This window comes from Lagenorhynchus albirostris, chromosome 3, assembly GCF_949774975.1.
Source record: "Lagenorhynchus albirostris chromosome 3, mLagAlb1.1, whole genome shotgun sequence".
NCBI classification, from domain to species: Eukaryota; Metazoa; Chordata; class Mammalia; order Artiodactyla; family Delphinidae; genus Lagenorhynchus; species Lagenorhynchus albirostris.
In genome coordinates, this window is record NC_083097.1 from 62,153,869 (window position 1) to 62,359,905 (window position 206,037).

Consider the following 206,037-nt stretch of genomic DNA (forward strand, 5'->3'; position numbering starts at 1 on the left):
AAGACACCCCCAAACCTGAGGGTCTCTTGGCCCCCCTCTTTTCTTGCTTTGGGTGGCTGGATCCCCTTCCCCCTGGGGAGGGAGGGAAAAAACCAAGCTTGCTCCTCTTACAAATTCCCTTCAAAGAACCCTCAGGAACCTCTAGCCTTTCCTTCACATGTCCTGTGGGATTTCTTTAGCACCTCTCTTTAGAATGTACGGGTTCTTATCACATTGGCTTGAGCTTTGAAGATATAGCCAACACCTGAGACTACAGGAAAAGTTCCCTTCCACAACCCGTTAGCTGTTGTCTCTGCTTAAAATAGTGTTTTTTCTTCCTTAGACCTGCCTTGCACCTCATAACAGTGCCCTCACCAACCTTACCTAAAATATCATAGTAAATAGGAAGGAAAAAAATGGGTTTGGTTAGAACTTGATCTTCGAACAAAACCAAAAATTATACATATTTAATGTACTCTATAAAATGGATGTTGTGTAATTGTGCGCCAATTCTTATACTAATAAAAAGAATGAGTTGTGTTTTTCTGGCATTAGCTGTTTGATAAAATTATATAACAACACAGTATGTCTTCCTTCATTTTACATTCAAGGACAGGAAGATAAAAAGGAATATTTTTGCAAAAATATTCAAGAATTTCATCAGTTTCCTGAGGGCTGCTCTTCCGTCTCTGATATTCAAATCACCTTCTTTTGAATAGCCTGCCGTGTCAATATCCTTGTCGATTTCCTCTGTTAACCGCTCCATTTCTGCCAGATCCTTCTTTGTTAGGGGGTTTACCCATGAGTGAGTAGTTCTCTAACTTCATCAAAGTGCATTTGATTTACATCTTATTCTACATTTGTAAGACACTGGAAATCAGCTGGAGGATGGTTGACAAGGAGGAGGAGGTGGCTGGTTAGGAAGGAGGCTGGTTCAATTAAGATCAAGGTATTTGCATGACACCTTTTATGAGTGGTGGGTAAGTTCATTGTCACTATTGTGTTATAACAGCTGTTGCTCCCCATGCCGCCTTATAACTTTGGGGCTTAAATCCTGAACCCTGGGATAAGCAAGGGGCCTCTGCCTGTCCCCACGAAGGAATTGTACCTTAAGAGCTTCTCAGCTAAGATGGAGGCAAGGACTGACTGGATCTTGCAGAGAGCTCACAGGAGACAAGGACGACTGGGTACTGAGGGTGACTATGCTGAGTCACAGAGCCAGGAAGGGGTTGGAAGGTCTGAAAGGGAAGATGGGGAAGGTACCAAGAACAGTTCGGCCTCTGTGACCATATGGGAAAGGCTTAGCCCTGAAAAGGCACAGAAACCGTACTCTTCTGCAGGATAGCTATCCGGCCCTGTGCCTTCAAGGAGACTACGAGCATCTTCAGAAGATGGCAGATAATTTAGCAGCATCAAGGGACAGGCTGGGGCTTCAAGTCATAATTTGAAAAATGGCTCCCCTCTAGCCAAACACTTCCAGAAAGGACCTCTTCCTGAACATATTGCCTCCCGTTCAGTACTTGGCCTCTTTCTTTTAAAGCTAAACTTTATTATTATTATTTTAACCAGGCAGAGTGTGGGATCTGAGTTCCCTGATCGGGGATCAAACCCGTGCCCTCTGCACTGGAAGCACTGAGTCTTAACCACTGGACCACCAGGGAAGTCCAGTACTTGTCCTCTTGAGAGGGAGGCTTTGCCAGCACCGCCAAGTGCTTCTGGGTCCCCCACCTGTACAAGCGGAACATCCAACCTAACATCCTGCTATGATGTAAGGCCATCCCCCACTCTCGGTGACACAGAGGAAAGAGGGAAGCAATCACTAGTCCTTTTTATAAGTGAAACCTGAACTGGGAAGAAAGCAATGAGAAAGGGAGGAGAATGGGCCAGGGGAGAGGCCCAGTGGGCAGCCTCTAAGAAGGCCCCCAGGGATCCCTGTCCCTGGTGTCCACACCCTTGAGTAATCCCCTCTCTTTGAGTATGGGCTGGATTTAGTTACTGGCTTCTAACACATAGACCATGAGAGAAGTAATTGATGTCACTTCTGAGAGAGTAGGTTATAAATGATTGTGGCTTCCATCTTGGGTACCTGTGCCCGCTCTCAAATCCTACCACCCCCACACTCAGTCAAGTCTTCACTGAGATGGCCACCCTATGAGAAACCTTGCCTGAGAAACACCCAGGCCAGATGCACCCAGATTCCTTACCCTCAGAAACTGGAGGAGATTGCTGACTGAAAAAAAAACCACACCTATACACAATGTAAGAGCTGTGAGTTGAGTCCTACTGAGGACTATAGCCCAGGAGAGAGCCTCTCGGGTAGCTGCGAGGAACTCCTCTGAAGCGGTGGAGGAAAGGCCAGTAAATGTGTGATTTTAGCTAAGGAGTACGTGCACTCAAGCCTACACCTCAGTAGAAGGTTACTGCTACTTACGAGGAACTACCTCAGTTAATGATTTCAATGCTTTGCTAAGTACGGGGAAGATGGAAGAATCCAGGTTCACAAAACAAGTTTTCCTGAGATATATCTAACTTTCTAAGGGGCCTTTTCCCCCAAAGCACAGAGTGCCTCGTCCTGCATTCCTTGTGGGGTATACTGTCAATCAGTAATTGCAGTGGCTAATGACTCGATCCTTATAGAAGTGGATGGTGGGCAACATTCTTTGTTTTACAAGATAATAAATATTTTTTGCCTCCAGATGTAATTTTGTGGTAATTTGTTACACAGCAATAGGTCATCAATACATGGGGCAGGAGTATTGTGTTTGGGTTGTTTCCCTGGTTTCTGAGTCCAGCTGAGAGAAAAATATGACACTCTCCAAACAATCTTGATGACCGTGAAGACATCTGGGATCTTGGGCCCCAGGGATTTGAGGCTTTTTAAAACTGGCTTTCTAGGTCCCATTGCCACAGTCAGTACCAGTGCTCCAGGTCAGGGGTCATGCATGCAACCCAGATGGTTCTGCTCTCCCTTTCTTTAACTCCCACCTCCCTGCCTCTACATGGCATTCACCATTCCATGTTATCATTGTCCTAATATACTGTGGGCTCCTTGATGGTAAAGACCATGGCTTACGTATCTTTGTTACTGGCTGTGCCAGACATAGTAGGTGCCCAACAAATGTATGTGTGTGTTTTAAATACATTTGTGTGTGTGTGTGTGTGTGTGTGTGTGTTTGGCCGTGCAATGTGGCATGCAGGATCTTAGTTCCCCGACCAGGGATTGAACCCACACCCCCTACAGTGGAAGCACAGAGTCTTAACCACTGGACCACCAGGGAGGTCCCCTAAATACATCTGTGTCTTAACACTTTTCACCGAGGTTCATGCTATCCTAGTCTGCGCCTGGATGACTCAGAGTGGTTCTCTATCAACACCAACCCCGACCTTAAAAAAAATTTCCAACTCCACTTTCCTTAAGGAAACCATTAGTTTACCTCCACTGTATCTACACCAAAAAAACCACCTAACTCTACCCTGTGGAAGGAGAAAAGCCTCTTAAAGATGGTTGGATAACTAAAGAGCATCAGGAGACATGCCGCCTGCCCTTTGCAGCTAGTCCTTGGCATTTGCAGGACTTCTCAGCTCTAGGCAGAAGCTACGCGGCCAGTTTTCTGCAGGGAAAGTCGCACAGGGAAAAGCATTTATAATAAAGCTTGAACAAATGAAGAGGGAAAATCTTAGGGAAGGTTTGGAAGATGAAGGAGGAAAATCTGAGTCTGTCCAAATGTGAGACCATAAAAAGTGTTTGAAGCCATCAACTGATATCTTGGAGGAGATCCCAGAGTAAACAAAACCTGCCTGAGGAGTCTGGATAGTGTAATGTTCACCCCGATTTGACGAAGGTGCTGAAGTCCTTCCAGCTGACCCAAACAAAGCCCTCTGAAGATAGCCATTGCTCCAGACACACACTTCCCCAGAGCAGGCAGCGGGGCGGGGCTGCCATCAGGCTGAGTAAACACGGTCTGCAGGTGGGATGGAAGGGTTAGGGACAAGGGCCAGGCTTTGAAGCCAGGGACTGCAGTGTCATCCTGAAATCAGAAGGTATGGCCTTTGAATTCAACAACGGAACATTCATTCGACTAGTCATGTCTAAGCGCCAAGCACTGCTTGATGAGACAAAGATATTCCATGAAACAAACCAGACAGGAGACTTCCGCCTGGTGGGAAAGAGACATTTATTCGTGAATAACAATAAGTGTGATATCCTCTCTCACAGGAGAGGGGCCAGTCAGGAACACCGGTCCAGTTCAGCAGGGCTAGAGGGAAAACTTCCCAGGGGAAGGCACCTTTAAGTTTACACCCGAAGGATGAGCTAGTCCAGCAAAGAGGAAAGAGAAGGGGGAAATATGGGCTAGCCTGGGTCAAGGCTGGAATCACAGGAGTGCTGGCAGATCGGAAAAGCTGACAGAAGTACAGTCAGATGAAAGGCTCTGGGATTATTCACACCGGAAAAGAAAGGCTAAAAGTAGAAAGAAAGTTTTCAGTTATACAGAGGACCTCCACCACTGAAGCTTGCTTGAGAGGAAATGGGCTTCAGGGGTCCGGCCAGAGTAAATTGAGACTCAGGGATGGGCCAGCCCAAGGATGAGGGCCTGAAGGTGTGAAAGTGCTGTCGCCAGGCAGACACAGTTGTGGTCACCAGAACTCCACTCCTGTATGGTGCTGGGTGGGCTATGGCCCTCGGGGGCGAGATCACCCCAAGGGGTATGCTTTATAAGAAACCAGGGGTTGTTAAACTGCCTCTGAGAAGGGTGACTCAGTTACCCGTAGGGCTTTTGTTTTGCCAAGTGGGAAAAATGGGTTTGCCATTGGGACCAGACTTGCCGAGTTTGGGATCACAGGGAAGTGACTGGGCAGCTGCCAGTGGCCCTCCCTCTCCAGCCCCACCCCTCCCCCTGCCTCCAGTGCTCTTATTTCAATATTAATATTCCGATATTAAAAGAACATCACTCGGAAGGAGCACCATTAGCCTTCGCAGGGGGCTCACAAGTCTCAGTTTTGCTCTGCCCATAAGAAAGGAAAAGGATCTTGCCTGTCCCCCCTCCGCCTCCTTACTCTTTCCTGCCCCCGACACAGTTCCAAAGACGGAATAGAAAGCGGAGGCACCTGACAACTTGAAACGCACCACCTGGAAACGGGAGGACTCGCAGCCTCAGCTGAGATAATGGTTCAGGTCTGAACAAAGGCTGGCTTTGCCTTGCGTTATCCTCAGCGGGGGCTACTGTTCCACCCGCACCCCAACCCATGACAGGGCCAGTGAGATTGGGGAGGGCGGGACAGGCTGATCAGGTCACTCAAAAAAATAGCCATAGGGGCCAATAAATACATGGAAAAGTCCAACCTCCCGGCACTGAAAGGAACACACAATAATGTTCCATTTTAAAGCCTATCAAACCAGCAAGAATTTTTAAATTGTATAATAATAAGTACCGAGCAAAGGTCAAGTTCTCTTCACTGCCAGTGTTCTGTGTACAAAGGAGGAGGGGGCAATGGCACTACCTGCTCACTTCATCCTGCCCTCCCTGTCCCAAGAGGGCATTTCCTCCTCGTCTGGGGATGGACTAGCTACGCCTTGACTGAGCCATGCCTGGTAACTAGGTGGCTTTGCCCAGGGGTAATCAGTGGGATGACGTAGTCTGAACGCCAGCAGAAGCCCCTCAGCAGCCCAGCCCTCCTGCAGCATCAGACCAGAGCCTGCCTTCAGAGACAGACAGCTTCCACAGGTGCGTGAGAAGCAAGGAATTACCTCTCACCGACATTCTTCCTTCCCAACCCATAAGAGGAGTTGTCCACATAATTTACCATGGCTCAGCCACTTAACTTTTGACTTAAGACAACAATGTTTATAGAAATCAAAGCATTTCTCTAACCAGGTCCTGTTGACCAACATGGAGCTCTCTCATTTATACAATGATTCAAACCAAAATATACCATCTGAAGCACATGGTCATTATTTGTGTTCCTCTTTTCAAGGAGAGATCCTCACAAGGCAATGTTCCTTATAAGAAAGTCCACATACACAGGCTAACCTTTGCATTACCTTCTTTCATCCCAACCCCCAAAGATAAATCATTACAGACAGAACTGTACAAAATAGCCCATGTATTTGTATTTTCAAACAAACATTTGAAGTGTTTGTTATGCTTCATCTCAGAGCCCTAAACACAGAGGGGGAATGAGGTTCTACGGACATTATATAAAAGACAATAGTCAGGGTTGTTGGTAAGAACCACGTCCTCCTCCAAAATTCAGCAAGATGGTAACTGCAGCTAGAGACTAGTTGATGCCAATTGGTCCCAGAACAAGATAGGACATTCCATTCCATTTTCCAGCCAGCAGCCTCCTCAGAAGCTGCAGTGCATTTTGAGAACCCACCTGGCACTCTCCTCTCCTCCTCCTATTAGCATTGTGCTGTCAGTTTTGTCTCTGCGTTCACGGGGAGGATGGTCACCAGCCTCAGAGACCTGCGTGGGGGAAGGCGATTTTCCTATGAAAAACATTAATAAACTTCCTCTCCAGGCTGAGTAATTCCAACTCCTTTCAAATGCTTTTTATTTTCTAAGCCTCCAATTAGCTTTTTACCCTACTAATCTCATACCTCTTGGGCTTCCCTGGTAGTGCAGTGGTTGAGAATCTGCCTGCCAATGCAGGGGACATGGGTTCGAGCCCTGGTCTGGGAAGATCCCACATGCCGCGGAGCAACTAGGCCCGTGAGCCATGGCCACTGAGCCTGCGCGTCCGGAGCCTGTGCTCCGCAACAAGAGAGGCCGTGATAGTGAGAGGCCCGCACACCACGATGAAGAGGGGCCCTTGCTTGCCACAACTAGAGAAAGCCCTCGCACAGAAACGAAGACCCAACACAGCCAAAAATAAATATAAAAATAAATTAATTAATACCTCTTGCTGAACTGTTACACTAGCCTCTCCAAGGCTTCCCTTCCCTCCACGCATCCCAAGCGTTCTGCGGGGCTGAGTTCTCAACTCTAGCTTTGAATATCACTCACCTGAGGCTCCCCAGTCCTAAATGGTCAGAACAGGACTTCCTACAATGATCCTTAAAGGCGCAGGACAGAGGGAAGGGAAGGAAGCTGAGTACTAGAGGTTGCAGGGAGGCTGAGTAGAGAGCTGGGCATTTTAAGAGCAATCTGGGCTCCAATTCCAGCTCTACTGGCTGTGTGACTTCACGTGAGATAGTTTCTAAAATGGTAAAACCATTTACCTAATGATTAGATATTACTGTGAGGAGTTTAGTAGCTATTGTAAAAGTCAAACTGTGTCTGGCATACAGCGTGTCCTCAAGGAAGGTTAATTCCTTACCTTGCCTCTATAATTAGCAAGATATGACATCCCTGATGAGCTACGTTACAGTACCAGATGAGGCCCACGTGGGCACCCAGGGGGTGTGAGAGGGCTGTGAGGCAGAGCAGGAGAAATTTCTAGGCATTTGTGACACAGAGTCTCCTGGGAGGGTGGCTTTATAGTCCCTGGGACCACAGATTACAATCCTGGAAATGAAGGCTCAGGGACCTTCTTAACCCAAGAACTTCCAGGTTGCCTCTTTTTTCCTCCCCTCAGTGTTTATTTCTTCTAAACATTTCGTCTCTGTATGCTGCATCTCCTCCAACTTGTTTATTGACTTTCCTGGCTTCTTCCTGTGGTCGGATCCTCTGTGATTTTCCTGCTGTATTGCAGAGGATGTGTATGTTGGTTTCTTCTTTGTGCTTATATGTTTACCTCATTTCGAATGCTTGCCTTGCTTTGGGGTCTCCAGGCACACGAGCAAGACAAGCTGTTGGGAGAAGAGTGCAGCTGTGATTCTTCATGGAGGCCATGGCAGGCAAAGGGGACAGCAGCACATCAGCAAGCAGAGTTACCAGTCACGTGGAGCACCACCCAGCACCGCCCGGGCCCTGGGCACACGCTGAATGGGCGGCTGGCCCTCGGGGCGTTTCCTTGTCTCCAGGCCAGTGTTGCCAAAGTCACAGCCCTGGCACTGGTGACACTGAATCATTTAGTGAAAAAGTTAACCGCTCTTCAATACTCTTTCCTTCCAGGTCAGGAACAGTTCCTAGATCCAATGCAAGAGCAATTTATTTATCTATTGAGTATCTGTTTTGCATATTTATTAAGAGTATTTATTGTGTGTATTTTTATGATTATCCAGGATATTAGTTTTCCCCTTACCACCGTGGTAAAAAAGGCATCTCAGGCTTCCCTGGTTGCGCAGTGGTTAAGAATCCGCCTGCCAATGCAGGGCACATGGGTTCGAGCCCTGGTCCGGGAAGATCCCACATGCTGCGGAGCAACTAAGCCCGTGCGCCACAACTACTGAGCCTGCGCTCTAGAGCCGCGAGCCACAACTACTGAGCCCACGTGCCACAACTACTGAAGCTCCTGCGCCTAGAGCCCGTGCTCCGCAACGAGAAGCCCCCGCAATGAGAAGCCTGAGCACCGCAACAAAGAGTAGCCCCCGCTCGCCACAACTAGAGAAAGCCTGCCTGCAGCAACGAAGACCCAACCCGGCCAGAAAGAAAAAAAAAAAAGCCTCTCTTTACAGTACTTATCCTAGTAAAGAATGTGAATTTAAGGAAAAGTACCACGTTAAGACTCGCAGCAGTGAAAGGGCCCATGTGAGCCACGGAGGTCTGGGTGGGGTCTCAAGGGGCCGTGTGGGCCGGCCTCCTGGCTCTGGTTGCCTGGGCACCTCGAGCCACTTCTTTTGCAGGGAAGGAGTATCTGCCGAACTCAGTGACAGAACACAAGCAGGTGCCCCTGGGAAGGGCCCTTCTCCTCCTTCTGGGTGTCGGGGGCCACATATTTCCATCACCTGCAGGCGTTAAACCCGAACCCTTTTGCTCGAGCCCTGACTTAAGGACCAGGGAAAACCAGATGCCCCCTTGTGAATCCCCAACAATAATTTTTTCATACCAAACCCACTGCTTCCCTAACAGATCAGAGGCTCCTCTAATCAAATGTAAAAATAGTTTCTATAGAAAGAACTCACTGCTCTCATGGGTGTAAAAAAACAAGAAGCAAAAATTAAGGGAAAAGGAATTCCCTTGCCGGGCGCTAAGGTGCATTGTCCCTGACTCTGAGCCCCCTCCACCTCGCCTCTGCCCTTTCTGGGACCTCCTCTTCCTGTCTGCTGTGTCTCCCATCTGTGCTCCCTGGTAGGTGAGCTTTCCTGGGAGTGGGGCCTGATCCAGTGCGCCCATCCGGCCCTGCTGCCATCAGCTGCCGTTGTCCTAGCCTCCACAGCATGGACTTGAATGATCCCAGCTACAAAATCCTGGCACATGGGCAATCCGAGCTTTGATTCATTTATTGTAAATAAAAACACAATAAGTCCTGTTCACCCAGGAGGGGAGGAGAGTACGTGTTTATGTTTATCCCCTCTGCTCTTCTCTGCAAGACTCTGGTGTGAGTAAGGGGTTGGTTCCTACTTGCTGGTTTGATTGATGGTACACTGGCCCCCACTGTGCCCAGGTCCCCTGTTGAGACCCATGGAGAGGGAGGGAGGGAGGGAGGGGGAGAGGAGGGAGAGGAGAAGTTATGCCCCTTCAGGGTAACATTCCTGGGATCATCTATAATTCGTTAATGGGATTAGAATCAAGATTACCAAAAATGGCAACATTTTATTTATCTACCATCTGGAGTCTCCAATGAGACCTCAGCTGGGCACAATGGGATTTGAAAACCAATCTGGGAAGTGGGTCACTTCCTCTCTTAAAGGGGTGTAAAAAAAGGTGAATGGTGGCTAACTCTGGGTGGGTGGCTTATTGATTGCTTAATTTTCTTTCATATGTGTTTTCTGTATTTTCTAAAATTCTTACAGCGATACCTATTATCTCTATTATCAGAAAAATGATAGCGGTTATTAAATGACATACCTTAAGCTCAATGACTGGTTACTTGAGTGAATTAGTTTGAGAATGAAATTGTCTCTCCAATTTCCTGATGGTCACAGAGCCCTGACGTCAGGCCCAGGACAGCGTGAGTCACTGCTCTCCTCCTTGGCTTTGTGCCATCTGGTGGGTGGCTCCCATGGCAATAGGGCAAAGGTGAAAGGGATGTGGCAGGTACCTCTACGTCAGTCAAACCTACCTGCTCTAGTGATCGGTAAGGGTGATGCCAGGGTGAGCAGGCTGGTCTTGGAATGGCCTGAAAATTAACCAATCTACACAAGCGATGAGTATTCTCTACTTGGACAAAAAATAGATTTTAAGTTTAAGTGGTGACTGGGAAGGATAATCACTACTTCAATACATTTAGTATTGGCTGGATTATTCTTAAAAACTGTTGAGCTAGAAATAACTTGGTACCAGAGAATCGAATCATAAGCCCTTTAGGGCCAGAGGCCATGCCCTCAGTCTTGTTTGTGTCATTTCCTGGTCTCTACAGCCCTCCCCCAGCACCGATACATGGGTATGACTCCTTCAGGAAAACCTGGGTAACAAAATCTCAGTTTAGGAAATCTAAATCGATGTATTCAGGTTTTGTAAATACAGAAACCTAAATTTGTGTTTTCAAAAGGATTCACAGAAATGTTTCTTCAAATAGATATCCTTGCAGCATTTAAAATGTTTTATTTACAAATGTTTGTGTGTTCCAGGTACATTTTTGTAACTTATAAGTATGTAGTGCTCTTTTTGTTCTAAGGGCAGGTGTTTTTTGTTTTAAAGGACTTTTTAATTAGGCACAACATATAAACCGTAAAGTGCATTAAGTATACCTCTCAGTGAGTTTTTACATATGGATACACCCATGTAAAGACCACTAGATCAAGATATAGAGCATTTTCTAAACCCCAAACTGTTTCAGCATGCCCCTCCCTAGTTAGTATCCTTTCCCCATAAGGAAAGCACCAAGCTGACTTCTATCACCAAATTAGATTTTTTTTTTAAGACTGAGCACGATCTCAGGAAATTTTTAGCACACTATTACTTCTCACCATTGTATTAGAATTCAGTCAGTTGAGAGTCAATGAACCGACACTTATTGAACATCTACTATGTGCCAGGAATTGTTCTGGACCCTAGGGATATAAGAGAAGTTAGGGATTATCTACTTCAACCCATCACTTCATCAGGTAAAAAAACTGAGGCACAGAGCAGGTTAAATGATTTGTCCATGGTCATCCTACCAGTAAAGAGCAAAGCTGGATGCTTTTTCTACTCTTTCTCTTCAAATAGCAACATTTGATAAATGCATGTGGACTTGATTGTACAATCAATACCCCAGGAAGCTACACTTGTCCATTCTCCTCTGTTGTCTGTGGTGGTGCCAAATAGGCCCACAAGTCTTAACACTTCCCTTAAAAGGTGGAGCCTAATTCTCCTCCTCTGTGTATGAGCTGGACTTAGTGACTCCTTTTTAAGAAAGTGAAAAAAGGTGGAAGGGACAGTGTATGATTTTGGAGACCAGGTCATAAAAGGTACTGCAGCTCCCTCTTTCTCTCTCTGGATTTCTGGGTCTGCTGGAAGTTTGCTGCCATGTGTGAGGAGAGCCCATGGAGAGGCCCACAGGACAAGGAACTGAGGCCTCCAGCCAAGAGCCTTGTGAGTGAGTCACCTTGGAATCGGGTCTTCTAACCCCAGTCAAGCCTTTAGATGACTGTAGACCTGGTCAACTGCTTGACTACAACCTCATGAGAGACCCTGAGCCAGAGCCACCCAGGTAAACCACTCCTAAAGTCCTGACTCTCATGTAATGTGTGATGTAACAAATCTTCATTGCTTTAAGCTGCTAAATTTGGGGGTAATTTATTATATAGCAATAGAGAACTAATACACTCCCTTATTACCACTTTATATTTACTCCGACCCTCTCCTGACCTTCCTCCAATATCCTATTTTATAGTTTGTGTCTTTGGAGCAATGATGGACACATCTTTTTTAGCTCTGATATTTTTTGCTATATTTATTTATTTAATAGCTTTCTTGAGTTATAATTCACATACCATAAATGGGTCAACACATTTTTGAAATTGTGGTTAAAAACTACACATTTTAACCATTTTAAAGTATACAATTCAGAGGCATTAAGTGCATTCATGATGTTGTGCGACCACCACCACTATCCAGTTCCAGAACATTTTCATCTCCCAAATGGAAACCCCATACTCAGAGCTGACACATTTTCAAAGATAAATTTAATTTTTTTGTCCCCCAAATCTGGCACAATCAGGTAGTAAAAAGAAAAAAAAATTAAATAAAACTTCTTTAAAGGTAAACAAAATCAGAGAAAACACCATTAATACTTCTAATGACAGCATGTGAATCTGTTCACATTCTTGTACAGAATAAGAAAATTCAATGAGTACATTCTATTATGGATAACATAAAATCTCAAATAAAAGTTTTACCAAAAAATCAGTCTTGGGCTTCCCTGGTGGCGCAGTGGTTGGGAGTCCGCCTGCCGATGCAGGGGACACAGGTTCGTGCCCCGGTCCGGGAAGATCCCACATGCCGCGGAGCGGCTGGGCCCGTGAGCCATGGCCGCTAAGCCTGCGCATCCGGAGCCTGTGCTCCGCAACGGGAGAGGCCACAGCAGTGAGAGGCCTGCGTACCACAAAAAAAAAAAAAAAAATCAGTCTTTAAAATTCCCTTTAGGTCCATCGAGTGCAGAACATCCACATCGTACATAGCGATCAAGAAACTCTAACTGGGAACAGCTGCTGGGACAGCAGGGGGAGCAAATAGGTATCATGTAGTGACGACCTCCAATCTTATAGTATTAAAGGTACCTACAGCCTTGGGGTTAGAAGGCTCCGGAAGGAACCTCTGGGCTCAGTTAGTTCATAATATCCACCACAGGTTTGGGAGTGAGAGTTAGTAGCATTTTGGCCAGATGCATGCCAGCCCAGGAGTAGGGTACATGTTGGTAACAGGTGTCATTAATTCTAGCACCATTTCTTTCTAATCATTGTTATTTTAATACAAGTTAGTCATAACCGGAGAATATTGCTACTGAATTGAAGGAATGGCTGTACCATGACCTATATCTTATAGCTTGGTAGTTTTAGTTTCTAGTGTCCTCTGCAGAAGAGAACTGAGGATTATTGGCAGAAGAGTATCTTCAGTAGGCATATTTTTCTCCCCTCTCCCTCTGAGAGGACATTACAACTTCACTATGGCGTGTCCTAGACTTCCCAGATATGCAGACTGTGCTCCTACCCCAGGAGGGCAGCTCGAGAACAGAAAAGCTACGGTTGGAAGATATTTATATTCAGCCCCGTATTCAGCTCATTGGATTAGCACCTTCCATGGTGTGAGACTTTCTCATTTACTCATTTGTTCATTTATTTTTTTAAAGTGTATTGAGTGCCTTCTATGTACCAGGCATTGATCCAGGCATTGATGATAGGCAGTGAATGAAACAGTGGAGCTAATGTAAAAAAAGAGTATAGTTTTTGGACATACTTCTCCGAGTTTGACACTCCTGAAGCTAATCTGGACTGGTCCACGTTAGTAGGACATTGGTGGGGCTAAGAAAGAGCTGGCAGGTCAAACTGTGCATCCTCCTCCCTCAACTTCAGAACCTCAATACAAGCAGTAAAACTGAGAGAATAAGAGAAACGTGGATGTACCTTCATCTGTGTTACCAAGGCTCGGTATCCCGGATGCCGGCCATTTCCTTTTTCAAATTGCCTACTTGCATCGTCTCAGGACAATATTATCCTTTTCCAAGGTTTCTCCTCACTGCTACCGAAGAGCAGTGCAACTGAATATATTATGAGACATAGCTACACTCATGAGAATAAACTAGAAAAAAAGTCACCAAGCAGATGACAGAGACCCAAGCACTGCCATGAGCATGCCCACAGAGCCAGATGCACCGCCCTTTCTGGGTGGGGCTCTAGCTTTAGTGTCAGGAGCAAAAGGAAGGCAGGCCTCAGCAGTGTTCCAAAAACCAGTGGTGCTCATAGTGGAGAAGCGAAGCACCCTTCCCAGGCATGGGATACATCAGTCAGAAGAAAGGGTAGAAAAAGAACCAGAAAGGAAGCGGGGTAGCAGGCAGTCCAGACAAGATGAGCAGTGGCTGGAAAAAACTGGGGAAAAAACAAATTTCCCTATTGTAGAAACCAAAACCAAGGAGTAGGCCTAGTGCCACACTGATCTTAATAATGCAACGAGCCTTATGCTCCATGAGTGATGAGGTGAGTGAAGAGATGCATGAGCGAGGGGTGAACCAAGCCAGTGTATTCACATGGGACGCCTAAACACGATGTCTCACAGACAGGGAGAACTCCTAGCCAACAGAACCATTAACAACTGTCTGACCCTTTCATTTGTTTCAAGAAATGTGAATCACTCCAATAAAACCCAGCTATGGGCAGAGGGAACTCTAACATCTGACTTGTGAGGCAAAAAGAACCAGCTGCTCCAGGTTCCAAGACTCAACAACTTCCTCTTTCAAATCGTGCTCCCCGCTGTCCCACAGCTCAGGAAAGAGGGAATGAAGCCAGTCACCCTCTCCTCTAGACACACGCCCCAGTCAACAGCAGAAGTGTTCAGATTTTATCAGCATCTCAAATGTACTAGGGGTTGAAATTAGACACCTCAGTGTGGTTTAGGAGCAAGAGAAGGGCCAGGTGAACCCAGGTTGGGAGAACAATGGGACAAGAGTCACAAAGTAAAGGCCTGAAGTCCAACTCGCAACAGAAAGGCTTTCTAGCTGCCCCTTAGGTTGCCTGAAATCCTACATCCAAGGGCCCCAAGCCCCAGTGGCCTTGGGATCACAGCGGGGATCTTGTGCTGGGAAGTACACGGGCACCGAGTGTTTCTGGTAGAACTGCAGACGGGAAAGGAGCTGCTTGACAATATGAGGATATTCTCTTGACAGGTCATGCCTTTCCTGTGGGTCTTGATCAATGTCAAAGAGCCAGAAGGTCTTGGTCGGTGGGTCCAAGGAGGGTATCACGGAAACATTATATTGAGATGGTGGAGGAAACCAGTAACCACAGCCTGGCAAAGAAATACAACAGTTTATTGGAGGAGGAGTATTGTAGGCAGGTTCTAATTTCAAGGAAGGAGTCTGGGGGACAAGGCTGAGCTCTGTTGTGGGTATGGACACGTAAAAAAATCTGGCCCTTGATGCTATGTCTAGATCTGTCTCCGACTCTGACTTCTGGTGCTTTAACTAAACATGTCTCATGTGTGTGTGTCTGGGGGTGGTGGTGGTGGTAGTTATTTTTAGTTGTCACAGTGACTTGTCGGGGGGTGCTACTGCCATTTAGTGGTCTGGGCCAGGGATACTAAAATATCTTAGAACGTATGGGACAGTCACAAACGATGAAGGATTGTCTTGCCGCAAACGCCAAGAATGCCCTCATTATAAACATTGCTTAATTGCATCACAATCTTAACCATCATACCACATACCATAAAAATATTTAAAAGATGTCACTTCTAGAGAATGTGCTCAGGGGAAGCAACCTCCTCCCCCCGCTATACCATTGGTTGAAGATGTAGCTTTCAGAGATGCTCTTTGCTAGCTAGAAGTGCTGTGCTTGACGGTCGTGCATATCGGAAACCCTTATTTTCCATGAAGCACTAGAGCTGCATTTCTTCCTTTCACCCTCCCCCCACCTCTACAGTTAATTCTTAATTTTTAAAAAATTTAGGACCAGATGACACTCCTTCCCCTCATTCAGCAGCCCCAGAGATCATGTTTTGCAAAAGACAGTTGCTCTTTGGTAAAGTTTTCCTAGCTGTTCTAGTGGGAAATGTTAAGCCTTCTACCTGGGTAGCCCGTGAGGAGTTTCCAGTTCCTGTGTCTGATGGCAGCATGGACAGATGTGTTGAAGCCTGAATATTCTGGAAGGGAAGAATCATACTTTGCCGGAACCATGCTGTTCCCAGGACCTGGTGAGAGGGTTTGGAAGAATCAGATCACTGTTACTGGAATGTGTCGTCATAAATCAACATTTTACATCCCTCTTGCAGAACAGTAGCTTTTATTCAACACTGGCGCATAAATGTGGATCCTGCCACAGAAATGAATCTTCTATTAAATATAAACAGAAAGCTCCAGTTACATTAAACGTCAGTCATAAACCGCCACTAATATAAAGGAAATCCCAAAGAGATTAGAACACTAATTCATCCTTAAAACCACTAGGTTCTGCCTGCGTACTGCTGGCCACATGCAGAACTGTGTCCTGTGACAGCATGTGGGGTTGTTTCTTTGGTAGGTTTTGTTTGTGCTGTTAAATGATTGAGTTAAATCCATTCTCTGTGTATACTTGTACACCTACGCAGATAATATAATACATTATAAAATGCACATTTTAATGGAGTCTGTCTCAAGCTATGAGAGTTCAAGCATGCCATGATAAATCGTACATACATTTATTTTTTTAACCACACTTATGAAATCTAAAAGTAAGTGAGCAACGCTCAGTTAACTATTCAGATAAGATAATTCTGGTATATAAATTATTGGTTGGTATCATGGATTATATTAATTTATCATCTTGAGGTCTTATATTAATTGATCATCAGGTTTGGAGGGGCACAATTAATAGTGCCTGCTCCCTCTTCCCCTCTTGACTTTGGAACCAGTTGAGAGGTAGAGGCCAGAGAGATGGAGCTAAAAATATTGCTTTTGTTACTGATAAAGTTGATTGGAGAGAACATAACTTCAGATCTGTGTCAGAGAGGGCTTGCTAATAATTGACGCTTGTGTGTTGACATATATCCTGGGGACAGGCTGGCTCCAAAATTAGACAAAAGGGTCTGAACTGAGCATGCTCAGTTCCTTCTTTCGGATAACTTCCTTCTGCACCTGCTTGTGGGGAGGAGCGAATAAGGTGAGAGAGACCTGAGTTCTACTCTAGTTGAGGACCCTGGTGGATCCCTGAAGGCAAGGTATGGAGGTCCCCACCTCACTCCTACCTGTGCCTGTTTAAAAGCCGCAACTTAGGGCTTCATTGTTTAATATTTAGTCTGTTTTAAATCCACATTTATCTGTCAACTTTTCAAATATGGTCATAGCAATCACCTTGGGTGTACTTCCAAAGGCTGTCAGACTACCTGTCCAATGACTAATAGCTGTAGTGTGTGATGTGTCTGTAAAAGTGCCCTCACCACCATCTGTCCAGCATCACCATCATGTGATAAAGGACTTTGAGAGTGCCCTTCACCCCGCCGGAGCGGGACTTCTGTGCTGCACGCAGCTTAACGCGGGAAGCACTGGCAGTGGTGGAAAAGGCAGGGAGTTTCATTCTTTTTTTTTTTTTTTTTTTTTTTTTTTTTGCGGTACGCGGGCCTCTCCCGCTGCAGAGCACAGGCTCAGGACGTGCAGGCTCAGCGGCCATGGCTCACGGGCCCAGCCGCTCCGCGGCACGTGGGATTTTCCCGGACCGGGGCACGAACCCGTGTCCCCTGCATCGGCAGGCGGACTCCCAACCACTGCGTCACCAGGGATGCCCCGGGAGTTTCATTCTTTTGTCAATCTTGTGGAAATGACCCTGGAGAGGCATACTGCAGACTGAGCCAATAAACATTGGTGGTTTCAGACCTTCAGTCTTAACAATCAGTACCAACAAATCATCAGCACCAAAGAGGAAATCTTTTGGACTTCTTGTTTCTCTGTTTGCTTGTGACTATTTTGGCTCCAATACAAACGGATGCTTCTAGCGATCGAGGTGTATGCAGACGTCTACCATAGGAAGTACGTTCTTAATATACAGACTGTGGTAGAACTGTGAGCCCTCATGATTTACTACTCACAAGTTTGTATATAAAGACCACATTTTGATAGCAAAGAATGTTAAATAAAACAAGTACGCTTTGTGAACATAAACAAAGGAAGGAAATTTAGCTGTCTCAGCTATACTTATATTTATATACATTTATTTTTAAAACAAACAGGAACATAAAATACCTAAACAATAAATAAGTCTAAGACTAAATGATGAAAGATGCTGTTATCTCAACTTAAGTTTTTTTCATTTTGAGAAATTAAACAAAGTGCAAAGCACAAAGAATAATATAACTAACACCCTGTGAGCTGTCACCCAGAATGAACAGATGTTAACATTTTGTCATATTTGCCTTTTTTTTAAATAAGGGAAGTAGGACAATTAAGATGAAGTGACAGACTCCTTTTTCTCCATCCTCAATCCCAGTCCCTTCCCCCACTGCCCCAGAGGCTGCTGCTGTCACGACTTCAGTGCGTCCTTCAGCCATTTAAAAATACAGTAACACATATATGTGTAAAGGAATAATACACAGTAGTTTTATACTTTAGAAATGTACACGTATGTGTTATGCTATACATATTTTGCAGCTTGCTTTTTCATCCACTACTGTGTTTTTAAAGCTCAGTGATTATGTATGTATATATATATATATACTTTTTAACTATTTAGTATTTCACTACATAAGAATACCACATTTTATTTATGCATTCCCCTTTTAATGGGAATTTAGGTTACTTTACTTATTTATTTATTTTTGCTATTACAGTTGACCCTTGAACAACAAGGGTTTTTTTTTTTAATGATCCAATTTTATTTTTATTTATTTATTTTTAATATCTTTATTGGAGTATAATTGCTTTACAATGTTGTGTTAGTTTCTGTTGTATAACAAAGTGAATCAGCTATATGTATACATATATCTCAATATCTCCTCCCTCTTGTGTCTCCCTCCCACCCTCCCTATCCCACCCCTCTAGGTGGTCAAAAAGCACGGAGCTGGTCTCCCTGTGCTATGCGGCTGCTTCCCACTAGCTATCTATTTTACATTTGGCAGTATATGTAAGTCCATGCCACTCTCTCACTTCATCCCAGCTTACCCTGAACCCTCCCCAGGTCCTCAAGTCCATTCTCTATGTCTGAGTCTTTATTCCTGCCCCTAGGTTCTTCAGAACCATTTTTTTTTTTTAGATTCCATATATATGTGTTAGCATACGGTATTTGCTTTTCTCTTTCTGACTTACTTCACTCTGTATGACAGACTCTAGGTCCATCCACCTCACTACAAATAACTCAATTTCGTTTCTTTTTATGGCTGAGTAATAGTCCATTGTATATATGTACCACATCTTCTTTATCCATTCATCTGTCAATGGACACTTAGGTTGCTTCCATGTCCTGGCTATTGTAAATAGAGCTGCAATGAACATTGTGGTACATGATTCTTTTTTTTTTTTGTGGTACGCAGGCCTCTCACAGTTGTGGCCTCTCCCGTTGCGGAGCACAGGCTCCGGACGCGCAGGCTCAGCGGCCATGGCTCACGGGCCCAGCCGCTCCGCGGCATGCGGGATCTTCCCGGACCGGGGCACGAACCCGTGTCCCCTGCATCAGCAGGCGGACTCTCAACCACTGCGCCACCAGGGAAGCCCCATGATTCTTTTTTGAATTATGGTTTTCTCAGGGTATATGCCCAGTAGTGGGTTGTATGGTAGTTCTATTTTTAGTTTTTTAAGGAACCTCTATACTGTTCTCCATAGTGGCTGTATCAATTTACATTTCCACCAACAGTGCAAGAGGGTTCCCTTTTCTCCACACCCTCTCCAGCATTTATTGTTTGTAGATTTTTTGATGATGGCCATTCTGACTGGTGTGAGGTGATACCTCATTGTGGTTTTGACTTGCATTTCTCTAATGATTAGCGATGTTGAGCAACCTTTCATGTGTTTGTTGGCAATCTGTATATCTTCTTTGAAGAAATGTCCGTTTAGGTCTTCTGACCATTTTTGGATTGGGTTGTTTGTTTTTTTGATATTGACCTGCATGGGCTGCTTGTATATTTTGGAGATAAATCTTTTGTCAGTTGCTTTGTTTGCAAATATTTTCTCCCATTCTGAGGGTTGTCTTTTCGTCTCATTTATGGTTTCCTTTGCTGGGCAAAAGCTTTTAAATTTCATTAGGTCTCATTTGTTTATTTTTGTTTTATTTCCATTTCTCTAGTAGGTGGGTCAAAAAGGATCTTGCTATGATTTACGTCATAGAGTGTTCTGCCTATATTTTCCTCTAAGAGTTTGAAAGTGTCTGGCCTTACATTTAGGTTTTTAATCCATTTTGAGTTTATTTTTGTGTATGGTGTTAGGGAATGTTCTAATTTCATTCTTTTACATGTAGCTGTCCAGTTTTCTCAGCACCACTAATTGAAGAGGCTGTCTTTTCTCCATTGTATATTCTTGCCTCCTTTATCAAAGAGAAGGTGACCATATGTGTGTGGGTATATCTCTGGGCTTTCTATCCTGTTCCATTGATCTATATTTCTGGTTTTGTGCCAGTTCCATACTGTCTTGATTACTGTAGCTTTGTAGTATAGTCTGAAGTCAGGGAGCCTGATTCCTCCAGATCCATTTTTCTTTCTCAAGATTGCTTTGGCTATTTGGGGTCTTTTGTGTTTCCATACAAATTGTAAAATTTTTGAACAACACGAGTTTGAAATGCATGGGTCCACTTGTACACGGATTGTTTTCAAGAGTAAATACTACAGGATCCGAGGTTGCTTGAAACCATGGATGTGGAACTGTGGATACGGAGAAACTATGGGTACAGAGCATTGACTATAAGTTATACGCGGATTTCCAACTGCACAACTGCACAGAGGGTTGCCGCCCCTAACTCCCACATTGTTCAAGGGTCAACTGCATAGGCCATCCTACAGTGAACATTGGTCTTCAAGAGTCATCTCATCATTGTTGGCCTTTTGTATTTTCAATATACATTTTAGGATCAGCTTGTCAATTTCCCAGACAAGCTGCTGGGATATTGATTATGATACTGACTTCAGGGATCAGTTTGGGGGTATTGATGCTTTAAAACATTGAGACTTATAGCTCACGGGTATGGTGGATCCTGACATTTATTTAGGTTTTAAAATTTTTCTCTTAATAACATTTTATGATTTTCTGTGTAGAGGTCTTACACATCCTTTGTTAACACCCAGTTGGTTGATGTCTTTTGATACTAATATAAATACTAAGATATATTTCACATTCTGAATGTTTGTTGCTAGTATGTAAAAATACAATTGACTTTTTCACATACTGACCTTGTATCCAGTGACTTTGCCAAATTCATTTGTTAATTCTAATCCTTTGTTTATAGATTCTTGGGATTTTCTACACATATCGTGTCATCTGCAAATAACATTTGTTTCCTCCCTGTGTTATCTTTACATCTTTTAATTTCCTTTTCTTACCTTATGACACTGAACAAAATCTCCAGTATAATTTTTTTTATATCTGAATCACTTTACCGCACACCAGAAACGAACACAACACTGCAAATCAACCACACTTCAGTTAAAAAAAAAAAAAAAAAGGATCTATGGCAAAGTAAAATAGGTGGTAAAATCCAGTATAATTTTGAATAAAAGTAGTGATAGTGCAAATTTCTGTCTCATTCCTGATTTCAGAGGAAAAGCTTTTAATAGTTCACTGTTAAGTATGATGTCAATATAAAATTTTTGTAGATACACTTTATCAGATTAAAGAAGATCCTTTCTATTCCCAATTTACTAAGAATTTGTATTTTATCATAAGTGATTGTTAAATGTTATCATATGCTTTTTCTGCATAAAATGAGAATATTATATAATTATTCTTTTCTATCCTTTAATGTAATGAATTACATTTATTGATTTTTAAATGCTAAACCAACCTTGCATTTATGGGATAAACTGCTTTTAGTCATGATGTTTGTCCTTTTTATATATTGCTGGATTCACATTTTATGAACTGATTATATTTGCCAGCAAATATTCACATTTTGTTTAAGATTTTTGCACCTATGCTCAACACAGAAATTGCTCTAAAATTTTTCTTGTAATGTTCCTATCATGTTATTGAATCAAGGTTATATAGGTTTTATAAAAGGAATTGGGAAGTGTTCCCTGAAGAGTTTGTGTAAAATGAATGTTACTCCCTAAATATTTTGAAGAGTTCATTTGTGAAGTTATCTGGGCCTAGAGTTTTCTTTGGGGGAAGGTTTTAAATTATTGATTTTTTAACAGATATAGGGCCATTCAGATCTTCTATTTCTCCTTTTGTCAGTTTTGATAAATTGTATTTTATTGGGAATTTGTCTAGTTCATATAAACTTTTGGTTTTTAAATTCTCTTTCTAATGCCTGTAGCATCTGTAGTAATACCATCTTTTCATTCCTGATATTAGCAATTTCTCCTTTTCACTTTTTTCCCATGATAAATTTTGCTAAAGGTTAATTGATTTTATTAGTTTTTTCAAACAACCTGTTTTTGAGCTTTAGAGCCTCACTGTAGTATGTTTTTCTATTTCATTAATCTCATCTCTTATCATTATCCTTTTCTTCCCTCTATTTTCTTTGGGCTTAATTTGCTGTTTCTTTTATAACTTCTTGAATAATTGATTTTCAGTATGTTTTTCATTTCTGATATATACATTTAATACTATACATTTTTATCCAAGCACCAATTTTTTTATCATGCAAGTTTTAAATATGCATCTTCATTATTCAGATCAACATATTCTCTAATTTCCATTGTGATTTTCTTTTTGACTCATGGTTTATTTGAAAATATTGCCTAATGCTCAAACATTTAAGAATTTCCTAGTTATCCTTTTGTTATTAATTTCCAGTTTAATTCCATTAAGGTTAGAAAATATATTTCTTGAGTTTTAAAAATAAACTTTTAAGTTTAGAATCATTTTAGATGTACAGTATATGATTTAAATCCTTTGAAAAGTGTTGATATTTGCTTCATGGCCCAGCACATGGTCAATTGTGTACTATTCCATTCTTACTTGAAAAAACATGTATTCTCAAATTGTTGGGTGCAATATCATAGTTTATTAACTATGCTGTTCAAATCTTTTATATCTGTACTGAATTTTTGGTTTCTTTGCTTGTTCTATCAGTTACTGACAGTTATACTGAAAATCTTTCACAATAATTTAGAATTTGTTCATTTCTCCTTTTAGTTCTGTCATTTTTTGCTTCACACATTTTGAGACTATATTATTAAACGCTTACAAATTTAGAAGCAAAATTCTGGTTGATCACCCCCCCCCTTTTAAAAATATATTTATTTATTTACTTATTTATTTGGCTGCACTGGGTCTTAGTTGTGGCACACGGGATCTTTGTTGCTGCGTGCAGGATCTTCCTTGTGGCATGCGGGATCTTTAGTTGCAGCATGCAGGCTCTTAGCTGTGGCATGAGGGATCTAGTTCCCTGACCAGGGATTGAACCCAGACACCCTGCATTGGGAGCATGGAGCCTTAACTGCTGGACCACCAGGGAAGTCCCTGATTGTTCTTTTTATAATTTTGAAAAATTCTTCTTTATCTCTAATAATGTTTTCTCTCTTTAAGTCTACTTTGATGTATAGATACTGCAGTATTAGCTGTCATTGTTGTTGTTAGTCTTTGAATAGTATATCTTTTTCCATCTATCTTCTCAGTGTTAGGCTCATATGCAATACAAAGAGGTATAAAAGAGGGTATGGTAGGCAGGATAATGACCACTAAAGATGCCCATAGCCAAATACACCGGGAACCTGTGAATACGTCACCATACTTGGCAAAAGAAACTTTGCAGATAGGATTAAGTGTAAGAACCTTGAGATATGGAAATCATCCCAGATTATCTGGATGGGCCCATTCTAATCACATGAGTCCATAAAAGCAGGGACTATTTTCTGACTATAGTCAGAGGGAATTTTGGCCAGAAGAAGAGTGAGAGAGATTGCTCAAAGGCAACATTGCTGACTTTGAAGATGGAAAAGGGGGCTATAAGCTAAGGAATGTGGACAGCCACCAGAAGTTGGAAAAAGCAAGGAAATGGATTTTATACTAAGAGCCTCCAGAAGGGAACACAGCCTTGCTGATACATTGATCTTAGCCTTGTGGGACCTGTGTTGGACTTTTGACCTACAGAACTGAAAGATAATACATCTTTTAAGCCACGTAAGTTAGTGGTAATTTGTTACAGCAGCAATAGAAAACTAACACACAGGGGCTCTATTATTTGTAATCTTACAAATTAATTAGGAGGAAAGGAGATTATACATGAAATGGTTAAATAACAGCATGATACAGAATATGATTAAAACTAAACAGTAAATATTATAAAAAGGTCATGGTAGGAAGAAGCTGATGAAGGCTGAAGCACAGAGAAAAGATTGAGGAAGGAAGTGAGACTTTAGGTAAAGACTTGTAAGGTGCATCCCTTTGTTATCTACCACTCCTCCCCGTTTCTAGTGTAAAACAATATATAGGGTATGGCCTAAGTCGGATTCATCTCTATAACCCCAAAGCTTAGCCCAGTGCCTTGGCACATCAATGATAAGTGCTCAAAAATGCTTTACTGAATCAACAAACGACTAAAAATTGGATAAACTGGAGGTAGAAAAGGGAAGTTTAGATTGAAGAATGAGAAAAGCAGTCCCAATGATTAATGCATTTGCAGCTCAGTGATGTAACTACTGTTGGAAGTTTGGGTGAGACAGTTGGAAGATGGGGTGAAACAACGTCAAGGCACTAAATACGAGGTTGAGAAATTGCGCTTTCCCACTTCATCAGTAGGAAGAGACAAGAGGAATTTAAATATGTTTTTTAAAGATTGAACTATTTTTTCTAAGAGATTTATAAAGATACAATTCACATATGATACAATTCACTGCTTTAGAGTATAAAATTAAATGGTTTTTAGCATATTCATAGAGTTGTGCAATCATCACCACAATAAACTTTAGAACATTTTCTTAAAAGAAACCCTATACCATTAACAGTTATTCCCCATTTCATTCCACACCCTCCAGCCCTAGGCAACTGCTAATCTACTTTCTGTTTCTTTGGATTTACCTATTCTGGACCTTTCTTATAAATGAAATCATATAATATGTAGCTTCTTTCACTCAGCATGTTTTCAAGTTTCATCCATGTTGCAACATGTCGCAGTACTTCACTCCTTTTAATGGCTAATATTTCATTGTATAAATATGCAGCATTTTATTTATCTAGTCAGTGGTTGATGGGCATTTGGTATGTTTTCACTTCTTGGTTATTATGAATAATGCTATGAACACTGATGTACGTGTTTTTGTATGGACCCATGTTTTCATTTCTCTTGGATATAGACCAAGGAGTGGAGCTGCTGGGTCATATGGTAACTCTATGTTTAATCTTTAGAGGAACTGCAGACTGTTCCAAAGTGACTGAACCATATTAGATCTCACCAGCAGAGTATTAGGGTGCCAATTTTTCCATATACTTGTCAACACTTATTATTGCCTGTCTTTTGATTATAGCCTATTGGGTGTTAAGTGATATCTCATTATGGTTTGGATTTGCATCTCCCTGATGACTAATGAAGCTGAGCATCTTTTCATGTGTTTATTGGCCATCTTATATCCTCTTTGGGGAAATGTATATTCAGATCCTTTGCCCATTTTAATTGAGGTTATTTGTCTTTTTATTATTTAGTTGTAAGAGTTCTTTATATATTTCAGATACAAGTCCCTTATCAGATGCAAATATCTTCTCCCATTTTGTGGATTGTCTTTTCACTTTCTTGACAGTGCCCTTTGAAACACGCAAGTTTTATTGCACTGCTTACGCTTTGGTGTCATATCTGAGAAACCACTGCTTCACCCAAGGTCATGAAGATTTACATCTATGTTCTCTTTTAAGAGTCTGTAGTTTTAGCACTTATGTTTAGATCTTTGATTCATTTTGAATTATATTTATATGTGGTGAGAGGTAGGGGTTCAACTTCATTCTTTTGCATGTGGATATCCAGTTGTCCCAGCACCATTTGTTGAAGAGACAATTCTTAGCCTATTTAATTCTCTTGACATTCTTGTTGAAAATCAGTTGACCATAAATGTAAGAGTTTATTTCTGGACTCTCAGTGCTATTCCACTGATCTATATGTCTACATTCTTAAGCCAGTACCTTGATTACTGTAATTTGTGTAGTAAGTTTTGAAATCAGAAAGTATGAGTCCTTCAATGTTTTGTTTGTTTGTCTTCTCCAAGATTACTTTGGTTATTCTGAGTCCCTTGAATTTTCTTATGAATTTGAGGGTCAGTTTATCAATATCTGCAAAGAGCCAGCTGGGATTTTGTTAGGAAGTGTATTAAACCCATAAATCAATTTGGGGAGTACTGCCATCTTAATGGCATTAAGTCTTCTGGTCCATGAACATGGGATATCTTTCCATTTATTCAGGCCTTCTTTAGGTTCTTTGAACAGTGTTTTATAGTTTTCAGAATACAGCTTTTGTACTTCTTTTCTTAAATTTATTCCTAAGTATTTTATTCTTTTCAATGCTATTGCAAATGGGACTATTTTCTTAATTTCATGTTTCATGTTCATTGCACAGAAATACAGCTAATTGTTGTACATTGATCTCTTACTGTGCAACCTTGTGGAACTTGTTTATTAGTTCTAATAGTTTTTTAGTTGACTCCTTGGGATTTTTTATATACACGCTCATGTCATCTACAAATATGGGTAGTATTACCTCTTCCATGTCAATTTGGATATCTTTTATTTCTTTTTCTTACCTAATTGCCCTGTTAGAATCTCTAATATAATGCTGAAACAAATAATGAAAACAGACATCCTTGTCTTATTCCTGATCTTAGGGTAAAGCATTCAGTCTTTCCCCATTCAGTATGATGCTAGCTGTAGGTTTTTTGTAGATGCCCTTTATCAAATTGAGTAAGTCCCCTTTTATTCTTAGTTTGAGTGTTTTTATCCAGAAGAAGTATGACATTTCGCCAAAAGCTTTTTCTGCATCTATTGTGATTACTAAATATTTTTTGTCCTTTATTCTACTGATATGGTGCATTACATTAATTGATTTTAGGTGTTAAACTAACCTTACATTCCTGGGATAAACTCACTTGGTCATAGTGTATAATCCTCTTTTTTTTTTTTTGCGGTACGCGGGCCTCTCACTGCTGTGGCCTCTCCCGTTGCGGAGCACAGGCTCTGGACGCACAGGCTCAGCGGCCATGGCTCACGGGCCCAGCTGCTCCGCGGCATGTGGGATCTTCCCAGACTGGGGCATGAACCCGTGTCCCCTGCATCGGCAGGCGGACTCTCAACCACTGTGCCACCAGGGAAGCCCCAATCCTCTTTATATAAATTCCATTTGCTAGTATTTTGTTGAGGATTTTTTGTATCTATATACATAAGAGAATTTGTGTTTAGAATTATTAAATTTGTGTTTTCACTATTAAATTGACAGTGTATTAGATACACTGTTGAGAAAAAGGACAGGAAGCAGAGATTTCTTAGAATGTTAATGACTTTCAGAATTTTACTGACATAGTTGGACTAGATCCAGATTTAGAAAATATTTATTAACAACTATGCGATAAGAGAGCATTGTGTTCTTAAATTCTATGACATGAAGCGATGAGCAAAGACACATCTAAGGGAAGTTTTGAAGGTAAAACCTAAGATTTCTGGTGACTAAAGTTTATAAAAGATAAAATTCCAAGGTTTCAAGTTTGGTGATTGAGAGAATATTGTTGATATTGGCAGAATAGAGCTGTTAGGGCAGGAAATAGTGGTGATTATATGACCCTGGAGTTAGGCATGCTGACTGTGAAGAATTAATATGAACTCAAGAGAGAGAGATCCACTACCCATGGAGCTAAAACACTGGACTCTATAGGAGAGACTGAAGGCACACACTGATTCAAGCACCATCCCCAATACAGTGATCATGGAACCCTGGAAATGGATTAACTGTCTGCAGAGTGAAGCAAGAGGAAAGCAGAAGCTCAGAGACAGAGACTAGTGCCAAAGGAAAACTGTCAGCAAAGGAGAAGAAAACAACATGAGGGAGAAAACCGGTTCAAAAGGACATCACAGAAGTCAAGAGAGCAGAAGGTTTCGGACTGTGATTCAAAAGTACCAAATATTCCATCCATCATCTTGATGGATGAGAAAAGGGCATAGAATTTGTTAACCTCTGGGCAGAAACGAGGGAGTTCAGACAGAAGCATAAACAAATGCATCTTTCTCTTTTCCTTCCGAGCTGAAAGCCACCTCTGAGATAGATAATAAAGCTTTCCGGTCAGACAGATATACTCAGTTATAAGATGGATTAGTCACGTGTATTGATTTTGGATGTAAAGAGGAGATCAGCAGAAAAATTTAGGGCAGATGAAGAAAATCATTATCTTACATAATATATAGGAAACTTATAGAGCTCCTTATCTGAGCAAACTCTGGAAATCTAAAGGAGTTCAAGTTTCCAGAATGAGGTGGACCATCAGTTTCAGTGGAGAACTGTGTTTTCCAGAGCCAGAAGGGCTTCCAGATACACCTTGGGAGTTGCCTTTAGATGGGATGGTGGGTTAATGGGTGAGGATCCAGGGTCCCATCTCCATTTCAATCAGCGCAGTTTAACCCTTAAGGAAGAATCTGTAATATATATTTGCTAAGTATATTGTACTTCTCTACACTTCTGATAAAAGGGTCTGTGGCTGAGATAATTTGAGAGAGACTAATTGGGAAGGGACTGAGGGATGCCTGGGACACTTCTGATGGTCTGGTGTTCATGAAAGGCAATCTTGTCCTCTTGCCTATACAACGGATCCTCCTGACTCTTGGGAAACTACCCTCTGATAGAGTCTATGATTGTATTTTATAAAATACATTATTTTTCTATGTAATTTATATGTTTACTGTTATATAAGTTGGAAAACACAATGTATGAGCAGGAAAATTAAAGTTACCTGTAAATTTATTAGCTGCTGTTAACATTTTGGTGTATAACCTTTGAGATTTTAAACCATACAAGGCTTAAATAAAATGTTAAGTCATGTTAGCTGACTTGCAAATAAGAGAAAAGCTCCTAGAAAACAAAGTTTCCATGGTTTAGAGAAAATTGGGCAGGGGGGCGAGGAGTCTCCAGCATCAGTGCAGGGCTGAGCGATTGTCTGGGTCTCTGCCTCTCTGTAACGTCCGAGTAGAATGGACTGGTTGTGGCTGGAGAACAGGGCCTGTGAAGAGGTAATGTTGTGACCCCCAAAGGAAAGCACTGCTGGGAATGGTAATGAGGGCAAAAGGAAAGGGCTGGGTGATTGAAGTGAGTCCCTTATATCACTCTCCCAGAAGGCCACGGTGCAGAGCAGTACAGAGCACATATTCTGGGAACCAGATTGCTTGGGTTCGAATCTCTGCTCTATCACTCACTGGCTGTGTGACCTTAGGTGTCTCCTCATCTGTAAAACCAGGATAATCTAATTTATTTCACAGACTCGTTGTGTGGCCTAAATGTGATGACACATCGAAAATGTTTATTAGCAGTATGTCTAGCACATAGTAGGTGCACAATAAACGTTATTATTTCCAGTTGTGCCATCTTGGGCAACTTTCTTAACCTCCCATGCCTCAGTTTACTATCAATAAAATTAGTAGAACAACAGCAAGTGAGACAAGGCATATACAAGTGCTCAGCATAGTATGTGGTATGTTGTCAACACTATCAACATTAAAGATAATAACAGCTAATACTTACAAGCACTTACTACATGCTGAAAAACATAAAACACTGTGTTAAGTGTTCTATGTATAGTAACTCATTAATTAACTCATTAATTCCTTCATAGTAGCTCTATGAAATAGGTAATAATGTCTGGCAATAAAGGTCACTGAAAGCTAGCTATTATCAGTTTAAAATAGGTTTTTTCTTTTATATACTGCTCTTCTCAAGACTTTACAAAGAAGAGGAAAGTAGATAGAATTCATTATTACCCCAGAAAAAAACAGAAAATAAAACAAAACAAATCATTTCTCTGGTCTGGGTTTGGAGAGCACCTATTTGTTCCCCCATTCATGTTCTTCCAGAGTTAATTTGTCACTTTGAGGGTTTAGTTCCTTTTCTGCCCTGTTGTATGGCCTGTCATTCATTCCCACTGAGCTCCATTTGTTTTTGCTTTGTTTGTTTTATAATTCACAAAGATCAGTTTAAAATTTCATTCTACCTCTAATGACCCATTTTATTCTTCATGCTAGCGTCACGCCATCTTTGTACTTTGATGACAGTGCATATATACTTACTGCAGACTTAATCACTTGGGCTACTGGGGAAAATTCCCAGCTTTTCCAGGTATTTGGTTATCAAGGTGTTTTCTAAAATGCAATCCTTTCAGGTATATTTTTAGTGAACAGGTTGGATTTAAGTTTAATTAGCAACAACTACCTTCAAGTTTCATGCTTAAATGTTCTTGAAAGTAGCTTGTTTGTCAGTTTGTTACGTGAGTCAAACGTGTCTCTTAAAGTTTATTACACTAAAGTTTTATTTACACTAAACATTTGATTGGATTTTTTCAATCCAATAGAAGTTCAAGGGATCCCGAATTCGAGGTGACGTTCAAATCACTAAGGTCCCTATTGTGCCAGCCAGTCTGAGCCCCACTGCCCACTGCCTGCACCTCCGCCCACATCATAGTGCATTCCGGCTACTTGTGGAGAGACATGCAGGGTGCACATGTGGATCAAATCTCCAGGCTGCTCACGGTTTTACGTGACCTGAAAGCTCAGGCCACGGCTGCCTCCCATCTCACTGTGTGGTAAGGACTTACATATCCAGATGCCAATGTGCTCATTGTTGTCTTGAGTTTGTTTTTAAAAATCATTCTGGATCTAAAAATAGAAGTGTTTCCTCTAAAAACAGTTCCTGAAAAACACTGGTTAGAACCGCCACACTCTGAGCTGACACTTTACTGACCCCCTTTCCTTAATTTTCAGAGATGAAAAAAAGCGCCTAACAACCATAGGGACGGCCCTCCCAGCTCGAAAGCTGGGATCCACAGAGCTTTTAGGAACGCAGCAGCATTCCCTCAGCCATTACTCTCTAGTTCTGAAAAGGAACTCAGAGAAACCACTGTGCATTTCAGTGGCCTTTAGAATAATGTCTTTCTATTATCTTGTTAGATCATTTAACCACTCTGATTTCCTGCTTCCAAGTATGTCAAATGAGGATGAAAATAATGCCTCCCTCCCAGCATGATTGTGAGGATGAAATGAGATCCTACCGATGGTGAGCGTAAGTAGAAAAATCCTGGTTACAGGTCTTGAATTCCCACAGCAATTGCCACAGGACTGGGCACACAGACAAAACCTACTGACCAACTCACAAAAAATCATTTCAAGTCAAGTTGAACCTGTGGCCTTGGATTGACAGCCATCAGAATCAAGGTGTGATCAACTACCCAACCCTGTAATTACTGAGAGATTTGAACCAGCTGGAACAAGGTATTATTAGAAAATGATAGGCAGAAGGGGATGGGGAAATTAGTCAAAGGTGTTAGTCAAAGGGTACAAAGTGTTGGTTATGCAAGACAAGTCCTAAAGATCTACTGTACAGCATGATGTATACAGTTAACAATACTGTATTGTGTACTTACAAATTTGCTAAGAGCATAGATCTTATTTTAAGCATTCTTATCTCATACACACACACACACACACACACACACAATGATAATAAATAAAGGAGGTGGGAGGAAACATTTGGAGGTGATGGATATGTTTACGGCATAGATTGTGGTACTGGTTTCATGAATGTATACTTATTTCGAAACCCAAGTTGTATACATTAAATGTGTACAGCTTTTTGTATGTCGATCATACCTTAAGAAAGTGGTTTCAAAGTGAATGAATGAAGGAATGAATGAAGAAAGAAAAAAATTTTATATGAAAAAAATGTTTTGATACCACCTAAATTTTATAGGCTAAACCAGAGGTCTGTCCAAAATTGTGGAAATAGAGTGAAATAGAACAGGGATTCCCAATGCTGGTTCTACATTGGGATCACCTGACCCCTGTAGTCATCTTAGTACTGAACTCTGCTCCCTGAGCCCCATGCAGCTCAGCCCTGGTCTCTTGCCTGGCCCAGTCTGCCAACGTGGACTGCCCAGTCTTCAACGATGTGAAATCACCACCGTCAGCAAGCAGCACCTATTACACTTGCCACGGTCTTACATAGTTCTTCCCTCCAAGCAAACTCTGTGGAGCTGCCCAGCATATAAAACAGCTAAAAGCAGAGCTGTCCAGTCTCCACCTGGCTTCACTGTCAGCAGGCCCCAGAGGACCCCATGGGTGCCGCAGACCCCAGGGTAAAAGGCAGCGGCCCAGAGCACTCTGCCGGTCTATGGCCATACCACCCAGAATGTGCCTGATCTTGTCAGAGCACTCTACTGGATGGTGAGGGACTGGGGGCCTGGGGAGCATGTTGGCACTGGCGGATGGTGGCGTTGTTTAGTGAGTCTGGGTTACAGCGGGCCACGTGCCCTCTGCCTTTCTGGGCCATCTCCACCCCTCGGGGCCTGTGCGGCACTGCTGGTGTGTACCCGGAGAAGGGAGAAATAGGGAGGCCTGACCACCATTAAAAATTCCTCAGGGCTTCCCTGGTGGCGCAGTGGTTGGAGGTCCGCCTGCCGATGCGGGGGACGCAGGTTCGTGCCCCGGTCCCGGGGGATCCCACATGCCGCGGAGCGGCTGCTGGGCCCGTGAGCCATGGCCGCTGGGCCTGCGCGTCCGGAGCCTGTGCTCCGCGGCCAAAGAGGCCGCGGCAGTGAGAGGCCCGCGTACCAGAAAAAAAAAAAAAAATCCTCACCAAACTCATCCTGCCTCTTATCTCTGGACTTAACCCTGATTGCTGCAAGTTTATTGTTACACCCACACGACTTGTTTAGAATCTCATCTCTCCTTGGTGAAATCCTTACAACAGGAAACAGGAGTGTTGGGGAAAATATGCCAGACATAAAGCTAATCGGAAAAAGGTGAAGAGGAATATTATGGACGTTATTTATGACCTACAAGGGAAAAATCAAAATGCTCATAATTTTTATGTATGCACTCCACATGACAGATTTCAAATGAATCTAAGTTTATGATTTTGGGTTTACAAAGTCAGTTTCTCCAACACCTACTCATTTAGTCCATATTTGATATTTTAAAAGTCCTAGTGAAAAAAAGAGCTTTGATGTGGCGTGCTCAGCCTAGACAGAGTTCAAATGTTAATCATTATTGAATTGTGCATAATAAGTATTCAGAGAATGTGCCTGTGTTACAGGGAACTTCAACAGTTGGTCCATGTCTGACATTAACCAAGAGAGTCAATTGAGCCGTGTAAACCAAAGCCACAGAACAGCCCCATTCAGGGAATCCTCAAGTCACAACTGTCCTAGTAAATTAAGCAATTTATGCGGCAAATGGATTGATGAGAGATCTTCTCATACTTTGGTTCAAATGGATCTTGAATAAGTATCCTATTTTACACTAATCACTCATTTGCCTATTAAACAAATATTTCTTTGTCGATCACTCTACGTGCTAGATACTAAATCTTCAGCATGTAAAAACTGGGGTCCAGCAGGTAATAATAAAAGAATTTTGTTAAAACAGCAGAAATTCTAAACTAGTGCAATGAACGTGTGTTGACGGACTGAATAAAATGCGCCAAGTGCTGGGTGATTCCAAAGGAGATGCTTAGCTGCCTGGGAGGATCCAGAAAGGTGGTGCTCTCTGAGCTGGGCCCGAAAGGACAGGATGACGTGACAGTAAAGAAAAGGTGACAAAGATGATTCAGGGACGGGGAGTGTCTTCTTGAAATTTTCTTCTCCCTATGGTGAGTCCCTACGCACTCACCAGGGTGCCTGGCACAGAGAAACTGCTCCATCAGCGTTAGTTATTATTCCTACCTGATATCATTTTTCAGCTTCTTTTGCTTCTTCTTTGTCTGTTCGTGGAGGATGGAACCCTGGGGAGAACCACCATTTGAAAGGCAAAGCAGAAAGGGAAGGAGCCTCCAAAAGACAGAGGAGGAGTTGGACTAGAAGAACGCCTCAGACGCCAGGGGAAATATTCCATGGAGAAAACGGTTCATGTCAAAGAGAAGGAAAGTGTGAGAAAGCAGGGAAGATAGCCTGAATTTGGCAAATAGGATGTCACTGATGGCTGTGGAGATGGACTTTCACTGGGCTTAGAACATATACTGCCCGTAAGAAACATGAACGAGGGGTCCAGTGAGCTTGTAATAACAAAGATAAGACATAGAAGAGTGTGTGTTTTCTCTAATCAGCCTCCAAAGAATGTGACAATGGACAATCATTTCCAGTCCTGGCATCATTGTTCACGTGCCAGCCACCGTCTCCATTCTGATCCTGCCCCACAATGGGCTAATCTATGCAGAACTATGGCTATCCACTGAATTCACATTTTTAGTCTGTCTCTCTCTAAGTACAAGTTTTTCAAGTAATTGGTAGAGTCTGTCAGCAAATAGCTATAAATAGGCACCATGTATATATAAAACAAAGGGAAACTAACCAAAAATATTCATCTTCAGCCTGTGATTAAGATGATGAGCATGAACGAGGCCGAGTCATCTGTTCCCTGGCTAGGGATGAAAGAGGAAAGACTCCCCTGCCCTCAACATGGCATTTAGTGAAATCCCGGCCACAAAGCCTCACGGTCCAAGATGCCTTACTGAAGGCCATGTCTAGGCTCTGAGCACATGTTTGGATAAGGATGAAATAATGCTAATTTAATCCTTCATTTGGAAAGGGGGCCCTGCCCATGGGATCCGCCCATGATGGCTGTCAGGTGGGCCTGGCTGCTCTTGGGCATCTGGTGATGCCGCCCCTCCTGACCCTGGGAGCTCAAACTGGGCAGCAGGGGCAACAATTACAGTGCAGAAAACTGAAGCTGGTTGGCACTCCTCTGAGGACAGCCCTTCCCAGCATTGCTATTCCACGGCCCAAACTCCAGCATGTTACACAAACCCTATAATCACCGAAATGAGGACCACTAGGTGCTGCTTGCCAAAGGTAAAAAAGCAAACATTTGCGCCAACTCTTTCTAGACTACCCGAGTTGTTGGCAGCAGCCCAGTTGAAACGAAGGATGTTTTATATTTTGAGACTATCAGATTCTCACAGGGACCAGGATTCAGAGCACACTCCCCCTTTCCATGGAAGACTGGAAATGCATCGGAGACAGTAAGCAAAGATGGTGTCTTTGCTCTCCAACCGAGTTAGAGAGAATGAAATGGTCAAGAGATGCCAATAACTCTTCAGATCAACTTGAAAAGGTTCGGTTCCAGAGAGCACCTGCCTTAAAGATTCATGAAACTGCAGATGCTGATTTGATTATGGAGTCCACCAGACAGATATCCTGAGATTCCTGAAGCCTCAGTCCTCTCTCTGAAAACCCCGTATTAACTGTCACATCCATAATCCTGAAAGTGCTTCCTGAAGAATGCTGGCTGTTAGGCACCTCACACAATTCATGAAATGACTCACAGAAGGGGCAGAGTGTGCCTCAGGGGTGGCTGTCCCAGTCTGGACAGACGTTCTCTTCCTAGTAGTCAGGATGCCTTTTTGAGGCCCAAAGCAGGTAGGAGGGACTCCATTCTAAATGTCACTCCCTGGGCTTCCCTGGTGGTGCAGTGGTTGACAGTCCGCCTGCCGATGCAGGGGACACGGGTTCGTGCCCCGGTCCGGGAAGATCCCACATGCCGCGGAGCGGCTGGGCCTGTGAGCCATGGCCACTGAGCCTGCGCGTCTAGAGCCTGTGGTCCGCAACGGGAGAGGCCACAACAGTGAGAGGCCCGTGTACCACAAAAAAAAAAAAAAAAAGTCACTCCCCACTTCTTCTCTTTCCCCTGACACTAGTGTCAGCCTCGTCACATTAAGGGAGGATGTGAACAGCAAAGCCCTGTTTCTCAGGCCTGCATAAGGGAAACCATTTAAGATGGGGAAAAAACCCCCAAGATAGTACTGAATTTCCCATCTGACTCAAATAAGACTGTTGAGAAGCAGGCAGATTTAGAAATGGAACGGAGGGCCCAGCTATCCTATCAGGGGCTCATCTAACTAGAGGATGGCGCCTCACAATGGTTTAGGTGATCAAAACCCCACAGAGCCAGGGAGATTCTGCAAATACGGTCCTTTGGTCTGATGCTGTCTTCTGGTTCTTGTACAGTTTTTCACGTGAAAAATCTTGATAACATGGAAAATCTAAAAGACAGACCTCCAGGGCAATACCGCTATTCTCTGCAACCTCTTTCTTGGGGGAAAGGAGTATTGTAAATAGGGAAATGGGAATATTTGTAACTGAACCCTTCATGACAAACCCAGAGTTGGCCTCCTGAATGGGCAGAAGAAACAAAGTAGGAAGCTGCCTACAGACGGCTAGGGACTCACTGGCAGGCATGGCTCCCCATCAAATATTTTGCCCAAAGATCACCCTTTGGGGCTGGAATTCCCAGAAGAAGCATTCCACCTTAACTGGCTAAGGCTTTACATTTTAGAAGAGATCATATATTCAAACAACAGCAACAATGACCACAACCACAAGAAATCAAAAAGAATGTTCTGGGCATCTGCTATGTTGAAGGAACTATGTGTCACAGGAATTATAGAAAAGCATTAATTACTTATTTCTTTTTTTGAGGATGTGCCAGGTACTGTTTTAGATATTGAGAAAAGTAGCTCTACTTCAGAAGTTTAGAATGAATTGGAAGGATAAATGTCAATAAAAGGTGAAACATGATAAATGCCAAAGGAGTGGTAAGCTATAATATAAATAGGCATTAATTAAGCACCTAGTATTTGCAATCCATTGTGCAAAGGACTTTGGGGAGTGTAACAGGACTCCAAAGACAGAAAGCTTATTTGCTAGTTGGTGGGGTAAAGAAAGGCTTCCCAGAGAAGGTGAGACTTGGGCATGAGCTCTAGCCCTGAATAATTGGTAGGATTTGGAGAGATGGGTAGGCAGGAAGAGGATGTCCCAGGCAGAGGGGAGTAGTATGAGATGGGAATTCACCAAGTCTGTTTGACTCTGGAGAATAGTTCTGATTCTCATAAAGCCTTCACTGGTAGTGATTCATGATTCACTTTAACTTGGTTATTGCATTTGCCTCTGACGTAGGCTTGTGACCTTCAAGTCATAGGACCTCGGTATCTATGAAATTGTCTGTCCTGCCTGAGGGCATAGAAAGAGAGAATCAAATAAACACTAAGCATTTGGAAAAAAATATTTTTTTTTTTTGGATAATAGTTGGACACCCTGGCTGGCTGGAGGGGGTCTGGGATAAGAACAGTTTGGAAAGGATAGGTTGACTGAGTTGCCCCAAACTATAGAAGTTAGATCTTTTTGCAGTAGGTAACTGGTAGCCAGTAACATAATTTTGAGCAGGCATGAAAGGCACATTTTAGAAAGACTCATTTCCACGTTCACTATGACCTGATTATTAAGCTTCCCAGATGACTTGATACTGCAGAAGCATCGCAGCCAGGAATAACAGGGAAGCGGTAGTCCACACAGCAGATGTGTAAATTAGCATTCCATAGCAGAGCTGGAAGAACCCAATCAAACAGCCTCGCTGGGAGAGTACTGAAACAGTCCAGGCCTGGGAGGCAGAAGGGAAGTCTGTAGACAGTAGAGCGGGAAAGAAAGGACTATGAGGCCTGGAACAGCATCACTGAAAGAAGAAGCAAACACCGCGGGGGAGAGGGTGCTTTTTGAGGGGGATGATGAATTAGGTTTAGACACGCTGTATGACATAAGCAAGCAGACACGTAGGTTTAGACGTGATGACAGATGTACCGCAGGCACTCCGGGAATAGAGCCTCAATCCTGCAACGTGGCCCACGCGGCCTGCTCGATCTGCTATGCCTCCTTCTGGGGATCACAATCCCACCAGTTTCCTGGCCTCCTTGTAGCTAGCTCTGTGCCAGTGGAATGCGGACGGGGTGGGAGCACAATTCCCAGGCAGGCCTGGGCCCAGAAAACCCTCTTGTGCACAACTCTCCATGCAGACAAGCATGCCGGCCTTGGCCGCTCACTAAAAAATGTCAGAGCCGGGGCTTCCCTGGTGGCGCAGCGCTTGAGAGTCCGCCTGCCGATGCAGGGGACACGGGTTCGTGCCCCGGTCCGGGAAGATCCCACATGCCGCGGAGCGGCTGGGCCCGTGAGCCATGGCCGCTGGGCCTGCGCGTCCAGAGCCTGTGCTCCGCAACGGGAGAGGCCACAACAGAGAGAGGCCCAAGTACCGCAAAAAAAAAAAAAAGTCAGAGCCAAAGATAGAAGGAGCTGTGGTCCTTGAAACACTGCTGGGAAGAGAGCTGTCTACTTATTAGGAATACTCACCTTGTACTCTACACGAATGAGAAATGTCTGGATTATCAGAGAGTTTTGGTTTGTTCCAGATGCCAGCATTATCTTAGGGAATCCATCCCTCCTCTGGTCTTATCCTCTCCCCGTCAATATGTTCCAACCACACTGGTTTCTTTCAGTTCTTTGGACACACTGAGCTCTGTTCCTCTGAACGGCCCTTCCCTGCTGCACGCGTCTTTGCACCTGTTCCTCCCTCTCTCTAGAAAGAGAACAACTCTTTCTTTTTTTTCTACAACTCTTTGCCTGGTTAACTCCCTTTCAAGGTCTCAGATCAAATAATACTTCCTCAGAGTAGCCTTTTTTGACCTCTGAAATGAAATGAGGTCAACCCCTGTTCATCTTTTGTAACCCACATTACAATCTGTAATTATCTATTTCTTTGTTTCTATGTCTCTCTCTACGAGTATAAGATCCGAAACAGGAAGGCACCATGACTATTTTGTTCGGCAGTGTACTGTACACTAGCGCTGTGAGCTGATAAACATTACTGATTAAGTGACTGAGCTGGAGCTCCCGGGGATGGTTAGACTTGAGAGGGAGCTAAGTAGGGACAGATGGACAGACAGAAGAGGCTGAGATCCGACTGTGGGAAATACACATGCGGGGGTAGCATCTGTATCTCAATCTCACACCCCCAAAAGAATAAGATGTAGAGAAAAGACACTAGAATAATTAAGGAGATAATTACTATAGAATGAAGAATGTTAGAGCTCCCGCGGGGCCTTAGACATCATGTAGCCTGAGCTCCGCTTGCAGAGATGAGGGCGTGGAAGCTAAGCTCCCTGACCCAGCTAGTTGGTGGCCGAGGAGGGAGTTGTGGTCAGGTAGCCAGCTCTGCATTAGGCCAAACTAAAAACGTTTGGTCTCTTCTGTTTGCATTGATAGCTGAGAGGGAATCTGTGGCCAGGATGAACCTGCGGTCCTACCTCTCGATCTAAGGGTGTCTCCTGAGGTCCTTGTGATGGATTTCAATGAACTGGTATCTCCAGGATCTTTTCTCCTGAATGGTCAAAGAGAAGGAACATGAGGAGGACACATCTAACGTCCTTATTTGGTTGTGTTTGCTCTCCTGAGAGTGAAACAAGTACTTACCCGGATGAGATAAAGAGCTTGCCTTGGAGGGATAAAGAGCAGGAACCCTGGGACCTGGAAAGCAGCATTTCCCCCTCCCCGTGCGACTCCTCTGTTCTCCAGGGGAGCGTTTTCACTCACCTGTGGCAGCTGGAGCTCCAGCCCTGAAACTGACACTTCACTATCCTATATTTCCCTCTGCGCTGGGGACACTACTTGCGTTAATACGATTGAACCGGCTTGGCAGTCCTCTGGTATGCTTTGAACACTCGAGGGAAAGCTGGCAGCTTACTGGGGCTTTTCCAAAAGAAATATTTGCTACTAAAAAGTGATTTCCGCACACATCCCTGCCTCCCTTGATCAGGAGATAATTACTGGGCTGTTCAAGCTGCTGAAGCTGGGACCTGGCACAGCAAAGCATGAGCTGCTGCTAAGGATGCCAAAGGGGGAGAGGAAGCCCCCGGATTTGCACCACCCCAGGCCTGCTCCACTCGTGCAAGCTTCCGTGAGGTCAGGGCATCCAAGTTCCCACAGAAACAGTGCTGGTCTCCTTGGCTGGAGGGCTTGGATGCTTTCCTATTTTATCCAGCCTGAGTCCTTTTCAGAGGTTCAAATGAGGCAAGCTCTATGAAGACTGGAATTCTTCCTCCATGAAACACTGTAATTTATGCATATTTCAACGAACATTTATTGAGCATTTACTCTAAACCTGGTGCCATACCAGGAACTGGTTTTATTCCATTCAGTGATTATTTATTGAACATCTACTAGGTGCAGGAAGCTATGCTCTAATGCTATTCCCTGCAGGCCAGGAGCTCTATGTCTAGCAAAGGGCCTGTTGCTTGTTTCAGTGGCCTTACCTCGCACTTGAAGGAGGCGGGCAGAATCAGACAGGCCGCCTGGCAGTCCTGGTGAGTCAAGGGTACAAGCAGAGTGCCCGAATGGCTCTAAGACTCTTTAGCCATTAATGTTTTGAGAATAGAAAAGAAAAGCCCCTTAGTTTCAAGGAGCTCACCTAAGATACATGCAGAGCTAGACTCCTGCCAAAAGAAACAGAAACACCAGGGGAGAGATTCTCTCTCAGGATTAGTCAGTGCTCAAGCAGATGTAACCAAACTGTGAAATGGAAAGAAAAAGAGTGTTTCACCCAAGCTCTGGTGAATGTTTTTCGAAACGACTTCATTCTTCTCCATGCCTGGCCACCTCCTCCAAACCCACCTGCCACTGAGGTTAGAGAATTTGGTTGATGTAATCACATAAGCTTCTCCAGAGGAAAAAGGGAGAGGGTAAGTTAGAGAGGAGAGGATGGTTGGAAACTGCCTGATTTCACGTGATACAGAAGAAACAGAAGCTGTGGAACTATTCTGACTTCACAAGCAGTGAAGGGTGCAACAGTCACTGGGAGGACAAGGGCGACAGTTCACAGGGAACAGGGGAAATCTCTTGCCGTGGCAGATAATTAATACACTAAAACTCACAACCAAAGGCAAAAATGGAAGCCGTAATTACCCAAGTGCTTTCAGAGTGGGCTCTGGAGAGGAGATAAAGTGGGCGGTCCCTACTTTCACAGCTGCTGATGGCCCAGTGGGGATGGCCCGTCTGTCCCCATGGGGTTGGCTACGGTTGTCGGCCTATCTCCCACCTGCCCGCTCACTCACAAGGCTCCCTGCTCATGGGCAGCAGTCCCCACAGCTGTGCCCTCGTGGGGCATCAGGACAATGTGGCCAGGTGTTCCTGTGTCCTCAGAGGTCCCTGTCAAGTCTCATAGAATCAAGACCATTTGAGGGCAGGGACTAGACCTTTAAGTTCCTTTCAAATTACTAGGACTTAGCTCAGTGAGAGCCCCATAAATATTTGCTGAGTGACTGACCCTTCCCTGCAACATTCCTGTATCTCCTGGCCAGGGACCACTGGTAGGGTCTCAGCATCGGCTGCCAGGGTTTTGTGAGAACAACACCCAGACACGGTTTCTTAGAAACGGGAAGTTCCTCACCGATTTACTCAAAGGGATGCACGCCGGTGAGTGAAACCCCAACTAAATTATAAATCACATTTCAAAGGGACAGTTGAAAACACCAAAGCTTTTTCCTAAAGATCGCTGGATCGTGTAACCAAAGCATCAGATTGAATCCTAGAGTCATATCAGGTTTACCTGTACGCCGATTTACTTTCTGTATTTGCTCCTTATCTGTGGTGGGAATCTGACATTTCAGCTACATGTCAGAGCAGAATTAAGCCAGCGAAGCCCATAGGCAGCTACCCTTCCACTGTTAGAACCTACACTTTCATACCGGATACGTGATTTTATACCGGTTACGTGATGAAGATTTAATAAGACTAGAAGGAGAACAAAATGAAGTGATTAGGAAGAAATATGTCCTTTTGTTTCCATTCATTAATTTTATTTCTAATTATTTTTCTTCTATCCATCTTCCACTGCAGAAGAAATAGGCAAATGCAAACTTGTCTTCTCTTTTCCATGGCAGTAAGAACTATTTCTGAGAAAGCAAAACTCTCTTTCTGACCTTGACCAGAAAAGCAAACAGGAAAGAGAGGGTATGATAATAAGTGAGGATAAATATATGCTCAACACCGCTTTGTCCTCTGATCAGGAAAATGGTGGGGTGAGCTGGCATGTCCACTTGAAGCAGATTTCCAAGTTTTGTTTATCACTGCCAGAGTACCGCCGGCTCCGAGGCTCTGGTATATGCCCACACCCAGAAAGGATGCCCGAGGCACTCACCAGAGCACTGAGCCCCGAAAGGAATACATCAAGGAACAGTCCCTTCAGGCTGTCCAAAGGGCAGCACCGGAAAGGCAGGAAGAGCCTGTACTCGGGCAATAACTGAACCTCAAATCCAGCTCTGACCCCTTCCAGCTGTGCAGCATATGGGCAAATGACTTAACTCTTCTAAGGTTTACTTCTCTATAAAATAGGAATAACACCACCACCTATCTTCTTGGGGTTTCTGTGAGGATTCAAGGGACCAATGGATGCAAAGTGTGGAGCCAGTGCATGGCAGCAAATAGAGGGAAAATATGGCGGCCTTCACTGTGATCGTTGTTATTATTATAAAATCTACTCTGGCCCCATCCTCCTTTCTACCACCCTCTGTGTAACTCAGGAACTTAACGCAGACAACAACCACAGCAACAAAACTAACCACCACTCAGAGGAAATGAAAAACAACAACAGAGTCACAGCGCCCCCGGACACGCACAACAATTTGATACCTGAAGGAAGCCACGAGGATGTCAATAGGAAAGATCTTGATGGACCAACTTCTGCATGCAACGCACAGCATCAGGCAGCATCACAGAAATAATCACACCTTTCCTACTAACAGTTAATGTTCATTGTGACGGCTCCCTGCAGAACTTACAGGAAACAAAACATGCTATCTGGATTGGCCCTTCTGGACATGGTATGGTTTCGATGCTTTCGATCTCAATTATCCACGCAATTGGATTTTTAAAAATGTGTTTGTGGGTCTGTGCAGCCCCATCATTCTGTTGCCTCATATTAAGTTCCCAGTCAGAGATGCCTTCTCACCCTGCTCTTTGCAAAGGGCCCCAAGCACAGTTCTTTACATTTACCCAGATCGCATTCCAGCCTGCTAGATTTTTCTCATTATTCTCGACTCTCGGCTCCTCCTGGATCCCAACTTGGTTGTCCACTGTACTCATTCTCAACCACAGCTCTCATGGCATCTGGAATGTGAATACGGCCCTGGAAGCTTCCTCCAAGTCACACCACTAGAAAGTGGAACATGGACAGGAAGCTAGACAAGATATTAACTCAAACGGGGACATCCCCCCAAACTCTTAGGTCTTACGTGGTTCCATTTAAGACTCCACAAGCTGGTGCACACTTGCCGTGCTTACTCCTCCACTCCTTCTCACCCTGAATGAGCTAGTCTTCCTCAGCTCCCTTGCAACTATATCCGTGGGCTGCATAGGAGGAAGAAGCTGGGCCAGGGAGCTGGGAAGTGGTTGAGGACCATAGCCTGAGCACAGAGCACCCCAAGGTGAAGCGTGTGTGTGTGTGTGTGTGTGTGTGTGTGTATGTGTGTGTATGTGTGTGTGTGTGTGTGTGCACATGCAAAGTGGGGGGGTGTTTTAGAAAAAAAAGGGTGGTGGAAATGAGACCAGTGAAAATCTCTTCTGGAGAACATTAAGCTAATGGACTTCAGAGCATCCAGTCTGTGGAGGGAGATAAAATGGAAACGTTTGAGAGATTAAATGATTCAGGGCTGAGCCTGCCCGCCACACTGTCTGTTCCTAAGTGGCTGGTGGTCCCCAGGCTCTATCAGATAACACGTCTTCATCAGTTGGCTTCCAAGCAGAGTTAGCCCCGTGAAGCTGTCTTTCTTTTAGAAGGTGCCCTTGCCAGCTCCCCCGGGATACAGGCACAATGAAGTGGCACCTTCTCTTCTATAACCTGTCATCAATGAGGCATCTCTCCCATTACCTCTGGGGAGAGGTAAGTGCTTCATCCCAGCAGGAGGCGAAGCCCAGCGCTCTGGGCGCAGATATGCTGTCCAGAACTCAGGGCTGTCCCCAACCCCACCTGACCAATGGGAGGAGACGAGTCTTCTTTACAAGGCCTTAAACATATTTGAGAAACCGAGGAAAGGCCTTTTAAGAAGGTGCTGGAGGGGTGGAGAAGCCAATAATTTGGATCCTCTTCCCTAAGCTTCAGAGGTGATCTTGGGCAAGGCAAAGAAACATAATAAAGTGAATCCAAGAATTGAGGGGATGAGAACAAAATAAACTTATTTCCACCTTTTCTCCTACATACTTAAAAAAACATCTTATTATGAAAAATTTCAAACACACAAAAGAGTAAACTAACTAGTATAACAAGCACCAAGGCATCCAACTCCAGCAATAATCCGCCTGTGGCCAATCTCCTTCCACCTTTACCTGCTTCCCCCTCCTCCCCACATTGTGTCAAAGGAAATCCCAGCCATCATAAAATTTGCCTGTAAATATTTCAGTATATATTTCTAAAAGATAAGGTTTCTTCAAAAAACGTAATTGTAATACCATCATCACATTAATAGTGATTTAATGGGCAGAGATGAGCAATGTTTCCTAGAACATTAACAGTAATTCTCTAATAGCTTCACACATCCAGTGCTGTGGTCTGAATCTTTATGTCTTTTTGAAATTTGTACGTTGAGATTCTAACCCCCAAAGATGACGGTATTAGGAAGCGGGGCCTTTGGGAGGTGCTTAAGTCATGAGGGTGGAGGCTTCATGAATGGGATTAGTGCCCTCATAAAAGAGGCTCCGGAGATATCCCTTCCCCTTTCACCTTGTAGGGCACAGGAAGTCATGGCTGTGAATCAGGAAGTGGGCCCTCACCAGGCTGTGACCCCATTAGTACCTTGAACTTGGACTTCCCAGCCTCTAGAACTGTGGGAAATAAATTTCTGTTGTTTATAAGCCACCCAGTGTGTGGTATTTTGTTATAGCAGCCTGAATGGACTAAGATATCCAATTAGCGTTCAAACGTCTGACTGTGTTTTTTTTTTAAGTAATTAATTTTAAAAAATTTTTATTGGAGTATAGTTGCTTTACAATGTTGTATTAATTTCTACTGTACAGCACAGTGAATCAGCCATACGTATACATATATCCCCTCTTTTTTGGATTTCCTTCCCATTTAGGTCACCACAGAGCACTGAGTAGAGTTCTGTGAGCTATACAGTAGGTTCTCATTAGTTCTCATTGATACACATAGTATCAATAGTGTATATATGTCAATCCCAATCTCCCAATTCATCCCCCGCCTTTTCCCCACTTGGTGTCCATACGTTTGTTCTCTACGTCTGTGTCTCTATTTCTGCTTTGCAAATAAGATCATCTATACCATTTTTCTACATTCCACGTATATCTGCATGGTTTTTACAACACTTTTCTTTTCTTTTTTTTTTCCTTGTAGTATGCAGGCCTCTCACTGTTGTGGCCTCTCCTGTTGCGGAGCACAGGCTCCGGACACACAGGCTCAGCAGCCATGGCTCATGGGCCCAGCCGCTCCACGGCATGTGGGATCTTCCCGGACCGGGGCACGAACCCATGTCCCCTGCATCGGCAGGCGGACTCACAACCACTGCGCCACCAGGGAAGCCCTTACAACGCTTTTCTGATGAGGCCTGCATCACCTCCAGGGTGGCCAGGAGGACACTATCCTAGTGCACATCCTTGTGTACGTAGCTGGCATGGGGTACATGCTCTCAGAGCACATCCTGTACTGGGTAGAGGGAAATTCATTTCATGTTGCATTTATACCCCCCAGCACAGAGAAGCACTCCCATTAAAGCATCTCCCTGATTTCCGGAGCCACAGGCAGCTTCAGAAAGCCAAATACTTTGGAAGGCCACCAGGGACCAATCTCACTCCGCCTTCAGGACAGCTCAGTACTCAATCAGCTGACACCTCCGCCCTGTTTGCAGTGTCACTGGATGGACTCTGCCCCGCTTGTCCAGTCCCTCCCTGCTGGGGCCGATGTCCTGGCTGACACTTCTGTCGGATGTGGACTGATGGGGGGCAGCACATAGAGAGGCATAAATATTAGCTATTCCACTTGCCCTCCTTTTGACTTTCTCAACTAGTCAGAGCTAAAATGTTAATGAGTGCTAAAGGCTTCCATCTTAGGTAACAGATTTATAATAAGATGTGTAAATTACAAACTATGTTCCAGGTAAATTACAAACAGATATGCAATAAGACTGTGTAAATTACAAACGATGTGCTGGGAGGGGACACAAAGATGAATGAACAGACATTCAGGTCCCTGTCTTTGAGAGGTTTGGAATCTAACAAAAAATATACACGATTTAGCCCGCCATAATGGGCTAGAGGTGCTGAGTGGTCGCTGAGGAAGGAGCAATTAGGACTTAATTCTGCCAGGAAAGGAGGTGGTGGTGCTGCCTGGGAAAGCTTTACCGAGGAAGGTTACGTTTGAACTGACGGATTAGCCAGATTTTACCAGGCAGAGGAAGGCAAGGAAGGGCAGTCAAGGCAAAAGGAACAGCATGAGGAAAAGCTCAGAGGCAGGAAAGCATGTGGCATATGTGGGGGGGACAGGAAGAACACGGCATTGCTGAGCAGTGGGAGGGAGGGTCAGGAAACGGGGCTGGCCCCCGGGGCTGGGCCTCACCTGGGCAGGGCCTCTGCAGTGTGGACTTGAGCCCAGCTCTATTCTGCAGCAGCACTGGGGTCTCACTGAGCAGTGCTAACCAGGCAAGTAACTCTTCTGGAGAGGAGTTCAGGCCCACCTCCAGCCAGCAGGAGAAGCATCTGGTGACTGGCCTTTTGGCACATACTGTGGGTGATTCTCTCGTGTGTCTACACCGAGGGCCAGCCCCATGGAGGAGCCGGAACAAGTGAGGAACAAACAAGGACACAGATGATCTGGAGCATGTCTGGGGAGGAGGGTAGGGGCTGTCAGGTCTGGCTCAGCTCCAGAGTCAGCAGCCCTTCTTGCCCTTCAGCTGGAGCTGCGAGATCCATGCTGTGGTCAGGCTGAGGCTGGCCAGAGCCCCAAACCAGGCCTGACACCAGGCAGGGGCAACCCTGCAGCTGTTTGGGACAAAGCATTTGGCCACACTTGCTGCCTGTAGGCTTTCAGCCCTGGGCTCCTGCTCTGATAACCATGTCCTGGCAACCTGCCCATGAGACCTGGGGCCTGCCTTGCCCTGCCCACAGCAGGCCTGTAGGCCTGGCCCTGAACCCCATCCCATCAACGTACTTCTTAAGCTCCAGGCCCACTTGCCTGGTTCCGTGATTCCAGCTGACCCGGGGACCCCCGGTCTCAGACAGGAATCGGTGCAGCTGAATGTTGGCAGAAGATGTAGACTGTAAAAGCAGGGTTCACCTCTGGCCTATCCCCCTCCCTCCACTGGGAAACCGCAGTCTAGTGATGCAGCATGGCGAGCTTTCTCCTCGACCCCTGGATTAGGCAGATAGTAGTCCATCTGCTATCCCAGAAGAAAAGGCGCTGCACCCCAGCTTACCCTTAGCAAACTTGCTCTCCTAATCTCTATTCACTTCTCCAACTTCCTGTCAGCCCTATGCCTCACTGCCCCCCGCCCCTGCAGATCTCCCTACTGAGGCAGAATGAATGTTAATCTGTCTGTCCTTCAAGTGCTCAGAGTAGGACAGTCATTTCTCTTTTGGAGACAGATGCAGACAGAGCCTGCTATGCAGGAAGTCAGGACAGGAGGGGAAGTGATTCCATTTATGTCCCAAACCAGGTCTCTGATCCCATGAATTTCTAGTACCATTGGTACAAGGATTCTGGGGAGAACTCAGTTGTGAAAAGACAGAAACAGCATAGTGAAAACTCTCCTTGCTTTGAACTGAAAAATGAAGTGGGTGCCTGTGAGTTATTTGTTTCTCATTTGCTTTGGAAAGAGATTGTCTACAGAATTTGGAAACCTACATTCCATTTCAGAAAGCAGACCCAGATTTCTGCCGACAGTCAGTTTGGCGGGGGCGGGGGTGGGGGTGGGGGTGGATTTTGTCTGTTTTTGCCACGTGAGCTCATGTTCTGGGGGACGCACTCTGCTGTTCTAATTCTAGACACCAACAGAGCTGTACCTTCAATCACGAAACTGTAATTAGCATGGAATGAATGGCTTTTGAGCTTTTACTGAGGAAGCATTTTCAGAAAACACAAGAGCTTCCTTCTGCAAACAGTCAGCGCCACCAGGGACTCCATTAGCTAAACATCTTCTACCAGGATCTGTACTCGGCCTTCCTGTGCTTTGAGAGTTTCAGGAACTTTCAACCACCGAACCCTCCCATGTTCGATTGCACCAGAAAATGATCGTGGTTGGACTTTTCTCCAGCTCTTAAAGGCTTTGAATCTTTGACCTACTGTTAATGTACTTAAACTTCTTGCTATGCAGATGGCTTTCTACCATATAACAACTTAGCAATACAAGAAAAGTTAGGTAAATTTATGTGGAAAATTCAGGTTCTGAAGGGTCGGGTTCAATTTAAGGTTTGGAGCAAGTGTCTGGATGCGTGGGTGTGAGAAGCTGAGGGCTCTCTCTTCTTGCGGGGCAGCAAGAGCACAGAAGCAGAAGGATAGCTGACACTTAGCATGCACTGCCAGCCGTTGTTATTTTAGGTTTCATCTGTCCAGCTAGACTGCACGTTTCCTGAGGTTGGCATCCATATATTTTTGTCTTGCCCACACTTCCTCGCAGAGTGAGGCAACGGGTATTCGTATTTGTTGATTTAATAATGGAGGGCACCCATTGATAAGGCTAAACGTTTAGGGGTGGCTCTTTTGGTTAGTGGGATTCTATTCTGGGTGATGAAACTGCATCCCTTATTCCCTCCTTAAGAACCCAAGTTCTATCAAGAAGTCACAGTGAAACTAGCAATATAAACTAGTGGGACCTTGAAATTCATCCTAGGAGGCCACTGAAGAGTTAATTCAGTTCTTATATGAGAATTATGAGGCAAGGCTATAAGAATTACACACAATGGATTTATAACACAATAAGATTTTTTTTAAGGACAAAAGTAGTGACTGGCAACGTTTCAGATGAAGAAATAACTATGTTAACTTCACTGCTTTTTAAACATTTGCATCTGTGAAGTGCAGAGGCTCAACATAAAGCAGATTGCCTATATCCACTGAAAGTCATTCTGGCATGAGAAATTTCTCTTGCATAAAGCAAAACAGATGTGTGAGAAGGAAAAGCAAACTCTCTTATGGGTGTATCAACATTCGGAATTATATAGTTATCTCAGGAACTGCATATTGTGTGAAGCAATGAGTACAGACTCTTGACCGTACTATGTCCCTAAAAACGCAATATAAAAAGCAGAAACTTAATATCTGGAAAATACTAATTATTAATGCAGATGAAAAACCTAACAGTGTATTCACACTTCATCCACAATTTTTTTTTAAACTGGAAGGATATCAGCCAACTGAACTAAACCTGCACCAGAGATTAAATATTCAGAAGTTTTGGCCAGGTACTGCCTGGAAGATGTGAACTGAGATCCACTTAACTGTTCAAGCAATTAGAAAAAGTGCCACATCCTTGTGAGCAGGAAAGAGTACACCAGGGGCCTATGCGTGTGTGTCTACATATTGGGATCCACAAGCTCATCAATTTGGAGATAGGAAAGGGCTCAAAGGCTGCCCGACTCGAGGCACGGGTCAGAATTTACAGAGCAGTAGACAAGTGCTCTGCTGTCTGCTAGGTCCTGGGAAGTGTACAGAAGAATCACAAACAAGAGCACAGGCAGCAAGCCAGGAAGGAAAGCATAGTGTTCTGGGGGGCACCCACCTGGCCTGAGAGAAAAGTAGAAAAGTATTTACAGTGAGGAGGAGAAGAGACAGAAGATCAACTCCTTAATGAATAACCAATGTGAAACCAGGCTGGGAAAGTTGTTCAAGGAAACTTCAAATATGATCTATGTGTTAAAAAAAATATATATATATACACACACACACACACACACACACATATATGCATACACATATATATGTACTAGATTGGGAATGGCAATATAACAGTCGAAATCAATTTGGTAGAAATTAATCCTAATATGATTAAAGTAATCCCAAATATTTGATATAGTCACATTCTAGAAGCAAAGCCACAGGAACAGTTTTTTTCAAATACACACACACACACACACAAAATATCACTCATACAACATAGCATTAGCTGCAGCTTAGAAGGCTCAGAATTGTCCTGGGCACACATGAATATAATTGATGATGGTGATAAAAAAAAGTTTACAAGTTATGAGTGTACATCTAAAGAATAAATAAAGGTATTTCCACTAATAGTTTTTCTATCCATGCAGTTATACATACTAAACTTTAGATATAGTCTCTAGCAGAAGCCACACAACATTTATTTATCACTTTAAAAAAGCCACATCAATGATTTGTACTCTAAATAATAGAGTCATGCAATACTATACAAATACCTACTTTTCTCATTTTGTATTTATGGTGAGTATCAGCAAAAGAGAGAGTGCTCTTTGTTTCCTTCTGATTTTACTAAATATATTTTCTGAAATTGTGTTCTGATATTCAAAATTACTTGAGTGAGAAAGAATTATAAAACACAAGTATCAAACACTCTTCAGTAACAACACTTGGGATTTTAGAATCCATTTAAAAAGAATGAACTCCAAATATGGGTTGTATGAATAAACAAAGTCTCCACATTGCAAAAGGTTGATAGCGTGTCTTCACATCTAATTGTGTGACCACTTCCTTTTTTTCACTGATTGGCAGTATAGTTTGAGATGTCTGTAGCCCTGCCACTTCCGAAGGAACATATAAAGAACAAACGAAGTACATGGAATAAAAAGTTCATTGTTAATGAAAGGCTCTGGCATCTGAATTTAATAATCAGATGCCATTTGGAATCCATATTGTTTTTCAACATTAGAGACACTTAAACAAATCAGGCTGTAATTATACATAATTCATGCATATATTTAAACACTGATTAATTTCTCTTTTTTTTCTTAAACATCTTTATTGGAGTTTAATTGCTTTACAATGTTGTGTTAGTTTCTGCTGTAAAACAAAGTGAATCAGCTATATGTATACATATATCCCCATATCTCTTCCCTCTTGCGTCTCCCTCCCACGCTCCCTATCCCACCCCTCTAGGTGGTCACAAAGCACCGAGCTGATCTCCCTGTGCTATGCGGCTGCTTCCCACTAGCTATCCATTTCACATTTGGCAGTGTATATATGTCAATGCTACTCTCTCACTTCGTCCCAGCTTCCCCTTCCCCCTCCCCGTGTCCTCAAGTCCATTCTCTATGTCTGAGTCTTTATTCTGATTAATCTTTCTTTAGATGTACATGTGCAACTTCTTATGCAGGATTCTTAAAAGCAACCTCATAAGGAAGAAGAATGAGGTTGTGGTTCAAGAGGGATCACCAACGATGCAATGAGGAGATACCGTGTCCCCTAAGTTGCTTTGAGCTGTCTGTCACTGCATGAAATCGCAGTGCCTTTATTCATCTGTTTTCCCCACCTGAAATGGCTTCTCCCCTCTTTTAAAAGCCCAGTTGAAATCCAATCTCTTTCCTGAAGTCTCCTGAGAACTCTATTTAGGAATATTCTTTTCCCCATATAACATCTCCCTATTATCTGTCTTCTCTATTACTCATCTAGCTCTTCAGCATCCACTGAAATATATCTACATTTTATTTCCCTGACTCATTACATGCTCTTTGCGGACAAGGAACTCTGGGTTATACTCTTTCCATCCCTACAGCAACCTTGGTCAGTGTTATCCTTGTATCACTAGAACTGCCTGAGTGTTTGACCACACCATAGCTTCAGAGATCCTGCAGCTATATTGCGAGGGGGCCCAGGAAGCTACATTTTTAACATGCTGCCCAGGTGATTTTTATGCACTCTAAAGATTGAGGACCACTATATACAAAGACTACATATAAGAACTAGGAGAGTGCTGTGAATCATAATCAGTACCAAGAAATATCTGTGGAATATACAAAGGCACCCCAACACCCCATACTAAACCAAACCAAACCAAACCGCCAACAGCAAAAACAAACAAACCAAACAAAAAAAGTGAAATGAAAGGCATTAGGCTTAATTTTATGTCTATAAGCTTAATCACAATGCAATTATCTTTTCATGAAGTTGACTGAAAATGAAGTGTTATTTTAAAGAAAATGCTTATTTTCTAGTAGTATGGTCGCTGAACAGGGCAAACCATGTTTCCTAAACTTCTAATTAGGAGGTCTTATGGTCACCTCCCTTTCCCCTCTTTGCCTTTCCCTAAGAATTTTTTCCATGGCTTTCCTTCTTGTCTCCAATGCTCCTTCCCTGCTTTTTGTCCAAGAGATTGATTACTTTTCATCCATTTCACTGTGACTCACAAGCTCAAGATAAGGAGAGAGCAGGTGCAAAGAACAGGGCTCTACAAGTTTACAGAGTACGTTATTCAAATTAGAACAAGACACCCTTTCTGTGCCAGGAAGCATAACCTGGCAGATGGAGGACAGGCTGTGCCCTTGTGCAGTTAGCAACCTGAGAAACTGTGCATGGCAGCCTGTCAAAAAAGGGGGAGGAAAGCATCTGAGCCTACTAGCCTTGTTCCCACATTTTCCTGAAGAGAGTTTTTCTAGAGCTCCATTTTTACCTGACCTTACTCTTTTTGCTCAGGTCCAGATGCTATTAAGTAATAAGGAAAGTTCCAAACATTATTCATTTGAATGCTCAGAAGAAAGCTGCATAACATATTATTGTGAAACTAGCATGAAGCACTTGCTTTTTATTTCCACAGAGGAATGAACAAAGGGAAAAGAATTTACAGGTTGGGAAAAGGTAAAGAACTTTAGCCTTATGAAGGAGACTGAGGAAGTCTTATCTCTGAAGATGTTTTGAAATAATATAGGGAATGATCCATCTTCGGTAGTTTATGGTTGATCTGAGCAAGGTAGCCTCTTGTTCTTCTCCATGAAGGCCCTTTCCCTATAATGTGAAGCTTCTGGTCCCTACCTCTGCTGCCACTTCTGCTGGAGCCCTCTGAGGCCTTGAGGTCCCTTTCAGAACCACAACCTTGGTTCTGAAGTCCCTGCTTCTCAGGGCCTGAGTTACCCCCTTGAGTAGAAAGTTGCTGGTGGCTGCAATAGCAGCAGGTACTCAGGGAGGTCTGTAAAATATATAAAAGTACTTTCCTGAAGATATGTAGATTTCTCAGTGTACAAATTTGATCAGGACAGCGTATCCAGTCTAGAAGATATCTCATAATCTCAGTAGCCTGTGGACTCCTAAATGGCAGGGACCCCACATTCTCCTTCATTATTCTAATGCTTAACAGTGCCTCGCAAAGAAACTTCTCAGCAAAAATGCTTATTGATGAAAGGAGCTGAATTCCTCCTCTGATTCTGCCTCCAAAAGTCCTCTGTTTGGCTCCTGGAGGATATTTCCTTCCTTGTGTCGCTCACCATTCCCCACCACCACCCTCAGTCACGGGTTTTCAGGGCCCTAGGTCCTGGATCTCCAGGTGTCATTTCAAGGTCAGATGGAACCACACCCTGGGCAGCTGTGGTTGGCTGAATTCTCAGCCCCATGACCTTCACTCCCTGGCGTTACTCCTGTGATTATGCGACTTACGTGGCAAAAGGTACTCTGCAGATGTGATGAAGGTTACAAATCAGTGACCTCAAGATAGGAAGATTATCTGGGCAGCTTAACCTAATCACAAGCCTTTTAAAAACAAACATTTCTCTGACTCACAGCAGAAGAGACATCAGACATTCCAGACCTGAGAGGGATTTGACAAGAGGAAGATTCTTTCTGGCTCTGGGGTAACAGGGCAAAGAGGTGAGAACGGGCTCTAGAAGCTGGGAACAGCCCTGCGGGGAGAACAGGGACCTCAGTCCTACAACTACAAGCAACCGAATTCTGCCAACAATTCTTCCCCAGAGCCTCCAGGTGCAAGCCCAGCCTGACCCACACCTGGACTGCAGCCTGGTGAGTCCCTAAACAGAGAACCCAGTTGAGCCTGCCCAGACCTCTGACCCTGAGAACTGGAAGATGATAAATGGGTGTTGTTTGAAGCTGGGAAATTTGTGGTCATTTGTTACACAGCAACAGGAAGTGAACCCAGCAGCCCTCTGGGAGTGTCTGGAGCAGTGCTCCACATGCCTCCCCACTCTAGTTCACTTCCTTCTCTACTTGGGGAGATAAAGAATGGGCATTCATAGACCAAAAACAAACTCCAGGTCTGGTTCTTATTATTGTTGTCCTTGTTCACTGACCCACTCAACCAACTACTTCATTCTCTCCCCTCTTAGCGCTGCCCTCCCCAAACCTGCACATCTGTCAAATCTTCCATTCTTCCTGCTGTCTAGCTGGACTTGTACTTGACAGTGAAAGCCTCTGTGCTCCAGCTCTGTCCTTTATGCACCCAGGACCCCACACGGCTTCAACCTAAGCAATTAATTAGAAATACAAATATAGAACTTTTTTTTTTTGCAAATTATGCGCAGTGCCTTTTATTTTAAAATTGGTTGGCAAACGACCAAGACCAACGTCTGAACAATAACTTTTGTGGAACAGAAAGACAAAAAAACCCCACCATGACTGGGATGGGGTAAGTTAAAATGGGGGAGGCAAAAGAGGATGCCTCTGAGCTATCCATGAAGATGGGTTTGGACATGGCTCTTTTAAAAACTTCATTGTCCCTTTGCAATGTTTTCAAGTTAAAAAAAAGAAGTCACCTCTGTCCTCTTGTAGTGGTCTACAGATCTACACAGATCTGGAGCAATGCTGTGGATGTGCCTTTAAGAATTAGATAATGTGACTTGCATAAAATGGTCTTGAATGGAAATGAGTCAAAGTAAGATCCTTGACATACCACCAGGGCTTCTTAGACTTGAGTATTTGGGGCAAAGACAGCCACCATCCTGGATGTTTTTATTGAGTCTTGAGATAAATATCTGAGATTAAAAACTCCCACGTCTAAGGTTCAGGGGCCTTACCCAAACTCCATGGCGCTGGGCAGACCGGCACTCTAGAATCTAGTTCTCTGGACGACACTTCATCCCTTCTTTCTGGAATCCTACCTCCCTTGTTTAAATCGAAAGGATTCATCAAACAAAGCTGCTTGTATTTCTAAGACACAGGGGAAATGATTTTCAAGTGCCTTGCTTTGTCCCCTATCATAACTAATCCCCTCTTTCTCCTTAAGCAGCTTGGCTCAGTCCTCTTTTTAGGGCTAACTGTATTCTGCCTTGCATTCTAAGTGGCTGTTTATACATGCTCTTCACCCACAGCTCCCTCCAGCTCCTTGGGGCAGGGCCAGGTCCCCTTTATCTTTGTACCTCTCAGGGTCTCCCCAGGGACCATTCAGTCCTTGCTGAAGGAGTCCACTCTGAGCACTGAACTGGATTTATAGTGGAGCTTTGCTTTGCTGTCAGTTTTCAGGTAGGGGCTTAAGGTTCCTTGATCCAGAGAAACAAGGACCAGGCGGCAGCTGCACTCAGCCCACTCCCGGAGACCCCTCACAGGAGGGAAGGGCTTACAGCCCCAGGAGGTACAAAGCACGAAGCGGCGGTGGCGGGGGGGGGGGGGGGGGGGGGTGGGGGGGGTGGGTGGGAGGAAGGAGGCTCAAGATGCAGGGGAGGGCGAGCCAATCTCATTTCCCGCCTGGTCCAGCAGCAAGCAGGCTTGCTCTCTAATTTGATCTTTTCTCTGCCTTGGCCAAGGCCAAGTGCATTCCCTGTAGAGCAAGTGTGAAACAATGCAGTTGCTGTTTCAAAGCAGAAAAAAAAGAGTGGTGGTGGGAACATGTGAGGAAAGCATTTTTCCTGATTTATTTTTTTAAATCTATGTGGTGGAAGAAGCAGTCATGAAGATCAAATATGCAGTAAATTCAGAACCGTGAAGGGAAAACATTTTCTATTGTCCTTTAAAATCTTTGACACTTTATCTAATCACTTATTCAGTCACTCAGCAAACTCAGCATATACCCTGATTAGGGCGTGTCTCACTTTGTGCAGCTGGTGTATGTGCTTGTCCCCTAGACCAGAGGGTCTCCAGGGCAGGGACCTTCTCAGTCCATCTTCACATCCCCAGTGGCTAGCACGGTGCATGGAGGGCAGCCGGCATGCTTCCAGGAGAAGGGAGATGAGCCCAGATGAATGTCACGGAAAGGCCAAGTCACCTCATCCCGAAAAGGAGCCAATGGATTTAGAAATTAGGAGGCTACTGGTGACCTAGAGGGTATTTGAGGGAGAAGGCAGATTGCAATTGGGTAAAAAGTAAATGGGAGAAACACTCACTAATGGGCACAAATAAGCGTGTTTTAAAAAATTCATCTAAATGTACATTGTTACATGACTGGTGAAAGAAACTACAGAATGTCATACAGCAGTTAAAAGAATAAAGTAGATTCATATCAGCGTTTTGCAACCTCGGCGTTATTGACATTTGGGGTGAATAATTCTTTGTTTTGGGGGCTGCCTGGGTATTGCAGGATGTTTAGCAGCATCCCTGGCCTCTACCTACTAGATGCCAGGGGCATCTCCGCTCAGGCTGTGACCATCAAAAATGTCTCTAGAAATTGCCCCCATTTGAAGACCACTGCTTTATATGTACTGACCTGGAAAGATCTCCAAGGTAGATCATTGGGTACCAAAAAAAAAAAAATGTGGCAAAGAAGTACATTTTATGATACCTTTTATGTAAAAAAGGTACTATATATACACACATACATAATTCCATAAATTCATATTATATAAGTATGTACATCTTCAGTGGTCTAGAAGGACAAAACTGCTAGCAGTGGTCATGTCTGGGGAGGGCCCTGGGGCTGGAGGGGGTCACAGTAAATTTTGACTTTATTCGTACTGCCTTGTGTTTTTAAAAAAATGAAAATATACTTTGTGTTAAAATTAAATAGTTTGTAAATGAATGGAAATAGAAGATATGGAGAAAGTACATGCACACTACTCCTTGACAAAGTTTAAAGATGAAGAGAAAGTTGGCTAGAATGAGGCAGAATTAAAGGAAGGAATTTTTAGGATGTGGGAAAATTGAGCACTGCTGACTTCGGTCAAGTTACAATTTTGTATAAAGCATTATGGGGGGGGTAACTTCTAGAATGCTTCCACTTATTAGCTTAAGATTTCAATAATGCTTTGCCAGCAATGACTTACCCACTACAGTTAAATATGCATGAAATGATAGAATTTCTCTTTCTGTTTTTCCACCCCATGTTTCTTTAATTTGTGTTTCTTTGGTGTGTGTACAGCTTTCTGTAAGTAAAGTGCTGATGCCATTATGGAAACTGTCACTCTTCAGAGTTGGAAAGACCTGAGAATAAAAGCTGACTTTGACTTGTGTTTGGTCTGGCATGGCTGGGGATACTGCAGGAGTGTATTTGTTTTTCATTAATTTGTTTGTCATTTTTCTCCATGATCTATGGAACATTTATTTCCCCTGAAGCAAATGTCAGAGGTTTCTCTTGGTTCTGCTGGGGTAATGAATTGTTGAGAAAAAGAAATTTTTCTTATATGCTATTTGATTGTGGAAGGAGACATTTTGTGACCTTTTGCTATTTTACAGTGATAATGAATTTCCTGACACACATGGAAACTTTGGGCTTCTTTATTAAAATAATAAAGTTTGAGGAATAACTTTGACCGGGACCTTTGTAGAATTAATCAAATACAGATTTTGGAAAATTGATGAATTTGGTCTTTACAGAGACATTCTAATTTATTCCTGTCACCAAGGCAGTACACAGATCTATACCACGTAGAAACATCAAACAATTAACTACAGATCCAAGTCCCAGAACAGAGATTTAGGCGTGTTTGGTGCGAGGAGGAATAGGCTCAGGGACTGTCAGTCTGATCACAGTGTTGCTTTGTTTCCTTTTCCTTTGTTCCTTTTTTTTTTAATTGCAAAAGTATTAGTATAACTTGTAAAAAAAAATTGGCCTATACTGAACAGAATGAGAAAGATAATAAAAATCATCTATAATTCCACTCTCCAAAGCTAGTGGGCCATCATAACATCTTGGCGTATTCCTTCTAATCCTATTTTGATGCCTATATTTCATGTACAATTGAGATGATACTGAATATAAAATTTTATATTCCATGTTTTTTCTCTTAAATATGAGAAACGTTTGCTTTCATATAATGTTTTGTTTCTCATCTCTACACACTTTAAAGAAAAACTATACTGAGTCCTCTTAGGATGTTCCAAACAAAGGCATCAACTCATGGGGAAAAAAAACATAGGTTTTCTTCTTCACAATATGATAGGAACATCAGATTCTACCATTTTTCCCTCTAAATGTGGTAAGTGATGATATGTTTTTCAGATGCTCTGAAATTATAGACATGTCTATGTTTTTAATTTTGAGAGGTGGTAAGAGAAAACGAACCTGCTGAGTCCAGGATGCATGACAAGCTCACACGACGACACTAGGTGAGGATGCTCTGTGTTCCTTAGAGGCAAAGTGACAGAGTGACAGGGTTCCCAGCCCCTGCTTTGACCAGCCACATGGATGCATGCATGTCCAAACCCACACCAGAGTAACCTCTCAGTCATTTACAAAGGCACGAGCACAGGGCATCTTCTTTTCCACACAGCCCCTTTAGCCACCGAGTTTCTCCACATGGTCTCTCTGGGGGTTCACTGGAGTTTCTCTGTACTCATCCCCAATAGTCTGCAAGATCAGAGCAATACCTAGAAGGAGTCAGAACCCACAACCAAGGCAGGGTCTCAGAGAATTTGGGTGAAAGAAGTTGGCTACCCCATTCTTGACTTGGGAACCACTTCCTGGGTGGTATGTGCTCAGTTTACTACCATTTTTGGGAAGCTTGGGTTTTCTTCCTGAATGTTGACAGAATGAAAACATCAGGAACAAAGGGGAAAAGGAGCCAAGTTTCTGAGATAAGTTCTAAAATCTTCACGCCTCACTGGCTTGAATATATTCTGAATTTTTTTCAACAAACACCAGATTACTTTAGGATCAGAAAACAATTTGGCATTTGGATAATGAGAAAAACAATGTAAATTGCTCTCCAACTAGGCTAAATAGGAACTTGGGGGGAAATTTATAAAGACCTATAAAACAGTTCTAAGATTTAAGGTCTCGTATCTGTCTTTAACTGCATATCTCACGACAATATTTAATTAGCCTTAAATATTCATGCAAATCTTTTAAATTGTAAATCTTGAACTTCAAATCCGGTAAAAGTCCTTCCTAGCCTAGGGACCGGCTATGCAAAGGATGGTCAGAGAAGCAGCAGCATTGGCACCACCTGAGATCTTGTTAGAAACACTGAATTCAGGCCCCAGCCCAGCCCAGCTGAACTGAGTGATCCCCACGTACTCACTCAAGTTTCAGAAGCACTGGTTTAGACTCTGGTAACAGATCAGACTTTTGGAATGCAAGTGTTGTCACCTGGTGGTCACAGATGACTTCTTAGGCGATGCAGGAAAGTTGTTAGTACTGTTCACAGACCGTTTTTCTTCCCCATTGACAACCTAATTTCTAGTTGAATCTTTTCATCGCCACCTCATTGATGGTCAGAAGCTAACCCTGACTGCGGAGAGAGACTATAGTTCAGGTAACTATCTGTGATTTTCTGAGGTGGGAAAACAATGCCAAGATGATTATCCTTTGGATTTGGGGTCAGATTAAATGAGAGAAAAGAGGATGCTTGGTGTGAAAACATCTGAACGACTGGAGTGCTCCACTGATAATACAGTGCATTTTGACGGATACGATCGGGAACTTGAAGGAGTGTGTTTTTCTCTCACTTGCTTACTTCTGCTTCTAGAAATAATGCAGCTTATGTGCAATATAAGTTTTCAAGAGTGCTTACAAGCAGGCCTCAGCTCGAGAATATGTTTGCTTTAGCAGTTGGGGGAATTTCAACTCAAACCCAGTTGTTTTTTTTTTTAACATCTTTATTGGAGTATAATTGCTTTACAATGCTGTGTTAGTTTCTGCTTTATAACAGGGTAAATCAGCTATACATATACATATAATCCCATATCCCCTCCCTCTTGCGACTCCCTCCCACCCTCCCTATCCCACCCCTCTAGATGGTCACAAAGCACCGAGCTGATCTCCCTGTGCTATGCAGCTGCTTCCCACTAGCTATCTATTTTACGTTTGGTAGTGTATACATGTCCATGCCACTCTCTCACTTCGTCCCAGTTTACCCTTCCCCCTCCCCGTGTCCTCAAGTCCATTCTCCACGTCTGCGTCTTTATTCCTGTCCTGCCCCTAGGTTCTTCAGAACCTTTTTTTTTTTTAAATTCCATATATATGTTAGCATATGGTATTTGTTTTCCTTTTTCTGATTTACTTCACTCTGTATGACAGACTCTAGGTCCATCCACCTCACTACAAATAACTCAATTTCGTTCCTTTTTATGGCTGAGTAATATTCCATTGTATATATGTGCCACATCTCCTTTATGCATTCATCTGTCCATGGACACTTAGGTTGCTTCCATGTCCTGGCTATTGTAAACAGAGCTGCAGTGAACATGGTGGTACATGACTCTTTTTGAGTTATAACCCAGTTGGTTTTTAATTCAACCTTATCACAAAACTTGATGAAGTGCCGTCAAGTTATCTGAGAGAAAGCAGATACTGCACAATGCAAGAGCTGATGTCATCCTTGCAGCTGCCAAACCATCAACAATTTGGAAAGTGAATTTTTTTAAGGGAAAATATAAAATATGAAAAACATGTAGTTCTTAGATTTGCTTACATGCTCTTCCAAGTGTCTGGTGATTTATGTACCTTTTTTCCATTCTTTTCTAGTTTGGTTTCCACTGTCAATATTTTCATTTTAAAAGAATGTATTGTGCTCAATGAAGAATAAATGTGACCCTTTATAACTTGTAGAAAGATTAAGAAAACTAACCTCACATAAATTTGAAAATATGGTTGAAATTAGAAAAAAGAGAGAAGTTTAGATTTTTCTGTCTCTAACGTTAAAATTTTTAAACATTCGTTATTAACAGAAATCAGGTACTACATTCTAACTTGTCCAAGAAATAACAAAAATCTAACCCTCGACTTTCTTTAAATGAAATATATATCTTACAAATAATTCTTACACCTCAGGCAAATGATTATAAAGGAGGGTGGAACTTGAGCTGAGTTTCTTTCTCTTTCCTCTTGTATTCTTATTTTCTCTTTTGAGAAAAGAGCTAAAAGTCAGGTAAGTAGCAAATTATTATCTGGAAGGAGTGAAGAAAGGCACTGAAACGAATTTTTTCTAAGTGGTCAAAATAATCGTGACTTCCTGTTTAAGTCATTATAAATTATACTAATGTCAGACTCTTATTTACCATCAATTATTGCAAATCTAAGGTTTTTGTCTTACTTTATGAACAAACATTAGCTATTACAAATCAAGTACTCTGATATCTATATAATCTCTTTTTACAAGATATTTAAATCTTTCCCAAGTCTTTCCTTTTTCCACTTTTTGTTTGTTTGTTTGTTTTGCTTTTTGTGTGTGTGTGGTACGTGGGCCTCTCACTGTTGTGGCCTCTCCCGTTGCGGAGCACAGGCTCCGGAAGCGCAGGCCCAGCGGCCATGGCTCACGGGCCTAGCCACTCTGCGGCATGTGGAATCTTCCCGGATTGGGGCACGAACCTGCGTCCCCTGCATCGGCAGGCGGACTCTCAACCACTGCGCCACCAGGGAAGTCCTTTCCACTTGTTTTTAAATAAAGAAGGACATGTATTTGACCACTGCTTTTTGTTGTGCCACTGCTCTAGACACTTGGGGACAGTTATAAATACAAAAGACAAAACTGTCTGCCCTTGTGGAATTTGTATTTTAATGGGAGAGGAAGATGATAAATAAGTATTTAAAATATAATTATGCCAGATGGTGATATGCACTCTAAAGAAAAGAAATGCAGGTATGGGGGAGAGGAGGGAGGGTGCCTAGAGAGAGCCTAGAACACAGTGCATTGTCAACATTCGTTTCTTTTCTTTATTTTCTTTCATGTGCTTTCTCTCAATTCCCTTACTTAAATCATGTGTGTACCCTGTTCAAAACTGCTTATGTGGACACATTTAGGAAAGGGGGCAACTAGCACAGGTATCTAACACCCCTCACATTTTCAAGGGAGGAATTAAAGCTGGCTGACAGCTCCTTTCCTGAGAAAATAGTCCAGTGCCCCAGGAGATAAGTAAGAGACACACTAGTAGACTTTAACAAACATTTCTAACTTGGAAATCAGGGCAGGTCAGAAGAACAGAACGGAAGTCTCCAAGTGAGAACCTCTTTGATTACTATGGGTCAAGAGTATTAGAAATCACCTATGCCAGGAAGCCCAAGAGCATCTCTAGCACACTAGATGGGAAGATTGCATGCAGGGGGTCCATCCTAATATGGGGTACAGTAGCACAAGGAGAGGAACCTGCATACCTGGAACAGAATCTGGGTAGATGAGAAATGACCATAAAACTGACTCCACATCAATGGCTACATCAAATACAAAGAGATCACCTACAGATTATTTTCCCTTATTAGGATGGCTCAGTGCACCAGACCACTCCTCCTCAGCCACTGGCTATTAGATCACTGAACTAGTTCTCTATACCTCATGTAAACTAGTTCTTCTCTTTTTATAGTTGAGATTATTCCAACAACATACAGAGACGGAACCCAAAGATAATCCATCTACGCCATTTTTAGCAAAAACCAGCTAATTTACACTCAGTAACAAAACAATGCCAACATGGAACATATTAAAATATACAGAAATATGAAACTATTTCACAACATAAAAGAAGGAGATGAACATACCACTGGAGGCAGAGGCACGGCATACCTGAAAACTATTTAGAGAAAGAGGAAGCTGTCAGGATCAATTTTGTGTACTTCATACAATCAAGTGAAATATTAACTCTGTGAAGGAAGAAGCAAAAGATATAACAATAAATCTGGTAATTTTTTCTTAATAAAAAGAGCTGGGAAGCCTATAGAAAGGCAGTGAGGAAAGAGAATTGCCATCTTACATTTTGAAAAGCCATTGGAAGCATAAAAGAGAAGTAGAATGAGATCTGTGAAAAAATAAAATAAAATCAGCAAAGTGGAACTCACCCCAGACTATACGGGAAAAGGGCAAACACATAAAAATGAGAAGTGAAAAAACATATATATGAAGGAAAAATTTATCTAACACACATGTAAGTTGTGTTACTGCCCAAAAGACCAGAGTACATTTAACAGAGATAAAATCCAAAGACAGATCAGATAAAAACCTCCCTGGGGTTTAAAACAAACAAACAAACAAACCCTGACTTGTGCAGTGCTCACTGTGTACCAGGAAACGCTGATGAACTAAATCCAAACTACATTGATAATATAAATATTTTTAACTATCAGTACCAAAGACAGAACACTATAATTATCTAGGCAGAGGGAGAAAAACTGGATACCTACAAAGCAAGGCTATCAGGGTGTACTGAGGTTACTTTTCTGTAATAATAAACTTCAGAGACCATAAGCAATGTCTAAAGCATTGTGAAGGGAAAAATTGTGACCTTGGAATTATTTACCCAACAGAGTTTTCATTATGCATGAAAGTAACAAAAAGATTCTCAAATATTCAAGGCCTCAGAAAGCACACCACCCATGAAATTTCCATTGAAAGAAGATAATTCAAAGATGTACCTAAACCAACCAAAAAAAGAATCAAAATGAAATTTCTATCTCAAGATAAAATTAGTTATAGTAAAAGGAAGCAAACATTGAAATCTATAAAAGTAATTTACATAAAATTAAATTTGTTCTTCACTCCTGCACCCTGGGATCACTTCCCAAGTAAACTGACTACATTCAAGTCTTTGTCTCATGTTCTACATTTTTGTGAATCAAAACTAAGACAGTGAACAAGAATGAATAATTCAATACACGATGCTGAAAATATTAACTTAATAAAAAAAATAGTTCTCTAACTGATGCCTCATAGTCAATGTTCATTTCTGGCAGTATGGTGAACTACAAATCTCAATAGAACCTCCCTCCAAAAACAGCAAAACAAGCTATATAAGTTTATTTTTAAAAGAAAAAAATTCAAATGCATTGGTGATGTTAAGAAATTAACCTTGGGACTTCCCTGGTGGTGCAATGGTTAAGAATCCACCTGACAATGCAGGGGGCATGGGTTCTAGCCCTGGTCCGGGAAGATCCCACATGCTGCAGAGCAACTAAGCCTGTGAACCACAACTACTGAGCCCACGTGCCACAACTACTGAGCCCATGTGCTGCAACTACTGAACCCCCATGCCTCAAGCCTGTGCTCCATAACAAGAAAAGCCATTGCAATGAGAAACCTGTGTACTGCAACCAACAGTAGCCCCTGATAGCCTCAACTAGAGAAAGCCTGCACGCAGCAACGAAGACCCAACACAGCCAATAAATAAATAAAATTAAAATAAATAAATAAAATTTTTAAAAAAAGAAATTAACCTTGAAAATTATAAGGTGAGGACTGCTGCTTCCAACGAAGTAGGAGAAATAGGAATGGTGGTTGAAAGGTACAAACTTCCAATTACAGGATTCAAAAGTTCTGGGGACCTAAAGTATAGTATGGTGAATATAGATAATAATACAGTATTGTATACTTGAAAGTTACTAAAAGAGTAAACATAGGAGATTGGTTCAAGACGGCGGAGTAGAAGGACGTGCGCTTACTCCCTCGTGCGAGAGCACTGGAATCACAACTAACTGCTGAACAATCATTAAACAGGAAGACACTGGAACTCACCAGAAAAGATAACCCACGTCCAAAGACAAAGGAGAAGCAACAATGAGAAGGTAGGAGGGGCACAATCACAATAAAATCAAATCCCATAACTGGTGGGTGGGTGACTCACAAATTGGAGAAGACTTATACCACAGAAGTCCACCCACTGGAGAGAAGGTTCTGAGCCCCACATCAGGCTTCCAAACCTGAGGGTCTGGCAACGGGAGGAGGAATTCCTAGATAATCAGACTTTAAAGGCTAGTGGGATTTGATTGCAGGACTTTGACAGGACTAGGGGAAACAGAGACTCCACTCTTGGAGGGCACACATGAAGTAGTGTGCACATCAGGACCCAGGGGAAGGAGCAGTGACCCCACAGGACACTGAACCAGACCTACCTACTAGTGTTGGAGGGTCTCCTGCATAGGTGGGGGGGTGGCTGTGGCTCACCACAGGGACAAGGACACTGGGAACAGAAGTTCTGGGAAGTACTCCTTGACGTGAGCCCTCCCAGAAACCGCCATTAGCCCCACCAAAAGCCGGGTAGGCTCCAGTGTTGGGTCGCCTCAGGCCAAACAACCAACAAGGAGGGAACCCAGCCCCACCAATCAGCAGACAAGCAGATTAAAGCTTTACTGAGCTCTGCCCACCAGAGCAACAGCCCGCTCTGCCCACCACCAGTCCTTCCCATCAAAAAACTCCACAAGCTTCTTAGATAGCCTCATCCACCAGAGGGCAGATAGCAGAAGCAAGAAGAACTACAATCCTGCAGCCTGTGGAACAAAAACCACATTCACAGAAAGATAGACAAGATGAAAAGGCAGAGCGCTATGTACCAGATGAAGGAACAAGATAAAACCCCAGAAAAACAACTAAATGAAGTGGAGATAAGCAACCTTCCAGAAAAAGAATTCAGAATAATGAGAGTGAAGATGATCCAGGACCACGAAAAAAGAATGAAGGCAAAGATCGAGAAAACGCAAGAAATGTTTAACAAAGATCCAGAATAATTAAAGAACAAACACCTAGAAGAATTTAAGAACAAACAAACAGAGATGAACATTACAATAAGTGAAATGAAAAATACACTAGAAGGAATCAATAGCAGAATAACTGAGGCAGAAGAACGGATAAGTGACCTGGAAGACAGAATGGTGGAATTCACTGCCACGGACAGAATAAAGAAAAAGAATGAAAAGAAATGAAGAGAGCCTAAGAGACCTCTGGGAAAACATTAAACTCACCGACATTTGCATTCTAGGGGTCCCAGAAGGAGAAGAGAGAGAGAAAGGACCCAGGAAAATATTTGAAGAGATTATAGCCGAAAACTTCCCTAACATAGGAAAGGAAATAGCCACCCAAGTCCAGGAAGCTCAGAGAGTCCCAGGCAGGAAAAACCCAAGGAGAAACACATCGAGACACACAGTAATCAAACTGACAAAAATTAAAGAAAAAGAAAAATTATTGAAAGCAACAAGGGAAAAACAACAAATAACATACAAGGGAACTCTCACAAGGTTAACAGCTGATTTCTCAGCAGAACCTCTACAAGCCAGAAGTGAGTGGCATGATATATTTAAAGTGATGAAAGGGAAGAAACTACAACCAAGATTACTCTACCCAGCAAGGATCTCATTCAGATTTGATGGAGAAATCAAATCAGACAAGCAAAAGCTAAGAGAATTCAGCACCACCAAACCAGCTCTACAACAAATGCTAAAGGAACTTCTCTAAGTGGGAAATACTAGAGAAGAAAAGGACCTACAAAAACAAACCCATAACAATTAAGAAAATGGTCATAGGAACATACATATTGATAAATACATTAAACGTGAATGGATTAAATGCTCCAACCAAAAGACACAGGCTTTCTGAATGGATACAAAAACAAGACCCATATATATGCTGTCTACAAGAGACCCACTTCAGACCTAGGGATACATATAGACTGAAAGTGAGGAGATGGAAAACGATATTCCATACAAATGGATATCAAAAGAAAGCTGGAGTAGCAATACTCATATTAGATAAAATAAACTTTAAAATAAAGAATGTTACAAGAGACAAGGAAGGACACTACACAATGATCAAGGGATCAATCCAGAAAGAAGATATAACAATTATAAATATATATGCACCCAACATAGGAGCACCTCAATACATAAGGCAACGGCTAACAGCTATAACAGAGGAAATCAACAGTAACACAATAATAGTGGGGGACTTTAACACCTCACTTACACCAATGGGCAGATCATCCAAACAGAAAATTAATAAGGAAACACAAGCTTAAAATGACACAATAGACCAGCTAGAGTTACTTGATATTTATAGGACATTCCATCCAATAACAGCAGATTACACTTTCTTCTCAAGTGCACACAGAACAGCCTCCAGGATAGATCACATCTTGGGTCACAAATCAAACCACAGCAATTTAAGAAAATCGAAATCATATCAACCATCTTTTCTGACCACAATGTTATGACATTAGAAATCAATTACAGGGAAAAAAATGTTAAAAACATAGACACATGGAGGCTAAACAATACGTTACTAAACAACCAAGAGATCATTGAAGAAATCAAAGAGGAAATCAAAAAATAGCTAAAGACAAATTACAATGAAAACACGATGATCCAAAACCTATGGGATGTGGCAAAAGCAGTACTAAGAGGGAAGTTTATAGCAATACAATCCTACCTCAAGAAACAAGAAAAATCTCAAATAAACAATCTAACCTTACAGCTAAAGGAACTAGAAAAAGAAGAACGAACAAAACCTAAAATTAGCAGAAGGATCGGAGCAGAAATAAATGAAATAGAAACAAGGAAAACAAAGGCAAAGATCAATAAAACTAAAAGCTGGTTCTTTGAGAATAAACAAAATTGATAAGCCTTTAGCCAGACTCATCAAGAAGAAAAGGGAGAGGACTCAAATCAATAAAATTAGAAATGAAAAAGGAGAAGTTACAACAGACACTGCAGAAATACAAACCGTCCTAAGAGACTACTACAAGCAACTCTATGCCAATAAAATGGACAACCTGGAAGAAATGGACAAATTCTTAGAAAGGTATAACCTTCCAAGACTGAACCAGAAAGAAATAGAAAATATGAACAAACCAATCACAAGTAATGAAATTGAAACTGTGATTAAAAATCTTCCAGCAAACAAAAGTCCAGGATCAGATGGCTTCACAGGTGAATTCTATCAAACATTTAGTGAAGAGCTAACACCCATCCTTCTCAAAGTCTTCCAAACAATTGCAGAGGAAGGAACACTCCCAAACTCATTCTATGAGGCCACCATCACCGTGATACCAAAACCAAAGATACTACAAAAAGAGAAAATTACAGACCAATATCACTGATGAATATAGATGCAAAAATCTTCAACAACATACTAGCAAACAGAATCAACAACACATTAAAAGGATCATACACATTGATCAAGTGAGATTTATCCCAGGGATGCTAGGATTCTTCAATATTCGCAAATCAATCAATGTGATACACCACGTTAACACATTGAAGAAGAAAAACCATATGATCATCTCAATAGATCCAGAAAAAGCTTTTGACAAAATTCAACACCCATTTATGATAAAAACTCTCCAGAAAGTGGGCATAGAGGGAACGCACCTCAACATAATAAAGGCCATATACGAAAAATCCACAGCAAACATCATTCTCAATGGTGAAAAACTGAAAGCATTTCCTCGAAGATCAGGAACAAGACAAGGATGTCCACTCTCGCCACTATTATTCAACACAGTTTTGGAAGTCCTAGCCATGGCATTCAGAGAAGAAAAAGAAATAAAAGGAATACAAATTGGAAAAGAAGAAGTAAAACTGTCACTGTTTTCAGATGACATGATACTATACATAGAGAATCCTAAAGGTGCCACTAGAAAACTACTAGAGTTAATCAATGAATTTGGTAAAGTTGCAAGATACAAAATAAATGCACAGAAATCTCTTGCATTCCTATACACAAAAGATGAAAAATCAGAAAGGGAAATTAAGGAAACACTCCCATTTACCACTGCAAGGAAAAGAATAATATACCTAGGAATAAACCTACCTAGGGAGACAAAAGACCTGTATGCAGAAAACTATAAGACACTGATGAAAGAAATTAAAGATGATACAAACAGATGGAGAGATATACCAGGTTCTTGGATTGGAAGAATCAATATTGTGAAAATGACTAAACTACACAAAGCAATCTACAGATTTAATGCAATCCCTATCAAATTACCAATGGCATTTTTTACAGAACTAGAAAAAGAAACTTAACATTTGTATGGAGACACAAAAGACCCCAAATAGCCATAACAGTCTTGAGGGAAAAAAATGGAGCTGGAGGAATCAGACTCCCTGACTTCAGACTATATTACAAAGCTACAGTTATCGAGACAATATGGTACTGGCACAAAAAAAGAAATATAGATCAATGGAACAGGATAGAAAGCCCAGAGATAAACCCATGCACATATGGTCACGTTATCTTTGATAAAGGAGGCAGGAATGTACAGTGGAGAAAGGACAGCCTCTTCAATAAGTGGTGCTGGGAAAACTGGACAGGTACATGTAAAAGTATGAGATTAGAACACTTCCTAACACCATGCACAAAAATAAGCTCAAAATGGATTAAAGACCTAAATGTAAGGCCAGACACTATCAAACTCTTAGAGGAAAACATAGGCAGAACACTCTATGACATAAATCACAGCAAGATCCTTTTTGACCCATCTCCTAGAGAAATGGAAATAAAAACAAAAATAAACAAATGGGACCTAATGAAACTTCAAAGCTTTTGCACAGCGAAGGAAACCATAAACAAGACCAAAAGACAACCCTCAGAATGGGAGAAAATATTTGCAAATGAAGCAACTGACAAAAGATTAATCTCCAAAATTTACAAGCAGCACATACAGCTCAATATGAAAAAAACAAACAACCCAATCCAAAAATGGGCAGAAGACCTAAATAGACATTTCTCCAAAGAAGATATACAGATTGCCAACAAACACATGAAAGAATGCTCAACATCATTAATCATTAGAGAAATGCAAATCAAAACTACAGTGGAAGAATCAATATTGTGAAAATGACTAAACTACCCAAAGCAATATACAGATTCAATGCAATCCCTATCAAATTACCAATGGCATTTTTTTTACAGAACTAGAAAAAAAAACTTAACATGTGTATGGAGACACAAAAGACCCCAAATAGCCATAGCAGTCTTGAAGGAAAAAAACGGAGCTGGAGGAATCAGACTCCTTGACTTCAGACTATACTACAAAGCTACAGTTATCAAGACAATATGGTACTGGTGCAAAAACAGAAATATAGATCAATGGAACAGGATAGAAAGCCCAGAGATAAATCCGTGCACATATGGTCAACTAATCTATGACAAAGGAGGCAAGGATATACAGCGAAGAAAAGACAGCCTCTTCAATAAGTGGTGCTGGGAAAACTGGACAGGTACATGTAAAAGAATGAAATTAGAACACTCCCTAATACCACACACAAAAATAAATTCAAAATGGATTAGAGACCTAAATGTAAGACTGGACACTATAAAACTCTTAGAGGAAAAGATAGGAAGAACACTCTTTGACATAAATTACAGCAAGATCTTTTTTGATCCACCTCCTAGAGTAATGGAAATAAAAACAAAAATAAACAAATGGGACCTCATAAAACTTAAAAGCTTTTGCACAGCAAAGGAAACCATAAACAAGACGATAAGACAACCCTCAGAATGGGAGAAAATATTTGCAAATGAAGCAACTGACAAAGGATTAATCTCCAAAATTTATAAGCAGCTCATGCAGCTCAATATCAAAAAAACGAACAATCCAATCCAAAAATGGGCAGAAGACCTAAATAGACATTTCTCCAAAGAAGATATACAGATTGCCAACAAACACATGAAAGAATGCTCAACATCAATAATCATGAGAGAAATGCAAATCAAAACTATAATGAGGTATCACACCAGTCAGATGGCCATCATCAAAAAATCTACAAACACTAACTGCTGGAGAGGGTGTGGAGAAAAGGGAACCCTCTTGCACTGTTGGTGGGAATGTAAACTGATACAGCCACTATGGAGAACAGTTTGGAGGTTCCTTAAAAAACTAAAAATAGAACTACCATATGACCTAGCAATCCCACTACTGGGCATATACCCTGAGAAAACCATAATTCAAAGAGTCATGTACCACAATGTTCATTGCAGGTCTATTTACAATAGCCAGGACATGGAAGCAACCTAAGTGTCCATTGGCAAATGAATGAAGAAAATGTGGCACATATATACAATGGAATACTAGTCAGCCATAAAAGGAAATGAAATTGAGTTATTTGTAGTGAGGTGGATGGACCTAGAATCTGTCATAGAGTGAAGTAACTCAGAAAGAGAAAAACAAATACAGTATGCTAACACATATATATGGAATTGTAAAAAAAAACTGGTCATGAAGAACCTAGGGGCAGGATGGGAATAAAGATGCAGACCTAGTAGAGAATGGACTTGAGGACGTGGGGAGGGGGAAGGGTAACCTGGGAGAAAGTTAGACAGTGGCATGGACATATATACACTACTAAATGTAAAACCGATAGCTAGTGGGAAACAGCCACATAGCACAGGGAGATCAGCTTGGTGCTCTGTGACCACCTAGAGGGGTGGGATAGGGAGGGTGGGAGGGAGATGCAAGAGGGAAGAGATATGGGGATATATGTATATGTATAGCTGATTTACTTTGTTATAAAGCAGAAACTAACACACCATTGTAAAGCAATTATACTCCAATAAAGATGTTTAAAAAAATAAAATGATAATATTAAAAAAGGAAAAAAAATTAGGTAATGAAATAATATATCAGATGATCTGCATTCTGTAAGAATGTGTGCATATGTGTATGTCCGTCTGTGAGTGAGGGTGTGGAGGGGAGAGAGAGAGAGAAGAGAAAAAGCACACCAAACATTAATATTAACAATGCTTTCTTTGGGGTGGCAGGATAGTGGAATTAGAGTGATTTTTACATTTATCCCTGAGCGTTTCTATATTTTTCAAAATTTCTAAACAAATACCCTCCCATGTATTATTTGTGTAAAAAACAAACAGGGAGCTTCCCACTGCTAACAGGATCAAGGCTAATCTCCTTTGTCTAACACCCTATCCTTATTTATCTTTTTCATCTCTTCTTTCCTGCCTTCCCTTTGCCCCCAGAACAATTTTACTCACACACCCTTTTACTGACACACTTCTTCGTCCTGGGATTGATCTCCACTTCAGGAAATCTTACAACCATGTTCAGAGAAAGGCTCCCTTCCTTTCACGAACTAGCCTTGCACAGCAAGGGCAATGACCTGGCAGTTAATCAAGCAGAACTGGTAACATCTCTACCACGGTTGACTTCAACTGTATTTGATTCTCTTTTAACTTTTTGTATGTTTTTGTTCTTCTCTTCAACTCGATTATAAGCACTCTTTGTATTTTTCATCAAGTCTAGTGCAACAGAGTAGTTATCTGTGGTAGACAAAATAATGGTCCCCCAAAGATATCACCTGTAAGCAAGCGACCAGAACCTGTATGTGAGGTTAGATGGCAAAGGGGAATTCATACTGCAGATGGAGTTAAGGTTGCTAATCAGGTGACATTAAAATAGGGAAAGCATCCTGGATTATCCAGCTGGGACTAATGTAAGCACAAGAGTTCTTAAGTGGAAGAGATGGATGGAAGAGGTCAGAGGAGGAGATGTGATGACGGAAGCAAGGCTGGAGTGATGTGCTCTGAGAAGGACTCAACTCTTCACTGCTGGTTTTGAAGATGGAAGAAGGAGAAGATGGAAGAAGGAGGCTGCGTACCCAGCAAGGCAGGCAGCCTCTCAAGGCTGGAAAAGACAAGGAAATGGATTGTCCCTTAGAGCCTCCGGAAAGGAATGCTGCCCTGCTGACACCCTGGATTTCTGTCCAGTGAGATCCATATTTTTTTTTTTTTGCGGTACGCGGGCCTCTCACTGTTGTGGCCTCTCCCGTTGCGGAGCACAGGCTCCGGACGCACAGGCTCAGCGGCCATGGCTCACGGGCCCAGCCGCTCTGCGGCATGTGGGATCCTCCTGGACCGGGGCATGAACCCGTGTCCCCTGCATCGGCAGACGGACTCTCAACCACTGCACCACCAGGGAAGCCCCTGAGATCCATATTTTAACCCAGATAAATTTCTGTTGGTTTAAGTCGTTCAGTTTATGATGATTTGGTCCAGCACCGATAGAAAATTAATACAATGTTAACTATTATTTTCTTTCATTCACATTAAAATTAAGAAAGATAAAACCAAAGTTGTTGAAATAATAAATTTAAAACTATACATTCTGAGGAAGTCTACCTTAATCACCCCAAATGCCTCTCATTATTTCTTCATTTCTCCTTATGCCTATGTGTTTGATTTATTATTGCTTATCATTTGTTGCTACCTTATTTTATAATTGTGTTAATACCATTTCATGGGCATATATATTTTTCCTCTGATTCAAAAGGCTCTTCAGAAGCACGGACCATGTATTTATTCTCTAGGTATTTGCTGCCAGTGGTAGCAGATTTTATTCTATAAATGCCTGATTACTAACATCTTACATTATGGGTTACTTAAGGCAGACCATGTCCTCAGCTTTCTGCAGCGTACTTCTCAGAAATGTTTTAAAAAGTTTCATTTCAGCCTTACACAAAAGTACCCTAAATCCCGTAAAAAATCTGACCAGATTAGTCAACATTTAGAAAGTGGACTTAATACACTTTAATTCCACTGGATTTATCCCGTAAAATTTAGTGAGGTTTTATGTTTTTCCAGAATTTTACGGTTGACAATTTCAAGAGCGGTATATATCTTTACCCTTACAGGCTGTAAGACTGGGGAATTGAGGTAGGAAGATGTCTGGTCTAGACTGGGAGAGAAAGGAGACAGTCTGGACATCCCCAAATCTTGAAGAGACCTGGGTACAAAGAAGGCTCCAGTGTGGAGGGTGGAGTGGGCACAGGGGCTGGACCTGAAAGGGACTATTTGGACGGTAGTCTATTTCTGTGTTGAGTATCAAAATCAGCATAGACCTTCTAATAAACTAGAATTGTCAGGCTACTCTTGGAAGCCATTGCTAAAATTTCTAAGCTCTACCAGAATTAAAGAAAAGTAACCAAATAAATAAGCGGTCAGTTGGGAATGAGAGGATTTGGCATCATCGTAACCCTGGGGGAAGAAAGAAAAGCTGATGTGTAAATGGGGTTTTGGGCAAGTAACCACATGGCCAGATGCCCTTCTCCCAGAGGTAGGCCCAGCCCAAGCCCTTCAAGTCAGCTTCTGTTATCTGGCCCTGAGAAGCCTTAAAAAAGGTGCTTACCCTGATTTCTCCAAACATAAAATTGGGGCAGTGGGATTTGCCATTTCTGTGTAGTCTAGGCCTGTGGTGAGGATTAATTAGTGTTTTTAAAGTGCTGTGGGTTTGGTTTGGTTTATTTATTTTCTCAGGACGAAAGCCAGTACGCCAGCACCAAGTGTTAACAGCGAAGGTTTGATGTATGTTACTTGAGATGCACTGTGTGAAGTGGGGCGGATGGGAAACGCAGCTTGTGGGACTGCCTTCGGCATCAAAAAGGCCACATTTCCAAACCCATTTAGTACTCCCCAAAGTGAAGGAGGCAGAATAAAAGGCTTTGAAAATTAAAAAGGAGAAAAGTTATCTGTGTTTAGGCTCTGGGATTGAGGGTATGTACCAACCCAGACCAAGGAAAATTTGACGAGCTGCTACAGAAAAATATTGGCAGCTAGAGAAGACACAAAATTCTGCTAACTTTGTGATAAGCTGTAAACTGAGCTCCTATATTTGATAGAAAGAATGGAACTCAGGCGGTCAGGGTATCAGGGCTAATAGCTGAGGACAAATGCTGTCACATGCCAGCTTCTCTGACCCAGGACAGGTGGGCATAGGGACCAAGAACTCTGGTATGGCCCATACCTCCACTCACTAAGAACCCAGCAAACTTCTAGATATTACAATCTCATAAGAACCCTCTAAGCTAGTTTTTAGAAATAAATCTTTATGGCTTTATTCCCGATTGTGGAAGTAATGCGTGCTCATTACTAAAAAATAAAACTGCAGAAATACATAACATAAAAAGTGCAGACACTGCACCTCCAATCCAGCAGCCAGGATATAGGCTGTTGGTTATTGTTTGGACATATTTACAGGTGATAGCTATAACTGTCTCCAATTTATAGGTGATGAAACAGATAACTCAAAGAACTTATCCACCGGCTCACAGGAAATAAGTCAAAGCTGGAATTCAAATTCAGGTCTTTCTGACACCTCGGAACTCTGTATGTTCCATTAGGCTACACTGCCCTATCCCCACACCCTGCTCCCTCAACCCACCACCATCCTCAAAAGTAATGACTACAAGGCACCAACCGGGTTTCCATAACTAGCTTTACAAAGAGGAGCTTCCATCACCCACAGCGTCAGGTTACATGTGAAATAGCAAGGTTAGTGCCACAAGGAGATCTGTTTTCCCAGCCTTGTTTAAACGTATAATCCTCCATCAACATGCTGTTATTTGAGTGAGATGATTATACTTTTCCATCAAAACCAGTGTAGAACAGAAAGCAAAGAGACCCCTGAAGTCAGTAGATCATATCTTATATGTGAGGCCTGGACCTGGAGAGCTCCGGGTTCCAGGTCTGTGATCTCTTAGTTGTTTGTGACCTGGTGCCTCAGTTTCTCCATCTGGATTGTAAAGCGGGTGGATGAACTGACTGCCAATGTGCCTTCTAGTGGCTGGAATGATGGGCAATCTCACTGACGGCTGGTGGGCCTCATATATCTCATCTAACTTCTAAAATTCTGCTAAACATCTCATTTCAGGCTGAAAGACAGAAAGTTGTCCTGTGTTGTGACTTCTCAAATATGCCCAGAAAGAAATGAACATGCTTTGAAAATAATGTACAAGGTTATTGTTCTTTTTTTTTTTTTTTTTTTTTTGCGGTACGCGGGCCTCTCACTGCTGTGGTCTCTCCCGTTGCAGAGCACAGGCTCCAGACACGCAGGCTCAGCGGCCATGGCTCACGGGCCCAGCCGCTCCGCGGTATGCGGGATCCTCCCGGACAGGGACATGAACCCGTGCCCCCTGCATCAGCAGGCGGACTCTCAACCACTGCGCCACCAGGGAAGCCCTTGCTAGAGTTATTCTAATTAAATGAGTGGATGATAATGAATTTAAATGACTAGTTTATTAGCACTCATTCTTTCAGTATGTCTAAATCTCCTATACATAAGGCATCGAGAGAGCTATACTGATGAAACCTTGCCCTCCATGAATAAAAATAACTACAGTATGAAGAAGCAAGAGCTCAGTGTCTCAGGATGCTCCGGAGAAACTCAAGGGACTCTAGTTTGGAGGAATCAGGCAGGGCTTCAAGGAGCAGTAGGGATGTGACCTGGGCCCCAGAGAAGGGTCAGAGTAGCAAAGGAAGATGGCGGACGGTATTGCAATGGTGCTGAGGGGTTGCTTCGGCGGAAAGACAGAGGTTGTAAGAGGCAGGCTAAGGAGTCTGCCTGTGGCTGTAGGCAGTTGGCAACCACTGACAGCCATCAAGCAGGGAAGTGAGGGGCTGTGTCTGTGTTCTCTTCCAACAAAACCTAAAGCCTACGTGATTTCCAGTACGTACAACTATACCTAGCACGTCGTGGGTAGGCAGTATCTCCTGAATGAATCATCTCAGAAATGGCAACCTAATGTCAGGGAATGGATTTGAATTTGCTCTTAAGAGGAAACACGGGAGACTTCCGGGAAGATGGCGGAAGAGTAAGACGCGAGATCACCTTCCTCTCCACAGATACACCAGAAGTACATCTACGCGTGGAACAACTCCTACGGAGCACCTACTGAACGCTGGCAGAAGACCTCAGACCTCCCAAAAGGCAAGGAACTCCCCACGTACCTGGTTAGGGCAAAAGAAAAAACTAAACAGAGACAAAAGGATAGGGACGGGTCCTGCACCAGCGGGAGAGAGCTGTGAAGGAGGAAAAGTGTCCACACACTAGGAAGCCCCTTCGCGGGTGGAGACTTCGGGAGGTGGAGTGGGGGAGCTTGGGAGCCGCGGAGGAGAACACAGCAACAGGGGTGCGGAGGGCAAAGCGGACAGATTCCAGCGCAGAGGATCGGGCCGACCGGCACTCACCAGCCGAGAGGCTTGTCTGCTCGCCCGCCGGGGCGGGCGGGGCTGGGAGCTGAGGCTCCGGCTTTTGTCGGAGCGCCGGGAGAGGACTGAGGTTGGCGGCGTGAACACAGCCTGCAGGGCGTTAGTGCCCCGCGGCTAGCCGGGAGGGAGTCCGGGGAAAAGTCTGGACCTGCCGAAGAGGCAAGAGACTTTTACGTCCCTCTTTGTTTCCTGGTGCACGAGGAGAGGGGATTAAGAGCGCTGCTTGAGAGGGCTCCAGGGACGGGCGCGAGCCGCGGCTAGGATTGCGGAGCCCAGAGACGGACATGGGACGCTGAGGCCGCTGCTGCCGCCGTCAGGGGGCCTGTGTGCGAGCACGGGTCACTAGCCACACGCCCTTCCGGGGAGCCTGTGCAGCCCGCCACTGCCAGGGTCCCGGGATCCAGGGACGGCTCCCCCGGGAGAGCGCACGGCGCCCTCAGGCTGCAGCGTCATGCCGGCCTCTGCCGCTGCAGGCCCGCCCCGCACTCCGTGACCCTCCCTACCCCCCGGCCTGGGTGAGCCAGAGCCTCCGAATCAGCGGCTCCTTTAACCCCGTCCTGTCTGAGCAAAGAACAGACGCCCTCCGGTGACTTACACGCACAGGCGTGGCCAAATCCAAAGCTGAGCCCCTGGGAACTGTCAGAACAAAGAAGAGAAAGGGAAATCTCTCCCAGCAGCCTCAGAAGCAGCGGATTAAAGCTCCACAATCAACTTGATATACCCTGCATCTGTGGAATACCTGAATAGACAACGAATCATCCCAAATTAAGGAGCCCTGTGGATGAAAGGCTCTTGGTGCTGCAGCCAGGAGTCAGTGCTGTGCCTCTGAGGTGGGAGAGCCAACTTCAGGACACTGGTCCACAAGAGGCCTCCCAGCTGCACATAATATCAAACAGCAAAAATCTCCGAGAGATCTCCATCTCAAAGCCAGCACTCAGCTTCACTCAACGACCAGCAAGCTACAGTGCTAGACATCCTATGCCAAACAACTAGCAAGACAGGAACACAACCCCACCCATTAGCAGAGAGGCTGCCCAAAATCATAGTAAGTCTACAGACACCCCAAAACACACCACCAGACGTGGACCTGCCCACCAGAAAGACAAGATCCAGCCTCATACACCAGAACACAGGCACTAGTACCCTCCACCAGGAAGCCTACACAACCCACTGAACCAACCTTAGCCACTGGGGACAGACACAAAAAACAACAGGAACTACGAACCTTCAGCCTGCAAAAAAGGAGACCCCAAACACAGTAAGATAAGCAAAATGAAAAGACAGAAAAACACACAGCAGATGAAGGAGCAAGATAAAAACCCACCAGACCTAACAAATGAAGAGGAAATAGGCAGTCTACCTGAAAAAGAATTCAGAATAATGATAGTAAGGTTGATCCGAAATCTTGGAGATAGAATGGACAATAGAATGGACAAATTGCAAGAATCCGTTAACAAGGACCTAGAAGAACTAAAGATGAAACAAGCAACGATGAACAACACAATAAATGAAATTAAAAATACTCTAGATGGGATCAATAGCAGAATAACTGAGGCAGAAGAACGGATAAGTGACCTGGAAGATAAAATAGTGGAAATAACTACTGCAGAGCAGAAAAAAGAAAAAAGAATGAAAAGAACTGAGGACAGTCTCAGAGACCTCTGGGACAACATTAAACGCACCAACATTCAAATTATAGGGGTTCCAGAAGAAGAAGAGAAAAAGAAAGGGACTGAGAAAATATTTGAAGAGATTATAGTTGAAAACTTCCCTAATATGGGAAAAGAAATAGTTAATCAAGTCCAGGAAGCACAGAGAGTCCCATACAGGATAAATCCAAGGAGAAATACGCCAAGACACATATTAATCAAACTGTCAAAAATTAAATACAAAGAAAACATATTAAAAGCAGCAAGGGAAAAACAACAAATAACACACAAGGGAATCCCCATAAGGTTAACAGCTGATCTTTCAGCAGAAACTCTGCAAGCCAGAAGGGAGTGGCAGGACATATTGAAAGTGTTGAAGGAGAAAAACCTGCAACCAAGATTACTTTACCCAGCAAGGATCTCATTCAGATTTGATGGAGAAATTAAAACCTTTACAGACAAGCAAAAGCTGAGAGAGTTCAGCACCACCAAACCAGCTCTACAACAACTGCTAAAGGAACTTCTCTAGGCAAGAAACACAAAAGAAGGAAAGGACCTACAATAATGAACCCAAAACAATTAAGAAAATGGGAATAGGAACACACATATCGATAATTACCTTAAATGTAAATGGACTAAATGCTCCCACCAAAAGACACAGATTGGCTGAATGGATACAAAAACAAGACCCATATATTTGCTGTCTACAAGAGACCCACTTCAGACCTAGAGACACATACAGACTGAAAGTAAGGGGATGGAAAAAGGTATTTCATGCAAATGGAAACCAAAAGAAAGCTGGAGTAGCAATTCTCATATCAGACAAAATAGACTTTAAAACAAAGACTATTAGAAGAGACAAAGAAGGACACTACATAATGATCAAGGGATCGATCCAAGAGGAAGATATAACAATTGTAAATATTTATGCACCCAACTTAGGTGCACCTCAATACATAAGGCAAATACTGACAACCATAAAAGGGGAAATCGACAGTAACACATTCATAGTAGGGGACTTTAACACCCCACTTTCACCAATGGACAGATCATCCAAAATGAAAATAAATAAGGAAACACAAGCTTTAAATGATACATTAAACGAGATGGAGTTAATTGATATTTATAGGACATTCCATCCAAAAACAACAGAATACACATTTTTCTCAAGTGCTCATGGAACATTCTCCAGGATAGATCATATCTTGGGTCACAAATCAAGCCTTGGTAAATTTAAGAAAATTGAAATTGTATCAAGTATCTTTTCTGACCACAACGCCATGAGACTAGATATCAATTACAGGAAAAGATCTGTAAAAAATACAAACACATGGAGGCTAAACAATACACTACTTAATAATGAAGTGACCACTGAAGAAATCAAAGAGGAAATCAAAAAATACCTAGAAACAAACGACAATGGAGACACAACGACCCAAAACCTGTGGGATGCAGCAAAAGCAGTTCTAAGGGGGAAGTTTATAGCAATACAAGCCCACCTTAAGAAGCAGGAAACATCTCGAATAAACAACCTAACCTTGCACCTCAAGCAATTAGAGAAAGAAGAACAAAAAAACCCCAAGGCTAGCAGAAGGAAAGAAATCATAAAAATCAGATCAGAAATAAATGAAAAAGAAATGAAGGAAACAATAGCAAAGATCAATAAAACTAAAAGCTGGTTCTTTGAGAAGATAAACAAAATAGATAAACCACTAGCCAGACTCATCAAGAAAAAAAGGGAGAAGACTCAAATCAATAGAATTAGAAATGAAAAAGGAGAGGTAACAACTGACACTGCAGAAATAAAAGAGATCATGAGAGATTACTACAAGCAACTCTATGCCAATAAAATGGACAATCTGGAAGAAATGGACAAATTCTTGGAAATGCACAACCTGCCAAGACTGAATCAGGAAGAAATAGAAAATATGAACAGACCAATCACAAGCACTGAAATTGAAACTGTGATTAAAAATCTTCCAACAAAGAAAAGCCCAGGACCAGATGGCTTCACAGGCGAATTCTATCAAACATTTAGAGAAGAGCTAACACCTATCCTTTTCAAACTCTTCCAAAATATAGCAGAGGGAGGAACACTCCCAAACTCCTTCTACGAGGCCACCATCACCTTGATACCAAAACCAGACAAGGATGTCACAAAGAAAGAAAACTACAGGCCAATATCACTGATGAACATAGATGCAAAAATCCTCAACAAAATACTAGCAAACAGAATCCAACAGCACATTAAAAGGATCATACACCATGATCAAGTGGGGTTTATTCCAGGAATGCAAGGATTCTTCAATATACGCAAATCTATCAATGTGATAAACCATATTAACAAACTGAAGGAGAAAAACCATATGATCATCTCAATAGATGCAGAGAAAGCTTTTGACAAAATTCAACACCCATTTATGATAAAAACCCTGTAGAAAGTAGGCATAGAGGGAACTTTCCTCAACATAATAAAGGCCATATATGACAAGCCCACAGCAAACATCATCCTCAATGGTGAAAAACTGAAAGCATTTCCACTAAGATCAGGAACAAGACAAGGTTGCCCACTCTCACCACTCTTATTCAACATAGTTTTGGAAGTTTTAGCCACAGCAATCAGAGAAGAAAAGGAAATAAAAGGAATCCAAATCGGAAAAGAAGAAGTAAAGCTGTCACTGTTTGCAGATGACATGATCCTATACATAGAGAACCCTAAAGATGCTACCAGAAAACTACTAGAGCTAATCAATGAATTTGGTAAAGTGGCAGGATACAAAATTAATGCACAGAAATCTCTGGCATTCCTATATACTAATGATGAAAAATCTGAAAGTGAAATCAAGAAAACACTCCCATTTACCATTGCAACAAAAAATAAAATATCTAGGAATAAACCTACCTAAGGAGACAAAAGATCTGTATGCAGAAAATTATAAGACACTGATGAAAGAAATTAAAGACGATACAAATAGATGGAGAGATATACCATGTTCTTGGATTGGAAGAATCAACATTGTGAAAATGACTCTACTACCGAAAGCAATCTATAGATTCAATGCAATCCCTATCAAACTACCACTGGCATTTTTCACAGAACTAGAACAAAAAATTTTGCAATTTGTATGGAAACACAAAAGACCCCGAATAGCCAAAGCAATTTTGAGAACGAAAGAAGGAACTGGAGGAATCAGGCTCCCAGACTTCAGACTATACTACAAAGCTACAGTTATCAAGACGGTATGGTACTGGCACAAAAACAGAAAGATAGATCAATGGAACAGGATAGAAAGCCCAGAGAGAAACCCACGCACATATGGTCACCTTATCTTTGACAAAGGAGGCAGAAATGTACAGTGGAGAAAGGACAGCCTATTCAATAAGTGGTGCTGGGAAAACTGGACAGCTACATGTAAAGGTATGAAATTAGATCACTCCCTAACACCATACACAAAAATAAGCTCAAAATGGATTAAAGACCTAAATGTAAGGCCAGACACTATCAAACTCTTAGAGGAAAACATAGGCAGAACACTCTATGACATAAATCACAGCAAGGTCCTTTTTGACCCACCTCCTAGAGAAATGGAAATAAAAACAAGAGTAAACAAATGGGACCTAATGAAACTTAAAAGCTTTTGCGCAGCAAAGGAAACCATAAAGAAGACCAAAAGACAACCCTCAGAATGGGAAAAAATATTTGCAAATGAAGCAACTGACAAAGGATTGATCACCAAAATTTATAAGCAGCTCATGCAGCTTAATAACAAAAAAACAAACAACCCAATCCAAAAATGGGCAGAAGACCTAAATAGACATTTCTCCAAAGAAGATATACAGAGTGCCAACAAACACATGAAAGAATGCTCAACATCACTAATCATGAGAGAAATGCAAATCAAAACTACAATGAGATATCATCTCACACCAGTCAGAATGGCCATCATCAAAAAATCTAGAAACAATAAATGCTGGAGAGGGTGTGGAGAAAAGGGAACCCTCTTACACTGTTGGTGGGAATGTAAATTGATACAGCCACTGTGGAGAACAGTATGGAGGTTCCTTAAAAAGCTACAAATAGAACTACCATATGACCCAGCAATCCCACTACTGGGCATATACCCTGAGAAAACCATAATTCAAAAAGAGTCATGTACCAAAATGTTCATTGCAGCTCTATTTGCAGTGGCCCGGAGATGGAAACAACCTAAGTGTCCATCATCGGATGAATGGATAAAGAAGATGTGGCACATATATACAATGGAATATTACTCAGCCATAAAAAGAGACGAAATTGAGCTATTTGTAATGAGGTGGATAGACCTAGAGTCTGTCATACAGAGTGAAGTAAGTCAGAAAGAGAGAGATAAATACCGTATGCTAACACATATATATGGAATTTAAAAAAAAAAATGTCATGAAAAACCTAGGGGTGAAACAGGAATAAAGACACAGACTTACTAGAGAATGGACTTGAGGTTATGGGGAGGGGGAAGGGTAAACGGTGACAAAGCGATAAAGAGGCATGGACATATATACACTACCAAACGTAAGGTAAATAGCTAGTGGGAAGCAGCCGCATAGCACAGGGAGATCAGCTCGGTGCTTTGTGACCGCCTGGAGGGGTGGGATAGGGAGGGTGGGAGGGAGGGAGACGCAAGCGGGAAGAGATATGGGAATATATGTATGTATATAACTGATTCATTTTGTTGTGAAGCTGAAGCTAACATACCATTGTAAAGCAATTATACTCCAATAAAGATGTTAAAAAAAAAAAAAAAGAGGAAACACGGAGCAGCGCCAAGCATGCAAACCTGGACGACTCTTGGATCTCGAGTATGGACCTGGCAATTTCAGCCCAGAAAATGCACGCGTGAGAGAGGGGAGGGAGCGAAGACTGTTCTTTCACCCTGTAATCACGAGCAGAAATAACATCCCATTATAACCTTTAAAGAGAAGAGGCCCTTTCAATGAAATAGTAGCAATGCTGTACAGAATCATTTTGAAGACTTGGCCTTTGGTGTGGAAAATGCTAACATCTGTCAGGGCCCTTCGTCTCTAATCAAGCTTCTGCCAGCAGAGTCTAAGTGCTTTCTATGTGTGCACGTGTGTAGGGTTATCTACGTACACGTTACACAATTGGACAGACGTGAGAATTCTGACGATTCACAGAATGCCACGTCTGACTTCCAAGGTGAGCTGTGCTCACAGGTGGAGGTGGTAGCATCTTTACCTCAGAACAGCCCAGGTCAAGCCTGGGGCCTGTAGGATGAGAATATATATATTTTCTCTAAGGCAAACTAATGCCTTTGAAATCATTTCTCCTCCTGGTTTGAGGTAGGCTGACTAGAACCGAGGGGAGCCACAGAGCTTGGAGCTGGAGTGCCTCAGAATCAGGGTGAGTGGAATTCCCACCTGTAGGACCTCGGAGCCTAATCTGGAATCACGGCTGCTCCCCACCACATTGGATGTTTTCAGCCTTTCCCATTCCATCAGCTTAAACGGTACCATCCCCTTCCCTCAGTCTCCCGCCCAGGTTTCCTCCACAGTCCACTCTGTACTGCTGAAGAAAGACACTGAGTCAGGTCAGCCTGCTAGAAAGAAACACTTTAAAGAAATGGGGGGGGGGCCGGGGGGGGCGTCCACAGGGGGAGAATAAATCTTAGGATCTTAGAAAGGAAGGAGGAAAGAAAAAGATACTATGTGAGAACATGTCCATGCAAGGTCACCTGAGAACAAAACCTCTGAAGATGAATAAAAAGTCTCCTCAAAGCACACAGGAAAGCAATTACAGCCCACATGTGTGACACTGGCCATGGGAGCCGGTGGCAGGGGAGATAAAAGTAGAGCCAGATTTGGGGGCACTGAGAGAGCCCGTGACCAATGCAACAATGAAAGGGAGCCTTCCAGGAAGGCAGGGATGGGAACAGAGCACAAAGAACAGGAAGAAGCAGCAGCGCCCTCAACTCAGAGGGGAAGTCAGGCTGAGCTGAGACTGGGGCAGGGGCTTTGTCCATATGTATTTGTCCATCAGGGAGGTCTCGGGGAAAGGAATGAGGAGGGCAGGGAAAATGCCACATCATCTGATATTTTCAATTAGGGGAAGGGTGAGGGTGGGCATTTATATGCTGAATAAATTGTTTCAAATATCTGTATGTGATAATGTTAATTAAAATAAAAAGTAGCTTGTGAGTGTTATTTTTTTTTTTAGGCACAAAAGGTAGGACGGGAGCTCAGGGTTTAAGAGGAGAGTGTGAATTGCCATCTGGAGGCACTTTTAGGTTCAAGTCTAAGAGACAATAAAACAGAGACTTTAACCTGTTGATCTGTTCATCACTAACAAATATTTATTGAGAACTTCGTATGATGGTAGGCCTCGTGCTATGCACTGGGAATGCGGCCGTAAATGAAAAGGGTACAGATCCTGTCTTCATGGAGTTTCTATGCTTTTTTTGGATTCTACATTTTACTGTTAATATTTAAAATTGTGGTAAAATATACATCATGAAATTTACCATCTTAACCACCATAGTTCAGTGGCATTAAGTGCATTCACATTGTTGTGCTACTATCACCACCATCCATCTCCAGAACTCTTTTCATCTTGTGAAACTGAAACTCTATACCCACTAAAAAGCAGCAACTCCCATTCCCCTCTCCACCTAATCCCTAGAAACCACCATGTTACTTTTTGTCTCTGAATTTGACTATTCTCCGTACCTCCTGTAAGTGGAATCATACAGTACTTGTCTTTTTGTGATTGGCTTATTTCATTTACCATACTGTCCTCAAGTTTTAACCATGTTGCAGCATATGTTAGAATTTCCTTTCTTTTTAAGGCTGAATAATAATATTCCATTGTATGTATGTCACACATTTTGTTTATCCATTCCTCTGTCAATGGACATTTGGGTGGCTTCCACCTTTTGGCTATTGTGAATAGCGCTGTTCAAGTCCCTGGTTTCAGTTCTTTGGGGGTGTATATCCAGGTATGGAATTGCTGGATCATACGGTAGTCCTGTTTTTAATTTTTTGAGGAATTGCTATACTGTTTCCATAGCAGCTATACCATTTTACATTCCCACTAGCAATGCACAAGGGTTCCAGTTTCTCCACATCTCCATCAATAGTTGTTATTTTCCTTCCTCCATTCCTTCCTTTCTGTCTGTAGCCATTCCAATGGGTAGGATCTATGGTTCTTCGAGACATCTTTATGCTTTATTGTAGAATCTCCTGGTCTACGGGAGATTCTATGACTTCTGGGGTGTGTTTGTGTATGTGTGCGTGTGTGTACACTAGTCTCTTTTGGAAATATTTTTACTATTAGTACCCAAGCCACAACCTACCAAGAGTATGTGGCCATGAAAAAACCCTAACTCCACAAGTAGGAAGGGCCTCTGCGGGTGCCCTCTACTCTTAGAATAAGAGGGAGGTGATACAGATGTTAAAACCCAAGAGGCCAGATTTTGGGGGATCTGGTCCTACTTGGAAGTGAGGGCTTCCCTGGGAAAAGTCTAACATCGATTCCTCTAATTCATGACAGGAGGAGACATTGGTCCACCACTGCCGACAAGACCAGCTAAAGGAGACAGTGCAGGTGAAAAACTGGAATGATGCAGTGATGTTTTAGAATGGGGATCAGAAAGGTGGGCAGGATGTAGTAATAGCAAAATCATATAATATTCACATTACTCTAGTGCTTACAATGTTCCTAACATTATCACGTGTATTCATCTATTTACAGCCATGTCTTTGGCTACACCACTGCTTATTAACACGTGCACCTTTTCCAGCAGGGTGAAAAAGGAGAAAGTGAGGAAGCAGCTTGCTCCCTTGAGGTCCTGTGTATACAGAAACCCATAGAATGCTGAAGCTAGAAGGGACCTTAGAGGTCACTTAATTCAGTCTTCACCTCACAGATGAGGAAGTGACGAAGTGGCTTTGGGGAAGGTGGAGGTGGAATATTACTCTCTTCTCCCATAAGTAAGTACACATCATCTGGGAAGTGCTGGAGTTAGAAACCAAAGACCTGTTTCTGTGATAACTGCCAATCCTTCATTGATACCCTAGATTGGCTGCTTTCTGATTTTATTCCACAACAGCCTCTAGAATATGTTTTATAGTCATAAAAAATATTCTGTGAATATAACATGCAGACTTGGCTGTCCAATAAATACATATTTTCTTGTAGCTGGATTTAATTTTTCCCCCACAAACTAACTGCCCAGAAAAGGAACTGGGCTTGTATCACCATCCTCTGGAGTGCAGGACCCCAAAGATAACTCCCCTTTTTCCTAATTCTGCCACACAGTGGTGTGAAATGGATATAAAAACGGGGCAGAAAAGGCACCCCCCCCCCCGTATTGCCCACGCATAAGAGGAGGCGGCACCTTGCCCCCCACAGGTACACACAGTAGGGGACACCCTGTTTTTGTGAACCAACAGTGAATGTGGCTCTTTGTCAATGGCAGGGCCTGACAACGTCCCTCATTACATTCAGGGTTAGAGCAAGAGTCCCCAGGCTGGCAGGAAAGGCCAACAGGAAGGCCTGGAGTGGACTCCTAGGAGCGGGGAAGGAGCAGCAGGCAGCCAGAAAGTGTCTCTGAATTTGTGACAGCAGCAAAGGGTCTCAGTAAGTCCAGCAATTAACATATGGGAAACTAAGTGGAAGAAAAGTGAAGGGACTCGCTCAAGACCTTACAATCTATGAGGGGCAAGGCTAAGACAGTTCTCTCTTCTGATTTCCATGCCCCAATTCTTACACTGGTGAAACTTTCTGCCCGTGCTATTACTTTGCTAGAGGCACTTGAGGGGACGCAGAAATCACAGCAGGTTATGCTAAGAAGCCCGCGGCAAGCGGCACTATGGTCACTATCGGCGTATAGTTCTCAAGCTCCCATTTCTGATGCCATGACAAAATGCAGCTTAGTGAGTGAAGGGGGCTTAAGGCTTTTCACTTGTAGATGGAACTTAGTGGATGAGGACAGCTTAAAACCACTGCATGTGGGCAGGCACATTCAGCACATCCCTGGAGGTTACGCAGGGCTTTGCAGTGCATTAAATTACTCAGAAGCTGTAAAAAGCGTTCCTGCCTCCCTTCTGGCCACCCTGAGGGCTTCTGATATGACTGGCTCCTGGTTAGCAATCACTTCTGCAGTGAGCCGGTTACAGACTGGAGTGTATCATATCCCTAGGTGTGCTGGGGCAGAGAAAAGTTTAAACGATTGACGTGGCTCCACAGTAACTAACCATAGGTCTGTGATCCTCTCACACAGCTGATCAAATCATTTCCAAGCATTTTCTAGAACAATTCTTCTAGACCAATAGACATGCAATGCAAATTACACATGTGATTTTAAATTTTCTATTAAGCACATTAAAAAAGGAAAAAGAAACAGATGAAATTGGGATCAATATATTTAAACTCAATATATCCAAAGTATTGCCACTTCAACAAGTAATAAATGTATATACGTTTTATATTTTTCATACTCAGTCTTCAAAATCGGATGTGCGCATACTCACAGCACATCTTGATCCACAATTAGCCATATTTCAAGTGCTAAGTAGTTACACAGGGCTCGTGGCTACCATATCGGACATATTACTACCCTTGCCTCTCTCACTGACGTCTGTTTACTCCAATAAAAATAGAAATTTCTCCATCCTGTAGCCATTCTTACCTATCTCAGGGCACTTTCCTTTCCAGGTCTAGTGATTCTAGGTGGTCTTTATTCCATTTCAACTCTCCTCCAACTGTCCATTCAGTCATTAAGTAATCATCACTGAGTACCTACCCAGTGCCGGGTGTTTGTGTTAACTTACGAGGATGTAAAGATAAATATGACATAGACCCTGATATCCGGAGCTCTCGGCTTGGTGGGAAATGCAGGCACATACAGGACAATTTGGTGAACACTCTACAGAGATACATACGAAGGGGTGCACAGAGGAAGGAGTACTGCTTCTTCCAGGGCTTCTGGAAAGCATTCACAGAGGTGGGACATTTGTGCTGAGTTTTAAGGGATGAGGAAAAATTGTGGAGAGGCAGGGAAAGGTGTTTCAGCCATAGGGAAAAGTATGTTCAAGACCTAAGTATGACGATCTGCATGCTTGGAAATGGCAAGTGGCTAGTAGGGCAAGAAGACGGCAAGGAGGGCCTGGAGTGAGGCTGGCGAGGTGAGCTGGACCTCAGATGCCCGAAGACACACTCAGAATTACTGGGGGTCATTCTCCAGAAGGGGGAACCTTAAGGCAGGTTGTAACACAGATTGGAGAGCATAAAAGAGTAAGGAGAGCCTGAATGATGGGGTAGCAGTATGTCTAAATGGAGGGGACGTGAGCACTCAAGTGAATGAAGGGAGTATAAGAGCACTGTTTTCTGCAGACAGTCTCTCGATGAGGCCTTATGATGGAACCTGGGCAAAGGGGCTAATAGTTAAGGTTTTCCAGGCCCAAACGCATGACGTAGGGGCATCAGGGCCACTAGCATCGTATTTATATAGGACTATTACAACCTGTGGGGATGTGAAAGCACCACATGGCCTCTTTCTCTGCAGGAATTAATAGGGTTCCCTATGGGTTAATTTAGGCAGTAGGCAGAATCAAGCTAAATTGCAGCCTTGCCAGGGAAATCATGGGTTTATGAGACCCAGCAGGTCTGGGCAGCACCTGACCAGCCTGATCAGATGATGCGGTGGCTTATTTGACCTTGAGTTTTCTAGAAGGAGGCTCTGACACTCTCAGGTAAGAACAGGGCAACAACAGCATGACATTTACAGTTAGAAGGAGGCTCAGAGATCCCATGGGTTCTCCTTTTATAGATGGGAAAACTGAGTCATGGAGAGGGAAATGGCTTATAAGGTCATATAAGCCATTCAGCAGCACTCACCCTTTGTGGCACCAAAGCCACAGTGAGATTGGTACAACAGGTACCATGGAGAACTGTTTACCTTTATAGCAAACTCAAGTGGAGAAAGAGAATTAGGCTAGAGAGACACTAGGTAATAAAACTGTCTTTGTGAGCCAACAGTATTTAAATTAGTAGCAATAAACAAGGTACTCACATGGTGAAACATCTACAAAGTTTGGATCGATATTGTGCAGCAGCTCCATTCTGGGGGACGGGCTTCCTTCGCTAGAAAAGAATATTTAGAAAATGTTAATTTCCTTTCTCAAATGGGTGTCAATGATTTTAATACTTCCTTTCCTCATATTTACAGGAAATAACAAACCTGGCAGTTAACAACTTGGTCATGAATTCAGAGGCCTCCAAGATGTGTGGTTGTGCATCTTCAAGCAGTCATCACTTGTCTGTATTGTCACAATGACTGAATGTTTACATAACAACTTTAAGGTCAAGCACGCGACAATTAAAAAATGAGTCCTGTGACCCTCTGCAATAAATAATCTGGCTGTACTTAAACAGGACCATTCGTTACAGCAGTGAAACGAGAACTCAAGTCATCCAGTGTAGACTTCATGCTGAACACTCACAGGGAAATGAAGAAAGAGCACCTGCCGAGATGGCAGCGCCCACATCACAGATGCGACATGCCCTTTAAATATTAGCCTGCATGAGAAAAACGAATGTCTTCCACGTCTAAATGTACAACGCGAAACTTGCATGTAATACAACTACATGTGAAATAGTTATACTTCTTTAAGATTTTTAAAAATTGTATGTGCAAATACAATCACAACCTACATTACTGTTGAAAAGAACTTGGAGATCAGTTAGTCCAACGCCCTCATGTGACAAATGAGAAAGGCCCATGGTAAGTTACTGGCCAAACAATGGGTAGTGGGTGTTTTTTAAAAATTGGGAGCATAAACACCACCAGATGTATGCCGGGTGTGCATGAGGCACCCCTGTCATTTTGCTAGTATAGACTCAGCCTCATGGAAGAAGTTGTTAGATATAACTTCAATCGTTGGACTACTTGATAATCCAATAAAAGGTTGCAAAGTACCATGAACACCATAGGATTTGTCCACATGGGAATAACCAATAAGGCCCCTGAAAATAAGAGGACGTGTTTTCAGGTGGTTCAATGTCCACACCCCAAATGCACAGCTAGTTGTCTACAGCAGTGGCTTGGGATTTCAAGGACCCATAAATTTTCAAAAAATCTGGATTGCGATTGGCAGCGTTGTATTTGCCAAGTAAGGAAATGTTAAAACAAAATTCATGAATTAAAGAAAAACCAAAACACTTTCAACTACCATTACCATAAAATAAAGGTAATTTTAATAGCAACAAAAGGTAGGATGAATACAATCTCAGAATAAGTGACAGTCCTTTAAAGTGAATATGTTTAACTTTAGAATTCTAAAAGATTTCCTTTTTCCTCTCTATTCCATAAAACCCACTAACTAGACAGTGAGACGGAAATATGCAGGGATGCCTCTAGGCCTGGGGGCAGCACTATGCGGGTGGGGGGGGCAATATTTCCCTGGATTCCTCATTTTCTTCCTGAGGCATTTAACTAACTACCTGTATATCATAAGACTGTCAACCAGTCCAAAATGACAGGAACTAGGGTTTGATCCTGGAAGCTCTGAATGCAAGTAGGGATGATGAGCAAAGAAAATGGTGAATGTGAGAAAATCTCAACAGAATGATGATGATGGTGTCTAATTTGTAGGGTTAAAAACAAGCAAACAGAGCTAAAACCTGGATGATAAAAAGAGCAAGTAAGTCAGGAGGGGAAATCAGAATGAAAGCATTTTAAAGTCTTTATATTGTTTGGAAGAGGGTAAGCTGTTCATTAAATTTAGATTTAGCTAAGTAAAAATTTTGCATGTTAAATTTTAAATTTAAATTTTTAAAAAAAATTTTTTTAAATTTAAATTAAAATTAAAAAAAATTTTAAATTTAAATTTTAATTTTAAATTAAATTTAGATTTAGCTAAGTTAAAAATTTTGCATGTTAAAATTTTAAGGTAACTTAAAAACAAAGATAGGACTTTTCTGGACCACGGAAGAACAAAACAAAATTCATTCAATCCAAAAAAAGGCAAGAAAGAAGGAAGAGCCCCAAAATTTCTCATCTTTAAAAGCAGAGCTCACTGGAATACCCCCAAAGAATTAGGCATGGTTAAATAAAACATATTTTTCTAATAACTTTTAAAGAAAGTTTATCTGTATATTATTCATTTATTTCATTTTTTCATTATTCAGAAAAGCCACAGATATTGCAAAATAAGGGAACTTAATAAGATGAGATGAATTTTGAACACTAAAGGTTGTGAGTAATCCCAGTGATGAATTATTTGCTGGGAAAAATCATCACAGGCAGAATCATCATGATACAAATCATGATGAAAAAAACAAAAGCCAACCAACCTTCCTAAGTACGCTGTGATGCTACTTTTTAAAATGTACGAATCAGAATATTTTGACAAGGATGTGGTTGGAGATATATGCCAAGGAAATACAATAGAAGACAAGTGATTAAAACAATAACCAAACACCCTAGGGACTCCAAGTTATTAAATAAATCAAGAAAACCAAATGTACATTTAAGGGAACTGAATAAAGTATCATAAATCTTGGGTTACTCCCCATCAAAATGTTAAAAGTTATTAAAATCCCTAGACAAGGTCATGTACCAATTCCCTGGAACTAGTCCTTTGGAAAGTGATGGATTTTTAGAAATATTTCCAGGTGAATTTTTTTAAAAGAGGCATACGTATGTGGGAAGGGAAGATGGTAATGATGGAAATATGGAAAAATATACACCAAACTGTTAGCTGGGATAGGGGGATGGGTGGGGTGAACTACAAAAGACTTTTATTTTCTACAGTGCTTTATACAACTAGCATGCATTATTACTGTAATCAGGAAAATTTTAAGCTTTTTTAAAGTATAGAAGTTGTGAAAATTTCTATGCTTCCATAAAGACATTAAAAAGTATAACAAAGAAAAAACTCAGATATTTTACAGAGTTTGGGAGTTTAAAGACAGGAAAACTATCCAGAACTACAAGGTAGTTCTGCAGTATTTAAATGCATTAGTTGATTTTTGGAATTTAATTGCATGCTACCCACGTATGTGCTATCTCATACTGATAATAACTGATCATGTAATTTCCCCCTCAGGAGTGTAGAAATTTCCCTGTATGTTTAAGATCAGGCTTGCGTTTAGCAAAAACAGTAATGGTTTTAGGGTCACTGGGTTCTCATGTCTCACCACTTAAGTCACTTCTTTTCATTTTGGTAAAGGGTTCAGAGCCTCAGTGCCTGAGATGGAGGGAATAAGAGGAAAGAGAGGGAGACGTTAGGGAGAAAGGAGGGAGGGAGAAAAGGGAGATGAGGAGGAAGAAGAAGAGGGAGAAGGAAAGAAGGGAGAAGAGACTGTGGGTTTCCTTTAATAGTTACGCACCAAGTTAGCAGAGACTCACTAAAGCACTTAAACGCGCACACACACTACACACATCAACTCCACGTGGCGAATTTCAGTGGAGACAAGGGCCTAGTATAGTGATGCTGGAACAGAGAAGTGGACCCAAGTCACCTGGAGAAGAACATGTGCAGAATAAGGTTGGTGGGAGGGATGGGGAGGGTGCGGGATGAAATGAGAGATCGCAAAGACCCGCTCTGCAAAGCTTCATAACTTTGCCTAGGGAATACTTTAGAGTATTTAAAGTGATTCTGCAAAGACCAGTTACGGGTAGAGAGGCACTGGTCATTACAAGGTGAGGCCCATTGTTGGTGAGGGGAATCCTTCAGGCCCAAATGACACACCCAGGAAGAACACCCCTGACTCAGCTCAGCTCCCACCGTCTGTAGGAATTCAATTTCCCCAGAACTGAGCAACTGGACACCGATACTGGGACACTGGCACTCTGGTTATTGGGAAGGAATATCTACCACTGGATTAATAAACACTCTTTTTTTATATATATATTAAAAGAAAGGTAAGTTCAGAAGTAGCCACATATTTTCCAGTGCAGTTTAAAAACAGTCTTCCCTTAAGAACTCACAGGGGCTTCCCTGGTGCCGCAGTGGTTGAGAATCCGCCTGTCAATGCAGGGGACACGGGTTCGAGCCCTGGTCCGGGAAGATCCCACATGCCGCGAAGCAACTAAGCCTGTGTGCCACAACTACTGAGCCTGCGTGCTCAACTACTGAGCACATGTGCTGCAACTACTGAAGCCTGCCTGCCCGTGCTCCACAAGAGAAGCCACCGCAATGAGAAGTCTGTGCACCGCAACAAAGATTAGCTCCCGCTCGCCACAACTAGAGAAAGCCCGTGTGCAGCAATGAAGACCCAACGCAGCCATAAATAAACAAACAAACAAATAAATAAAATGTCCTTAAAAAAAAACCTCACAAACCATTGGCCACTTAAATTTGAGTAGTCTTTAATAATCATATAAAAGATCACACTCCTGTACCTGGAGGGGAAAATGCTTGATCATTTTTTTTCTTTTCTTGTATCTTTTTAGGGCAAACCTTCCCTACTGTTGCTGTACTCCCGTTCCTTCCCCACACCTCTGCAAATTTTTGTCATCAATAATTTCCACTTGCTTATGCATGTTCCTCTACCTTTATGTCAAAAACTAAATAAATAAATTTTATTTTATTATTATTATTTTTCTTTGCGGTACGCGGGCCTCTCACTGTTGTGGCCTCTCCCGTTGTGGAGCACAGGCTCTGGATGCGCAGGCTCAGCGGCTATGGCTCACGGGCCCAGCTGCTCTGCGGCATGTGGGATCTTCCCGGATCGGGGCATGAACCTGTGTCCCCTGCATTGGCAGGCGGACTCTCAACCACTGCGCCACCAGGGAAGCCCATAAATTTTATTTTTAACTATCTTTTCTTCTTTTCACCATTAAATGTCCCCCAAACAGTATGTTTACATCAGTTATTCTCTCTTTGTCTCACATTAGAATCACCTGAGGAACCTCTAAACTACAGATGCTGTACCTCACACCAGAAGTATCACTGGGGGTGGAACCCAGGCGTCAATATTTTTTTGAACTCCCAGATGATTTCAACATTCAGCCAAGATTGAGAACCACTGACCTGGAGCAGTGCTTCTCAAAATATAGATCACTTGGGGATCACATTAAACTGTGGATTCTGATTTACAGAGCCCGGGGGGTGAGGGGAGCCCAGGAGAGGCCACAACAGTGAGAGGCCCGCGTACCGCAAAAAAAAATAAAATAAAATACTTATGCTTGAGTTCCACCATAAGAGAGTGATCTCGTTGATCTACGTTCAGCCTAGGCATAAAGATTTATAAAAGTACCCAAGCTGATTTTTGTCAAATTAGCTTCACTGAAATATAACTTACAAACTATACAATTCATCATGTTTTCAAGGTGTATCTATTTTATAGTATGTATCAATACTTAATTCCTTTATATGGCTGAATGTTATTGTATGGATGTATCACATTTTCTTTATCTACTCATTTGATGGACATTTGAGTTGTTTCTACATTTTTTGGCTATTATGAATATTTATATATAAGTTTTTATATGGACACTTGTTTTCATTTCTCTTGGGTATATACTTAGGAGTTACCATATGATTATGGTAACTTTATATTTAAACTTTTAAGGACCTGCTAATTTTACACTCCAACCAGCTATGTATGAGTATTCCCATTTCCCCACATCCTCTTATTAGTGACCCTTACGGATGTCTACTTTTTTATTATAGCCATCCTAGCTGATACAAAGTGGTATCTCATTGTGGTTTTGATTTACATTTTCCTTTTCATGTGCATATTGACCATGTGTATAACTTCTTTGGAGGAATGTCCATTCAGATCCTTTGCTCATTTTATAAGTGGGCTATTTGTCTTTTTATGTTGCAAGAATTCTTAATATATTCTGCATGCAAATCCTGTATCAGATACATGATTTGTTAATATTTTCTCTGATTCTGTGGGTTGTGTTTTGCTTTCTTAATAGTATCATTTGCAGAAAAAAAGTTTAAAATTTTGGTTTAGTACAGCTTAACTATTTTTTCTTTTGCTGCTTTTGGTATTTTATCTAAGAAATACCTGCCTAATGCGAAGCCATAGAGATTTACCCTTATGCTTTCTTCTAAGATTGCTATGCCTTTAGCTCTTACATTTATGTCTATGATCCATTTTAAGTTAATTTTTGTGTATTCTGTGAGATAGGAATCCAACTGTATTCTTTTGCATGTGAATATCTAGTTATCCCAGTAACATTTACTGAAAAGATTCTTCTTCCCAATTGAACTATCTTGGCATCCTTGTCAAAAATGCAGCTGATTCTCCGGACTTAAAAATGGGCAGAAGAACTGAATAGACATTTGTCCAAAGAGGAAATGCAGATGGCCAACAAGCACATTAAAAGATACTCAACATCATTAATCATCAAGGAAATGCAAATGAAAACCACAATGAGATAACACTTCACACCTGTCAGAATGGCTATCATCGAAAAGAACACAAATAACGAATGTTGGTGAGGATGTGAAGAAAAGGGAACCCTCATACACTTTTGGTGGGAATGTAAATTGGTGCAGCCACTGTGGAAAACAGTATGGAGGTTTCTCAAAAAACTAAAAATAGAAGTACCATACGACCCAGCAATTCCATTCCTGGATATATATCAAAAAAATACTAATTCAAAATGATACATACACCCAATGTTGACAGCAGCAATTAACCACCAACAGATGAATGGATAAAGAAGATGTGGTGTGTATAAATGTAAAGGAATACTATTCAGCCCTAAAAAAGAATGACATTTTGCCATTTGCAACAACATGGATGGACTTGGAGGGTATTATGCTAAGTGAAAAGAGTCAGACAGAGAAAGACAAACACTGTATGATATCACTTCTATATGGAATCTTAAAAAATGCAACACTTCAGCAAGCGGTGTTGGGAAAGCTGGACGGCTGCATGTAAATCAATGAAGTTAGAACACTCCCTCACATCACAGACAAAAATAAACACAAAATGGCTTAAAGATTTAAATACAAGACATGACACCATAAAACTCCTAGAAGAGAATATAGGCAAAACATTTTCTGACATAAATCGTACCAATGTTTTCTTAGGTCAGTCTCTCAAGGCAATAAAAATAAAAACAAAAAGAAACACATGGGACCTAATCAAACTTATAAGCATTTGCACAGCAAAGGAAACCATCAGCAAAATGAAAAGACAACCTACATTATGGGAGAAACTATTTGCAAATGATGCAACCAATTAGGGCTTAATTTCCAAAATATACAAACTCAATATATAATTCAATAACAAAAAACCCAAACAACCCAATCAAACAATGGCACAAGACCTAAATAGACATTTCTCCACAGAAGACATACAAATGGCCGATAGGCATATTGAAGATGCTCAACTTTGCTAGTTATCAGAGAAATACAAATCAAAACCACAATGAGGCATCACATCACACTGGTCAGAATGGCCATCATTAAAAAGTCTACAAATAATAAATGCTGGAGCGGGTGTGGAGAAAAGGGAACCCTCCTACACTGTTGGTTAGAATGTAAATTGGTGCAGCCACTATGGAAAACAGTACGGAGGTTCCTTAAAAAACTAAAAACAGAGATGTCATATGATCCAGCAATCCCACTCTTGGGCATATATACTGAAAAGATGAAAACTCTGATTCGAAAAGATAGCAGTCCAATGTTCATAGCAGCACTATTTACAATAGCCAAGACATGGAAGCAACCTAAATGTCCACTGATGGATGAATGGGTAAAGAAGATGTAGTATACATATCATATTTATATAATGTGACATATATGCACATATATATATATATTTCACAATAGAGTATTACTCAGCCATAAAATGATAATGCCATTTGCAGCAACATGGATGGAGATTATCATACTAAGATACTAACATACGAGATTATCATACTAAGTGAAGTAAGACAGAGAAAGACAAATATCTCATATCACTTATTTGTGGAATCTAAAAAATTATATAAATGAATCTATATACAAAACAGAAACAGACTCACAGACATTTGTAGAAAACAAATTTATGGTTACCAAAGGGGAAATATGTAGGAAAGGATCAATTAGGAGTTTCGGATTATCAGATACAAACTACTATATATAAAATAGATAAATAATAAGGTCCTACTGTATAGCACAGGGAACTACATGCAATTATCTTGTAATAACCTATAATGGAAAATAATCTAAAAAAGAAAATCTATCTATCTATCTATAGATAGATATATAACTGAATCACTTTGCTGTACACTAGAAACTAACACAACATTGTAAATCAACTATACTTCAATTAGAGAATAAAAAAAATACAACACACTAGTGAATATAACAAAAAAGGAGTGGACTGACAGATACAGAGAACAAATTAGCAGCTACCAGTGGGGAGAGGGAAGCGGGGAGGGGCAATACAGGGGTAGGGGATTAAGAGGTACAAACTATTATGTATAAAATACGCTATAAGGATATATTGTACAACAATATATAGCCAATATTTTATAATGACCATAAATGGAGTATAACCTTTAAAAATTGTGAATCACTATAGTATACACTTGTAACTTATATAATACTGTACAGCAACTGTACTTCAATAACAAACACACACACACACAAATGCAGCTGATCCTAACACACTTCTTAGGATGAGGATTGCTAATTTCAAGCCTTGTTATATAAGGTCACCATATTTGATTGTATGTTCTAAATTCTTGATTTTTTTTTTTTCTGTAGAGCAAAAGATGGGTGCTAAGCTTTTCGGGTGCTTATGTAATGAGTCCATATACAACGATAATGACTTCCTCTTGAAAGGAAGTCAGTGCGCCAGAAAATACCTTAAGAAATCTATTGACAACTTCCTACATTCACTTTCTTTATATGTCCCTGTATAAGTACCTTGAACACGAACTTTTAGCAGGTGATCCAATTTCTTCCTCAAAGGTGTGTGTACCAAAGTGAGCTAGAGAGAAAAAAAAAGTGTGTTTTCTATATTCATAACACTTTTCAGCAATATCAACTTTGTGATCATCACAATCTTGTAGAATAGTGGCCTCATGAAGCTCATAAAATGTTCATGGGATTGATTATTGCTATACTATAGTGTGCTAACTTTTATCTTCTATATGTATCTATATATTTACAGGTAATGCTACAATTATTGTGGCATTTCATGATTCTTTTGTATATCATACTGTTCCAAAGTTTCATTTCCACACAGCTGAAGCACTAGAAAGTGGACAATGTCAATTGCTTCAACAGTTTATGGTCATTTTTCCCACCAATTCCAAAGGCCTCACTCCCTCACATGCAGCCCTGCGCTGTCTTTAAGAGCATAACCTTTCAGGGTCTGCATCTCAACTCCACAAAGTTATATAAACTTCAGCCTTGTTTTTCTCTCTAGCAGAAGGTGGATAAAAAACACCTACATACAGTGTTGTTATGAGAATTAAATGGGGAAACATATATAAAGTGCTTGGGCTATATACTAAGTGCTAAATAAGCTAATAGCTTAAAAACAAAGACAACACCTTTTGCTGCAAAATTCGGATCCTGACTCTGTAAACATGGAAAGAATATAATCACGGATACAAGACTATAACCTAGATACAGATACAAGAATAATATGTAGATAAAATGAAACATTAATATTCCTATCTATCCCTCTTGCTGGCAAGAGTTCCCCTTATGAAATACACTGGTGTAGCTATAACTTTAATTTCCAAGATGTATTACGATATTCTCTTCCATGTGAGGGTCTCTTTTTAGAAAAGTATCAGCACCAAATACAGCCAAGTCACACAGTCCACTCACGAACTGCACATAAAAAAGATACATTGCAATCTGTTATCTATGAACTTCCCCTATTTTTTGGATTAAGCATATGGTATAGTTTAGCTGTATGAGCAATATTCTCTTCATTAGACTGTTGATTCCACTTGCAAAATGTCAATATCTAAATCATGACTGATGATGTTCACGGAAAATGATTTTTCAATAATCACACAAGTTCATGAAATGCCCTGGTTTTACTATGGCAAGGTAATGGGTGTTTTTATTAGGGCAAAAGTCTGGGCTCCAGGCTGATAGGAATGAAGCAGAGCCCTCTAATCAGCTTCTTTAACGTAGGCACCTAGGGGACTGTTCAGAGACCCTTCCTTCCTGCAGTGGTCACTACCCGCCCTGGCATACATTAATGGTCATGGCAGTGAGAACCATGGTGGTAAGAATTATGCAACAAAAAAGAACTGTAAGATGTTCACATTGACCACTTAATGCAGAGACCTACCTCTAAACCAGTGAAATGGGCTTGTCTCATGCACGTTCATAACAACCAAACTGGAGTAATAAGTGGGGGGGGGAGTGTTTGTTTTGGCCAAGCTAGTTAGAATAATAGTAGCTACAATTTAGAGAGCATTTATTATGTACCACACACCATTTCAAATGTTTTGCATGTACTATCTCACTTAATCCTCAACATTATGATGTAGACACACCTTGGCACAGAGCAGGTGAGTGACTTCCAAGATAACCTATTTGAGCAGGTGACAGAATTGGGTTCGGAACTCAGGCAAACTCCTGAATTCTCCACTCCTAACCACTATGCTAAACTGCCTCCTTGGTCAAATGTAGACATGGCCTCAGTATCTTTTAAAATGTATAATGTTTCCATTCGTTCAGCTTCTTTTTTCTTTTTTTAAAAATTATTTATTTTTGGCTGTGTTGGGTCTTCGTTGCTGCGCATGGGTTTTCTCTAGTTGCAGCGAGTGGGGGCTACTCTTGGTTGCGGTGCGCGGGCTTCTCATTGTGGTGGCTTCTCTTTGTTGCAGAGCATGGGCTCTAGGCGCACAGGCTTCAGTAGTTGTGGCATGCAGCCTCAGTAGTTGTGGCTCACAGGCTCTAGAGCGCAGGCTCAGTAGTTGTGGTGCACAGGCTTAGTTGCTCCGCAGTATGTGGGATCTTCCCGGACAAGGGCTTGAACCCGTGTCCCCTGCATTGGCAGGCGGATTCTTAACCACTGCGCCACCAGGGAAGTCCCTGTTCAGCTTATTTTTAAGGCTGAATTAACAAATATCTCCATTCACTTCAAATGCCTCTATTAACAAAACAGTTGATCATTTTTCTCCATCCTCTTCTCTTAAAGACTTACATAAAATGATACCCAGTTAATTGTCTCTGATGCCATTTCAGTATTCAATTTTAATTTACCCAAATTTCACGTTTTCTGGGTTAGTTTTTTTAAAAAAGGGGGCAAGGATGCCCTGATCAGTAACTAGTTTCCAATATGCTACAAATATTTTCTAAAAGTCTACAGTTTCAGACACTGAGATCACAGCACTGTCCATTTATAAATAGAGTTTCCAGTTTTTGACTTTCATTTTCCAACTAGTTGAAGGGTGGGGCAGTAAAACATTTCCCATAAATAAATGAAGTACTATGATACTCCGCACTTCTTTTACCACTAGCTGCTGACCATCTGTCATAAAAAAAGACACACCCTGGAAGGTAGTATCAAATTTTTAGAAACAGAAGTAGCCATGGCAATATTTCCTGAGATGAAATTTTGAAAAAAAAAAGTTACTGACTAAAAAATTCAAGAAACACCCACAGAGTAACATCCACCCTGTTTACCTTTTGTAAGCACCATCATCATCATCATCCTTATCATCTTCCCCTCACACTACTGAGTTGCTACTATGTTCCAGGCACTGTGCTAAGTGTCTCATACATATTCTTTCAGTACATCTTCACACAAGTGCCTATGAGGTGGGCATCACTAATGTTACATTCTACGCATGAGGAAACTGATACTTAAGAGTTGTAAAGTAACTTTCCCAAGATCATACAACTAATAAAGGGAAGAGGCAGGATTTGAACCAGATCTAACCACAGACTTCACATTTTCAACCATTACACTAGTGAAATTCCCCACAGGACTTATTTTCTTTGTTATGTGGGTGAAGGTGACATTGGGTTTGTGTGAATTCCATGCTCCTTCAAAAGCCATTTTAACATGCAAACATTACCATGAATAAAGTGTTTAGCCATGGAAATTATAAACTTTTGACTAAATTTGGTGAGGAAATACGTAACTTAAATTGATCTGATGTAAGAGTTTTATATGAGGAGAGAAATTTTTAATGTACATTTTTATTAAGGAATCATTAAATGTTTAAAGTAGGCTGCTTGAGAAATATGTAATATTATTAATAACTGAATCATGCCCTTATTACAATCTTTTCCTATTCATCACTAAAAAATAATTGGTAGAACTTCTGGGTTAGTATCAGGGCAAATCAGCAGAACCTAATGTGCCTTTTTTCCAATTTCCATTATAATATCTGTGAAGAATTACAAAAAGATGAAAACTGGCAACAGTATTGGAAACTAAAGAGAAGACTAGATGCCAAAGTCTTGAGGGGATTTTCACTAATGTCAATGCTGAAGAGATTAACAACATATTCTTGGATTCTAACATAGGAATCAAAACCTAGTCCGAAAGGAAATCGAAAAAGATGGATTCACTTTGTCTGCCTCTAGCTATAGAACTCAGGAGCTGCACTAAACCAAAAGTGGGCAGTGATCTCCTCTTAGCTGTCTTCCAGAGGTAGCCCATCATGCCCTTCCTCTCTCACTGCCAGTTTCTTCCTTCTCTATGTCCCTCCAGACAGCAAACACCAGACCAACCTGGGAGGAAACAGAAGAAACTAGACAGATGTGTCACATTCAAGAATGTGATGCAGCCAGACAGAAAATGTCTGAAACAACCCTCAGAGCACTACATAACTATGGACATAGCGTAGAAGCTCTTTTGTCAACAAGGGTAAAGTAGGGAATCAAAAAAATAACATCATTCCTTAAACATTTTTTTCCTTTTTTTTTAAATTGAAGTATAGTTGATTACAATATCATGTTAGTTTCAGGTATACAGCACAGTGATTCAGTCATATATATATATATATATATATATATATATATATATATTCCAGTTCAGGTTATTACAAAATATTATGTATAATTCCCTGTGCTATACAGTAGGAAACATTTTGCTTTAACTTAAAAATATATATATATATCTACTTGACTGCAGTGACTACACAAATAGACTTTGAATGCAGGGCTACTGGTTGGTGTTCCCTACCATCTTTATTTCATAAGCCATTTTTTTTTTAAGCCATTTTTATAATGCTCCATCTCCAGTTTCTAGTGCTGTTTTTCTTACACTGGAGCAGAAGCTGAAGAACATGTGAATTTCCAGATTTCCACAGAATAATGGTGGCCATCTACATTTGAATCTCTCCACCCGCTTCCCTTAAAAAATGTACTGAAAAGGAAAGAAAGTAAAGTCACCCAACACCCAAGCCTACAACATAAGCAGGAGAGAGAACATATTTAAACCTGGATGGACATGAGGAAATAACCATCTAAGACCTGAAGGGTCAGTGCCAGTGCCCACCCTAGGGAAGAGTCAGGCTGGGATCATGCCAAAAAGGGTGCAGGGTACAAGAGGGGAAGGGACTTAGATCATATCTGATTAAATAAACCCAGAAAGAGGGCCCCACCCTGAGTGACCAAAGATCTGGTACCTGGTGGACTGGATGACTGGCTACCGGGGAGTCATAAGGAAGTGGCTTGGAAAATGTGCAGGATCAGAGTGGCAGCCCCGGGCAGGTGCCAATTCTGAGAGAGGCAGTTGGAGAACAGGTGTCTTCTGGAAGATGGATGGTAAAGGGAAAGGAGGCAGAGGCAAAAGATCATGGTCCTCCCATAATGACATAGTATCTATCATAGAATCATAAGAAGGTGGACCAGAAAGAAAGTGGCAGCATTACTAAAGAAACTGTACTTCACTGGAGCAACATAAGAAGGGCTCTTGAACTAAGAAATAAATTAAACTATCCAAATCCCACCCCCACAGATCACCTGCTATTGTGAGTCCAGGAAAAGCTAACATACATAAACATGACAAAAAGAGCTCAGCATCTAAACAAAATTACCATAGAAATTTTAAAAAATAGCAAATGAGAATTCAAAATTTTGACAAATGAAAATATTCTCCCATATGGGAAAAAAGTCACAAAGCAGAAGAAAATATTTACATAATATTTCAGCATGAATTAAATATAACTAAATCAGCAAATGCTGATATTAAAAAAAGTTACCATGAATTAAACATTTAAAAACTCAGACACCAAACTAGGGGAAGAAACTGAAAGAAAAAACAAAATCTCAGAAATGAAGGGCCATTATATATAACTAGAAGTATATGAAAGCATATAGAGAATGAAAATGAAAAGAGAAAAGCTAATTAATTCAAAATAAGGGGAAAAAAAGAAGTAAAAATGATCAGAAAGGAATTGAAAGAAGCAAAAGATATGCAAACAAGGTTTAATAATATCTGTAATTGGAGTCCCTGAAAAAGAAACACAATAGAAGGTCAATTTAAATCTATAATTAAAATAAACTCTGAAATAAAAGGCCTGAGTGTACCCTACTGTGCATCTAGGAACCTGACCCAGTTTGGTCACTTTTGAGACATATCTAGTAAAAAAGTCTTAGATTTTAAATAATAATAGTGATAATAAAAATCTTTCAGACCTCCAGACACCTGGTCTGGGAAGATCCCACATGCCGGGGAGCAACTAAGCCTGTGTGCCACAACTACTGAGCCTGCACTCTAGAGCCTGCGAGCCACAACTACTGAGCCCATGTGTCACAACTACTGAAGCCCAGGCACCTAGAGCCCGTGTTCCGCAACAAAAGAAGCCACCGCAATGAGAAGCCCACACAGTGCAACGAAGATTAGCCCCTGCTCACTGCAACTACAGAAAGCCTGCGTGCAGCAATGAAGACCCAATGCAGCCAAAAATAAATAAATAAAGTAAATAAATGTATAAAAAAAAAGAAAGAAGATCAGGGTAACATTAAATTTATCAACAGCAACATACAAAACAAGTATACAGTGGGGTAACATTTTCTAGAAACTCAAGGAAGGGAAAGTATGAGACAAGGATTTTATATCAGTTGAATTGCTTTGCTATTATCAAAATTGTAGGAATGGTTTTAATATATGGGCAAAAATCCAAAGAATCCTGAGAAATCTATTAAAGAATGAATTCCTCCAACTAAGAGATAATTGAGAACACTTTAGAAATGGACAAGTGGTTAGCACAGAATATATTATTATAGATCTGACAAAAACAAACTTGTGGACAAGGATAGAAGAACAGCATTATATATTATATGCTCTGACAAAGTAGAAATAATAGAACTAAAAATAAAACTGTGGTTTATATCATAGAGTGTTCTGCCTATGTTTTCCTCTAAGAGTTTGATAGTGTCTGGCCTTACATTTAGGTCTTTAATCCATTTTGAGCTTATTTTTGTGTATGGTGTTACAGAGTGATCTAATCTCATTCTTTTACATGTAGCTGTCCAGCCTTCCCAGCACCACTTATTGAAGAGGCTGTCCTTTCTCCACTGTACATTCCTGCCTCCTTTATCAAAGATAACGTGACCATATGTGCATGGGTTTATCTCTGGGCTTTCTATCCTGTTCCATTGATCTATATTTCTGCTTTTTGTGCCAGTACCATACTGTCTTGATTACTGTAGCTTTGTAGTATAGTCTGAAGTCAGGGAGCCTGATTCCTCCAGCTCCGTTTTTTGTTCTCAAGATTGCTTTGGCTATTCGGGGTCTTTTGTGTTTCCATATAAATTGTGAAATTTTTTGTTCTAGCTCTGTGAAAAATGCCAGTGGTAGTTTGATAGAGATTGCACTGAATCTGTAGATTGCTTTGGGTAGTAGGGCCATTTTCACAATGCTGATTCTTCTCTAACACCACACACAAAAATAAGCTCAAAATGGATTAAAGACCTAAATGTAAGGCCAGAAACTATCAAACGCTTAGAGGAAAACATAGGCAAAACACTCTATGACATAAATCACAGCAAGATCCTTTTTGACCCACCTCCTAGAGAAATGGAAATAAAAACAAAAACAAACAAATGGGACCTAATGAAACTTCAAAGCTTTTGCACAGCAAAGGAAACCATAAACAAGACCAAAAGACAACCCTCAGAATGGGAGAAAATATTTGCAAATGAAGCAACTGACAAAGGATTAATCTCCAAAATTTATAAGCAGCTCATGCAGCTCAATAACAAAAAAACAAACAACCCAATCCAAAATGGGCAGAAGACCTAAATAGACATTTCTCCAAAGAAGATATACAGACTGCCAACAAACACATGAAAGAATGCTCAACATCATTAATCATTAGAGAAATGCAAATCAAAACTACAATGAGATATCATCTCACACCAGTCAGAATGGCCATCATCAAAAAATCTAGAAACAATAAATGCTGGAGAGGGTGTGGAGAAAAGGGAACACTCTTGCACTGCTGGTGGGAATGTGAATTGGTACAGCCACTATGGAGAACGGTATGGAGGTTCCTTAAAAAACTACAAATTGAACTACCATATGACCCAGCAATCCCACTACTGGGCATATACCCTGAGAAAACCATAATTCAAAAAGAGTCATGTACCAAAATGTTCATTGCAGCTCTATTTACAATAGCCCGGAGATGGAAACAACCTACGTGCCCATCATCGGATGAATGGATAAAGATGTGGCACATATATACAATGGAATATTACTCAGCCATAAAAAGAAACAAAATTGAGCTATTTGTAATAAGGTGGATGGACCTAGAGTCTGTCATACAGAGTAAAGTAAGTCAGAAAGAGAAAGACAAATACCGTATGCTAACACATATATATGGAATTTAAGAAAAAAAAATGTCATGAAGAACCTAGGGGTAAGACAGGAATAAAGACACAGACCTACTAGAGAATGGACTTGAGGATATGGTGAGGGGGAAGGGTAAGCTGTGAGAGAGTGGCATGGACATATATACACTACCAAACGTAAGGTAGATAGCTAGTGGGAAGCAGCCGCATAGCACAGGGAGATCAGCTCGGTGCTTTGTGACAACCTAGAGGGGTGGGATAGGGAGGGTGGGAGGGAGGGAGACGCAAGAGGGAAGAGATATGGGAACATATGTATATGTATAACTGATTCACTTTGTTATAAAGCAGAAACTAACACACCATTGTAAAGCAATTATACTCCAATAAAGATATAAAAAATAATAATAATTAAATAAATAAAACTGAAAGAGAAAGGCAAGAGAAAGGGTAAAATTGAATAAGTTGTTGATTTCCTTATAGGTAATAAATGGGAGTCGAAGATGACATTTAAAGCTGGCAAACCAAATAGCAGAACCTAAAAAGGGACTAGAGAATTATACAAAGATATTAGTAAAATGATGACAGTAGAATAAACTATACATTGTTCTAAATATTAAAAGAACCAATGTAAGATCAAAGATAAAAAATAAATGTAACAATACAAGAAAGCTAAGAATAAAAATTATAGCAATATATAAAAACTCATCTACTGAAATAAAATATTTTCTGATTGGATCACAAAGAAAAACCTAATATTACACCTAATAACTACAAAATACACATTCTTTTCAAGACTACATGGCATAGACTCCAAGAAAGTGGCCCAAGTCTCAAATTTAAAAGGACTGAAATAATAAAAAGTATGTCCTCTGACAACAACAGAATTAAACTAGAAATCAATAATCTAACAGAGAAAACCTGAAATATTTGGAAAATAAACAACACACTTTTAAACACATGGGTCAAAGAAGAAGTCACCATTCGCACCATTTCCACCATTATTCTTAACAATAATTTTGACATAAATTCTACCTTGCCAGATATACCAAGATTGTAATCTCAGCTCTCTCTGTGTTTGCAGGTAAACTTGGTACACTTTGCTGTAAAGGTACTTACCAGAAGACAATAAACTAGTGTCTATAGAATCATAAGGAGAAGAGTTGACAAGAATTCTTTGTCAAATTATTATTTTTGTTTGAAGGTAATAGAAAGATATTCTTCCATATGCAAAGATTTTTTTAAAAACCTCATCATTTATGTGCCTCTATGAAAATTAAAGTATTAACCAACGGATCAAAAGATTAATTAAAATTAGGAACTGAGAATGTGAAAGTTAAGGAGTATTTGTAATATAAAAAGTAATTAACATATAGATCAATATACATAGTTTCTCTATATGTGATTACAAAGTTGAATGCAGAAGAAAAACTCTTTAGAAAAAGAGTTATAAGATTTATAATATTATATTTCAGAAAACTGGGTCTATGATCCCAGATTGAATTAAAAAGCACTCGAAAGTAGAAAATAAACAGGAAAATATTGATCAAAAAAGTAAAGGCACAATAGGGCTTCCCTGGTGGCGCAGTGGTTGAGAGTCCGCCTGCCAATGCAGGGGACACGGGTTCGTGCCCCGGTCTGGAAAGATCCCATATGCCACAGAGCGGCTAGGCCCGTGAGCCATGGCCGCTGAGCCTGCGCGTCCGGAGCCTGTGCTCCACAACGGGAGAGGCCACAACAGTGAGAGGCCCGCGTACCGCAAAAAAAAAAAAAAAAAAAGTAAAGGCACAATAAAATTTTCTTTGGGTATTTCTGCTTCCAGCCAATATGGAGTAACAGGCAGACTGGATTTACCCTCCTACCTAAAACAACCTAAAGAGAAACAGACAGAATATATGAAACAACAGTTTTCAAAAGATGAGATATCAGGCAAAGGACAGTGATTCCTGAGTGACAGAAAACAAAGGAGGTGAGTCTTATCATTGCCTTAGCTTACTACCTTGAGAAAAATAAGATTGTAAGCCCTGGTACAGGGATGGGGAACTGAGGCATAACCCAATGGACTCCCTGATTTGAGAGCTGAGGGCCCAGGGAGACCCAGGGAGCTAGAGTTGATAGGATAGAGTACCAGAGAAGAGAAAGTTGCACAGAAAGAGAACCCTGGAGATTTGCAGAGAGTCCCCTCAGAATATCTGGCTGAGCACTGATCAGATGTATGTGAGAGAACTACCCAAAACTAGGGAAAGAACCATCTGAAAGGATCAAAGGGACCAGGGCCCAATATTCACATGGAGTTGGGAAAAATAGTATCTGTTCCCATCAGCCAGATGGGAAAAACTTAAAATTCACAGGGCACTTGGTAGATTACTAGGGAGGTTTTGACTCAGCAGTGAAGAATAGGTAGCCCTAGACTGGACACTGCTGTGGACCTGCCCAATAAATCATAAATGCAATACCCAGAAGGCTCAAAATGTTCTCAACTAATTTAACTTCATCTCAGAACAAAGTAAGAGGATTCATAACAATAAATAAATATCCAAGAAGGTAAAGTGTACAATGTCTGGCATCAAATCAAAGATTAAAAGTCATGGAAACATGACCCATAATGAGGTAACCATTCAATCACAACCAACCCAGAACTGACATAGATGTTGGAATTATCAGAGGACATTAAAACTGTTATTATAAACTATATTCTGTATGTTTAGAATGTTGGATATAAAAAAGATCCAAATTGGACTTCTACAGGTGAAAACCTAGAAGATGTGAGATGAAAAACATACTGGATGGAGGCAAAACATTCTTGGACATAAATCATAGCAGTATTTTCTTAGCTCAGTCTCCCAAGGCAAAAGGAATAAAAGCAAAAATAAACAAATGGGACCTAATCAAACTTAAAAGCAAAGGAAATCATCAACAAAATGAAAAGACAATCTGCAGAATGGGAGAAAATATTTGTACATGATGCAACTGACGAGGGGTTAATATCCAAAATATAAAAACAGCTCATACAGCTCAATATCAAAAAACAAACAACCTAATCAAAAAATGGGCAGAACGGGCTTCCCTGGTGGCGCAGTGGTTGAGAGTCAGCCTGCCGAAGCAGGAGACACGGGTTCATGCCCTGGTCCAGGAAGATCCCTCCCACATGCCGCGGAGCAGCTGGGCCCGTGGGCCATGGCCGCTGAGCCTGCGCGTCCAGAGCCTGTGCTCCGCAAGGGGAGAGGCCACAACAGTGAGAGGCCCACGTACCACACACACACACACACACACACACACACACACACACACACACACACACAAAAGGGCAGAAGACCTAAATAGACATTTCTCCAAAGAAGACAGACAGATGGCCAAGAGGCACATCAAAATATGTTCAACATCACTAATTATTAGAGAAATGCAAATAAAAACACAATGAGGTATCACCTCACACTGGTCAGAATTGCTATCATGAAAAAGTCTACAAATAATAAATGGTGGTTCCCCTTTCTGGGAACCCTCCTACACTGTTGGTGGGAAAGTAAACTGGGGCAGCCACTGTGGAAAACAATATGGAGGTTCCTTAAAAAACTAAAAGTAGAGCTACCATATGATTCAGCAATCCCACTCCTAGGCATATATGCTGAAAAGGTGAAAACTCTAATTCCAAAAGATACATGCAGCCCAATGTTCATAGCAGCACTATTCATAGTAGCCAAGACATGGAAACAACCCAAGTGGCCATCGACAGATGATTGGTTTAAGAAGATGTAGTATATGTATAATGGAATATTACTCAGCTGTAAAAAAGAATGAGTATGCCATTTGCAGCAATATGGGTGGACCTAGAGAATATCATACTAAGTGAAGTAAGTCAGACAGAGAAAGACAAATATTATGTGATATTGCTTATATGTGGAATCTAAAAAATAATACAAATGAATTTATATACAAAACAGAATCAGACTCAGAGACATGGAAAACAAATTTATGGTTACCAAAGGGAAGGGAGGGGGCAAGGGATAAATTAGGAGTATGGGATTAACAGATACAAACTACTCTACATAAACAGATAAGCAACAAGGATTTACTGAATAACCCAGGGAACTATATTCAATATCTTGTAATAACCTAGAATGGAAAATAATCTGAAAAAATATGAATATGTAACTGAATCACTTTGCTGTACACCAGAAACACAATATTGTAAATCAAGAGTATTTTAATTTAAATAAATAAGTGATATTATAAGTTCTGAATATTTTCAATTGCATGATTTATAAGATTATTGATGACTAGTACAAGATTCACAAATATTAAGCTAATAACTTGCATTCAAATATTTTAAATATACAAAATTCATGAATCCTTTAAAAAAAACTATACATCAAAGGACATATTCATTAGAATGAAAAGGCAATCTACAGAATGGGAGAAAATATTTGCTAAGCATATATATATATATATATATATATATATATATATATATATATGCTTTATATATATATAAAATAAGGAGTTAATATCCAGAATATATAAAGAACTCCTGCAACTCAGCAACACAAAAAAACCAAACAATCTCATTTAAAAATGGATGTTTCTTTTTTTGATATTGAGCTGCATGTAAATTTTGGAGATTAATCCTCTGTCAGTTGCTTAATTTGCAAATATTTTCTCCCATTTTGAGGGCTGTCTTTTCGTCTTATGGTTTCCTTTGCTGTGCAAAAGCTTTTAAGTTTCATTAGGTCCCATTTGTTTATTTTTGTTTTTATTTCCATTTCTCTAGGAGGTGGGTCAAAAAGGATCTTGCTGTGATTTATGTCATAGAGTGTTCTGCCTATGTTTTCCTCTAAGAGTTTGATAGTGTCTGGTCTTACATTTAGGTCTTTAATCCATTTTGAGTTTATTTTTGTGTATGGTGCTATGGAGTGTTTTAATTTCATTCTTTTACATGTACCTGTCCAGTTTTCCCAGCACCACTTATTGAAGAGGCTATCTTTTCTCCACTGTATATTCTTGCCTCCTTTATCAAAGAGAAGGTGACCATATGTGTGTGGGTTTATCTCTGGGCTTTCTATCCTGTTCCATTGATCTATGTTTCTGTTTTTGTGCCAGTACCATACTGTCTTGATTACTGTAGCTTTGTAGTATAGTCTGAAGTCAGGGAGCCTGATTCCTCCAGCTCCGTTTTTTGTTCTCAAGATTGCTTTGGCTATTCGGGGTCTTTTGTGTTTCCATAAAAATTGTTGAACCCTCTTGCACTGTTGGTGGGAATGTAAATTGATACAGCCACTATGGAGAACAGTATTGAGGTTCCTTAAAATACTAAAAATAGAACTACCATATGACCTAGCAATCCCACTACTGGGCATATACCCTGAGAAAACCATAATTCAAAAAGAGCCATGTACCAAAATGTTCATTGCAGCTCTATTTACAATAGCCAGAACATGGAAGCAACCTCAGTGTCCATCAACAGATGAATGGATAAAGAAGATGTGGTACATATATATAATGGAATATTACTCAGCCATAAAGAGAAACGAAATTGAGTTATTTGTAGTGAGGTGGATGGACCTAGAGTCTGTCATACAGAGTGAAGTAAGTCAGAAAGAGAAAAATAAATACCGTATGCTAACACATATATATGGAATCTAAGAAGAAAAAGAAAAATAAAAAGGTCATGAAGAACCTAGAGGCAAGATGGGAATAAAGACACAGACCTACTAGAGAATGGACTTGAGGATACGGGGAGGGGGAAGGGTAAGCTGGGACAAAGTGAGAGAGTGGCATGGACATATATACACTACCAAACGTAAAATAGACAGCTAGTGGGAAGCAGCTGCATAGCACAGGGAGATCAGCTCAGTACTTTGTGACCACCTAGAGGGGTGGGATAGGGAGGGTGGGAGGGAGGGAGACGCAAGAGGGAAGAGATATGGGGACAGATGTATATGTATAACTGATTCACTTTGTTATAAAGCAGAAACTAACACACCATTGTAAAGCAATTATACTCCAATAAAGATGTTAAAAAAAAGAAAAGAAAATGGATGAAGGACTCAAGTAGATATTTCTCCAAAGAAGATACACAAATGGCCTGTGAACACACGAAAAGATGCTCAACATCACTAAATACAAGGGAAATGCAAATCAAAACCACAATGAGGTATCACTTCACATCCATTAGAATGGCTACTATCAATTTTTTTTTTTAAAGAGAAGGAATGAATCAGTGCTGGTGAGGATAAAGAGAAACTGGAACTCTTGCACATTGTTGGTAAGAATATAAAATGGTACAGCCACTATGCAAAACAGTACAGCAGTTCTTCAAAAAATTAGAAATAGAATTACCATACGATGCAGCAATTCCACTTCTAGGTATATAACTCAAAGAATAGAAAGCAGGGTCTCAAAGAGAGTTTTGTACACCTATGTTCATAGCAGCATTATTCACAATAGTTAAAGGTGTAAACAACACAACTGTCTGACAATGGATGAATGGATAAACAAAATGTAGTATACACATAAATGGAATATTAATCAGACTTAAAAAAGGAAGGAAATTCTGATACATGCTACATGAATGAACCTTGAGGATACTATGGTAAATGAAATAAGCCAGTCACAAAAAGACAAATACTGTAGGATTTCACTTGTATGAGGTATCTGCAGTAGTCAAATTTATAGGGACAGAAAATAGAAGGGTGGTTGTCAGGGGCTGGGGGGAGGGGGAAGTAGAGAGCTGTTGTTTAATAAATATAGAGTTTTAGTTCTGCAAGATATAAAAGTTTCTGGAGATTAGTTATACAACAATGTGAATACACTTAACACTACTGAACTGTACACTTAAAAATGGCTAAGATAGTAAATTTTGTTATGTCTATTTTATCACATTTAAAAATAGATTAAAAAAAGAAAAATATACTGGATGGAATTAATAGAACATTAGGAATTGAGAAAAAAATTAATAATCTTGAAGGCATACTAACAGAATCTATCCAAAATGAAATACGTGGAGAAAAAATAATTAAGAAAACAAAAAACAACAACGAAAAGAACATCAGCAAGCAGAGGGCAACTATAAGTGTCCAGGTGAGAAGACTAAATGTCTCCATTCTTCCCAAATTAATTTTCATGGTTAATCTCATTTAATTTTTAAGAAGCTTTTCTTTTAATGAAATAATTCCAGAGTTCATCACAAAAAATTAAAAAGTGGGACTTGTCAAGAAAATTTTTTAAAGGAAATACAATGGGGAGGTGAATAGCTATTTCTGCCAGGTATTTAAATATACTCTAAAAGGTATGTTTACAACAGATTACAGATTACAATGGTGAGGTGCTAACACAAGAACTGCTAAGCCAGTGGACTAAAATAGATGGCACCAAGACAGATCATAGCGCTAATAAGAACTCAGAACATAAAGCGGTACTAACAATCAGTGAAAAAGGAAATATTTAATAATAATAATAATGAAATTATTATTCAATAATAATTACTCAAAAATCAGTCTGGGCTGTCTTGGTAATATTTGAAATAAAGCATCATTTTAGTTCAGAGGTTCTTAAACTTTGGCTCATTAAGAATTATACTTCAGGGCTTCCCTGGTGGCACAGTGGTTGAGAGTCCGCCTGCCGATGCAGGGGACAAGCGTTTGTGTCCCGGTCCGGGAAGATCCCACATGACGTGGAGTGGCTGCGCCTGTGAGCCATGGCCGCTGAGCCTGCGCGTCCAGAGCCTGTGCTCCGCAATGGGAGAGGCCACAACAGTGAGAGGCCCGCGTACCGCAAAAAAAAAAAAAAAAGAATTATACTTCATTGGGCTTCACGGTATTTGTGAAAATGGGGTGAAAAGTGACTTATCGTCCCTTCAAAATTCCTCTTGAAACTGAAACCATAGGTGGGGAAAGTCTTTATAGTTTCATACTAAGTTTTTAAGATATTTCACATCATCAGGTAATATTCGATTGTCACCACTGTCATTTTTTTAAATTAATTAATTAATTTTTGGCTGTGTTGGGTCTTCGTTGCTGTACCCGGGCTTTCTCTAGTTGCGGCAAGCGGGGGCTACTCTTCGTTGCAGTGCGTTGGCTTCTCATTGTGGTGGCTTCACTTTTTGTGGAGCATGGGCTCTAGGCACGCGACCTTCAGTAGTTGTGGCACACAAGCTCAGCAGTTGTGACTTGCGGGCTCTAGAGCACAGGCTCAGTAGTTGTGGTGCATGGGTTTAGTTGCTCCGCAGCATGTGGGATCTTCCCGGACCAGGGCTCGAACCCGTGTGCCCTGCATTGGCAGGCGGATTCTTAACCACTGGGCCACCAGGGAAGTCCCCACTGTGATGTTATAACATCTAGAAGAGTTTCCCATTGATTAGAAAGGAAAAACATTCCTACCTTTATGATTAGCGGTTCTGCTATGGTTATATAAATTTAATGAAATATAAAGTAAGTTTAAAAATCCTTCGAAGTGTCTCGAAACACCCTATAGGCTGCTTATCAAGTTGAAAAGCAGAGAAACCATACAGAATCAGAAAGAACTTGGAGAAGCCATGTTCCCTAGAATTGACAAACATGTTCTGTGGCTTCGAACAGATGAAAAACTGAAGCTGTCAAGGAACTCAGATTGCAAGGAATGTCACCCACTCCAGAATGGCTATTTCTTCTAAAATTTAATATTTTGGAGCAGACCTAAGAGGAATTGGTAACTATGCAACTAGTGAAACAGATGCTCTCAGCATAGCCGACTCTGTTACTGCCATTACTGGCATTCCTATTTCATGAGACCTTTTTGAAATGTTCAGAAACTACCATCATCTTGAAAATGGTATTTCCAAGTAAATATCTTACTGAAAAAAAGGTCGAGAACTCTGGGCATAGACTGAGAATCTCTGACATTTGGCTGTCCATTTGTTTTTACTGCTTTGGAAGAGAAGCTCCTGACGTCAATGTGACTGGTTGCTTTCTGCATCGGCCGGCATGGGTGCCAAATGCTCTGCCACTGGTACTGAATGAACGCTTGCCTTGTGAGAAGCATCAACTTCATCGGGACAGTGGGGGCTGAATCACTGCTTTCAGGATCTTTCATCAGGAAAATGGAGCAGAGTGAGAGCAGTTCTTCACTTACTAAACAGAAATGTGCTGAATTTCCAGAGGAAAGTCTTGAAATGCTTGATGAGACATTGGGCAGAAATTTTACTTTTTTCAAATAGAAAAGGAAAGCCACTCTCTCATGGTTTCACGTACTTGGACAATAGTTTGGGTTGTAATATTCTAGTTACAGCCCTGCAGTCAACATTATGTCTGCTGCTGAAGGATGCAGAGCTCCTGTTCTATTCAAGATGGGTCACTAGGAGTTCAGCATGCCTCTGACACCGAGGAAAGACCTTCTGCAATCTGGAATTAAGGGTGGCAAAACTTCTTCCAATTCCTCGGCAGGCAGAAGCAAGTATGTGCCAAACTCCTAAACGTTACTTCTGACAAAGATAATTTTAAGATTGAAGTGTGGGTTTATAGTCCAAAATTGGTGATAGGGATGAACAACAATGACTTGCACTTTGCCAAAGATCAGAACCTCAGTGAATCTGGGAGCAGAGGAAATTATTCAAAATAAATTCAACTGTTTCTCAACTCAAGCCTACCCTCATTTGGCCAAGTATGCCATGATAGCTCCATTTGCTCACGTGTGCTTTTATAAGCCACAATAAGCCAAGTGTGCTTCTTTTTTTTTGCCCCCAAAACGAAACAAAACAAAACACTCAAAACTGATTGGATGGCAAGCCTGACACATATGTTATCATATCAAAACACTCAAAACTTTCTCCTGCATCTGTAAGTCAAACTTCAACAGCCTTCATGGTGGAAGTTGGCGATAAGCTGAAGTTCAAGTTTTGCTTTGCTTGGAAATTTTTATTTCCTTTTTATCATAAAGTAGGTATTAATTTTTGCATTAAAAATGAGTGAGAGGCAGAGGGTTTCAAAGAATGTCATATTTTTCTATGTGTACATAGAAAAGAATGTGTAATCAATATCTAACATCATAAAAATAAATTCTATCTAAATTATTGTACATATGCTTAGGTACTTTTTTTGGTAACCTCAAAGCTTTCAGAGTCTCAAGGAGCTCTGTGATTCAACAATCTGAGAAAAACCCCATTCCTCTGATTTAGATATTGACCTCACGTAACAAAATATCATTTCACAACAGTTCAAGAATTACATGGAAGAAAATCAAACCACAACACTTAGAAGAAAATATAAATGTTTAGCAGATTTCAAGCTGAGAAAAAAGCTTTCTGAACAAAAAAGCAAGAGAAAAATAATAAATAAATAAAAATGGCCATTCTCTAGTTCAATTATTTAATTTCACTTATATCTAAGGGGAAAATCCAAACTGTAAACAGAGGAGGTCATTTTCCCCTGGTCACTAGGGGACCAGTCAATCAGCCACTACCCCTTGCTGTAACACCCAACAGAGGTTTAAAACTATTACACTAGACATTGTCACTCCATCAGTAGAAACAATACCTCCAGTATATGTACATTTATATTTGTTTATCAATTGGATATATGTACTAATCTACTAATATATTATATACCTTATAAAATATATACTTAAAAAAAGATGAGATAAAATTAACTACAAATACAAGTTCTAAAGTTTTCTTCCTGCACCCTTGCAGGTGTGTACACCTCCCCATTTTGGGGCCCGTTGTTCGGCATGGCAGTGGCTAAACAGGAGGGCCCTGCCACCATTTCCAAAGCTGAGTCTGCGTTCTGCTCCCCAGATTGTGTACCTCCTTCCCATCTGCCAGCTCTCGGTACCACAACACACTGTTTTACTGCCTTCCTAGTGCAGATCATTATGGGACGTCATCTACTTATTTATGGGTTTACTTGTTTATTCCTACCCCCCTGCCCCCCGACTCCCCAGCTAGAATATAAGCTCCGTGAGAGCCAGGATGGTGCCTGTCTTGTTCATTCCTAGTTCCTCCACACCTAGAACAGAGCTTGGTATATAGTAGGTGCTCATTAGGTACTTATTGTGTAATAAGGGTATACAGCTGCTCCCCCACTCAAATTCCAGCTGTTCCCCCTGCTTGGTCCTCCATTCTCCTAGCAGGCAACAGGGCAGGTCCCCTGACCCTCTGCAGGAAGCAAACAATACCCTATCCTACTTCTTAGCACAGCGTCCACTTTAAAGACCTCTCACGGAGGGTGAGCCACAGAGGACTATCTTGCTCCTCATAGAAAACACAGGCCCCCAATCTCAAATCCAGAACTTAAAAATATATACATATATAATTACAGTATTTCTAAACGCAGTTCTTCTTTTGCAATCATCTATTTGAAAGCTGAACTATCATATTCATGCAAAAGCGATCCTTCTCAATCAAGTCAAGCTGTTCTTAGAGCTTCTGTCCTGGGAGGGAAAAGAGACAGGTGGGCAGGTACCTGATGGTTTTCCACACATTGAAGCCATCCAGAGGCTTGGTGCCCTCTGTGCTGCCCCCCGCCAGCTTCACCAGGGTCGGCAGCCAGTCGGAAATGTGGATGAGCTCCCGGTTCTTCACGCCCCTCCGTTTCAGCAAGGGGCCGGCCACAAAGCCCACCCCTCGCACGCCTCCTTCCCACAGGCTCCACTTTCTTCCTCGAAGGGGCCAGTTATTGCCCCCTGCCAATGTCTGCCCACCGTTATCTGAAACACAATTAGGTCATAGCATGAGGACAAGGCTAACTATTAGATACATTTAAGAACAGAAGACTTGGATGCATGTTATTATTAAATGGTGCTTAGGAACTAAGAAAGAAGATTCCTCTTTCCCCTCTCCCATAGCAGCTACCCTCCTCCCACCCAACACAACCCTCCATCCCACAGACATAACCAGGGCTCAGCACGGCACATGTCTGACACTAGACCTTTAAATCCTCCATGGAGAGGGCCACTGAAAAACAAGGGAGGCCCCTGAGGGGAACCGCTTGGGATAGAGCCCTGTGCTGAGCAATGACTAGGATTCAAATGCATGCATGCAACTTTGGGTAACACAGGAGAGTGAACCCAGGTAGGTGGAGCCCCTCCCCGTACATGAAAAGACACCTCTGAATAAGTTTCACTTAGGAACCTAAGGCTCCTGATTAGTGGGGATAGCGAACCTTTTTATTTTCTTCCTGGAAAATTTTTCTAACATTTAAACTGGTAACAGAATTAACATTTGACTCCCTGGTGATCTGAACTCTTAAGAGTGAAAGTTGCAAGACTTCCCCAGTGGGTTAAATGTCTCTGTACACAGAACAGTTGGATGGAAAAAATAATTGCAAGAAAAATTCCTCCCTTCTTGACAGGATGGCAGGACAAAGCTTCATTGTATACTGTATGCCAGGGAAGAGAAAGTTTCTCTCCCAAGGCAGCCAAGGGAATGGAGGACACTGGGGAAGCCAGAGAAGATACAAAAGTGACTTCAGTATCTTACCAGCTGGGTGGGGCTCAGAGTTAGAAATTAAGTTGGACTGTAGAAAGTAAAAAGTCATATTTCTTACATACTGAGGTTGTAGAATCATATTATCTCCAAAAGTAGTCATACACTTAGGTGACTTTAGAGATATGTTTTAAATATCACTTATTTGCATGTGCATTACACTCCGATTAAATGTTTTCTAAAAGCCACTGTTATCCAAATGAACCACAGGAGGGCAGTATGACAGATGTGCTCTATAGAACATTATGTATAAAGAAATCTAACACAGAAATCAAGCTCTATCAAAGCCAAAGGATGCTCATGGAAGGAAAAAGAACCAGTATTTGTTAAGCACCCACTCTGCACCAGGCACCCTTTTAATTTCACATTATCACAGACTCTGGAGTCCAAGAGACCTGGAATTGAAGCATGATGCCAGCCACTCACTAGGTGTGTGACCCAGGGCAATACACTGCCTCAGTTTCTCATCTTTAATGTAGAGATAATAATTCCTACCTCATTCATGTATTATGGTGAGAATTAAGTGACATCATTTATAATAATGGTTTGGGGCTGGGGACCTGGCACAATCTAAGTTCTCAATAAATGGTAGCTAATGTTTATAACAATACAAATAGTCTAGTATTATAACTATTTTGTCATGAGAGACTTGAAAATGCCAAACAACTAATAAGTGGCAAAGCTAGGATTCAAACAATGTCTGTGTGACTCCCAGGCTCCTCCTGCCCCCAGAGTGCCCTGCTCCTGAGGTCCCTGGTATAGAGTGAGTTTTATATCTATATAAAACTTTACTTCTCTATGAAAAACATAAGCACAGTCAACCTCAGCTAAGTTTACACTCTTCCCATGATACAGCAGGAGAGCTATCTCAAGGTGATGACAGTTCCCTTACGAGGAGCCTCTGTTGCTGGTGGGTAAGAAATTCAAGGCTCTACTGTCAAGGAGGCTTCTGATCAAGCCCTTAACACACCAGGTCTTCAGTTCTGCTCTGTGCCTCATGAGGGGGAGAAGGAAGGGTCTTGAGCTACATTAGAGGAAGGTAACAGTTCTTCAACACAGGTGGGTGACAATCAATCTCATCATTTGCTATCAGACGAGAACCTTTTCTTAAACCTCACATCTCTTCTTGACAAAGCAAATGGTCACCCAAGCCAGTTTATTAAATACACATTCTATTTCACATGAGCAGACCTGCAAGCTCAAAACAGGGGGCACCATCTTCAGACAAAGGGAATTCCTCACACTCCACTATCAGTCACCAATAACCACTGTATCAAAACTTAAAGAAGGTGCTGTTCATGTGATACAGAAATACACTGGAAAGAAGTGTTTACACTCTACCTGTGAAGTTAAGAATGGCTAAGACAGCACTATCATTTCCCTGTGCTGTCTGGATTGCTATAAATGATACTGGCTCAGGGCTTGTAGAAGATGCCCGTTGTCTCCATTTTTGATAGATAACACTCCTTTGAAATATTAGATAATGTCTCTTTCAGTTCCACCTATTTGTTAGTGCTCAGTACAAAAATGGTGGATGATGAAGATGGTAGAAACAAGAGTGGAGGTGATGGGGAGAAGCGTGGAGTGGGTCTGGAATCTGATCTTAGGCCCTTGAGGTATGACTCAGGAAGGAAAATACTCTGGGCTGTAATGAGAATTTGGCCACGGCTGCTAGGTGGAAGGTGTTTCCACATCTTATTGGGGAGGTGCCGATGCAGTGCGTGTGACTGTTTTTGCATTAGCTTCTGTGATGTTTTTCCCATTAGCAATGATAAGCGATTCTATCGTCTGTTATCGATGTGGCTTCCTCCATCATTTTTTTGAGAGCACTCCAGGGAGAAAGCACTGTTAATTGACACACCTGCAACTCCTTCTCTTGGGCTCCCCAGTCACAAAGCCAACTGCAGAATCCACTGCATGAAGAGGACAATTCAGCTTTGCCAGAGACCTGGCCAGGCGGCACTGGCTGACGGTCTCTACTTACCAGCAAAAATCCACAGACTTAGGCCTTTGAGACATAGGGTGCTGTGCATTGGTTCTAGTGCATTTGCCCAGGTATTTCAAGGAGTTGGACATAAAACTGATCAGAGTAACAGCAAGAATAAAATCAGCTCATTTGAAACAAGGTAGAGAAGGGGGCTTCCAATGTCGTTCACCTAAGTCTGACATAAAGTTCAAAAAGACAATGGAGACCTAGAGTCTGTCATACAGAGTGAAATAAGTCAAAAAGAGAGAGACAAATACCGTATGCTAACACATATATATGGAATTTAACAAAAAAAATGTCATGAAGAACTTAGGGGTAAAACAGGAATAAAGACACAGACCTACTAGAGAATGGACTTGAGGATATTGGGAGGGGGAAGGGTAAGCTGTGACAAAGTGAGAGAGAGGCATGGACATATATACACTACGTAAGGTAGATATCTAGTGGGAATCAGCCGCATAGCACAGGGAGATCAGCTCCGTGCTTTGTGACCGCCTGGAGGGGTGGGATAGGGAGGGTGGGAGGGAGGGAGATGCAAGAGGGAAGAGATATGGGAACATATGTATATGTATAACTGATTCACTTTGTTATAAAACAGAAACTAACACACCATTGTAAAGCAATTATACTCCAATAAAGATGTTAAAAAAAAACAAAAACAAAAAAAGACAATGAAACCACCACCATTTCAAACACGTTTCTTTTTCTCTCCTAATTTTGTTTTGGGCAAAAGTTAATTTTTGTTCTTGTTAAGAATTAATTTTCAAGAGAAAATGTTCAGGTTGCATTTCCTGGCTGACTTATGAAAAAACTTCCAAATCAAAATAAGATGACTTGCCTTTCTGTCTGGCGGCAGCCATCAGGTGAGCCGAGATGCGCGCTTACAAGTACCTCCAGGAGCTATGGAGGAGGAGGAAGCAGTCGGATGCGATGCACTTTTGCTCAGGGTGCGCTGCCGGCAGTACCGCCAGCTCTCGGCGCTGCTCCGGGCACCCCGCCGCACCCGGCCCAACAAGGTGCGCAGGCTGGGCTACAAGGCCAAGCAAGGTTATGCCATATGTCGGATTCGTGTGCGCCGCGGTGGCCAAAAATGCCCAGTTCCTAAGGGTATCACCTACAGCACGCCTGTTCACCATGGTGTCAACCAGCTCGTTTGCTCGAAGTCTTCAGACTGTTGCCGAGGAGCGAGCTGGATGCCACTGTGGAGCCCTGAGGGTCCTGAATTCTTACTGTGTTGGTGGAGATTCTACGTACTAATTTTTTGAGGTTATCCTCATTGATCCATTCCATAAAGCTATCAGAAGACACCCTGACACCCAGTGGATCACCAAACCAGTCCACAAACACAGGGAGATGCGGGGGCTGACGTCTGCAGGCAGGAAGAGCCGCGGCCTTGGCAAGGGCCACAAGTTCCATGACACGATCGGGGGTTCTCGCTGCGCAGCCTGGAGAAGGCGCAATACTCTCCAGCTCCACTGCTACCGCTAATATAAGTAATGTTTGTAAAATTCTTACCTATAAACAGTTTAGGACATCCATGTCTGCTTGAAAGTGTTTTTTAATGTCTGTTAAAACTAGTTGTGTGCAGATTGTTCATTGAATGCATTGTCAAATTCTGAAAGTTAAAGTGCAATAGTATTTGAAGACTTTAAGTGATGGTGTATCTTGTTTCTAATAAGGGAAATGCCTTTGTTTTTGCTTTATTAGGGAGTTGATATGTCCGTGTTTAAAATGCTGCTTGGGGGATTCCCTGGTGGTGCAGTGGTTAAGAATCCACCTGCCAATGCAGGGGACATGGGTTCGAGCCCTGGTCCAGGAAGATCCCATATGCCACGGAGCAACTAAGCCTGTGCACCACAACTACTGAGCCTGCGCTCTAGGCCTGCAAGCCACAACTACTGAGCCCGCATGCCACAACTACTGAGCCTGCATGACTAGAGCCGGTGCTCTGTAACAAGAGAAGCCACTGCAATGAGAAGCCCACGCACTGCAATGAGGAGTAGCCCGCGCTCACTGAAACTAGAGAAAGCCCGCGTACAGCAATGAGGACCCGATGCAGCCAAAAAGATAAAATAAATAAATTTTAAAAAAATGCCATTTGGTACAATAGGTGTAAAATTCTGTAAAAGAGGAGTGCAGAAACGAGCCATGTAGATTTGTTGGTGCATGTGATGAAATCTACAGCTTTACTGGGGTGATGCAATGCTCTGCTGGTTTACTCTAAAGTGGCTGTTTCATGGAGTTTGGCAAGGACAAACTTTAAATTGGGTTTTCCTTGGAAATGTGAAGGATGTTGTGATCCTTTATCATGATCATATGCAGAAAAATAATGAAAGTTGACTAGGGCCCACATTTTTAGACTTAATCTACTATTCCACTTATGTAACTGCTGCTTCCAAAAGGCGAAAAGTAAAGGAATGCCACCATTTTTTAAGAGAATTGAAAAAACCTGTTGCAAGATGTTTCTTTTACAAATTGAAACAAATCCTGGTTAACCTAAATTAAATTGCCTTGGCCTCCATGGTACCACTGAAGTTCACATAAAAGGTGGGAGTTCCTGATTCAATCCTATGACTCTGGGATCTGTAGAATACTTAACTTCATGCAAAATAGTCACGGTATTTACACTAGTGTATATCGAAACTGATGGAAATTGAACACTAGGTAAATGAGAAGGGAGTTTTTAACCCTAAGGTTTGTAAGCTAGTGATGCTAGGATTGGGAAATTGGTATTCATCAGGTACCTTTCAAGTGTGGGAGGATAGAAAAGGCTTGGATCAAATTTTTAAATGTTTTATCTGTAGTATTAGTTTGTGACCATTATGAACTCTAAGCCATCTTAGGGGGGAAAATAGGGTTGGTTTTATTTAAAAGTAACACTGCTAAGTCCAATCAGTGTTATCTTGGGTCAAGCCACTTTATCCATTCCCATAAGGCTACTGAGGAGAGTCATGTAGTTGGTGTCAATACAAGTTCAATTGGTTTCCGAAAAAAAAAAAGAAAAAAAATAAGATGACTCCAACTAGTAAAGGAAGCTATGAAACATTTTTTGGGGGGAAATCATTTTTCAGCAATGTTTTTGGCAGGGGGAAAACCTAATTACAAAATCTTTGCCGTATAGAAAATAAATATCAAAATAAAACAAATGTCATCTACAGATGGTAAATCTCACTTTATTATTCATTATTGGACAAAAATAGCTGTCAAAAAGTCATGAAAAACACTGGTTAGCCAAAGACCCGAGCAAACACATTAAGTATATGACAGTGAAGCCTCATTCGCATCCAGCTGATAAAAATTAAGATGGAACCACGACAACAGCACTAGGTTTTAGGACTACTCCCCAAACAGGGTAATGTTGTGGCTTGGCTTTAGAAGGCTGCCCTGAACCATCAGTGTATATCTCCACCTTGCTGCCCCCATGGATCCTTCAACCCTGGCTTATCCAAGACAGCTCCTCACTCTGACATGGGGATCCTGGAGAGAAAAGCAAGGAAGGCTCCAGCAGCCTTGCACCAGGGCCTGGACATCCCTCTGAACAGGCCACCCACGGGAGTGTGACAGATGAGCAGACAACAGGATTTCAGAGACCAAGAAGACTCTTTGTCCGATAAAGGACCTGTTACTCATGGTTGATTCTTTTAGACTAAATTTTTACTTAAAGCAAATTGGAGAGTTAATGTATGTCTTAGTAGTCATCTAAAGGATTAGGTAAATTCAATCTTCTCCTAATGAAAGATTCTAGAGAACATATCTACCGAGACGTTCAATTTACAATCTGATGTTCTTCTCTTTCCCTCTTGCTCTACATTCAACACATTCACTTCTGCCAAGTTGATCATGAAAATGGATTTCCAATCCACCTCCCCGTTCTCCAGCCCCGTTGCCTTGGGTCCAGCACAGGTCTCACCTGGACTCCTGGGGTAACATACAGAATGTTTCACGTTGCTATCAGAGGCATCTTTGTGAAGCCCAAACCAATCAGGCCACAAGCGTGTTTAAAGACCTCTAACTGCTTCCCAATCAGGAAAAAGTTCAAACTTCAGTCCAACACATGGAATCCTTCATATGTGGCTCCAAACTACTTCTGGGGCATCAGCTCCTGCCCTTCCCCACAAAGCATGCACTGTGCTTCAGTCACAGAGAAATTACTTCTTCTTGTTAGAATACAACATGCTGACGTTGCCTGGGTACAGGTTGGCTCCTTTGCCTAAAATGCCTTCCCCATCTTTCCTGCTTGACTTAATAATGTCACACTGCTGTTTTTAATTTACTCCCCCCAGACAACCTCTGTCTCTTCACTGTCCTCCTGCACTTTATACTTTTCTATCACACTTATCTCTGTATGGTGTTAATCAGTTATTCGTGGTTTGTCTTCCCTGAGAACTCTGGCTCTCCGGGACAAGAACAATGTCTCATTCTTCTTTGCATTCCCCAAGATCTAGCAGAGACCTGCCAAAGAGGAAGCCTCGAGATTTGAGGGTGGAGAGGGGGGAACAAATAAGTGAATGGAGAAAAGGCCACCAAAAATGGAGACTGAAGACACTAAAAATTAACTCTGATTACTGCAGAGGGTTTTCTGAGCTTTCATCCAGCCACCCCATGACCTTAACTTTTAGGAAGCTGTTCTGCACACAGATGCTGCTTATTTTACAGGATATTGGCAAGAGGCACTCCTGGAACCCCATGAGGATTTAAACAAATCCAACCCACAAATACCAGAATTGTTTGTCCAATCTGGATCAGTTACCCAAAGTCAAAGGGGTTGTTGGAGAGCATTTGAGGAAGCACGGTCCTGGATGGGAAGAGAGTCCTCACTCACCCCTGTAACAAATCTTTCTGGATTTCATGGCCCATGGACCACTCTAGCTTTGGGGAAATGGCAGAAAATGGCAGAAAATAAGACAGACAAGGTCCTTTCACATGCAGTGAGTAGAAAAAGAGGTAGGATCTCTCTACTCGTGGTAACTGGTGACTAGGCCTCTCAGAGAAGCTGTAACCAGAATGACGGGGTAGAGCCAACCACCAGCAGAGAGAGGAGAACCCAGGCACGAGGTGCAGGAGGCTCAAGGGCCTGATTCAATTACACATTAGATGGCCGGTGTTCTGTGTCAAGCTTCTTTCTTTTTTTTTTTTTTTTTTTTGCGGTACGCAGGCCTCTCACTGTTGTGGCCTCTCCCGTTGTGGAGCACAGGCTCCGGACGCGCAGACTCAGCGGCCATGGCTCAGGGCCCAGCCGCTCTGCGGCATGTGGGATCTTCCCGGACCGGGGCACGAACCCGTGTCCCCTGCATCGGCAGGCGGACTCTCAACCACTGCGCCACCAGGGAAGCCCCTGTGTCAAGCTTCTTAATTAAATACTAAATTAACTGTACTCTTAAGAACCACTCTGAACTTAAGGAAAACTTGAGCTGAACGATGACTAGATATAAACAAAAAGCTGTCTGTTTTATGACTAATATATTTTTTCCTATCATTACTACAGTCACATTTGTAATTTTATTGACGTGTACTCAAGGGATAGGGATTAAGTGCTGTGAGTTTGGGCAAATCACTCTCTCTCTGAGCCTAAGTTTTCCCCATTTGAAAAATGAGGATAATAACAATACCCATCTTAACACAGAGCCTGGCACAGAAGTAGTGCTTAATAAATACTAGCAATTTTCATCGCTGATAACTACCACCAGCAGCAGCATCAAAGTATGCAGAGCAGAGCAGGCTCCTAGCTGGGTATTTACTAAATAGATGCTAGATTTAGGTTTTAAAACTATACTCCAAAGTGCCATGCTTTTTGTAAGAAGGTATTTCAAGCATAGACCCTTCCAAGGAGCATTCTCTTCTCTGTATGTAATTTCTTGAGCATCATAAAAACACGATGAATTGTGAGGGGTTTTGTTACGATTCCTTTCTGTTTCCATGAATTTAAAAAAAGCATATCAATGATCAAAGAAAGAGGTACAATGGCCATAGCCTGTCATTCAAATTAAATTTCAGAAACGGAATCTTTATTCAGATATTCATCTGAATATTTGTAGGGGTTTCAAATGGTTTGCAGCATTCAGGGCAGATCAATGCTCTGACCCCCCCAACTCCCAGTCAGACACAATCAGACTTTACATCTTGATTAAAAGAACCAGCAAGGGGAGTGTTCCTGCCGAGCTAGCATTAAGGGAGATTCTGGTGGAATGGGATTGGCAGGCAGATGCCAAATAAATGATGCAGCCACCGAAAGAGCTAAAGATAAAGAAAGATGGATGCAGGGCAAGGGCAAAATCCGGAAGGAATGGGGGTCAAAGAGAAAAAAAAAATTACACAGGGTTGTAGTAAAAGATTTCCTCATTTTAACGGGACTCATGTCATCGTTTATAATGATGAGATATCAATGGGATTTTATCTTCTCCTTTAAAACTTATTAAGGATGAAAAGTCTCAAAAGGTCTGTTGAAAGATTGAAAACATTTGGTCTCGAAAAGTGAAAAGGGAACTGGAAAACAGTGTCCTCATTTATTACGTATTGGTAGGCAAATCACTGAACTTTTTTCTGAAGTTTAAATCATAGGTACTCACAGATCTTGGAGATCCTTAAATGAAAGTTGTAAGCACAAAATGTTATGAGTCACTCTCACTTAGATGGCAAGGGTAATGCTAGCTTTGATCTCCACATTCTGGGTCCCCTAACAAGTAGCACAGAAGCCCTTTGTTTGGAATATTTAGGGTCAAGAAAAGTACCAAATGTTTATTCAGTCCTTTCTTACAACTAAAGCTCTCCTTGCTTTTCCTGAAGTTCGATCTTGAAAGAATGCATTTTTTTTTAAGCTAATAAAGTTATGAATTTCAGGGCAAACTAAAATGCTTTGGCACCTTTACGGAGTATCATAGTTTACTCACAAATTACTTGGCTCCCCTTCCAGACTTGAAACCCCTTTAAGGTGGCCAGATAATTTTTTATAGACAGCTATTTATCTGTCACTAATGCCGATCAAGAAGTGATAGATGTAAAGAGTATCACAGAAGTGCTTTAGAGTCTGGCAAGTTCAAAGACAGCAGGAGAGAAGTGAAAATATCATCAAGAGGTAGAAACAAGTAAGATTGTGGTTGCAAAATAGTAAGCGGACTACGTGTATGGTGAGAAAGATGGGAACTGAGGTCAATGATCTTTTCGGAGAGAATGATACTAGAGAAAGCTCACATATTCTATTTGGGCAAGCATCAACTACTTCAGTTTGTCTTTATGTTTCCAAATCTACAACACAAGTTAAATGTTCTGAATTTACCCTTGAAGCAGAAACAACATTTTACTGGATCTCTACTTCATAAGTAGTAAGATTTGCTCTTAGGGTTACTTGGAAAAAAATCAATAAACCAAACTGAGTGGATAGGCAGTTTTGTTTCCCCAAAGCTCTTCTCTGAAGTTTGCTAACTGCTAAAGGATCTCACTAGTATGTGACTGTCTAATTATGGCAGGAGAGACCAAGAAAAAGGTCATGAGAACACTGATTAACACAATCTTCTTTGAAGAAAAACAGAAGAGTAAATCCTAAGAGATCTCATCATAAGGAAAAAGATATTTTCTTCTTTTTCTTTTATTTTGTACCTATACAAGATGATGGATGTTCACTAAACTTAATTGTGGTAATCATTTCATGATGTATGTAATTCAAATCATTATGCCATACACCTTATACAATGCTGTGTGTCAATTATATCTCAATAAAGCTGGAAGAAGAAGAAGAAAAAAAAAGAACAGAAGAGCGAAACATTTAATGGCAGAAACAAACCAAAAAAATTCAACACACCTAAATACTAAGAAGTTTGTTAAAAGAATTTCAAATATTGAATGCATACTTAATAAAGGTATAGGAACAAGATTCCCTTCAGATCTGCAGATAACACCTGTTCCAAAGGCAGAGTGAAACAAACTCTGAGTTCTCAGACTCCTGGCCCTCCTGACCATGTGAGGTGAGCAGTACCCCTCTGACCAGGATGAAGGGGTCAGTGAGAGGGAGGAGAAGTCCAGGTGACCCTGGCCATCCCAAGGGCAGGGGAAGAGAGTGCTAGCTGTTGGGAGTGAAGGCAGCTGGAGGAGAAGAGAATGTGAGGCAGGAAGCCTGGGTCCCTTTTGCCCAATGACAGGCAAGTAGGTAAGTGGAGGCACTTTAGCGAGGCCAAAGGACGCTGAGAGAGAGAGAGGTCCGGTACGTGGGAAACGCAACGTCTCCTGATCAGCCATGAGCTGGGGTTAAGAAACAAGACCAAACAACCAAACGAATCAAAATAAATGCCCTGAGTGACCACAACAGGCAACACCAAGTCCCTGCAATCAGATCCTAACTCAGGGCCCATTTGGTTTCAGACACAATTCTAATAATATGTATGATGGCTGGCTTCCTAATTTCATAGCAGATTGGCTAGGTGCAGACTGCTGGAGTTGGTCTCCTAAGAATGAGGGAAGGAGCAGAAAAGATATGCATTTTATAAGAAAAAAATATGAATTTTAGTTTTAAAACTAAATAAAGAATTTCCCTGTTTTTCTAGTGTTAAGTGATCCACACGGATGTATATTAAGGACACCACGGTATGAAGCATAACACAATAACGAAAAAATTAAAATGATAACCTTACATCATTAAGACGGTAAGAGGCTCGGGGTATAGTTAAGGACAGCTTAGACCTAGAAAAAGGTTTATAGCCCATATTCATGTCTCTGAGCCCACCTAGATCACTATAATGTGACCACCTCCACCTGTCATTTTCAGGTCACAACTGCAGGCACACAGAAACTTTTACTATCATGGCATAGAGTTAAGCCTATACACGGAAAAGAGAGAAAATGATTCCAGGTCAGAGTTGGGACCCCAGAAGGACTGAGCTCAGCTGCAGGCAGCGGGGGGTGGGGTGGGGGGAGCAAGTTACACTTTTTTGCACGTCTACTTTCGTGGATTGAAACCTGTGATTACCAGGCATATGTGTGAGCGTTATGGCTGGACACCCTGTGTTTGGTGGCTAGAATAGTTGTGTTAAGTTACCCTGCAGGTGAGATAGAAGGTGTTTTTACTGTTGTGGTTATTTGGTTTTTATTGTGGATGTGGTAATATGTGACCTGCCTGCAGGCTCATTCACAGATTTTAGCTTTTTATCTAATAGCACCTGTAATAACTGGGAAAGTTCTGAAATAGGGAAAAAAAAGCTTCTATATCATGGTTCTCAAGCCTTTCAAGCCTCACACTCCCCTATTATAACAAATGTTTTGTCGTGCTCTTTTGACTCCCTGTAATGGAATTCATACACTTGCACACCTAATTTTTAAAATAACTTTAAATGTAATATAAAGGAAAAATGGCAACTGATAATAAAATAGCATGTATTTCATATGAAAACATGCAGGCACAGAATATATAGCTAAGTGGTGAGATAATTGCCTGGACTATATATGAATACAACTGGACTTAAAGGAGGCCATTCCACACTAGAAGTACAGAAGAATGAAAGAGAGCAGGGATGAACACGAGAATAAAAATCAGAATTTAGCTTCCAGAAAACAGGGAGAAACCTAAACTTCCCAACTCATTCTACGAGGCCAGCATTACTGATTCCATAGCCAAAGACACTACACAAAAAGAAAACTACAATGAACAGAGGTGCAAAAATCCTCAATAAAATTTCAGTAAATCAAATCCAGCTATGTATAAAAATGATAATACGTGATTGTGTTAGTTTTCTATGGCTGCCATAACAAATTACTACAAATTTAGCCACTTAACACAAGTTCATCACCTTAGAGTTGTAAGTCTGAAGGCAAGTCTCATTGGGCTAAATCACAGTGTTGGGAGGGCTGCATTCCCTTTCAGAGGCAAGAGAGGAGGATCTCTTTTTAGCCAGTTTCTAGAAGCTGCTAGAATTCCTTCGCTCAACACTCTCTTCCTCCAATCCTCAAAGTCAGCAATGGCAGTTGAGTCTTCTCACTTGGTATTACTTTGACCTCCTCTTTGTCCCTCTCTTCCACTTTTCCTAAATTAATTAATTAACTTTTGGCTGTGTTGGGTCTTCGTTTCTGTGCAAGGGCTTTCTCTAGTTGCGGCAAGCGGGGGCCACTCCTCACCACGGTGAGCAGGCCTCTCACTATGGCGGCCTCTCTTGTTGCGGAGCACAGGCTCCAGACGCGCAGGCTCAGTAGTTGTGGCTCACGGGCCCAGTTGCTCCGTGGCATGGGGGATCTTCCCAGACCAGAGCTCGAACCCGTGTCCCCTACATTGGCAGGCAGATTCTCAACCACTGTGCCACCAGGGAAGCCCCCTCTCTTCCACTTTTAAAGACTTGTGATTCCATTTGGCCCAGTCAGATAATATTCCCATCTTAAGGTCACCTGATTGGCAACCTTAATTCAATCTGCAACCTTAGTTCCCCTTTGCCATATAACATAAGATATTCAGAGGTTCAGGTCTTTAGGACGTGAACATCTTTGGGGGAAGCGAAGGGAACATTGCCCTGCCTACCACAATCATGATGAGCAAACGAGGCTTATCCTAGGATTGCAAGTAATTTTCAAATAAAAGAATGATGCTGGGAGAATTACACTACCCAACTTCCAAGACCTCCTATATTAAGCTCCAGTACTCCAGACAGCTTGGTACTAGAATAGGGAGCCTAATAAAAGAACCACCCATTAGTGATTATTTGATATTTAGCAAAGGTGCCAAATAAGTCAGCCGAGGAAAAAGTCTTTGCAACAAGTGATTCTAGAATAACTGAATATCTACGGGAGGGGGAAGAAAGAACCTTGACCAATCCCTACTTCACAACTTACAGAAAAATTAATTGAAGATGGCTCATATTTCAACTCAATAGTAAAAAAAAAAAAAAAAATTAAAATATGAGCAAAGGACTTGAACAGATATTTCTCCAAAGAAGATATACAATGGGCAAGAAGCACATGAAAAAAAATGTCCAAGGGGATGCAAATCAAAACCACAAGAGACACCACTTCACACTTACTAGGACGGCTATAATAAAAAAGCCTATGACAAGTGATGGTGAGGATGTGGAGAAACTGGAACCCTCATACACTGCTGGTGGGAACGTAACATGGCACAGCTGCTTTGGAAATAGCAGTCCCTCAAGAAGTTAAACATAAAGGTACCACATAACCCAGAAATCCCACTCCTAGGTGTGTATTCAAGAGAAATGAAAACATATATCCACACAAAAGCTGTGCATGAATGTTCATAGCAGCATTATTCATAACAGCCCCCAAAAGTGGAAACACTCAATGCCATTAATTATGAATGGATAAGATGTGATATATTTTCAGCAATATACAGGGAAAAAAAAGGACCACAATAAAAAGATGAAGTACTGACACATTCTACAATATTGGTGAACCCTGAAAACATTATGCTAATGAAAGAAGCCAGATAAAAAGGCCATATACTGTATTTTTCCCTTTACATGAAATGTCCAGAATAGGCAAATCTATAGAGACAGAAAGTAGATTAGTGGCTTCCAAGGCCTGGGAGGAAGGGGAAAATGCTAATGGATACAGGATTTTTTTTGTGGGGGTGATAAAAAAAATTAGATAATGATGACGATTGTACAACTCTGTGAATATACTAAAAACCACTGAATTGTACACTTTCAAAGGATGAATTTGATGGTGATGTGAATTATATCTTAACAAAACAAAGCTGTATGAGAAGAAAAAGATGGACCAAAGACCTAAACGTAAATGCTAAAACCATAAATCTTTTATAGAAAAGCATAAGAGAATATCTTTGTGACTTGGAGGTAGGCAAATGTTCTTAAAATCAACACGTTTGGTAATACATTTATGTATTAAAATTGATAAGACCCATAATGGTGTAAGATGAAACAGAGTGATAATGTAACTTCAAAGGCAGAATAAGCAGTGGAGTAAAGTGCAGCTCTGGTCAGCCGGTGGGATCTCACTGCAATTAAGCATCCATTCTACATTTTTTGCCCTTTGGATGAGAGGTGGGTTAAGGAAGAAACCCTACATTCAGGAAAACTCTTCCTGTTGTCACTAAAATGTATACGATCTGCTTCACGGAAACAGTCCAAGCCTGCCCACTCCATGTATATTTCAGAGCACAGGCCAGGTTATACCTCAGTACAACAGATGTGAGTCTTTTAGACTGTGCATTCTCAACACCACCCTAATTACCAAAACCCAGAGCTTCCGGGACATGGCAGATTCTTTGTTCTTGTTTTCACCAATCCATCAAATTGACTTGGCTTCTTTTAAAAACGGTAGATCTCTTTTGGAATCAATGTGTCTCTCTTTCTCTTACAGACCCCTACTTTTTATACCTCAGTTTTTCATCAGGGCCTTTTGTGGTAAGCTGACCCTACAAAACATCTGCCTGGCATGTGAGACACAAAATTTTCTTTTGGAAAGCTTTTTGTATGTACCCAAAGAGACTGCTTCATTGTTTATTCCATTTTTGGCTTCCTGCAAGTTTAAATGTGGAATCAAGTGGAAAATGACTTCAAAATAGATAAGAGATTACATGAATCTTTCCATTCTTCATGAGTCATATGAAGATATATTAACCCTATCAGATATGAAATACTGTGCTAGTGATTTATTTTTTATTTTCTGATTTGTGTACGGTAAAATTCACTTGTTTTGGTGTGTAGTTCTATGAATTTTGACAAATGAAGTCATATATCTAGCACCACAATTGAATGTGAAAATTAATAAAGGGAAGACTCACTAAAATGGAGTTGAAGGCCAGAAGGGGAAGTTCTCACACAGTACCAATCAACGTCAATTTCAGGAAGAACTGTCAATTACAGACCCCAACAGAAGAATCACCAACAGGAAAGAATCATCAAATACGGGACCTCAACAGGAAAAGACGTACATTGTATCTCTTACAAGAAATCGACCACCTCAGCGACTCAGCCAATGAAAAACCACATTCACCTCGAACTCTCACTTTTCTCCAATGGACTTTCATTCAAAACAACCCTTCCCAACTTCTTCCTTTTTCTCTATAAAATAATATCCCTCTCCTTTGTTGGACTTGCCTATTCTTTTGCTGTATCTTGCTTGTCCTGAATGTGCAGTTCTTCGCCATTCCTGAATAAACTCATTTTTGCTGGTAAAATAACTTTTAAGGTCAACACAAGATACAAAACAACTCCATCACCCCAGAATCAGTCCCTTGTGCTACCCCTCTATAGTCAAATCCTCCACCCAACCCTTAACCCCTGACAACAACTGATGTTTTCTCCATCTTCAAAGTTTTCCTTTTCCAGAATGTCATATAGGAAGAATCACACAGTGTGTAACCTTTTGAGTCTGGTTCTTGCACTCAGCATAATGCATTTGAGATTCATGCGAGTTAGCGCATGTATAATGGTTCATTATATTGCTGAGTAATGGTCCACTGTACAGATGTACCACAGTTTCATTTATTTACTAGTTGAAGGACATTGAGTTTTTTCCCAGTTTTTAACAATTATTGATAAAGCTGCTATAAACATGGGGGCATAGGTTTTTGTACAAACATGTTTTCATTCCTCTTGGGTAAATCCCCATGATCAGAATTTCTGCTTTCAGGATGTTTTTTCATCTTTGGTTTTCAGTAGTTTGATTACAGTGTAGATGTGGTTTTCTTTGGGTTGATCTGATTTTACTGAGCTTCTTGAATCTATACATGTGTCTTTCACCAAATTTGTGAAGTTTTCAGACATTATCCCTTCATGTACGTTTTTTCTGCACCAATATTTTTCCTTTTCTTCTGGGACTGTGATGACATAAATGTTAAACCTTTTGATATTGTTCTATAGGTCCCTCAGCTCAAGTTTTCATCTTTTTCCTCTCTGTCTTTCAGACTGTGTAATGTCTACTGATCTATCTTGAAGTTCACTGACCCTTTCCTCTATCATCTTCATTCTGCTATTGGGCCCATAGAGTGAATTTTTAATTTCAGGTCCTGTATTTTTCAGTTCTAAAATTTCAATTCGGTTCGTTTTTTCCCTTTCTATTTCTCTTGAGAATTTTTATTTTTCCATTCATTTCAAGAGTGTTCAAGTTTATCTCATGGAGAATAGTTATAACTAACCCAATTAGATTCAGAGTACAAGTTCTGTCTTGTCTGTGGACAGTGGTCCTAATATCAGTTTGGTTTTTAAAGTCTTTGCAATGACGTTTGGGTTTACCCAGTGTGTGCCCAACCCAGGGTTCAGTGTGGGACTCGGGCGGTGACTTATACCACAGGTGAGTCCCTGAAGTCTTTGCTTTACTTCTTTGGGTCTGTGTGACACCTGTGCATCTTGGAGCTGAGCCTGGGACTTATGTCAGTTTACACACAGAATCAGGGGATCCTCTTCTCCAGCTCTTTCCTCTCTGAGATTCCCCTATACTTTCCAGCCCCCAGCATTCCCTTTTCCTGGCTCCTCTGGTCAGAAAGACAGGTTTCTCTCAGATTTTAGCCTCCTAAAAACACAACTGAGGTTGTCTTTCGGAGCAAAGTAGCAAAAAGAGAGAGAGAGATAAAGTAATAGGATCCTCTTACTCTCTTTGGACAAAAGGGGCCCCTTTTCCCTGGTCCTGTGGTCAGAAAGAACCTTCGTATTGCATTTTAGGAGCCCAAACCACTACCACGAAAGCAATGCACATCCTCAAGTGGGGCTGGCCTTGGGGCAGGGTCAGGAGAGAAAAGAGAGAGAGAAAAAAGAAACAAATAAAATGTGAATTCCCCTATATTTTCTAGCAAAAGACTCCTTTCCCAAACCTCTGGTCGGAAATAGGGGGTTTCACCTGTAGATTCTGCTGCCAACACCTGCTTCATAGTTCCATAATTCCATCAGCCCTTGGGTCAAGGCCGAGAGAGTCGGAGGAGTGAAAACAAAGTCCACAAAACTCACCCCGGGTGTAGGGGATTGGTGATGCTTTGACTTCAGCCCTGTTCACCATTTGCTGCTGTTGTTTATTTTTTAGGTGCCCCAGGCAGTTGTTTTCTGTATTGTCCAGAGTTTTTAGTTGTAATCCACGAGAGAGACAGGCTTTACGTGGCGGGTCCATCCTGCCCAGCACCAGTAGGGTACGCTCATGATTTTAATGAGAATAGGCCCATGGGACTTGTGATGTCTGGTCCTGGGTTTTGCTGCTGTTCGTCTTTGTTTTGTTGTTGTTGTTTTTACCTTCGCCTGAATTTATATAGAAACAGAATGAACGACACCTCATGCCAGGTAAGAATAAAAAAGAAAACTATTATTTGAAAGGCCTTAATTGAGCACCTGCTCAGTGCCCATGACTACTGTCAGCACTGCGGGAAAAGACAACAGAGGGTCAATACACGGTCCCTGCTCTCAAGGGACATGAGAAGCCCAGCCCAGGTGAAAGATAGAAGACTGTCCACTATTGGGGTTTAAAAGGATATAGAGAAAGTAGAGAGATGAAAACTGGGGAATTAGAGAGGGTGACATGGAGGCTGTTCAACCTTGGGCCAGACCTTGATGGAGAGGAAAAGGCACATTCCACCCAAGGGGGAGAGGGCTTGATGGGGTAATTATTCTTCCAAAGTTGGTTTTGTACATTTTTATTACGCATTGAGTTTATTTGCCCAAAGGAAAACTAAGAGGCAGTTTCTCAGGGCATTTTATTACTTCTGACCCTGTTCTTCCCTCCCCTTCCCTCAATTTGGTAAAAAGCATTTCCAGGACTTTGGTTCAGAGTGAGGACTGGAGGCCCAGTCATGCTGGAGTGAGTCATGGGATCTTTCCTGGGGAGTCTTGAATTACCACAGACAAAATTCTCAATAATGGTTGTAACTCAGCTGGTTGCTGGCACTGTTCGTGTGCTTCAGCTGAGTTAAAACATTCGGAAGTTTAGTCTTCATATTTTATTTGGGTTTATTCCTACAATCACAAAGGCAGTATCTTCATTCGAGGACAGCATCTATTATATTTGAAAATACTTTTTGTGAAGTATTCAGGAAGGCTTTGCACGGAGAGCCCCTGTGAGCAGACAGCCACAGAGGAGGAAAGGCCACGGCTAGAGCGGTTGCACAGATGGCCAAGTCCATTGTGAATTTTCACTTGCAGCTGTGTGGAAAATACCTATGCTGGTGACTCAACATCTTTGGATTTCTAGCTTTAAATTACAGCACAGAAGAGAATGTTTTCAATTGCCGAGCATATAGGGAGGCTGGTGAACTTCAGCCAGTTTTGAGCCCATCAGCTACCATGCGCTGCAATACCGACGGATGATTAAATAAATAAACAAAAGAGACACTGTCACCATCAGGGCATCAAGCATGGTACGTGGACAGCTGACCCGGCAACCAGACCTGTGGCTGACAGAGATACTGTATCTATTTCCAATAATAGAAATTGAGCTTCCTGCTTGTGTGACTTAGTGCTGGGGTCTTGGTTTTCTTTTCTGAACTGAGGTGTGCTCAGATCCAAAGTTATGACTTGGCCAGCCCATCAGGATCACATGTAAATGGCAGGACCCGTGACTGCATCACATTTGTGCCTTTTCACGGTTCTGTCTGGGAACTCTACCTTTTGTAAAAGACTTTGCTAGTGTCCTTCCATCCCCATCCCCCCACTTCCACCCTCCTCCTGGCTGGCTGCCGGGACTGTATTTTGTCGCTTATCTAACACAAAATAAACAGAACAATCTGGAGCTAATTTAAGTGGTTTACCATATCAGGATACAGCTGGGAAAGATTTTAAGAAAAAGGCTCAACAGGAACAATAGTTCTGTGAAGTTGAGCAGCGGCAGAGAGCACAGGAAGGCAGTTTCAGACAGCCTGGCAGACAGCTGTTAGCCACTCCAAAAACAACCCCCGAAGCCAATGAAAACGGGCAGGGTCTGTACGGGCCGCTCAGCCGGAACACTCACAAGGAAAACAAGGGATTCGCGGGGCGTTCTGAGTTAAAGGCTCAAGTGTGAGGGCCACCAGCTTCCCGGGAGCCCTCCGGCAGGGCTCCCATGCAGCAGGGACTCAAGAGGAATTGCAGACGAGGGACAACACTTCACTGCTCCACGACACTGGCCAAGACTGTTTTTTTTTTTCTTTTTGACGTGCATGCATACACACTGGCTTTATCCAGACTTAGGAATCCAGCGAGGCCCCGCAGAGGAACATATGTTTTTGACATCAGCTTCTTCTACTCTGCAGGCGGGTTGTCTTTTTTTTAACTCTTTGGGGGCCTCTGGCTAGACCTTGAATTTCCTGGTGCAGCTGGACAGAGATGAGAGGGCTTGAGGGAGTTAAGCAAAGCTATGTGCTGCCCTTGAAAGAACTTGCAAACGCTTTATATATTAAAACAAACAAGAAAACCTCACTTGGATCAAGCTTTTGACAAAAATTCAACCAATTAGGTAAACGGCACGGTCCTGATGGCAGTGACGTTTCGTGCAGAGAATACTGGATTGGAAGAGTAGAGCCTGGGACTGGAAGTCTACTTCTGCCACCACAAAAGGCTTCTGGGTCAAAGATTCCTCACTGAGGACCAGATGCCCTTATCTTCTTCTTCATCCTCTAATTCATGGTATTAGCTTCTGCACACACCTTCTTCCAGAGAGCATTCGACTTAAGTAAAAATGTCCCTTTGACAAGGGACATAGACAACCTCTGGGTCTATTATGAAACAATCCCATTTGTTTGAGGATAACTTTTTAAAAAATCATCCTTGTCTAGGTTCTAAAGGAAGAAGAATGCCATTTGGAAGATTCAATTTAAAAAAAAAAAACAAATACAAGAGTAGAAATTAAATAAATGTTTTACCAGTCACTTTCCATCTATTGTATCCTGTGTCACAATAGATCATGATAATAGAACTTAAGACTGAAATTTCAGCACGCAAATAGGCAGAGATATGAATAGGCCTTCTAAGAACAGAAAGGAATATGAACACTTCTAAAAGATATTTTTTTAAAAAAAGGAAGGCAGAGAAATACCCCCTTTAGAAATGTAATACCCCTTTTATTTCCAGAGCATGTAAGTTTGGACAATGATTATTTGAAAAATATCCAAGCACACTTAAAAAAATCCAACTCTCTGAAAATATAAAATCTCTCTAGAACAGCTCTCAAACAGCAATGTACCAGCATCACCTAGAAGGTATGTTAATTGCTGGGTCCCACCTCCAGAGTTTCGGGTCCAGAGGTGGGCCTGAGAATTTGCATTTCAAAGAAGTTCCCTGGTGATGGTGATGATGATGCTTCTGAGACCACACTCTGAAAACCATTTCTCCAGAGAGAGACTGAATGGCTGATACGTTAAAGTCAACCAGCTTTACTCTGCATCTTTTTTTGTTGTTCTTTTTTTTTTTTTTTTTTTTTGCGGTTTGCGGGCCTCTCACTGTTGTGGTCTCTCCCGTTGCAGAGCACAGGCTCCAGACGCGCAGGCTCAGCGGCCATGGCTCACGGGCCTAGCCGCCCCGCGGCATGTGGGATCTTCCCGGACCGGGGCACGAACTCGTGTCCCCTGCATCGGCAGGCGGACTCTTAACCACTGCGCCACCAGGAAAGCCCTGTTGTTCTTTTGAATCACTGGTCAAGTGTGGTTGACGAGTGAGAGTGGAAAAATAAGCAAGAACAGAAATGGGTACTGAATCCATGCAGAACATTCACAAAAGTCACACAAAGAGAAAATGGCTGGACCTTAACCTCTGTGAGGATTAAATTATAAAAGAATTATAAAAGTAGTTATTTTCTGAAGGGTAAAATTGACCTTTACTTAAGGATAAAAAAATGTGGCAAAGCAGAAATTTTTATGATAATGAGCCCCCACTCTAGAGTCTATACACAGTGGTTCTCATCCTGGCTACACTACAGAATCACTCGGGGAACCAGAATCTTCAGAGAGGGCTTTCAAGGTGTTTGGAAATACAGAGAAGATTGCAAACCTGCCTAGAAGGCAGGTTCTGCCCTGTAGAAAAGGGTGTTTGAATTCATTATTGGACCACGAAGTCTCAAATGATATCTCAGAAATCAACACAAAGATGATGATGTCAAGGAAGATTAAATGGCGTGCGAGAAACTGCACAGCGAGTTAGAAGCAAAGCCACAATAAAAACTCTTTTCCTGGGCTTCCCTGGTGGCGCAGTGGTTGAGAGTCCGCCTGCCGATGCAGGGGACACGGGTTCTGCCCTGGTCCGGGAAGATGCCACATGCCGCGGAGCGGCTGGGCCCGTGAGCCATGGCCGCTGAGCCTGCGCATCCAGAGCCTGTGCTCCGCAACGGGAGAGGCCACAACAGTGAGAGGCCCGCGTACCGCAAAAAAAAAAACAAAACAAAACAAAACAAAAACTCTTTTCCTGAAGCCCATCCAAATCTCTATCATATTATTTGACTACAATGGCAATAATAATTTGAAAGATAGGAAAAAAAAAAAGGTAATCGGGGAGAATTTAAAATAGAGATCTCAGTACACAACAGTAAGGTCAATAATCATCTTGGAGATTCCAGTGGTTTCATTCAAAGTATCCATTTTAAGAAACTGAGGAGTCAATACAGCTTTCATCAATTCCGAAACCATGCTTCTAATGAATGGTTATGTAACCAAGCCTTAGTTATCTACAACCTAAGTGGTTGTGGTGAGGTTGGTTAATAACATTGTTGTAGTACATGAAGACCATATGTATTTGAAGAATAAGGAAAAAGAGAGAAGATGGACTAGAGCGATGCCATCTGGCAGCCTTAACAGCTCACAGGCAAGCTCTTCTCAAGCAAGCTGTTTCTGATACTCCATCCGCGAGATTACCGTATTGCACTGTGAGAGGTTTGCCAGAGGGAAAGTGAGGTCATGGAGTGATTTGGTAAGGCCCCCAGCTCGTCTGTGACTCAGCCTACGTTATGGGACTCAAAATGAATTAAAACTACATTTTAAGGGCCGTATCTTCCAGCTGGTTCCCATCACTGCTTTTGGCTAGCAGGAAAAGGACCTGTCAGTTTTTATCGGCACGAGGTAAAAAGGGACAGCACATTTCAGGGAAAAGCAAATAAACATACTTGCCAGGATGGTTTCAGGTTTACCAACACAGCAGGTGGGTCAGGAAGCACTGCACCCATCCAAGTAATTGCAACGGCAACATTTCACTCAACCAGACAACGTGACATCACACGGCTGAGGGGAAGGTATGTTTTGAGCTCAAAATATGGAACAGAGGGTCAGGCAGGAGCTTCTCCAACTATCTGACTAAGGCACTTACATGTTATGGGAACTTTTTTCTCTTGGGATCAATTCACATTCCCACTATCCATTCCCGTTTCTTGATAAAAACCAAACATACAATCAAAAATAAATTTTAAAGCAGCTTTGCTGAAAGAATATTTGAGGCATTAGAAAGAAGAATCAACGTATAATTTTGATCACTAAAAGATTTTTTCATGGTTACTGAAAACACACTGAGAGCTTGGGGACAGGAGTCAGGGCGTCAGTGGGATCCACGAATGTGTCCTGGTCAGCCAGAGCAGTGCCTCCTTCATCAGTCCATTTCTTGCCAGCCAAAATCATGATGGGAACCAGGCTTTTAAAGGGTAGTTTTAATTCACTTTGAGTATCATAAAGTAGGCTGAGTCACAGACAAAAGCAGCAGTTTGGGGTGGACTTGGTAGTTTTCATGTCCTATTGTATGACGGAGCCTATTTATTTCATTTGAGTCTCATGCTTCTCACGCTAGGATCAGACACAGACGTCCTGGTTCCTAACAGTTTACTTTACAAAAGCACATTTGAGTCTCTTTATCCATATTTCAATATAGGCCCAGTGTTGTATATTTGCGCTTGGAGCTGAAATTTACAGACTTGCCATCCTAGATACATCACAATCATTCTCTGTCACTATGTGTAAGTGTTTATGCCAAAATATCAAATTGAGAAACCCCAAATTTTAGCAAAATGAAAAATCCCCCAAAACCCTCTCTTTTCTAGCTGGAGTCACCCAAAGCATGATTTCTTAAAATGACTGCTATTGTTAAAAATCATGTTTTTAAATAATTTTTAATATCAGAAAAATTGTTGCCATAGAAAGTTAGGTATTTACCTTGGGTAGTAGAATAATGGATAATTTAGTTTCCTCTCTATACCTTTCAATAGTTTTCTACCATTATCAAGTATAATTTTTTAACAGAAGCATGATTAATTTTAAATAAACTAATGAGGATACTAAGGATTTCTTTCAAAAGCTGATATTAAATCTAAAATAAGTGTGGCTCATTGTATAAATAAAGTCTACTCTGGAATCCAAAGTTAGAAAGTATTATTTTAAATGTTAATTTACAAAGAAGAAAGAAATGAACAGAGAAGTACTTTTAGAGAGAAAAGTACATTTTAGAGCCAAATTATTAAAAAATAGAAAGTGAAACAAGGCCTCAATGTTTCCACCAATCCCTGTCTAAGCCCCACCTTGTTGGAACAGGGTGGCCCACATACCTGAATGGAGTGGCCCCAAATACTCAGAATTGTATGATGCCACTGAGACACTTTATATTCATTATATTTCAAGAAAGTCTTCTGACGGATATTAAACATTCCTATTAATTTTCCACATAATTTTCCAACCAACAGACTAGTTTCTTCAGCCCCTGAGCATGTTCTTAATTCTTTACTTGTGTATTTCTGACCAGAAGAGACATAGTTCAATTCTGGTAGAAACGTTCCCTTTTGCCAAATAAATCTGGTCTTTACAATCAACGTGCAATCTGTTTGGTTTCTGTTTCCCATTCATTTCCTGGATACCCTCTTGAGTTATCTGATAACCACCTGACCAACTAACTACTGCTGCCACTTCAATTAACATGGACACAATTTATCCAGCGGACACATCTAGGCCCTTGGCTTCTTTTTTTGAGTTTCATCAGTCACGGCCTAAGGGACACTTCTGAGCTCTATCGATACTGTAACTAAAAGGAAACCAGTGATCCCAAGAAAAGACCCTCTACATTGAGGATCATGATAAGTAAAGCATTTTGTTCAGGTCAGTCTGAGGCAAGCTACCTTTATACACTAAGAGAAAAGATGCCCTAGAGGCAGTAATGGGGAAGGTCAAATGGGCTCGCTATTAAACACGAAGGCTGCATTCACTAGGGAAAAAAAGAAAAGAAGGGAGAGGATGTAAAATCGAAGGTAAAATGGAATCTGACATCTGTCAGATCTAAGTGGATGTTGACTTGCCCCTATGTAATCTTAGTCTGCGACTTGATTTATATTCTGAGATCAGCATTCATTACAAATATCCTCTAAGCTAAATGAGCTATTATACTTTTAACAGGAAACTGAAGTCTTGGATGAGGAGGCCATGTGATAAGTGAGGCATGGCTCCCACAAAACTCAAAATATTCCTGACACATACGTATCTCTCACATGTGAATAGGTGATAATAAACACACACTCTACCCTACATTTCTTTTCAGGATCTCAGCAGTTCTGTGAAGGCTTCTCATGCAAGTTCCAAGGCAGATAAGTGGCCAACTACATCAAGGTGCCCTGACTTTTGGGGAGAAAGAGAAAGCTCCTCCCTGGCTTGTTCCATTCCAGAGCAAAGAAGTCTGGGTCTGGGCACATGGACAAGCTTTCTTTAAAGCCAAGAGTAGATTTGATCTAATTTCTGGGTTATTGTGGTAAAACACTAAACTTGCCTGTCTTCTGGGAATATTTAGGTAGAACAAGAGGTCACTGAGATAACCCCAGGAATCCTACCCCCAAACTGCCCATGTCATCCCAAGTCATTCTTTTCTTACTGACAAAACCCAAAAGATAAGAAGGAAGCTAAAATACCAATTTGTTCTGTAGATAAAATGTTATCTTAAGGCAAAGTTTTCTTCTTGAGATTTATCATTTTCCTATTAAATTGTATCATTTATCATGCCTTAAAAGCAATATAAGTGTCTAAGGAAATCAGTAACAGAGTACGGAATGGGAAAAGGACTTAGTAACTGGAGATTGTTACTCGTTTATCGGGGGGGATCTTTCTGGCCTGTTTTCTACCAGGAATTATAAATGCATATATGCCTACACATATGCACTGCAAAATAAAACTTAAAGTATCAGTTTACTATGTGCAGTGTTCCGACCACAGGGGATATAGTGATGAATAAGACAGATGAGGCCCTTGCTCCCTTGGAACTTAATTTGATAAACAAGAAAAAAAACAAGCAGACAAGATAATTCCCACTGTGATAAGTGCTCTGAAGAAAACCAACGCTGTGACGGGATAGACAGTGAGCGAGGGGGCAGGGAAGGCAACGTCAAATGAGGAGTTGACTTGTTAGCTGAGACTTAAAATGACGAGGCATCAGCCCTGAGATGGTTAAGATGAAGAGAGTTCCATATAGAGGGAATTCAAGTTCAAAGGCCCTCTTTAATACAATGTTAGGATAGTGGGATACATTGTACCAAAGTTGCTTTCTTTTTTTAATGTATATTTATTTATTTACTTATTTATTTTTAGCTGAGTTGGGTCCTCGTTGCTGTGCACGAGCCCCCTCCAGTTGCAGCGAGCAGGGGCACTCCTCACAGGGTGCGCGGGCCTCTCATCGCGGCGGCCCCTCCTGTTGCAGAGCACAGGCTCCAGGCACGCAGGCTTCAGTAGCCGTGGCACGCGGTTTCAGTAGTTGTGGCTTGCAGGCTCTAGAGCACAGACTCAGTAGTTGTGGCACACGGGCCCAGCTGCTACACGGCATGTGGGATCTTCCCGGACCAGGCCTCGAACCCATGTCCCCTGCACTGGCAGGAGGATTCTTAATCACTATGCCACCAGGGAAGCCCCCAAAGTTTCTTTTAAATTAAAGACTATATTAACTATATTCCTATTTTAAATATAGCAGTGTGTACATGTCAATCCTAAACTCCCAGTCTATCCCTCCCCCCACCCTTCCCACTCCCCCCAAGTTCATTCTCTAAGTCTGCGAGTCTGTTTCTATTTTGTAAATAAGTTCATTTGTATCATTTTTTTTTTAGATTCTGCATATAAGCGATACCATATATTTGTCTTTGTCTGACTTACTTCAATTAGTATGATAATCTCTAGGTCCATCCATGTTGCTGCAAATGGCATTATTTCATTCTTTTTATGGCTGAGTAATAGTCTATTGTATATATGTATCACATCTTCTTTATCCATTCATCTGTCGATGGACATTTAGGTGGTTTCCATGTCTTGGCCACTGTAAACAGTGCTGAAATGAACATTGGGGTGCATGTATCCCTTCAAACTATGTTTTTCTCTGGATATATGCTCAGGAGTGGGATTGCTGGATCATATGGTGACTGTATTTTTAGTTTTTTAAGGAACCTCCATACTGTTCTCCATAGTGGCTATACCAATTTACGTGTACCAATTGACATGTACACACTGCTCTATTTAAAATAGATAACCAGGGACTTCCCTGGTCTTCCAGTGGTTAAGAATCGGTCTTGCCACACAGGGGACACTTGTTCGATCCCTGGTCGGGGAACTAAGATTCCACATGCCGCAGGGCAACTAAGCCTGCGCGCCACGACTACTGAGCCCGCACACCACAACTAGAGAGCCTGTGTGCCACAACTAGAGAGCCCATGTGCTCTGGAGCCAGCGTGCCGCAACTAAGACCCAATGCAGCCAAAAATAAATAAATAAATATCCAAAAATAAAATAAAATAGATAACCAATGAAGACCTAGTGTAAAAAAAACAAAAGACCATATTAACTATATTCCTAATAATTTTCTGTTGTTGAGAAAAACATAAGCTAAATAATGCCTGGCAATCAACCACAAAGAAACTTTGAATCAAATTTTGTAATTATCATCACTTTTCTTCCATTATCTATGCCAACCACCTATTTAATTTCATTGAAATGTATTTATGATAAGATACATAGCCATTTGAAATCCTTTTTTGAATGCAATTGTGTTTAAAGGTGGCGAATTAAACCACAGGTTTGACCAGAATCAAGGAAAACTGAATGCTCTTCAATCAAATTTGGCCAAAGTCAGTTAACTTCTTAGAAACTTATAATGGAACAAACCAAGAGAAAGGCACAGCTCAAACTGTCACCATACTTCCTCATGTTGGCCCATCACCTTCATGAGACATCCTTTCAATCCTAAAGACAATTAATTCATAGTTTATAACTGTAAGTTTGAGGTATAGAGTAGATTTATTAGTAAAGGGTAGATTTAATATTTCTCTTTGGAAAGGTATCTCCTATGTAGCAACTAAAAATTCCACATGCAATTTCATAGTTAAATATTGGCACATCAGGGTCTTCTGATGGTACTACTAGGAACTAAAACTACCAATACCAATACCAACACATTGTCAATTAAAGTGGAATTATTTTAAGTGGAATTATACTAATGGAAACTTTTCAGGAATATTCCTTTTCAGTTTATAGACTTCATCTGATTTGATTTTTAAGGGCCTTTCAAATATTATATATATATATATCTCATATCTGCTCCTTTCTGAATCCCCACACTTGAAGCCCCTTATTCTCACATATATGTATATATATGTATGTATTTTTAAAAACTTTTAATTTTAGAACAGTTTTAGAGGTATAGAAACATTGTGAATGTAGTACAGAGAGTTCCTGGACCTTTGGAACCTAAACACAGCTACAATATTTGTACAATAACATATTGCCCAGAGATTACTGCTGTGGTGTCCTGGTCAACCAGTGTAAAAAGGTAAAAAGCTCAGATAGTGATGATAATAATAATCATAGCTGTATTTATCAAATTCCTTCCTTACACCAGGCCTGGTATCAGGTACTTTACATGAATTATCTTATTTAATTCTCATAATAGTCCTGTAAGTAAGCGTTGTCCCCATTTTGCAAACAAGAATACTGATGCTCAGAAAAGTAATGTACCCAAAGTCACCCAATTAGTAAGTGGTAGAACGAGGATCTGAACTCGGGTTTGTCTGATTAGACAGCCCCTGCTCTGTCTTAACCATTTGCTACACTGTCTCTCCAAGATGGGCCCCTGAGTTGCCATGTCTTCTGATCTGTTATAAATCAGACTCTGCCCCAACCTCGGAAGACAATCCCGTAGGCAGCCTAGGCCCCTATTCCTGGCTTTGCCCAGATCTGGCTTCCTAGCCTCTCCCTGTTCCCAGTATGTCAAGTAGTTGATTTTCCAGGGGATTCTAGATTGACTGAAACTGGAATCTTTGTTGGCATATTATATTGCTCCATCAGGCATCTGACTTGGGCAGTCTTTTGGAGTTAAAATGGAATATCAATTTTGAGTGTTCCTTTGAGTTGGGAGAAAATCTAGGTCCATTACTAAGTTCCTGTGATGAGCGATGTATTCCCAAGGCCAAGAACAGTAAAAGCGTACAATGGTAAGAGTTGAATGGGCTTCATGGAATACACTGAACTGGAGGTGAGATAATCACATGTAACTTTAGAAACAAAGCACTGTCCTGAAATACCAACATTTAAAATCATTTTTCTTTTCCACACTGTTTCTTACTTCTTCCTCTTCACACACTGTGTAAGAAAGATCCACTGACCCTTATTTCTGCACTTGCAAACATACTCTCAAGATTCTTGACATGTTTCAAGCCCTGAACGCTTAAGGAAACAAACTCTGGCTGATTGGCGGGTGTCTCCAAGGAAGAGACTGCTTATGTCCGCTCCTTTCTGAATCCCCACGCTTGGAGCCCCTTATTCTCACAACCTATCACATCTTTCTCATTTACAATTCTCAGCAGGATCCCTCGTTGATGGTTACATGGACTGTGCACTAAACACCAGTTTCCTCAGTCCATGTAACCACTGATCTTCCTGAAGCTCCAAAATCAATCCGTGCTTCAGGACTTGAGAAAAGATTATCAACAAAGGGAGAGCCATCTAAGAGAAAAAGTAAATAAGTTCGTGCAGAGAAAATAAATGCCACTGTCATACACAGCACTAAGATTGATTAAATTCTTCAAGAATATGAGCTGACAATTCAAGCAGTGGGAATGTGATAACGAAGGTATCACAGCTTCACAGCAACTGGGCCTCCAAGAAGCCAGCGAGGATGCCTAAATCTTTTTTTTATTGCTGTTAGGAAGAAAGTAAAAGTACCAAGATCAAGAATTCAATTTACTTCTCTTAACTTTCCAAACGTTGTATAAATAACTACACTATTGAACAAAGTGCAGTGTAGAATTTAATAAAAAGAAGTGCAACTGAAAATGAGATACGCCGCCTCACTTTTCAGAGCAGCATGTTCTATTGTGGACAAAAGACTCGATTTCTCAAAGAGCCATGTGATACTATGAATGTAGTAGCTGGAATGCAAAGCAAAAGAGCTAAGTTTTCAAACCATTTCTGTTACTGGTCACCTATGCTTTTCAACAAATCACCTCCCTTGGGATTATATCCCTATTTACAAAAAGGTGATAATTATTTCTTATCTACCCCAGAGAATTAGAAGACAATGGGGCACTAAAACAAAGGGAACATTTTAAAGATCTTAAGAAGCAACAGCACCCTGGTGGGTAGGGGATATGATAAGCGCAGAGGAGCATGAGTGGGGGGCAGGGAGGATACAGGAAATCTCTCTATCGTTCCCTTAATCCTGCTGTGAGCCTAAACTGCTAGTAAAAAATAAAATCTTAAAAAAAAAAAAACTTTCCGTTTTGGAAAAGATGACTTCTATTTTATGGAGAAATACTTTCCTAATAGTGAACTTGTCCAAAAAAAAAAAAAAGATTTTATAACCTTAAAAAAGAAAAAGATTGCTGAAAATGGATACAGAGGCCTTGAGTGTATCTTCGACCTATATAAGTCATAATGATTAAAATTTCAAAGAAACTGTTATACAGCACGGGCATTTACTAATACGTTGATCCCGGATCTCACAATCCTATTTGTTCTATGTTGTAACAGTATTTCTTCTGGCACCAAGGAGGAGTGTTATCACATCACAGCAAACAAGTTAAATATTTTGGGTTTTCTTTAGAGCAGTTAGAAAAGACTTTCTTTCCCACTTTTGCCTCCATCATGTTGCATTCTGCATTTGTAAAATGGTAATAGGGGTGATCGTGGTTCTTGTCCAAGTGCCTGTACATGCTGAGACCCACTGGAGTAATATGGACTTCAAGTAATGAGACCGCCTTCTTTCTTTTTTCAATATTCCAACCCCTGATTTATGCAACCAAAGGAATCACATCTTTCGGTAGAGTCACTGGGAGGCAATACCCTTATTTCAATGATGCTGTCAGTGTTCAAGGCTGTTTTCGGAAACATCTTCAGAGCCAGCTTACAAGCCTCCTAAGCAAAATGACCTCACCACTCCTGCCTCCAAAGAAGAAAGTTAACAGACACAGCTCTTGCTTTGTAGAACCTTAGAGTCTACTACGTGTTATTTTCATCTTAGCATGATCATGAAGAGAGAAAAATAAGTAATAATAATCCCTGGGGAACTCAATAAGTAATAAGTAATCCCTGGGGAACTCCCACAAGGAATGAATTACTTGCAAAGCTACAATCTAGAGCAACACTGTCCAGCAGTAATATAACCTGAGCCACATAAGTAGTTTAAAATTTTCTAGTGGCCACATTTTGAAAAAGGTAAAAAGAAACAGTTAAAATTTTTTTTTTTTTTTTTTTGCGGTACGCAGGCCTCTCACTGCTGTGGCCTCTCCCGTTGCGGAGCACAGGCTCCGGACGCGCAGGCTCAACGGCCATGGCTCACGGGCCCAGCTGCTCCGCGGCATGTGGGATCTTCCCGGACCGGGGCACGAACCCGTGTCCCCTGCATCGGCAGGCGGACTCTCAACACTGCGCCACCAGGGAAGCCCTTAAAACTAATTTTAATAATATATTTTATTCAACCCAATCAGTTCAACATGTAATCAATATAAAAAATTATTGAGATATTATTTTCCATTCTTCTTTCATACCAAGTCTTTAAAATTCAGTATTTTATACTTACAGCACATCTCAATGCAAATTAGCCACATTTCAGATGCTCAATAGCCCTCTGCAGCTAGTGGGCACCTATTGGACAGCACAAATCTGGATCCTTTTCTTCCCCAAATAATGAAAGCTAGTGAGCTATTTTGTATTGGATTAACTGAGTTCTTCTTGACATTTTCTTAATTCCTTTCACTTGTGAGTAGATGACCATGGTACAAGAAAGCTGTCTGTAACACTGGGCAGAGTTTGGCATTATAACAAAAAAAACTATAACAAAGTCAATCTGACCTATATGCCAGAAAAAATGGAAATTAAAACAGAAATGGTAAAGAAAGGTCTAGAAGCTCTTTCACCCACCAACAATTTGGCCTCTGGTTGGCCTCTGAGATGCCACTGTAGCTTGGAGAGGCTGCCTGTGGCTTTCTCAAAACCGGGAAAAGCTGGAGACAGCTTTCAAGGGGAGGGGTTTGCCTTTGCGTAGGAAAAACAAAACCTGTGATCTAAGTTGCCTAATCATTCACAACCCACACATGCTGAAAACAAAGGAATGGCGAGGGGGCAAGGACCTGGGGAGAGCAGTGAGCCAGAGGGGCTGGAGAAGCTGAGACAGGAATTTAGAGCTTAGGAACAGCAGGGGAGAAAGGAAAGGAAATTGAAGACTCAGGAAGTGCCTCTGAAGACCCTTCATTCCATTATCCAGGGAGACCAAGGAGGTCAGGCCTCCCTGCATTCATTCTTAGCAAGAGTGCAGACTCCATGGCCCAGACCTGCACACAAAGGTACTTCACGTCTGTTGTGTGGGACGAAGGCACATCCTTTAAGAGGAGCCATACCAACCACCATCAAGATTTGCCATCCAGGACATGCAGTGTCCCAGTGTCACGTGGGGTTCTCTCACAGCTAAGCAAAATCCTTGGCCATGTGGCCAAGGGCTAGACTGCTTGCCCCACCTCCCACTGGCAGTTTCAAGGAAACACAGCTCCTGCCTCAAGCTCTAGGTAAGGATTAGTGGGCAATTTTTGGTGAATGAATGGAGTTGATCTCCTTTAAAGAACTTTAAATTCTTCCATTAAATGATCAAGAGTGGAAACGTGAGATTTTGAACATTAAAAAAAAAAAATCCATGAAATTAAATGTATTCTGTTCCATAATTTGCCCCATTTCTTTTAATATAAAAATGTTTTAAATTACTAACCAGTTAAATTAAATAATTTTCCTTCTCTACATTCAAGCAAAATTAACATTCCAGGAGGACACATCCATGGTTTTGGATGTCCCTTTGAACACCAATGGGAAGGCTGGACTGGCCTAGTCACCACACCCAGAACACACCTTTGCTTCCCTCCCCCTGCTCGTCTGCTCATGCCACTCTCCATGCCCCAGATGCCCCGCCCTCTCTTTCCATTCACCTGCTGATATTTATCCATCATTCAAGCACAGTTTAATTTATACCCTAGCTCCTCATGAAGCCTCTCCTGCTGACCCTGATCCAGAGGCTGTCTTCCAAACTTCATCTTTCAGCTCCACTCACTTGACTTTGACCTGTGGCCTGTTGGTAGGTGGGTGTGTTGCTGGATCTCGAAGGCAAGCACATTCCTCCACCTGCAAATATTTCCTGAGTTTTGTGCTAGGCACTGTGCTGGACTAGTGGCTCGACAGACTTTTTGTCACACTCCTTGAACTAAGTGATTTTCAGCCTGGAGATCAGGGAAAAAGCACAACTCCTTCTAGTGCATGCATCAGAGACCCAGACACGGGAAAGGACTTCTCCAAGCCATGCACTTGCCTGGCCCCTGCCTCAGCCCCAAGGGAATGTGATACTTATGCCTCACATCTTTAGCTTCTGGTCTCTTCAGGACCAACATATTGTTCTAAATAAAATCGAGAGTCATGCATATTAACTGACTAATTCTTGTTGTCAGGAAGAAAATGAAGACTCACATGGTCAGGTGACCTGACCTCACATGGTGATAGCGTGATGATCACAACCCACCATAGACACCAATCATGCCCCTCCCTTCAGGGACTCCCCGATGTGAGACTCCCCGATGTACTGCACACAGGGTACTTTTGGGAAGTGGATTTTCAACAGATCCCACCATTTAGCCTGCTCTATCACCTCTGGACTCGAGAAAGACCTTCTAACATCAAACATGACACCAAAGTGGGATTTTAAAGCAGCACCATAAAGCCAACATTCTTAGTCCAAACACAGTACTCTCTTCCTTCTTGGACACTGTTGACGAACGTGTGTATGTCTGTGGATGTCAGAACGTGTTACCAGATCACAGGCTGTTTTGAAAACAGATATAGCTTTGGGTTTTGTTGGTAGTCTCCACAGAAGTGAATGCCATTTTTAATGTTTGCTAAGTTTTTTGAAGCCATTTTTCTTTTTTAAAAACTCTTCCCAAATAAGAAAGTGTTCTGGAGTAGAGACAATAAAGGAACAAATCACTGTACTTGGCACAGTCAACCTAGGAGGGGCTGATTAAGTGTGGACCATACTGTGAAAGAAAAATAGGAAAGAGATCATAGAGACCACAGTTGGTTAAGGGTGACAGCCGCCAGAAAGGAACAAACCCGTGGTGCCAATAATCTCTGAAATATTTTCTCATTAAGGACACATGAAAAAAGAACCTCCACTAGGTTAAGGATTATTCTGTAAGAAAGGAACACGCCTGGAAGGCAGATTTCTGTATACAGTGTTTTGTTGATGCTTGGTACCTAACTGCCAAAGTCAGCAAGAGACGCGATGGGGATTTTTTCAAATATATCATTATTATTGTTTTTAGGCCTGGCCAGGGGAATCTCATGCTTCTGAAAGCAAAGGATGAGCAGCCTTTTAGAGGCCAAGCACAGCAGGGCTATCTCCCACAAAGAGCTTCGGCCCTGGTTCCCAGGCCCTCCTTAGAAGAGCAAGTCTCCTTAAGCTCCTGGGAAGGAGGGAGACGGCAGCCTTTCCTCAGCTGCCTAACAGGGGGCCTGAGATCAAGTCGGAAAACCACAGCAATCACTTTATAAACCCAAAGTGGAGACGAATCTGGGACAGAATGCCGGCACAAGCTAGCCCTGGAATGCTCCAATATTGGAGCAAATGCCTTGTTTCAAATATATTCCACACACATGCACAGCAGTTACCACTGCCTCGAGGAGAACCCCACACATGGAGAGTAAAATGGGGAAGAATCAGATTGTTTGGGTTCTTTAGTAGCTAAGTCACCCTCATTTTTTTGTTTTCTTAAAAAAACGACCACACAGTCAATCCCCATTACATTCTGGCAGACAGGAGTATAAACAATACACAGCTTTTGTTTGTCAACTGAAAATACTGCTTCCTAAACTTTTATCTTCCACTTATAATTAATGGCATCGATTTTTTAAAATGCCAGGCACAAAACACCTGAAATACAATCTATTTTCTGCTATTTCAGAAACTAATAATTCCTAGGCCATTCAGTCCCCTCTTTCATCCTCTGGTTGCCTACTGTGTATTTGCGTCTATAACTGGGGTGACCTGACGTTACTTCAGCCCCTTCCTCCTGCTGTGACTGTGGTTCCCACGTGATTATTTTTATGTAGAACCTCCTTTGCACCTTGCTTCATCCCCCAGTGCAGCCTGTCCAGCCTAACACTCCCCTGGCCACCACAGGGACTTTTGGCTCTAATGAGCTCTGTGAGAAATGTACAATATAAGAAATGGACCCATCTTAAGTGTGACCTTTAAAATGGAGTGCAAAACAAGAGGCGGAAGTAAACCCAAACAAATTGGAAAGCTTATAATTTAGTCAATAAGTATGCTCAGTTCAATATATATTTTCCATTAAGTATAAACTCAGGGAAAGGCCATTTCTCATAGAAGTGTGAAAGTAAAGATTATTTCATGTTTCTCATGCTAAGAAATCCATAACATCAATAATACAATATTATATTATAGTATATAAGTAGAATTATGATAAAACACGGAAGATCTGATAAACATAGGCATTGAGAAGCATCTTTGCCTTAGACTCTGGGCTTGTTGATTCAATGGTTTGTCACAGAGAATACAAATGCAAGACTTCGTTCTGGGGGCCTCTAAAATGTATTGATTATTATTTTCTCTCAATAAAATAATCAACAAATCCGTATGCATTACTGCCTATTACTAATAAAACATTAAAAGTGATCCGACATGCTTTTAGCATGGACATTCACATGAAAATTCTGAAGAGGTGAAATGGGTTAATGACCTCTGGCTAGGGAGAAGATGGTCCTCGTCTTGTAGTTTTGAGCTATGTGTTGTTATTCCCCTCTATGGTGAAAAAAGCACTATTTGCAAAGAGAAAGCCGGTGTGGATCCACTATATCACTTATTCACTTAACAGGTTTTCCTTAGCTTTGTCAGAAATGCATTTAAGAGTTTGAAGAACTTAGTGAGATTGATTTGTCAGCATCAAATTACTTTGTTCCTGGCACAGAATTTCTATAATATTTATAAGTCTGCCAACTGCCTAATAAGTACATTTAAACTGTGAAGGAGTTCTCCATTTGTTGGTACCAGTTTTGAAGGGAATTCAACGTATGAGGGAGAAAGGGACATAAGATTTAGGGGAATTAGTTAAGAATCTTTATAGCTCTAAGATATTAAATCGCACATAATTTTATGAAAGATAATCAGATAATAAATGTTAAAAGTCTAGGCTCTGGAATAAATTACTCTGTTTGTTCAGGTAGAGATGTGTGATTGAACAGGATCTGGTCAGGGTTCCTCTATGGTGGTGCTGCTGGGTTCTGTCTGTCTCTCTCTATTCTTCATTAGGTAAATTCCCAGGGTTTGAATAAGTTACCCTAGATCAAAAGTTCTCAAATTTCTCTATACAGAAGAATCACCTGGATTACTGTTAAAAATGAAGATTCCTGGGCCCAGATCCCAGGGTTTCTGATTTCATTCATTTAGGTTCTGATTTAGTAAGTCTGTAATAGAGTCTGAGAAACTGTATTTTTAAAAACTGAGATGAAATTCACATAACATAAAATTAACCATTTTAGTGTGTCCAATTCAGTAACCTTTAGTACATCCACAATGTTGTGCAGCCGTCACCTCAGCAAGTGCATTTTTAACAAACACTCCACTGCTGCACGTGGTTCCCAGCTGGCGCACCGAGTTACCACCTTAAGTGCTCAGACGATGATGACAAGGGATGAGGAAGCCTCATGGGTCTCCTGCAGATTATAAAAGAAGATTTTTTTAAAAGTGTCTTCAAACAGCTGCACCTACAAAATATATGCCTTTACCTCTCCCTTTCACTAAATATAAGTGTGATACCAAGAAGCTAGTATATGTCAGGGGTTTCTATACTCCTGGGTTCAACAGTTATTTGGATGCACTCAGTATTTTTATGCTTGTGAAGAAGAGCAGTGCCAAGGGAAGTAAAGTGAGAAAACTGGAAAAAATGAATCACCATTCTATAACCAGCCAGTTCCAGGGCTTGTTTCCTTGGGTTTTAATCACATTATTATAGCACGTTATTAAATTCAACTTCAGGCAATGAAATTGTCAATAAACACAGAAAAAGTCTCCAGAGGAAATTAGGTTTGTCCTTATAGTCAAACTCTCCTCTAAATGTAAGTGAAAATGGTTATTCTGATAAGAGTTAATATAAACATATAATAGCTGCAGAAAGATGTTGAGATCAATCGTTGTCTTCTCTTCAAGGTTTTAGACTCAGTTTTCCTAGTCTTAATTCATGATCAAGTTGCTCCAGAGTTGGCTCTAATTTTAGCTCATTTTACTCACGGTTAGACTCTGTGAAGATTCCTGGAGTTTAGCAACTATAAAGCTCAGCTGCGGGCTTCCCTGGTGGCGCAGTGGTTGAGAATCTGCCTGCCAATGCAGGGGACGTGGGTTCGAGCCCTGGTCTGGGAAGATCCCACATGCCGCGGAGCAACTGGGCCCGTGAGCCACAATTACTGAGCCTGCGCATCTGGAGCCTGCGCGTCTGGAGCCTGTGCTCCGCAACGAGAGAGGCCGTGATAGTGAGAGGCCTGCGCACCGCGATGAAGAGTGGCCCCCGCTTGCCACAACTAGAGAAAGCCCTCGCACGGAAACGAAGACCCAACACAGCCATGAGTAAATAAATAAAGCAAACTGTCAACAAGTAAAAATAAATAAACACTATTAAAAAAAAAAAAGCTCAGCTGCGGTAATAAGAGCCCAGGTTAAAACGGTATCTTCCTAATGGCCGTTAGTGCTGCTTCTCTTAACCAATACTCTGCTAAAATTACATAGACATAGGATAAGATGAATAACATCATGTTGTGATGAGTTAGAATAAGATGAAAATTCATTACAATGCGAGAAACCAGGACTCACAGACAATCTGTAATGTCAGAGAGAACCCTGGAGAAATTTCCATAAGCTGTAGGGCTGGAGAAGCTGAGCTGAAGAAACGAGGGCTGGTCTACCCTCTCTGCCTCGACATGGAGCCACTCGCCTACCTGAAAAGAGGCAGGAAGGCAGCCCAGGAGGGGACAGTGCTCATATCTGACATGACCAGAGCATTACTACCTCTTCAACTTCCTATCTGCAGTGAGAGATCACAACTCCCAGAGAACAGTGGGCAGAAGAAAGGGCCTGGCAGTGGGGCACACTGCCCTGGCAAATGCCCCCCTAAGTAAAGCCCTGAAGGTGTGGAGACAGGAAGAATCTGCTAGCCATGCTGAAGAAGCAGCCCGAAGATAAGAAAATGTTAAGTAGGTCAGTCAGGTTCACTGGAGTGTAGGACACTCAATGCCTAAAGGCCACTGGGAACCGAGTGAGTTGTGTGCATCAACCTGACCCCAAGCTATAGATTTGAGAAGGAATTAACCAGGGGACAGTGACCAGAGGCCAAGAGATGGCCACGCACTCTGGGCGGATAGATCCTCGACTGCTTACACTCAGAGGAAGAGTATATAGCCGGAAATGATTGACTATGGAAATGATGATTTTAGAGAAGTTCTATTTGGAAAGATTCAGGAAAATCATGGGTTTTATGGATAGAAGTGTAGAAAGCCAAAAAGTAGAGATTAGGGACAATGGGATGAGACAGAAGGAAAAGAGGAGATGTACAAGCACAGCTGATTAGGTTTAACAGGGACTGACCTCAAGCTGATCTGCGTTTGAATTCTCCTCTTCCCTCTATTAGATGTATGGCTCTTAGTCTGTTCGGCAGCTATAACAGAATACCATGGACTGGGTGGCTTATAAACAACAGAAATTTATTTCTCACAGCTCTGGAAGCTGGGAAGTTCAAGGCCAAGGCACTAGTATAGTCACCTTCTGGTGAGAATCCTCTCCTGGTTCACAGCCGATATCTTCTCACTGTGTCCTCACATGGAGGAAGGGGCTAGAGATCTCTCTGGTGTCTCTTTTGTAAAAGCACTAATCCCATTCATGAGGGGTCCTCCCTCATGACCTAATTACATCCCAAGGGCCCCCACCTTCCAACACCACCACATATGAATTTTGGGGGAACACAAACATTCAGACCATAGCAGTAGACTTGGGCAAATCACTTGACCTCTTTAAATTTTGGTTTCTTCTTTTTTTTTTTTTTTTTTTTTTTTTTTTTGTGGTACACGGGCCTCTCACTGTTGTGGCCTCTCCCGTTGCGGAGCACAGGCTCCGGACGTGCAGGCTCAGCGGCCATGGCTCACGGGCCCAGCCGCTCCGCGGCATGTGGGATCCTCCCGGACCGGGGCACGAACCCGTGTCCCCTGCATCGGCAGGCGGACTCTCAACCACTGCGCCACCAGGGAAGCCCGTTTCTTCATTTTTAAAGTAGGGATAAAGAAACCCATTTAACAATGCTACTTGGAACTTTAATGATTAAAACATGATTAACAATGAGAAAGTATAGGAAAAGCACTAGAACGGCCTGGGATGCAGTAAATATTTAATAACCAGTAGTCATTATTATTACTAACAAACTTAAAAGAAAAAAGAATTGATTGAGGCAAAGAAAGGATTGCAAAGATGCTAAAAATACTATCAATAGTAATCTCCACTGGAGATATTAAAGAGCAGCATTAAAACTGCACAAATGTCTAACTGGTAATGCAAAAGAGCTCCAGCAGACTGAGAAAAAGGATGAAAAACGGAAACTGATGAAAGAAAAGCTGAGTCAGTAATTCCACCTACTAATTAAAGCCATTTTTGAGAATTAAATCAAACAGAACAAAAGCAATAAGCTAAAATATGAACAAGGAAGACTTCCTGGAGTGAAAAATAATCTCAGCATGCAGATCAAAGGGCTCACTGTATTTCAGGCAAAATTAATTTAAAAATATTTTAAAGACCCACACCCCTAGATATAATTAAGCAAAAAATTTAAACTATGGAGATAATTTTTTTAAGCCTCCTAAAACGGTTCCAGGGACCAGCTTACCAGAGGGATCTTTCAAACAATCTGCAAAGTGTTCCAGAGCATAGAAAAAGATGGAAAAACTTCCAAAGTATGTTACGACATGTGTATAACCAATACAACAAAACTCAACAGGGAGAAAAGAAACCACCTACTCCACTTTTACTTTTAAATCAATGCAAATCTTCTAAATAAAACCCTAGCCAACTGAATCCAGCAGTATAATTAAAATACATACGCACTATAAAGTTGGATTTAGCTCAACAAAGCAAAGATGGTCCAAGACTAATATATCTATTAATATATCAAACTGTCAGAATAGGGCAACCCAATTATAAGGTAATTCCCATTTTCTCAGTGTATAGCTCCAAAAATTATTTTTGCCGACTTGAATAAGTATTATGGGTATTTATGAAATAGTCAACTATCTATTTAAAATATGTCTATGTATAAACATTTGAAATCATACAATAAAAGAGATATACAGATCTTAAAATATTGTTTTCCACCCTCACTTATTATGAAAAAACCTGTCCCCATGCACACTTGACATCAGTATCTGTTGTCACAGGAGCCACCCTGAGACGTTTAACAGTTTTCCAGAGCTACCATTTTCACTTCTGTCTGAGTACTTCTCAGTCTATGTATGATACATCAATCCATGTATACGTTCATTTCAGGGTATAATTTATCCTTAAATTGTATAATTGTGATATCTACAACAAAGGCTTGTTTCACAAACTTACAACTTCCAGTTCTTAAAACAGTGAGGTCATTTCCCAGGAATAATTACTAAATCAGTATTAAACGTCTTGGACTCCTTTTTAATTGATTCTTTCCAGTGACCTCTATAAGCATTCAATACCAGCACTGATCAAAGTGCTTTACCAGGCTGTTCAAAATAAAGGAGATTGAAAACGACTCTCGGACTATGAGAGAACTTGTAAGGACTTAAGTATAAGATATTGCCCTCTTTTCTGAAGGGTAAGTTTTTTGGGGAAAACATATGTTATCTATACTCAACCTTTTTCACAGCGGGACACACTTAGAAAATTATAGTATTTGTATAGCACTAAAGCAACTGAAAAAGGCTGGTCAGGGTGGATGCTACCCCGGCCGTGCCGAGGCTTCTCAACAAATCAAAATTGCAGCACACCTCGGGGAAAGCACTGCTATATCTTGAGGTCCAGTAAGAACTTCCAGATCATCGTGTCAGAGGCAGAAAGGGTGACACCTCACTCTGCCTGGCTGAGTGACCTTAGGCAAGTTACTTAGCCTCTTTGTGCTTCAGTCCTCACATCTGCAAGATGGGATAATAAGAGTCCCCAGAGAATTATTCTGAGGATTAACTGAACTTATTCATGTAAAGCACTTAGAACCATGTCCCACACATGGTAAGTACTCAGTAAATGCTACGTTCCATAACCATGCCTAATTACAAGCAAAACAAAACAAAACAACTCTTTTAAAAATCTATAAGTAAAATACCCAGATTAATTCCTCAGCGTGTCACCTCATACTTCTCACACAGTCACTTTACAGTAAAACTTACCAGATGACAAGTCCTGACCTCACCCTTCGAGTTTCCAATCAAATTTTTGGGTTTTAGCCAAGGATCACTAGGGGTCTGAAAAAGCCTCCTTCATGAAAGACAGACCAAAACAAAGATACAAATGACCTTAGAAGAGAAAGAGACAAAGTTGGGAGTACAAGCAAACTTAAAAATATATACAATATTGTGAAGCAACTATACTCTGACAAAAATTTTTTAAAAAGTAAAAAAAAATACATGTATGTGTATACCTAATACACACATATATGTATATGTATAAACATACCTACATACACACTCACATTCACATATATATATATACAAAATTAATGGTTAAGGAAGAGCGCAGGCTTTGGAGAAATAAATTATTACATTTATAAAATAAAAACAAACTTTACAAAAAAGGAGTTATCAGAAAACAGGAAAGAGCTTTTGACAATTAAAAAATACAGTGGTTGCTGCGACTGGGCATATGCCCTGAGAAAAACATAATTCAAAAAGATACATGTACCCCAGAGACTTTCCTGGTGGCGCAGTGGTTGAGAAACCGCTGGCCAATGCAGGGGACATGTGTTCGATCCCTGATCCAGGAAGATCCCACATGCTGCGGAGCAACTAAGCCTGTGCACCACAACTACTGAGCCTGCGCTCTAGAGCCCACAAGCCACAACTACTTAGCCCGCGCGCCACAACTACTGAAGCCCATGCACCCTACAGCCAGCACGCCACAACTACTGAGCCTGCATGCTGCAACTACTGAGCCCACATGCTACAACTACTGAAGCCCGCGCGCCTAGAGCCTGTGCTCCACAACAAGAGAAGCCACAGCAACGAGAAGCCCGGGCACTGCAACGAAGAGGAGCCCCGCTGGCCGTAACTAGAGAAAGCCCACGTGCAGCCACAAAGACCCAATGCAGCCAAAAATAAATAAATAAATAATAATAAAATAAAAAACAAAAAAATATATATGTACCCCAATGTTCATTGCAGCACTATTTACAATAGCCAGGGTATGGAAACAACCTAAATGTCCACCTACAGATGAATGGATAAAGAAGATGTGGTACGTATATACAACGGAATATTACCAGACATAAAAAGTAATGAAATTGGGTCATTTGTAGTGATACGGATGAACCTAGAGTCTGTCATACAGAGTGAAGTAAGTCAGAAAGAGAAAAATGAATATCGTATATTAACGCATATATATGGAATCTAGAAAAATGGTACCGATGAACCTATTTGCAGGGCAGGAAAAGAGACGCAGATGTAGAGAACGGACTTGTGGACACAGGCGGGGAAGGGAAGGGTAAGACGAATTGAGAGAGTAGCATTGACATATATACACTACCATGTGTAAAATAGATAGCTAGTGAGAAGCTTCTGCATAGCACAGGGAGCTCAGCTCGGTGCTCTGTGATGACCTAGAGGGGTGGGATGGCAGCGGGGTGGGAGGGAGGCTCAAGGGAGGGGATATATGTATACATATAGTTGATTCACTTTGCTCTATAGCAGAAACTAACACAACACTGTAAAGCAATTATGCTCCAATAAAAAAATAAAATAGACTTGAAAAAAATGGCGGTTGCAATGAATTCAATAGAATGATTAGAGAATAATGATAAGGAAATTTCCCAAGTAGTAGAAGAAAAATAAAGAAATAGGGGAGGAAAAAAACCTAGAAAATTAGAGGATTGACCCAATACCCAAATAACAGGAGTTTTGTACAGAGAGAATAGGAGAAAGGTGGGACGGAGGGCCAAACAATTCTGAAATAAAGAACACAAGGAAATTTCCCATAACAAAAGGATCTGCATTTTCAGATGGAAAGTGCTCTCTGAATACTCAGCATAATGAATAAACCACGATCTACACCCAAAGAACATCATAGGGAAATTTTAGAAAACTATGTCTAATGAGAAGGGGGGAAAAACCACATATATATAACAGATTAGGAATCAGAATGACATTGCCATAATGAAAATGATTTTTCAAAAAATTTCTCTCCCTTCTTTTGTTTTTTCTATAATCAGTGATATATGACTTTATTGTCAGAAATTTTTAATATAAAAGAATCTATACTTGGAGACTCTAGCCTAGATTTAAATGGTTCCATTTCTTAAGTGTCTTCATAATGTCACCATCTGCCTCTGCACTGATACAGAGACCCCTCTAGTCAGCGGAAGTCCTCTTCATAGAGGATGCCTGGGCTGTAGACATTGTTGGGAACAAGTCAGTCCAGGGATTCACTGCCCAGCTGCCCTGCATAGGAGTGTTGCCCACTCATACTTACTCAGTTACTGAGAGCTTGTTTTCAAGCATACTCCCAGAATATTTTGGTATCTGAAGGAAGACAGAAGGCTCATAATTCTTCTTCCTTAGACACATTTTTCTATCCATTATTATGACGTCTCCACTCTTGCAGTTAGCATTTATTTTAATAAGGAACTGCTAAATGCTCCAATTTATCTTCATTCCATTTATTGATTACTATGTCCTAGGCTCTGCCAAGAGATGATTTTCCTATCGACGGACTTACCTGTGGAGAAGATGAACACCGTGTTGTTCCAGAGCCCACGTTTTTTTAAGGCTGTGGTGACATTTCCCACTGCTTCATCCATAAGGGACACCATTCCTGCATAGTAATGCCTATTCTTGTCTTGGATAAAGTCGTATGGCTTCAGGTATTCCTCGGGGACCTGAAGGGGCTCGTGGACAGACTGGAGAGCAAGGTAGAGAAACAGAGGCTGGAAAGAGAGTTTGTGCAAATCAGTTAAGAGGGCTTGGAAGCATTAAATATATAGAGAGAAGCCCAGATTTATCAGTTAATAAAAGTAATATTCAGACAACCCACAAACTGGGTTAGAAATATTTGTAAGTCATATATCAGATAAGGGACTTGTATCTAGAATATATTAAGAACTCTTACAACTCAATAATAAAACTCAATTAACCCAACTACAAAATGGGCAAAGAATCTGAATAGATGTTTCTCCAAAGGAGATATACAAATGGCCAATAAGCCCATGAAAAGATGCTCTGCATCATTAGTCATTAGGGAAATGCAAATAAAAACCACACTGACATACCACTTCACACCCACTGGGAGGGTTATAATTTTAAAAATGGAAAATCAGAAGTGTTGGTGAGGATGTGGAAAAACTGAAACCCTCATTCATTGCTGATGGGGATGTAAAGTGGTGCAGCCAGTTTGAAAAACAACTTGGCAGTTCCTGAAATTGTTAAAGATATAGTTACCATATGAGTCAGCATTTCCATCCCTAGAAAAACAAAAGCATAAATCCACACAAAAACTTGTACATGGATGATCACAGTGGCATTATTCATAATAGCCCAAAAGTGGAAACAACTAAATGTCCACCGGTTGACGAATGGATTAACAAAATGTGGTCTATTTTCAGCAATAGACAGCAATAAAAGGAATATGATGCAGCCGTAAAAAGGAATGAAGTACTGACACATCCTACAACATAGATGCACCTTGAAAACATTATGTTAAGTGACAGAAACCAATCACAAAGATCACGTTTTGTATGATTCCATTCATATAAAATGTCCAGAATAGGCAAATCTATGGAAACAGAAAGTAGATTAGTGGTTGCCTGAAGCTGTAGGGAGTTGTGGGTGAGAGGAGGGATGAGTGACTTCTAACAGGTACAAGACTTCTTTTGGGGGCGGTGAAAACGTTCTAAACTTAGACTGTGGTGATGGTCGCACAACTCTGTGAATTTACTATTGAATTGTGTACTTTAAATGGGTGAATTTTATGAAAATAAAAGCTTGAGTTCTAAAATGGCCTAGAAAGCTCTGATCCAAACAAATAATAATAATAATACCAATAATTCTGTCTCATGTAATACTCAAAAACCACCTTGCTACACCCATTTTACAGGTAAGTTAACTGAGGCTTAGAAAGGTTATATGACTTGCACAAGTTCGTATTAATTGCAGAGCAATTTCCTATTGGAAACCCCACTCTTACAGTGTGGCTATGTCCCAATAGATGGGTTGGCTTTCTGCTTTAGCTGAAAAATAAGTTACCACCTTTTAGGAGAGGTTTAAGGATTGTTTATATTTTTAGAAGAAAACAAGTGAACACCATGCCTTGCTAGTCTTTGATCTAGGACCAAACATAAGGCCAATTTAATTCCTGGAAACTAAGGAGTATGATACATTGATTCATTTCACCTCTTACCCAATTTACAGAATTTAATGTTAATGATATTCTGCGTCAGCTTCTTCCTCTTAATGAGTCTTTCTGAAGGCTCTCTTCACTGTGCTCCTATAGAATTCTTTAATGAATTGAAAACCCTCAAAGAGACAACAACTGGCTCAACCCAAGAGTAAAAACATAATTCTGTTGGAGTATTTGAGGCATTTAAATCTCATAAAGGAATGGGGAAAAGTTAGAATGCAGACTGGGAGGTGGGCTCATATTTCATTCATTACTGTTGATAAATTGTTTTAAATTACATATTACACATCACTGTGATACAGTAATGGGTATACATATATAGAACTCAAATAGACACCCAAGACAGTATTTTTAGTTCAGATCTTTGGAACTTAGAAACACCTTTGCCCAAAAATCAAAATGTTCAAAATGGCTGTTCAATATCAACGACATCACTTTAAAACCTATTTTACTAAGGAGGCAGGTGATGGAATAAAAACCATGATGATGTAGACCCTAGGCTTCGTTTGTACATTGTTTCCATGGGAACGCATTCCAAATTCCAACTCCAAAAGGCAACACTAACCCCTTTGACAGGCTTTAGCTCTGCCTCTGCGGCTCCTTGACACATGCGCGTTCTCCACCAGCCACACAAGTCACACTGAAAAGTCCATGTTCCTCCAGACCATGGTGAAGGGAATCCCAGCAGATGCCCCGCCCAGGTGGGGAGGAAGAACCCTGGGCTAAGATGTTCGGAGGGGAAAGGATGTGCAGGGACATCCAGGACCTGCCAGCGCAGTGAGGTTCCACAGTGGGAACTGCCGTCTGGATCTTCAGCACTAGACCAAGCCCATGCCCCAGCCACCGGCCAAGGTCTGGATGGGGACGGATTAAAAATTGGAAAGCTACAACAATTTGCAACCCTCATAAAGTTTTAAAAATCAGGAAATGTCACATGAAAACCTGTTTTGTTTAGTTTTTTTATTTTCTTGAAAAATCAGAACTTCTGACAACTCCAGGTCCACACTCCATCTGACAACAAATGGCTGGAGTATGAGAAACAGAGACCCCCGGCCTCCCCCAAGGGCTCTCTTATTTTCTAGTCTCCCCACTCTCCTACCTGAATGACTTCATTTATTTAGGGTAGCAGCCTGGCCCTTGTAAACATAAGACTTTGTGACCCTGGTCTGGATTCTCTACAGTGGACAGGGGTGGAGAAATGAAAAAGGGAGCTCACTGTTTCAGGAGAAAGTGCTCACCCAGGCCATTATGGGCAACTCGGCAGCTCCCGTCATTAAGGAGAGAAAGGGGAAGGAAGGCAGGTCATTTCCAGCCAACAAGTGATCCCTGGAGGCGACAGCTGGGGAGGGTGGTGGAGGAGAGATCTCATAACCACTCTGGGGAAAAAATAATGTTTCTGGGACCATCATTAAAGGGTCTTATAAATATTCAGTGTGGAAATCATTCTACACACTTTGTTAAATATAGCAAGAAATTACCTGAAAACCTTTCCTGTAATTATTCTTTAGTGGTTGAAGACATGACCATTGCTCTTGAGGGATTAAAATGATAATACTACAACAATTCCCCCATTTATCCAGTGGTCAGGCTCCTGTTAGTTCAAACAGAAGGGGCATAACTGAGAAGAGAAAATGAAAACAACCCCTGGGAGATGCAGTCTTTCCTGGCCTATGACTGTTACAGGCCCGGCAAAGGCCTCGTGCTACCTGCCAACTAGACTTACAGGTAAAGGTGATTCTTGAACAAAACAAGTTGTCTTTTTCCCACTTCGTCAGCAGTGATCTAGGACCATTTAGTGTATGGGCAAACATCCTTGCACACATCGGTATGGCTCTGGGTCACCAGGAGTCAGAATGATAAACAGTGTAGCCCATTTAATGAGGTGAGGACCAATGTACCACATTTTAGAGTATTTCCATCCAATATTGTAAAAATAAAGTTTCAGTTCTCACAAGGTGAACTTTATTCATGGAATAACTCATTTGCCAACAGTGCTAGATGTGAAACATTTCTATACTACTTTTAAATTGAAAAAAAAATTAACAGAGTATTCTTCTTAGTACCACATGGTACCCCAGTGGAAAGAACAATTAACTCGGGCCCTCAGGTTCTCCACCACAGTCAGGAACCTGCCTTCAGCCTCTTGTCCTAAGACCCTCCCAGTAAACAGCTGTAGCCAATTTCCCCACACCTGCCAACCTCAGCTCACTGTTAGCCCAAAGCCAGCAGCTGCCATCCTGGGGATGGGCTCATTATTAGTATGCTGTCTACTGACTTGCGTTCCAACCTAATGGAGCCTTGGCCTTTGGAGACTTTCAGGCCCATTCTGACCTTACTGACATCCTGATTCAAAACACCAAAGTCCTGGACCCGAGTTTGAACTCCACAGATCTCTGGGTTTGCGCAGGACCTTGATCTCTCCCTTGGTCTTTCTTGGGTCCAGATCTCTGCTCTCACCAACCTAGTTACAGCTGCCAGTTTTACACCAACCCTAGCTGTATGCCTTTCTTTAGGTCTGTAAATTGGAATCCTAAATGTGAATCACGACCAAATGGTTAGGTATTAAGTAAAAGTATGACATTATAACCTAAAGTTATTAGCATATTAAAATGGTGCTAAGGGTTTATTTCCCTTTCTCATTATGCTAATTCCAGTAAGGAAGTAAGCCTTAAATTCATTTCTTTAGTACATTTCCCTAATTTAAAGTATAACTTTTTAAAAAGCATATGATATGTTTTTAAAGTGTTATTCTCTTTGACTTCCAAATTGAGACATTTCTTTCCAAATTGTGACAGGAAAAGGTAAGTGTCTACCACTAGAAAGTCACATTTGTTTTAAGAAGCTGCTAGTAGATGAGGTATGGGAGAAAACATTTATTTTTATTCTGCAAAGTTTTGAGGGGGGCTATTTTTTTTTTTTTTTTTGAGGTCCGCAGGCCTCTCACTGTTGTGGCCTCTCCCATTGCGGAGCACAGGCTCCAGACGCGCAGGCTCAGCAGCCATGGCTCACGGGCCTAGCCGCTCTGCAGCATGTGGGATCTTCCCGCACCGGGGCACGAACCCGTGTCCCCTGCATCGGCAGGCGGACTCTCAACGATTGCGCCACCAGGGAAGCCCGAGGGGGGCTATTTTTAACCAAACGATATTTTGTGAATGTGTTACTTTCACATTGTAGTATTAGTACTAAGGGAATTATCCTGTAGAAAAAGGAGAAAAGACATTCCTTCTTAACACTGTGCAATGGTTATTAGCAATATCTCCTTGATTCCAGCACCAACTGTGTTTCTGTTACAAAATAGCTCCATATGCTTTTTTTCCCCAAGTGCTCTTTAAAACAGACACATTTTTAAGTCAGCTTGTGGATACTTTGTGTGTATTTCTTTAATGATTTCCATCTTAGAGCAAGTTGCCTATGTTACAGTCTGTAGATAGCACAGAGAAGTTAGAACAGAATTAGATTCAATGTTGGAATAAAATGATGAAAGTCCTGTAATTGGTGTGCTGCGTCCTTTCATTGAGAATTGAAACTATAAACATTGGCATCTGCCGTCTTAAACTTTCTGGGGCTATTACTCAGCTATTGATTATTTCATTCATTTATGTCTATGCTTCAAACTTGACTTTGGGGATGCTGAAAAGGCTGGCTACTGCTTTGGAACATTTCAGTCACTGTAGGAAAATGACCACCTCTCACCCAGCAATTTCCATATTACCTATGAGCAGCACCATACTAATCACACGGGTGTGGGTGGCTTGTGAGCTCTTAGGGCCTACAGTTTTCCTCAGTTCCTGAGCCTTCTCCCCCTACACCAGTTAAGACAGCCCACCCACCAGGAATGATGTCACCCCAGGTGCTTCCTCTTATTTGATTAATGTTATGCGCACTGGGAGAGAATACTCTATTGTTCCTTAATGGAAACAAATTTTTATTGTAGACATCTTATACTTGTTGCATGATTAAAGAGTGGTATATTGTGAGCTTGCAAAGGGCAGCTGGCTTCTGCTTGCTTCTCTGTGCTTGAGAGGAATCGATAGTGACTGCACATCAGAATCACTGGTTGGAGGTAGGAGCGGAGGGATAATTAAATACCAGTGATAGGGTCCCACCCCGGACCAATAAATCACAATATTTGGAAGTGGTATTTCTTCCAAGGTTTCCAGATGATCCCAATATACTGTCATTGTATTGTATACTGGAACCATCAAGCTGAGTCACAAACTGGGGCTCATAGTCGCTGGTCTGGGATATAAACTGTCAACTAGGGAGGCTTGTTAAGTGCACTGAGCTCTGGAGTTAAACAGTGCAGTTGCTGATTCTGTGACCTTGAACAAGTTACCTCATTTCTCTAAGCCAGTTTGCTTACCTGAAAAATGATGCCCACCTCAAACTTCAAAGGACAGGACAAGGACCACAGTTCCCTCAAGATCTTATCTTGTTCTTTGGGTTTTTAACCTTATCTATAATGCGCCAAACATACAGAAGAAAACTGAGAACTTAAGCCAATTACCTAGCCGTTATCTGTCGAACTACCTGAATATTGGTTTACAGCTAGATTTTAAATCTGCATATGTCTACATATTTGAGAGAATATTCCAATTTCTTCCATGTTCCACAACAAGCATGGCCATTCCAACAGGTCAGCATGAAAGAGTACAAAAAAGCCGAAAGTGGGGGCAAAGCTGAGGACAGACACCAGGAAGGCCACTCAATGCTATGTTAGGGTAGGCAGGAAGAAACTATGTCAAAAACGGAGTCAGGAGCCAGGTACCAAGTCTGAACAGGTATCGAAACAGGAATCCAAATGGTGATCTGCACTGAGGACCTTCAGTAACCGCCAAGGAGGCAAAGCGCAGGAAACTGGAAAAACTGGATAACACCGCACGTTCTCTAATTTGCTGTGTTAGAGTCCTATTGAAGGTCTAATTTCGAGGGCATGTTAATACAGTTCTTAATGAAGCCATATTTTGAGCCCAATATCTGACAACACAAATATCTGATTTAAAGGCATTTATAAGCTAAATCCAGAGAATTCAGCTTGAACTTGGGTTCAGGAGGTTAACTCCAGATTAACAACGACAACAACAAATGTCAAGGCTATTCAGACTCTTTTCTACTTTTATCTGTAAATAAGTCAAAAGATTTCAGCACATGACATATACAACTAGCTTCAGTATGGTCGATGTGATAAACAGGCTCATCAGTGTACCGTGTTTATAGATTAGAAGGCTCAATATTGTTAAGATGTCATTGTCCCCAAGTTGGTCCACAGATTCAATGAAATCCAAGCAGGTACTTTTTTTTTTTTTTTTTTGGTAGAAATTGGCCAGCTGCTTCTAAATAAACATGGGAATGCAGAATACTTAGAATAGCCAAAATAACCTTGGAGGAGGGCTGGGAAATACAAAGTTAGGGAACTTGCCCTGAACCTTAAGTTTGTGGATACCTAACAGAAAGTTTGCCATAATAATGCCTCATCTTGTACATAAGCCTAACATTTTTTGAAAAAGTCAATTTACTAATTACCACACCTCCACACAGGATACTAAAATAATAAAACTATATTTGTACTGAAACACTATATGCACAGCATTCCTCAAAGTGTGATCTGGGGACCGCGTGCAGCAGAATCACCCTTGAGTTTCCTTAAAATATTGACATATGGATTTTTCCCAGACTTAACAAATCAGACTTTTAGAGGTGGGCTCCAGGAATTTCTATTTTTAACAAGCTTCTCAGCTGATACTGAGGTACTCTAGAACTTGAAAGTGACTCCCCTAGTATTTATTAGGTTTTTCCCTAAAGGACAATGGCCTTTTCCTATATTCACCTGAAGAGATGCTATCTTCACACAATTTTGATATCAATAAAAAAGCAAGACTTACCTTCTCTGGTGGGTGGTTAGTTATGAGGGTTGTAGCCCTTTCAGTAAATACATTTGTTGAATACATATTTTTATACCCTGTTGCAACTTCTTCATCATCTCGAAAATCAAGAGCACATCGTGTAACATTCAGAGCGTTGATTAACGTACAGCGCTCATGGGAATAGTAATCTTCACTACCTAGAAGATATCCTACAAGGAGAATGGGAGATGAAAGTAGTCAGCATAGCATAAAACATGTTAAACAAACGAAGGTCTCAGCATTTAATTGCCTAATGCAATTGATTATCCATGTCAGGGCTAATCAAATGACAAGGCTAATCAGAGCACCATTTCTTAACATCTCTATATTTGCTAGCATAAGGCATTAAAATGTTATCGTAAAAAAAATTCAAATTCACCCCTTAGCCCAGTCTTTAGAATATAAGCTCTATCACGTAACTCTCAAAGTGGGTGATTCCAAGTAAATATGTTTTAAAAAATCAGAGTTTAAATTCAGTAAAAGTGATGACATTTTAATCTTTTAAAGCTATCTAATGGTTAAAATAGCATATGGTTCAGGTGATTTGTTACAAATTTTTACTCTGAGGTGATCACATAAATGAACGCAGAATTCAAATAACGTTGATATTGACCTTGGTCGACTGGCTTCAAGGTTATTTACAGAAGTAGCTCTTGATATTGACCTTGGTCGACTGGCTTCAAGGTTATTTACAGAAGTAGCTCTTGGAGGCATCATCTTTAGTCAGATGCTGACACCCACTGGTGAAAGACACAAAGATTTCCAAACAGAGGATCTCTAAACATAACAACCAAAAGAGCAAACTAACATGTGGTGTTGAAATTAGATTTTTCTACGTCTGTTGATCTCAATTTCACCCCCAATTTAAATGGCATCAATGGCCTATCCCACAATTTAGACTTAAACATGGGAGAAATGGTTTCTCAAGTTTAGTTGTTCCTGCAAATGTTCCATGTTTTCCTAAAATATTAAAATAAGCTGTGCTGCATGTTATATGATTCTATTTATATGAGATGTTCAGAATAGGCAAATCTGTAGAGACAGAAAGTAGGTTAGTGGTTGCCTAGGGCTATGAGGGTCAGGGGAAAATGGGGAGTGACTGCTAATGTGTATGGAGTTTCTTTATTGTGGTGATGGAAATGTTCTACATTTGATTGTAGTGATAGTGGTACAACCCTGTGAATTTATTTAAAAATCAATGAACTGTACATTTTAATGGGGTGAATTATATGGTATGTGAATAAAGCTCGATAAAGCTATCCAAAAGAAATAACTGTGCTGGACTCTGAGCTATCTCCTGACAAACACTGCTTATTAACATTAAAATGAAGATAATAAAATTGGCCTCTTTCCCCAGTTCTAAATATTTCTTATAATCACAATTAAAAGCCCTACATATCTTACCTAGTAAATGAATTCATTTTAATTTCCTCCTTTTCCATGATTCAGTAAATTCAAGGTCCTAAATACAATGAATATCTTAGTTTTACGATAACTCTTTAAATGTAATCTTTTCTGCTACAGGTATAACAGAAAGGGAAAGCCAATGTGTTTGCTAATTAATATATAATCGAAAAACAAATGTATCCATGAAAATAATTTCAGTCCTTATATGGGTAATTAAAGGGGTCAGGACACTGGTGTTCTATTTGGGGTTAATAACTGCTGGTAACACCTTGAAGAATCACTTCAGGTTCTTTATCTGTAAGAATAAACTGTTTTCTATCATTTGGGGAAATACATGCAGAGGATATACTTGATAAAAAGATGTATAAACCATAAATATTAAAAAGTTAGTACAAATAGGATTCCAATAGAACTCTTTATTCACATAATAGAACTATCTATTCACATACTTGGTCAAACTAATACCAAGCAACCATGTGACAGTCACATAGAACTTTCTCATAACAATGATTCACAAATTTGAACTTACGTGCTGAGTCTAAAGAATATGGCAGCGATGCTTTTTGGGGAAAAATGAGAAACTATGTTTTGAACAATTAAATCTCTGCTGTATTTAACAGCTTTATTGAGAATAATTCACATATCATACAAATCACTCATTTACGTTGTACAGTTCAATGGTTCTTAGTGTACTCAGAGTTGTGCAACCAGGCCCACAATCATCTGTTTTTTAACAGAACATCTAAGTCATAACAGTGATAACAACTGCATCGTCATCATGCCCTCCTTCTCTGCAAGTCTCCCTTCCATGAATGTGCAGTGGGGTGTCTGTCTGTCTAAATCCATTTAGGCTTCTTAATTCTCATAAAAGGATGTTATTTCCACCTCTGTCCAACTGAATTTTTAAATATATAATTTGGTTTAAATATATAATTTTAAAATATAAAATTTGGTTTTTAATAAAAACAATTAAAATATCCTTCCAGTCACCAGAGTACAGGTATCGGCCCATCATTAAGCAAAGACCTGATTGAAAATTGTCAAAGGATATAGAGGCTGTTTTTTCCTCTAGAATTTCCAAGATGACAAAGACGTCTTACACCCAAGTCCTGTTTTTAACAGCTATTTAAGAATACTGAGGATATATCCAGATTCATCAGGGAAGAATGCATTATTGATTAAGCAATGTCTGCTAGAGAACCCAGATGGGAGTGGGTCACACGGTGTCTCACGTCTGGATGTCCTTACATCTCGACTTAAACTGTGGTTCGAACTAGGCACTATAGAGCTGTGAGCTTCAACTGCACTGTGTGGGCCCCATGTAATCACTTGAACTGAAATGTACTTTGGTGCTCTGGTCCTAGCTTGAATAAAAGAGAATGTCTCAAGAAACATCTATAAGACAACCACCATTTTATTACTAAAATGATGTTTTTGAGGATGCTGCCACCTTACCTTCTCCCAAAGGAGAAATTTCTCTCAGGTCTAAGAGCCAGAAAATGCTTTACTCTTCCTGAACATCTGGTTTCCATTTAACTTATAAGTAATGTGACACTTACAGACTGCTTTTTTTTTTTTTTTTTTGCTTTGAGCATAAGAAGTCCCAAATCTCAGAGTTGAATGTGAAGTCTGCTACAGTCAGGCAGGTTTTTTTTTTTTTTTAAATAACTCGGTGCCAAGCAACTATTCTATCTTTTTCTATTCAACCTGATTTTTAAAAAATAGATCTTTATTGGAGTATAATTGATTCAAAGTACTGTGTTAGTTTCTGTTGCACAACAAAGCGAATCAGCCGTATGCATACACATGTCCCCATATCCCCTCCCTCTTGAGCCTCCCCCCTATCCTCCCTATCCCACCCCTCTAGGTCGTCACAAAGCACCGAGCCAGTCTACCTGTGCTATGCTGCTGCTCCCCACCAGCCAACTATTTTACATTCAGTAGTGTACGTATGTCGATGCTATGTCAATGCTACTCTCACTTCACCCCAGCTTCGCCCTCCCACCCCATGTCCTCAAGTCCATTTTCTATGTCTATCTCTTTATTCCTGCCCTGCAACTAGGTTCATCAGTACCATTTTTTTTCAGGTTCCATATATATGTGTTAGCATACAGTATTTGTTTTTCTCTGACTTATTTCACTCTGTATGACAGACTCTAGGTCCATCCACCTCACTACAAGTAACTCAATTTCGTTTCTTTTTATGGCTGAGTAATATTCCATTGTATATATGTGCCACATCTTCTTTATCCATTCATCTGTCGATGGACATTTAGGTTGATTCCATGTCCTGGCTATTGTAAATAGTGCTGCAATGAACATTGTGGTACATGTCTCTTCTTGAATTACGGTTTTCGTGGGGTATATGCCCAGTAGTGGGATTGCTGGGTCATATGGTAATTCTATTTTTAGTTTTCTAAGGAGCCTCCATACTGTTTTTCATAGTGCTTGTATCAATTTACATTCCCCCCAACAGTGTATGAGGGTTCCCTTTTCACCACACCCTTTCCAGCATTTATTGTTTCTAGATTTTTTGATAATGGCCATTCTGACCGGCATGAGGTGATATCTCATCATAGTTTTTTTTTTTTTTTTTTTTTTTTTTTTTGCGGTACGTGGGTCTCTCACTGTTGTGGCCTCTCCTGTTGCAGAGCACAGTCTCTGGATGCGCAGGCTCAGCAGCCATGGCTCACGGGCCCAGCCGCTCCACGGCATGTGGGATCTTCCTGGACCAGGGCACGAACCCATGTCCCCTGTATCGGCAGGCAGACTCTCAACCACTGCGCCACCAGGGAAGCCCAATCTTTGATTTCTTTCATCAGTGTTTTATAGTTTTCTGAGTACAATTCTTTTGCCTCCTTAGGTAGGTTTATTCCTAGGTATTTTATTCTTTTTGTTGCAACGGTAAATGGGAGTGTTTCCTTAATTTCTCTTTCTGATTTTTCATTGTTGGTGTATAGGAATGCCAGAGATTTCTGTTCATTAATTTTGTACCCTGCAACCTTACCAAATTCATTGATTAGTTCTAGTAGCTTTCTGGTGACACCTTTAGGATTTTCTGTGTATAGTATCATGTCATCTGCAAACAGTGACAGTTTTACTTCTTGTTTTCCAATTTGTATTCCTTTTCTTTCTTTTTCTTCTCTGATTGCTGTGGCTAGGACTTTCAAAACTATGTTGAATAACAGTGGTGAGAGTGGACATCCTTGTCTTGTTCCTGATCTTAGTGGAAATGCTTTCACCACTGAGTATGATGCTTGCTGTGGGTTTGTCATATATGACCTTTATTATGTTGAGGTAGGTTCCCTCTATGCCCACTTTCTGGAGAGTTTTTTTTTTTAATCATAAATGGGTGTTGAACTTTGTCAAAAGCTTTTTCTGCATCTATTGAGATGATCATATGGTTTTTATTCCTTAATTTGTTAATATGGTGTATCACATTGATTAATTTGCGCATATTGAAGAATCCTTGCATCCCAGGGATAAATCTCACTTGATCATGGTGTGTGATCCTTTTAACGTGCTGTTGGATTCTGTTTGCTACTATTTGTTCAGGAGTTTTTCATCTATGTTCATCAGTGATATTGGTCTGTAATTTTCTTTTTTTGTAGTATCTTTATCTGGTTTTGGTATCAGGGCGATAGTGGCCTCATAAATTGAGTTTGGGAGTATTCCTTCCTCTGCAATTTTTTGGAAGACTTTGAGAAGGATGGGTGTTAGCTCTTCTCTAAATGTTTGATAGAATTCACCTGTGAAGCCATCTGGTCCTGGACTTTTGTTTGTTGGAAGATTTTTAATTACAGTTTCAATTTCATTACTTGTGATAGGACTGTTTATATTTTCTAATTCTTCCTGGTTCAGTCTTGGAAAATTGTACATTTCCAAGAATTTGTCCATTTCTTCGTGATTGTCCATTTTATTGGCATATAGTTGTTTGCAGTAGTCTCTTATAATCCTTTGTATTTCTGCAGTGTCAGTTGTCATTTCTCCTTTTTCATTTCTAACTTTGATTTGCATCCTCTCCCTTTTTTTCTTGATGTGTCTGGCTAAGGGTTTACCAATTTTGTTTATCTTCTCAGAGAACCAGCTTTTCGTTTTATTGATCTTTGCTATTGTTTTCTTTGTTTCTATTTCATTCATTTCCGCTCTGATCTTTATGATTTCTTTCCTTCTACTGACTTTGGGTTTTCTTTGTTCTTCTTTCTTTAGTTGTTTTAAGTGTAGGGTTAGATTGTTTATTTGAGATTTTTCTTTTTTCTTAAGATGAGATTGCATAGCTATAATCTTCCCTCTTAGAACTGCTTTTGCTGCATCCCATAGGTTTTGGGTCGTCATGTTTTCATCGTCATTTGTTTCTATGTATTTTTTGATTTGTTCTTTGATTTCTTCAGTGATCTCTTGATTATTTACTAGCACATTGATTAGCCTCCATGTATTTGGTTTTTTACAGTTTTTTTCCTGTAATTGATTTCCAATCTCACAGCGTTGTGGTCAGAAAAGATGTTTGATACGATTTCAATTTTCTTAAATTTTCCGAGGCTTGATTTGTGACCCAAGATGTGATCTATCCTGGAGAATGTTCCATGTGCACTTGAGAAGAAAGTGTATTCTGCCACTTTGGGGTGGAATGTTCTATAAATATCAATTAGATCTATCTGATTTATTGTGTCATTTAAAGCTTGTGTTCCCTTATTTATTTTCTGTTTGGATGATCTGTCCATTGGTGTAGGTGGGATGTTAAAGTCCCCTACTATTATTGTGTTACTGTCGATTTCTCCTTTCATGGTTGTTAGCATTTGCCTTATATATTGAGGTGCTCCTATGTTGGGTGCATAAACATTTATAATTGTTATATCTCCTTCTTGGATTGATCCTTTGATCATTATGTAGTATCCTTCCTTATCTCTTGTAACAGTCTTTATTTTAAAGTCTATTTTATCTGATACAGGTATTGCTAATCCAGCTTTCTTTTGATTTCCATTTGCATGGAATATCTTTTTCCATCGCTTCACTTTCAGTCTGTATGTGTCCCTAGGTCTGAAGTGGGTCTGTTGTAGACAGTATATATATGGGTCTTGTCTTTGTATCCATTCAGCCAGTCTATGTCTTTTGGTTGGGACATTTAATCCATTTACATTCAAGGTTATTATTGATATGTATGTTCTTATTACCATTTTCTTAATTGTTTTGGGTTTGTTTTTTGTGGGTCTTTTTCTTCTTTTGTGTTTCCCGTTTAGAGAAGTTTTCTCAGCATTTGTTGTAAAACTGGTTTACTGGTGCTGAATTCTCTTATCTTTTGCTTGTCTGAAAAGCTTTTGACTTCTCCATCGAATCTGAATGAGATCCTTGCTAGGTAGAGTAATCTTGGTTGTAGGTTTTTCTCTTTCACCACTTTAAGTATATCCTTCCACCCGCTTCTGGCCTGCAGAGTTTCCACTGAAAAATCAGCTTATTACCTTGTTTGGATTCCTTTGTATGTTACTTTTTGTTTTTCCCTTGCAGCTTTTAATATTTTTTCTTTGAATTTAATTTTTGTTAATTTGATTAATATGTGTCTTGGTGTGTTTTTCCTAGGGTTTATCCTGTATGGGATTCTCTGTGCTTCCTGGACTTGGGTGACTATTTCCTGTCCCATGTTAGGGAAGTTTTCAACTATAAACTCTTCAAATATTTTCTCAGACCCTTTCTTTTTCTCTTCTTCTGGGACCCCTATGATTCAAATGTTGGTGAGTTTAGTGTTGTCCCAGAGGTCTCTGAGATTGTCTTCAATTCTTTTCATTCTTTTTTCTTTATTCTCCTCCTTGGCAGTTACTTCCAGCTCACTTATTCATTCTTCTGCCTCAGTTATTCTGTTACTGATTCTTTCTAGTGTATTTTTCATTTCAGTTATTGTGTTGTTCATCTCTGTTTGTTTGTTCTTTAGTTCTTCTAGATCTTTGTTAAACATTTCTTGTATTTTGTCGATCTGTGCGTCCATTCTATTTTCGAGATTCTGGATCATCTTTACTATCATTACTCTGAATTCTTTTTCAGGTAGATTGCCTATTTCTTCTTCATTTATTTGGCCTTATAGGTTTTGACCTTGCTCCTTCATCTGTGACATATTTTTTTGCCATCTCATTTTTTTTTTCAATAAGTGGGATTGTGTTCCTGTCTTACTGGTTGTTTGACCTGATGCTTCCAACACTAGGGTTGGTAGGCTATTGGGTAGAGCTGGGTCTTGCCTGAGATGAGGAACTCCATGAGACATCACTCTGATGAATATTCCCCGTGGTCTGAGGTTCCCTGTTAGTCCAGTGGTTCAGACTCAGAGCTCCCACCGCAGGAGCTTCGGCCTGACCCTGGGCTTGTGAATCAAGATCCTGCAAGCCACCTGGGGAGGCAAAAAAAAAAAAAAGAAAAACCAAAAGAACAATAACAAAGTAATAAATAAAATTAGGCTAGAAAACTAACAGATAGGGAGAAAATAAAAATAAAAATATAGATGAATCAACAACTGGAATATACAACAGTACCACAATAGTAAAAAAAAAAGAGAAGGAGGGGAAAAAAAGGTTGGGGGGAAGGCCTTGGCTGTGGAGGGTGGGGGCTAAGCAAGGGTGAGGTTTGGGTGGTGGGCAGGGCTTATGCTCAGGACCCACAGGGCTGAAAAAGGCCCTGGAGGGTGTGTGGTGGGGGGGACGGTTAGGCTCAAGGAACATAAGGGGCCCAGGCGTGCCCCCCAGCCCTGGCCTCACAGGGCAGGGGCCCTCACCTGAGAGTCCAGCAGCCTTCCTGGGCTCCAGTGGGCACGGCAAACACCCTCCTCTCCTCTCCTCCTCCTCTGGTCTGGGAGGGCCCCTCCCGCCTGCCTCTCCTGATCTCCCCAGCCTCCCCCCTATGCCCCCAAGAACGTACGCAGCCTGGAGGGGGCTTTGGAGGGCAGGGGATAGGCCTGGGAGCTCAGCAGGCTCCCTGGGCCTGAGTGAACAGGGTAATCACCCTCCACTCCTCTCCCGCCTCTCCCAGAGGGCCCCTCCTGCCTGCCTCTCCTAATCTCCCTGGCCTCAGAGATGCCAATCCTGTCTGGCCTCCACTTCTCCCCCTTCAGTCCCCTTACATCCTACCAGTTCACTTTGGGGTTCCTCCTGTCTCCTTGGGTGTCAGAGTCCTCCACCAGTGGCCAGCAGGCGCCCTAGCTGTGGGGAGACACTAACTCCACCTCTTTCCATACCGCCATCTTGACTCCGCCTCCTCTCACCCTGATCTTTTTTTTTTTTTTTTTTTTTTTTTTGCGGTATGCGGGCCTCTCACTGTTGTGGGCTCTCCCCTTGCAGAGCACAGGCTCTGGACACGCAGGCTCAGCGGCCATGGCTCACGGGCCCAGCTGCTCTGTGGCATGTGGGATCCTCCCGGACCGGGGCACGAACCCGTGTCCCCTGCATCGGCAGGCGGACTCCCAACCACTGCGCCACCAGGGTAGTCCACCCTGATTTTTCAATTCTATTTATTTTTTTAAAATTTATCTTCATTGTGTGTTCCTTTTTGTATATGGCAGTTTGTAAATAAATGAAGAGACAAATGGGAGGCAGGTAGGGAGATAAACAGCTAGACAGATAAAACAGAATAGCTAGATGGAAAGCAAAATATGAGGGGGAAAGTTGGGGGTGAGAGGTGGGATGAACTGGGAGATTGCAATTGATGTATATACACTAATATGTATAAAATAGATATCTAATAAGAACCTGCTGTATAGCACAGGGAACTCCACTTCGCTGTACAGTAGAAACTAGCAAACATTGTAAAACAGCTACACCCCAATTAAAAAAAAAAAGCAAAATATGAAAAGAACTTGACAGAAAGCTATGTAGCCCCTGGCAAGATAAATAGGTTGTTAAGAAATGGTTTGTAACAGGTTTAAATAGAGTATATATTTTTTTAAAAAACTGTAGGCTTTATATTTATTTTTATAGGGCTATCAAATCCATAAAATACTTATTATTTTGTATCTTTCCTATTACTATTTGTTATTTACCCTCCCATTTTCTTTATTTGATCTATCTTCCCCAATCTAGTAATTTCAAAAACAGATCTCACAGAAGGAAAGAAGGATGCCAATTGGAAAAGAGTCTTCTTTATCATCTCCAGGAAATACAAAACAAAATAAAACCTTTGAACACAATTCATGAGGAGAAAAAAAGATCCTGAACCTTTGTGAAGGAAATATTCTTGTATTGGGTTTTGCCTGGAATTTTTAAAAAAATCAATCTGTATCCCCTTTTGGTAATAAGGTTCTCTAAGAGTAGAGTGGTCTCTGACTTGGAGGTAGCAGACTCTGCAAAGGCCCCTATGTGGCATGTAGAACCCTGGCAAAGATAACTGCCTGTCCCATCACGAGCTGAGTGCACAGCCATGTTTACGGTTGTGGCATTAGACAGTGGCCCCATGGCAGTGCTGACTGATTCACTCTGTTCAAGTTTCCAGTTATTTCATTTGATTACACTTGGCTGTGTTTTATGAGACGGCTGCAGTTGGCCAGGGTTGTTAAAGAAACATGTGCATTTCCATTACCAAAGTAGGTATCAAATCCTCGGCGGGTTGGAAGACATTCTTTCCTGTACATTCCCAGGTGCCATTTTCCGACCATGTGGGTAGCGTAGCCTGCTTCTTTTAGAAGCTGGGGCAGGAGTTTTTCATCCAGAGGAATGCAGCTGGGCTGACAGGGCCAGATTATTTGGTGCTGTAAACCTGTGTGGATCTTAAAATAGATAAACATAAAATTATGGATTAATGATGTTGAAACATTCTGAACAAGCAGATAAAGTGGTTGCCTAATTTACTAGACATATGTGTAAACATGAATGTTTAATTCTATTTCTGTACCAGGTTAAGGCATTTCTAAAAGGCATTTTTCTCACTTATTCAAATAAGGTAATAGACATAAATAAGAATTTGAAAGAAATGAATAAAAACAGTCTCACAAACATTAGATAGTTTCAACAAATATTTATCCAGGAACTGTTAGAAACTGTTAAGTTTTCACTTCTTACCTCAAAAAAGTAGCCATAATATGAAGTGTGGATCTATCAAGGAAAAAGTGTTCCAATTTCTATGCACATGAGATGTTGGTGTTTGATTAGAAGAAGCTTCTATAATCTTTCAAGACTTGATTTTTTAAAAGGGTATAATGAAGATAATGATTTCTTATTCTACCTTACATAAAGCATAATTTCAAAAGACGGTGACCAACTTTTCCTTAAAAAAAAAAAAAAAAGTGGCCATCTGATCCATAGGTTAGGAGCGGCTCCCACAAGTATCACCAGGGTGCAAGCACCACACAACTAATTTTAAGAAATTATCACGTGCTGAGTCTTGGTGTAATATTAAAATAGAATACCCACAATTATATGAAAAGGTTATTAAAATAACCTTCTCTTGGGGACTTCCCTGGTGGCACAGTGGTTAAGAATCTGCTTGCCAATGCAGGGGACCCAGGTTCGAGCCCTGGTCCAGGAAGATCCCACATGCCACGGAGCAACTAAGCCCGTGCGCCACAACCACTGAGCCTGCGCTCTACAGCCCGTGAGCCACAGCTACTGAAGTCCGCATGCCTAGAGCCCATGCTCCGCAACAAGAGAAGCCACAGCAACTAGAGAAGCCCGCGCACCGCAACAAAGAGTAGCCCCTGCTCACCGCAACTAGAGAAAGCCATGCATGGCAACGAAGACCCAATGAAGCCAAAAATAAATAATAAAATAAATCTATTTTTTAAAAAACCCTCTCTTTTCCAACTACATATCTGTGTGAGGCTGGATGTTCTTCAACGACTTTTACCAAAACAATATACAGTTGACCTTTCAACAACTGGGGGTTAGGGGCACTAACCCCTGTGCAGTTGAAAATGTAAGTATAACTTTACAGTTGGCTGCATCCAGGGATTCAACCACAGATCATGCAACATCATAGTACGTATTTAGTGAACAAAATCCACGTATAAGTGGACCCTTACAGTTCAAATCCATGTTGTTCAAGGGTCAACAGTATTGCACAGGTTGAATGCAGAAGCAGATGTAACAATCTAGCTATCTTCTATTAACAGGAAACACGTACAAAAATATAAAACAAGGAGATTGGTTCAAGATGGCAGAGTAGAAGGACGTGTGCTCACTCCCTGTTGTGAGAGCACCGGAATCACAACTAACTGATGAACAAGCATTGACAGGAAGACACTGGAACTCACCAAAAGAGATATCCCACATTCAAAGCCAGAGGAGAAGGTGCAATGAGATGGTAGGAGGAGTGCAATCACAATAAAATCAAATCCTATAACTGATGGATGGGTGACTCACAAACTGGAGAACAATTATACCACAGAAGATTACCCACTGGAGTGAAGGTTCTGAGCCCCACGTCAGGCTTCCCAACCTGCGAGTCCGGCAATGGGAGGAGGAATTCCCAGAAAACCAGAATTTGAAGGCTAGTGGGATTTCATTGCAGGACTTCAACAGGACTGGGGGAAACAGAGACTTCACTTGTGGAGGGCACGAACAAAGTAGTGTGTGTATCAGATCCCAGAGGGAAGGAGCAGTGACCCCCATAGGAGACTGAACCAGACCTACCTGCTAGTGTTAGAAGGTCTCCTGCAGAGGTGGGGGGTGGCTGTGGGTCACCACAGGGACAAAGACAGTGGCAGCAGAAGTTCGGGGAAGTACTCCTTGGCGTGAGCCCTCCCGGGGTCTGCCATTGGCCCCACCAAAGAGCTTGTAGCCTCCAGTGCTGGGTCGCCTCAGACCAAACAACCAAGAGGGAGGGAACTCAGCACCACACATCAGCAGACAAGCGGACTAAAGTTTTACTGAGCTCTGCCCATCAGAGCAACAGCCAGCTCTGTCCACCACCAGTTCCTCCCATCAGGAAGCTTACACAAGCCTCTTAGACAGCCTCATCCACCAGAGGGCAGACAGCAGAAGCAAGAAGAACTACTATCCTGCAGCCTGTGGAATGAAAACCACATTCACAGAAAGACAGACAAAATGAAAAGGCAGAGGACAATGTATCAGATGAAGGAACAAGATAAAACCCCAGAAAAACAACTAAATGAAGTGGAGATAGGCAACCTTCCAGAAAAAGAATTCAGAATAATGATAGTGATGATGATCCAGGACCTCGGAAAAAGAATGGAGGCAAAGATCGAGAAGATGGAAGAAATGTTTAACAAAGACCTAGAAGAATTAAAGAACAAACAAGCAGAGATGAACAATACAATAACTGAAATGAAAAATAAACTAGAAGGAATCAATAGCAGAATGGCTGATGCTTTAGAATGGATAAATGACCTGAAAGAAAGAATGGTGGAATTCACTGCCGCAGAACAGAATAAAGAAAAAAGAATGAAAAGAAATGAAGACAGCCTAAGAGACCTCTGGGACAACATTAAACGCAACAACATTCACGTTATAGGGGTCCCACAAGGAGAAGAGAGAGAGAAAGGACCCGAGAAAATATTTGAAGAGATTATAGTCAAAAACTTCCCTAAATGGGAAAGGAAATAGCCACCCAAGTCCAGGAAGCACAGAGTCCCAGGCAGAATAATTCCAAGGAGAAACACGCCAAGACACATAGTAATCAAATTGACAAGAATTAAAGACAAAGAAAAATTATTGAAAACAACAAGGGAAAAATGACAAATAACATACAAGGGAATCCCATAAGGTTAACAGCTGATTTCTCAGCAGAAACGCTACAAGCCAGAAGGGAGTGACACGATATATTTAAAGTGATGAAACGGAAGAACCTACAACCAAGATTACTCTACCCGGCAAAGATCTCATTCAGATTCAATGGAGAAATCAAAAGCTTTACAGACAAGCAAAAGATAAGAGAATTCAGCACCACCAAACCAGCTCTACAACAAATGCTAAAGGAACTTCTCTCAGTGGGAAACACAAAAGAAGAAAAGGACCTACAAAAACAAACCCCAAACAATTATGAAAATGGTAATAGGAACATACAAATTGATAATTACCTTAAATGTGAATGAGTTAAATGTTCCAACAAATGGATACAAAAACAAGACCCATATATATGCTGTCTACAAGAGACCCACTTCAGACCTAGGGACACATACAGACTGAAAGTGAGGGGATGGAAAAAGATATTCCATGCAAATGAAAATCAAAAGAAAGCTGAAGTAGCAATACTCATATCAGATAAAATAGACTTTAAAATAAAGTATGTTACAAGAGACAAGGAAGGACACTACACAATGATCAAGGGATCAATCCAAGAAGAAGATATAACAATTATAAATATATATGCACCCAACATAGGAGCACCTCAATACATAAGGTAAATGCTAACAGCTATAAAAGAGGAAATTGACAGTAACACAATAATAGTGGGGGAATTTAACATCTCACTTACACCAAGGGACAGATCATCCATACAGAATATAATAAGGAATCAAAAGCTTTAAATGACACAATAGACAAGGTAGATTTCATTGACATTTATAGGACAATCCATCCCAAAACAGCCAACTACACTTTCTTCTCAAGTGCACATGGAACATTCCCCAGGATAGATCACATCGTGGGTCACAAATCAAGCCTCGGTAAATTTAAGAAAACTGAAATCATATCAAGCATCTTTTCTGACCACAACGCTATAAGATTAGAAATCAATTACAGGATAAAAAACGTAAAAAACACAAACACATGGAGGTTAAACAATACGTTACTAAATAACCAAGAGATGGCTGAGGAAATTAAAAAATACCTAGAGACAAATGACAATGAAAACACAACGATCCAAACCTTATGGGATGCAACAAAAGCAGTTCTAAGAGGGAAATCTAGAGCAATACAATCCTACCTCAATAAACAAGAAAAATCTCCAATAAACAATCCAACCTTACACATAAAGGAAGTAGAGAAAGAAGACCAAACAAAACCAAAAGTTAGCAGAAGGAAAGAAATCATAAAGATCAGAGCAGAAATAAATGAGACAGAAACAAATAAAACAACAGTAAAGATCAATAAAACTAAAAGCTGGTTCTTTGAAAAGGTAAACAAAATTGGTAAACCTTTAGCCAGACTCAGTAAGAAAAAGAGGGAGAGGACTCAAATCAATAAAATTAGAAATAAAAAAGAGAAGTTACAATGGACTTCACAGAAATACAAAGCATCATAAGAGACTACTGCAGGCAACTCTATGCCAATAAAATGGATAACCTGGAAGAAAACACAACCTTCTAAGACTGAACCAGGAAGAAATAGAAAACATGAGCAGACCAATCGCAAGTAATGAAATTGAAACTGTGATTAAAAATCTTCCAGCAAACAAAAGTCCAGGACCAGATGGCTTCACAGGTGAATTCTATCAAACATTTAGAGAAGCGCTAACACCCATCCTTCTCAAAGTCTTCCAAAAAATTGCAGAGGAAGGAACACTCCCAAACTCATTGTATGAGGCCACCATCACCCTGATACCAAAACCGGACAAAGATACTACAAAAACAGAAAATTACAGATCAATATCACTGATGAACATAGACGTAAAAATCCTCAAGAGTACTAGCAAACAGAATCCAATAACGCGTTAAAAGGATCATACACCGTGATCAAGTGGGATTTACCCCAGGGATGCAAGGGTTCTTCAATATATACAAATCAATCAATGTGATACACCATATTAACAAATTGAAGACTAAACACCATACGATCATCTCAATAGATGCAGAAAAAGCTTTTGACAAAATTCAACACCTATTTATGATAAAAACTCTCCAGAAAGTGGGCATAGAGGGAACCTACCTCAACATAATAAAGGCCATATATGACAAACCCACAGCAAGCATCATTCTCAATGTTGAAAAACTGAAAGCATTTCCTCGAAGATCAGCAACAAGGATGTCCACTCTCGCCACTATTATTCAACATCGCTTTGGAAGTCCTAGCCACGGCAATCAGAGAAGAAAAAGAAAGAAAAGGAATACAAATTGGAAAAGAAGAAGTAATACTGTCACTGTTTCCAGATGACTTGATATATACATAGATAATCCTAAAGATGCCATGAGAAAATTACTAGAGCTAATCAATGAATTTGGTAAAGTTGCAGGATACAAAATTAATGCACAGAAATCTCTTCCATTACTATCAGAAAGACAAATTAAGGGAACAATCCTATTCACCACTGCAACAAAAAGTATAAAATACCTAGGAATAAACCTACCTAAGGAGGTAAAAGACCTGTACTCAGAAAAGTATTAGACACTGATGAAAGAAATCAAAGATGACACAAACAGATGAAGAGAAATACCATGTTCTTGGATTGGAAGAATCAATATTGTGAAAATGACTATACTACCCAAAGCAATCTACAGATCCACTGTAATCCCTATCAAATTACCAGTGGCATTTTTTACAGAACTAGAACAAAAAATCTTAAAATTCATATGGAGACACAAAAAAATCCAAATAGACAAAGCAATCTCAAGGGAAAAACACGGACCTGAAGGAATCAGACTCCCTGACTTCAGACTATATTACAAAGCTACAGTAATCAAAAGAATATGGTACTGGCACAAAAACAGAAATATAGATCAATGGAACAGGATAGAAAGCCCAGAGATAAACCCACGCACCTATGGTCAACTAATCTATGACAAAGGAGGCAAGGATATACAATGGAGAAGACAGTCTCTTCAATAAGTGGTGCTGGGAAAACTGGACATCTACATGTAAAAGAATGAAATTAGAACACTCCCTAAAACCATATACAAAAATAAACTCAAAGTGGATAAAAGACCTAAATGTAAGACTGGACACTGTAAAACTCTTAGAGGAAAACACAGGAAAAACACTCTTTGACATAAATCACAGTAAGATCTTTTTTGGCCCACCTCCTAGAGTAATGGAAATAAAAATAAAAATAAACAAATGGGACCTAATGAAACTTCAAAGCTTTTGCACAGCAAAGGAAGCTGTAAACAAGATGAAAAGACAGCCCTCAAAATGGGAGAAAATATTTGCAAACAAATCAACGGACAAAGGATTCATCTCCAAAATATATAAGCAGCCCATGCAGCTCAATTAAAAAAACAAACAACCCAATCAAAAAATGGGCAGAAGATCTAAATAGACATTTCTCCAAAGAAGACATACAGATGGCCAAGGGGCACATGAAAAGCTGCTCAACATCACTAATTATTAGTGAAATGCACATCAAAACTACAATGAGGTATCACCTCATACTGGTTAGAATGGGCATCAGCAGAAAATCCACAAACAACAAATGCTGGGGATGGTGTGGAGAAAAGGGAACCCTCTTGCACTGTTGCTGGGAATGTAAATTGATACAGCCACTATGGAGAACAGTATGGAGGGTCCTTAAAAAACTAAAAATAGGGCTTCCCTGGTGGCGCAGTGGTTGAGAGTCTGCCTGCTGATGCAGGAGACACGGGTTCGTGCCCCGGTCTGGGAGGATCCCACATGCCATGGAGCGACTGGGCCTGTGAGCCATGGCCGCTGACCCTGTGCGTCCGGAGCCTGTGCTCCACAACGGGAGAGGCCACAACAGTGAGAGGCCCGCGTATGGCAAACAAACAAACAAACAAACAAACAAACAAAAAAGTAAAAACAGAATTACCATATAACCCAGCAATCCCACTACTGGACATATACCCAGAGAAAACCATAATTCAAAAAGATACATGTACCGCAATGTTCATTGCAACACTATTTACAATAGCCAGGACATGGAAGCAACCTAGATGCCCACTGACAGATGAATGGATAAAGAATAGGTAGGTACATATATACAATGGAATATTACTCAGCCATAAAAAGGAATGATGCCCATTGACAGATGAATGGATAAAGAATAGGTATAGGTACACATATACAATGGAATATTACTCAGCCATAAAAAGGAATGAAATTGGATCATTTATAGGGACATGGATGGACCTAGAGACGTGAAGTAAGAGTGAAGTAAGTCAGAAAGAGAAAAACAAATATTGTGTATTACTGCATATATGTGGAACCTAGGAAAATGGTACAGATGAACCAGTTTGCAAGGCAGAAACAGAGACACATATGTAGAGAACAAACATATGGACACCAAAGGGGGAAAGCAAGGTGTGGTGGGTGTGATGAATTGGGAGATTGGGATTGACATGTATACACTGATGTGTATAAAATAGATAACTAATAAGAACCTGCTGTATAAAAAAAATTAAAGTAAAAAATATAAAACAACGTCATTCTTCTTGTGTAATTCTCTTGTTTTGAAAAATACAGTTATTTTCCCCAAGTTATTTACATTAATATGTAATGGAATTATTATTGCTGTTTTTCAATGAATAAAAATATTTTAAAATTTCTATTTTAATTTCTGACATAGTAAATTTTGAAAGGTATAACCACACAAACGTAAGCTCTATGGGGTCTTCAATTTTTAAGCATGTACAGAGGTCCTAAAACCAAAAAGTTAGAGAAGGACGTTAGTCTGACAGTGATCATTATTATGAGGAAAATAGAGAGGGAGATAGTGACAGGTGACTCTTTAGAGAGGATGGCAAAAGAAAGCTTCTTTGAGGAGGAGATACTTGAGCAGAAATCTGAATGAAATAAGAGAGTAAGAGAGAGCCTTGCAAAAATTTGGGGCAGAGCAATCCAGGCATAAGGAATAAGAATACAAAGGCCCTGAACTTGCTAGGTAAGTTCAAAGGCCACATGGAAACCGGTGTGGCCCTTGTCACAGCTCCTGTGCTGAGGGATGATACTGCACCCACTGCTGGTGCACAAGGGGGGTCCTTGGTGGCTTCCCTCATTGCCTACCCAGACCCTCCCTTCCCTACAATGTTACCCCTCCCCCCCCCACCAATCCCTTGTCCTTGCTTAGCCAGGGAGGTGCTCTTCTCTGTAGGAAGCGGGGTGGAGTCTCACATTTAATTCTTCACCAACACTAGCTTTCCCTAGCACTCACTGGGCACTCCTGATTTCCCTAGAATAAATGGGGCTCGGAACACCAAAGGTTGACAGTGCCAGTTCTCAACCCAGCCATGACTCTCTGGCGCCTCCATCAGCTGTCAGGTGGGTAGCAAGCAATTATTAATAAATGGTAAAAACAAAATGTGTTTGTAAATGATTTACTTGCTTTTATAATTTAAAGCATAAGAGCCCGAAGCTCAGAGAATTAAATCGCATCCCAGCTCTTTCACTAACCGTACACTAAACACTCAGCAACTGTCATGGTAATACTGTAAGCATTGTCATCAATAACACATCACGCCCTCTCACCTACATTTCAATGCACTTTCTTGAGGAGATGGGGTGGCATTATACAGAACATGCACCTAAGCCTGGGCCTGCCCCCTGGAGTGGGATGTGGTACATATTAACATCAAATGACATGTATGCTGGTTCTAATCTATAGTTCTGCTGGTGCTATTAAATCCTGATTTATCACTGATTTTTTCAGATTCAAATACTGACTACTCAGACCAGACAGATTTTTGCCTCGTTTTGTTTTAAATTCATGGCAATAAACAGATACAAAGTAAACACAAAAACAAAACAAAAACCCTTCAAACTCACCATCTTTTCTTTTTAATTTATTATAAGCTACTTACTATTAAATAGTTTTCTCATAAGCTTTGACATTGTCCTGAATTTCATTTTTTTGTGTGTCTGTCCAGAGCCAATACCTTTGGAATTGTCCCTGCTGTTGCTTGATTTCACGATACCTTTCCATGCCCTCCTAAAAGAACCATGTGGAATATCTTAAATGTTAAATTAAAGTGGATTTATTTTGAAGGTGATAATATGTTCGCTATCTTGATTATGTGGTAACGGCTTCACAGGCATATACATATCAAAACTTATCGAATTGTATACTTGAAATACGTGTAGTTTATTGCATGTCAATTATACCTCAATAAAGCTGTTTAAAAATAAAAGTGAGTTTAAGTTTTCTATTTAGATTTTTATACTTTGCCTAGAAATAACTGGACACCTTCATTGGGATATATGCCAGATGCCCTTCATTTGACCTCCAAATCCCCAATCTGCCTTCTGTCCTGTCTCCAGCCTGGGAAGTTGACCTACTGGGGCCAAATCAAAGGGCTCCTGCACCTTCTGGTTCTGACTGGGTTCAGCCAATGGGGAGCCCAGACTGGGATTGGAAGAAGGGAAGAGGTGAGTGGCCCTGAGCTGTCAGGCTGTCCATATCCTGCAGGCCATCCCAAAGGTGGCCTTCTTTACAGGACACTGTTTCTAGGTTCCAGTCACTCCTCTTTCCTTTCTTCCCCCTGGTCTACGGGTAGTAACAGCTCCAGTGGGTTATACACTATGTCTTGTGTTTCCCCCACACATTCATACCTTTTCAAATAGTCCCTTTGCAAATAAACCCTCCCTAAATTATGCTAATTTGAATGTGCCATCTTTTCCCAGCTGGGATCCTGAATAATAAGGATGTTACAAAACCCAAGCTGGGAAAGGGAAACATTGCTCTCTAAATATACACACGCACACACACACACATCCCTCACATAACAGAAGGATTCTGTCCACAGTTAACGTTAGAAGTTTACTCAATAGAAAATTAATCTCGGGTTCAAAAAACTTCATAATATATACTAATTGGCAACAGCAGAGGATAAAGAAGGATAATATTTTATGGAGTTCAAAAGACCCAGTGGAAATAAATGTTATGCGCAAATTTCTTTAAATGGAAAGGTCATCCATCACATGCAGAGAATGACCTCCGATCACTCTAAAGCCCTGCCAAGGGATGCTGTGCGATTCACTTTTCCGAGGCCACATGGGCACCACACCGGGTGGCCAGCTGAAGCCTGCCTCTATTACCTGCAATCACACAGCGTAGGGAACATTCTTTTCAGTTCCTGAGAATGTATTCGACAGGACATTTTCATGGCATTACTGGGGGAGGGGAAGCCAAAGTCTGGATGATGGCCAAAAACATGTTTTTGGTCTGTTCAAACACTCTTTGAAGCAAGGAAACTGTAGTGTGTAGAGAAGCAGTAAACAGGCGAATGAATGCAGAGCTGGTTGCAACCCAGCACTTGAGTTTAGCACAGAACTGGAGAGCCACACCATGCTTCATGGGAAAGGATGGCAAGGCACCAAGAAGAATCAAAAGAAAAAATAAGCATCACTTTGGCAACCCAACAGCATTTACAACAATTTCATTCCAACACCCATCTTCAGTGTTTGGAGAGTAGGTGTTGAATGGAGAGATTCTATAGATAATATATGAAAGTCCAAAGGGGCTACTCTCTTTCTTCCACATGTAGCTATCTCTTCTTCACTAAACCAAATCTTTGAAAAACAGCTTCTCCTAAGATTTTACTTGACTGTCAAGGTTTCCCTCCACAAAGGCAAAGGGTCTACAAATTCAGTAAAGGACCTGGCTTGCCTCTGAGTTCTTTCTATGAGATAACTGATGAGAAATCCTTGTTTACATGGTTTGTTGCATGTAAACATTTATTTGATCCTGTAAGTTATTCTGTCCCCTGTAGACCTGGAATATACTATCAGAGGGGTCTCATGAGCATAAAAGAAAAAAACCACTCTCCTGAAGGGGGGAGGAGGAAGATGGTTCCCACATCAGAACCTCTTTATTTCAGCTACACTTACAATAAACTCTCCCAGGGGCCAGGTGACCCACTGCTACATACGTGGCAATGGATGCTATTTCTCTCCAAACCTCAATAGCGTTGAGATAACTTCCAGATGAACAGAGGAAGATTCTATCCTGTCAGTCTGACCTGTGCAAGATGAACTCATTGCAACCATGTATTTGTGCAATACCTCCTCCTGCAATACTTGAAAAACCAGAAAAACAGGCAGCTCTACTATTCCACTTTATACACCAGAGAGCCTAGAGGGAAGCTTCATGACCAGAACACAATCACAGAACAGGCTGGTGGCTGGCCAGGAGTTCGGAACTGCCAGCCTGGGCCTGGGCCAGAACACTACAGGTTTTAACCATGGTCGAGTACCACTCAGGCCACCTTAGGGTTTATCCCTGGAGATGCCCCACAGAACAAATGGATAGTGGAGAATCTGCTCACTTCCCCCCAAGCCTTCTAAAAAGCCATCAGCTGCCCATGCTGCTGAAGCCAAGAGCTACAGAACACACATTATGTGTGTTAGGGGCCTGGCTTTGCCATCTGGCCTGGTCCTTCAGAACTCAGGCTGCAGAGCTGGCTGGTATCACTAGCAGTTTTAAAGGTCTACTTATTTTGGTATTGATTAGCAAAGAGTATAAATCTGACTAAACCACAAAGGGATGTTGTTTGTAAAAGGAATAAACAAGGCAAAAACTGTTTTACTTTCTTTGTTTAAATTATAAATCCAACCAAAAGCCCAAAATGAGAAGGAAAATATGGAGGAAAAAGACTTTTTAGAAAAGTGATATGCTTAAGGGAACAAAAGCAGAGTTACCAGACAGTAACAGCTTATGCTCAAAGTGATTCTTGGAATAATAAACCTCAAATGTCAATCAACCAAAAATTCCCATAAGTCAATGGGTCATATTCCACTCAACCCCAAACTTATTTCCTTATTTCCTCTCTTCCAGTTACTTGGGAAGTAAAAAGGTAAAGATCAGATTTTTTTTTTTTTTCCAGTATCTTCAACACTTGCAGACTAAGGCCTCCAGCTGCCCCTTTCGCTTTGGGAAAATGCTCCTGGGCTCTAGCTAGGCTTAGGAAGGACACTTGGCTTCAGCAAAACAGAAGACCCATCACAGCAAGTCATCCCCAGGGCTCTCTGCGTTAAAACCCTAATGTGTTTTAGCAGGTGGCCATCTTGCTTATCAGTATGGAGCTGATGCATCCTTTACTTCTCCTCTTAAATGAGCGCAGGAATAAAGACTAGCAAGTTCTTTATCTTTGGAGGCACCTATGGCCTCTGGACTACATGCTCCTCTTATCACTCACGCCTTGGATGCCTTTGCCAGGAAGTCGTATGAACACTCCTAATGACTACATCTTTCCCCAAGACTCGCCCCTTTCTTCCAACTCTTGACTCCTCTTTGCCCCACTTCTAATCTTAGAGTCCAGGGAAAGGTAACCAGGGACAAGAGATACTGAGAGGCAAGCACTTGGAGGGCAGGCAGGATACTGAAGACAATGAGAAAAAGCAGCAGGGAGGTGAGGGCAACCCCAGGCAGAACGGCTTCCTCTTTCACGCCACAGTATGCAATGCCCTATTCTCCCTGCAGCCGTGGGTTTTCCCTGCTCACATTCTTCAAGCAAACTTGAAGCAAAAGTCAAAAATTACCCACAATGCTCCCGCACAGCCTCCTTCCTAGATTTCCTGTTCAAGGTTCTGCTTCAGGTGTGAGTGAAAAGGCGTGAAAGTGTCTTGTCCGTTTGTCAATGTGATTAAGAGAAATGTGGCGTGGGTCCCTTAAGAATGAAACCTTGGCGTCATCTTTCATTGCTTCTATCCTCTGCCAAGGTTTCAGAGTTCTGGTGGAGTGGCCCCCTCAGGTCCCAAGGTAAGAATGTTCCCAGGTGAGGACCAAAGTTACTTTACTCTTTTTTTTCCCCAGAAGGAAGTGTTTCTACTAAGGCCTACCAGTTTTGTTACCCTTTCACCTTTTTAATTTCTTAAAAAGGAAGCCAGGGTGCTAGAAATGACCTGTCAACCCTAAGCAGTTAAGACAGTGAGCTCTTTCAGGAAACGCACAGGTGTTAAAACACTTAGCACGTTCATTCATTTACTTGCTCAACACCAGGTGCTTCTCCAGGTCAGAGACAAGTGAGGCAATGTCATGGAGAAGCCGGACCTGAGAACAGACAACCACGCTTAAAATGTGAACTAGGAGTGCAGAGGTGTAATGAACATTTTGTGCTGAATAAAGTCAATTTGTAAGAATAAGGAAATTCAGTATTTTCAAGTCTTTTGTTTGAACTAAAAGGGGTATAAAAATTCTATTAGAAAAGCTGAAGTATTTTTATTATTCTCCCACTCTTATAAACATCTTTATTATATGTGTTTTTTGTTTTTATTTTTTTGGTACCCCAGGTGGGACACGAACTCACAATCCCTGGCTTAGGATGTGTGTGTTTTTTATTGAAATATATTTGATGTAAAACATTGTATAAATTTAAGGTGTAACACATGTTAATTTGATACATTTATACATTATGATAGGATTGCCATTGTAGTGATAATTAGCACTTCTATCATATTTTATAATTATCCTTTCTTTTACAGGTTGGAATCATTAAGTTCCAGTTTCCTAGCAAGTTCAATGGTTATAATAACAATATTATTGTCTGTATTCACTATGCTGTGCATTAGATCTCTAAGTCTTATTTGCTATGTGTTGCAAGTTGGTACTCTTACCCAACTGTCCTAACTCTGTCCTAACAAAGACAATGTAGTACTGGCATAGGATAAACATAAGGACACAAATACAAATCATATATCTGAAAAGGGTTTAGTATCCAGAATATATAAAGTGTTGGCAAGGAGGTGAGGAAATTAGAACCCACATACATTGTTGATGGGAATGCAAAATGGTACAGCTGCTATGGAAACAGTTTGGCAGTCCCTCAAAAAGTTAAACATAGAGTTGCCATATGATCTAGCATTCTACTACTAAGTCTATACCCTAGAAAACAGAAAAAAATATATATGTTCATACAAAACTTCTACATGGATGTTCACAGTGGCATTATTCATAATGGACAAAAAGTGGAACAATCCAATGTCCATCGACTGATGAACGGATAAATAAAATGTTGGTGTATTCACACGATGGGATATTATTCAGCCATGAAAAGGAATAATACATATTACAACATGGATGAAAGGACATCTATTGTATGAGTCCATTTTATATGAAATGTCCAAAATAGGCAAATCCACAGAGATAGAAAGTAGATCAGTGGCTGCCAGGAACTAAGGCAAGAGGAGAAAGGGGAGGAATTGCTAATGGGTTTCATCTGGGGTGATGGAAATGTTCTGAAACTAGACAGTGGTGACGGTTGCACCACCTTGTGGCTATATGAAAAACCAATGACTTATATATTTAAAATGATTAATCTTATGGCATGTGAAATATAACTTAAAAATACATATATAGGGAAATAAGCATATCATATATTGCTGGTAAGAATGTAGATTGATACAATCTACTGAAGTATAATTTTGCAATATTTATCCAAATTACAAATGCCTCTACACTTAAACCCAGAAAATTCCTCTTCTAAGAATTTACCCTACATATATATATATATTCAAACATGTGCAAAATGACATAGGTACAAGGTATTGACTTCAGCATTCTCTGATATATCAAAAGGCTGGAAACAACCTGCATGTCCATCATTATGTGACTAGTTAAATAAATTATGATATATCCATCTACCAAAATATTATATAGCCATAAAAACTAATGAGGATGCTCTTTATATAACAATATGAAATTATTTCAAATGTTAAGTTAAAAAAAATGAGGTACAAAACATTGTGAAGAGTATGCTATCATTCTGATCATTTTGGAATTTGTAGAAATAGGGAATCACTATGCTGTATACTAGGAACTAACGTAGTGTTATAGGTCAGTTATACTCCAACAAACAAACATACACAGAAATAGAGATCAGACTTGTGGTTAGCAGAGGTGGGGGGGACGATAGATTGGATGAAGGTAGTCAAAAGGTACAAACTTCCAGTTATAAGATAAATAAATACTAAGGAAGTAATGTACAACATGATAAATACAATTAACATGGCTGCATGTTATATATGAGAGTTGTTAAAAGAGTGAACCCTAAGTGTTCTCATCACAGGAAAAATTTTTTTCTTTTCTTTTTTATGAGATGATGGATGTTCACTAAACTTACCATGGTAATCATTTCATGGTGCACGTTCATCAAGTCATTATGCTGTATACCTTAAACTTACACAGTGCTGTATGTCAATTACATTTCATTGAAATTGAAAAAAAAAAGAACCCCCCCAAAAAAGAGTATGCTACCATTCAAATCAAAGGCGAGGGAGGAATATCTACATATATATTTGCTTGTATATGCATAAAATACTTTTGGAAGGATATATACAATTTACATAGTGTTGTTTGCCTCCAAAGATAGGTAACTGTATGCCTAAGGAACAGAATGTGTGTGTGTGTGTGTGTGCGCGCGCGCGCGTACACCTGTGTATAGGGAGAGATTTTGAAACTTTTGAGTTTTTAAACCATGTGAATGGATTTCCTATTCAAAATGTAAATAAAATATAGATTTTATAAAATATTTTTAAAATAATGAATGAGTCATAATGCTGTGGGAAGAAAACTAACTTAAGTATATTGAGGCCTGAATTTTAGTTCCTGGATTACCAGTAACTACTTAGTTCATCTGCTGGTCAATCTCCCTCTCCCCTCCATCTAAACTCTATGAATTCTTCACCAAAGTATGCAAGTTTTAAAAGGTTCAAATGTGAGGATTCGGAACAATTAAACGTCTCAATATAAAAGGTTGAATCCACGTTCCTTTTTAAACAAGTGCCTAGCCGCGCAGCAGGCAGCTCCTGCAACTTCTAAGGCAGTGTTGGGCAAGATTAATCTCTCTTTCTACCAGTACATGGAGACAGTGGGTAGATAATGTGCTTTTGCCAAGTTAGAAACTTGCTCTAGTGGACACAGGAGCCATAGAGTCAAAAAAAATGTACAGCTAGAAAGAGCCTTAGAGTTCAGCCCAACTCCCGTAATTTACAGACATGGAAAATGATGTCCTTCGAGGTCAGAGTCTGAAGGCTGACATGGCAAAGACTGAAATCCACATCTCACAACTCTTAACTGGTCCTCTTCACTAAATACTCTTATAAGCTAAAAACCTAAAATTCAGCATTTATTGGGAATACAAAATTCAATCAGTCAAAACTTGTTTATCACTTTGCACTTTTCTAATCTAAAGTTAGATGATTAAGGAAGGTGACACCTCTATTAAAGCATGATTGTTAGGTTCGCAGATATGACTATTAAGCAGTTCTTTCAAGTACCTAATTTTGAAATAGTCAACAAATTTCCTCATTTTATTGTCTAAAATTATGCACAACACATGACTCATTTTGAAATGAAACCTCTCTCCCCATTTTCACTTTACATTTAACATAAGGAATTCCTAACTTGAAATCTAATGGGTTAATTTTTTTCATCGAGATGTTTAGGAATGACCTATATGTCAAAAAATAAGAGAGATTAGTTAGTAAATATGAAGCAGCTCTTGCGATGATGTTTTTAATAATTCTGAGTAGGCGATGTAGTGTAGTGGTTATAGAGCTACTGCCTGGTTCAAATCCTGATTCACAACTTACCAGCCCTGTGACCCTGGGCAACTTTCTTAACCCCTTCCTCAGTTTCTTTGTTATCAGATAGGGATGAAAATAGTAGTACCTACTTCATCGGGGTGCTGTAAGAGTTAAATTAACTAATACATGTAAAATGCTTAGAATGGTACCAGAATATAGTATCTGAGGCCAGTGAGGCTCCTTCGCTCTCCCAGAAATACTGACTCTTTTAAAAGAGGATGGTTGCTAACCAAAGGTAATTTCTAATTGAGTCTCTTGAACTCAAACAGAACAGGGGAGAAAAGCCAAGCAAAATGTTTGGGGAGGCTAGCTTGCTACACTGATTGGCCTCTAAACACTTTTGGATAAGCAGCCTCTACCTTCACTTCTTAACCTCAGGGTACTCTAAATACTCATTTTTTTGTTTTGTTTTGTTTCTTCCCAGGATGGAATGTTGGTGACTGATCAGGGAGGATGTTCAGAGGCAAAAGCAGTCTGAACAAGTTTTTTAAGTGTGGTATTTGTTTTCCTGTTCAAGACTGTTGGAAGGGAGGAAGTTGGAGAAATGAATGGCCCTCCCATTCTTCTGCAATTTGAGTTCAGTTCTCTTACTTCAGATCAAATGCAGAACCATTTGGGCAGACCCTGTCTTCCCTCCTTTCCCTTCTTTATTCAGACGCTCTTGTACTCCTACAAAGTGTCCAGTGTGACATTTGCATCAGAGCAGAGATTCCTGATTCCACGTAGCAGCCAGTTAGAATTGGGGAAAGTACTTAGGGCTGATGGTGAAGGGAACCATCCTTTACCTCCACTGCAAACCTTGACTTACTTTTCACTCCGTAGTAAAACGCTATCATTTCTGTTTCTAAAAGTCTTCAGACCACTGTGCTAATCTTTATTGCAAGTGAACCCTCCCTTCCCTTGATCTCAGGACAACATGAGGCTAGGGTTGATCTGAAAGGCTACATGAACACAGATTTGGGAGGGCAAGGTTCAGGCACATCCCTGTGACTTTCACAGTAAGGGCCCAAAGTATGGCTGTTGAACAAACAGTGCATACAAACTACCTGTTTATTGTATATTTAACATGGTCATAATCACAAAATGTCAATCTTATTCAGATTAAGAAAAAAGAAGAGTCCAATTTTAGAGGCCTGAGATGACTAGTGGATGCAGGAAAGGCACAAAACCCAGTTTTACCACTTCCTAGCTGTGTGATACTGCCAACTAAAAACTGGCACTTGTCATCTGACTCTACAAGGACTAAGTCACTGGCCACTACAGCCGCTGACCTTCAACCCCCCCTCCGAGAGGAGTTCAGGGTGGAGATCAGGAGCAAGGCGCTCTGTGCTCTAGGAAAAACTGGCAGGACGGGCCTTCAGAGAGTTAGATATTTTCAGGAGAAGGTTTTATCAGCCCAATTCTTGCACCTCCTCATATCTAGAAAAGCACTAAAATCATTAACAGTGACATCTGCTCCTCGTGACTAGCAGCAGGCCTCCGCGAAAACGTGTACTTGACCGCACGCACCCCCTTCACTAAAGTCATATGTAACACTGACCTTTCCCCCCACCTCTTTGGAGCAGTTTCTCAGAGCTATCTGAAATGCTGCCTCCCAGGCTATAGCCCTCACCTTGCTCCAAATAAAATTTCATTCACAACTCTTACACTGTGCACTTTTTTCAATTAATAATTCTTAACATGTCATTGAACCTCTACAGGTTTACTGCCTAATGTGTAAAAGGGGATTAAAAATAACAGCTAGCTCACACGCTGTTCCAAGAATTAACCTTAAAAACAGTAAAGCACTATGCAAATGTTCTTGATATTCTTCGTTATCTAATGTATGCGTGCTCTCTACAAATATACTTTACTCTGTTAACTACAGAGAAGTTTTAAAAGAGATAATGAAGATGCTCAGAGGAGTTCAATACAGGTTACATCTGAAGGGAAAGTCAGCAGCCCAAGAAAAATCAACTTGGTTTTCACTGCAGGGCTGCTGAGAACTTGGAAAAATAAATCTTTGGTCGGGCAGTCCTAACCTATGACCGCTGGGTTTACAGAAACCAAAAGCGCACCCACTGCGAGCTCTCCTTCGTTTTAACGCTCCTCCCCACCCAGCTTTCCTGGCTCCCCATCTCTCTCTGCTTCACTCCTGGGTGCCCCGCCTGCTCGCTCTCCATCCTCCCACTTCAAGACCGCTCGGCAAAGTCCATTCGGACCTTCAGCCTCCTGACTCGCAGTGCCCCGCATCTGGCATTGCCCAGAAACCCCTTCACCCCGACCTTTTGAAAACGTAACACAGAAACACCACCCGGAGAGGTGGGGCGCCGGGGGAAGAGCGGCGCCCTGGAGCCGGGCATGCGCAGAGGCCGCCGCGGGCTGCGGGCCTGAGCGAAGCAAGTACAGAGCTGCTAGGGCCAGAAGCCGTCTCTTTGGGACCCGGTTCGGGGAACCGATCCCGGCTGGTCGGCACCCGCCCAGGGCTCGAGGCCCATTTCTAAGAGGCTCGCGGGCCGCCGGGGGCGCTGCGTACCTGGTAGCGGCCGGTGAGCAGCTGGCTCCGCGACGGCGTGCACAGCGGCTGCGTGTAATAGTTGTCTAGCAGCACCCCGGCGGCCGCCAGCGCGTCCAGGTGCGGTGTGCGGATTTCTGAGCCGTGGAAGCCCACGTCGTTCCAGCCCAGGTCGTCCGCCAGCACGAAGACGAGGTGGGGCGGCCGGCCAGCCCCGGCGCCTGAGACCGGCGGCGGCGGCAGCAGCAGCAGCAGCGGAAGGACGGCGGGGAGGAGCGGCCTCCGCGGCCCGGGGCCTCGGGGCAGGCTCGCCGCGCTGCGCGGGCCCATCCTGCGCCGCCCGCGGTGCCCGCGCCTGTGGCGCCCCCGGGCCCCGGGCACTGCTTATAGAATCAGGAACTGGGCGGCCGGGGCCTGCCCCGCCCCAGCACGGGATTTCACCCCTAGCAGGCCGCAGGCAGGAGAGGCCCGGCGCCAGAGCCTCCGCCGCCTCTGACCCGGGCCGGGGCCGGTGTGGTGGGGGAGGAGCCAGAGAAGAACTCGGGCAGCCCTTGCTGCCGTGCTCCGTTGATGCTTGATAGGAGCTAAGATCTCTTATCTTTCCACCGAAGAGCTTTGCCTCGTGGCATCGTAAAAGAGGAGCAGATTTGTTCTTTGTACTAACTCTTCACAGCTTACAAAGCATATTTCACAGCCCTCATCTCTTTAAATCTCGGAGCAACCCTGGCAGCTAGGAATCACAATTATTGCCTTTTTTCTTTTTTTTCCAGAATAAACAAGCTTGTGTAGTTGGTGGAGCCTAACCCAAACCCAGTTCCGACTCCAGATCTTGAGCTACGAGGTTTTAAAGGTCGTGAAAGAATCATTTCTAGCAGAATTATTTCTAGCAAAAGAACCCAGCCTCGTGCAGGTGCGGGGACGATGAAGAGGCAGAGGTCTGGGTGATGTTTCCGATTCATTTAAGAATAGCGTACGCCTGTGAAGCCATTTCCTCCCCACTAGCAAAAAGGGGTCAAATACACACTCCGACTGCACGGTGCCCTTTTGAAGGTGCAGTTTTACTTAGGTTGCCCTGGCTCTTGATTGGCGTGCTGTGTGGCCATTGAGTAGCTTATTAGTTTGTCCGGTTCATGAGCCCTTTAAGAGCTGGCTCCCCCAGAATCAAGTAGTGAACCAAAGAAGTATAGTATCTAATTTGCCTGAAATAACCTGTGGATGGAAGGAAAAATTCCCTTAGCCACATGCTCATTGAATTGAAGTTAGCCTTATGACCAGTATATTCCCATTGTCATCAAGACTCTGCCTACTCTGTGCCTGGAGATACACAATAACTGTTAACAGTAGTAGGGGAAGAAGTTTTGCACAGCATCCTTTCAAGTTACCTGCATCTGATTCCATGGGAATCGTTTTACAACTTTATAGGCTGTAGATAACCGGTAGCGATGGAAACTAATTCTTGTTTATACAAATGCAAATGAATTCTATCCAGTGGAATGGCATCCTCACCACCTCCGGAAAAAAGTTTTGCCTCCACTTACACATTTATTTAATATTCCTGATCTGGTCCTTGGATTGTCCTTTGAACTGGTGTTAACACCTTACCCGTTTTCTCATTAATGTTAAATAAAATCTTTAACATGTATTCATTTTTATATATGTATTAGGGTCATGGTTTAATCTTTTTTTGAAAATTATTCTTTAATATGTGGAATGTTTCCCTCTTACATACATAGAATTTTTTTTTCTTTGTATGAAGTAGATTAGTTTATGTTACATCCACTTTTCACCACTGGTGGAATCAATGAAATTTAACAGGAAAAAAAATTTTAATTTAGCATTAAAGTAAAAAGAAAAATTTTGAAGCACTGTTTGACTCTCATTAGGTTAAGTCTTGAAAATTCCATTTAAAGACCCTGTAGGAGATCTTATAGGGCTGAGAATTTTCCACGGTGGCACTTGTACGCCCCTCTCTCCGTAACTGTTCCTCTCTAGGCTTCCTGATAGAAATCAAACTGCCGGAACAATGGCTGCTAATCTGCAGGAACAATTCCTCCTTTGACCAACTGCTCCAGAAACTACTAAACTTTCACTGAGCCTTCCCATGTCCTGAATTTTCAAATAAAAGCTTATGCAACTAGTGCTCTGGAAATGTGCACATCAGCTAATTAAAAAGCTAATTAATTCTATTTTTTATCTATGTATTGAACACCCATGATGTGCGTACTGGCTAGTTATTGTAAAATCTCTGAAATGGAGTTAGTCTGTTGTTTCCTAATGATTAGATTCAGATTATGGGCTTGAGCAGAAATACTGCAAAAACGATGTTGTCTTCTCAATGCTTCATATTAAGAGGCACATGTTGATTTGCTTTAGTATTTGATAACTTTGTTAAGGCCACCATTTCTCCCTGTAAAGTTACTATTTTCCCCTTGTAATTAATCATTATTTTATGGGGAGATACTCTAAGAATATGTATGTATTCTGTTATTCCTAAAACTTTTGCTTATTGGTTTTAGCACTTGCTAAAACTAATGCTGCTTGCTTCAATCAATATTAGGATTGCCAAATGGTGATTTTCTAATTCTATCATTCTTTCTATAATTTATCAGTTGTCTTTCTACTGTAAGGAAGAACTTTGCATTCTTCCCCATTTGTTTATTTATTTGTATCACTCTGAACTCATAGATTATTATTTTAATCAGTATGCTATAATACTTTATTTCAGTGCTCAACTTTCCTCTGATTTGGCCAGTGGGAGCCCCTTCAGTCTGGCTCTTATATCCTTTTGGCATGTCCTCTTTAATCTTTGAGTACTCCCTCACTTCTTTTTTTTTTTTTTTGCAGTACGCGGGCCTCTCACTGTTGTGGCCTCTCCCGCTGCGGAGCACAGGCTCCGGAAGCGCGGGCTCAGCGGCCATGGCTCATGGGCCCAGCCGCTCCGCGGCATGTGGAATCTTCCCGGACCGCGGCACGAGCCCGTGTCCCCTGCATCGGCAGGCGGACTCTCAACCACTGCACCACCAGGGAAGCCCATCCCTCACTTTTTGATACTACAAGATATTCTAGATTCATCTTGTACTTTTCCTTCCCTAACCCTGGAATCAGCCATTTCTCCAAGGAACCCCGATTCCTTTTAGTGGAGGATGGCTTCTAGAAACCAAGATCTGTGCTATAGGTGTACTCATTGTTACTGGGCTGTCACTGCTTGTAGGACCTCCCACTAAAGATGGAAACTAGGACTTCCCTGATGGCTCAGTGGTTAAGAATCTGCCTGCCAATGCAAGGGACATGGATTCAGGCCCTGGTCTGGGATGATCCCACATGCCGTGGAGCAACTAAGCCCGTGCACCACAACTACTGAGCCTGCATGCCACAACTACTGAAGTCCGCACACCCAGAGCACATGCTCCACAACAAGAGAAGCCACTGCAATGAGAAGCCCACGCACCGCAAAAAACAGTAGCCCCCGCTCACCGCAACTAGAGAAAGCTCACACGCAGCAATGAATACCCAACACAGCCAAAGATAAATAAATAAATATATATATATTAAAAAAAAGATGGAAACTAGATATATGTGTACACATATACATTATTTATATATATATATACACACACATATTATATAGATACATATGTATAGATATAAAACCATGAGTTCATAGTGAACACCTCCATTTTCCCCTCTTCCATATGTGTATGGGTTGTATCAATTTTCACTATCACCAGCCATTAAAAAATACTATGCTTTTTAATTTTTGCCAATCTGATAAGAAATGGTATTTCAGTATAGTTTTTGTTTGTTTTTCTTTTTGTATTTCTCTTATTATGAGTGAGATTAAACATCTTTTCATATGTTGAAGGGACATTTTTACATCATTTTTCTGAATTGTCCATGTCATTCTCAATTGGGTTTTTGGTCATTTTCCCCTCAGTTTTAAGAGTTCTTTCTATATTCGATATATCACCTCTTTGTGATTTATATCACAAATATTTTCTCCCAGTTTGTCAATTGTCAAATATTTTGTTATAGTGTTTGTTGACATGCCAAAGGTTTTTTTTGGTTTGTTTTTTTGTTTTTTTTTGCGGTACGCGGGACTGTCACTGTTGTGGCCTCTCCCGTTGCGGAGCACAGGCTCCGGACGCGCAGGCTCAGCGGCCATGACTCACGAGCCTAGCCGCTACGTGGCATGTGGGATCTTCCCGGACCGGGGCATGAACCCGTGTCTCCTGCATCGACAGGCGGACTCTCAACCACTGCGCCACTAGGGAAGCCCCAAAGTTATTTTTTATGTATGCAAGTTTATCAATATTTTCTTGTTGTACTGCATATGGATTTGAGTTAGACTTTCCTTACACTAATGTTTAAGTCAAATTCACCCATATTTTTCTTTCTAGTACTTGTATGGTTTCAGTTTTTACATTTAAATCCCTGATCTGTTGGCATTTATTTTTGTGTATGATGTGAGATAGGGATCTAATTTTATCTTTTTCCAAACCGTTACTCAGTTATCCCACCTCCACTCATAAAGAAGTCCATCATTACCCCAGTGATATGAGATGCCACCTTTATCATATGCTTAATTTCCATATATACTTGGGTCTGTTTCTGGGCTCTTTATTCTATTCTATTCCACCTGTTGACTCATGGACTCAGTACCACACCATTTCAGTTACAGAGGCTTTACAGTGTTTTAATGAGTGATAGGGACAGTGACTCCTCAGAGCTTTTAATTTTTAATATTTTCCTAACTATTCCTGCATGTTTTAATATAAACTTTAATATAAACATGTCCAGTTCCACAAAAATGTTTATTGGTATTTTTATTGGAATTGCATTAAATTTATAAACTAAGGGACAACTGAAATCTTTATGATAAGAAGTTCCATATCTAAAATGAAAGGGTATCTTTCATTTATTAAGGTCTACTTTTGTGTTTTTTAGAAGTGTTTTAAATTTTTCCTCATATCAGTTTTATACTTTTTTAAAAAAAATCTTTATTGGAGTATAATTGCTTTACAATGGTGTTTTAGTTTCTGCTTTATAACAAAGTGAACCAGCTACACATATACATATATCCCCATATCTCCTCCCTCTTGCGTCTCCCTCCCACCCTCCCTATCCCACTCCTCTAGGTGGACACAAAGCAACAAGCTGATCTCCCTGTCCTATGCGGCGTCCCAGTAGCTATCTATTTTACATTTGGTAGTTTATATATGTCCATGCCACTCTCTCACTTTGTCCCAGCTTACACTTCCCCCTTCCCGTGTCCTCAAGTCCATTCTCTACGTCTGCGTGTTTCTTCCTGTCCTGCCCCTAGGTTCTTCAGAACCATTTTTTTTAAATTCCATATATATATGTTAGCATATGGTATTTATTTTTCTCTTTCTGTCTTACTTCACTCTGTATGACAGTCTCTAGGTCCATCCACTTCACTACAAATAACTCAATTTTGTTCCTTTTTATGGCTGAGTAATGTTCCATTGTGTGTGTGTGTATATATATATATATATATATATATATATATATATATATATATATACCACATCTTCTTTATCCATTCATCTGTCGATGGACACTTAGGTTGCTTCCATGTCCTGGCTATTGTAAATAGAGCTGCAATGAACAAAGTGGTACATGACTCTTTTTGAATTATGGTTTTCTTAGGGTATATGTCCAGTAGTGGAATTGCTGGGTCATATGGTAGTTCTATTTTTAGTTTTTTAAGGAACTTCCATACTGTTCTCCATAGTGGCTGTATCAATTTACATTCCCACCAACAGTGCAAGAGGGTTCCCTTTTCTCCGCACCCTCTCCAGCATTTATTGTTTATTTTTTTAAAGTACAGAGTTTTTTTTAAAATTATTAGAACTTTTAAAACCCACAATCATAATTATCTTGTGTCTTTGGAGAAGAGGAAAAAAACGGCAGATTATTTTTTCTTGTATTTTTGAATTTTATTTATTTTTACAGAAGGTTCTTATTAGTCATCAATTTTATACACATCAGTGTATACATGTCAATCTTAATCACCCAATTCATCACACCACCACCACCACCCCCTTCGGCTTTCCCCCCTTGGTGTCCATATGTTTGTTCTCTACACGTGTGTCTCAATTTCTGCCCTGCAAACCAGTTCATCTGTACCATTTTTCTAGGTTCCACATATATGCGTTAATATACGATATTTGTTTTTCTCTTTCTGACTTACGTCAGTCTGTATGACAGTCTGTAGATCCATCCACGTCTCAACAAACGACCCAATTTCGTTCCTTTCTATGGCTGACTAATATTCCATTGTGTATATGTACCACATCTTCTTTATCCATTCATCTATCGATGGGCATTTAGGTTGCTTCCATGACCTGGCTATTGTAAATAGTGCTGCAATGAACATTGGGGTGCATGTGTCTGTTTGAATTGTGGTTTTCTCTGGGTATATGCCCAGTAGCGCGATTGCTGGATCATATGGTAATTCTATTTTTAGTTTTTTAAGGAACCTCCATACTGTTCTCCATAATGGCTGTATCAATTTACATTCCCACAAAGAGTGCAAGAGGGTTCCCTTTTCTCCACACCCTCTCCAGCATTTGTTGTTTATAGATTTCCTGATGATGCCCATCTAACTGGTGTTAGGTGATACCTCATTGTAGTTTTGATTTGCATTTCTCTAATAATGAGTGATGTTGAGCAGCTTTTCATGTGCTTCTTGGCCATCTGTGTGTCTTCTTTAGAGAAATGTCTATTTAGGTCTTCTGCCCATTTTTGGATTCGGTTGTTTGTTTTTTTCATATTGAGCTGCATGAGCTGTTTATATATTTTGTAGATTAATCCTTTGTCCATTGATTCATTTGCAAATATTTTCTCCCATTCTGAGGGTTGTCTTTTCGTCTTGTTTATGGTTTCCTTTGCTGTGCAAAAGCTTTGAAGTTTCATTAGGTCCCATTTGTTTGTTTTTATTTCCATTACTCTAGGAGGTGGATCAAAAAACATCTTGTGGTGATTTATGTCAAAGAGTGTTCTTCCTATATTTTCCTCTAAGAATTTTATAGTGTCCGGTCTTACATTTAGGTCTCTAATCCATTTTGAGTTTATTTTTGTGTATGGTATTAGGGAGTGTTCTAATTTCATTCTTTTACATGTAGCTTTCCAGTTTTCCCAGCACCACTTACTGAAAAGACTATCTTTTCTCCATTGTATATCCTTACCTCCTTTGTCATAGATTAGTTGGCCGTAGGTGTGTGGGTTTATCTCTG

General features: G+C 41.2%; 1 protein-coding gene and 1 pseudogene across 3 annotated transcripts; one reads left to right on the forward strand and one right to left on the reverse strand.

The window, feature by feature from the left end:
- Positions 1 to 5,731: 5,731 nt before the first annotated feature.
- On the reverse strand, positions 5,732 to 199,126 carry ARSB (arylsulfatase B). Of its 3 annotated transcripts, XM_060143177.1 has the most exons (8): positions 198,803 to 199,126; positions 179,504 to 179,690; positions 169,526 to 169,716; positions 161,967 to 162,174; positions 117,601 to 117,844; positions 89,497 to 89,567; positions 15,723 to 15,845; positions 11,884 to 14,945 (listed from the first exon to the last, which is right to left on the reverse strand). In XM_060143177.1, the coding sequence occupies exons 1-8, from the start codon at positions 199,109 to 199,111 to the stop codon at positions 14,680 to 14,682; spliced, it is 1,599 nt and encodes a 532-aa protein (XP_059999160.1). In that variant the 5' UTR covers positions 199,112 to 199,126; the 3' UTR covers positions 11,884 to 14,679. The 3 variants fall into 3 exon arrangements, with proteins under 3 accessions (XP_059999162.1, XP_059999160.1, XP_059999161.1); XM_060143179.1 differs by lacking the exons at positions 11,884 to 14,945; positions 15,723 to 15,845 and adding an exon at positions 5,732 to 6,466; XM_060143178.1 differs by lacking the exons at positions 11,884 to 14,945; positions 15,723 to 15,845 and adding an exon at positions 75,321 to 75,445.
- On the forward strand, positions 121,483 to 122,106 carry LOC132518120 (large ribosomal subunit protein eL15-like; annotated as a pseudogene).
- Positions 199,127 to 206,037: the final 6,911 nt, after the last annotated feature.

Coding starts and splice junctions, on each gene's coding strand:
- ARSB (XM_060143177.1), bottom strand. CDS start 199,111: ATGGGCCCGCGCAGCGCGGCGAGCCTGCCCCGAGGCCCCGGGCCGCGG. Junction 179,691..198,802: donor TGCTCACCGGCCGCTACCAG/GTACGCAGCGCC, acceptor ATCTATTTTAAG/ATCCACACAGGTTTACAGCA. Junction 117,845..161,966: donor GGTGTTCATCTTCTCCACAG/GTAAGTCCGTCG, acceptor ATTGTGTTTCAG/ATAACGGTGGGCAGACATTG.